The sequence below is a fragment of the Cyrtonyx montezumae genome, unplaced genomic scaffold, assembly GCF_038088225.1.
Source record: "Cyrtonyx montezumae isolate F1298 unplaced genomic scaffold, pur_monq_1.0 scaffold_11, whole genome shotgun sequence".
In the NCBI taxonomy this organism is placed as follows: domain Eukaryota; kingdom Metazoa; phylum Chordata; class Aves; order Galliformes; family Odontophoridae; genus Cyrtonyx; species Cyrtonyx montezumae.
The window spans coordinates 1,356,510-1,600,893 of NW_027071837.1; the positions used below are offsets into that span (position 1 = coordinate 1,356,510).

A 244,384-nucleotide genomic window follows, 5' to 3' on the forward strand; every position below is an offset into this window, starting at 1 on the left:
GTGCAGGACGAGCCCACCGACTGCTAGAGCAGGGCTGCCCGTGGTTTTGGGGTTTGGCCACTGAGTTCAGGGAGGATTTGAGCTTTAAAAAAAAAAAATGAAACACTTGAAAAACTCACTGCGCTTTGATATTTCGGCTGAAGATTTTCCCCTGTGTAAATATCTCCCGTGTAGCTCCCCGTTTCTGAGCTGGGCAGCCAGGAGCGGGACACAGAGCCATGCCTGTTGGCACCTGGCCACATCGCAGTCACATCAGCACCACGCGAGGGGCAACAGAGATTTGGGGGTTTCTCTACACAGATTTTGGTCCTAAAAGGGAGTGTCTGGCCCAGTGGTGTATTCCCCTGAAGGATAAGGCCACAGAGCAATGCTATTCATTCCCATAGGGTGCCCGGGGCTCACCTCGTGCCATGCTGACAACATCCAGGAGCCTAACGTTATTGCTGTGCCAACAGTTACCCAGGCACCCCTTCTGGGGGTGCACCAGATGACAATTCCCCAAATCACAACATCACCCAAGTGCCCAGAGACTATTTTTCTGCCCTGTTTTCTACCACCAGTCGTTTTTCACCCATCACTTTATCAGGGTAAGAAGTAGCAGAACACCACCAGCAAAGCCTGAAGCCCTCTTTGCTGCCTGTGATAAGCTTTAAGCACAGGATCCTGCTTCGAGGGTATTCATTCAGGCTCCAGCAAGCCTCCCAGGCCCCCTTTTTTTTCCCCCAGGAATGGGACAAGTGGCTCTGCACCACCCATCCATCACTGTGCTACCATCAGCACGGCACCGAGCTCACCCCAAGCCCAGCATCCAGAGACTGCAATATTTGAGCAACTTCCTGTAACCTCACAAAGGTCATTTCATGAAGTTCAGCCCCTTAACCCCAGCTTGGCGGAGCTGCTGTCAGAGGAACCAAAGCTGTCTGAAGGTTAAAGCAATAGGAACCCGCTCTTTGCTGAGCCCAAGGAGCCACATAACTGGCTCAGAGAGAAATATGCAAGGGTGGGGGGGATTTCTAATGGTAATTTCTTTCAAAAACTCAAGCAACAGCAGCTTTGTGCTCAACTGGCACTTCATTTGCACCTTCGTGTAAAATTGCTACGGGAACATTTGAAATGCTACGTTTTTGAAACATAAAAATACTGTGATATTAAGACTTTATTTAATGCTAATGCTGTTTTATAGATTTAACTTATGAAAACATAAATATTTCGTGGAAAAATGATGTGAATTCCATTTCTTTGTTGTTCTAAAACCCTTCCGTGTAATAAAAGAGGAGCCCACACCAGCCTGCGTACTTGCATTCACCACGAACTCACAGAGGCCAACAGCACACTGTAATTTGTTGGTGGCAATGAGAACAACTTCTTTTCCAGTATCTACCTGCATTCCCTGGGGCACATAGTAAGCATTTCCCTTTTTCCCAGCTTTCAGCACAGCCCTTGGCCTGCTCTCACCCCAGCACACACCACCAGCTGATGCCTCAACACACAGCTGCAGAAACCCAGCTGGGTACACAGAGCATCTCCCAGAGGATCCAGAGACATCAGACACACCTCACTGCAGCACTCACCCTTTGAGATAAGGCAGATTTTAAGCTCTTTCTCCATCTCATGAACACACATGCATTTTGGAGCAGCCCCATACGGGGCTCTTGCCCCAAGTCCGTTGGGCTGTGATGGGGCTGGTCCCATTTCAGAATGGGAATGAAATCCCCCAACCCACACTGGCTGACATCACCAGCCCCGGATGCGTGGGAAGCAGACGATGGGTGCCAGAAGTTCAGAAATAGATGAGAAAAACTCACTGTGCTTCAGTCTTCCCACCTAGGAAATACTGTAGGTGGGACAGTGCTGTGGGTTATTCATATTAGCACCAACGGTCTCCTCATACAGGAAGTGCTGTCACACTGTGTGTGACATAAGCCAGGTTCAGGGCTCTGCATTGCCCTGCAGCCCAGCAGTGCTCTCTGTCATAGAATCACAGAATCATTAAGATCAGAAAAGCAGCCTCAGATCCCCACCATGCCCATCACCGTGCCCCTCAGTGCCACGTCTCCACAGGTCTGGAACACCTCTGGGCATCCTGTGCCAGAGCATCACCGCTCTTTTGGACAATAGGTTTTTTCCTAATGTCCAACTTGAGCCACCACCTCTCATCCTACCATCTCACAGCCTTTATCTGATGCTCCGTGGACACCTGGAAAGGTCTGTCCCCTTCTTGTTGCAGCAGTCACATTTCAGGAGAGCTCTCCTTCATAGAGCAGTGGAAGAAGGCTCCTTCAGGGATTACTGAAGGTATTTTCCCTGCAGGGAGCACTTCCAGCTGCAATTGAGCTGAAGTTCCCACAAGGTCTGCACTGTTTCTGCTTCCTCACGCTTTATATTTTCAGATCGCTGCACTAAGTTTATTTTTGACTTTGAAGCTTTCACCATCACCCTAAAGTACTCCAAAAACCTCAGAGGAACGAGGATGGCTTCCTGAGAAGTTCTGATCTTATCAAAAAGACAATTTTCCATTGATTAAAAAAGTCCAAGCATTTTCCCTGACCTTGTCCCAACACTCTGCCTGCACTCGGACCCCCATGCTCCACCTGAGGCTGCATCCCACCCGACCCCACTTCTGGCAGTAGCACAGAACTGAGGAAAAATAGGTTGCACGGGGACTCTGAGGATGGATGCTGGGAAATGTGGAACCCAGAGGGCACGGTTGGGCTGTGGGTCACAGCAGGGCTCTCATCTCACAGCCCTGCTCCCACTCCCCGCAGCCCTGCATGCCTCTGACCCCAGCTGCAGGAGGTTCATCACCAGCACTGCCTCACTTGGCTTCCTCTGTGTCAGGCACCAGGCAGAGGCACAGCAGGGCATGCACACTGAGGCCTGAAGCTACAGCGGCTGCAGGAAATGAGGAGCGTGCACCTGGGCTATCAATACTGGGGCTGACATCCTCCCCCCACAGAGGGCAATCCTCAGCCAGCAGATGTCCAGCCCAGAAGTATCAATCTGGTTATTAAGGGCCAGATCTAAAGCAGGACTGTGGTTTTAGCAGCACGTGAATCTTGCTGACCTAAAACACAGGGAAAGGATAAAGTTGTCACTGGTCCTCCCTGAGAGTACAGGACAGGAAATGGTTAAGGTTACTCCTTCGTCCAAAAAGGGATCTGAAACCCTGCTTCCTCGTGCTGTGAAAATGCTTTTGTCTATTCTGTATGAGGACTATGCTCCTCTCATCAAAGCAGTGGAGAAAAAGAAAAGCTGAGTAGTGCTGGGACCAGGGAGCACACACAGACACAGCTTGGAGGGGTCAGTGCCCTCTGCTCAGAGGGGAAGGAGATGGTTCCTGCTGCAAGCTCTATTTCTGTACCTGACATCAAACCAACATTGGATATGACCCACGAACATCATTTTGGATATTGGGGCACGGGGGGGGGGGGGGGGTTGGTGGCAGGAGGCACACCCTGCTAAGGGATCCCCAACCCGCCCATGGGTGTGGGGTGTTTGAGCAATGCTAGCAGGGAAGTCAGCTTGGCACCATTCACAGATGTCCCCGGAGCCTGGGCAGGCTGCAGCGCATTTGGATGTCAAAACAGCCCTCAAACTTAAAAACAAACCCACAAAAAACCCTCAGTTGGGTCAAAGCTCGTGCTCACACACGTAGGTGTCAGCACAAAGCTAAGGAAAGGGGAGATGAAGCTCCTTGCAGGCTGTGTACCTCTACAGTTAGCAACTGGTTGAGCAGCGGTTGTCAGGATGACAGCTCTTGGTGCAGTTCTGATGAAGTCTTCTTCTTCCCCACTGTCCCAATCCCTTTTTTTCTCCCCTTAAGCCTACAATTCAGGGAAAGAAAAAAAAAAAAAAAGCAACAGCAAAACAGAACATTAAAAACCAAACCAAACTTTGGGTGAACGTGATAAACATAACTGATCACCACGCTGCATTAAGAAACTAAAAACTCCTTCGCTCATCTGCATACCTGACCGTGACACATAGACCTGGCAGAGCTCAGGTCAGTGAAGGCTGTGGCTTTTTACCAGCCATACCACAGCCATCCGTGGCCTGGTGCAAGCACCCAATGACCAGCCTCACCTCCTTGCCTGCCCTTCCAGATGCCCTAGCAAAAAAACCTCTACGTTGGACTTTCAAGGCCCTGAAGATCTGTCCCTGCCGACAAGGTTCTGTAATCTGCTGGAAGCTCATGTATCAGCCCTGTGATTCAGCGCCATTGTCTCACACAAACCCCACTATTACATGATGTAGTCAATATTTAAAGAAATGGTGAGTCCTTGTGGTCAGACCAAGGTCTGTGAGCTCAAGGGAAAGTTCCCAGGAGACCTGTGCAAAACAGAAGCTAACAGTGACATGGCTTTGGGCTTCGAGTTTAAGGAAAGGTTTCTTATTTAAGCAAATTAACATAAACCATCAAAGCCTCAAGTCCCAGCCAGTTCCTGTTGGTTAGCAGGCTATCAGACCCATCACAAGCCCACAGACACCTTCAGCACCTGCTCCACCCCACGTTTTCCCCTCTGGGTTTGCTTACCCGCAGGACTTTCCAATCAAACACTCAGTGGCATCTCTTGGGCTGCACCATGGTTCTGTGAAATCTCCTACAGCACTCACTGGCCTGGGACAGGACCAAGTTCTCTCTGTAGGACCAAGGAAGTATTTACCTTGCCATTATTTTATCTTCAAAGCAAGCCACATGCTACAAAAGGTTCCAGGGAACACACTGGTTGCAGGACAGGGGGTAACCTTAGAAGCACTGCTACAAATGCTAACCAATCCCTTAGAAGTAAAGGTCAGGCAGAGTTGTTTTTTATTGGTAGAAGGGATGTGGGGCAGCTGGTGCAGGGAGCAGAGGATCCCCTCTGTGCCTTCTCCTGAGAGCCAAGAGGTACAATGCTGAACTTGTGCCTGGAGAGGCAGGAGGAAAACCACCAGGGCTGCTCTGGATGGGGAAGCGTGATGGTGTAGGGCAAACAGCCCTGCTGCTCACTGGGCTATGGGGCAGCCCCACATCCCACAGGGACACAAGTAGGCAACTTTCAGCCCCAAACCAACATCGTTGGGCAGTGCCTGTTCTCCTGAAGCCACACACACCTCCCAGGGCACGCTGCTCTGTCCTCACACTGCTGCAGAGCCACCAGCTGGTTTGGGAGCCTGGTACCAGCTCTGCTCTCAGCCTCCCCCGTGGTTCAAGCTCCTTCCTTCAAAGCTGGACCATGATGGAGCCCAGCACTGGCTCTCTGCTCCCTGAGTAGGATGCTCTGGCTCTCAGCTCCCTTCCTCCTTCGTTTGGGGCACCAACAATTGTCTCTCTCCAGACAAAAGCAAACCAGGTGCTTCTTTTCCTCTTCCACGTCACTTGTTTCTCAAGGCTCCATGCTGCATACCTGGAGGAGTTTAAAACCTTTGGCAACAGACCATTTAATACTGACTGGAAACAACCTTCTCCTTTCTCTGAGCAGGGGACATGTGTGCTGTACTGGAGTGCACTCAGGCAGAACTCAGTCCCCAGATCAGTGCAGCCCAAGAGCAAAAATCTGATCTCTGCAAGGCAAACCCTTGGTAGAATTAACAAACAAGGACTACAACCACACTCATCAGAGGCAAAAGGATGAACGTAAAAGCAACACTGCAAAGTATCATGGCTGTGAAGAACACATCCACATGGCCACAGCCATCATGGCCTTTTTAATGTGTGAAATCACAGAAGAAAATCAAATGATGCTAGGAGGGAAACCAGAGTATTTTATACTGGGAAACCACTTGTTTCTTTAAGAACTACTAAATACTGCGAGTCTAGGACATGAAGATATTCAGTGCTTCTGCAAATAGGGTATTTATAGGAAAAATACAGAAGTGGTTGAGATCTGGAACTCCTCTCTCCCACACTCAAGGCACTCAGCCAGACACTTTGCTTTCCCCCTGTTAGCATGAGTCAGGTTGTGAGCTGCAGTGAGAGCAGGGCCCAGAAGGACAGCGGGGTCAGTGCTGGGAGGAGGCAGCACCCTTGGGTGGCCAGCCCTGCTCCTCAGCTATCTGTCCCATTCAGACGAGGTCTGCAGACTAACAGAGGCGATAACACCATTTTTGGAAGAGCAGAAAGAACTCACACATCAAGGAAAGCAGCTCGAACTGCAGCCCAGATGTACAAGATAAGGAGAGGTGCTTTCGTTTCTCTTCAGACTGTGAACTTACACAAAGAAAAAACAGCAGTTGCAGCTCAGATCACAGCCACGGAAGCACTGCTGTCTGCTTTGTGCGAAGGAGTCTGACTTCCTCTTCTACTGTAAGGTGAGGACAGAGCTCCAACGGCTGCCAGCACACTCTGGGTGAGGAGCCATGCTGCCAGGACAGCAGTCCTACAGATCTCCCACTTTCCTAAGCATTAACTTAGTGACAATGGCTTTCTAAGAAGCTGTAGTGACAAAGAAAGTAGTACAGTCAAGTGCAGAGAAGGCAAAGTACTGAGTTAGCAGTATTGAAGTGAAAGTGCTGAGTTCCAACCGATGCTACTGACCCAAAAGTGAGCAGCAACCCCCCCTGAGAAGGCAAACACACCCCACCTCCCCCAGATGAGGCATTTCTGATCGCCAGACCACCTGTAGGTTCCTGATGAACCCCACAGGCACTCTTAACTCCAGAGGAAGAGCACCTGGCTCTGCTCCAGCGAGGGATCAGGCTTACAGGAAGGACGTCCCTCTTCCAGAATAAGGTGTCCCCATATGGGCTTAACCTGGAACAACTTCAAGTGTCAACAGGCCTTAAAACGGAGCAGCCCGGTAGAAGCTGAGCCCTTCCGTAACAAACACAGCCTGCTGTCCACAGGCATTCTATCCACAGGCAGAATGATCCTTAAAAATCCACTCTCACGTTTGTTATTGAAACTCGGGAGTGGTGTCACTGTCCAAAGAGACAGAAAAGGAGCTCAAGGAAACAAAATAATTGGAACTGTAAGAAATCATTTCCTCTGGAGGCGGAGCGCTTGACAGCGAGACTAATTATTCCCAAGACAGGAAATACACCCATTTATACTGCCTAGGCAATACCATCAACATAAACACACAATAAAGAAATCATTTGAATGAAATAGTGTGACTAATTTGGCATACTTAGAATCATTTTGGTTAGAGTCTCAAAGCTGCAACGAGTGCAAGTGTTTGGGCACTGTGCTGCAGCTGGCAGGCGAGCCACCCCCCACACAGCTCAGGAGGAGGACAGGCAGAGCAGCTCCCATCCAGCCCAGCCTTACCTCGAGCAGTCCCCCCAGAGCTGTAATTCAGCCCCATGGCAGCAGACGTTTCACTGCAGAGGCTTCGTGAACTGTCCTGTGTTATCCGGCCCTGTAAGCATTAGGATTTTTAGTTTAGGGTATGCAAGGAGATGCGAGCTGAAACACAACAGATTAAGCATGTTTCTGCTCTCCTTTTACTTTCAGAGTGTTCTGTTTTCTTTCTGCTTACCTTTTCTGAGATTTTTCACAGCCATGCTAGCATGGTTTCGCTACAGCAGCCTGTGATACAGAGCTGAGCTTGAGATGCCAAACAGCTCACACAGGCAGAAGCTCTTACACCAGGTCGAGGCCTTTTAAGGTCTTAAGACTGTTTTAACAGTCCCCTTGCTGTTCCCATTTTAATTTCCCTGAATCTCCATCTCAAAGTATTTATATCTGCAAATAACAACTTCATTCCTATTAGTTTTTACAAAATCAAGCTGGACAAAAACCTTGAGTTCAAGCACAGACCAGCACCACAGTAATGGAAACACCACTATGCCACCACCAGCAGCCTGCACCTCACCAGTCACATTCAGAGAGCTGCCAGGCATCTGTGAAGGTCAGCAGCATCTCCTCGGAGTCACAAGCTCAGTTTTGCTCTTTCTTGCCATTGTCTCAGGTGTCTTTCTGATCAGAATACAAATAAACACAAGAAATCCTCACATGCTGGAACAGGAATCATCCAAAACACTAGGTTCCATTTTAACATTCCTAAAGGTATTTAAACATAACAGCTATTAAAATAAAAAGTGTAAGCTAGCATAAAGATAACTTGTCTATTAGCAAGTGCACAGATGCTTCTGGTTTTACTGTGTGTGTAGATTACTTCTCAGTAAACATACTTACCAAAGTGGCTTCTGTAAATGAGTCCATGTGTGCACCTTGGTAACGTCATCATACAGCCCAGATATCACATCCATGAGTGAAGCTAACTTTCACCCACATATTAAATAGCATTTCATACATTTACACAGGTCTGTTCCTTATTAAAGGCAGAACTCATGCCTACAAGCAGAGATGCTTCACACGAGATCAGGAAAGCTTGCACCAACCCGTTTTGAAGTTTAGTTATGGTAGTTCACTGGCAATATGCATTTCAGGCTAAAAAAGAAACAAGAGCAGCTTGAGTTCGCTCGGTGCACCCACCGCTGAGGCACCGAGGTTTTATCAGCTGCCCAAACCTCATGCCCCAGCCCCAAGCACAAGGGCTTGCTGACTGTGCCATCTGCTGGTGCAAAGGATCTTTCCAGCTCACACCCTTCTCATCTCCGCTTCCTGCAGAGCAGATGAAGGCAGGAGCTACTCAGACACAGAAACAAATCCTGGGGATCCTGGTTATTCTCCCAGAAACAGCCCTGAAACTGTGGCCCACAGAGTACAATGGTCAGGGCCACGAGCAGGGCTGGAGCTGCAGCTACCTTCCCAATGACAGCACACTAAGTAGGTAAGGAGAACAATATGTTCCTCTGAATAGGTTGGCTTATTGCCTAGAACATCTAATAAGTCTTTAAGGAACTGACTTCATTCTTTTCAAATCTTTACCAGGCAAAGGTAAGAGAAACTGTTTCAGCCTATCTGGAAGCATTTTTAGTATTTCTGTTCTGTGTCTCCAGACAGCTGGGGGCCAAAGCCTGCTGCAGTGAGAGCTGTCCTCTGTACAGTCACCCGAAGCTGGAGGGAAAAATCACCTTTTCTGTAAAGTCAGAACTTAACGCTGCGATCAGATGCTCCTCATTGTCTGCAAAGCTCTTCTTTCCAGACCTCTCCACTCGAGGCTACCAAAACAAACCAGACAAGCACCCCACCCTCGATATCCTCTCAGACAATCAGGAAATCGTTGCAACAGTAACTTGTCCAAACCCACAGCAAGTCTGTAGCAGAAACTTGCCCGGACAGCTCCCTGCCCACGAGAACATAGGCTTCACTACGAATTAAGAGTTTCCCGTATCTCAGTAAGAAAGTTAAGGACGTGAATTTTCTCCTATGCTTATATTTCACAGAGAGCCAAACTCCAGTTTGGAGAGACATTCTCTGCATTGCCGTGCACCTAAGGAGAAGAGCTGCATTAGTTTCCAAGGCAAGAACACAACTCCCTGCTGCTGTTGTCTCACTCACCAGATATTCAAAAATACACGCTCCAGTTCAGCAGTTTTCTTCACTACGTTCTCACGCCAGGAAGTCTGCTCAATGAATTCAGTTTACAGCATCAAACTCCTTTGGGGGATCAAGTCTGAAGTGACGCATCTTTTCCTCCCCCGTTGCTCGAGCTGGCCCTGCAGCACAACGTATTTCCACTGTTAACAATATGAGGAAAGCGAGCATGGCAGGAGGAAGGAGCCAGGGGAAGGAGGGAGAACAGCAGATGCTGCCCTGGGCCCATCGTGTCCCACGTCACTGCACTGCTCTCTGCCTCCGAGCACCAGGAAGTCACACAAACACCAAGTTTTTAGAGAAACATTTATTATAGGGTCGCAGAATTTATGCCAATATAAAGTCCCTTAATAAAACTCTCGTCAGCTGCAGGGTGCTAACTCCACTATCTTCGTGTGACAGCTTTCAGGAAAGAACAGCGCGCTGACTGCGGGAGTAATGCTACTTGCTCATAAAAAGTGGATCTAAAAAGTCTGTATAAGCCAGAGTCGTTTAAGTTTACAACTACAGTCACAGTCACAAGTGAGCAATTACCAGAACAGATTCCTGAAATAGGAAGGTACAGGATAAACCAATTCATAACCAAAATACTGACAAGCTTTAAGAGCAAATCCATCTGAATCTAACAACTAAATACCAAAACAAAAAACGAAAGGTAGAAGAATTAAATGTAAGCTCAGGGAAGGTTCCAAATATACATACGAATTCAATACAGTAATTGCACAAAAAGAAAGAGGGTAGTGTTAGAGGTTTATGATCACTGAGGTTGGATTTTACATGCTTCACAAATGGAGGTGAAAATAAACCTTCTAATGATACACATCAGGTTTTTAGCCAGAAAACTGAGTGCAGAACTACTCTACAGAACTACACAAGATGTGCAAACCACAGATTATTAATACATCGATCATTCTGTGAAAGTTAAGGTGAACAGAACTGGTTCCTGGTTAACATTTTTGTATATATATGTTTCTTCTGCCATTCCCAGGTTACTCTAGATCACACACGTTCTGTGGATAAACTGGTATTACCCTTCTAAAAACAAAACTTACTCAAACTTAAGTTCTACGTGAGACAACTAAAAATAGATATACCAAGGATCAAAGAAAGCTGAAATGGTGACTGTCTTTTTGAAATACAAGCAATACACAGAAAATGCATAAGGCTTTTGATTATCACTGCACATTATAATTTAAGAAGTCGACACCTAAAGCTCAGACTTCTCAATGAAGGTGTGAACTAGTCACCTCCCATCCAACATCTTTCACTGCTGGCAGATCTTCGTTTCAACAACGAAAGAGTTTTCAAAGTGTCTGATTGAATGACAGTTCTCCACTGAGCGTTTCTGCAGACCTGGGGAGGAGAGAAGATGAGAGCCTAAGTAAAGCAAGAGATCAGGAACTCTGCAGCAAGCATTCACAAACCTTTCCTTTCTAATAATGACAGTGACAAGTTACAGCCCTTCTGTGCCTACTGATTCCACATCTATGAATTCATGAATTGCCAGTTGAGCTGCATACTCCCTCACAAAACCCTTCCCATTTTCAGAGCAGTGGCTTAGGAGAGGACCAGACACAAACAGTGAATAAAGCAAGCAAAGATATTGCCATTTTTTCCTCGTATCCAGCAAGCATTTCAGTGACAGAACACTAAATTGACTCTCATACCTCTTAGTCCTTTCTAATCACAAAGGAAAGAAAGGCAAAGCAGGTTGGAACTACAGGGAGAGAACTGAAAAACTCTGAAAAAGTACAGGAAAAAGTTTAAAAGTAATAATAACAACGGTTGGTTATCAGCATCTCTCCACTCCTAGTGCACATTAACATGAAGTGTAACTCCACAGCACAGCTTTCACATGAGAATGCGAGATGAGGATTTGTCACACAGGTGATCACAGTTAAGGTGATTTTCTCTATTCTGGGACATGCCAGCACCAGAACTGATAATAGTTTACTTCTATCAGCTGTGGATCTTTAATAGGAGATAAGAACATAGCTGCCTTGCAACTAAAGCCAAGCTGATCAATTAAAGCATTCCAGTATACAAGAAGTAAAGAAAAAAGCTTTACAGCTTGTTTAATAAGCACAGAATTGTTCAGAGCTGCCTATAAAGTCTATGAGGATTCTCCCTGAAACTAAACACAGCACGAGCCCCCAGTGGCTGGACTGTTAGCTCACCCTTCAGCTCATCTCCATCCCAGCTTACACAGGCACCGGGGAGCTTCCAATGGCTACCTATGCAGACACATGAAACAGCAGAACGATGTGCCCAGTCTCTCATGCCTTCACTCACAGCTCTAAGAACTTCCTCACAACCTATGGACAGTCCAACCTAGCAAACCAATCCAACTCTGCAGTAATCTGAGGGCAAACAGCATCAGCTGAATGAACAGACTTCTTCACAGAGGTTACAGGAGTTTATCCTCTGTAGTCTGATTAAGCAGGATGGTTTTGTACATGCCAGAAGGTGTGCAAAAATCTTGTCTGGAAGGCAAGAAATGTTTTCTCCTCACCAGCAGTCTTCATTTTTCTAGATTTTTCTCCTCCCACCAAGGGCAAACAAGGTCAATTACAAGAAAGAAACCGTCCCAAGAAGCATTATTCATTTATCAGAATATTTTACTGGAAGTACTCTACAGCAGTGAAGCTGTCAGCAACAAGAACTGAAACATGCTACAGCAAGGTGATTTTAACAAAATACCATAAATACTCTTCATAGCACCGTCAGCAGACTGCAGCCACAGCAGCAGCCAGTTCAGACTTACTCACAGAAGCATGCTCGTAACAGCTAAGAAAGGCAGGCCTCTCCCTCCCTTAAAGGCAACATTTATTGTTTCTTCATCTGCTTTTGCTACACACTACCACTGTTTTATGTTTCCACATGCAGAGCCCTCCATCTTGTTGTTAAAAAGGACTTTAAGTCTCTAGCAAACAGCAGATGCAGCTCCTGACACTGCAAGCTGTAACCGGGGAGAGGAAAATCTTGCCCAACAGTTTGGCAGGAAAACTAGAGCAGAGAGTTCTGACAAACCCATCATTTGCATTCTGAAAGGCAGTTACAAAGGATTAGTTTGCTACACGTTTGGTGAGAGCAGCACACTACAAAATGCCTCAAGAGAACACAGAATCATGTGCCTGCACTTCAGTCCTCCTCCCAATGTCAAACCACTGCCATGAAAAACTCCGTCCTTTCCACAGAAGGGCAAGGGGTGGAACAAGGTAGGAACTCAGGAGCTCTATTTCTAAGAAGTCTTCTTCCTCTTTCAGAGAGGAAGCCTGGGATGCCCAGAGCCAGATGTTCCACTCTTTCAGAGCAAATTAACAAAGACAATGCTGTCATTTTTGTGCTCCTGTGACTCAGATTTAGAAAGGACAGTGAAAGAGCAAGTTACAGCTACAGCAAATCACATAATCTGATGGACCATATGAATCCTGAGGCCAAAATAATCTTCAGCTTCAATGAGAAGCACCGAACGGATTACATTTAAACCTGTTTTGGCCGTAAGTTTCAACCCTGTAACTGAAATTTTCTTTTACTTTGATTGAGTGAAACTTACATTTATGCTTTAAAGTAGTGAAAGAGCAACACACATCAGTTCTGCCAGTAGTCCCAGCTCAGAAGTCATAACACCAACAGATTTATGGGTATAGAAATACTGAATTCATAGGTACTTACTCCTACCCTTCCCTGATGACTTTTATTTTTTACTGAAGGAAACTTACCCATTATCTGGTCTCTGCGCTGAAGTTTGAAGGTCTCTTTTCCAACACAGAGTTGGTAAATGAAGATCCCCAGATCAGACACATTATCTATCTCCTCTGTAACCACCATTTCTTCACGCACGAGGTAGGTCTGAGGCAAGTAGGAGCCAGTCTAAAAAAGAGAAAGTACTTTGAGATATAGTGCAACACCTGAAGAGGGCAAATATCACTACATTCTATTCTCTGCTTTGGAAGAGCTTGAAGTCCTAGATTCCAGCTTCCCTTCTTTTTAATACTAAAGATATGAAGGTTCTCTTATTTGAGGCAATATATACCCAATACAAAAAGAAGCAGCATGACCTATAAAAGCTAAGTCTTCACCAAAAGGTTATAGCTCTACTGAAATAACTTTCTGCTGCTCACAATCAATTTCTGAACGCAGGGGCAAGGGAACACACTTAAATGTTGTCTTTATTAAGGTGAAAAAGAAGAAAAATGAATTGAACTAAACTAGATCATTGGACACAAGATAGTTCAGTACTGCATTTAATCAGAAAATAACTGCAGGCTCCATCAGCTTGACCTGTAAGTTAAATCCTCCTGGAAGAATACCACTTTCAGTCACTGAGAAGTCAAAACACTCACAGTGAGCTCGTAACCACAGTGATAGTGAAACAGAAGAACAATTGTCCTTTTCATGAAAACTCTTGCAGAGCAAGTGAGCCTTCCAGCAAGGAACTTTCAGGTTTAGGCTTTTACGGACACTTGGAGCCTCATAAAATGCCTTTATGATAGCTAAAGCTGACCTTACTTACTAGTTGCTTTCAGTTTTCACAGAGCTATGTATTAGTAAGAGCATTATGCATGAATCTGCTCAACATAATATGCACTGACAGCTGGCCTCCACTCCAGTACTGTGACTGAGCCAGGAGGATTATGTACTTCAATGGCAAGAGGGCTGTTCTAGCAGGAGATTTGAGCTCAAGAGCTAACATCCAGCATTCTTATCAGGAGTGATCTTGTCAGAATAGCTGAAAGTCCCCACATACCGCCAGTTTTGCAAAGAGATCCATCAGGTTTCTTGGTGGCATAACTATGGATGTGTTCAGTGGAATCACGTAGCATTTACCCAGTTGCAGGTCAAGATAAGCTGTCAAAAGCTATTTTAGGGGAAAAAGAAGTTTTCAGTTCATTAAGGGTGGCTTTTGATTATTAGAACACAATTCTATAAGGTCTAAAGAAGGAATCTCAAAATGCTGAAGACCGTGCACAGCAAGCTGAATGCTTTGACACGAACATCTAGTATAAGAACTTGGCAACCACTGCTCCTCCAAACAAAGCTGTTACCGTTACACTTTGCTCACATAGGATTCTGGACCAAACTGTGAGTGCCACTTCTAGACACGCCATGGACAACACTACTCAAAACTGCACATCACTGAGATACATTACTTGAGAAATAGTGCAGCAGATTCAGTCCGGGTCTGAACTTCTCTCATATAATTATATCATCACTTCCAGAAGTCAGTCCACTACTGTAGAGTTAAAAGGCAACCTACCCACTGGATTCCAAAGGTCAGATTTCCCACACTGAAGCCCAAACTGAAGGCAATGTTTGCACTGACAGTGAGCTTCAGCATCTCAGCAACTAAAACCCTGGAGCTACTATAACTACCACTTGCTCCAGCCTCCCAGTGAGCAGTGGATTAGCCATCTCTTGCTGCCTCACACGTACTCACCCTATCGAAGTCGTGAACAATCGCGGCCGGATCGCTGTCAGAGAATTTTGGAACGGGCACATCAATGATGGCTATGTTATCATCCTCTCGGATGTCAGCTTCTTCAGCAATAGGGAGGAAATAAGGTTCCACAGCACGATCCCGATTCTCATTCTCAAAGTAACACATCTCCCCACGGTACACCTTATGCTGAAAGGAAGAGCGAGAGCAGGTTTTGCTGTTAGTTTCTTTTACAGTGGATGTTGTTTTAAAATTGCATTTCCAGCACTCACGTGAAGTGCAAATCTGCAAGACCTGGAGCTTTCCAAGGACACAGCAGGCTTGAGGCAAAGGATTTATTTTGCAGAGGTAACCCACTCATAGCTACGCTTTTTTGTTTACTGATGCTTAAAGAGAACAAACTTTCACACTACCTTCGGCATGAAGTACTTGTAGATGCAGGCTCCACCAACAACAACTCCTGCCAAGATGAATGCTAAACCCAGCAGAGTCAACAGGCATCTTCCAGATGAGTTCTCACCACCCTGCGTGGCAACTTCTGGATCCTTTAACAAAGAATGATGAGGACTGAGAAGGTGTAGCCACTCATAATATAAAATAAGGAGGTATCAAATACTTCACTTTGACCAAAACCCAGCAGCTATTCTCAGCATACACACAGAAGAAACAGAAGTCAAGTGTCACACAGTAAGAAACCACCTGCACGAAATACTGCTCTATCATATTCAGAACAGTTTTCAAACAGCACTGAAGAAAGGATATTTTCTTAGAGCAAGTTTCCTAGACTAACCTCTGGTCAGACACCAAAGTTATTTGAAAAAGGCTATTTGAGTTACAGGAAATTTAAATAGCTGTAACAGAAGATAAAGTGCAGCAGCCACTACATGGTACAGGGAAAGCAAGATTTATAGAGCAAGGTCATTTTCAGGTACACCACGTTTTCAGGCCTGTTCCCAAAGCCTACTCCTCTTTCCCTATCAGATGGAAGAAGATAGCCTTACTTTTTCCCACAGAGCCAGACTAACAGAAAAAGCTGAGATGTTATTTTTTTCCTATTGGGAAAGAGACATCGATATAAGGCTGACATTCAGGTTTCAGAACTTACAGTTTGCACAAGCCCAGTTCACTGCGAACGAGAACTACTCATCAGCTCCAGCACAACTTCAAATTATGGCAAATAAAAATAAACTCCTGCAGCACATCCTACCTCTCAGCTTCACAGTACTCCTCCTCGCACGGTGCCACGGAAGTTGTTTCTTTTTAACCCAGCAGCCTAAAACTCCCCAGCTCAGGGCCTTGTTTTTTCCTGGTGTGCTCTCACAGAGCAGGACTGCAGCCAAGGGAAACGCTGATCACCATTACATAACACAGTGATCTCGTGTGTGATACAATCACAGACTTGGTGCTGATACTGGAGTGTTCATTTTTGCACACTGTTCTTTAGGCCTTCCTAGACTTTCAAGCAAAAAGCCCACGCAGACCCCGTGAGAGAAGAAGAAAAGCACTCCCAAACACAAAACCATCAAAAAGAGGCACTCACCTGGAAAACACCCTGCCTTTAGGTCCTTAGAAAGGAAAGAAAACCCCCACAAACATTGTGATTCTTGGTCAGGAACTCCCCTGTAATGATTGATGACTGCAGGACTTAACTTTATCATTATCAAGACCTGCTCTTTCACTTCCACACGCAGAAAAACGATTTCACATGGGGTGTGCTATTCCTACCTTCAGTGCTTAGATTTAGCACAGCAGCCTCCATGGCTGCTCTTAATCCCACAGTCCCCTTATGTGCATTCCTGCACAGCACATTTAAGTGACCTGTGATCAGAACAAGCCACGGTGCTATTACAAAAGCTGCACACATTCCCGTGCTCAGTGAGATACGTCAGCATGGAAATCAAACACACCGACTGCACAGCCAATGAAACAGCAAACAAGCTGCTTAGTGAAAAATCAGTGCTCCTACATTCCGCTCTCCCATCCTCCAAGCAGAAAATCGTTAGTTCAGCAAGATCTAAGCTGCTCCCATCAGCTGGTGAAGCACTTGTCAAAAACAAAATACCCCAGCAACCTGGTTTCACATCAGAACGGTGCCATCTCTATACACCACCACACAGAAAACATCTTTCAGAGCTAGTTTGGTGTTAGGATCATCTGCTCGTTCTGCCATCTTCTCCTACACCTTTCAGCCCTTCGGTTACTTACTCATCAAGCCTGTCATTAGCTGAACACAGCAGTCTGCTGCAGGTTTCGGCACTACACACACCCCAGCACTTGCATAATGTCAGCATGGCAGTAGCTACACTTGCACTACAGCTGTCTCAAACAAAGCCAAGCTATTTATCATATCAAGACACAATGTAGGAAGCCTGACTCTCAGAAGACTGACAGAGCTGATAAGAGAACACAATACCAAGAGTTTGCTCCAGGAGGTTACGCAGCCTCTGCTCTAAAACAATAGGAGCATAAAGAGGTGATCCTAAGCCGTGCAGCAACAAGCAAAGAAAGCTAGGAGCAGCACAGGAAAAAAACCACTCGCATTCACATCTGCAGCAAGGTCAAAAGACAGTGTGGACACAGCCATCCCCAGAGGACCTGCAGGGAGAGGATTGTGCAAGCTCAAGGGTTTTGTACAGATATCCCAGTGGGTTTTTTCGGCGCTGTCTCAATCAGCATTAGACACCAAGCTTGTTTGCTCTGCGCCGATATCCCCCCGAAAAGCAAATGAGCGTTGGAGCAGGTCAGCCTTTGAGCAGCACTGCAAACTCACGGCCTGCACGCAGCTCTGGGCCCTGAAGCCAGAGGGAAGAGTGAAAGAGCAACACGGGCGCAACAAAACAGCGCAAATCACGGCCGAGTTGAGCAGAGCAGCTGCGGTGAGGACAGGAGAGGGCATAAACGCCATCAGGACCGCGCTGCGAAGCCGCACGGCAGAGGGCTGCAGCACCGAAACGTGGCCTCGAGCCCGTGGGTTATCCCCCAAACACAACGCCCGCTGCCCTTCATCCTCCTCCTCCTCCTCCTCCTCCTCCTCCCCATCGCACCGACAGCCCCAGAAAGGAACAGCGGAGCAGCTCCGCCCCGGGCCTCCAAACCGCACCCGCTCACCCCGCGTCCCCCCCCGGCCCGCAGCGCTCAGGGCCGCTCCGACACACAGCGCTGGGCAACGGACACCGAGCACAGCAACGAGGGGCACCCCCACCCCTCCCCCACCCGGGGCCGCTAAAGGGCTTTAAAGCCCGGCCCGAGCGGCGCAACCCTGAGCCGCGAGAAGATGGCGGCGGCCTCCTCCGCCTTCCTCCTCCTCCCTCACCGCCTTCCTTCCCCTCACCCCGCGGCCCCCGCACCGCCCGGAGCACCTTGTCGGCCACCAGAGCCTCGGCCGCCTCCTTCTTGGCTTCGCCCTTCTGGGCGAAGGGAGAGCTGAAGGCGATCTTCACCATGGCGCCGACGCCGCACTCCGCCGCTCAGCTCCGCAGCCTCCGGCCGAAGGGGCGGGGCCTGTCGCCTAGACACGCCCCTCCCCCCTCCGCCGCGGGGCTCCGCCCACTGCAGGGTGCGGGGGAGCGCCCCCTAGCGGGCGGGGCGCAATCGCAACGCCCGCGCGCTGCGGGGTGGGCGAGGTCGCGGGTGGGCGCCCGTCGCGGGTGGGGGGGTTGGGAAGCGGGCTGTGCGCTGGAGGGCGTTTTCAGCCGCGAAAACATCCTCCGTCCGCTCGGAAGGCGGTGTTGCAGTGCGCAGCACCGTGTTGCTGGTGCTGAAAGCCCGTGAAGGGGGCTGGATCCACCGTGCGTGTGGGTGCTGTGGCAGTGCGTGGCAGGAGCGGATCCTGCGGCACGCGAGCTGGTCGTTAAGGCAATGAGGAGCTGAGATCAGCTGCTCTTGTGAGCCCCTGTGCTGAGCCCGAGGCCTGCCCTGCCCTCCGTGCAGCAAACTTTGATTCTGGGGAGCTCCCAGCGCTGTCCCCGATGGGTTCATGCAGCGCTGAGGCTGCACGTAGAGGTTCGTGGGCGAGGATCCTGTGTCATGTAAAGGTCCTGTGTCATAAAAGTGGCCTCAAATCTGGAGGAGGCCAACAGCAGGAGGTGAGGGGACGTGGTGGCAGGCAGTGCTCGCTGCACACTGCTCCCTCCCTCCTTCAGCTGTCATCCTCCTTCCATCCCGTGGATCATCACACGTAGGCACTCGCACTGGGAGCACACCACTGGTGCAGTGGAGGTATCTCTGGGCCCTATCAGCATGGCAGCAGGATAGGATATCTCAAGTCGAGAGCATCAGCAGGCACCACCCAGCTCTTGTGAAATATGGCCTGAGGAGTCCGCAGCTGGCAAGCAGGCAGGCAGGACTTCACCATTCATCCAGTGTCTCCAAAGGAGGGGGAGAAGAAAAGGCTTCATAGGTTGGACTGTCTGAAACCAGCTCCTCATTGGTATGATGAGGGTCCATGTCAGCCCCACTGGAATTTGGCTTTATGGCTCTAGAAAGGAATCTGTTTTGAATCTGGTGCCTGCCCTATTGAACTCGTCCCCGCAGACAGCTGTAATTAGACAGAACTGAACGCTATGCAAATATTGCAATAAGTAATTCTTCTGAGCATAAACAAAATGCGGAGTGTGTTCCAGCATTCAGAGCACGTTCCTGCTATTCTACAGATGTGATATCACTGTTATTTCCTTTCAAGATCACGGGTTTGATATTGCTGGCTTTCGTGTTGACGGGAATTTTACCTTTGAGTTTGGTCAGAGAAGAACACGGCCTTTTATATCTATGTAACCTGATTTTGGCTGCTAACAGAAATCTTGTACTTTGTTTTCCAAAGCACCGGCTAAAAATTCATTTCCAAACTAAATGGATTTAGTGTGTTGGAAAGGAGTCAAGCCATCCCATTAACACAGTCCCCAAAACATTTTAAAAGAGGTTACATCCATTTCCTGCACGGCCAGTGCAACATCTCTGCTCCACAAGCTGATGAGCAGAATCATTTCCAGCATCTTAATGTAGCATAATTGCTTTGTGCTTAAACAAATCGACTTTATTTTCTGATTACCCAACACTTTTACTGAAAACAACACAGAAATCAGGCTGGAATAGAAGCTCAGTATTTACTAAGGCTGCTGTCTGGACATCCTGGCTGCTTCGCTGTCTGTGTCCTGTGATGTGGTGCAATGGATGAACTCATCTTGAAGTACTCAGATTAAAATGCAAAACTGTAAAGGCTTTTGCACCCTCACGGTGAAGAAGTTCCTACACACGCACTCCTTCCATCTACCTCTCCTTGTGAAAAAGTCCAGCTATGTTTTGTAGGGCAGTCACAATTTGAAGTAAAAGTTCTAGGAGGACAAATTCCGCCCTGAGATGCACAGATGTAGGGAAGGTTGATTTTTTTGCCATCCTCTAATCATCAGGCCTGTTTTACCAAATGAATATTAGAGATCTCTGGGGATGACTTCGCTGCTTTGTCCATGGGGCGTGGTGTATCAGCCTCGTAGCACTGCCCAACCTTTCCTTTCGGGCTCTTCCCACGTGTTGGCTCCAGTTTAGGCTTGGAAATTCCAAGGCTTCCAAACAAATAGTGTCACTATTTGAATTCAGTAATATTTCTGATTCTCTTCCTACTAAAATATCCCAGGTTTAAGGTTTTTTTCTTTTGCTGTTTATTCTGAGATCATCTTTATCACCTTGGAAGGCAGGAGATAATCTCCTTATTCTTAATTATCCCTTTAATCCTTCTGGTATTTGTGATGTTAAAGCAACACTGCTCTAAAATGCAACAAATACAGAGATTGGATTGTGTTAGAGACCAGAAGAGTTTGGCCGAAGGAAGGGGGAGTGGTGTGCTGCAGCAGCTGTGACTGTTCCTGAAGGTGATTATTCTTAAAAGTGATATTAAACATGGACACCTCTCATTTCAGTGATGATGTAGGTAGCCCAGGCAGCCTATGAACTGTAAGGTGAAGTGCATCTTGTGTTGAAGCACTCATTGATTCAGAGGGTGATGTCACTTGAACCACCTTTCTGAGCAACGCTGCCATAGCACTGGAACTTATCTGCAACGTCTAGGAATTTTTCAACTGCTCCTATGTGTTTTTTTTAAGCACAGAAACATCACAAATTACGTCCGTGTTTATTCTGTCTCCTCATGCATGCCAGGAGAATGGTTCCTTACCTTCTGGGAGCAATGTGCTATTCCATCTGTCGTAGTTTGTATTCTCAGACTTCGAAATAGGAGGTACTGTGTGTGTGTGCACAATCTCCAGCTGCATACATTGCTCTAGTTCTAACAAAACTATGAGCAAGAGGGCTGCAGCCTGGCAAGATGTGTAAGCACACGCTTTACATTTCAGTGGTCACTCCCAGCTAATGCTAAGCACGTGTCTAAGGGTTTGTTAGATCCAAATCCATGCACAGTGCTGAAGTGCAGAATCAGTCAACGTGGCTTGGGAGCTCTTCCTGCACTTTACACAGGTTCACATGAACAGTGACCATCCCCAGTGAAACACATGCATGGAGCGTTGTGCTGTCGAGCCCCAGCCTGGAACCCCATTAAGCACACATAGAGAAAGAGTAATTAATACAAGTAATTGATTATAATTTTAAATATACACAGCATCTTCCAATTGAAACTCATTATGAGGAGGATAATTACTGGAAGAAGGGCAACAGTAAGTAAACAACAAGTATTCATGTAAGACTGTTAAAAACAAAAGAGAAAGTGCAAGGATGACAGCACTGCAAAAGGAGTCCATTCCTAATTTTGACTGCTTAGAATTATCCAGATGCCCAAAGTTCTATCTTTGAGCTCCAATCCCTTTCATCCCTCTTCCTAAGTCTTCCTCATTCCCTCAGCTCATCTTCCTTTGCTCTCTAACTCTGATATTCTCCGTCTTCACTACTTCTCAAATCAGTGATCGCTGTTCTTTCCTCCTTCAGTCCCTCCATGTGTACCTCAGTCGTGTTTGTGAGGCTGCTGGTCGGGAATCTATCTGCAATTCAGACTGTGAAACTGTTGTGATGACAGCTGCCAGCACAAATGTTCGCTGGGGAAAGGTGTTCCCATTGAGGGTGGTGGTGAATTTGGGCCTTGGACTGAGCGTATGTTTCTGGACAGCAGTGACTGTGTTTGCCCCTCCGATTCCCATGCTGCCTGCAGTGCTTTTCTTTACAGTACAGTTGCAGCAATATTTAGATTAATATCTGTGGCAAAACCAGCGAGCATTACTCACTCCTACTGATTGCCTCATTGCCAAATACTGTAACAAGAATATTAGTTAAATGCAAAGTAGCCCATCTGCATTCAAGAGAAAACCAAGAGTCCATTTTCTCCTTAGTGACAGAACTACAAGGAGCACAAAGCCCTGAAGGAGACAGGGATGGAGAGGTGACACCGACAGGGAAGCAGTGTCACCGGCGTGTCCCCTAGCACTTGGGCTGAGCTGAGGACCCGGCTGCCTACACAGCAGTTGCCTCACCGAGCAGAATGCCGCCAGAAATTCCAGTCCTCCAGAAAATGTGCAATGCAAGCAGCATGCCCAGAGTGCCCAGCGAGCCCCAGCGATTGCAGGACCACGTTCACTCTGGTGTGGCTGCAGTGAAGCAAGCAGAATTCCACCAGAGAGATACGAGGGAGCCAGGTCTAAAAGAGTATTGCTTATCTCTGTTATTGGAGGAAAACCAATAAACACTCAAAGCTCAAGCTGTCTCAAGCAGAACTGACCAACATCCAGCAACGTCCGTCCTCGCTCATCAGAGGCAGCAAAACAACCACGTGTTGGATGGGTGTGATGAGCCCTACGTATGGAAATAGTACCTATAGAGTCAAGTCACCCCTAAACCATGCAGATGGCTGTTGTGGAGGCGTATGATCAGCTTAACATTCATTAAGGCTTTCAGTGACAGGCAGTTCTGAAGGAAGCCAAGGAAGCAGAAGCTCTCCTCTGCTCTGATTGTTTACATCCATGTGTGTTGCATGCATACTGTTTCCATACTGAACAGCTGTGTCTGTTAATAGGGCATTAATAAGGGTTGTATAGCTAGACAACATTCCAGCTGGAGGCTCTTCCTATTTGCAAGGTGATGCAATCAGATGCTCAGCCCAAGCACTGCACCAGGAGACCGTGGGAGACTACGGGAGATTGTGGGAGACTATGGGAGAAAATGGGAGGCTATAGGAGACTATGGGAGGTTTTGGAGCTGAGGTGAAAAATCCCAGGTGAATCTTCAGGGGCTTTGACAGAGTTTTGTTCATTATGCAGTGTTATATCAAATTCAGAACTGACTGTGCATATCAAAAAATCTGTGCTGAATTGATAGAGATACTTTTCCTACACTTTTTCACTTTTCTATCAAAGAGTGAGAATACATTTCAGACACAGCAGTGTATCTAATTTGTAAGGACATTAAAGAGCAAAAATACTGTTGTATCACCTTACTTTCTGACCTTCTGTGCATTAATGCTGACACAAACCACCCTTGTACTCTCCTTGGAGTAAAAATGCCTTGCTAATTTTCACAGCCAGTTGCTCTGTGCTTCTGCTTTCTTTTAACTCACAAAATAATGTGATTTTTCAGAAAAGAAGCACTTATGGCAAATGAACCTTCCCCCACCCTCATCAGCTCCTCTGGGCATTTTTTTTTTTAGAGTACAGGTGTCCTTTTTTATCTGCCTGAAGCTTAGACTGTCAAAAATAGCAGTACCACAGAACACCTGTCCTAACAGCAGCTCGGAGTACAAATATTATCAGTTAAAGAGATTTGTTGGCTTGTTGGTTTTTTTTTTATTTATTTTTCTTTTTTTTTTTCCTGCAGATTGGAGGAGAAGTTGTGTAATGGGCTGGAGATTTTTCTGTTAAGGAGCAGAACAGGTGACGGCGGTATCCTGTTACAGTCTTTATCTCTGAGCAAGGGGACTCACAGCCCTGAGAGGCAAAGCCTCATCAAGGTTGTGGTATCTGCTCTGGGTGAAGATGAAAGCAGCTCTGTAAGATGCAGGCTGCCAAGCTCAGCTTGAGTTTCCTCACTGCAGTGCAGAGAGGAAGAATCACAAAGGTAGAAAGAAGCACAATCACACGCACACACATACAAAAATACCTGCCTACACGTGCTAAGTTTGATGCTTATATGAAACATTATGTTGTCCAATAAAATTATTCTGGTTTTTATCATTATTCGTATGAAGAAGGTCGCTCTTTGTGGTCACGGAAAGGAAATCTACCACCTGCATCATTTTTGCAGGCTACCAGTTTTACTGCAGAAGATGTTTTCTGTACATCCGATACCACATCACAACACGGGAAGTCACTTGTGGCACTTTATTTTCCTCTTCCAAGAAATCTCTTCAAAGAATTTGTTTTCACGCTGAGGAGACACCTGGTGATGCTAGAAGGCTTTGATGAGACCCCGTGCAATGCTATTTTTGAACATGTTGGGTCTCCAGCAGACAGCAGTGTAAACAGCACTCAGATCTTGAAGGAGTGGAATTTAGAAATGCTTTAAAACTGTGTACTTTTTCCTATTGCACTTTTGTGTGAAGCTCCCCGGTTCTGAAAGCAATTCAAGATCTCCTGAAATCTTACACACTGAAGCGAAGGGCGTGTGTACTGGCCTGAATTCAAGATCACAGAAACATGGAAATGTTTGCTGGAGGGGAATCCTGTTGGATGTTTGTTCCAACCTCCCACCCAACAAAGGATTTCCAACAGAGTTTGTGGGGTTTTGTGCAGCTGAATCTTGCAAGTCCCTAAGGATGGAGACTCTCCAACGGCCTCAGTGACCTGTTCCAGCACTATGCCACCTTCCTACTGATCTTTCTTTTCCTAGTGTTCAATTGTGTCTCCCAAGCCACAGTTACTGCTCGTTGCTTGTCTCTGCCTCCAGGCCCCACACACGCTGTCTCAATGTCCTTGGCCTGAAGTTGAGCTGCAATAGAGCTGAAAGAAAGGCCTCGCTGAGTAGAAAGCAGTAATGGTTTCCCTCACACTACTGCAGGCCAACGTGTGGTTTTCTCTGACACAAGAGCACTCTGTTGGAGTGCTCTTACAGACTGGGGTCTGCTGTAATCCCCAGGTGATAAATATTCTGAGTTTCTGGTTCGTGTGCTCAGTAATGCAAAATAGAAACAACAACGACAGCACAGATTAACCCAAACCAACAAATGAACCCAAACCTACAAACCAACAGAGCCGCAGCTCACTATGGTCTGATCGGAATATTCACAGCCCAACCAGTGCTGGGATGTGAGCTCAGCCAGAGCCCTGGGGAGTGGTGGGAACAGCACTGGGACACAGAGCAATTGTGGCTGCTGTTACAGTGGGCTCTGCTCTGTGACACTGTGGCCTTTTCCTTCGCCACCTCCGCTCGCCCGACTGCAGTGATGTGGAGGAGGTCACGTTCCCTCTGCCCTAAGTCCCAGCTCTTCTTCCATCCTGCAGCTGAGGATGAAGAGTTTCCATGAGCGTGACGGTTCTGTCCAATCAAACACAGCTCTGTTCTTCTCGAATTGGACAGTTCCTTAGAATGTTGGTAGCCCTCTGCAGTGCGGATCATTTCAGGGCTTGGTGTTGCATTTCCTGGGGATGGCAATGCAGTTGCCCTACAGGAAGAACCGTGCAGAGCCAGCAGTGTGTTTACTTCCTCTCCTTCAAGGATTGCATCACAGAGAAATACAGCTCTTGACTGTTATGTTGCAATGTTTTATTCTTTGGTAATGCTCACATAAACTCAGATCCAAACTGTTTCCCAGCTTCACGCAACAGTAATGAAATTCATGTGCTGGGTGTACACAAGGGACCATTTGCCCAAAGGGTTAAGAGCTCCTGATGATCTCTTGGGGTTTTTAGTATTTTCCAAAGCGAGCACTGCTCTCACTTCCCCATAATGGGATGTCCACATCCCTGCCACACTCAGCAGGAAAATTACCTCAGTCTCAGCACTACTTGGGTTTCCCATGATGCTGTCTGGAGAGTAATGACCTTATTTCTAGGTTATTTTCTCTTACTTCTTCCCAGGTGAATATTCCCACCTGCGAAGGACGTGATCTCCCCTGCTGTGTCCTTCTTACTCCATCTCATCTACCAGAGGCCTGGAGACATTGCTGTCTTTAACCCAAATTTAACCCAGTGTCATGTGTGCACTGCCACTTTCCTGAAATTTAACCACTTTCAGTAGGTGGAGCTGGATGGTGATTCCCATGACAAAAAGTTGCCAATGAAATGAGTGAGAATTTTAGAAAGCACTTGCATCCTGTATAACCTACTGGGGATAATAATTACACACTATATAACAAATAGTAGTGCCTTTGGAAGTGCTTTCTGAGAACGTTGCTTCAGTTGTTTGGATGAGCTGCCTTTTCACCTTCACTAGCAGAACTGTGTCTGGTTCATTTCAAGATTTATTGGAAATTGTTATTAACCGAGGGCAGTTTCTGTTCAATTACTGCAGCAGGAGGGTGAGGAGCAGCTCCACTGCTGGTTTCCATCCTGCAGACAGTGCGAGTGGACATTCCACTGAAGCTATTGCACAGATCATTGCTTTCATAACAGTGTTGCTCACCGTGATTTAATCAGCAAGAAAGGAGGGGCTGGAAAGTGCTGTGCAGGGCAAAGAGCTGAGGAGGAAAGAACAAGGGGCAGGAGTGGGAAAGTGGTGCTGAGCAGTACTGGGGAAGGAGGAGCTGGGAAGGAAATGCTTGCTCAAATGCAAAATGCAGTGCTGTTTGAGAACATTCTACCATTCACATAGACATTCTGATCCTCTGCAAAGCATTGCAGCCATCAGGCAGCGCCGGGCTGAGAGTGGGATTGGAGCTCTGCTTTTGTGAGGAAGCACCGAGCCCATCACTGTCTCTTTGAGTCCACGACTTACACAAGAAGCACCATTTGCAGACAGAAAACAGATAAAGGGAAATAAATGATTTCCAGTGCCTGCAAATGAAAGTTTGGCACCAGCACCAGAGGACATTCAGCAAACTCAGCAGCAATACAGGAGTGTGTGTCTGCTCACGTGCTACAGACGCATTATGGACCCATGGGTGCTGCCCCAGTGCTCCTCTTTGCTGTGACCCCAGCACTGCCCCACCACACGCATTCCCAGAGTCGGATGCTGCCTGTGCTGCCTCCTGCCTGTGTTTTCTTAAGGCTAACCCACCCAGCAGAAAGACACAGGTTACAAAAGGTGCCGTTAATCATCACGCTGAGCTCCCCCACGCACTGTGCATTTACCTCTTCAACAGCTGAACGCTTCAGGGATCTCATACTATCAGCTCTGCATTTTTATAAAGGAAAATAGAGCGAGCAGAAAAGAGCTGGTACAGGAAGGCACTGGTTTTCTGTCTGGAAAGGAAAAGACAGAGGCAGAGGCAGCAGAGCAGTGACCAGAGGAGCTTGCTGCCTTCTCCTTGCTGAGCTGAACCTTTTTCTTGTCACTATGGCCCTAACGAGGTGCACTGAGAGCCTGGCAGACCTTATCAGCCCCCACCTTCTGGCAAATGCTGAACTGCATCCAGACATTGGGGTTCTCCTCCAAACTGCCCTGGCCCCAGTCCCAGCAGGGGTGGGGTGCAGGTGCTGACACCCAAACAGAGGAGCTGGTTCCTCCAGCAGCATCACACACTGCCATCAGCTTTCAGACACTGCTCCAGAGCCCGAGTGCTGTCAGAGGAGCACCAGGGCTGCATTGCTTTTCCCAGCTTCTTCACAACAGCTTCAAAATAGAAGACAAAAAAAAAGAAAGAAATGAACAAAAACACAGAAATGTGCAGTGCAAAACAAAACATTCGGTTCCTCAGGGCTGAGGGGCAGTGAAATCAAAAGGGAGATGGAATCTCGGGGTGTTTGGGGACGTGGCTGTGGGCAGAGGCCAGGGAGGAGCACGGCAGATGGGCACACAGCGGGCAGGGCAGGAGCAGCTCTGCCAGTGCCAAACAGCAGACATCTTTTCCATTGCCCTTCAGAAATAACAGTAGGATATCGAACGGGGGCCTTTTTCAGAAGTAGAATTGAACCTGAAGGTGAACAGGAGGGAAGGACGGCCTGCTTTCAGCCCCCGCTCCCACCCCAGCCTATGCACAACTGTGGCTGCTTTGTCCTTGCAGAGTGGCATCGAGCACGGTTGCCTTGTTCAGCATCCTCCTCTGCACAGCTGGGCTAAGCAGCAGCTATTTCGGCAGCTTTTGCAGTTTCCTCGAATCTGATAAACGAGAGATGATGAAAAATATGATTCATTAAAAAAATAAAATACAAACATCGCAGCATCACAGATAATAATCGGAGAAAATTAAAGACGTGCGGTCTCTGACGGCGGCTTCATTGCCTTCAGTAACAACCAGTCCTACTGCAATGAGCTCAATCTGAAGGCTCCATCTCGTGGCAAAGAGCAGCAAGTTCTCTTCCCCTGGAAGAAATTAATACCGGCGGAGGTGCGAGCTGCTCACTCTTGTGCAGAAGTTCGGTTCAACACCACGGAGAGCAGCAGAGGAGCCCCGACCGGTGACACCGACGTCGTGCCCCAATGGGCAGTGTGTGATGGGAAGGCAGAACTGCGGCACGGTCCCCTAAAGCCCTCCCCCAGTCCGCCAGCACCGCGCTGCCCTGTGTCATCTCTCTTTTTCTTTGTTTTCTTTGGTATTTTGTTTTGTTTCATTGCTAAGTATAAACTAATGTACAGTAAGGCTGGCATGCACCATGCCCGGTCATCCCCTCCTTCCTCCCACACCCAGCAGCATAGGGGGCACACAGCCATCAGCTGTCTTTGCAGGACACGTGGAGCCCCACTTGGGGCTAATCACACTGCTCCAGATGTATTCAGCAAAGCAAGGCATCGCTCTGCTCCATGCCTTTCTATATTTTTCCCTGCTCCTTCCAAGTGACAAATGTACGCCCTGCGATGTAGCATTAGGTTTAGAGCAGCGTTTTCCCATTGCTGTCCCTCACAAGTCTTCATAATGATCTAATGATCTTCATAGGAAATATTTACTTTGAGGACTTTGGTTCTGAGCGTGCCAAGTGATCAAAACCAGGCAGCGTGTGGCTTGCTCTCATATGACTTCAGTTTTTCCTGGAAAGAAAGAAAAAAAAAGGGGGGGGGGAGCAAAAAAAAAAGATCTTACTTTCAAAATTAACACAACTCAGCTTGAAAATCAGCTTGTCCCAATAAATGAACGTGATGTTCTTTCTCAGGCACTCTCTTTCTCTCAGGCCTTTCTTGTGGGAGCTACAGAGGAAACACTTCTTAGCTAAGCTCACAGCACCACAGCATTTCTCCTTCTCCATATTTCTTTCCTGCAGACATACTAAGCTGAACTCACACTGTTCTCCATGGAGCTGCCCTTCAGACGGATGACTTTGATGACTGTAGGATTCTGTCCTGCTGATTCCCTACCTTCCCTGCCTGCTACTTCCCACAGTGCACGGAGCCTTCTGAGGGATCCTCGTGCTGTCTGCGATGCAGTTTGCCATTTAATTTGTTGAGGTTTTGCCCATAAAGCAGCAGAGTGTAATTATACCCTCCAACCATCCCCACTTGAAAGCGCCGTGATCCTTCCCCTGTTCTCCATGAGCTGTAACTCAATGCAAAGCCCTCTGTCGGTTCCCATTTTCGAGCTCTTTCATTCATTCCCACTGAGTAATTAAAAATGGCTCATAAATAAACACCGGGGATGGTTTCCGAAATGTTCTGTATTTCCTTGCAGGGCTGGTACTTCTGTCATTGGCCCACTTAAGTGATTTTGAAGGGTTGTATACGGGTTCCTTTTACAGTGTATTTGAAGTTTGTAATCCTGCTTAAATACACAAAAATAGGAAGGATTAACAAACTGCCACACTGAGGCCAAAAGAAGACAGAGCTAAAAGCAATCAAGGAGCAGCCTATCAGATACATGAAATAAATTGGGGGAAAAGTGGAAAACTGTCAACAAAAATAATACGTTATGGATCCTCAAGCCTTTATGTTTATGCTAGAGGAAGCCTAAAATAATCTGTGGTTTCTGGTGCTTGATTTAGTTTTCCACAAGCCTAATTAACACCAGATTAAGCTTGCTGCCACTATAGTTTATTACCGAGATTGACAAATACTCACAGTTCATTTGTTTTCTACAAAAAATGACTGGAGGCAATAACAGTATGACACAGCTAATAAGCTTGAAAACAATGCTGTAATATTCGTTTCTATAAACTTCATCTTTAGGAAGAACCCAGTGGCTTTCCATATGGAAGTTCTGGTTCTGCGGTCCTTTTGAAGGAAAAAGTCCCATTGATTGGACATCCCGTTGTTTGGATTATCCCATTGATTGGAAGTCCCACAGATTTTTGTGAGTCCCTTTGACTGGAAGGCCCTCTGATCAGATGTCCCATTGATTTAAGATACATCCCTGGATGTGCCCGAGACCAGGCTGGGGGGGGGGTGGGGTCGGCTCTGGGCAGCCTGATCTGGTGGGGGACAACCTGCCCACATCTGGGCTTGGGGCTGAGAGGGCTTTGAGATTCCTTCTGACCCAACCATTCTATCATTCTGGGATTCTATGATGCTATGAAAGGAATACGTATACGAATAACACCAGGGCAGGGCTCTGGGGGTGAGCAGGTCAGATGAACTCTCACTTTGCAGCAGATCAGGGCCAGCCCCGCTGCTGGGATTTCCCTCTTTAGTCCTCACCTCTCCCTAAGGCATAGCAGAGTCCCAGCTATTTCTGGAAAGCATGAAGGGATAAGCTAATGCCAGTGCCTGATGAGAAGGGGCAAATGTCAGGATTTAGTGGCTATCTGCTGTTTTCCACTTTGCTTTTAAATCACTGCTGGAAGCAGCTCGCTCGGGTATGACACGGGCTGTGAGGACACAGCTCGCATCCTTCTCTCCAGCCACACAAACCAGAGGTGACAGCTCTGTGCACTCTGCACGGGGCTACAGCTCTATTCCAGGTGTACCTGGGAGCAGCTATTACCACGTGGCAGTCTGTCACATCCCACCACGTTGTTAATTTTGCTGAGAAGCAGAGTGGACAGGCCCAGGCTGTGGAGCCATTTGGATTTAATAATTCACTTCCATTCCTTCTTAGCCCAGATTTCTCAACCAACTGTGCAAGGATTTATCGTTTGAGAACTGTGAGTGAATTACTGCAGGGTAACCCAACCCTGAGGAGGGGGTGATATCCTGCATATGGCTGCAGAGGGAGGGGGGGCTGGGGCTACGGCGTGAGGGAGTGTCCTCTGTGGGATGTTATTTCCTTCAGGGCAAAGAAGGGGAAAAGTAAAGGATGGAGACATGGGTCAGCACCTGAGAGCAATGGGACAAAGGTCTGCTGAGTGGTATTGCCCCTTGTGGCTCTGGCTGAGCCCAGCAAATAGCATCCCAGCCAAAAGTGCCATTTTGTAATTGAAAAATTGTGCTTCCGTCATGGGGAGAAATCCTGGGCTCCAGCTCAGCCTTCATACCATGGGGAGACTTCCTTTTCCTCCTCCCTTTGCAGTCTGTGTTCAATGTCTAATGTTCCTCACACATATGCTAGTAGGCGGCCTTGAGAAATCTTGTGGCAGTGAGATCCAGCAGGTAATTAAGCTCTTCTCCTCATCACTGTAGGTGCTCCCTCGGTTTGGTTGGTTCTTCCTGTGTTCCAGTGGAAGAGCAGCCACGACTCACGTGCCACATCATGTAGGTGTAGCACGTGGGGACACGGGATCATGGGCATGGTGGGATGTGCGGACGGTTGGACTTGGTGTGCTCCTGCAGCTGCTGAGCCATTGCAGCCCCTGAGGACTGGTCCCGATTTTGCAGGCAGCAATGGGGCCCAGGAAGTGCAGAGCACAGAACAGTCACCCCTTCATCAGCCCGTGGGGCAGCACTGCACGTGGCTCCCACTGAGTGGCACTACCACTGAGCATCTGCTTGATGCAGAACTGGCCAGCACCGAAGTTCAGCCCTTTTGCTCTCCCCCTCATTGCACACTCAGTGTTTCACGTCAAGAGAAAGGCAAGAAATGCTGCAGCAGCTTGCAGCTCGTTGCAAGGCTTGGCTGGCCCTGCAGGCACACAGCCCAGCCGTGAAAATCCTCTTTCCTTCTTGTGGGCTCTGTCCACTTGTTCCCCATCAGCCATTGTAGGCAGCGACCCGCGTGCTTTCAGCTTTCTGCTTTAATTGCCATGGAAATTTGATAATTTCATTCTGAAGGAGAGCTGAGGAAAACTCAGGAAGAGCTCCGATTACTGAAAACTGGAAAAAATTAATCTTGATTAAAGCACTTCCCCCCTGAAAATAAGGACCTCCTGAACCCCGCAGAGCTGATTGCTCAGGAGCTGACTGTGCCCGTGCTGTACTGGTCCTGCAGCAGTGTGCGGGGTGCAACCACCACGAGGCAGAAAGGAAAAAAACCCCCAAGGTGTAATGGGGTGGGATGTTGGCAAGAACTTGCTTCAGTTCCCTTCCAAGGCAGAGCCAAAACGCAAGTGTTACCCTCCCAAGCCATGAAGGTCACACAAATGCCTATCAGCTGTCAGCACCCACAGAACTCCTGTAAAAATAACAGGGTTCGAGCATCAAAGCTGTTCTGCCTGCTCAAACATCCGCTTTTATATTATTTTCATTATTTTCCTTTGTTTTAACTTTCCTCCCCTCTGTGCAATGAGGAGCTCCCACGCTGCAGGGCCCCAGCAGCCCACCCCACGCAGCCCCATTCCTGGAGCAGGACTTTGCCCTCACCCCCACCCACACTCACTCAGCCCCACAGATGCTTGCAATTATCCGCAGATGCAGAATGTGAATGCAGATTTGGTGGTTACAATTTGTACCCCCCAAAATTGTCCTTTTGAAGAGTTGTCTCCGAATTTCTCCGGGCTTTCAACACTGTATTTATTTAGCAATTGACTCGCAGCAGAAGAGAGCGAACGTCACCCTTGCTCTGAATCCCCTTCAGCAAGGGAGTTCTATGGCACAATTATGCAGAAATGGGCCGGATTTGCTTGGAGGAAGGCACGTGCAGGGCAGGAGCAGCAAGGTCAGCCTGGCCTGGACCTTCTCAAGCCCAATTGCATGGAGCAGAACTTCTGGAGTGCTGCTGGTGCTGGGAGTGTGCATTTGGAGACAAGGACCAGAGGATGGAGCAAGGCGAGCACCATGCTCCTGAGCACAGAAGATGAGCTGACTGACGCTGCAGATCAGTCTGCCAGGATTCTAACAATTCAGCTGCGTATTGTTGTCATTCTTGTTCAAGGTCGGATTATTTTTGCGCTCTCCTAAAAGCTTCGGGATGGTTTGAGGTGCCACAAGAAAGATTTTGCTGTTTCAGACATGGGAATGCTTCTGGTTTGCCTTCAAACCTGCAATATTTGGGTTTTATTCCATTTTGCTTGATAGCAGCTTCCAGCATCTGTGTGACGTGGATAAAACCCCGCAGCCACCGACACAAAGCTCAGCAAAGCAGCCCTGCCAGCACTGCTCACATTCCATCAAATCCCCTCTACAGAAAAAGGAAATCACTGCAAAAGGGGAAGATTAGGGCAAGGAGGCATGTGTCCAGGGTGGGAAACACTGCACGCTCCTAGCAGCCGTCCATACCAGCTACACTCAAGGATCTTAGTGCTACTCTGTTTGGAATTTGGCTTGGTTGCTATTGAATAGATGTCAAAGAGACAAGATAAAGCCATTCTGACTGGGGCTTTGGGTACCTGAAGCTCACTGTTAAATGAAACGACGGAAATAGAAGGCAGCAGAACACCCAGGGCCACACGGTGGAGATATGCACACCATCAGATTTTGCAGTTTCTTTGCCCCAGGGGAAGCTCAGCACCACAATTCTGCATTTCCCTCGTGCAGCGTTTTGCTGTGTAACTCCCAAGAGGGTCCGTGGGTGCATATTCACACCCTTGCCTTCACTGACAAGGTCCATGTTAAATAAGGACACCAAAACGCAATAGCTGCAAAATCATCTCCTGCAGCATCAGGTCTTCTGCACGAAGCTGTGAGCACGAGGGTGGTTTTCAGCATCCTGAGGAGCGAGGAGCAGCTATGAGGGGAGGAGATCCGTCTGCATGGGAAGGCTGAGACCTTCAGCCCCCCTGGGCAGGATCCTGAGGCCCTCTCTAATCACCTCCTCCAACATTTTCCTCTTGATATTACAGAACCATGGACTCGTTAAAGTTGGAAAAGACCCCTAAGATTATCAAGTCCAACCACTGACCCCACCATGGAAGATCCCGCAAGGCACAAACCCACAGCCAAGTCCATCTCCTTTCCCATCCATCACACCGCTCAGGGTCCACACCGTTGTCCCCAGGGGCGACTTGAGGTGATCCTCATGCAGGCAGCCCCTCCTTTCCCCTCAAACCCCCAGTGCTGGGAGCTCCACCAGTCCCACAGCTCTACAGGACACCCCTGAGGGGCCACAGCCACTTCCCCTGGACCTCATTATTCCATTGACAGCAGTCGATATCTCCCTGCATAGGAATGTATTTACTTATAGGCACATAAGTAATTCATTTATGAAATTGAATTATCTGACTAGGGAGATTGTGTGTTTTGATTGTGTAGCTGTACTTCTGAAAGCGACTTAGAATTGATAAAAGCCAGATGGAAAGCGGAAACCGTCCATTTCATGACTCCTTAAACGTTTAAGTTGGTTAACCCTTGTACTGCACCAGTTTTGATGTTGGGCCAGAGTGTGGAAGCAATTTGTTGGTGAGTTCTCAGGATGCAAAGGGGCTGCGAGCGCTCGCCGGGTTGGGTGCCGAAGGGAAACGAGCAGTTGTCCTCCAGCTATGGAAACTCGGGGGAGAAAATGCTGCAGAGCAAAAGGTGTCACCACGGGGGCTGCTGCAGCCAAGGAATGTCTAAAGGAAGAGACAAAATCCTGACCAGCAGGAGGGCTCCAGAGCTGTGCTGAGCAGAGCCAGCTCCCCGCACTGCACTTCCCTTCCTATTTTTTTTCTGGAGCTTGCTCTTCCCCAGGGCCACGCGGTGCTAAATTTCCATTACTTCTCAAATTACCCCAACCTGTCCAAAATACACGCCGGTGGTATTACAAACCGGCATCACATTCCCTTAATAACTGAGGGAGAACGTGACCCGACGGCCCGAGCCCGCTGCCCGCGGCACATCTGGGAACAGCTGCACCGCATCCCATCCCGCAGGTGTCGGCTCCGTGCACTGCCTGAGCTCTTCCTTCCGTGAGAAGGCCCTGAGGTTAAATGGCCCTGCATTGGCTTACGGCCCTCCTTCTGCTGGTCAGAAAAGGGAAAGCAGGCCAGAGCAAAACGCTTTACGATCCATTCTGTTAATATTTTCCGAGGTGGTTTTCTTGCTTTCCCATTGCCAAAAAAAAAAAATGCGTGTCAGGAAAAAGTAACATAACTCACACAGCAATGTGAAATGAAACGATGGCTTCTGCTCACGGAGGAGCAGAACCCCGGTGCTGCCCTGCTTGCAGCCTGTGCTGCAGCCCTGTGTTCCCTATGCAGAGGGATGCATCACCACCTCAGAGGTTTTGGGGCCATCTGTCCAAAATGGGTGTTCGTTTTGCTTGGAGAGATGATGTTTTGTGGATCCTGGCAGAGGTGAGTGTTCTGTTCCTATCAGCCCAGTGCACTGCACTGCTGGGTAAAGAAAGCAGAGGGGATGCAGTGGGGGTGCCAGAGGATCCACGAGTGGAAAACTTCCCTCTGTCTGAAGTTACTCTTCTCAGGGCTAAAAGAAATGACAAATCATGGTACTGCGAAAGGAAAGTCCTTTTTAGTGGTGTGTGAAGCAAGGGAGTGGGACAACTTCATATCAAGTTCGTTCAGCAGGAAAATTAGGTAAATTGTGGCTTTCATTATTATTTAAATACAGAGGAAAAAAAATAAGTTAATTCTTTAGAGGTTCTTGGTGGGGACTGGGATTGACCAGGAGAGCAAGGAGGAGAGCAGCTCCTCACATCAGTTTTCCTCACAGCACTCCCACCGAAATTTGGGCAGATTTGGAAAATTCAATCAAAGCTTTGGGTCAGAAAAGCAAAGTTCTCAGTGACCCCCCACCATGGGAAGGAGGGCTGATTCTGGGCAAACACAGCCCCAAATGTGTGCTTGGGTCCCATCCCCTTCTGCGGGCTCTCGGTGCTCGCAGAGACACTGAAACCCTTTGGGAATTGGATGGAGAACATATTTTTCCCTGTGATTTTCTAACACAGAGTTTAAAGAACCCGATCTTATAAATAGCATCCTATGATTTTTATGTTTATCAGAAATGAATTCGTGTTTTGTAAAACATTCAATTTACAACCGGAGCAAAGCAGACTGAGCAGCCAGCAGTTCACTGGGGCAAATATTTTCCACCTCTGCTTCAGGAACAGCGATAATTATCCCTATTTTCCAATTAAAATCCAGGACAAAACCCTCATGGGGGTTCAGCAACTGCCTCAGCGCCAGCAACTGCACCCCAGCATCATGCAAACAGAGAATGGCACTACCGAGGATCACGTTGTTTCAGCTCAAAACCTGCAGAGCTGCTGCTTAGCAAGGCACTTCTCAGGAGCGTGGAATAGTTTCTTTACCAAGGGGAAACAAAAACGAGAGGGAGAAAGGGAGAGAAAGGAAAAGAAAATTAATTTCCTTCCCTCTGCTTGAGTTTCAGAGGAAATTCCGCGCTGTCCTCCCAAGGGAGAACTCACCAAAAAATAAATAAATGGGGAGAAAAACGTTTCGGTGTGATGATGGAGAATATTGGGAGTGCTGGGATGGGAGCGAAGTGCAGAGCGCGGACGGGACGGGACGGGACGGGACGGGACGGGATGGGACGGGACGGGATGTCCGGTGGAGGGGGATGGGAGGCTGCATGCAGAACCTGCCTGAACGCTGCATGCACAACGAGGGGGGGCTGCAGGAAACGCAGTTTCCAGGCTCCGGCCTCCAGGTGGCAGGCAGAGGCCGGGGTGCTTCGGGCTCTGCATCCTCCACCGAAAGGCAGAGGTGTTATCGGTGCGGGTGAATTACCGGGACGGGACGGACGGCTCTGGGTCCTTCGGAGCGTTGTGCTTTGCATCCGTTACCCCCGCAGGTTTTAGTCTGCAGGTGATGGTACCTGGTTTTTTTTCCATCTCCATGCCTGCGTTCTTTTCCTACTTCAGTGTTTCCATAGATTCATTCCTCGTCGCCAGCCCACGGTTGCTGGAAGTGCCTCCCATCCTTCTGAGGAGACCAGGCACTGATCTCCAGCATCACACCGCGGTGGAGAGAGGGCTCAGGGGTGGATGAACAGAGGGCAGGACACCCCATTGCTGCCCCTTAAAGCACCTTCTACTGGGAGCATGCACCAAAAGGAGGAGGTGGGGCTGCCTGGCAGGGGGTGCCCCTGCAAGGCACCATTGGGACAGAACAGCTCACCTTCCCAGGATTATTTCCCAGGGAAGCCAATTGCATGACATGTGTTTGATTACTGTTTATAACCAAAGGGGGGGGGGGAAATCACAGAATAGACATTTCCTCTCATGAAAGCCTCTTTTCAAGGGGCAGAAACTGGAAATTGAGCAGGATGATGGGCACTGGCATCCTGGTGCCTCACTGCTGAGCTCAGCTGGACAAGATACCATTCTCCTGGGTCACCTCTGTTCTCCTGGGGTTGGATGTGGGGACAGAGAGATTGCTAAATCCCTCAGGGAAATGCAGTACCATTTGTTATTAGTAACACCCATCTCATTCTCAGTGCTGTTTGGGTACTGTGTACCACAGAGCAGATGGGGCTCATTTGAAGCCCTCCAGATTGCAGGGGTCCATGTGCAACTGATAAAGGCCCATTTGCAGGGGGGGGTGCTCTCCAGGCAAGTCCAAGCAGGACGCCCTATATGTTTTCTAAGTGCTAAACTCAAGGGAAATTACTTCATCAAAACCCGATCCAGACCACAGTAATGAAGACTGTGATGTAGCCAGTGTTCAACCATGTTGACTTTGCAGCACTGGAATTAATCCATCTGCATTGCAGCTCGGTGAAATCACTTCCAGCCCGCAGCAGCTCTGGGGCTGACTTCATCCTTGCAGCCCCAGATGTGGAGCCCTAGGGGCCGAGGGAATCACAGCACAGTGACAGCTGCCCATCCTCAGGGGCACTGGGTTCCTGTTGGGGCCAGGAGGGTTTTGGTGGCTGGGAGCTGGTGTGGGCAGTCATGGTGCCACCGCTGTGCTTTGTGTACCTTGGCAGGTTGGCTGCTCTGTTCCACCAGGTGAAAAAACATCCCAGAAACCACAGAAATCCAAGCTTCAGTGGGGTTTCTGCAGCCAAACCTTAGGAACTGCTGGATCCTGATCCCAGGTGTGGGGATGATCAGCACAGATCACCACCAAAGGTGCACAGCCTTCCTGGCATTGCACTGCTCGTGCAAAGCACTCACTCACCAGCTCTCAGCTTTTGGAGGGGCTCTCTGTTTAATCTGCCAGCACACATAAGGAGAAGAAACAAAACAGGCAGCTCGTGCAGCGCTGCAGGGCAATGGGATGAGCCTTCAGAACCCACCCTAAAAGGGCTCAGGTTTTAAGGAGAGGCTAAGTACATCTAAAGGCATTTTTCAGCCCTGTGTTCTCACTGCACTTTTTGCAGCCTTACCTTAACCCCAAAGCGTAATTTAATTAAGTTTGTTTAATTTTTTTTTATTTTTATTTTTAATGCATGTGGGACTAGTAAACTTAATTAAAAAGAAACATTGTTAAGCAGCCTGATACACTCATAATTTGATTTAAAGCACTGGATGATACCAACATTAGAAATGTAAACTGATACATTACAGAAAAAAAAAAAAGGGCTTTAAGTGGAATTTTGCAGTTTCTCCTCATTTGTGGCAGCTTTAGGATAGGCTGAATTGCAAAGATCTCTTCCCCCATTCACTGCTGAAAAGTGAGGGACATTTCCTACCCAGCAGAGCACCACTGGCTCGCTGAACCACTTGCAGGGTGGTACCTTTGTTCCTGTAACCTGGGATCCCAATTTGGGAAGCAATCTGAGACAGAGCTCCCCAGGAACCCAGGGGCCCAAGGGGAGATCTGGGTTTGCTCAAGGAGCAAACAGTGGGGTTTCAGAGGGGAAAGCTTCTACCCAGCACGAAGGAAGCAACTTCCACCCATCCAGCTCTAACACTGCTATAGATGTGCAGTGCAGTACACCTCATTACACAGTGCACTCCAACTCACCACTGCTCACGATACTCCTCGCTGTTGCTTTGCTCAGGTTGTGCCTCACAGCTCATCCACAGCTCCACGCTCAAACCCTGCCCAGGGCTCACTGCTGAGCCAGGCCAGGCACCACACAGACACCGAGGCTGCAAGAGGAAAAAAATGGGGCAGCTCTCCTCCAGTACCCCAACCCCTTCCTCAGAGGGGGCTGTGGTCAGGCACAGAGGATGAGCAGCCCCAGCTCCACACCAGCAGTATACACAACTATTTTCTGGCTGACCACAAGAGCTAAAAGCCTCACGCCCCCATACCCCCAAAAAAGCTTATTTTAACACTTTTTCTCCAACTATTATTAGGATTATTTAACCCCTTATTCGACAAGCTTGCAGAAACACCCACCCTCCATCACCCCCACCCCAGGGGCTAGGGCAGCACCACTCTCTTTTAACTGCTGTGGCCCAGGTGGATCCCATCAGTCACTACAGAGGCAGTGCTCACCTGCAGCTCACAGCTGCTGCCTCCGTTACACCCTCCCTCCATAGGGGACAAAGGGACGGATGAGGCCCTGCACAGTGCCAGGTGGGCCCAGGAGCAGAGCAAACAGAAGACAAACAATTGAACAAAGGTTGAATAGCGGGACTGTCGATGCGTTCATCTCTGTCTCTCGATTCCCCGAGCTGTTACTTTACATCCCCCAACAGCTCCGGGGCTGCGGGCTCCCAGGAAGGCTTCGTTCGTGCACTCATTTCCATCTGAAATAAACCTAACTCGGATAAAAATTCTAATTGACCAAGTTCCGGTTGTTACACCCCCCACCCCAGCTTGACTTCTTTTCCCTTTCCCCCCATCCCTTTTACAGCTGAGCAGCCCCGGAGCCCCCGACGCGCGGCGGAGAGGAACCGTCAGCGGTCGGAGCTGCGATGTGCAGTGCTGCGGGAGGGGCAGAGGCACTGCGTGTCTTTAACTGTGCTTTCCTCCCTGAAAAAATAAGACCTGATCGAGAGCGGGTGGCCGAGAAGCGGTCCGGGCTCTCCCTGCTGCGTGCGGGACCCCCATGGGAGCTCCCAGCCCCGCGGTGTGTTTGCTGTCACCTGCTGGAGCGGGCGCTGGATAAGTGAAGGCTTTGCTTTTTGTCCTGCAAATTATGCTCGATGTGGCCTTGGTTTTGTGCACGTAAACAGAGCGCAGCCGTTTTCGGGCTCTGCTCTGCTCGCACAAACGGGAACGCAAAGCCCCTGTGCTCGGGTAGCAGTGGGGCAGCAGCAATCCCACAGCTCTGCGCGGGGCTCTGCCCGTTTCTCTGCCATCCAGCTGCATTTGTTGGCGATGGGGATTAAAAGATTCGACTCCGTAAGCTTTTATTTCCTATTAGTTTTCTGCTAATCTACTTGCATTTCATTGGTATAAACGACAGAAGAACAAATCACGGCACTGCTTTGGGGTGGGTATCCCTTTCTTACACTCCCACAGCTGCATCCTGCTCCCAGGCGCTCGGAGGGTATCACACCTCTCAGCCCCCTGACCTCCAAACTGCATCTTCCCGGGCACAAACCACGCTGAGCAGCGAGTGATGCTGGGGCACGGATGGCGGTGGCACACCAAGCGTGGTTCCCTGCCCTCCCGCAGCCCGGGCAGCTCTCCTCATCCGCAGCCATTCACTGCTCGTGCGGTTTCTCGGGGAGGTCTCAGAGATCCCGAATTAGCGTGGAGCAGAAACCAGAGCTGCACGCGTTGCTTTGAGTCAGTGTTGAGCTCCGGAGTGATTTGCATCGGTCCCATTGTATGTGGAAGTGCCTGAAATCTGCAGAGTAAAGGAGAAGGGATGAGGGTGAGGAAAGCACATCTGATGTGCGTGAGCCGTGGCAGGCAGCGGGTACAGGCAGAGGCTGTGCACCCAGAGCCGTTGGAGCTCCTGAAGCCATCATGCCCTGAATCACGATCTCAAGGAAGATTTCAGGGCTCTTCTGCGAGCAGGCAACCTTCCCGGGGATATTACTTCTTTGTTCCTATTTTATAAACTGCAACTTAGCTACAAAAAAATCCAACAGCACAGCGGAGGGAGCAAAGACCAAAGCATCGCGCAGAGCGCCGGCACCGACGTTCCCCTCTGTCCTCCCCATTCCACACTGGGGGTTCCCACCAAAGTTGTGTGCAGATCACTCTACCCCACGGCTCCCAGCCCCCACCCCACCCATCCCACCTTGTTTTCCCATTACCCAAAGTCTGAGAAGCTTTTTCGGAGCAAATCCCCCGCGAACGTTGCGGGGCTGTGGATTTATGGCCGCGGAAGGCACTGAGCCACCAAACCAGATGGTTATTTGCTAATTTTGAAGGCCTGGAGTGGTTTTTGGATCTCAGCAGAACTGTCCCCGTTTGCAAACAAAAGGAACCCGTAAGTCGAACTGCTTCGTCTCTTAAATCCCTGCGTGTTTTCCTTCTTTCTTTATTGGAAGAGACCGTTCGATATTTTGCCGTGTAATTTACAGTCTGCAGTCTGCAACCCGGTGCGGCCAGAAGGAAATTTGGGAAGTGGAGATAAGACAGATTTCCCTGCTCTCTGACCTGAAGCCCCCACAAAGCCCCCCTGCCCAGTTCCCTTCGCTCTGCTTTCCTTTCCCACAGCAGCAGTGGCACTGGGTGCACACCATCGGCACCGTTCCTTCACCGAGCTCACACGGCTCCGCAGCCGCCATGGGGTGGCAAGTCCACAGAGCTTATTTATTACTTCCAAATTAAAACCAGAGAATAACATCCCTCGTCCCTAAGGGGAAATGTGAAGAAGCAGAGTTTCACCCAGCTCTGCGTGGAGAGTTCACGTGGTTTCAATTTCAAATACAAAGAATATATATAGCTTTGTTCGGGGGTGACATCACTGTCCTTCGAAAACCTCTTGTGATTCACTTTCCTTTTATTTTATTCTCTTGCATATCTGCTGATAGATATTTGTATTGGCAGCTCCCATGGAATATTGAGATCGTATCTGTTCTGTCTAATTTCAATAGTCGCTTCCTGCCCAAGGTGTGAGCTCACGGATCACCAGCACTTCGGTGCCTAGAAAAGTGAAAGCTTCCTCACGCACTTTCTGACTCGTTGTCCTCCTCCCAGATGCATTCCCCTCCCTGAGCTGCTCCTCTTCCCTCTGATGTTCACTATCACACCAAAAATGGCTGCAATACCCAAATGGAGAACGCCAACAAAGTGCTCAGGGACAGCAGCGTTAGGAAGGGCACATCCTTCCCCACTGGGCTCAGCTCAAGGCCGGGAATCACACTCACCTTGCAGACGTACAGGGGCAGAAGTCTCCAACCGGTCCCCAAAGGACAGCCAGGTCAGACTGCAGGGTGTGCACGTCCCCATCTGCACCATGGGGCACCGCTGTCCCTTCCTGCACAGGGCTATAGGATAACTCTTCCCCAGCACTGTTTTTAATTTCCCTTCTCTGCTGCAGTTCCCCTGGCATTAAACCAAGAGCACTCACCTCCCCTACAAAGAAAGCCCCATGTGAAGGGGGGTCCCTGAGCCTGACCCGGCCCCAACCCCCCGGGGCATGGTGGGACAGGACGTGCTCTGGTGCCATTCCCAAAGTTTTCCACTCCATCCGTGTGGTTCAGTTTGCTCTCCCCAAATCCTCTATGATTACACATTCTTGCAGTGTTTTCTTTAAGTATTACGAGGAAAGTTCGCCGCAGCAGAGCTTCTCCCCTTTGCTCAGCAGTGGAAGGGGTCGTTTCTTGGATAGATTTTGTGCTAAGGAAAGCCAAGGAAGGCAGGACCCCGTTCCCACAAGGCACAGACACCTCTCCCAGCCCCATCAATGTGCCTGAACATCTGGCAGAGCTCGGAAAATGCCCTGCCCCGCTGTTTGTTAATGGAGCTAACAACCAAGCAGTGCACGTGCTCCACACAGTCCTCAGCTGCAGTCACTGACACCAACCAGAAGGCAGGAAATGGACTGGGAAAAGGGACCAAAGAAACCTCCTTTGCAGCATGGAGCCAGTAATTCTTGCTTTTCCCCCAAATACATCGGGGTTGCAGTGGGATATGGGCCCTCAATTGCTCTGCCCCAGCCACTGTGGTGGGCTCAGGTGGCAGCAGGTGGACACAGACCTGCTGGGACAACAAAATGATCCCCGGCACCAAATTCAGCTTAACTTTCCCCCAAATGCTGTACGGATTGTTTTTGCTTCACTGAATCATTTCCTCAGGGCTTAATCCTACTCCCTGTACAACTCTGTGCCGATGGATAAAATAACATAACAGAGATTCATTTTAATATATCCTCAGCTAACGCTGTGCATGTGGCAGGACAGGAGGAAGGCAAATCCAATCCCAAAGTGCTGCGTTCCCGTTCTCCAGAGGGAAGGGGACAGCTCCCTGTCCCACCAGCCGTGATGCTGGTGCCCACCCACTGGGCCATCCCGGGCTCAGCACTGCCCCTTCCTGTGCCCACAGGTCCTTCAGAGTTCACGATGGGCAAACTGGGACGGGGGGTGAAATCAAAGCCATGCTGTGGGACCTGACATCCGAGAACGCAAGGGGAAGCAATCTCACCAGCGCCGTGCTAAGCTGCTGGGAGTGTTCCTGCCAAGTTTTGCTCAGTCTTTAGGAGTGTCCTTTCAAGCCGTTGTTTGCTGGAAATATTCGTTGATGTGATGAGGAGCGATGGCTCGGTGATTCAGACGAAGTGGACACACTCGGAGAAATGGAAAGTTGGTGTGTGTTTGTCCACAGGGCACATGGATTCTGTCTCGGGGTTGCTATCCTGTAACTCCATTAGACCTGACATCATCTCATCCCCAGATTTATAGCCGTGGTCTCACATAAACTCACAACATTCAGGTGGAGACACAGGATGGCAGTGTCAGAGCAGAGCATCCAATCTCTGCATCTCAAACGTCAGCTTTGCGTTGTTTCCTTCGGTTTGGTTTCGCTTCGTTAAACACAAAATGAAGGTGGGTGAAGCCGAGTGCTGCTGCAGTGTGGGGAAATGCCCCCAAGGTGGCCCCAGCACGGCTGGGAACGCTGGGCTTTGGCCTCTCCCTGTGTGCCGCAGTGCACTGATGGGTGCTACCCACGATCGTTCTCAAGTTAAGCATAAGTTTCTGCCCTACTGCGCAGCACTTGCTTTGAGACTGAATTCGTTCATGTGAACTTCATGCCAAGTGATTATTCGCTCCGCTTTCTGATGATGGAAATGTATGACATACCACCCTGTAATTCGTTAAGGACAGTGAGATGACAAAGCCCAGGAAGGGGCTGAGTTGGTCTCCATGGATGAAACATCCCTGCAGCCCCTGGAAACGTGGCCCTGCCGCCTTCATCTGACCTAAACCCTCAAAATGTTCCTGATTATATCATCTCCATTGCGCTTGATTTTTGTTTTATTTTTCCTTGTAGGAAATTAAAAAGGGGCCGCTTGATCCTGCTCCAAGTTCTTGCGATGTGTTGCAATGCTGAGGAAATCAAAGATTACTTGAAATACTTCTTAATAATATGTCATGTCAGCAGAGATAAAGGTTCACGGCCCGTGCTCTCAGCTGGCTTCTATCAGTGCTGGGAAGGGAGGACCCCCCCTCCGCAGACCCCCTCCTAATTACCAACATGCTTAAGGAATGGTTCGTTTCTCTGGGTAGAGAAGTACAGATGGGTATAGACACCTACAAGTGAGAATCAGTGTGCCCACCCTGTGCCTCAACAACGAGCATCCTCAGCAATGAGTAACCTCAGTAACGAGCATCCTTTGTAACGAGCATCCTCAAGTGGGCATCCGAGGACAGCATCGGTTTGTGGCACTGACACGATCTGGACACATCAGCTGATGTTTGGTGCTGCCACTGCCCCATCCCAACCTGCACCTCAACCACCCCGACGTTCTCTGGTCAAGGCTCACGTGCCGTAGATGATGCTTTACCAACACTGTCCACAGATTCATCTTCCTTTTTTTCTTTTTTTACTGTCCTGAGGTTGAAGCCCCCGTCCACTTTGGGATGCAGGTGCCACTGGAGCACAGCAGCACCGTGGGGATGCTGCAGTGGGAGTGGGACTCAGAAACAGGACCAGGATGTACGTGTGGGATCAGGATGCCGGAGTGGGATTGGGATGCTGGAGAGGGAACAGGATTCTGGAGTGGGACTGGGATACAGAAGCAGGACTGGGATGCAAGAGTGTGTTCGGGATGCTGGAGCAGGATCAGGATAAAAGAGTGGGATCAGAATAAAGGACTGGGACTGAGATGCTGGATTGGGACAGGGATTCTGGTGTGGGACCGAGATATGGGTATGGGGATGCAGGAGTGGGGCAGCAGAGCAGGACCCTGGGCTTCCCAGCAGGGCAGCTGGAGATCATCGGGGAAGCCGATGTGTGGGGGTGTCCCCCCCGTTTTCCCTCTCCCACACCCCCACGCCCCACACCTTTATTTTTCTCTTTTTCCATCCTTTTTTTTTTTTTTTTTTGCTTTTGCTTTTAATTTTATTTTTCCCTTTTTTTGTGCTGGTTTTGGTTAAACGTTATTTGCACTTTTGTTGGGAAAGTGGCCCCTAGTGTGCAATTATGTCAAATTTCTTTGAGTTTTACAATTTAATGGAGAACAGTAACTCTTTTATTGATCCTAGACGGGGCCGGCTCCTCTTCCCCCGCTCTTCCCCTCGCCTCTCTCTTTCCCCTCCCACCCCTCCTCCCACCCGTCCCAGTCCCACCAAATGTCACTCAATGTTTCTTACGCTCCCATCAGTTTCCAAAACAAACAGTGGGAGCCGCAGCCTCCTCTCTGCTCACTCGGAGCACCTCGCCGTCCCCGCTGCCCCCCGACGGCGGTCGGCTGAGGACCCCCCCCGCGCCCGCATGGATCCACCGCCCGGAGCTCCGCCGCCCGCCTGAGCCCCGCGGCCGCCCGGGGGAGCCCGGCCCGGGCTGGGGGGGTCATGGCGCTCAGCTCCCGGGCTCACGCCTTCTCGGTGGAAGCTCTCGTGGGCCGCTCGGCCAAGAGGAAGGGACCCGACGGCCGCGACGAGGAGAGCGGGGCGGGCTGCAGGCAGAGCCGCAGAGCCCCCGAGCCCGGTTGGTAGCGGCGGGGCAGCCCGGGGGGGGTTGGGCTGGGGTTGGGGAGGGGGAGGGGGGGGTCCCGGCGGCCACCCCAGCGCTCCCTCTTCTCCCCCGCAGAGAAGCGGCCCAAGGCCGGAGCCGAGAGCCGGGAGGTGGGGGAGGAGGTGCAGGTGGAGCTGCAGGGCTCCGAGCTGTGGAAGAGGTTCCACGAGATCGGCACCGAGATGATCATCACCAAGGCCGGCAGGTAGCGGCCCCCCCGGCCCCCAGCCCTGCTCCTGCCTCCAGCTCTTCCCTCTCCGTTTTCCCCTTTACGTCTCACACCCATTCCTTTCTTTTTTTTCTTCAACTCTCCTTCACTGTGTTTCTATTTCTTTCCCCCCCCCCCCCTTTTTTATTTTTTATTTTTGGCCGTTATTTAATCACGATTTTATTCTCTGGTATCTTTTTTTTTTTTTTTTTTTTAATTTCCAACCCGTTTTCACCTCTTTAAACAACCTCCACGACGGGCACGCCCCCGCTGCCGCCCCCCGCTCCGTGCAGGCGCATGTTCCCCTCGGTCAGGGTGAAGGTGAAGGGGTTGGAGCCGCTGCAGCAGTACTACATCGCCATCGATGTTGTGCCGGTGGACTCCAAACGGTACAGGTACGGCGCGTTCCCATGGCAACCACGGGGTTGGTCCCTTCTGCACGGCCAGGAGACCAAGGGCTGCAATGGGGTGCGGTGGGAATGGAGGGATGGGTGGAGGATGGAGGGAGGAATGGGCCGAGGGGTGGACGTACGGGTGGGTGGATGGAGAGATTGGCTGGATGTGTGGATAGATGGATGGACACGTGGATGGATGGATGGATGGATGGATGGATGGATGGATGGATGGATGGATGGATGGATGGATGGATGGATGGATGGATGGAGGGAGGGGTGGGCACACTGGGTGTTCGGTGTGGTGATGGTGTCGGCGCAGGTACGTCTACCACAGCTCGCAGTGGATGGTGGCGGGGAACACGGACCACTCCTGCATCACACCACGGCTCTACATCCACCCCGACTCGCCCTGCTCGGGGGAAACGTGGATGAGGCAAATCATCAGCTTCGATCGGGTGAAGCTCACCAACAACGAGATGGACGACAAGGGGCACGTAGGTGTGGGGCAGCCCTGGGGGGGCTGCTCCGGGTAGCGGCTCAGCCTGGCCCTCTGTGCCCTCACAGATCATCCTGCAGTCCATGCACAAGTACAAGCCCCGCGTCCACGTTATCGCCCAGGACTCCCGCTTCGACCTCGCACAGATTCAGTCGCTGCCAGCTGAGGGGGTGTGCACCTTCTCCTTCCAGGAGACCGAGTTCACCACGGTGACAGCCTACCAGAACCAGCAGGTACCCACGGGGCTGCGGCCGCCTGGCCTCCCCCTCCCCAGCGGCCCCATTGAGACGTTGCTTCCCTCCACAGATCACCAAGCTGAAGATCGATAGGAACCCCTTCGCCAAAGGATTTCGGGACCCTGGAAGGAACAGGTAATGGCTCAGCCACCCCCCAGCATGGCCTCATGCCTGGCCCTGGCTCTCAGCCCTATATTGCCTGCAGGGGAGTGCTGGACGGGCTCCTGGAGCCCTTCCCATGGCGGCCACCGCTAGCCCTGGACTTGAAGGCCTTCAGCGCGGACAGCCAGGGTGAGTCTGGGGCTGTGGGGCTGGGTCAGAGCTGTAGGTAGCAGGATGAGGCTGTAGGGCTGGGTGGGGGTCACACAGGGGTGGGGCTGGGGCTGTGAGAATCTGGGTGTACAGGATCCTATGATTCCTGATCCTTTTTGCCAAAAGTCCCATTGAAATCAGTGCGAGCGCTTGGGGGGAAGCGGTGACAGACATGGCAAAGGCCACAGGAAAATTTAGACGAATAGAAAATATATACCTATACATGCAAGAGGTTATTTTGGAGTGGGGTCACTGTGGCCTTCAGCCCTAATTGTTTCCAAACCAATGGAGGATGCTGTTTAGAAACGTCTCAGTAAGAAATACGGAGCGGCGGTGCTCGGGTGCCCTCCTCCCCAACACAGCAACGCAGTTCCCAACAGGAGAGAGCAATCACCACCTGCTCAGATGTGAGAATGCAGAAAGAGGGAAAAGTTTCCCAGGGAAAACCACCCCCCAGAGCCACAGTGCACATGAGGGGCTCTGCTCCTCAGAGCAGCTCCGGGCAGTGCTGCCTGGGATTGGAAATTGGTGGCACCAAAGGAGAAGGAACGGAGCTGCAGAGCGTGGCTGAAGGCAGCAGTGTCACTCCCGTGGGCATCACGGACCCTTCAAAGGCATTTTTGTTGGTGTGGACGGAGTCGATCCCCACTCATTTTTGCAGCAAAACGCTGCAAAAGCCGCAGTAAAATCTGTGCTGTATGAGTGGAGAAATGTGGTGGTGTTAAAAGGAGGCAGGAGAAATGAAGAGGTTCAACAGATTGTAGAGACAGACACTTGTCCTTTTTTTTTTCCTTTTTCTTCCCCTCTTTTTTTCCTTTTTTTTCCTTTTTCTTCCCCTCTTTTTTTCCTTTTTTTTCCCTCCTCATTTTCCTCTTTTTTTTCTTTTCTCCCCTTTTTTCCTATTTTTCACTTTTTTCCTTTTTTTCCTTTTTTATTTTTTTCCTACTTTTTTTTTCTTCTTTTTCCTTTTTTTTCTTCTTTTTTTTTTTTTTATAGAAAAGACCATTTCTAACACACAAAGCTGCTCTTGAGCTGTGCAGGCCACAGTGTGGGAGCAGGGCTGTGGTGGGGGCTGAGAGCCCTGGCTTTGCAATTTGCAGTTATTGTCACACAGACACCAAAATGTTATGGTTTGGTTGGATATATTTACATTTCTTTTTAACTAATTGTAACATCACGAGTATTTTTTTGTAGGGGCCAATGTCCTAAATGATCTTAACTGTCCCTTCCAACCCAAACCGTTCTGTGATTCTGGAAAGGTGCAAATAGAACAAAATTCCTATCTCTGCTGATAAGAGAAGTGTATTTCTGGGGGGAAAAAAAAAAGGGAAAGGGAAAGGGAAAGGGAAAGGGAAAGGGAAAGGGAAAGGAAGAAAAAGAAGAAGAAGAAGAAGAAGAAGAAGAAGAAGAAGAAGAAGAAGAAGAAGAAGAAGAAGAAGAAGAAGAAGAAGAAAAGAAAGAAAGAAAAAGAAAAGGAAAAAGAAAAGGAAAAAGAAAAGGAAAAAGAAAAAGAAAAAGAAAAAGAAAAAGAAAAAGAAAAAGAAAAAGAAAAAGAAAAAGAAAAAGAAAAAGAAAAAGAAAAAGAAAAAGAAAAAGAAAAAGAAAAAGAAAAAGAAAAAGAAGAAAAAAAGCAATCTTGTGGCCCCCAAGCCAGAAGACAAATTAAAAATGATGAACTAAAGAAAAACTGATTATAGGTTGGGATTTTAAAGCCTGATAGGAACAGCAAACAGAATCTGCTCTTTGCGTTGCCCTGTCCTTCCCACTGCTATGCCCAGATTTGCTGGGAGGTTGAGTGATGCACTGCTTCGGGCACGGGCTGCACCCACTGATCTCATCTGCTCGGCTGGGAAAGAGCTCAATCATTTCTTTCCAAAAGGAGAATGTCAAAGCCCCGCACGCGTTTACAGCTTCAGGAGACACCTACGGTATTCAAGGGTACGTCTCAGATTGCATGGGGAGCCAAGGAAAATGAGTCAATTCCTGTGAGCAGGAAGGTACACGAAACTCTCCTTTGGGCTGAATGCATCTTTTTGTTCTCACGCACGAGGGGGGAAAGCTGCCTGGAATTTATTTGCACAGAAAACTGGGAACCTAAAATAGCTGCCGTGCTGCCATGGGGGGTGGGTGGCCCCGGCACAGCGGGCACTGGTGCGGGCTGAGCCTCACCGCTGTCCCGCTCACACTGGTGGGTATTTCTTAGGCAAGTGAGAGCAGCGTGCAGGTGATGGACGGATCTGTTTCCCAGCCGGTGATGCTGGGACCTGGAGCACCCCGCTGACCCAGCTGAGGATTATTCCTCTCCTTCCTTGCAGGCAGCAGCTCCAGCTCTTCCCCGGTGACCTCCAGCGGTGGGACGCCCTCTCCGCTCAACCCGCTGCTCTCCCCTCCGTGCTCCCCTCCCTCCTTCCACCTGGCTGTGAGCAGTGCTGGAGCAGCGTGCCCCGAGCCCCACCTGCCCGGCCTCGGCGTGCCCCTCTGCTACCGGCTGTGCCCCTCCAACCTCCTCCGCCAGCAGCCCCTCATCCTCCCCAGCCCCCAGAAGCCGAGCGGCCCCGGCTCCCACGTCCTGCCCCACTTCGTGGTCGATGTGCCCAAGCTCTCCTCCCTCGGCATCGCCAGCCTGAAGAGCACCAAAGCTGAAGACCTGAGCGGGCCGTGTCTGCAGGTCCCCAGCTCCGCGAGCCAAATGCTGTATGGATTACACGCATCTGGAAACATTTTCCCATCGAGTCCCATTGCTCGGGAAGCACTTAATTGTTCCTTACATCCTCCATATGGTTTGTACGGCTACAGCTTCATGCCATCGGCGCTGACGAGTCATTTCGGAGTGAGTGACAGCCTGCCCGCCGCCTTCAGGGACGGCCGATGCGGTCACCCCAGCTGGCACTCCGCAATTAACCACTGCCTTTAGCTGTTTCGGAGCCCGTTCCCCGCTCGGATCCAGGGCCATGCTAATTGCTGAGTACGAAACACGGCGCGGTGCAGGAGCGGTCTGCCAGGCCTTTAATTTGGGGGCGAGCAAGCTGACACCCATCGCTGACATTTGCGTAGGGGATGGGCGAGCGGTACGGACACCTTTTTACTATTTGCACTCTGAAGCGAGATCACAGACGTATGCGTTTCCACAAATTCGTTTTGCTGACGCTCTCTAGCTTCCCTGCAGCGAGCCCCGAGCCCCGCCAGCTCCTGCTCATCCCCGAAGAGGATTTCCCCTAACCCCAAAGGGACCCTCAGTGAACGTGGCTCGGCAGAGGGGCTGCAGCACGCTTTGCCTTTGTCAGCCCCGTGGAAGTGCCCTGCAGTGCTGGGGGTGATGGGAGCGGACGGACCCCCCCCCCAGGATGTGGAGGATGGGGATGGAGCAGAGTTACGGACACCCCTCCTGCAGCCCTACTTGTTTTGTGTCCACTTGTGGATCATCGTGTCGCTGCTGGAAATAAGCCCCGGCCCCGGGGGCACGGTGCAGCTCGCAGTTAAGCTGGGGGGGCAGGTTATATTCGCTCCCTGAAGCCGCTGCTGTTTCCTTACCCGTGACAGACCCGATACAAAGCGCCTGACGGGGACCCGCCGTATTTTAGGACTGACTAAAGAGAATTCTGTATCTACAAACATAACGCAGCAATATATAGAGGGATTAAACGTAGGTTGAAAAATCGAAACCGGTATCGCTGCTTTTATTGAACAGAATGAGGGTGGGGTTTTTTTTCCCCTCTGGGTGTCCCTGGGCCGCTGGGCCGGGCAGGCGGGCGCTTTGGGGGCTCTTTGGGTGCGGGCTGGGGGTGGTGCCCCCTCCCCCCCTCTTCCAGGTAGCGGTGCTGCGTGGAGTATCCCCGAGCTGTTGGCCGTGAGCTGGGGGTCGCGGAGCATCCCACCACTCTCAGCGTCCGGGAACATGGGACAGCCGCAGGAATTCTCACTTGGACAGACGTAGGGGCGAGCAGGGACGCAAACCCGGCTCCGTCGTGCTGCTGTTAACGGGAACCAGGAGGAAAAAACGCGGAAAGGATGAGCACTTCGGGCACTGAGCGCTCCCGGGAGGAGCCCGAAATGACTCCGAGCCGTCCGCCCGCGCCCGGCGCTCAGCGAACAATGCCAACAGTGCCAACGCCCGCAGGTCCCCGTGGGGTGGGGGTGTCCCAGCAGAGGGATGAGGGTTTAACAGCCACGGAGACAAAAAGCACTCGTGGTTTTACCTAAGGGGCGTCCCGCAGCACCCCGGGAAGGGACCGTCGGCCAAACGCACCGCGTTGCGCTGCCGGAGCCGCGCGGGGAGGAGCGCGCTCACATTTGATCTTCTGAGGTTTGGTCCGTAATTAGACGATAATTTGTCTCGCAATTACCCAAAACAAAGGAGGGCGGGTTAGCAGTGCGGAGCAGAACAAATAAGCGCACGGAACATTTGAAATGTATCCAGGGCTGAAACGATCCCCATCTGCGGCTCCGCCGCATCGGACATGCTGTTCCAATAAAGCTGCAGCGAGGGAACAGGCACCGGCTCCCTCCAAAGCTCCAAATGCTCATGTTTACAAATTTGTATTGCGCATTAATATGTAAACACGCGCGATAGGAAACAGATGAGCTCGCGGTACTGACGTCTCCTTTCTCCTTCCTTTCGTGTGCGCGGAGCGCGCAGAGACGCGGTGACTTTTGGAGAAGGGCGACGGACAAAAGCTGCTGCGAAAGCTCCACGCGTCCCGTGTCAGACCCCTGCGTCCCATTTTTAATCCCCGTTGCGCGGGGTCGGAGCACGCGAGCGATGATGCTGCCTTCCCTGCCTCGCGCGGAAGGAGCGGCTCTCAGCGCGTAAACACGAGTGATTCTGGATAAAGCCGCGCCGAGGCTAACGAGGAAGATGGAGAAGTCACCTCCCTTGCAGTTTACTGACCACACTGCGAAGCGCCGGCCGCCTCTCCCCGTCCCTATCGGTGTTTTAGGGCGCAAACCCCGCTCTGTTAGCGCAGTTTATGCATTTGATGGTTATTTATAACCCCTTTCTCCTCGGTGACGTTCCCCCGCGGGACCTGCCCGCTGCTGCCGTGCATGGCAGCGCTTCCCAAGCCCCCAAGCACGCTGCTCACCCCCACGCACTGAGCTTCGCGGCGGCGATTAAGCAGAGGATGTATTCCAGGTTTTGCCTTCGGGTTTTTAAACCGAGCGGCACAACGCAGCAAGCACAACTCGGGACCTTCAGCAGAGGAAAACGCCGACGAGAAGGGAGAGAAAGTGTGTTTGCTGAACAAAAGCAGAGGTGGGGGTGGGGGCTCGGGGTGGAGTGTGCCTCTCTGTTGTCTAAAGATGTATTAGATGCGCTCAAGGGCTCTTCGGACATTTTTTGTTGCTGTCAACTCTTCATTTTTCGCACTACGAGCGAAGAGCTTTTCGCAGGAATTCCCTCTGGGCGCGGGGTCCGGGGCAGCGGGGAGCTCTTAGCAGCTCATCAGCCCCACTCGGCTCTCCTGGGCTCACCTGGGCTCCCCGCAGCCCCACTGTGCCCGGCGTGGGGAGGGGGAGGGCACCGGGGCCGCGTGGTTCCCTGCGGTCTCTGGCTGCCCCGTCCCCCCTCCACAGCCCCGGGCCTTCCCTGCTTTAGGTACGGTTGGGCAGAGGTGCTTGCTGCTTTCACGCTCACCAGGAGGACGCTTTCCTCCCCTCTCTGCTTCCTGACGCTCAGCCCTTCCTCTGCCTTCACCACATTCTTACCGTGAAGCGGATGGGAGTTGATAAGCGATTCCCTGCCTGTATTTCTCCTAACGCTATCAGTATTGCTCACAGAGACTGGAACAGCACATGGTAACGCCCAGGACATCAGCCAGCTCTGCTGCAGCACACACAAACGCGCGTTTGGCCTTTGGCTTTTAGACACCGGGGCGATGTCTCCATCAGCAGCACTCACACCAGCACCGAACTGCTTTGGGAAACGGCTCCCTGCGTTTCCCAAAGGCCTTCCAGGATGAAGACAAATCAGAGCGAACCCAAATTTCCCCTCGAAGCAAAACTCAGCGTTTCCAACAGCGTTCACGACAACCCCGGCACCGGTTTGGTGAGGGCTCCTCCCCCCGCAGAGGTGCAGGGGGGTTATCACGGAGGGATGCTGTGGGACGAGGGTGGGAGCAGCGCTGGGAGGGACCACACGGGGCAGCCCCAGGGTGGGCTCAGAGCTCAGCATTTATTCCCTCGTGGAGTGCTCACAGCACAACGGCCCCTTTTGAGCATCAGTTTGACAACGAAACCATCACTGGGGAGGGGGGGAAAGCATCCGGAGCGCTCCGTGCGCTGCCCCAGGACCCGCCCAGCTTTCATCTCCTCCTTTCTGCTTTGACGGCCACGCTCGCCCCAAAGCAGCCCCAATTCCTCCGTCTTTCTTCCTAAAATAGGGCACACCTGCGAGGAAGGCGCGTTTCTCCGGGACATTCCTGATCTGGAGCGCATTACGCCGATATTTTTGTTTTGTATTTGCGATGATTTGCTCCAGTGATAACACAACGGCGTGATATTCTGCCTGGGACTGATTAAAACGGTCCTTTTGATCAGCGCAGCGGATTGAAACAGTTGTTTATTTCTGGACACGGCTTCAAGGGGAAAGGAAAAAAAAAAAAAGAAGGAAAAAGAGAAGAAAAAAAAGAGAGAAAGGAAAGAAGCCACGGGCCGCTGCGGGGGATGGGGTGGGTTTTGTTGCCAGGGGAATTTGCGTCGCTTTTGGAAGTAGTGGAAAATTCCTCTTCTCAGCCTCAGCGCTGCAATGGGGAGAATGGAGGGGGTTTGGTCATTGTCCTGAATATGAGGAAGGGGAAAAAAAAAAGGATGGGGGAGAAGGGGGGAAGAAAGAGGAGAAAGGGAAAAAATAAAGGAAGAGGAGAAGGGTGAAAAAAGGGAAAATGGGGGAAAGGAAGGGGAGAAGAAGCTCCTTCCCCAGTGTCAGAGCACGCCGTGCCCCCAGGCACAGGAGACACACACTGCTGTGACCAAACTCAGCTTTTCCTGCACAGATCTCTCGGGCTGCTCACTCAGATCACCACACCCGGCAGCCACCCTCACCTGCACCCGAACATCACACCGCAGCAAAAAAAGGCTTTTCCTTTCGGTTTTATCAACCGAAAGCCAGCGTCCCTCTGCTGCAGAGCCCGGCTGCGAATGCGTTCCTCGGGTTTATCTCCAGCTCCTGTGCACACCTTTGGGAACGTAGATTTTAATTGCACGGATATTTGTAATAAAACCCTCACGTAACTGCTGGCAGGGCTGCCAGCCCACCACACCCCCACGTGCTGCTTCCCATCGCTCACCTTGGCCCATTCCTTGGTTATTTTGGGGTGCTCATTCCACCCTTGCTCACCTTGGAGGCAAATCCCCACCCCTGGGACAGCGGGCAGAGCTGCTCCCTGCCCACCCCCACTCCTCCCGACCCCGGGAAGGAGCAGCAGCAGTGCTTACTGAGGCACTGCTCTGCTCTGAGCTCACTGCAGTACAGCCACAAACGGGTCCGTTTGTGTGAAGGGTTAAAGCAGAAGCAGCTGTGACAGAAATCCAGAATCGGGCCCGCACTGATTTTTAGCTTTCAGCACTGTTTTGTTTTTTTTTTTCTAAGAGGATTTGTGCCTCCCATCACACACAACCCCAGAGGTGAACGTTTCTCTGATTTCCACGTTTTACAGCTGCAACCTTCAAGGATTTTCATGAGAAAAGGAGCAGTGCCAGCCCCAGGTGGAGGGCAAGGGGCGGCCCCAGCCCCTTTTTGGCTCTGTCCCCTCTCACTGAGATCTGAGCAAAGGGAAAACCCAGATCCCGGTGTGGGAAACACCTCCTGCCCCGGGTTGGTGATGGGATGGACGGGGTATCAGCCTGGGCAGCGTGGGCTGGGAGTGAGCTGTCAGCAGCTCCCCAGGATCTGACAGCTCCCAATAAATGCTTCCCCCCACACCCCGACCCCACGTGTCAATCAGAGCCCAGCACTGCCTGCTCTGAGCCCACAGCACAAAGCACAGCTGTCCAGGCTGCTCAAGGAAAGGGTGAAATTCAGCCTCAGTTTCATCTTGAGGACTCAGAGTATAAATCAGCATCGAATGTTTCAATGCAAAGAGTTATTTCCCACTCCATCTCTGTGCCCTGGGCGATTTTCATCATGGGAGGGCTGATCTCACCTGGACACACACTCAGCAGGGCACTGAGCAGTGGGGTCACACTGAAGAAACTACAGGAGAACAGGATCTGGGTGCAGAAACAGCAGGGTTAGGATCTGCAGAGGAGTCAACCACACCTCTCCTCACACTGAGCTCTGTCTCCCCAACAATGCTGCTTACACACGTGGCTGCACATCAGCACAGTCCTGGTGGCATCTCAGGGGACTTCTCCCGGGGGGGGGGTGGGATTTTGGGGGTCCAAAACGCATCAGAACAAAGCAATACCAGGCAGCGTTCTCATCTTCTTCACATACATACAATGGTATAGTTGGTGTTGTTGTAAGCAACGTATGCAGAATTGTAAGCACTTTATTGGCACCATGCTTTGGAAAAGGCATTGAAGCAGTTCCAAGCATTCTTAGGCTCATTAAGGTTGGAAAAGGTCTCTAAGATCACCAGTTCTGCACCAGCCCACCCCCCCATGCCCATCACCACGTCCATCTGTGCTACACCCCCATAGTTCTGAATGCCTCCAGGGACAGTGACCCCACCACCTCCTGAGCAGCTGTGCCAGTGCATCACTGCTCTTCTGGAGAAGAAATCCACCCTGACATCCAACCTGAATCTTCCCTGGCACAATGTTGGGGCTGTTACCCCTCTGCACAAACACAGGTGATGCTTGCCCTTGCACGAGAAGCTGCCCATGAGCACCCCACCTTGCTGCTGGGATAGGGTGACCCACGTCCACCCCGTGAAGGCAGCAGAGCACAGTGCTGCTGCAGTACAGAGGCAGAGGGCCGGGTGTGAGCAGGGCTGAGTGCACATCTGCCACTGGTTTGGCCACACTATGCCATCAGACCACAGTGCTGGGTTGCCTGTAGAAATAAATAGCAGCTGGGGCCGTATCCTGTTACCATTCCTGGGGCGAGCTGCTCCTCTTTGACGTGATGATAAAGTTCACCTGTGACCGACGAGGACGTTGTGTTCAATTAATTAAGATGCCATGCTCTGCAAACGATGCCTTTTTTTCATTCACTCACTCCTGACAGCACTTGGGATGTCTCTATCAGACGGTGTGGGGAAGGGGAAATGGCAGAGAAGGGTTGCAGCCTTTATTTTGGAAAAGCTTCCAGTCCACATCATTGTGCTCACAGTAAGTTACATGAGGAACAAGAGGAGATGCCCCTGAGGTCCCTTCCAACACAAAGCTGCTCTAAATCAGTGCCCGAAGAACATCTTCCCGTTCAGAGGATCAATCTTAACCCCATCTCTTTCTGATGATGAAGGAAATCACCTTTAGTGTCAAAAAACAACACCGTCATTACAGCTCTGCATTTCCCACCGATGCAACCTGGGATTGCCTCTGTGTGACACCAAGAACTGAAAAGCATCTGAAAGATCAGAGAGAAGCTGAGATCTGCTTTCTCCAGCCCGGAGGAGTGACCCACTCTGCAGGAACTACGTCGGCTCCTCTGCAGGAACTGTTTCTTTGTCACAGAACCATCTGTAATTATCTCCTGGAGAACGCTCCGTTGGCGCTTGGGTTTTCAAACACAACATTCACTGCTATTGGCCGTGTTTATTTAATTCCAGCTGATTAGCACAGGGCCCAACAAGTGGCTTAGACTAACAGTGTGTCACTGCCGAAGCATTCTGGAGGTAAGGAGAAGACACGGGACGGCACACATGTTGCTTTGTCTGCATTAATCTATTTACATTGTAATTCTTCAACTGGTTTTAATGGCTGCTTCAGCTGGAAGCGATTAGTCACCCAAATGAAAGCCACATTTCTCACTCTGTGCGCTGTGAGGTTTGCAGCCCGTTGTCTTTTTGTTGCTGTTTGTTTTCCAAGTTGAGGTGGATACCCCTTGGAGTCACCTCCAGCCCTACGAGGGGCTGATCCTGCTGCTCAGCCCCATGCTCCCCTTTATTTCTCTTTTTTATTTCTCAGCGCCGTGTGCTGCGTCTCCCCGAGGTTCTCCCACCCCGCACTCCTCCCACCCCATGCTCACATCTCAGGACGAGAGGCGACAGCCCCACGCTGTGCTCAGATTGGATGTGAGGCCAAATTTACTCTCCAAAGAGCACTGATGCACCGACACTGTGGGGTCACCATCCCAGAGCCGTTCCGTAACCTCAGGGATGCGGCACTGAGGGCAGCGGGGGTGGGTTGGGGCTGACGGCTGCAGCTCTCTGCCCTCCCCAGTTTGCCATAACCCAGAGGCCTTCCTGGTGCGTGCATCCCTCCTCCCATCCACAGCACCTGCAGCTTGTTACACACCGGGCTGCAGGGCCAGGGCAGCCCCCACCCAGCACTTCCCAGGGCTGCGGGCAGATCCCTCTTGGAGCAGCTGAAAGCGAAAGAGCCTCCAGCTGTTCTCCTTCTCTGCACGGCTGCGTCTCAGCAGCTCCTCCACATCCTGCTCCAGCACCCTGCCCAGCATTAATCGAGCGGGCTGGAAGCATCCCATATCAGCTCTGCTGCAGAACAGAGCTTCAGTGATTTACTGTTGGATTCCTCCGGCTCCTGTTTTGCTTTCATGCCGGAGCAGGGGTCAGCGGAGGCAGACGCATGCTTTCACTTTGTCTCGCATTTGCTGCTGTCAGTCGGCCCCGCTGGGTCCCCGCGGAGCAGCGGGATGTGCTCGCGCTCGCAGCCCCGCGCGCTAATTGATTTTCGGGAGCCCATTCATCAGTTTAATTTAGTGGATCACCCACCAGGTTTGCTGCTCACTGTCAAAGGTAATTCAATTAAAACTCCCGAAGTGTGACTGAGTGCTCTGGGTTAAATGTGCTGAGCAGCTGTGCTGCTGCACCTCCGTCCCCCCCGTGCCTGCAGCAGCCATACCTTGGCTGATCAACACACGCGGCGGGGCCAAAAATTAAGTCCAAATGCCTCCTTCAGAATGCAAATGTCTATAAACACAACAACTCCAGCGAAGGCAAAAGCCTCGAAAGTGGCAAAAGTCAAACAGGGGATCCAAGGGCTGAATTTAATCTGTGCATCTGTAGCATTTCATTATCGCGATTAATTTTATACAACGACCTTCCAAAGAATTAAAACCCTCTTTTCAAAGCCGTGGATATTTCGGGATCGCTTTTACCATTAAATGAGGGCAGTAAACACATGGGTTGAGATCCAAAGGATCTACTGAAGCAGAACCAGCCTGGGCTGATAGGGACTCATCATTCTAAGGCCACAGATATCTCTGCTGCAGAAATGGATGTGGGTGCAAACTCTGTACAGAGATATCAAGTTCTTAAGCACTCGCAGTGGGGCAAGGGGGGGTCAGGGAGCAGTGTGAGGTACAGCTGCAGCCAGGAGCCCTCCTCTCACTGCTGCTGAATCCCTCTGTAAATAAATGGAGGCACCTGCTACACCCATCAGCAGAAATCTGGAAAACCGATATGGTTTCGATCCGGAAACGACGTCCATCACGAGGGAACAAATGAGGAATGTCAGCAACACGGAGCTTGGAGAAAAAAAAAAGAAAGAAAAGAAAGATCCCGTTTGTCAAATTACTGCAGGAAAAGTCGACCTCGCTGCGACGGACTTAATCCACTTCCAGGTCACAGCAATTGGTCACGGGCGGCTCCGGGAGACTGGAACTAATTTACAGAGCTCTGAAGGGAGCAGAGCTCTCCTGCAGCCCCTGCTGGGCTCCATCGGGGCCACAGCCGATGCATCAGCAGCGATAGGAGCAGTGCTGCAGCCCCCGGGGACCCACCTGGAGCACTGCCACCTGCAGCAGGACTAACACCCGGCACCACGGCTGCTAGGGCCTCCTAAAGCCAGCTCTGGAGCAGGAGAGATCTTAAAAGGAAACAACAAATATACACATATCGTTATATATCCTCATGGAACGTTCAGAAAGGTTTTCCTATCCCTGCCAGCTCCTTCGGATGGGACACTGATGACCAAGTGTTACAAAGCAGAGAGTGGGGAAATGAAATGGAGCTGATGGTTATCTGGGGGGGATACGCTCACGTGTCTGATTTATTACTTCAGACTTCAGGGAAACAATTATTGCATTCAGAGCTTCGGGCTCTCCTTACTGAGGCACGCGGTCTGCGCAGAACACGGGGCTTGGGGTTAAAGATGCGTGGCACTCAGTGCTCTGACATCACCCACCCCGCTGTGATTTCATGGAGACAACGTGGTTGGGCAGACGTGCCGGCTCTGACAGCAGAAAACATGCTGTGTGCCACACAGAGCACTGAGCCGAGGCCGCTGCGTGCTCCGTGGGAATCCCAACGCACAAAACGCGTTGGAAACAAAAGCAGTTTGCCCGTGGCTGCCGAAGCCCCTCCAAGGATGAGCAGCGCGTTTCTGCAGGGCCCGCACAAAGCAGAGCTCGAGGCTCCCTCTGCTGGTCCCCAAACAACGGTGGAAGGAGGAAAGAGCTTTCCAGCTCCGCGGAGGACCAACCCGACCACCAGCTGCTCTCCCATTGAGGACCAACGCCCCACGGAGCTGAGCCAGGGCCCCCTCGGCCTGGGAGCACACCCGGACTCATTTGGCTGTACAGTTTTATTTACCAGTTACAGTTACAAATTGTCCCATACGAGTGAAGCAGTTTCCACCACGAACGCTGCCAAGCTACAAAAATTATTCTCTTTTCTATACAACGTCACCAACTCCAGCATTTACTTCTGTACATCATTGCTGACCGTAACAAAACGTCACTGTTTTTTGGCTCTGAGGGTCTCCACAAAGGCAAAGTGATGATCACATCCCAGTGAGGTGAGGTTCCCCTCCTTTCCTCTCCTGTCAGCTGATCTTCTCATGGCTTTGTTTTGGAATCCAAATGAATGAAGACTGGCTCGACACGAGCAGTTGGAAGCAAAATGCAAAGGTACTGCTGTCCATAATAAATCAGGGAGAAAACAGCAAGCAAAGCCAGCACACAGCATTTCACCTTAGGTGTGTCTGCTCCTAAGTACAAAGACTGAAGTACTGTTTGGGAAGGAGGCTGCATAAGTGCTCATACAATTTATTCAACACGAAGAGGACTTCTACAGATGTATACCATCACCTTACAAGAAACACAAGGGATGTAAAAGCAAAGAGCCACAGTGCCTCGGAAAGGAGCAAATGTTTCCAGGAGAACTCCAATGGAAGAACCATACCAGAGTCAAATATTGCTTTAAGAGTAACTTCCAGTTTTAAGCACTTCCAGAACACGGGAGAAACGTAAATACATCACAAAATGCAGCGTGGTGAAGGGCAGCTCTCACACACCAGGGCTCCTTCCCCAGGAGAAGGCAGATCTACACACAGAAGCAACTGGTAGCACTCACACACAGCAATGCTCAGAGTGAAAGCAGCAGGGCGAAGACTCCTTCTGGTCCCAACCTTCTTTTCCTTGTCAGCAAAGTCTGCCCAGCTCTGTGCATCACAGCCCTGCAGAGGTAACACGGATGGCAACAACCAAGGCCCTCTGCTACTTCTCAGCTCCTTACAAGAAGGGCCTGAATGCTACTCTGGTGCTAGAGCTGGCAAGCCTGGGACCTCCGGGAGGTCAGAACAGGAGCATTCCAGCCCTGTCACGAGAGATGAAGTAACTGAGTGTCAAAAACTAAGTTCACCACCACAAAGGCACACACACCAGCAGTTTCCACAGCTGTGGGTAACTTGGTTGCATAGATACACCATTATGTTTTTGTTACATCATTCAAGAGCAGCTAGGAAAAAAATAAAAGGGGGAGCACATTCTCTTAATAGTTTTAAAAGATTGTACCTATAGTTAAGAGTATCTCGTTTCCCAAATAGCTTCCAGTTTCTCCTGCTTGCAGGAGGAATGCTGAAGGCCATTTCAAAGAAAGCTCCAATTCAGGCTGCCAGCCTGAGAGATGCAACTCCACACTTCAGGCTGCTTTGTTCACAGTACCCCTCAACCCCTCAGCACATAACATCCTGCCACACCTCCAAAGTGACTGAGCAGCACATCAAAAACAGCTCCAAACAGCTCCAAAGCTTCACTACTACTGCACATTTTCACTGAATCAGTCGTGCTGACTACAAGAAGTTAAGCAGTTTATCACTGGAGCACTTCCCCAACACTGGAAAACCTACATGGCCCTCAATACCACTGAATTAAGAACAAATCCTAAGTCTACAGTGCTGCACATCTTCCTCTACCCCTACAAAAGCAAAAAAAAAAAAAGAGTCCAAAAACAGTCAGGAAGAGATTCTGAACATCACTGCTCACCACAATGCACCATGAGCAGTTTCTGCTTTGAATTTCTACCAGCATTTCCTTACTTCACAACCACAGGAGTTCAAAGCTGCTGAAAGCAGTCAGGTCCTCTCGCTGTGCAGAAGTGTAAGGAGGTGAACTAAAACAGATCACCTTCTCCACATATGACTTCAGTATTACAAATCTCATCACCTCACCTGCAGAGAGCAATGTTACACCTCACAAAAGAAGCTGCTCTTAACCCACCAGAACCAATGTGCTCATCCAGCAGCCCCTGGAGGCACAGCTGCTGTGCCCTATTTGCTCACCCAGCTCTCACTCTGCTCTCTCCAACACCAGACCAGCTGCAATGGGCAGAGGAAAAAAGTTGACCTAGGAGCATGCCCTGGATGGAGAGGACAGGGTCAGGACCCTGGCTCATGAAGGATGACTGCAAGGAGGTAAACCTGAGAAGCACTTTGGTGTTTCTTATATGGCAGAAGCATGGAATACACTCACTCCTTGTCCTTGTGTATAAAAAAAGCGAGCAGATGAAAAGAAAGCACAACAAGGAATGGAAAAAAGCAGGCTTCAGTTATCACATTTCTCAGCTTGAATCTAAGGAGAACAGACAGCAGGAACTCCCTAGGAGCAGGAGCTCCACACCACATAGAGACAAATGGCAGTACTGGCTGCACCACAGGATACTGAGAAGAAAGCAAAACGGAGAAGCTACAGCACTCAACATGAAACAACAAGCAAGCTAAAATACTCAACAGAACCAACCAAGTTGAAAAATACATTTTATTCCTCCTGGACTAAAGTGATCAAACCGTACAAGTCCCCAATTACATGAAAATAACTCTGGGTAACTTGTTTTTAACGGACCCAGCACAATTTCTGTAGCTTTAAAATACTAAAACCACCACAGACTGAAGTCCACTCCTTTGTTTTGACAAGTGTACTCTCATGAAGTCCACCTCTACGATTCCAGGAGCTTGGCTATATAAGAAAGTTGGCTAATGCAATCATCAGAACTGAATACATCAGTTCTCCAACCACAAACAGTTTTCATAATTAAAAAAAAAATCACTTCATAATTTAAAATATATATATCAATAACACTCTGCTTTTCTTTCAGCTAGAATGTTCCAACATCACTGGCGGACTCAGAATATCAACTTGATTTAGTGAAAAAAGCTTGCAAAAAATATATCAACTTCAAAATGTACAGAAAAGGACATTAGAGAGCTGATACTTGAGGATTACTTAATGTATTAGAAAGAGGAGCAAGCTCAGAGTGAAGTACCCTACATCAAAACACTGGAACATCTACGCCAGACTGTGTACACCTTTGAGTGCAGTGGAGGGTTAGTCTCAGAGTACTTGGAAAGCACATACAAAGGACTGCAGCTCTGCTCAACTTAAACTTGATCACGAAGGCGTGCCAGTCTCTGTGACAGCTCATCCTGCAGAGTTGTAAAGCAAAGAAACCAACTGTCAGTGAAAGGAGAATTAATCCTGGGGAAGCGTGCAGTGGTTCTGCAGTCCTGTGCCCAGATGGTATTATCTCATGCACAAGATTGGCTGAAGAGCAGCTGTACCAGGTTAACAACACACTGCCACATTAGTGTTCACATTAACCACAGTCATCTGCTCTCCTGCAGTGGACATCTCATGAGTTTCAGAACACAGAACACTATATACATATTTTAATGACTGATCTTTGCAAGTGTAACTCACCGTTACAGAACTGCATCCTTACTGCATGCAGCTCTGACTGAGCAAGTTACAGGCTGAGCTCTTTTTTATGGTCTGATAAAAGGTGAAACAAACTACAAAGAATGTGGCACACTTAACGCTTCTAAAACAAAGACTGCTCAGCACAAGGCTTCATACAGCTTCCTCCACAAAGAGGAGCTGACAGAAATTAACTGTTCCCTTTGCATTCCCTCCAAAGTGTTCCCCTAGAATGGAAAAAGCAACTCACAAAGCAACTGAACAACCTTTGCACAAGAAATTCTAAGCCATCAAGAGCAAACACAGAACTTCTCACACTAATCTTATACGACTTTTCACAAGTTAAATAGGAGAAAAAAAAAGGAAGGCCTCTGTGTATGTTAAGGGAGATAGCTGGATTCATGTAATTTGGAGTAGGTAGGAGAGTCAGCTGTTTGGAACTGAAATAATCATGCAAAAAGATTCAGAAACATCTAAACTTACTGCATACACTGAAGAGAAATGTATTTTTAACACAGTCTTGAAAGCACAGTAATTAACTACACATTATTTCTTTTGAATTGCTAAAATCTAATTAGAATTCAGCACGTTTGCTCTGTCTGAGTGAAGCATTGTTCTCTTGCCACACTCTTTTAGAATTATTATTATTTATTATTATATTATTATTATATTATTATTTATTATATATTATTATTGAATCTTACTTACCTGTTCTGCTGAGGCAACACTTGTACCAACAGAACCCGTCTGCCCTTGAGGTAGCTCCATGTTCAGATCAAGACTATAGGTAACAAAAGTACAAAACCAAGAGTCAGGCATACATGGCTAAAGGAAGAAGTACATGAATGACAAAATGAGCAATGCTGGGATAGCATAAGGTCCCTCTGAACACCATACCCCTGCTCATTAGGCAATCCAGTCAAGAAGCCTTTTTCACCACCAAGAAGACAAGCCATACATTACAAAAAGCATCAGGAGAGAGCAAGATTTCAGTTCAAGAGTGGTGCACCAGACACCATAAATACAAGAAAGATGAACAGCTAAGTTACAAATAGTGACTTGATGCCCAGAAGTGAAAGGAAAAATACTGATTTTTGTCTGTTTCCAAGAGACAGATGCTTGAAGCACTGGTACCTGACCTCCATGTCTACCTGGAAGGGCTGGTGTCACCTACCCTGCTTCATCTGCCATTTCCTGTAGGAGCATATCCACCTGGTTCTAGAGAAAAGAAAACAAAATTGATTCAGTCTCACTGTTGAAGTTTGTCAGGATTTTCTGTTCAACCCCAAGAGATCAGATTCAATACAAAAACCAAAACCTGATTTAAAGTGAAACAACTGCACCAAAACGTTGCACTTAACCAGCAGAGGGCTCTGCACGAACTCAAAGACAAGCAGAGTTCAGCCTGTTAAAAGCCCATTCATTGAGCTTCAGCATCTGAAGAATGACATTTATCTGAAGCAAACACACAGCCCTGAATACAGCAAGAGCTATCAAACACTGACTACAAATTATTAAAACAGTGTTTTGCACAACGTGGAAGAAAGCCCATCTCCAGCAGCACTGGTTTAAGGTTTATTTACAAAACAGTATCTCCAAAAAACACCAGACAAAGCTTCTGATAAAGGAGAACATTCAGCATCTTGTAGACTACCGTGAGCTGGCAGGTGCCAGGAATGCCAGGCACTGCTTAAGAACATATTTTAGCTAAGAAGTTCACCAGCAGTTCAACAAAACACTGTTTATTCAACAGCAGGGTTAAGGATTTCAATATATAAAATAAAACCAGACCTGCTAAAAGTAAAAAAAGAGTAAAATGCAATTAAATGACCCTCCCACACTCGTGGCTGAAACTCAAACTGCTCTCTTCATCGTAAAGAAGCAGAAGGTGGAAATGTTCCAGCTCCAGGTGTCTCAAAAGCAGGAAGAACAGGAGCACATAACATTTCCATGCAGTTTTGACAAAGGTAATTCAGATTTTCTTTTCCATTTTGTGTTCTGACCTGTGGTGTTGTTAGTGTCGTAGTGTTGCTCATCGTGTCCTCCATCTGTTGTGTCTGTACATCTAGTGTTTCAAACTGATGCTCAAATTTATCCATTAATGCAGATATCTATAAAAATACAAACCAAATCACTGATCCGCGACTCCAACCAGGAAAACTTTTTATGTTTACCTCCACAAAAAGTTTCTGTTTACCTTTTCCAAGTTCATGCTCTTCAGAGTGGCGTCCATGGACTTAACCACGCCTGCCATCGACTTGGTTACCTGAAATGAGGTCAAGAATCTATCACAAGGAGGAAAAACAGTGAGTTTCCTGCTAGTTCTCTCATTTCTACCCAGTTTCTACAGTACCAAACAGCAGGGCATACATTACTGTCATCTAGAGCATCACTTTTTCACAGTCCTACCTTTTGAAATCTTATACATTAATTCACTCAGTGAAAACTGAGAGCTTATCTGGCATTAACTTTTGAGAGTCTCAAAACCTGCCACACAATAATGGATATGTTTAGATATACAGGTCACAGGGCAGAACAAACTGTGCCTGAAGAGCAGCACAGCTACACAACATAAAAGATTATCCAAGCTAAAAAGACAGCTGGAACCAGAAGTTCTGCAATGTGAGTGCATGTATTTGGGAAGGGATCTCCTTAGGAGCATGAATAACAGCAACTGAGTTACAAGCTGAGACCATAGTGAACAATGAACTATTACTGAGACTGTTCAGACGTGGTACTGAGGGACACAGCTCAGGGGAAGTACTGGTGATAGGTGGATGGTTGGACTGGATGACCTCAGGGGCCTTTTCCAACCTTGGTGATCCTACAATTCTATTCCACGATTCCGGTTTACTAACGGCCACATCTCCAACCTTCCAGCTCCTTGCAGATGGAATTAAGTCACTCCCACAAGGCTCAGAGGGCCAATCCTTCAAACGAGGTGTTAAAATAGGCTTACTTTGCCCATTGTCACTGCAGTCTGAACTCTTGCTGCCACAGCATCTACCCTGGCACTCATGCGCAGGAAATTGATGGCTTGGTTCTTCTGGCGGATCGCGTTCTCCGCATGTATCCGTGCCACTTCCATGTTTCCCTTCTGGATGGCCTGATTGATTTAAAAGAAAACAAAAACAAAAACATTTTAACTTTCCTGGATCTTTATAAACGTTTTCCTAATAGCCTATGTTATTTTTATAAAAGCATCAATTAATCACATATATATATATCACTATATGAACGTGTATGTGTATCAGTAAAGGACAAAATACCTTTGAGAATAACAGTCTCCAACAAAACAGATTTAAGACTATTTTCTGAGCAGCTAAATGTCACAAGTGCTTCATAAAGAACACATCCTTATGCTCATTAGGAAGTAGGGAAAAACATACAGCCACAGAATTTAAGTCTCAAGCATTTATCAGTATTATCAGCATGCAAGCCAGGACACAGTAACAGATTCTGCTACGACAGCTCCAAAGAGCACATTTCAGACCCAGTGCTCACCTTCTTAATTTTTGCTTTCTCAGCCTTCTCTTCTTTGTCACATCTTTTTGAGTTCCTGTTGAGCTCCTTTGCAGCAAACTTCAAATTGAACAGGTGTTCTGCAGTGTAAGTTAAGGGTCCAAGAACAGGATCAGTCCTTACTCGGTACTACCCTGGTCTCCTGTCCAAAGCATCACCAACCCTAACACTGTACTACTGATACTAAAATCCTGTTTTAAAATTATACAGATAGTTATAAGTCCTACTGGGCCATAAGAAAGGAGTTCAGATCCCAGCCAGCTCTATGGAACAGCAAATCTAGTTCAGATTGATACATAAAACAAAACAGACATCCTCCAATTGAAATCAAAGTCTCATTCTGCTAGCTACTTTCTCTCACACACCCAGAGTCTCTGGTTCTCAGTGAAATGGAACAGCAACTCACTGGCTTGCCTGGATCCTCCTCAGCCAAAAAGTGTTGCAGGACAACAGCCAAATTTCCTGGATAAAGCAAACTGGTTCTGCTGACCACACCCAGGATAAAAACAAAGGCAGGGCTGCCCTTTCCAGCCACAGCACCATCTCAGGTTTAAACAGCTCATGCAGCCTTCCCATCTTTGTGACATGTGAGCAATACTGGTGTCAACACTTCTGTCATCCGACTCCTTAGGAAAGAAGAATACTTAAGTCTGCAAGAGAACTGTTTTTCATTTTTTATTTACTTCAAGTTCTGCTTCACCTGAAAGCTCCAATAAGAGAGTAGAAGAAGCCTTCACCACCAGTTATTGTCACTTGCATAGAACTGCTGGCAACAACAACAGAGTATGTTTTGAAAATATTTAAACAACAAACAAAAACCAAAACACTTCTAAAGGACTGCTGATAAAAGCTCCCAAACAACATAAGTCTTTCTCAAACAAAAAAAAAGGAGTATAAAGCTTTATAGATATATAGGAAGATGCAGCAAGTACTAAGGTGAGTAACAGCCAACTGAAAGCAACTGAAAGCATGCAAAGCATTATGAAGTTCCTTTAATTCTTTAAGAAGTCGAGTCATTCCAGAGCTACCCTTCTTTTATTCCCTTTTAAGTCCAATCACCCATCTTAGGGCTCTGACATCAACCTGAAGACATGACAAAGTCTGCTGAGATATTTGTTAGCCTATCCTATAATTACATGCAGGTTATAAAAAGTTTACAGCTGAGCCAACACATCTAATATATTAACTATTAAGGGATCTAAAACAACAGTAAAACTGAAATTGCTACTTGTATTTGCTTTGATTTCTTTAAAATGTAAGTTGTTGTCTTTTTCTGCAGCAATGAGTGTACTGGACTGAGTCACAAACTAAGTAATTTACCAAACAGGAAAATACCTTGAAGTGCATTCAAGTATACAACAGATCAGAGACCAGAACAACCAGGTAAAATATGAGATCACATGCTTACACCAACTGCACTGAGAAGGAGCATTTCAGAGAGGCTTATTTTGGAGTAACTCCCTCAGTTACTCATGGGGCATTTATCTTTGGCACTTTGCTACCTCCACAGCTCTCCCACCCTCCTGTGACAGCACAGCCTCGCTCCTCCCTCCAGCTGCACATCCCCATTGAAACCAAACTTCCTCCACCAGCTGACTCACAGTCACCTGCTCCAATCTCCATCCACTCTCTCCCTACCACAACAATCAGCAGCACACTTCAGCTGCTACAGAGATCTTTGCCATCTCTTAAGGCTTTTCTGCTTCTCTGTATTATGACTATTACGTACAGCCAGAAAGCTCAACTTTGCCTGTAAGGATCGTCCTCGGTTGCAGTTTCTTTCTGACACCAGGAAGCAGAGAGCAGTTTGTGCAGCTGACAGCAGTCAGGAGCCAGGAAACAAACACCTGAGGAGCAACAGCTGCTGCCTGCCGCTTTGGGGGTCACCAGCACTCAGGACAACCTGCGGTGCTCCACGGCACAGAGAAAACTATTTTTCTTCCTGAGCCACGTCGGTTAGGCCCTGATGAAACCAGCTAGGCCTGAGTCCACCATCAAAATAAAACCAGCGTTTCCCATTTTCCTTCTACAACCGCAACCTCAGCTCCCAGCGTTACCCCCAAACCTCTTCCTCCCGACCAAGGCTTTAGGCAAAGACCTCCCGCCCGGCCGCACCCGACCACCACAACGCCGACTCCTTCCCTCCAATCCCCCCCGCTCCGAGGTCTCCCCCGGGCCAGGCCCAACGGCGCACCGGGGCCTCGCGACGGGATCGGCAGCCGCGGCGAGCAAAGCGCGGCCGCGCCCCGCCCGCACACCCCCGCCCCGCCCCGCCCCACAGAGCCGCCTGCCGGCCCGAGGATACTCTCCATGTTGGACATGGCGGCCCGGCGCGGGGCAGCACGGCTCCGGCCGCTCCCGTTCCCTCCGCCGGCGCTGTGGCGGCTCCCACTTCCGGCAGTTCTCTCTTCCGGTAATTCCTACTTCCGGCTGCTCCGAGGGGAGCGCCGGGGCGGAAGTGGACATGCAGACTTCCGGTCGGGCCGCGTGGGGACTTTGGGGCGTTCCCGCGGACACGGTTCGGGGCAGAATGAGGAACAGAGCTCACCCACAAGGGCACTGAACGTCCAGGCTCACCAAGGGCTTCCAACCCTCTGTCTTACAGGAATTACGATGCTCCTGCAGTCACGGGAGGAGGGAAAACAAAAAGAAAGCAGCAAGGCCACGATTGGAACATAAAAAACGTTTATTCCTTAAAAATACAATGTTCACTTGTAGTGACACAGTCAGATTTCTTGAAAAGGGTTTTCATGTTTCCAGTGTAGCAGTCTTTCAGTGTCAGGAGCAAGGTGAGCAGGTAACCACCCCCGGCCTGGGCAGCCTGGTCCCAATAGAAAGGTTTGTTCCACTCATTTCTGCAGCCTGCAGCAGAATAATCTGTGTGCAGGTCCCTCCCTTGCTTCTACAACTCCAGGAGGTATCCACTCCAAGCTCTGTCTGATGACAGTGTGGCTTTTGATTTTTTTAAGCATTTAACCACCTATCCTACTAACCTGCAGAGGATGAGCAGCCCTTGGGAAGGTGCAGTCCGTGCTGCTTCTCACACTTTGTGAAGATCAGTCTCAAAAGCAGGTGGAGAAATTTGAAGGTAACTGATTAGTAAAACACAGGCCTGATGAAGGCCTTTTGCTCCACCAAGATCAGTAGAAAATTAAGTACCCTCCCCCCAAAAGTTTGATTACAGACTGATTCTGCAATGCACAGATCCCCAGAGGTACTGCCATATAATCACACTCCTGGTGACACTGCCTTCACTTTAGCTTAACTGTTAAACTTTCAGTAGAGAAAAAGAGCATGAAAAAGAACTGATTGTTAGGCTCAGAGAGACACTGAGCTGATTAAATCTTCTGCTTAAACATATTTCATTTTTTAATCATATAAAGGTCTAAAAAATGCCTTCTTTTAGTTTTGGTGGCTCTGGAAACCAAAAGATTTTTTTTTTTATTTGTCTCAGTGGATAGTCTATGTGTTCCTATCAGTAAAAAGAAGGTACAATGATGATGAGAGGTTTGAGCACACGAAACACATACAACATTGGCAAAACACGCAGCCTACATGCTGTGCTTAGAAATATCAGACGTGAACTTTGTACACAAAATGCATCAAACAGCACTTTGCTTGTTAACAAAATAACTCAAAGAAGCTCCAGCACCCGAAGTTTCTTCTAGTGCTACTCTGGACTTAAAATTTCACTTACATTATTATCCCATACGTGCAAGATAATCTTCATAAACAGAGGTAAGAGGCATCCCAAGTTTTCTTGACACACACACCCTGCTGTCACTTTCAGTGTCAAGTCAGTTCAGCTGAAGTTCAAGTCATTTTCAAGCCATCAAAGCCACAAAACTTCCATTTTTTCTCTAAACTGGCCCCAACCCCACTCAGCTCCTGTTTGAATGTAGTTTGTAGTCTGGTCATGAGAACTTCCACTTCTGTGGTGCAAATCTGTGAAAAGAAAAGGGAAAAGTCACTAAAAATCAACACACTTTTGATTACAGAAGCCCTCTAATGACTGGATACATCTCAAACCTGTTTAACTGGTGTCTAATTGGGAACTGAAGGTATTAGCACACCTACCTTGCTGTCCAGGCGCTGCAGGTAGGAACAAATGTACTCTATGCTTGCTCCAAATGGGTGCACGTGAAGAAATGTTGAAATTATTCCTGGGGAAAGGCACACCACAAATGTCATTTTCATGAGAACTATCAGCTGAGAACACCAGCTCTCTGCCATTGCTAGCACTGCACACAGGGATCTTATTTGGCATTTTTGGATTTAAATACAGTGAGGTTTGGCCTGTGGGCTGCACAGTAAACAACAACTAACTGATGCACTTGAGAGATCTTGCCACTTTCACTCCCTGCCAAGTAATGGTAATGTGCTCCATAACAAACCTCACCTAGATTCAGCAGGGGATTATCATAAACGTGGGGATACAAGGCTAAAGTAAAGCAGAACTCCATTCCAACTGTACCAGCTCAAGGAGCAGGAAAAGACAGAGGTAAATGCAGAGAGCAGCATGCGTCCTTGGTTGCAGGACTCTCACCTCTACTGGCATAACTCAAGAAACAAAAGATAGTCACTAGCAGCTGCCAGGCCACTCTGAAGCAACTCCCACCAGTCTGGGTCTCTAACATCATCACCAAGCTAATTAAAAGGCTTTACCAACTAGGAGAGCTTCTCGTTCCGATTTCACAGGGCTATTGTTCATTGTCTTCTCAACTGGACACTCCTTCTCCTGGCTGCATGCACAAACTCTGGGCACACTGCTCTCCTGCAGAAAAAAAAAAAATACACAGGGTAAGTAAGACTTGACTTTGTATTCTTGTTTTCCTGATTCTGTGAGGAATCATATGGCTTTATTTATCTGTCCACATATTGCAAAAGGCATCCAACACACCAGAGTGATTGATGTTCGTGTTGCTGTCAGAACCTGTGTGTCTGAATTACCAAGCTAGATTAAAGCTAATGAAGTCAAATAAGGTACCACAACAGGCACTTTCAGCATCCCTTGGTCACTCATATGACATCTGCTCTGGAAGATCCTTTAAAAAACAAACAAAAACTAGACTAGATAGGAAGTCTTGAAGCAACTAATTCAGATGCAGATGTACATTTTTCAGATGCATAAACAGTGGCAGCGTGATTAAGCAAGCAATTACTGACCGCAGAGGGTTTGGGATCAGAACTCTTCTTGACTTGAATTTCTAGTACTGAAGTAAAACAAACTGCATAACTTATTATCCTCAAAATAAGCTGCTGTTGATAACTTGAAGTTTTTAATTTGCAAACATGCAGACAGTCCATTATGCACCAAGTCTGCACGCTCCACAGCAATCAATTGCTCATTTTACAAGGAGACATCCCTACTTCCTTCAGTAAGACACTGACTAAAGCAGCAGAAGTCTTTGACTTACATTCCCTTGGCCATCAGTAACATCTCTCTCTTTGTCCTCTTCATTTGCTACACTTTGCTATATATAGTTTAAGAAAAGGAAAAAAATACTGATGTTAGTGCATTATTTTTGTTCTTTGGCACCCATCAAAGCTCCTCCACTGGAGATTACTGGTATTCAAACTATTCCAACTCTATTTTAATTACTAAAATCTAAGTATTTATTACCTTCCCTACATCAAGGCACAAAATGGTGGGGCTGGTACAAAGTCAGGGAAGGACCTCGCACTTGGCTTTACAGTCCTCCTGACATGTAAGTGCTTTGTAATGTTTCTCACCTATCCTGTAGGTACACATACAATCGAGTCTGCCATGGAGCAGAGGACCAAGCAAGCTTAGCACCCCCACAAACAAAATACAGCCTTATATTTATCTAGTTGCTTCTGTTGATTATCTCACTGTTATATGAAGCAATCAGCAAGTTCACTGATGATATGCAGCCTCCTATTAATCAGGTAATTTCTTCTAGCTTTCTAAAAACTAAAAACTTTTCTATCTAAAGACTCTTTCTAGTTTTTTTCTAAGCAAGAGCTAGGCATCTTCTACACTACCTCCTTCTCTGCACATGCTATGTGGAACAAAATGCAAGAACTGTATTTACTATTGAAAAACAAGAAGGGATCAAGAAGTCACATACCTGCTCCTTAAGGGTTTCTAACAATGTTTCAATCTTTAGTTTGTCTTCTTTCACTTTTTCTAGCTCAGCTTCTCTCTTTTTGTATTCATCTTGAACTTTCAAAAGATGCTGGAAGAAAAAGTTAAATAGCTCATACCTCTGTCAGCACGGTTACATATCCTGGCAGTGGTATATAAAGAAACTAACTCCATGATGCCTGCAAGAAGGAAAATCTGTTGTCTGGCAACTGCTGCTATTCCCTCACACACAAATAGCTGATGAGCCTTACAGACGGCTTCTCCTGCTAGCTCCAATGTTACAAACAGCAATGCAATTAGGTCCTACCTCAGATTCCTTCAGTGAACACACCACAGTCTCCACAGCACGTCTGCAGAATCTAACAAAGGGCTTACTGCACTATCATGTAATCCATACACTTTGGTTATCAGTCTGGTTTAATGCACGAGGGAAAACTGTTAAGTATTTAGGTTCCTTGTAGATATTTGGCTCAAGTCAAAGAGCAATATATGATCCACGAACTTATGTGAGAATGAAAGCCCAGTTAACTTCAGAAAAGGCTGCAAAGCAAGCTTGGGACTTCCTACATTTTTGCTCATGCAGGCAATTAAGATTTCCACAGGGTTTTCAAGGGAAGATGACTCACTATTTCAGGATTCACAGCAAAGAATCTATAAAGTATGGCTCATCTCTTTGTGACTGTCATCAGCTCATAGTCCATCAGTGTTCTGAAGTGTTTTTGTGTTGGGTTTATTTGTTTTTGTTTGTTTTCCTTTTGAAAACATCAGAAATGACAAAAAGCTGTCCTCATCTGCTTATCCTCATCTCACTGAAATTAACAGAATGCCTTTGCTTGTGCCTGTGCTCTGCACCACAGCTCCCTTGTGCTCCCTCTGTAGCAAGGCCACAGCTAGATTGAAGCCCAGGCCCACCTGCTGCATTCCCTGCAGAGCCTGCTGGAGAAGTTTCAGCTGCTGCTCTTTGGTTGTGTCTTCATCCCTGCTCGCTTTGCCATGCTCCTGCTTTAGGAGTTCCACTTCATTCCGGTAGGCATCCAGCTGCCAGCGCAGACTGTCATTTTCTTCTTTCAGGGCCTCCACCTGTGACACCAGAGCTGGAAAACAAGGCAGGCAGTGAACAGAAGTCAGAGCTGGGGATGAGCTGGCTCTCACAGCACACAGAGAAGGCTCACTGACAGCTCTGTGGCTCCTAAATCCAGAGTACCAAAGAGAGTTTCTTACAGCCACTGTTCAGAAAAACATGCTGCCCTGGACTAAGAACACCTCCTTTAAGTTGGGGAGAAAAAAAAAAACAAGGAAAAATAACACATTGGGGTAAATCAACATGGGCAAGGAAGTAGGTTTCCTAACCAGAAAAGCTGAAAGGTAGAGCAGCTGACAGCAACAGAAATAGCTATAAAACCCACTGCTTAAATAACCTATATCCACAGATGCCATGCTTGCCTGTAAAAAGGTTTATTTATTTATTTATTTATTTTACAGCTTCCTCTGAAGTCCTGGTACTGGCTATGAACTTCTTACTTTCCCTTCAGAGTTTGTACGAATGCACAAACTTTTAGCAAGATTAATAAGTCAGAGCAAGTATTAGAGACTGCATGCTGCAGAAAACTGCTGTTGATTTTGTCCTGCACAGTCAGACCTGAGTGGGGGTCTAAAAATCACTGGAGAAACATTTTCATATGAACTGCAAAATATAATTTACCTGATTCTTCTGTTTCTTTCATTTCTGATGGATCTTCTATTTCTTCATCAGACATTTCCATTTCCTCCTCTCTTCGAATGCCCATTAATTCATCATTATGAATGTTACGAATTTCCTACGGTTCAGAAACCAGACTTTTTAAAATACAGATTATAAGGAACAGATTGTATAGATAAAGAGATGCAGAAATCTAAATCTGCAAAACACAACTCCACGATACAGGAAAAGGGAAATGGCAGAAATTTTTGGCACAGAATACTCAATCAAGGACAGTATCTAGCATGAGCCGATCTATCAGCATGACTGACATTTCTGACTCTTCCAACTTTCTTCTAAACCATGCTCTCCCATGCCCCAGGGGAAATAAACATGCTTCTCAGCCTGGATGAGGGATGGGGAAAGGGCAAGAACGAGGCAAACCTGAGCAGGAGGGACAGGGCTGGTTTCAGTTCCAAAACAACTGCTGCCTGCCCTTGAGACCACACTTAAAACAGCAACCAGGTTGAAGATTGCAGAAAAACATTCCTACTGTTTATAACTGATTGTGCCCCAAAAGCCAAAAATCTAAGAGCTGGCCTAGAAACTGGAAGAGCCTGCTGAGAGCACAGCACACAGTGAGGCCAAGGTTGCCCTGGCTGCAGAGCAGGATGTGCCAGGGCTGCTCTGTGGCTGAAGGGGAGCCAGGGATGGGGAAAGAAAAGCATCACAGAGGAGAAATACTTAATCAAGGCCCTTCCAAAGCAAGGAAAGAAGCAGCAGTATGGTGTTTCAACAAGTCTCAAGCTGCCATGGCTTCTTCGTGAGCTGCTCTCAGCTGCAAGACCTGCCTGCACTGTGGCAAAACCACCTTCAATCACCACTGACAGATCACAAAAGACCCTTTTCCAACCCAATGACTCCCAGCACACAGCCACTCCCCACGGTGCCTTCCAAGCTTTCCTTGGATTCCATTCCAACAAAAGCTGTAGCAAGAAGATGCACGCTGGGGGGTCATCTTCCTTTAAGAAACAATCCTGGGAATGAAATGCATGCTGAGCCCAGCAGTACCCCTGGAAGATGCCCCATCACAGGGCTCACTGCCTCTTCCCACTGGGAGTACTTACCTTGGAAAAACAGACCACTCCAAACGGAGAGCGCGTTCCCACCCCAACCATGGTAAGTAATCTCAGGCAAGCAGAAAAGAAATCAGCAGGGCTCAAAGCAGAGGCACAACCTGAATCAAGATCCTCCACTTGGCTTTTTGGGTATAAAAATCTAACAGTAGCTCCTCCATTACAGCTGCTAAGAAAGGACTAATTCGGTGGGATTTGGAAAGATATCCCAGAAGTGCAATCTCAAGGGGGGTTCTCAGCTGTGAACTCCCCAAAACAGTCATCCAGAGTTCAACCAAGTCAGAGAGGATCACTCCTCTGCTTTTTACCCAAAGACTGTTCACTGAACATTACCAAACTCTGCACATACTCTGATTTTTTCTCAGGTTGCAGCTATGCTGAAAGGTGGCCTGCATAACCTCACAGACAATTGGTTTTTGGATAAACAGTTATCACCAACTCGTTAACTTTGCCCAGATTTGCATATGACATGACAATAATTTTGAAGGTGAAAGGTGACTTATCTTCACTGGAAGAAATCTGTTTGTGGTAAAGAATATAACACATCAGAAAAACACAGAATCACAGGCAGGCTTAGGCTGGAAACAATACTTCATAAGATCTTTGAGATAACTCTGGCTCTCTTCAAGTAAGTGCTCCTTGCAAACCCAGATCGGGCTGCCCAGGGCCTTACTCAAAACTCAAAGATGGAGATTCCCTCACCACTTGGGGCTCTTCTGCAGGGCTGAACTGCTCTTCAGGAACAGAACTTGAAAAAACCCAAATGGAAATTCCCCTGTTGTGACATGCACCCATTGCTGCTCACCCTCATGCCATATGCCTATCACAAGAGATCATTTCTGCCTCTCTCTGCCCCCCATTGAAACAGCAAAGCTGCTGATGGGGGCCCTTTCAACCTCCCCTTTCCCACCCTACACAAGTCCAGTTCCCTTACAATCCTGGCAGACATCTGCATACGCTTCCTTTCAGCCCCCACCTTGCTCCTGCCCCACCTTTAAATCCTTATTTCCCCACTAGCAATATCAAATGCATGAGATAAATGTACAAATATGAGAATACTTCCCCTCAAATCTCTCAGACTGTCCAGCTACAGTTATTTCCATCTCTCAAGTCAATCAGTAGAAATGTGAAAAAACAGATTTCATTGGAAATGCTTGTCTTTTTTACCTTATTATCTCTCTAGAAATACCTCTTGCTTTAACATTAAAAACAGATCAATATTCCACCAACATACAGATCTTAATGTATTGCTACTAGTAACACAAATACTAACAGCAAATTTATTACCTGGAACACGAGAGACGACCGAGTAATTCCCATCTTACACTGTGAATTAACATGTTGTTACCCACGTGAGCACTGTGCAAACTTAAAATCAATATCCTGACAAGAAAAAGAGACTGGCTGGAGGATCTAGCACAATAAAAAATTACCAACCTCTGCTTGTTTGCACCACACGCTGATGTTCTTACGCTGAGCTTTCGTGAAATGGTCCCAAGCCTTTTGTTTGGAGGCAGAATGGTACACGGCCACTATTTGCTCGACTGTAGTATCAAATCAGCAGACAAATCAGGCCAGAATATCATCCAGAGAGGGCGAACAAGAGGAGTAAAGGAGTAAAAGAGTGGAATCAGGCAGGTGTTTGGCTAACCTTTAGTTATAACACTGTACTGTGCTGAAGCCATGCTCAGGACTCTGTGCCTGCAAAGGGAAGCAGGGACTACACCAGGCCAGTGTCACAGAGCAATGCTCAGCTGGGAAATCTGCATCTGCACTCAGCTGGAAGAAAGGAAGGCACGTGTTGCACTGGAAAAAAACATTCAATGTGCAACAACATTTATGAGTGCAGCAGGTATGCCTGGACAGCACTTGCTCTCTAAAATTGGCTCTCACTGCTTGTGAAAGCTGGCACTTAGGATGCTCTCAGGCCCAATGGGTTCAGTCCCAAAGAACAGTGCAACAGCCACAGCACTGCATCCTACACATCCAGTATTGACTTCTTTTTCTTCCTTGGATTTATTCTAAAATATCTTCCTAGAAAATTTGCAGAGGATTTTGGAAATACAAAGTGCCTCCCCTGGGACCAGAATTCAACCAACAGCAGAAAGCACACCCAGCTGCTTTTTTCCCCACACCTGTGGCACTGTAGTAAGTATAATTCTTATGAAATGAAATAAACTCTCTGCTACTTAGATTAACTAATAAATCTAGAAGTGTCTGAGATATCACTAGGTGTTTTATAGAGGTGACTTGCATGCTGTTGACCATTACTACTTACTCTGCAGTGCATACTGCCTTTTCTTCTGGCCCGTGTGCCCATATACATATATAAATATTTTCTTTTACAGAATAAAACATAAATCAAAATGTTAGACAATTAACAGTCAAATTAATTAATATAAAAGAATGTTGATAACCTAGCCAACAGGTTCAAGGAGACTCAGTAAAGCCATGGAAAAGCCATGGAAAAAGTACACTTAAAATATTTCAGACTTGATAAAAAAAGAGATGTGCAACAGACCATGAATGCTTTGAGGAACTGCTACAAATCACTCTGGAGCTAATAAAGCCAACGCCTCTTTATTGATTTAATAAAGTAGTGGGACTTGGGTTCAAAATTCTGTACTGCAATAGGTTTTACCATAACTTCAGTTGTGACTGACAACGGGGTACTGGGAGCTCTCTAATGCATCCTACCTTTGATGAATAAATCCTGCACATTTCGCTGAGCCATCAGATTACCAGGAACTTACCTTGTCTGTACACAGAATTGCAGTGAAGAAATGATTATAGAATTACTAATAGACTACAACTAAAAGAGGAAAAAAATTAGGAGTTCATCTCCGCTCCCTCTCAGATGTGGACTGACTTCAATAAAAATACCACACGAAACCTATACCAAGTTAATGTCATATGCTCATAAATTAACTATAGCTGCATAGAAGCCATTGTCATTTATGTTTCCCAGTGATTTTTCAGTATGATCTCACCAGGCTCTAGAAATTAAGCATCTTCCCTACAACAACAGATAGCAAACACTCAGTTCAGAAATGCTACTCACACTGAACCAGTATCCCTGAGAGAGCAAGCTTGAATTTCTCTTTAGCTTCTTCCATCTCCTTCTCGTGAGCTGCCTTCTCATTCACCAGTCTGCGAATGTGGCTGTTGGCCGACTGAATCATGGAGTAGAAGTTGTTTGCAGTCCTTCTGTTCACTTCTCCACGCTCTATCCAGGTGAGCAAGGTCTGCACAGCTTCTGAGAACTTAGTGTCATCTGCAGCAAGAAACGGTATCTTTAAACCACGGAAGTACAAGTTTGTCCGTGCAGCTTTCAGATCCATTTCCTGCCACCTGAACTGCCTCTTTCGAAGATTAGCTTGCTCAGGGTGGCTGACCTGGGCGTTTGAAATCATAGTATTACCCAAACACAAGACTACACAAGGGAGTTCAATTAATCAGAAGCTGATAGAAAGCTGTAGGGGCATCACAAGAAAGAGGAGAATCAACAGCTGGAAATTTACAAGTTAATTTTATATGCCTATTTAGATGTACTCTTTCGTGGCAGCGAATATTTTCTGACTGAAAGAATCAGGCCACAGTCAGGGTTCAGACTTGGGAAGAAGTCCCAGGACTAAAACACGAAGCTTGGAAGGAACCATCGAAGCCAAGACCGCTCACCTTTTAGCTTCTCTGCAACAATGCTGCACTCGTGGTCAGAGTAATGCACGACAGGAGGTGGGGAGGGTGGGTGGAAGCGTTCCTCTTCCAGCCTCCTGCGATGGCGCTCCTCCCTCGCCAGCATGCGCTGCTTGCACTCCCACTCGTAGAGGTCATCCCGAGCCTGAGCAAAATCCACGTGCAGGCGCCCAGTGTCTTTCTTGTCCGTGCTGGAGCCCAACCTGATGCGATAGCCTGGTGGTGATGACAGCAGTGTTCACACAGGACAGGTGACTTGCACAATCTCTGCCTGTCTGTGACTCCCAGAAAGCCAGCACGTTTATGGTTTGTAGAAGTCTACAGTACCCAAGGTAACTAAGTATTGCTATGTTTCCTATCAGGAGCAGCTTTTAGGTATTTAAGCAGAAAAGCATTAACAGTGGGAAAAGAGGCAAAGTGACATTTTCACAACGTGAAACAAATGGCTATCGAGCCTAACCCTGAAACCATACAGACACTGTTACACTCACAACCCGGAATTTTAAGCTTCCATCTGAGACAGAAATACACCTACCAGAAAGATAGAGAGCCTTGTCCACCATGAACTCCTCAGCAAAGCGGATGTGACAGAAATTCTTCTTACTCTTCCGAATAGCTATGACTTCCCCACACTGCTCGAACACTTCCATAATGATCTGCTCAGTTCCATTTTCTGGCAGCCCCCCAACAAACACGGTCTTACAGCCTGGGGGCCTCTCTCTTGTTGCTGGAGGGGGAAGATCTGAAAACAGCAAAACAAAAATAGGCCATATTTGTTCAGCCTGATCTCCATACACCTGCCCACCTGCCCCAACAGATGTCCTCATTTCCTTCAAACGTATGGTATGGTTAGCTACAGTATGTTTGACTTGATTTACAAATAGTTGTACCAACTGTTTCTGAGCTGCTCTACAAGCAAAAATGTTTACTAGCTTGTTCCCAAACAAAACATCTGGGGCTGAGTCAATTTCCTTCACAGTAGCTGATTTGGTGCAGTGTTTTGGATTTAGGATGAAAACAGTGTTGGTAACACTGAGATGTTTTAGTGGCTGTTGAATAGTGCTTACACAGAGTCAAAGACTTCAGCTTCCATAGTGCTCTGCCAGCAAGGAGGTTGGAGGTACATGAGGAAAAGACATAATGCGATGGGTGAACTACTGGCTGACAGGTCTGGCCAGTCACTACAGGGGCTCCACATGGCTCTTCTCTGGTGTACACATTTTTATCTATGTATTTTTCTATATAGGCACCCAGATTCATAGGTAGGAAGAAGATAAAACATAAGCAGACATTACGTGGGTTAGGTGGGAAAAGAGTGCAGCTCTTGCAGTGAATGATCTCCTTCACAGCAGGCATGTCTGGAGGAATGGGAGGAGGGACTATCCCCAAGCCTGGCATCATGGGGTTGATTGGAGGGATTCCAGTCATCATCCCAAGAGCAGGATCAAAATCTAAACAGGGGGGAGAGAAAAACAGAATCAGTTTTGGACTCATACACTAATTATTCGTTTGGACAGCAACTGAAGTACTCCATCTACAAACAACAGTGAAAACAATCTGAATAAATATGAGAGGGGACATTACCACTTACCTCAACAGAACTTCACATTTTACCCTTAAAATAACTGTAAGAAAACTATTTGTTGATTGCCTCAGAAAAATAGATTTCCTCTGCTCAGATATACTGCTTCCCTTTCTGCTCCACAGATACCATCTCCAGTCCAGCACTAGAGCCTTTCCCAGTAAATATTATACTACCCATATAAAGAAAGTCAGGAACTTCAGCAGTTCAGAATGTTCTAGAAGATTTCTGGGTAAAACATACATCAGCATTTAAGGAAATGCAACCTACAGTGGCAACATGCATCTTACCTTGCTCAACTCATTCTTAGGCTTTATTCAGGTATAGTCTGAGCACTAAATAAGAAGTATGTTATTCTGCTTTTTTGCTTTTATATTTTCCTCCAATGCCAACTAAAACCAAGGAGAGCTGTCAAATGTGAAGTATTTCATCTGTTCAGAAGCTGTGAACCTTGGGGAAATCAATACTTCCAGGCAACAAACATGGAAAATGTATATTGAAATAAATGCTTTACAAAGAAAGCTTGTGAGTTAATGTCAGCAGCTAAGGATACTCAGCACCATCAGGGCCTGCTGGTACTATGAGGCTGAGATCTCAGGTGCAAGTCACCTTCTCTACTGTATACCACCATTCCTCTCCCTGTAGCAGAAGGCACTCTGAGGACCTAGTATCCTTCAGTGTTTTGGGGAGCACCTATCACTGAATACACAGTTTTGAGCACAGCAGAACTGGCTGAAGCTGGCTGCCTTTTTCAGATGTAAGCAGATAAGATTAATTTTGCAGGGTACAGATGACTACAAACAGGCAGAACAGAATGGTGCAGAGATAGCATTTTCATTTGATCTTAAGCTGGCATCATTTCATAGGCTATTCAAATCCCTAACATAGGGAAATGATTTTGTATTCTTCACTTTGCAAACACTACTTTAAAACAGCTCCTGCTTGGCTCCACAGCTATCCAGGTCCAAGACAACCCTTAGTGCACAAATGGGACATCTGTTTGGTAGCTGAATCTTATTTTCCTTTGTAATTAGAAATATTTTGTCTAGGGCTGCATTTCTACACACCTTATGTACAATGCTTTGCTTGCAAGTGTTGCTGCTTACTTTATGCTACACATGAACAGTGCCAACAGACCCAAAGCAAAAGCTCCACCATGAAACAGACTTCAGAGAAAGGAAAACAAGTCTTCCTACCCCACTCTAGATCCCTGCTGAACTTCAAGATGAAGGTTACCCTGTGAATAGCTGTGACTTTCAATGGTAGTGCTCACTGAAGACATAAGGTAGCAGGAGAAAATCTAAAAGACCTATTTCTGAGCAAGGAAGTTCCCAATCCAAGCCAAAACAACAGCATCACCACTGAAAGCAAACTGAAAGAAACTTCCTTCAACAAGCTGAGAGGAAGAAGAATGACCAAAGCTCTCACTGTGGGGATATGGAGCAACAGCAACCTGCTGGACAAGCAGAGACTGCTGAAATACCCACATGTCAGAATCTAAAGATCCACACAGTTTGGCAAAGGTATATCTATGAGATCAAGATTATTTCAGCGCCCGCTGGAAGAAAACAGACACAGCAGAGAAAAACAGGAGCTGGAGAAATCAGAGGGAGAAGAAATCCAGGATGGGTATTTCTCTGATTCAGGCTTAAAAAAAAAAAAAAGCACAACTCGATACAATTAGCAGCAGCAAAGAACTAGCAGAGAAGAGAATTATGTTCTAAAAAAAGTAGGTGCATATATAGGACAAAACAGACCCCCGAGAACTTTGGATTTGTGGTGAACCTCACTTTTTTCTGCCCCAACAGCAATATGCTGGACAACTTGCCACCTTGCCTAGGGGTGTGCTCTTCCTGTTAAGAAGCTAATCTCGTGGCTACAGGCCAGCATCTGAGAGGCTTGCAAGGCAAATTCAGAAAAGCCTGCCTCCATTTGCAAGAAGGAAAAAAAAAGAAAGGAAAAGAAAGAAGCCCTCAAGGACTCTAAGAGGTTCAAAAACATCAGACCTGGTAGCTGCTGAAAGCCATGAGAACTTTATATAAAACTAGTATTACCTGGATGGCGTGAAAGATGATGTGTATTCATTTTAGACATTGTAGTCTTGTCAAAGCATCTCACAACTACATGCTTTACTTCATCTGTAGAAACAGAACGAGGCTAGTAAGTTCTCAAGCATTTTCAAACAATTTTTTAATGCGACCTGAAACTTCAGTCTCACCTGTCTTTGAGCAAAGATGGTCCAACACATTTCAAGCTTCCATTACCTCTCCTCTTTCACTGATACTACAAATATGTCTGGTCTCTAAACCATCATTATGCTTTGCAGCAGATCCAAATTCACCAGAGCATTATGCTCTCTTGCACTCAGGTCACAAAAAAACATCGTGCTCCTTCTAAACCGTTCTGAGTCATTTGCCTTAGGAGCAGAACTCCTGATCTCAAAGTCTGATCTCAGAAGGATCAGAACAAATGTGACTTGGAAGCCTAAAGTCTTCCCTATTCTTACAGCAGGGAATGGAAAAGCGACTTCAAACTTGTGTGCTCTCCCAGGACAGACCTCTACCGACTTTTACTTGACACATGTATGTGAATAGGAGAAAAAAACCATGAAAGCATCTCTTACAGCAAAGACAAACATGAAACGAGGTCTAGGGAACAGAAGAGTACAGACTGCATGCAAAATTGATATCAAGTGATGCTAATAGCTAAATATAGGATCAGCTGCACAGCAAACTACCTGCACTGTGCCATGGAGGAGTAATAGGATTGTAGAGTACTGCCAACGCAGATATTCTCTTCTTAGATATGAAGGCAGTTATTCAGGCATGAGACAGCATTCTTCTCAAGAGCTTAATTGTATCAAAGGACTGAAACAGTAATTTCAGCTCAGGATTTTTGCTGTGAAATCACCTATAGCAAAGCTCTGTTACCACGCAGGAACTCTTTAACACACCCTGGATAGGTTAACTCATCCCTAAGCAGTACTCCAGACTATCAAGTGGTCATTTCTTGAGCAAAATCCTCCCTTAATTTCTGCCATTTTACTGCCTTGCTGCTTTCTTCATCATTCCCCTCCCACCCTTCAGTCTATGCAGTTTCAGTTCAGCTTAGAATAATGTATTACTTGGTGTCATTGGCTTCCTGAGCCCTGTATACACATCTCAGTGTGGAACACATCCCCAACAGTTACCTATAGGTACAATCCACCTTGCCACTACCCCAGCAGCCACTGCTCGCATCCATAAATATGTATTTCTTCTGAACTCAGTTTCAAAATCAGTGACCTCTAGATATACCCCTTGTTGACATTAATGCGCTTCAAATCCAGCTTATAAACATGCACCGGATATAAAATCCCATTAACCCAACTCAACTGACACAGGTTCTTCCCAAAGACACGGAGGAAAGGACTTTTTTGAAGGAAAAGGTGGGCACAGTCTGGATAAAGTCACACACCTGGCAGGAGGGGCTGTCCTGTCATCCCCATGGGAGCCATCCCCAGGTTGTTCATCGCAGTGGCCCAGGCAGCTGGGTCTGACATTGGCAAGCCCATTGAAATAGAATCTAAGCTTAGATTTCTGCCACCATCTGCAGAGAAAAAAAAGGTGATTAAGAGCTCAGTGCGTACCTTCATTGCCCTGTAAGACAAACATTGCTCAGCAGGGCTCTGCTGTATCAGCATACAAAAGCATATTTGACCCTTCCACACAGGAAAGGGCTATCTGAAAAAAAAAAAGCAGTGTCCTATCAAGTAGATGACATTTCAGGGAAGCAAAGCGTATGAATGCACTGACTTCCAAGAGCACTTAGAATTATGATTTGTCCATTACAGTGCACAGATATAGGAGACCTGAAGGAACACTGATTAAAGATAAGAATTTATGAAGAAGGAACAAACATTCGGCAAATATAAACTGCCACAAATGCACTGAATTCAGAGACAGCCAGTCTGCTCACAAAGACAATATTTCTACTGCCACTTGAAGACGTTTCTTCTGTGCTGAACAGGGAAATGAAGTGAAGAACAATTACACATTTCTGAACACCCCCAGCTCCCTCAACCTCATTCACAGGAGAGGTGCTGCAGCTTCTGACTGTCCTCATACCCTCCTCTGCACCTGCTCCAACAGCTCCACATCCTTCTCGTGCTGGGGGCCCAGGCCTGGAGGCAGTACTGCAGGTGGGGCCTCACAAGGGCTCTATCTGCACTGACATCTCAGCACAGAACTTGGCTTTGGTCTGCACTTCCACAGATGCCTTCTCTTTTGCCAAATTCAAGCTACTCCACGGCTCACCTGGAGGAATGTTTGTCCTCTTCCTCTTCTTGCCTGGATCACTTCCATTCTCAGTTGGGCTTTCCGACAGGCATGCACCACTTGGGCTGCCAAACTGCAGAGATTTGCTGTTGCTGGCAGGATCAAAGGACAGATGGTTTAAACCTGAAATACAAAAATAGATGCAGATACTTTATAACAGTTTGTGATGCCTCATATCACCAGTATAAAAATATCACCCCGTCCCAGGTACTGCTGGTATCCTCCAGAGCCCTGAAACAATCACACCTCCTGTTTATCCTCTCCTGCCCCACTCAACGCTACACTCACATCACTTTACAAACATTATTCACAAACATTATTCCCAACATTCCTCCTTAGATCCACACAAATCAAGCTGTGCAATGCTACAAACCAGGGGTGCATCTCTCCAGCACTGGACAGTATTTCCCAGTTCAGAATCTTGGAAGCCACACATTTATTCTGCTTCTTCCAACCCATTTTTAACAGATATTTAGCTTTGCCTGGTTTGCCACCAGTAGTGAATTTACCTGGACTCGTTTACTAGCAAGAACACAAGGCATGCCTTAGATTATTATTAAAAAAATGCTTGCAACTACTATTGCTATTTTTAATCAAGGAGGCTGGCAAGCAGTCGAGCCCTTCTGTAGCCAAAAAAGAGTGCTCAGCAATTCATTCCCTCAGCAAGGAGAGCTGACAGACCTAGCTGGGGATCTGCAAGGGGTATGGGAGAAACAGAGCAAAAAGGAGACAGATCTTTAAACAGCCAGCCACTGTATACAGGAAGAAAAGCTAATTATGCACATCTGAACCAAAAGTGACTGAAGAAAAATTGCTTTGCAGCTTCCAGCGTGTTTCTGAGTTCAAGGCATTACATTCATTTCTGTGCTAAGTCACCTGTGAGATGGTCCACAGATCTGCCACAGGCAGGCTGCAGCGATGGCCAGCTATGCCTTGTGTACATGCCAGCAGGACACAGCCCCTGCTGCTCCTGCCTCTTCAACGTGGCCTTTTTTCTCAAGACAAGAGGTGGTAACAAGAAAAAAAAGGACTCTAAACAATTCCACGTTACCAGAGGCTTCAAAAATTCAGCCCTCTGAATGTAAGCTTCAAGCACAAAACTAACAACAACGTTTTGGAAAGGTATACTGCCCTTGCCCATCTTCTGTTGTATTCAGCACCTGTAGGGATCCAGGACTGCAGACATTAAAATATTTTGCTGCATTTATCTCCATCTCAGCAAACTCACTCTGAACAGAAAGCCAATGCAAAAAATAAAAAAAGCCCTGGACCAATGTGAAGTGATAAAAATAGCTGCAGTTCTGCTAAGGTACACATATGTTCTGAGGGAAGCAGCACAACTACAGAAGCATCCAAGATGACGACGATGCTGCCTCCCAGCACCGAGGGGCTGAAGCATGGCAGCTCCTTCATTTACACCAAACCTTCCCCAGACACGCTGCAGGCAGTGCCATGCTTTCTATTCCAGGGGATTCCACTTCCAAGAACTTGCTAACAAACACGACTGCTGTATGTGTATGGCTGTAAATAGACAAGGGAGTGGATGCAGAGAGTCTAAGGGGGCTCTCATCTCAGCAGCTGAAAGGTGAGAACACCAGCAGCAGCCAAAAAGTTGAGCACTGTTCAGCTGGCAACAACAATAGCTGCACCCAGCTATGCAAGATGCCCACAGCACTGCTTCTGAAATACTCCAAAGCCAAAATATCACTGAGGTCGAGAGGGTTGAGGGAAACAAATCACAAACGCAGCAGGTTAAAAATAGAGAGGCCCCACACGGTAAAGAAGCAGCAAGAAAGTAAAAGAGGGGAATTGTAATTGTTGTGAAAGCTATTTTATTATCAAGTATTAAACTTCAAAGCATGTCTTCCCACACTTGGGTGAAGCAGAGCACGCTGTCCCCAGGCAGACACTGCAGCTGTTGGGCCTTGCACAGGGATGGGCAGCCAGCACTGGCTGCAGGAGCATCACACCACACCAGCACCTGGGTGAGAATGCTCCCTGCCCAAACCACTGCTTTCTATCCCACTGAAGAACAAAGGCAGCTATTTAATGCAATTATTTCCATCACCACTTTTGGAAAAGATCAGATCTTTTAGCTACAGGCCCAACACTGGGCTGTATGGAAGGCAAAGTACAGGCCTGCAGCACAGCCAAGCAGCTCCTGTGTCAGTGTAAGGAGGTGCCCAACCACCTCGACAGAGCAGCCCTGCTCCCAGCTGCCCAGCACACCCTGACCCCCATGCCAGCCAGCCCAGGTGCTGCTGGAACACCCTGTGATCTGATTCAGCCTGCTCCCCAGCAGACACAAACACCACTGCAGGGAAGCAGATCATTTTCTGCTAGGATTCTTGTATCTAAGTTGCCCACAAAAGGCTCCAATGCTAATGTGACACGCAGGAAAGAGCAGAAACAGACCTACAAGTGCTCTTAAGTCTTCAGCATGACTGTCCACAGTCTCCCCATAAAAAAATAAAGCACTTCTTAACTGCAAACCAGCAGGAAACTTGTTGTGTAGCAGCTGTGAGCCTGCAATGCCCCTCCTGCTTCCAGCAGGCAGATTAACAGGAGGAAAGCTATAAAAGAAGAAGAGTCTGCTAGAATTGAGTCATTATCAAGTACTCATTTCTCTTCTTGCCCAGCATCACACAGGAGCAGAGGGAAAGAGGTGGCTGCTTCAGTACCAAGAGAAATGCTCTCAAATAAGTACAGACCACCACTGCTGATTCAGCAAACAGACTCGTGCTGCATCCAGGAGCTCCCAATCCCATCAAGATAATTAGCAGCAGCAGCCCAAGTCTGCAGCACAGTCTTCCAGAGATTACACACTACATAGAAGAGACAGAGAAAGGAAATTTCCCCTTATATCAGCCTCTCAATCTCTCTCTTCCCATCCACTTCCCACCTCAAGTTTCACTACAGCTCTAAGAAGACATCAAGGCTGCTCTGCAACAGAGGGGAGATGTGTCTAGTGGGCACCAGCTGCCAGCAGCACACAAAGCACACACCAGAGCTGCCATGTGTGCACAAGGACCTGTATCAGAGCTTGAAAAGTACCCTCCAAAATGAATACTGTAAGGTTTGAAATGGGACTGGTTACCTAAAAGGCTGAAGCAGAAGAATGAGGTGGGGATGAGCGAGCCCAACAAGGGACACGGAGACTCGAATTCACCTTGTGCTACTTGCCAGCACCCAGGAAATGCTGGGTGCCCACTCAAGAAGTTGACTTTTTCAAATGAAAGAGTGACAGCAGGAAAGGCTGCAGTGAAGAGCCAGTTCTTCATTTGGACCTCTCTATGCTCCAAGCAGTTGCACAAGTTTTCAGCTTGGAAAAAAAGGAGGCTCAAGGGGACCAATGTGTACAAATATCTGAAGTCAGGATGATAGTATGACAGAGCCATGTCTTTCAGTGGTGCACGGTGCCAGGACAGCGGTCCTTGTGGGTCTCTTCCAACTCGGGATATCCCACAGCTCCACAATACTGTGAGATGACTGCCAGCACAGGTCCTCCTCCCACAGCAGCCCTGAGAAAAGCAGGCTGCTCTAGGTGGCCTTCAGCCCTGGATTCTGCTGGGTTCTGCCTGCTCTGACTGTGGACACGTGGCAGCCTCCAGCTGCACCCAATGGCTCCACCAATGCAGACCTGCCCGTCGCTCCAGGTCTGTGCTGATGCTATATATGGGTTTAGGAAGGGCTTGAATACAGAAAGGAAAGATCTCAATGTTCCAGGCATAAATCAAGGCAAGTATCTATCTTCGCTGGGTCCCATGCCAGGCCCTTGACAAGACTCCATTTGCAGCCACTGGCTCTCACTAACAGAATTTGTCCGTTTCTTAATGACCAGCAAAATATACATCTCTATAGGTATATATACATATATGAGAGAACTTCGTGATAACTGAAAAGCATCGTTTTACAGATCATTGTTATTACCAACAGCAGAAAACGTTGGCAACGACTCTCCCTGAAACACAAACTGACACAGCTCACTGTGCAAGGCTCCGTGACCAGGTTGCTTAAGGCAGCCCCCCAATGGAGCTCCCACATCAGGACTTCTGCAAAAGCCTTCCCTGCTGCGTTCCCTAAAGTCCCATCAAACACCATGAGCTCTGCCATGAGCCCAGCACTGCCTGGGGGCACTCAGAGCTGCTCAGCCATGTGCACGCTCCAGCAGCAGCCTCATGCTATCATTAATCAGGCTCTCAAACACCTTTCCAGATATCCAGCTAGTTAACAAAAAGAAGGTACGCAAAGCCGTCCCCTGTAACTCAAATCAAGAAGTAGTAACAGGTACCCTGACACCTTCACACACCTAAAAGCATTTAAAGTACATGCTTGGGAAGCCCATGGAGTTTACACCCACTCAGCAGGCTTCTCACTTACTCAGCATCCAGAGGGGAGAACTTTAGAAATGGGCTGACGCAGGCTTTACTATAAATACAAAGCTATCTTTTGCCAACATCAGCCAACATATGAAATACTTATTTCTCAACCTGAACAGTGGTCCTTTTCCTCCAACAGAAGTAAACAGGATTGCAGAATATGAAACTCCCATCTGATCATGTACCACTTGTTCTGACGTCTCAGGGAATGCATTTTAGAAGAAAACAAAGTACTTAACACCTGCAGCAAACAATTAGAAAACACAGAAAAGATAACGACAAGGAGGGGAAAGGAGAGAATAAAAGCACAGAGGCTTCAAAGTCGTACTTCCAAACCAAGCATTTGCTACCTGGAACTGATTCCCAGGCTTCAAACCTATTGCTGGGACTGTACACTCTTTTCTACTGTACACCTGGCTTCACTGCCATGGTCAGAGCTCTATAATCATCAGCTGCCACTCACCGTTGGTACAGGAGCCACCTAAGCACGCTGCAGAGTCAGCAAACTTCAACAGTTACTTCTGTCAACTCCATCTAATCCTACATTCTAACAACCCTCATCCAGACAGTGTGAGAGAAGCACACAGAACACGCACCGTACCTGCATACTGCACCAGAACCGTGGCAAGGTGCTCATAGTACTTCAGTATTTCAGCCAGCTTTCCTGCCACGGCCAGCCTGTCTGTCTGTCTGCAACGTGGAGCTCACAGCTCAGCTCCCACGCAGGACTCTGGGCTCAGCAGAGCTGAACACAAATGAAGGTGGATCCTAATGGCAGCAGAACTACTGCTGTGCTTCCCCACTGCAGGCAGTGCCAACGGAGGCACGAAGAGCTCAGGTTGGGGCAACAGCTCACAAACTGCAGCTGCATGTGTCACCATCAGTCTGCAGTGAGTGACACCCATGGGCTCATTCCTGGATGTGGGGGAAGGAAATGAAGGAGCAGGTGGTAAACCGATTAGTAGTAAGTAAATCTGAATCTGTGAGGGATTTTGTACATCAATGTGCTAGCACTGGTGTGCAGTTCAATAAACCCTACTTGCATGCCTGAAATAGCTGCCTTTGCATAGGAAGATTAAGCTCTGGTAATCCTTGAAGATAAGGGGCACACAGCTCACTTCCTGATTCTGGAAGCTTGTAGTGAAAGGAAATATTAACTTCAGACAAGATAATTACTGCAACAGGGCACTGTAAAAGAATTAGAGCTGTGAAGAGTCTTTGGCTGCAAGACACAGCATCCATAACAATAAAGGGCTGTCTGCAGTGCTTTCATGTAAAGGTATTCACAAACCACTGCCAACACAGCAGCAACCACACAGGGTTGACCAAGCTGTATATGAGTTGGGCTCTAAACAAAAAAGGAAAATATTATGCAGTGGTGTATGCAAGCACACATGCATCCACACACACTGAGCTGTTCCAGCCTTTGCTTCCCTGAGGAAGGACCTCACAAGGCCAAAGCACCCCAACCATCACAATAAATGAGCACAGCTACCCATGGCAGCCAGGAGAGGACCAGAACTGCCAAGTGGTGGCTGAGAGCAGAGCAGCCAGGCCTTGTGCAGACACACTGCTTTGGGATGGATGGGCTAGCACTGGAAGAACATCAGAAGAAAACTTGGGGATTAGGAGAGAAATCTCACACCATCTTTGGAAGGTATTCAGAATGCCTCTGTAGCAACACCTTATCTTTGAAAGTGTTTGGAGATTGAACTTCATCTCTTCCACGAGCTGAAGTCACTGATACCAAGAACATGACCTTAACCTAAGAAACATGACCTTAGAGTGGCTCAGAGGGAGCTTTCAACAACTTAACACAGAGAGCTTCTCAACTAGACGTTACCACCTCCCAGACGTAAGATTAAAAAACAGAAAGAACAGCTTCTCATCTTCCAGAAGGGGAATGAGTAACGAGTGGACTAACACACAACAAAAGCATCTGCGTGCAGCCCGATCCAAACACACGCGCACGGCTCCGAGCTGCACAGTAAGCTGCACAGTGTCCTTACGGCCGCAGCAGAGGAGCGCAGCCCACCCGGGGGAGGGAGGGGGGGTCCCGGGGGAGCGGGCGCGGCCGCGCACAGCGCGCGTGGAAGCGCTGCCCTCCGCCGGCAGCGGCCCGGAGCCGGACGGGGACAGCCGCTCCTCGCGGTACTTTACGGCGATGTAAGCGCTGCTGACCCAGAAAGGCGGCCCGGGGAACCCAGACCGCCCCTCCCCCACCCCCCTCGGGGCCCCGGCTCCCGCGCGTTCCCCCCCCCCCCCCCCCCCCCCCCCCAACTGCTCTCCGCGCACAGCCGGCCCGCGCCTTAGGCCTCGCAGCGGCGGCTGAGCCGACGGCCGCCGACTCCCGGGTGGTTCGCAGCTGCCGGGCACGCCCCGCACCGCGGGCAGACGATGAAACAGCCACGGCCACCGCCGCGGTGCCGGTGCCGGTGCCGGTCCCACGCGCACTCACCGCCCCGCGCCGCTCCGCGCACGGCCCCGCCGCGCCCGCTCTCCACGAACATCCGCCCCCCGGCGGCCTCGCTTAGCGCCCCCCGGCGGCGCCGCTCATTGGCTGCCGTGACGCGGAGGGCGGGGCATGGCGCGCGCACTGCACGCCGGGATTGCGGCGGGCCCGTGAGGCGGGCGCTGTGGGGCAGAGTCGCGGGTGGGTCCGGCCCGGCCCCGCTGCAGATCCGCGGCCGCTCCCTGGGGACCCGCAGCGGCCCGGCCCCGTTTCGTGTCGGCGGGGACCGGTGTGGGGCAGCGCAGCCCTCGGGACGTTGAAGAGGGCACCCCCCCCCCCCACCGTGAGTCGGAGCAGCGAGCAGAGCGGCAGTGATGCGATTTATTCAGCCGGCGGGACAGCACACAGAGGAAGCGCTCTTTATCCCTACCCCTCCTGCGGCACTCAGAGCCGGGAGAGAAGGAAAGCAAGTCAGCGTCAGGTACCCAGCGAGGGATCCCCGGCTGTAGGTCCATGCTCTGCCTCATGCGTGGCATGCTGGGCAGGAGCGTGTCATCTCCCATCCATCCATCGCCCCGTCCCCATGGCAGCTGTGGCACGAGCGGATGCCATCCCCCCAGCAGCTGGGGGGATGCGGGGTGCTGCTGCCAGGTGCCCGCCTGTTCCCAGTCTGCAAACGTGGTTCCGTGCCCAGGCACAATGCCCGCCTGCAGCCCGGCCCGTGGGCAGCAGAACGGCGGCGGATGCAGCAGACACAAGGTCGGGAAGCAAGAGGTCCGCCTGAAAGGTGTCTCCATTCGCGGTGATGCTCACAGGAGGCACGTTAGAGGGAGGCAGAGGACGGATTCAGCGTTGTCAGGTAGTTGGTGAGGGTGGGTCCTTGCAAAGCAACAGCTGGTGGAGCCCACGCTGTGCTGAGCACAGGCAGCAAACACGTCATGCTGACAGATGATGTGCTGATCCCCAGAAGTGAATCAGAGTGGATCCACCTACTGAGTCCACCTGCGAGGCATCAGTTCACCCACAGAGCCCATCTGTTCTATATGAGCCTTATCTCAGCTCCTTCCTTAACACACGGTCAGGAACAGGATATGTAATGTGGTGTTTGGTCCCGGGCCCATCCCAGACATAGGGATGAGTGCCACAGGGCGCCTGCTGCTTTTGTTTGGTTTGGTTTTTATATAGCACTTTTATCTTCATCCGTTCCTCTGAGATGAGGATGGCCTCAGGATGGAGGCAGGTTCTGGATGCATACGGGATAAGGCCTTGAGCCTTCATCTCTACCCAGCAGGGCAGGAGACAGAAGAGGAACCAGCTACAGTTTGTGTATAGCATCCCCATCTTCAGATTGAAGTGAGTCCTTTGCTAAGTAACCTGTTTTAAGGGAAATTTTCCTGCTATGTGGACTAAATGCATGCAGTTTTACAGTTAGATATCACCATAGCCTCTCGCAGGACCAGCAGTCTGCCCATCACCACTGCGTGACAGACCGTGCACCAAGTGCTGTGTGCTCCCATCTGGTGAGTCAGCGTAGAGACAGCCTTACAGCCCTGTAACCAGACCTACCACGTTGGTGGGACAAAGCAGCCCTTCTGCACGAGGTTTTCCCTGTCTCCAATGCAGTCCTTCCTGCTCAGCACTCAGTCAGTCACTCATTAACTAGCTTTACAGCTCAAACCAAACAGTCACAGCACAAACCGGTGCTGCCCTGCACCTATTACAGGCACACTGCACCTTGGGCTGCTCAGCTTTTGCTCCAGTGCATATACAGCTGAAAAACAGCCAGGCCCCTCACCACATCCCCTGCACTACAGCAGTGACCCCAGAGACCCATACCCCTCACCTCTGCCTCCAGGATTGATCCCCATCAGAGGATGGTTTGGGGGATAGCCCCGATCGCATCTGTTGGATCCCGAGTTTGGTTTAGGTAAAGCAGTGATAGGGAGTGACAGAGCCAACAGTGAGAGCAGCCCTACCCCAGGTGCTGGTGGGAAACCTGGCCCAGGCAGAGGGGGAGAGCAGAAGGATCCCAGACTGGGGCTGAGGAAAGCCAGGCAGCAAAAAGTGAGCGAGTGTAGTCTGTGGAGGGAGCAGCTTGGTCCCACCAGACACAAGGCTGCTCTTGCTGACTCAAAGCAAAACTTAATGTGTGCCACGCACCTGCAATTTAAGGTGCCCTTGAGCTGGTGCAAAACCAGCTGTGCTGGTCATGCTGTGTCTAAGAATTAGCATCCGCAGCTGTCCTACTCCACCCAAGGTCACACACAGCTGGCAGCCCTCAAATCCACGGTTCTGGTGAAGGAGTCAAGCTGCAAAGCCTCTCCTTACCACGTCAGTCCTGGAGCTGCAAGCATGACACAGTGGGAATGGACTTGGTGCCTCTGCTGGGGAAACAGCGAGCCTTCCCCAGATGAAGGATTTTCCTCTTCACAGCAGCAGCCAGCTGGGAGAGCTGCCGCCGCACGTCCTTCTGCCAGTAGGAGTAGAGCAAGGGGTTCAGGAGGGAGTTGCACAGTCCCAACAGCCAGAGGTAACTGTCAACGACTTTGTAGGGGAAGCAGTCGGTACACACAGTTTGCACGATGCCAGCGATGAAAAACGGCAGCCAGGACAGCACAAAGCACCCGATCAGCATGGCCACGGTGCGCATGGCCTTCATGTCACTGGTGGTGCTCCTTGCCAGCCCCACACGTTCCACTTCCCGGATTTGTTGCACGTGAACAGAGGCAATTTTCAGCATGTCACAGTAGAGGTAAATGAAGAGAAACAGTACTGGAAAGAAGCCCATGCAGGACACGATGAGCATGTAGCTGAGGCGGAAGACTCCGAAGAAGGAGCATTTTTTCTGGAGGGAGATCTGAAAGTCTGGGGCGAGGACTGGGAGGAAGCCAACGATAGCAGCAAGCAGCCAGAGCCCCAGCAAGTGCAGCCCCACCCGCATGCCCGTGACCAGCTGGAAATAGCGGAGAGGTTTTCTGATGGCCAGGTGCCTGTAGCACGCGACCAGCGTCAGGGATAGGATAGAAGCAGCAGAAGAGCAGGTCACAAAAGCCATTCGCAGGACACAGAAGATCTGCGGGGGATGAAAGTGCTCGAAGAACTCATCCCTGACCAGACTTATAACCGATAAGCCAACCATGGCATCTGCAGCAGCAAGATTGAGGACGAAATAGTGTCCCTTGTAGCCGGTCTTCCAGATGAGGCGAAGGAGGGCAATGGCCACCAGCACGTTGGCGGTGATGATGAGCGGAGCCAGCACAGCAAGGATGATTCCCACGGCCACGCTGCCCATGTCTGGCAGGGCACAACCCAAAGATGGTGTGTCCTGATTGAAAAGATCAATCCTAGAGCATTCCTCACCTGGGGCCTCTCGGTGTGCACAGCTCAGGCAGCAGGCAGCCACGAGCACAGCCCCTCGCTCCCCAGGCAGTGCTGTGGAAGCCCTGGCTGTAGTGGTACCTCTGCAGAGCAGAGTTCTGCTGTGCCAGAAGGGACTGGTGCCCTCACAGCACCCGCTGTGCCCACAGAGGTCCCTCCCCTCGAGCCACGTTTCCAGACAACCCCAGAGCAGGAGGGTGAGCACAAAGCACTGAGCAGGAAGCCTGTGTGAGGATGGAGTCACGCCACTCTCCTCTGGAACAGCCCACTCGTGCTCCCCTGGCTCCCTGCTCCACCAGCAGGGCAGCAGCCCCACGGTGCACAGGGTGCTTTGGCTTCTTACATTCCAGGGCAGCCCGTGCTGCTGTTGGCCTCTCCAGCATCTCCCAGTGTGACCATGAGACCTGCTCGGGAGCTGTGGTCTGTTTCAGCGCCAGGATCACACCCTGATCACTCCTCCTCATCATTCAGGGATGCTGCTGTGGTGGCACACGGGGAGGTGGGCACCCCAGCCAAGCACTAAGGACCTCAGCAGAGCCTGTGTTCAGCTTTGACACAAGTGCAGATAAAGGAGAAAAGCCCACCAGGATGTATGTACAGGTGGTACAGCTCACGAGGCTTCTGCAGGGTCACTGCCAGAACTACAGCAGCCTCTTCCCATAGGGACCGAGGAAATAACAGCGATCCCTTTAAACAAAGCCATCTCCCCTGGACCAAGAAGTGGAAAAATCAGAGCTGCCAGGAAACGGGGAAGGCTTAAGCCTTCCTCTGTCAAATAGCAACCTGAGGCAAGCAGGCTGCTGGGGAGAGGCTGAGCAGAACCAAGGTCAGGACACAGCCAAGAACGCATTGCTGGCGCCGACCAAAGGCAAGAGCGTGGCACAGGGCAGGTTGCAGCTGCTGAGGGTGGGAAGAAGAGCCTCCCACCAGCACTAAACACAGGAAGAGAACAAAACCAAAATCCCAAAAGCAGCCACAGATACCCTGCTCATGCATTTCTGAGGAGCTGCTTGTGGAGCTTTGCTCCTGAACAACAAAGATGGGGTAGCAGTGGCTGTCAGCAAGGAAATGATGAACAACAGTATAGCACCGAGCTGCACAGAAGGATCTGCTCCACAACTAGTTACAGAAACGTGAAGAAAACCAAACAAATGAATTACTGTTGAAATTCTTTCAAATGGATTCACACTGATCCATCACACAGCTGTTTCTTTACTTCAGATCTTTAGAAATTCCCAAGAGCAAGGCAAGGTGAGGCACGCAAACGTTGTCTGCTTCTTTCAGTGCACTGCTCCCAGCCCCTGGTAACCTGCAGTTTTACTCTGAAACTGACCCTCCCAGCCTTATAGGAACACCTCCATTCGTGGCACAGTTTAAGTCCACAGGCATCACCTTCCTTATGCATTGAGCCAGGTGCCTGCAGAACCACAGCAAACAATCCTCTCTCCTCTGCTAGGCTGAACATCCCTCGTGCAATCTGCACGGAGAACGTCACTTTGCAGCACTCCCAAGCAGGAAGCAATGCTGCACATCACATGGGACCTCCATCCGGACTGAAGGAGCCCCACAGAGCAGGAAGGAAGCAGGAAAAAAACAACTGCTTTCATAGCTGTGCATGTTTCAAAAATACAGTTCACTTCCCTGATGTTCTACACTCAGCACTGGAAATGTTAGACCGCCGTTTTAAAGCAGTGGGGCATTTCAGTTCTGTTTTAAATGGCTCTTTATCTTGCTTTCAACGTAATCTTGAGCCATAAGGTTAAGAGAGACTGAGGTTTTCCAAAACCAAGCTAACGTTACAGCACCATCATTTCCTGATTAACCTTCAAGCTGCCTTTTAGAAATAAGTTTATCACAATGAAGTTTGAAGACTATGACAAAAGTATTGGGGGGAAAAAAGATATAGGTTTTTTTCAGTGCACTTTTTCTCTTGTCTCCAAGGCCAGACATAGCATCCACCCTGAAAAATATCCACCCTACCCATGCTAAGTCTGCACAAACACAAACTCATGCCATCCAGTCAATAAATAATTTAATGAGGTTACAGGTTGCAAGGAAACATGCCAGCACCCCTTTCCAGCCTCCAGCCTTGCCCCACAGGCATGGCAGAACAATGCACGAGCCAACAACGAACCACAGCTGCACCCAAAGGCCACTGGAATGCACAGATCTTCACAGAAGATATTGCTTCAGGCCCAGACACTTGTGCACAGTTAATACTTGCCTCCGTGTGAAACAAAGCATGCAGTACCTGCCATCAGCCTCCCAACTTCAGCCAGAACAACCTTCATGAACCATGAATGTGGGGGAGGAGGAGAGCCCAGACCCACATGTAACAGAACACCAAAACGTGGGGATGGTGAAATGAAGAGGAAGGCTGCAGCAAAGCACTGCTGTAAGCCTTGAAGATGACACTCATGGAATGAAGCTCGCTCTCAGAATGGGAGTCGCTTCAATTGCTCATACGTGATAAAAAACTGAAGGAAAAGTCAAGGAATTAGGCCAAACACATAGAGCAGCTGCACTGCACCTCCCTCACCACCAGGCCAAACCTCAGGAGGCAAGGCATGTAGATCATCAGCACAGGAGAGCTGAAAACCAACATGGGGAATCCCCTCTTCCAGGCAGCATAAAGTGATCTGTACAGACGGAAGAGAGCTGTGAAAGGAGGCTACAAGAAGAGGGAAGAGACTTTGGGAAGGCCCAAAAATTGAGCTGTCCAAGGCTTGCCTAAGACCACTAGGAAAGGGGATTTACTAAGCATGGACTTATTTTAAATAAACTATGTCAGAGGCAATGAAGAAACCAGTACAGCAACACAGCAGGAATGATTCTGCAGAGCAGGTCAGCACCTGTCCCAAGAGAATAGTCCCCAGGCTTTCCTCCTAAAACAGGGGCCCATCCTGAAAGTGCTGCAACTCCAGCAGCTCAAGCTAAATGGAAAGTTTAAAGCCATGCACTTGAAAGCACTTACTTTACAGGAAAATGCCTATGCTGCTGCACTGGAAGTCCCTGCATACGCCACCTACAGAGCTGTCAGAAGGAGCAGTCACAGCCAGTGGCATTTTTTGGCACTTGAACCATCTGCAGTCACATCACAGTCTACGTCTGTCCAAGCACAACAGAGAGTCTGCTCTGGGCTAAGACACAGCGTATCCCTTCAGGGTGTCTGCTCTGAACTTCCACTTACAGCTCTGTCTTCCCCTGCCTGTCCATACTCATGATCTCCCAGCAGCATACTGAAGGATACAATGATGTTCCAGGGACCGAGCCGAAGCCAGTTGGGCCAGAAACCCTTATAGAGTGCAAAGAACCCCTCACTCTTCCACGTCTGGGAGGAGAGAAAGGACAGATCAGTTATCAGACAACTCAGGACCAGTCACAGATTCTGCAGAGAGCCAAAGAGGACCTCTGCTGTGGGGATGCCACCACCCCCAGCCAGTTTTCAATACACCTCACTGTCTGCTCACCCAGCCCATGTTTCAACAGTGGCCAGCTTCCTAAAAACAGTGATTCGCCCACCTGAAACACCTCCTTACCTTCACAAGACCATCCAGAGTGCCCTTATAGAGCTCCACACTGCCCACTATTGCCCTCTGGTTCATCATCCGCGTCCGCACCACATCCACGGGGTTGGAGGCAATAGCCCCTGCCAGCCCACACGTAAAACTGGAACTAGATACACCAAAACATTAGAGAGAAACAGCTCTGAATATGGCCAGTCTAGCTCAGACAAGCCTGAACATAAGCACATTATCTTTCACTCAGTTTCATGAAAGGCATCTAGCAGTAAACATTAGTTGCCATTAGCTGTCTGCTCCCACCCAAAACCAATACCACACTGAGACCCAGAGAGCTAGGGAAGCAAAACTCTCAGCTCCATCTAATGAAGTTCCAGCCAGAGCCCACTGCCAGGTCTCCAGAGGTCTGTCTGCAGTCATGCACGTGTTTCTGGGTGCTGACAAGGTGACACAGACCTGAAGGCAGCCTCTTGGAAATGCACCTCCTTATCCACACAGCAAATATTTCTTTGTGGCAGGGAAGGAGGAAGGAAGACCAAAGGCAGCCACAGGGCAGCTCCTGCTCTATAAACAGATCTCCAAATCCAGCCTTGCTCCTCTGCCTCACACACCCTGCCAAGACCAGAGAGTGCAGCAGCTGCAGCAAATACTCACACGAAGTGGGTAAAAATTGTATCACCCATCAGCCCTGACAGAATTAAGTGCTTCTTGGTGATGTCGTAGACTGGCAGTTCCACCCCAACCACGATGGCAGCTCTTTGGGCTGTTGGAACAACACCCTGCAGAACACAAACATCAGACACAAGCATGAACTGCTGCCTTGAGGCCCACAGCTAGTATAACATCTCTTCCCAGCCCCCTCTTAAGGGTCTTTCTCCTGACAGTACACTTGGTATCATCATCATCCTACCCTGCAGCTGAACCTTGAGGTAGAGCCTGCTCACTGCCTCCCAGTATAACTCCAAAGCTAAGGAGAACTCCTCCGTCCTCCACCCTGGCAGTTTCACTACAGCCAGATTAACCAGTTGCTGCTTCTCTCCCTCTAGCCCACAAAGGAATAAGGCTATAATTCACCTTTCTTCCACAACAGCATCTTGAAATTTCAACACCAGAAAAGATCCCATACCACAAAAGACCCAATCTGGTGGCCCACACTCAAATACTGGTCCACACAGGAGGGACCAGCTCCAGTCCCAGGATCCAGGTTTGCCTGGCCCAGTGCTGGCATTGCCAAAGCACAGACCCAATCTCCACCACAGACAAGCTTCTGTTTGCCTGCTAACCAGAAGGACTTCACTACCACCCTTGGCTCACAGTTCTCCCCCAGAGCTGCACCTGTGCTCTGAAGAGGAGCAGCAAGCAAGCTGAGGAAGCTTTTAATTCTGATACTAGTGGACATATGAGGGGTTTCCAGCAGCTGGTACTCACCCTCCAGAGGCCTCGGGTACCCTCTTGCTGGTAGATATCGATGAAGCTGCCAATCATGCCACCCTGGAACAAACTGCCTTGAGCTTGCATTCGAATCTGAAAGGAATGTGCATGTCAGTGGTACAGCATCAGCACCCACCCTGAGGGCAAGAACAGCTCAATGGATTTCCTGGTAGAAAGGAACAACAGAGCAGCTCCGTTCCTAACAAGCCCAAATGAGCAGAACTGATGTCAGTAGTGGCTTAAAGAGAGCACCTCACTGCAGCTGGGAGAGATGCACCTTCACTGGAAAGCAGGAGCACGTGGCACACTGCAGTGGGCTCTCTGGACATGCACACTTCTTACCTTCAGCACATCGGTTGGATTGGCAAGTGCAGAGGAGATCACCCCCGAAACCACTCCACAGATGACATTGATCAGCAGCGTTTCATCTGCAATCAAGAAAAGGAAGTCAGATCCTAAAGATGTGAAGAGAAGGTCTACAGGCTGTACTGAACAAGCAAGAAGCTCTGCAAAGAACAGAAAAGCTAAGTTCACAAATCACATGGTGAAGCTGCACAAGCAGAAACTGGCCATGTGCCCCCAGCTGACTGCACACCTATCTGCAGCTGCCAGAGGCAAAAAGCTGAGGCTGAATGAGCAACACACAGTCAGAGAGAAGCAGGTCTGACTGCCAGTTCTAGCTGATCAGACAAGGCTGCTATGAAGAAAAATGATACACAATCATCTGAGATTTCAGTGCCCAGTGGTGCATTTCTCGTAATGGATTATGGCAAGACAGAGGGGCGACTAAATACTTCTCAAGGCAATCTGACATCAATTAGTTTTAATTGGGAGCCCCAGCTGGCCACCCTCAGAATATGCAGCCTCCCTGAAAAACAGAGAGTAGATGACCCAGCAGAGAAAGTTAGATGCAATTAGTTCCAGAGAAGAAAAAAAAAATAATCCAAGACTTCCAGGTCCAGTATTAGATTGATGGTTACGCTGGAAAAAGGCAGGGCCCTTTGCTGGTACTGACCACAGCACTTCCCGGAGGAGACCAGGCCACGTGCTGCCCCAGGCCTGTAGGGAGACAAATATTCAAACAACAGTACTCACAACTGGAAATGCTGCAACAGCAAGTGAGATGGGCAGTACATGAGCACAGAACCGTCCACAGGGAGAGGCATTACTCAAGAGAGCAGCCCCTGGAAAATGGGTCTAGTGCACTGCACGCCTGGTTCTATCACTGACGTGGATCTCTCACCTCACTTTCCCAGCCTGAGTATCATAAAATATTCAATGATGATGTCAGAAAAGGATGTAGAGCTGCATGTGCAGCTCCTCCAAAGACATCTTCAACTTCAGCTGCTCTGTTATCTTACAGTTCAGAGCAACAGAGGCTCCTGTCACCAGAGTCGAGAGCACTCACTGCTTCTTATCTCCTTAAACACAGCAAAACCCCATGAATCGGACAACTATCTTAACCACAGCTGCTGCATTCAAGGAGGACTTCAAGCTTCCAAGAGGAGAATGGGAAAGGCTTCCTGCAGAAGGTTTCAACCCAAGTAACACAGAGCAGTGCAGGCAGCACAGCTGGGATATGATGTCTTCCTGAAGCTAATGAGAAAGGATGGGGCTGTGTCAGTACGCTGGGGATTTTCTGGGCTCTGATACTGCAAAAGAAGGATAAAAGCTGGGGAAAGTGTGGATGTGTCCAGCTTAGGGACCGCTCCTGTGACTGTGGGAGGCGGACGCAGCAGCCTGTCCCTGCACGTAACACACGCAGCTGCACAGCACGAAGCGAGAACTCCATCTCTTGGAGAACCGTAGCTGGAAAGGGCAGAGGAAAGCAAACCCACACAGAACAGAGCCCGCAGCGCATCTCGGAGGAGCCGCACCCCGCTCCCTCGCACACACCTTCCAGGCGCTCCACGAACAGCCGCTTCAGGCTCTGGTAGATGCCGATCTTGATGGTGCCGTAGGACGCCTGTCTCAGCAGCGCAGGGGCGATCCTGGGCGGGGTGACAAACGAGGACGGCTGGAGCTCCCGGCAGCGCGGAACCGCGCCGCGCCGCCCCCATCCCCGCAACGGCTCCGCCGCCTCCGAGACGCCGCGCTTACCCCGAGTAAAGGGCGCGGCCGCCCTCCTCGCGGCAGATGCGGAACAGGGCGTGGAACATGCCGCGGTAGCGCACCTCGCGGAACCGCGCATCGGCGCTCTGGCCCTGCACCTGCAGGCGCGTCTTGGTCAGATCCACGGGGAACGTGCCTGCGGGGACAGCGGCCGTCAGCGCCCCGCCGGCCCCGCGCCGACGCCCGCCCCCCGCCCGCCCCCACCTCACCGAACTCGGCCACGATGGAGGCGAGCCCGCCGTACACGAAGGGTTTCCAGTTCAGCGCGGACATGGCATGGCGGAGCGCGCCGCCGCGCCGGGCCCCGCACTGCCTCGCTTCGCCCCGCCCCGGAAACGGAAGCGCCCTGCGGCAGCCAAAGGGCGCCCCCCGGCGGCAGCGCCGGGCACGGCGGAGAGAAACGTTGAACGGAGCAGGGGCTGCGGCAGCAACCGCGCACAGCTCCAAGTTGGCACCGCATTCCCCATTTCACAATCAGATGCCACCGACGTTCAGCCGGAACAGCACAAGGGAAAAGTCCACCCTCCCCCGTTACCCGACCCTCCCCCGCTACCCGACCACACAAACGGCAGTCACTGTCGTCTCTTCTGTTTAAACAATTTTATTAAGAAGAGTTGAAACCAAAAAACATCCAACTACACTGACTCATCAGCATGGCCTTTTGAGATCCCATAAGAGAGCTGGGACAGGCTGGGGGCACCCAGCAGCCCCACTGCAGTCAGGGCCGCCCCCACGGAGCAATGGGAGCAGTCTGGGGGGGCACGTTGTAGGGCAGGCCTGCCCCACCACGCCCTGAGCCCCTCTGCAGAGACCTGCAGGATCCTTGCACGCGAGGGCTGGGCACAAGGCAGCACCAGAGCTCACATCGAGAGCGCAGCAGGGACACATCCCTGTCTGAGTCAGAGCGGTGTGAGATGCAACACCAGCTGTGGTCCCTCAAGGAGGCATCAGGAAGCTGTGGACACGCTCTGGGCGCAGCTCACAGAGCGCAGCTGTGGCACTGAGGTGCTCACACCAGGGCTCAGTAACGGCTGGAATCTCTGGTGGAACCACGCTCCCTGTGCTTGGGATGGGACTCCCTGCTGCTGCTCTCCCACCGGTGCCTGGCTCTGCCCCCTTCAGGACATTCTTCTCGCCGGCTCCTGTGCCCTTCCCCCTTCCTGCTGACCTCATCTCTCTCTTCCCGAGAACCATTCTGCCCTCTGTGCTCCTGGGAGCTCTTTTCTCCTCTCCTCCCCGAAGACCTCTGGTGCCTCTGCTCCTCCTCATCTCGCTGTGTCCTGCTCGCACGTTTCCTCTCAGACTCACTGCAGGACTGCTGACTCCCCCCTGCATATCGGTCATAGCCAGGATCTTCCTTCTCCTTTTTAATCTTGATTCTCGGATGCGCTTCTTCAGCGGACGCCGCTCTCTTCGGAGCCTGAGAGCTCTGCTTTTGCCCTTCACGTTTGCTCTTCTCTTTATCTGAAACAAAAGGTTCACCTTCAGAGATGGACATTCCTGCAAACATCATCTACATGAGTTCTGCAACTGAGCACCAGAGCTTGCTTGATTTATTTAGAAAAAGGCTTTTTCAGAACCTTTCTTCTCCCTGTTCCCCACTGTCCCACCCCCTTACGCTAGCCCTGCAGCCTAGCAGACAGCTCCTCTTCTCCAGGAAGAGTGCTACTATAACCTGCAGAATAAGGATCTTCAGAGGTGGGGAGACAGTGATCACAGACAAGGCTAAATGCTGGCTATGTGACACATGCTCAGGAAATCACAAAGTACACCTGGACATTAGAGTGGTGCGTCTTTACGAGAGGAAACCTATCCCTGCTGCTCCCCTGAGACCCACACAGATCCTCCCACCCAGGGTAAAGACTGGCAGAGATGCATTTCACCTTTTTGTCTTTTTACTGGCGTGTCATCCTCCTCCAGCGAGGATTCTGAGGACGTATGAGGTGGCGTTGTCACCCCGCAGCCCTTCGCATGGAGAGCTTTTGTGACATCATCCAAGTCATCGGAATCTTTGGGCGGCCGATAGTTGGCCACGTGGTCCACTCTGATCGTCCTTCCTTTGATCTAGGACAGCAAAGTGTGTGCTGCGGGACGCCAGCAGCTGGCAGAGCTCCTCCCTGACGCGATGCAATGCTCCGGGAGCTGCTGCAGCCGCACAGCCTGCGGCCCCTTGGCTCACCTTGATCCCATTGAAGTTATCAACAGCAAGAACGGTGCTTCTCTGGTCCTCATAGCACAGAAAGCAAAACCCTTTAGACTTCCCGGTCTTCTTGTCCCGCACCAGATTAATGTTCACCACTTCCCCGTACCTGAAACACACCATCAGCACCCACACAGCAGGGCTGCAGGGGCACAGAAGGGGGGTGGGGGGGGTCACTTACTGCGAGAACACGCAGATCACGTCCCCCTCTGTCAGCTGGTAGGGCAGCCCGCCTGCGGGGAGCGGGGCAACGGGTCAGGGCGGCGATGCGGGGCCCGGGCGGTGCGGTACAGCCGCTGCCGCTGCCCCTCCCCCCCCCCCCCCCCGCGGCCTACACGTACCGATGAAGACCCAGGCGCTGTCCTTGTACTCGGCGTGCCACGACACCGCCTCACTCACGCCCAGCTCGGCCTCCCGCGCGTTCAGCTCGTTGATCAGCTTCACCTTCGTCAGAGGGCTGAGGGCGAGGGCACCGTTAGCACCGGGCAGGCCGCACTCCCCACTCCCCCCCCCCACCGGGCCAAACCTACTTCATGGCGGCGGCGCGCACTGCGCATGCGCCCGCTCCGCGCTCCGCCCCGCCCCGCCCCGCCCTCCGCCCCGCGCATGCGCGCTGAGCAAAGCACGAGTCCGAGCGCACGGCTCCGCACACACTTTATTGGGAAGGCGCTCAGCACGGACACGCGCTTTTACCGTGGGCATCGCGCGACTGTTCCAGCTTCTGCGCCCGGCCCGGCCGCCTCTCCACATCGCGATAGAGCAGCGATTTCTGCGCCTTCAGCCGGCAGGCCAGGCACATGAAGATGGACTCCACGTTCTGGCTCTCCTTAGGGTCCTTGGCTGAGGTTTCGAACAACAGCATGTTGTGGGCGTCGGCGAATTTGAGGGCCATGCTGGACGGCACCTGGATCAGGTCCTTCAAGTCACACTTGTTCCCCACCAGCACCTTGGGGACGAGGGGGGACACGGCGTGCCCGTTGCACTCCTCAATCCACATCTTGAGGTTGGTGAAGGACGTCATCTTGGTGACGTCGTACACGAAGACGACGGCGTGCACGTTGCGGTAGTAGTGCTCCACCATGCTCTTCCGGAACCGCTCCTGCCCGGCCGTGTCCCACACTTGTACCTAAGAAGCAAAACAGGGTGTTCTTGAGGCTATGGGAGCGCCAGGTGCCCCCCTGGGCAGGCTGTGCTGCAGGGAGGTGTGCTGCAGCTGCTACGGCATACACCTAAGAATGAGCAGCACGCTTTCATCCCTGTGCTCCAAGGGAGAAAAGTCCCTGCCCGATGACTTACCATCCCTGGGAACGCACTGCTAGGCCGCCCTCTGCATCCTTGTGCACCTGGCCATCATCCCCACCATCATCCTCACTGCCAACTGCACAAAGCACTGCTCGGTTCAGAAACGTGCCTGCACTGGATTAACACCTGGGTCCACCTAATCCTACAGCATATAAGAGGACCCTGAAAATGATGTCCTGTGTATGCACGAAGGAGGGAGGGCAAAGAGAGCAGCAGCATTCCTGCTCTGCCCGGGGGAGGAAGCAGGTGAGAAATAAAGGTTAGGGTTGAAGAGCACAGAGCCCTGGTGATAGGGTAGTGGGTACATAGGTTCATAGGTTCATTAGGTTGGAAAGGATCTACAAGATCATTAGTCCAACCGTCCTCCTATCACCATCCCTACCCACTGAACTACTAAATCAAATCCCTAATCCAGTACTTCCAGCCTGAGCAGGAAGAATAACTGCATGAGTCCCTCTGCAGACAGGAGGAGTCTCATCTTCACAGGCTCAGCTCCTCCTGGGGGCCTTCAACCAGTCCAGTGTCTGCTGGAGGGACAACACAATAGAGCATAAACCGGAGATCCCCAGAGAGCATTGGTGGCAACTTCATGACCCAAGCGATAGGAGAGCCAATGAGGGAAGGTGCTCTGCTGGGCCAGATTCACTGGGGAAGATGTTGAGGTCAAAGCCATCTCGTTAACTGTGAGATGGTGGAGTTCAGGATCCTGAGCAGAAGACAAGACCACAATGAATTTCAGGAGAGCAGATTTTGGCCTTTTCCAAAGATCTGCTTGAAAGAGTCCTGGGGGTTAAGGCCCTATAGGAAAAGGGGACCAAAGAAAGCTAGCTAATACCGACATACCTCCAGCCCGAGCTCAAGAGCTGTCCATCCAAAGAATAGGAAATCAGGCAAAAATGCCAAAAAGGTACAAAGAGCCAGCATCTTCACTGACAATCTGGACGATGGAGCAAGAGTGCATCCTCAGCCAGTCTGGAGATGGCACTGAAATGGGAGGAGTGGCAGGTACACCAGAGGGCTGTGCTGCCATCTAGAGGGACCTGGACAGGCTGGAGTGCCGACACCCCGCTGGGAATAAGAGGACCTGCGGGTCCCAGTGAGCACCGAGCTGAACATGAGCAAGCAATGTCCCCGTACTGCAAGGTTGGCTAATGATGTCCTGGGCTGCATTAGGCAAATTATAGCCAGAAGGCCGAGGGAGGAGATCCTTCCCCTGTAGCTGGCACTGGTGAGGCTACACCTGGACCCAGATCTCCAGGTCTAGTCCGCCCAGTACAAGAGAGAATAGGAGATGAAAAGACTGGAGCAGCCCTTGCATGACAGGCTGAGAGCTGGGACTGTTCAGCATGGAGAAGGCAGAGGACTTATCTCATCAATGGGTACAAATACCTGAGCAGAGGGTGCAAAGAAGCCAGGCTCCCCAGCAGAAGAAACATGGGCACAAACCACAACGCTGGAGTTCTTTCTGAGCATCAGGAAGCACTTATTCTCTGTGTGGGTGACAGGGCCCTGGTGCAGGATGTCCCGAAGAGTTGCAGAATCCTCCTCTTTTGGAGATTTCAGGAGCTGCCTGGATGTGGTGCTTGGCAGCCTGCTGTGGGTGGCCTGGCTTAAACAGGAGGATCAGACCAGATGGCCCCCAGAGGCCCCTTCCAACTCACATCTTGCTGTGAGTCTGATTCTATAAGAAGTCCTGCTTGCTCTTGCAGGCAATGCCTTGAAGCCTGGAACTGACAATTTCTAAGTAAATGCTTTTTTTTACAAGCTGTTCTGGACTGTGACAGTGCTCAGCTCAGAATCATTCAGCGTGGAAAATTGCTGGACCAAAGAGGCACTGCCCGTTCATTCCCACACCTGATTATCCCACGCTGTTTGACTCTGGGTGCAGCAGGAGGGTACACCTCCCACCTCTCACCTCCCCACTGGGATGCATGGACCCAGAAGAAGGCGCAGTTTGCTGCACTGCCTCCCAATCCTGCCTGCTGCAGCACAAATCACATCCAAGAAGCAGAAAGCCTGACAACCATTACAAGCTGGTAGCAGTAAGGCAGGCTTCGTGCCAGCCTGCAGTACGGCCTGCAACAACACAGATACATGGAGGTGAGCAGAACTGGAGAAGGCGGGGGGGGAAATGAACAGCTCTCCTCCTAGAGAGGGGCAGAGAGAGAGATTCACTGACAAGTTTAAAAGCACAAGTTCTTAGCAACAAACACTAGCTCTGCATTCACTGTGGTCAGTCCTTCAACTTCTGATCCCCCATTTGTCAGCAGAACAGCAGTATTTGCCCCCTCCCTGGCAGCTGTACTGTTTGTTCTGATCCATGTCACTGGGAGGCCAAGATCTGCTGCAAACTCTGCTTCCCAGGCTGTTTTGTACCAACTGCAGTTGATCTGTGGATCTGCTCTGATCCATCAGTCAAAGCTCCTCTGGTCTGAGCTAACAGACTTCTTACAGTTGTGACACAGGTCTGCACATAGCAAATGGGTCCTGCTCTAGCTCTGTTGAAATTGCATCCTCCTATTGCTCGCTAGCACCAGTTGTGAGTGCTAAAACCACAGCTGCCAAGCCCCCTGCAACCAGGCAGCGTGAGCCCCGACCTTCCAGCGAGCCCCTGCAGCCACCAGCTCCACGACACACCGGTGTGTGTGCCCATGTCCAGCCCGGGCGCTCCGCTGGCGGGGCTGGCAGCCGCCCCGAGGCTCCGAGCACTCAGCTACCGGCTCCATGCCATCGCTTCAAACCCCCTGCAGACTCAAGCCAGCATCAGAAAGGCAGCAGTGTCACGGAAGATGCCTCCGCAGTAAGAAGCCTTCCCCGGTTCCCCTCCCTCGGGCTGGAATCCGAACGGCCCCCGGGAGGCAGCCGGCCTGCGGGCAGCCCGCGGGCGGTGCGGGGCCGGGACCGGGACCGGCCGCCTCCGGGCCCCGACGCGGTCCGCCCGCCGCGGCCCACCTTGATGCGCTCCCCCTCGATCTCCACCGTCTTCTCCCTGAAGTCCACGCCGATGGTGGCCTCGGTCTTGTCGGGGAAGGTGCCCCCGCAGAAGCGGAAGGTCAGGCACGTCTTGCCCACGTTGGAGTCGCCGATCACGATGATTTTGAAGATGCGGGTCTGCACGTAGGGCTCCAGCGAGGAGTCGGGGCCCGGCGGCCGCCCGCCTCCCGCCGCCATCCCGCACCGCCGCACCGCACACACAAAGGCTGCGGCTGCGGCGGGCGGAGCGGATCAGGTGGTCGGGCGCACGGAGGCTGCGGGACCGCCCCGCGCAGCGGCACCGCCCCGCACAGCCCCGCACGTCTCCGCCTCGGCATCGTCCCCCCCGGCAGCATCAGAGAGGGCAGGGACTGGGACTCCTCGGCCCCACCCGTCGCGGGGACGCTTCTGCCCGTGCTGGGAAGGGAGAGGCAGAGCGGGAGCAAGAGGCATCGGGTCGGCTGCACAGGGCTCGGGAGTACTGCTGCAAACGGGGTCTGCGGGAGGGAGGACCTGGCTTTTTTCTCTTGGGTAGTGTGACACAGATGAGCGGTGCACTACAGCGTGGGGAGAAAGGTGTAACAGGACTGCAAGGGAGAAGCAACCTCCTCGGCCCCTTCCTCTGCAGAGCCCCAGTGCTTCTGCTGGCCCTGATAATGAAAGCGGACAGCTCAAGAAGACATCACAGCCCCCCAAAACTGACCCTGCACACAGCGGGGCTTGGTAAGAAGTGAAGGAGCCAAAGGCTGGGAAGAATTTCCCCAGGCAGTCACAGCTGTCCTAGGACAACAGCACGTAGCTGCCTGCTTCTGGCAGCACTGACACAGAAAGATGCACAGCCAAAAACCTCCAAAGTCAAAGGGACACAAAGACATTGGCTACAAGTTGCTGCTCAGCCTTCTCCCTGTGTGAGCCCTAAGGAAAAAACCCTTCCTTGGGGACATGTGGATCCCCTCTGAGACTCAGCCTGAACATGAGCCAGCCCCGAGCAACACGCAGCTGCTGGAAATGCTCACAGCAGCTCCTTCAGTAACGCCACTGCTCCCTGAACGGGAGCACAACCAAATAAACCATCTTATTTGCCCACAGCCATAGGGTTGTTTGTTTTGAAGTGAAAGGTTTTCTACCTGTGGGCTGCAATGTCCTCTCCTGCACGAGGTCTGACACTTGTTGCCATGTGCACCCCAGCCTGTCTGCCTCCACGCAGTCCGACTGAGGACAGCCCCAGCCCTGGGAACACAGCAGTGGCCAAAACACCCAGCAGCCACGGGCAGAGGTGAGCTCCTACACTTCTGATTCTGTGACTTCCCAGCAATTCCTCTTCCTTTGTCACGGTATTACATCAGTTTCAAGCCTGCTGTTCTGCCTTTCCTACTCTGAGTTCACTCAAACCACTGCTGCTTGTCCCAGACGTTTTGTTTTCTCTCGTAATGATGGGAAGGATTCCTGGAGCAAGCAAGTTGGTGAGCTGCTATCTCTGGAAAAGACTGCTGAGCAGGCTGGCTGCCACATTCCCACTCAAAACGTCCAGAGGACCTGACCCACTCCTCACATCAGAAAATGCAAAGTGAAGAGCCAGGATGGAAGACGCAGGTAGGTAAGACGAGGGCCCGCTAATGGAGCTTTGAGGCTGTGTAGAAGAGTGCCCTGTTTTACATGGGTAGATATTTTGCTTCAGCCCATTTATGTTATGAAAATGTATCAGAAAACAAAGCAGCAGTATCCAAACCCTAGACTGTGGCTTGAGTTCATTCCCTGCTACCAGCTAAGCTGCATAGTTGCTCCTTCAGGGATGTTACCCGAGATTCTTTCCTAGCTCTCTGGCTGCGTGCACACAACCAATCTGTGTGCTCACTCTCCAATTAAGGCAGACATCTATGCCAATCTCCTAGGCAGGAGTGGACAGCACAGACCTGCTCAATCCATTTTATCCACTTCATATCACCACCAAGGGATGGGAGGAACATGCTCTGATAAAAATGATGTTTTCTGGGAGTTCCTGGAGGCTTTTATTTACAGAAGCTATTAGTCAGACACTAAAGCCTCTTGTTCTCTATCTGATGCTGACTTGACTTCTCTAGTCTGTGAAACAAGATGCCAGTGTCAGGTCCAAGCTGCCTCCCTTCGAAGGGACATGGCTTCCCATTGTAGCGTGGCAGAAACGTCAAACTTGAGATCTCTCTCTCTTCTGGCTCAACAGCCAACCTGGAAAGCAACTTGTCTGCAGTGTGTGGGATCACTGGCTGCAGGAGAGTCCCAAAGACCCGCAGACATTCCAGAGTAACATGGATGATGGTGTCAAGCCAGAGCTTCTCTGCAGGATCTTTTCTGTCAAGTTTCCAAGGCCTGTGTCTCTGGAAGAAACCATTGGTCTGCCTTACACACAGGGAGATGCATTCTAAAGCCTTGTAGATCTGGAAATCTTCAAAATAACTAGCTACCTGCAGAGGCAGAGAAGCCACAGACACCACAAACTCGTAGTCTTCAGCAGCTGCCCTACCCGAGGCTTCAGTCTCCCTGTAATCCACAACTTTAGGAAAACAAGTCTCTGAGAAACACGGGTAAGTGTTGCTGGGGTTAATGCCAGGGGCTGTTGATCGATTCAGAAGTCCCCCAAGTGCATCTGCCAGTTCTGAGTTCACAACCTTAACAACCTTCTCATCGTAATAGTCACAATCCCTGTCAGGTACACCTTGCCTCAGCAGGAAGTACCGAAATCCATCTACTGTGTATCGTTCATGACAAGCAAAGGGATCAATCACATTGCCCAGGCTTTTGGACATCTTCTGCCCACGGACAGTCCAGTGGGAGTGCACAAATATTCGCTCAGGAGGGGACAGCCCTGCTGCCATCAGCAGTGCTGGCCAGTAGACAGCATGAAATTTGAGGATGTCCTTGCCCACCACGTGGTGTGCAGCAGGCCACCACTCACCGTGCATCTCAGGGTAGCCCAGAACACTCAGATAATTCACTAAGGCATCTACCCATACATAAATAGTTTGCGTTGAGTCACCAGGGACAGGAATACCCCACTGCAACCGGCTTCTCTCACGAGAGACTGACAAGTCTGGCAAGTCCTCTCCCAGCCAACAAAGCACACGCTGGTAGAAAGGGTCAGGGGAAATGGTACGTGGGTTGTCACGGAGCCACTTCAGCAATGGGTTCTGGAATGCAGACAGCTTGAACATGTAATTCTCCTCTTTGGTCCAGTGCACCTGAGAACAAAGGAGAGAAAAAAAATTAGAGATCAGATGCTCTGCAAATGCACTGATGCACTTGACATGGCATCAGAGGTCAGCAATCATTCTCAGGGTTCTGAAGCCCGCTGTCTCTATTTCAGATCTAAGACTGACTTCTTTGCTGTAAAACCTTTTCCTCAAACACTTTGTGTGCTTTATCAAGATATGCTGTTTTACAGCCTCTCTCTTTCTGCCCGAGCAAACGCTCATACACCGCAGTCTTGAACAAATACCAAAGGAGTACAATCTCTGCTTAGCTCTGAAGAATGATTATCTGCCACAGCTGAATTAAATCATGCAACATTTGACACTGTATTAAAAAAAGATACAGTTGTAGAGGCACTCTGGGTACCTACATTCCTGGTTCCAATGCTATTCAATTGAAAGACCAGCAACAAACAGCTCAGTCATTACTGGCTTTATTCTGCCTTTTGTCCAGCATTTTTCATCACCACTTCACAACACTGTTTCCAAGCCAATGGCCCATGAAACCAGCAGCAGCAGAATCCTTTCTGTGCCACATGGCTGAAATCTGCTTGTGATGCTTGGGGTTTGGGATTCCATCAGTAGCTCACCCTCATATAACCAAGCACAGCTATGAGACACAGAGAACGTTCTTTGAGATAATGCTAAGTCTCAGCTGACAAGAATCACAAAGCACTACATACACAACATTTTTTCTAGGACCGAGTAACAGACAGCCGTGCAGCGCTCACTCAGAAGTGCCTGAACTTGCTCAGCAAAGCACAGGCACTGTTACCTCATGGCCAGACTCTGCAGACACCTTGCATGGGCGGCCCTGGGCATCCACCCGCTCCACAAGCTGGCTTTCGGGCAGGAATCCCTCCTCTGCTGTGCAGTACCAGCCCTCGTAAGTCCCTTTGTAGAGAGCCCCGTGCTCCTGCAGGGCAGCCCAGAAGTGACACACAGCTCGGCAGTGACGGGGCTCGCTGGTGCGAATGAAGTCAGTGAAGGAGATGGCTGCCTGGGTGAAGGCCTGGTGGAACAGCGCTGAGATCCGTGCACAGAGCTCTGGGGGCGACGTTCCCGCTGCGATTGCGGCCTGTTGGATCTTCAGCCCGTGCTCATCGGTCCCTGAAAAGCCAGAGGTGGTCATGGGGAGGGGCCGCGGCACCATGCTGCCCCTGCTGGGGGACAGGACCTGCGGAAACAGGGACAGCCCCAAGGAGACCAGGGCTGGGGGTCAGCCCCAGGAATCACGAAGGTTGGAAAAGCCCTCTAAGGTCTCCAAGTCCAATCCCAACCCGTGCTCTCCCCCCTGGCCACGTCTGTCAATGCCACATCGCTACGGCTCCAGAACGCCTCCGGGGACGGTGACCTCCTCGGGCAGCCCGTGCCGCCGCACCACCTAGAATCACTTTTTCCCCCAACATCCAACTTGAACACGGGGACCGGGACAGCCACCACCCGGCACCAGGCCCAGGAGAAGCCGAGGAGGGAAGGCCCAGGCGCCGCGTTCCCACACTCACCTGTGGAGAGGCGGCCCGGCCCGGCGCCCCGGAGGCCGCGGTGGCGGTGCAGCGCGTCGGCCAGCAGAGCAGAGTAGAGGTGCCCGATGTGGGGCGGCCCGTTAGCGTAGAAGATGGGCGTGGACAGCAGCAGGCGGCGGCCGGACCCGGCGGTGGAGGCAGCGCGGCGGAGGACCCGCGGGAGGCGGACGGGAGGCCGCAGCATGGCGGGACCGCCACCATAGAGACTGCGGCGCAGAGCGGCCGCGCGCGGGGCCGGACGGAAGGAAGGCGGGAGAGGCGCCAGCCAATAGGAAGCCGGCCTGCGGGCGGCCGCGCATGCGCGCTGCGGGCGGCCGGGGCGGCGCGGGGTCGGGCCGGGAGCGGCGCCATGTCGTGCTGCCGCCTCGCCGCGCTGCGCGCTCTGAGCTCCGTGCGGCGCGGCCGCACCGCCGCAGGTCAGTGGGGACGGGGCGGGCCCGGCTCCGTGAGGCGGCCCACGCACCCCGCGGCGTCCGGGGGGAGGTCGGGCGCGGTGAGACAACGGAGCATCCTCTGCCGGCGGAAAGCCGTCCCCGTGGCCGCGCTTTGCCCCGCGTCGCTGCTCGCGTGGGAGGGCCCTGGGGCAGGGAGCGCTGCGGGCTGCTCCAGCTTGAGCTGCTCTGCGCATCTTCCCCGGGGATATTCTCGCTGTTAATTTGTTTAATTAGGTGCGCGTTTGGTAGCCACAGCTGCCTGCAGCAGTCCTGGAGCCATTTGTTTTGGCAGAGGGTAAAACGCACTGCAGTCGCTCAGATGTGGTACTGGCTTTGCACACAAGCAGCTGATTTACTTAGCTCCGGAAATGGCTCGATCTCTGAATCTCGACACATAACTTTGCATGGCCAGTCTGCGTGTCTTTATCCAATGAGCTGCATCCCTCAGCCGCCCTGCTGCAGTGCTGGAGCGTTCCCATGCAGATGAGCAGAGAAGCGGCTCTCAGTGCTGTGTCTGAGGGCAAGGGCAGTGGGCCTGGTTTTACCCTTGTGGGTTTAACAGCATTAGGAGCAGACGTAGTACGTGTGAGCAGAAAAGCAGCTCACAGACACAAGCTGTGCTCTCCCATCAGATGTTTGATTTGAAAAGCTTCTTTACAAAACAGAACTGCAGTGTCACGGTGTGGGCATCCTTTGGAGTTGGCAGTCAGTGTCAAGCTGGCAAGAAAGTTGTGGTAAAACTGCTAGAGAAGGGCCAGAAACCATGGGCACACGAGACTTGCTGCTAAGATTTTTGTTAGCTTGCTACTAGTTTAAACTTCACTCATTGCTAAAAAAAGCTTGGTAGAAGGAAAAACGTTTGATACCATTAATAAGGAAAGCACTATACATTAAATAGTCCCTCAAGAGAATTGTGTGTTCCCACTGCCTCCTCTCCCTGCCCCCATCCACACTGGAAATTAAAAGGTCTAGCTCACAGGAAGCATTAATTCTGAATGTAGATGATGTATAATTAAGAGGTGTTAATGTCCTGAGTTGCAAAATGTCAGTGTACATACCTCTACCTAGTGTGGGTTTCCTTTCCTTTTTTGATGGTTTTTGACAGACAAATTAATATACTTTCATCTATCCTCTTCCCAGGCCCTGTGTAACCAGGAGTCTTTCTTAACACTCAGCACTTCTCCCTCTGTTCTCTCATTGCTTGTCTTCACCTACAGTTTTGCAGTGCCATCATCTGAGATATCCTTCCAGAGCACTAACGTCTTCGGGTGTTCCTGGCAAGGCTGGCAGCAACCTGCTCTTGTACTTAATTGTGGGAGGAACAGTCACTGGGGCAGGAGCTTATGTAAGATGCTTAAATAAGTGTGCTTTTATTGGGGAAGGGGTGGAGGGAGGGTACCATGGCATCATCCAGAGTTATTAATTAATGTGTCCTCATGCTCCCTGGCCTCGGGTAATTTCAAGGGACACTTGTCAAATACTTGTACAAATGTAATAATCTCTAACAGTGATGAACTTCCCTATGTTTAATAAATGCAAAACCCAAACTGCCTGTTTGGATTCGTGACCATTAGAAAGGCACAAAGGAATGAAGACTTTTGCTCTGTTACCTGGCAAAGCATGTAGACAGGTTTCTGATTAGACAGAGTTTGGCATTGTCCCTCTGGAAGGAAATATCCTGAAGATCTGATTTGATATTTTGTATGCGAATGATCTTTTCTTCTCCCTAAGGAATTGGACCTAATTTGCTATATCCTGCCCTTCAGACTTGCTTAAAGACATCATGCTTCTGCTGTTTGCAAAACCAGAGTTCTTTTAACCTTGACTTCCATATATCTAAGCAGAAAGGCTTTAAAAATATCTTAATTGTTTTTGGTAATGAGTTCTCACTTTCCAGTGTTTTTGACATTGCTTCTGTTCCCTGGATGTGCTTCTGTCTCTGTTCTTTCTCATGCCCTGCATTAAATTCCTCAGTTCCTCTGTGCATCTCTTTGTAATGCTATAAACACAGAGTCACAGAATCGTAGGGGTTGGAAGGGACCTCCAGAGAGAACATCCAGGGAATAAAAGAGATGTCAGTTCCTCGAAATAATTCACTTCTGTTCAGTTGGTTCTGCAGCCCAAAGAGCAAACATATGCAGAAAGCTTTGTTGTTTGCTTATGGAGAGCAGTCAGCCTGCTGAGGCCCACCCTGTCATAAGTGGAGCAGATAGTTTCCTGAGTGCACCCCTCTTACAGCTATGTGTGTGTCCATGGGGGCTTTTTAAAGTCAGGTTTATTTGGGTCTCTCTGCTTTAATTGACAGCACATACCTTTTCTGAGCAAGTAGGATAGACAAAAGCTTGTGGGGAGTAGGAGCAGAATGATGCCTTGACGCCGTAACACGTACAAGGTAAATGTCTTCTTGTCTGTCTCCAGGTCTACAAAACATTGAGAGAAAACAAGGAGAGATACACCAGCCGTGTCACAACAGTAACAACACGATCCCAAGGAAAGGAATCCTCTCCTTCTGGTGGGTACTGTGCTGCACTTCTAGGTTGGAGCTGCTTTTCCCAAGCTGCTAACTTGAGTCCGTGTTTCATTCAGGGGGTGTCCTACTTAGGCCAGCATAGGGGGAGAAATGAGGACAAATTAGCAAAGCTCTTGCTAATGTCTTGCAGCCTGTGTATGGAGCATAGGTCACTCGCTGAAGGTCACGTGACTGCAGATCTGGCTTACAGAAACCATTGGCTGAGGTGTGGCACCGTGTGCTTTGTAGGAAGCTGGCTTCCAGAGAGATAGGTTCTTGGGAAATACAGTGGGGTAGAAGGGAACAGAGAATGTTATTTGGCGTTCTGCATGTGAAAAACATCTGGTGACACGCTCTGTTCTTTGCACGTGGACGGCTTTCCATGCTCTTCTTGCAGTCAGCTGTGTGATCTGTTTCCTGCAGCTCCAGGAGCTCGCCCTGAGGTCCCATCTCACGTTCCCTTCCTGCTCATTGGTGGAGGAACTGCTGCTTTTGCTGCTGCCAGATCCATTCGGGCTCGTGACCCCGGTGCCCGGGTAAGGGATGCCCCATCCTAGAGAAGACCTGTGTGGATGGCTGAATGCACCCTTACTTCGGAGCCTCGTGTGTTCTGATGTTTGCTTGCAGAGCTGATATGTTTGTTAACTGCTTGTTTAAAGGTACTGATTGTGTCTGAAGATCCTGAGCTGCCTTACATGCGTCCACCTCTTTCCAAAGAGCTGTGGTTTTCAGATGACCCTCACGTGACAGAGACTCTGCGGTTCAAACAGTGGAATGGCAAGGAGAGGAGGTACGTGTCACTTAGGTAGTAGAGGCAAGGAGCGTGCCTCTGAAAAAGCTTATGATGATCAAAGCATTCTTCTGAGAGATACAGACTTGCCAGTCAAGCAACAAGGAGCAAGCTGAAAGGTGTGACAGTTAGCAAGAAGGGTGCAGCTTAGCACATGAGTTAGCTCAGTGTTAAATGTCATTTGAAACTTAAGATCCTCTTAACGTGTAACTCTATAGTGTGATGGAAGGTATAGTAATGATAGGAGGGTGGTAAAGCCTTTGGCCAAAACAAATGAGGACAAGCTCAAATGCAGCAGTCATAAGCACAGAAACAAAGGAAGGAAATTGCTTACCTTTGGAAGGCTTCAGGTACACAGGGATCTGCAGCAAGATCCCCCACCTCCACTGCCAGCCCTTAAATGAGGTCTGTCATTTGGGTGCATTGCACACACCTGAGCTGCCCTGGGCTGGCCCTGCCTTCCCACCAGCTGCTCCATCACTGCTTCGAGCTGTGACTGAGCATTTCTGCTACAGTATGCTGCTACTGGGAGAAAGCCTGTGAAATAAGTTGATAGGAGAGGTGAGAATACAGCCTTGCAGTTCAGAACAGGATCTTGGATCCCATTGAATCCGTGTGCTGTTTGTGATCTAAACCCTTACTGATCCGAACACTTGAATTTAACAACATGCAGCAGCTTGTTCTTTGCTGTTTCTGAAGTTTGTTGTGCTTACAGAGTTGCTTTCATGTCACTGGTTAATTTCTGTATAGCTGGTACCAAAGGGAAACTGGAGCTCATCTGCTAATTGATCTTTTCCCAGTATTTATTTCCAGCCACCATCTTTCTACGTGCACGCTCATGATTTGCCTTTTGTGGAAAATGGTGGAGTAGCAGTTCTCAGTGGCAAGAAGGTGAGTATTACATCACTGGCTGTCTGTCTAATGTCACACCGTTCTTCCCAGGCAGGGCCTGTGTCTGAGCTGAAAATAAACTGCTGTAGGTGACATTGTGGAGGTTGGCTGAGGAGAGAAACATGGAAAACGTTCAGAAACATTTATACAGTGAATCAGGGACTATCCTAATATTAAGGACAGCATGTGTGAAGCTTGAAAGCAGGAGAAGCTATGGGAACAGTAGCTAAAGGTAAGATTAGAGTCTGTGCATGGGATGGGAATAGAGCTCAGAGGCTGTGGCAGAGTGAGAAGTAAGCTACGTATCAATTGGAAGGTAAGGTGAGAAGAATGCCATCTAAGTAGAGGATTACAACATAAGTAAGAGCAGAGTACAGAGGCAGCAGAAAGCAGAAAATTGTTTCTCTGTATTTTACTAAAACAAAGGTTTTAGTGGGTCTTCTTACTGATGAATCATTTCTTGGATTCATATCCTGGGAAGATCAATCTAATCTGTCATTGCTGCCAAAAGAAGTTCTCTTTCTAGTTCCCCCTTCCCTGAAAAGTTACAGAGCAATTCAGAGGTGCAGAAATGTTGCTTCCCAGTGTTCTTCTCTGGTAGTCTCTGCAATTTAACTCAAGTAGATGACCTGCAGTGGATGAAAGCCTGAGCTCCACTGCTTGTTTTTGCAGGTTGTGCATATGGACGTTAGAGGCAACACTGTGAAACTCAGTGATGGTACCCAGATATCCTATGATAAATGTCTGATTGCAACTGGTAAGAATTGTTTGTTTTTATCTCCTCCTGTTCTGTCAGGCTTTTGATTTCAGTGGTGTTAGCTGACAAGCTTCTGCCATGAGGCAGAGTGGTCACGGGAAGGGCAGTGGTACAGACTGAGGTGGCATTGGGTTTTTCACTTGCTTGATGTAAGCCAGCTTCTCTTGGATGTTCTGAGTTTTACCCTGTGAAAATCAGCAGGGTAGGAGGATAAGGTGACTGCTGGAGAAAAGCACTCTACAGCTGAATGTTTTCAAATCCTGCCTTGTTTTCAAATCCTGCCTCAAAATCCAGCAAGGAGAACACCCAGCTCCTGCCTTGGCAGAGCACTGCTTCAGCATCTAGCAGTTCTGAATCCCTCTTTAGTTAACATGGAACTGGCTGGCTGCAGTCAGTGGAGCCAGGCTTATGGCTTTAGGTTGCTTGTGGGGGGTGTTTTTATTGGCTTGTTTTAACTTTGACTCTGAAGTCATAACACTGCTTGCACAAACAGTCTTCCATGGGGAAAACCAGAGGGCAACAGAGAATAGAGCGTATTGTAGGAGCTTGAGAAGTGCAGTCCAGATGGGTGGCAGCTCTGCATTGCTGCCACGGCCAGCAGTCATTAGTCTCTGTCTGTCTTCCCTCCCTTCTGCCCTGTCCTCAGGTGGTTCCCCAAGGAACCTGCCCGCCATCGAAAGGGCAGGAAAAGATGTGCAGCAACGGCTGACGCTGTTCCGAAAGGTAATGTACAGGCACTGCTAGTCCTGGGGTGAGCCTGAAGTCATCACAGACACTGCCAGCATTTTCAGCTTGTTAACCCTTCTGCTGCGGGTCCAGGACAGCCTTGCCTTGGCTGCCAGCTTCCCTCAGCTGCTAACCAGCAGTCCGTTTGCTATTTATTCTTTTCCCTGGGCAAGTGAGCAGGATAAAGTCTGACATCACTCTCCTCCTTAGCCTGGGTCATTCCTGTCATAACACTGAAGTTTTAGCTGAGATTTTGTGCCAGCTCTTGGATTAGCTTAGGTAGTTTGCTGATACTTCAGTGCCCCTGTCTTCTTCCCGGCATTTCTTCACCTTCATCCTGTGCCTTAGGGGAAATTAAAGTTATGACAAGCTCCACATGTCTTGAAAATGTGGGATTTACAACAGACAGGCAGTTTCCTCCTTGGTTTTGTTCAGGGAATGAATCAGGAATAAGGAGCCCTGTGGAAACATTCTGCTCTGCCCTGGTCTTGCCCTGGTCTGGTCACTGTCAGGTCTGGGGTGGTCCGCCCAGCTGTGTAAGGGATGTGTAAAAGGCATGTGATGGGAGACGTGGTGGTCTTGTAGGACTGTGTGTGCTGTAGATCATTTGCATCTGGAAATTTAATTGCAATTTCCTTTTGATATGCAGGAGAAAATGCTAAGGTGGTGCAAGTTTTTCTGTGTGCAGACACACACTGGGAAGATGGAGGGTTTGGGTTTTTTCTTTTTTCCTTTTTTTCTTTCCTTTCTGTGCAATAGAGGAAGAGGAGGAAGGAGAAACACGTCCCCCACTCTGAGTCAAGGAAAGAGTTACTCTCATTTCGAAGGGAGAAATTGCAGAATTTCTCCTGCTGCTGTTCCTGCTTGAAGTATGATTTGAAATGGGAATAAATCTTCTTTCAGATTGAGGACTTCAAAAGTCTGGAGAAGATTTCAAGACAAGTCAAGTCCATCACAATTATTGGTGGTGGTTTTCTTGGCAGTGAGCTGGCCTGTGCTCTGGGAAGAAGAGGTGAGTGTGCTCAGCAGGCAGCTTGCTTCAGCTGGCACCTTTACAGAAGCAACAGGCACTGAATGCAATCAGCTTAACGTTATAAACCACCACCTTTAGTCCACATCTGCTCAATTTTTGCACACATTTGCTCTTTGCTTTCCTTTCAGCACAAACCAGAAACCTGGAGGTGATTCAGCTGTTCCCAGAGAATGGCAATATGGGCAAAGTCTTGCCTGAGTATCTGAGCAACTGGACCACAGAGAAAGTCAGAAGAGGTGAAGCTGCACTGCAGTGCTCCCCGTCCTGCTTCTGCCTGTCCCAGTGCAAGCAGTCACATCTCCTTTTTGTTCCCAGAGGGCGTTAATGTTATGCCCAATGCTGTGGTCAAGTCTGTCTCCGTGTCTGGAAATCGGCTGGTGATTAAACTGAAAGATGGCCGGAAGGTAAAGCTGGGTGCAGGAGGTAGGTGTGTGTGCAGGGCCACTGAGAGGCAGAGCCAGTGTTACGAATCCTCCAACAGGTGGAGACCGACCACATTGTGGCTGCAGTGGGGCTGGAGCCTAACGTGGAATTGGCAAAGTCTGCTGGTCTGGAGGTGGATTCTGACTTCGGAGGGTTCAGGGTGAACGCTGAGCTGCAGGCACGCTCCAATATCTGGGTGGTGAGTGCATGTGGGGGAGTTTTCTTTCAGCTGTTTTTAGACCATGGCAGACTGAAGTGCGTTGAATTCTGGCATACCTGAGTGAGGTGAACAGAGCAAAAAATGGCCATGAGACCCGGTGTAGTGCCCCGGGGCTTCTTTGTGCTCCACAGCACATTTCTGTACTGTGGTGAGGACTGCACTCCTTTGGATGTTTGTGCTCCTTAAGAGAATTTGGGGTAACTTAGAGGTAGCACGAGTTACTCTGCTGTGTAGGGGTCTTTTTGGTGGGAAGCTGAGACTGATTCCTCTGGAAAAGCTCATACTTGATGCTGTCTTTATTTTCTGAAGCTCAGTGAAAAATGTTGAGAAAATAGAAGGGGTGTAGGCTGGGGGGTGGAAGAAGGTGTGAGCGAGTGGGAGCTGTCAGAACAACTCAGTCCCTTTGATGGGTCATCTTTGTCCCAATGCCTCTTCTCTTTTGTGTGTTAATTTGTCTGTCTTCAGTCACCAGTGAATGAGTTTCTCTTTTAAGGCTGGGGATGCTGCCTGCTTCTATGATATCAAACTGGGCAGGAGGCGTGTGGAGCACCACGACCATGCTGTTGTGAGTGGAAGACTGGCTGGAGAGAACATGACTGGAGCTGCAAAGCCCTACTGGCATCAGTCTATGTTCTGGTAATGCTGAGTACTTCTTGTAAAACGTCTTCTTTGGCCGTGTTGTTAGGAGCTCTGACAAGATGCACCTTGTAAAGGTCTCTGTTTTCAGCTGCAGCAGGTACCTGTGCAGCTTCTTTGCAGAGTCTCAGGGATGTGGAGCACATGTGGGCATTCACTGCCCTGCCCTGACTTCTCTAAGATCCTTTTTTCCTTGCAGAATCCATTTTCACCCTGATTGTGTATAACTGAACAAAGCAAGAAGCAATAAGAGCAGCCCCTTTCTTAAAGCAGGCCAATCTGCACGCTGCACTTCACGACTTCTGTTGCAGTTATTGGGAGCTCCCAATATTTTCCAGCTCCCAGTTGGAATCTCTGGCACAGTCTGCTGGTTTCAGTTCTGTTGAGCTCAGGCAGTGCCTTGGGAGCAGCACAGCAGTGTACCCAGGCCTCTTGGTGAAAGCATTTGCATGGTACAGAGAAAACAAGGCATTTTCTTCTGAATTCTTGGAAAAGAAGGCAAAAAATTGCCTGCTAGCTCAAAATCAGAGGTGGAGTTGGCCTAAGTTTAAATATGGGCAAGGAGTTTTTGCTCTCCTGGGAAAAATCCCCTCCAAACAAATACCCAAGGACTTGGCATCATTTGTCTCAACACTGTGTGTGTGCTGCATGGACTCTGGATGGGGAAGCATTCCTTACTCAGCTGTTAAGTGAGGATAAGAAGCAGCTCTTAATGGTGTGTTTACGTGGCTCATGGAAGCAGCCCGGCTTCCTTCAGGGGAGCAAATCTCACATGCTGTAAGTTTCTGTTCATCGAGCTGGTTTCTCCTGAAAGGGATGCCCTGTCTTGATCCCCCCTTGCACACTGCTGTCATTCTGGTTTGGGGTTGCATTTGCTGTGTGTCTGTTCCCACAGATGAGCTTTGTTGTTAACTCCTAGGAGCGACCTGGGTCCTGATGTGGGCTATGAAGCCATCGGCCTTGTTGACAGTACCCTGCCAACAGTTGGGGTCTTTGCTAAAGCAACAGCAAAAGACACTCCAAAATCTGCAACAGAGCAGTCAGGTGAGTGCGTGGCCGTCCGTGGGAGCTGGCTGCCTCCGTGCAGGCTCTTGTGCCTGGTTCTGTGTGGCTGCAGAGTGGGTCTGGTCTCCCCACGAAGTGGTCTGTGTGCTCGATTCCAGACCAAGCTTTAAATGCTGGTTTTGATGGTAAAATGTTCCACAAAGACAAAATGCAGCTTATTTATCACTTTGAACGTTAGGAGGGGGGTGCAGGTGAGATGCAAGGAAGAAACTCCTCCCTTGGGGGGGGATTAGATGCTGGCACAGGTCGTCCTCTCTGGATTTTGTGGGTGCCCCGTCCCTGGAGGTGCTGAAGGCCAGCTTGCACAGGGCCCTGGGCAGCCTGATCTGCTGCAGCATGTTCCCATGGCGTGGGGTTGGAAGCAGATGATCTGTGGTGTATTTGGCAACAGAAGCTGGGAGCTGCATGTTGGGATGGCTTCTTTCTTGTGTTACAGAAGCTTTTGCTGGACACAGCTCCAACGAAAGCACACCCGTGTCTGTCCTGCTTTCCCCAGCACAGGCAGAGAGCTGCTGCCTTTCTTCTGCAGTGGCCATTTGCTATCTGCTGTCTTTGCATTAGGGACAGGTATTCGATCGGAAAGTGAAACGGAGGCAGAAGCCACAGAAGTTCCCATCTCTCCAAGCTCTTCCCCAACGCCTCAAGTTCCAAAGCAAGGAGAGGATTATGGCAAAGGTGTCATTTTCTACCTCAGGGATAAAGTTGTGGTAGGAATCGTGTTGTGGAACATCTTCAACAGGATGCCCATTGCTCGCAAGGTCAGTAGAGGACGAGAGTGCTGAACAAGGGGGGGCTGTGGCATTCAGCTTGCTTAGATCAGGGGTTTTCTTGTGGGAAAATCAATATAAAACGAGGAGAAATAAGGCAGATACTACTCTAGCATGAAATGACCAACATGATACTGCCTTTCTGGACTTCATTAAGGACTCCGGACCCCTCCTCACAAACAAACTGATGCAGCCCGGGCACTGCAGACTGGCTGAGGGGCCGAGGGCAGTGTTGAGTGGTGCAGTGTCTGCCTGGGGGGCAGTCACAGGCAGGGCACCCCGGGGGCAGTTCATAGTGCTGGTTGTTCATAGGGCATAGAGGATGTAACGCACGCTTCCTTCTTTCAGATCATCAAAGATGGGGAGGAGCACGCTGATCTCAATGAGGTAGCAAAGCTTTTCAACATCCACGAAGACTGAACTCCAGGATCACTGCAGTAGGAGTGAGTAGTAGGGCTGTGTTGGCCCCTTCGGTGGAGAACTTGCTCTGAGCACTTGTGAATATTCCCCATCACCTAGAGTTCTAACATTTCACCAATAAAATCAGACTCTTCTGAGTTAAACGCCTCCTTCCTGCACTCGTGCCTTGCAGGTTTTGGAAGGGCTCTACGTGCTGTGCTGCTGGCAGTTTTTCCCTCTTTGCAGCAATGGAGAAGCACACAGAGGTGTTTGCTTTCTCACAGCACTTCCAGGCTGCTGAGCTTTCTGTGCTGACTGAGGGGAGGGCTGAGTTCAGGGTAACCAACGGCCACCACTGTAGGAAAAGCACGCCCTGATGGGATGAAGTGGTGCACGGAGCCCCTCCAGCCCCTTCCTGGGAGCTGAGTCAGGGACCCTGTGCAGTGTGTGCTGGTGCCACCCTGGCAGTGTCTTGCAGAATGCTCAGGAGCAGCTCCCGTGTTTTGTCCAGGCCTCAGGGAGGGCACCGGGACCCACTGCCCCCCCCACAGCTTCAGCCTGGGCTCACCCAGAAGGGCAGCGTGCATCTCCTGGTCTCCAAAGGAGAAAAGCAATGTGAGAAGCAAGGAGTGCTGGCCTTGCCCAGGCCGGGCTCGTTCAGTGCGAGATAATACTCGCTCCCTCTCAGAGCTGTTTTGGCACAGAGGAACGGAGCTGGCGATGCACGCGGTCCAGACGCGGGCACAGGGGGAGGGCAGCCTGGCTCCTCCTCCTCCTCCTCCTCCTCCTGCCCCTGGCGAAGCCCCAGCGGAGGGGGCTGTGGGACACATTGCCGTCCTGAACGGGTTAGCGAGGGGCTGCTGCTGGCACAGCCGAGTGGAGACCGCCCCAGCCCTGCCCAAAGCTGCGGCCCTGGGGGGCAGCTCGAGTCCCTCCCTCCGTCGCAGCCCCGCAGCACGAGGGACAAAGAAGAAGAGGCGAGAGCCAGGGGGCCTGATGCAGGTTTTTTTTCTGTACAGAAGTGTTTTTGACACCACAGCCTGTTGCTTATAATAAAACAGAAATCAGAAAGAGCAGCCAGAATACACACCCAAAAGGCAAAAAATCCTCGGCTTAAAAAAAACAGGGGCCGGGCCCCGGAGAGGGGAGGCCAGCAGCTGGGAGTCCAAGGGGGAAGGTACACCTGCCCTGGCTGGGAAGAAATACAACGTCAAGAAAGAAGAAAACGAACCAGAAAAAAAAAAAAAACAAAACAAAACCACCCGCGATGCTCCCACTGCTGAGCAGAGGAGAGCCAGAAAGAAAAAAAAAAACCAACCCCGAACAAAATAAAGATTGTCCCGTCCTCAGAGTCCTGTTAGCACCTGTACAATAAAACTGTACCATCCACCGCGAGCGGAGCAGCCCCGCCCCGCGCCGGCAATGCCTACAACTGCTCCCAACCACACGGGGGGGGGGGGGGGGGATGCCGAGCAGACACCGCGCAGGGGACGCGGGGAGGGAGCCCGGCGAGGCCGAGCTGCGGGAAGCGTGGGGCCGAGATGCGGGGAGGAGCGGTGCGCCCGAGATGCGGGGAGGAGCCCGGGGGGGATGGAGCGGAGCGGGTGAGGGCCTTCGGCTGAAGCCGCTCCGACGCAGAGAGACGGGACCGCGCCCGGGGCCGTCAGCCGGGGCGATGCTCCCGGGGAGCGCGGGCCCTGCGGAGTGCTGGGGCCCTCAGCCCATAGCCCGGAGCTCACAGGATCACAGTGATACAGACTGCAAAAAAAAAAAAAAACACAGAAAAACGGAAACGAAGGGAACGTAACAAATTAAATACTAATTAAATAAATACTATGGAAGACATCGGGGGCGGGGCGGGGGGCAGACGGAGAGCTGCAGTCCCGCGGGGTCACGCGGGGACGGACGGCGGCCGCCGCTGCCCCACAGCGTCCCGCGGTGTGGGTCCGCCTCCCGCTGCCGCTGCTGGATGGGGCCGCCGCTGCTCAGCACGAAGGAGCCCCGGGAAGTCCACGGAGCCGGCGTCCCCTCCCCCCCACCCCCATCCCCACCCCAGCCAGCACCGCGCCGCCGGGGGGGGGGGGGCATCGGCTGGCCAAAGCCCCGGGTCCCCGCTGCTGGCTCCAAGAGGGCTGCTTCCCGTCGGGTCCTTATTATTGCCTCGTGATGCAGGGAGCGATGCGGCCCCGTCAGCTGCTCCACGCCTCGTACTCCACCGCGGAGCCCAGCAGCTGCAGCAGCTCGGGCTCGTAGTGCACCAGCTCCACTGTCTCTGCAGCGCCCTGCGCCGGCTCGGGGCTCTCCTGCTCGTCGTCCTGGGCCAGCACCTGGCTGAGGGCGACCTGGCGCTGGAACTCGGCCCTGGGCAGCGTGGCGATCTCGAAGTGGGGGAAGCGGGCCTGGAAGATGCGGGAGGACAGCTTCAGCCGCTTCAGCACGTCGGAGAACAGGAACCAATTGCAGGGCCTGCGAGGACGGCAGGGAGATCGCGCGTTAGAGCGGAGCCGACGGGTGAGGATCAGCCAAACCCACCCCTCCTTCCACTGCCTTCACCAACACTGGGCTCGGGAAGAGCAGTTTCTACCCTGTTTTTTCCTAAAAATAACGACGCTGTGCTACACTGTGAGGTGGCGTAAGGGACAGTGCCCCATCGGCAGTGATGCACTGCTACGAGGAAAGCTGCCCCACCACCACAGCTCCGCACCTCTCCCTGCAGCACAAGGATAAAGCTGCTTTTTCTCCCCCGAGGAAGTGGTTTGAAGCCTACAGGATTAAAATGTGACACAACGAAGCTCCACCCTGCCCATCTCCTCGGCATGCAGTCACTTTGGGCTCTTGAGAGTTCCTCAAGCACACGCACATTTTCAGTACAAGAGCATTGCATGTTAACCCCAATCTGGAGGCTCAGAAGCACCCCTCCCCCCCTCCAATGTAGCACTAATGTCACTCAAACACTCCCCGTTTCTGGAGAGGACACCCACCCCCGGGAGACGGACACTTGGAGGTTGTAGCTGGGCAGCAGGGGCTTGTCTGAGAACTCAAACATGAAGTTGTCAGGTTCCTGTTCCTCTTCCTCCTGGTCTGAACTCCCTGGAGGGTTGAGCAGAAGATCGCATCCGATGCTGTCTTTTCCCTCTGCAACAAAAAACCAAACAAACAGACACCGGTGTTACTCCATCACTGGTTGGTCTCACTCCATCATCCCACAGCCCAGGAGCTGCGTCTAAATATGGGCTGCCAGGCTGTGCTACAGCAGATCTGAGGACAAATACCACAGAACAACAAGCAGCAGCACTTCAGAGGGCGGCCCTGCAGATTTCTGGCTTGCAGAACCCTTGGACTTACAGAGTGTTTTTGTCCTGCTGAGTTAATGCATCCCCAAAACTTCCAGAATATAATAAAGATTCGATAGAGACCAAATGTGCTGAGAAGCAAATGAACCCTTAGTGCAAAATACGGTGAAATAAAAAGCTCAGCACCACGGTGCACGAAAGACCAGGCTGCAAAACAAATCCTGAGGTGTGCTGCCTGAGAAAGATCCACACACTGCACCACTCTGCACACAAACACAGCACCAAGCCAGAATGCTGACAGGGAAACAAGAGCAGGTGACAGGAGGCGTGCATTCACACACTGCTCCCATCTTCAGCAGTTACTGCACAGAGGGGCAAAAGCAAGTGATGGTCTGAGATCACTGCTGGGCAAAGCTCGAATGCCACAGCTGAAAAAAATGGCATTCCCTGAGCAACCAGGGGAAAAAATACAGGATTAAATGTGTTCAGCGTGGAAAAAACACGGCCCAGTATCTCAGCCCCATCTGTTTGGTGGAGCAGGGACTGCTCACGAACCACAACAGCCCATCCCACCACAAGGCAGAGGACATCGGGCACAACAGTGCTACGTCTGAGTGCAGAAGAAACTTACTGGAGTGGGACTTTGCTTCTGGAGCTACACGAGCACAGAGGGCATTGGGCTGATGAGCTTGCCATGCTCAGACCATGGAGATCCCACACCCTCGTTTCCCTCATTACCTTCTGGCCCCAAGAGATTTGCAGACCTAAGGGAAACTGTGGACAACTTTCCTGCCTTGAAGAACTGAAATGGATCGAGCTGTGGCCGGGGAGTTCTCCTCCACCCTCAGTGACATGAAATGTTCTGCACTTCAGCTCTGATGGGAAGGGACACTTGGAAGAACTGAATCTCTGAAGGTCCCTTTAGATACTGGAAGGCTGCAATAAGAGCTCCCTGCAGCCCTCTCTTCTCCAAGCTGAACAGCACCAGCTGTTGGAGCAGCCTTTCTTCATAGCAGAGCTGCCCCAGCCCTCTGACCACGCAGTCCTGAAGTAGTGTCCATCAAAGCTCATGGGACAACAGTCTAGAAGGATCCACAAGTGCATCTTCCCAAAGAAGAAGTCCCTTTCAGGAGCAGTGGGAACTCCCAGCATGTAACACTGTGGCAAGATATCTCAGAGGTGACTTAGGAGGGACAGAAGTGAGAGAATGCTGTGTCAGGTCTCACAGACATGCTCCTCCCTGCTCTGCTGCTGTGAATGAAATCACACTGGGAGAACTCACCGAGCACAGAGCTGCTGTAGAAGTCCCACGCTGTCCGAGGATCTCCATCAGTGCGCCCCTGGAGATCCAAAAGGTAATCTGAAGAGGAACAATTGAGAGGGTTAATGCTTACCCACTGACAGCACACAGTCCTGGCAGACGTATCCCTTGATCCTGGGTAAGCCATGCCACCTCTGCTGCTCTTCCTCTGCTGTAACACTACGCATTGTGGCAGAATCTGAACCATGACCCACCTCCAAGAAGGGTACCCTCGCTCAGGAGGGGGCAACGTGGCCCTGGCCTGAGGACATGGAATAGAAGCTAATGGGGAAAAGCAACTGGCAGTACTGTGTAGGTTGGAAAGCAAGGTCCTTAGGGTCATCTCAAGCTCAAAACTGCACCCACAGCAGGTGCATGTACAGTTAACCCTGGAGGAGCACTGACAGACAACTGGCAAACAAGACTTTTCAGAGAGTGGAGGTTTCCTGTCTTGAATATCTACCTGGGAATGCCCATCTCCTGCAGTTGTCTCTGCCTCACTGTTATGCAGAAGCCAGAACACCCATCTCATTTCTACTTAAACCATAAACAGAGCAGGCATGCTTCACTCTCAGCCACTGTCATCAAAAATGGTCCTCCCTGGTGACAGCAGGCAAGCAGCATCGGGGCAGAGCCACTCAGAGCAGATGTGGCAACAAAAGTATGTCCTCTTAGGGCCAGGAAGTGGCTCCAACCCTCATGCACTATGCTGACCTTAGGTTTGTGACCGAAGCATTGCCTGAACATCAGGCAACATGAAGTTACTTGCATCTTATTTGGAAAGCGGTACACTACTCCAGAAACGCTGGGTGCTAAAAACACACGTGTGACAGCACAGAGCTACAGACACTGTCATGGGCTGCTCAGGCACTTTTAAACCCTCTGACACCCAGATCTGGTCCTCTGTGCTGCCAGACGGGACGGATGGAAACGCAGCCCCCCCAGGCACCCACCACAGAGGAAGCGCTTCATCACGTCGCTGGTGGCAAGCTTCACAGCTGTCTGCCCAGAGTAAGTGGCCAGAGTGGGATCAGCACCATAGGAGAGAAGAAGCCACATGGTTTCCAGGTTGTCATTGGCTACAGCATCGTGGACAGGCCTGGAAGGACAGGAGCGTTAGCAGAAAGGGACTGGAAGACGGTGCACAGCATGGGATTTGTTCTGGGGTAAGATGGCTCTGGTGGTGACCAGCAGCTCTTCCCAACAGGCACACCCTGCCTGCCACCCCGTGCTCCTGGCTTGCCTGGTGCCATCCTGAGCGCTGCAGTTCACGTTGGCACCGTGCTCCAGCAGGATGTGCAGGATGTCAATCCATCCTCGTGCACAGGCCTCGTGCAGGGCCGTGTAGCCAGCGTTGTCACGATGGTTCACGTCACTGCTCTTCTTCTGCAGGCAATAGAGCACCACGTCCTACAGAAACGAGAGCGTTGCAGGCTGGGTCACACACAGAGCAAGGCAGGGCAGCTCAGGACACGAGGCAGGCGGTGGCAGTGGGGCTCACCTTGTAGCCCAGCCGAGCTGCTCGCTGCAGGAGGGTCTCCCCCGCGTTTTTGTTCACTATCAGCCGCCGCGCCTCGGGAGGAATGTGCTGGGCTGCAGGCAACTCAGGGGAGCCCCCTGGGCTGACACGATGGGATTTACAATGTGGCCACGAGTCCTGGGGCTTCTTCGGGGAGTGAGTTTTGGGCTGGCTCCAGCGTCCTTTCGCCTGGAAAAGAAAAGCAGTACGACCTTGGCACCCTCTGAGCTGGCTCACTGACGCGACGGGAGTCACCCTCATCTCTCCCCGCCCGCGTTCCCCTGGTCGGTCCAAGCCATACCTTCCCCTCATCACAGATCCCTGCCAGGTGTTTGGTTTTACATTTGCGTTTTCCTGATGGTTTCTCCAGCTCCTCCTGGACGGGGGAGCTGTCTGAGTGCTCCAGGAAGAAGCCGTTCCGAAAGTCCGGGCGCCCTTGAGATTTTCGGGGGGATGGGGAATGCCTGCTCCTCAGCCGCAGCTCTGTGCCTTTACCCTGAGCAGACTCCTTCTGCTTTCGGTACCTGAAATCTACAAGAGAAACGGGAATGAGAAATTCTGTAGGTACACAGGCCCAGCACCCTCCAGACCTTCGCCAACCAAACCTCAGCCCTCCGATGGAAACCCAGAGCCACAAGCAATGAATATGCAAACTTCCTCCACCACGGATGGACTCGGCGTGGGCACAAGAAATACATCAGCACAGCCTGAAAAGCCCGAGCCTGCCAAGCTCTGGGATTTCCACACGGCTCACTGGGGTTTCTCACGAGCACTAACATACACTGCATCCCCTCCTGTCTCAAATGGGGCTCTTGTGGGGTACCCTCTGGAGACACAGGGCGTCCAGGCATCCCCTTGAAGCCACCCATGAACAGCCACTGCGCTGCTGCCTACAAAAGCAGACCCTGCCTTGCCCTCTCCTGTCTACTCCTTAACTGAAGTAGCACTTTAAAGTTTCAGTTTGGCACGCAGGCAGGCGGGAAGCACCAGGATGCCTCGGGGGAAATCCAGGCTTTTCTTCCTCTGGTTACGCAGAGCTGCAGAACCCAGCACGCCACGCAAGGACACACACTCTGCTTCACTGAAACAGCAACACCACCCCATAGCAAGGGCACAACGGTGAGGAGAGGGCTGAAAGGATGTGACTGAAGTTTGCAAAAATAATAACAATGATGATCATCATCATCATCACGAAAGGGTGCACCAGCTGAATGGAGAAACCTTGTCCACCCCATCCTACCCAGCAAGACTTAGGGGCACTCGATGAAGTGAGTACAAGGGAGCAGTTAAAAAACACAGGCACAGAAGGAGGGAACTTCAGGGCTTTGCTGCCACCCAGAGGTGGTGGAGGCAGATGCCACCAGCAGGATCAGAAAAGACTGAATCAAACTCACGGCCACGAGGCCCGTAAATGAACCACAGAAGGCCTGGCTGATCTGTGAAGCAGCCCAGGCTGTAGACATCAAGATCACTGTCCCTATTGCAATGACAAAACCCCATCGTCATTCAGAGGGAATAAAACCGAATGCACTGGGTCCTGGCCTGGTACCAGAAATCCCTCCCCAGCCCATAGCTGTCCTACCTGCTTTGGATTTTCGCCTCCTGTGAGGGAAGCCCACTCGCTCCTCCTCCCGTTCGGTCAGATATTCCCCAGTCTGGTATCTCCGGCTTTTCTGTCGTCTCCTTTTCTTTCTTTTGACGTAGCTGTCATCCTCCTCCTCCTCCTCGTTGGGCTCCCACAGCTGCCTGGGTGCTTCCACCCTCCAGGGCAGCTCCCGGCTCCTCCTCGTGTGACAGCTGCTCCTGTCGGACACAGACCTGTCCCTGGCCCTGTGACTGTGGTAACGTGATGCCTGGTGGGATTTCCGCAGCTTGCGATGTTTCAGGGATATCTCTTCCTCCTCTTCTTCCTCATCCTCCTCCAGCAATGGTAAAATATCCTGACCGGTCACATCGCACTCTCCCATCACACTAGCAGAAGAGCCAGCAACGCTTCCTGCACGGAGGTGGAAACAAGTGTCAAAAAAGCCAAGGCCATCTACAACCCTGCCAGGGGGGACAGAGCCACACGAAGAGGGAAGAGCCTGCAGTCAGCCTGCCCAGGTGGTGAGGCACCCCGTCCTGCTGGCAGGACCCAGCACCCAGCCCCAGCTCACCCGACTGGCTGCGTGTCCTGCTGCTCAGCACCACCGGGATGAAGTCCCGGAAGTTGTTCTTGGGCTTCTTCTCAAGGCAACCTGTGGGGAAAACCACCCCTTGAGAAGGCACGTCACGGACCTCTGCTCAGCCGGGGAAGGGCAGCACACCATCCCATTTTAGCTCAGTTTGCTCCAGGACAACAACAGCTTGGCCCCACAGCATCAGCCCGACCCCATGGGAACGCATTGCCTTTGACAGCAGTACCTTCCTCGTGGCCGTCCCCACGGTGCTCGGGAGAAGGGAGCTCTGTCTTCGTCGGCCTCCTGCGCTTACGCTTCACCCTGAGGCTGTTGTGATCGTTCACTGACCCCAGGCCACCTCGGCCCTCTCTCTTGCTGAGCTCATGCAGGCTGTCGTGGTGTTTTCGCCACTGTGAATGGAGGACACAGACTGAAGCTTGAGCTTCCGACTAACGGTGCTGGAGGAGCAAAGGAGAAGGGACAAAACACCGTCCCCCACTCATCATGCTGCTGCCCTCCAGCATTTCTGACACCCCACATCCATTTCGCACTGTTACCTACAGATCCAGACGTTTCAGACCTCAATCCTCTGCCAGACAACATCAAAGTGTAGAAAGCCCTACGCACCCGGCCGTCCTAGCCCAGCAGGGCTCCCACCCCACCCCCACCCGTGACCCCACAGCCCCATCCGCAGCCAACCTCACCCACCTTGCGGCCATGCACACCCTGGCTCCCCGATTTGCTCGGGGGCTCCTCGCCGTCCTGCGCTTTGCACTTCAGTCTCTTTTGCACCTGCCTGGCATCGCCGTCGTGCTGCCGCTTGGACTTGCAGCGCGTGCCGCTCTCTGGCTTCACCTGGCCCGCTGCACTGAGCTTGGCCTCCACCAAGGCCTGGGGAGCAGCCCCAGCTCGCAGGCAGGTCACCGAAGGAAACGACGCATCGCTCTCCACGCGCTCCTTCTTGACCCTGCACAGATCCACCTGATGTGTGCACTGGAGGGGCTCTGCAGCTGGTGGCTGCTGGGAGCCCTCGCAGCACGGATCCTTGCGCTGATTCTCCACGGGCACCTCTGGAACCATCCTCAGGGCTGGCTGCCCGGCCACGGGTGGCTCGTGTGACAGGTATGCTGCTAACACTTGGTTTTTAGGCTTTGCATCCGACTGCTTGAGGCTGCAGCTCCCCTGGGGAGCCTCAGTCTGTACACCACCCTCCTTACTGGAGTTGGCCTCCGGTTCCTCACGCTCTCGGCCCTTGGGAGGGCTGTCCACCAGCTTCCCCTTTCCTCCTTTTGCATCCAAAGCGCTGCTCTGAGGAGACGGAGCTGCGTTCACGGGGACAGCACCATCCTGCTCCTCGCCGGGTTTGGGCAGGGCCCGGCAGCTCTTGCTGCTCTTGGATGCAGCTTCACACTCAGCAGGTGGGAGCCCGGGCAGTGCCTCGGGCAGGCCCTGGGCCGCTGCGCTGGGCTCTGCAGGCTGCACGCTCAGGAACGTGGGGAGCTCACCTGTGCCAGCGGGCTTGCAGGAGCTGTTGGGGTTTGGGGGCAGTTGCCCCGTGGTGGAGATGCCAATTGAAAGCAGAGGGGTCTGATGATAAGGAGACCAGCCGAGAGGCAAAAGCTGAGCATTGGAAGGCTTCCCGTTCACAGGACATCGGGGGTACACGCTGCCCTGGACGGGATTCCAGGTGGAGATGTCCTTGGATTGACACAAAGGAGCTCCCGGAGCAACTCTGCCATGAAGCAGTCTCTTGGCAGGGTCCTGCTGTTTCTCTGTGCCCACCTGGTTGGCCTTCTTCCCGCAGGGAGCCCCGGCGCTTCGGGGCTCTCCCTGATCGATGATGGAAATGGGCTCCTGCTTGGGGAGGTGGTGGGGGTCCCTGCTGAAGCTCACGCAGGGATCCTTGCTGAGCAACAGCGAGGCGGGCACGGGGTTGGCAACGCCGACGTAGGTGCCTGGAATGGTGCTGATGAGAGTGGTGTTCTTCACCCAGGAGCCCTGCTCTCTGTTCCTCAGGAACTCGGGGAAGATGACGAAGGGCGCGGAGGTGCTGAGACACGAGGTGACGCTGCTGCCCGCGCTCTGCGCCGCGCGCTGGGACTTGGACAGGACCGTGGTGAGAAGTGCTTTGCCGCTGGTGTGCACGGGCGTGAGGATGGGCATCGGAGGGGTTTTGCGTTGACTGGGTGGAGGCAGCTTCTGGCGATTGGATTTGGACGAGAGATCGAGAGGCATCTCGCTGCACTCCGGAGAGGAGACCATCTCACGCTCCAGCTGCGGAGGGGACTTCAGAGGTGAAAGCGAAGTCGCGGCCCCTGGTGCGTGCGGCTCGGGAGCTGCCGGCGCTCTGGTTTGTGTGCCAGTGCCAGAAGAGGGAGCAGCGCTTCCACACGGTGCTGCCGGCAGGGGCTGGCTGGACGAGAGGGCAGGGCCAGCTGTGGATGGGGGAGCGCCATCGGCAGCGGTCTGGGCACCGCTTCCACCTGAGGGCGAAGAGCAGCTAAGCTGATTCACCTCCACAGACACCACTTTGGCATCTGAAGCCAAGGGTCTGGTGACGGAGAAGGTGTAGGGGTAGGAACGCAGCTCTGGGGAAGCAATAATGCCTGGCACGCAACGCTCGGGTAGGTAGGAAGGCAGGACTGGAAGGGTGAGAGTGGAGGAGACCCCCAAGGTGCTTGGAAGCGTGGCCACGGTGAGCGGCTGCCCGCAGGTGGGCGGCGGGATGTACACGAGCGACTGGCTCGGGCTCAGGACTGTGCCAGGCTGAAAGGACAGGGGCACTTTGTGCATAGCAGGGGCCTGAGATGTGGGAAAGCACACTCGACTCAAAGTAAAAGTTGCGGCGGTGGAGGCTGAGGTGCTGCAGCTGGAGGCGACCACGGATAACGTCCCCTCTGCCAGCACTGCTGGCCCTTGTGCTCCAGTGCTTGGGGTGGTTTTCCCCTTCCCAGCAGGCTCGTTCTCCGGTGCCACGGAGCAGGCAGGAGGGACATCCGCCTGCTTGTCGCTGGGAGGATCTGCAGGCATCCCTGCAGCATCAGCACTGCTGCTCTCCTGCTCAGCAGCTCGGGGGACTGCAGGCTCCTGCCCTCTGCCATCCCCCTGGCTTGCCAGAGGGCCCTGGGCATCATCTTTCACAGTCTTTCCCACACACTCTGGGTCTGGGTTAGGATCAGGCGGCTGCTCTTCCAGTTTGGGTCCAATCTTTTCCTCCACCTTGCCACTTGCATCCTGGGCACTGCTGCCACCACCGTTGACTGCTGTGAGCTCCACCTGCAACAAGAAGGGAGAAAGCAATCCTGAAAAGCCGTGCAAGCAGCTCCTAGCAAAGCAGCCAGGACCTACTCTCTAGCCCTGCCCTGAGGAGGCAAAGGCCACACAGGCAGAAGCTCCTTCCAACCTGGAGAGTTGTTTGCCTTTGTGCATGTTGGTGCATCCCTCTAGAGAGGAGGTCTGCAGGACCCGTGAGAGCAGGTGCTCTTAGCCTGATCCACCAGAGAAAGGCCTTCTCAGAGGACCCAAATGGAGCTCACCTTGGAAAGGCTGCTGCTGACGCAAAACTCTTGAGATCCCAAATGCTGGGAGCTGCTGGTTTTAGACTCCTCATCAGAAAGTGGGGCTCTCCTAAGGGGGGGAATGAGAGACAGTGTTACAAAACCCCAGGATGCCCTCTCAGCTTCCTAACCTTCCTTCTCCTCACACGGGACAGCACAGCAGCTGACAAGCAGAAGCACACTTCACACACACAGCTGTGAGCTCACTGCCCCTCTCACCTCCCACAGCAGCAGTGGGTGCTGACCACCACCACAGGACTGCAGGAACGAGGAGCACTGCTGCCCGTCACCGTCCTTCCCCTCCCAAAACGCTCCGTACACCTGCTCCTGTCCCTTCCATTTCCCCCTCTGTTCCACCACACACTTCCAGTCCTGTCCTTCTCAGAGGACATGCATCCTCTCTCCCATTCCTCTGCATCCCAGCTGCAATCCTGATGTCTCAGCCCAGCGGTGGTCCCACGGCCACCCATCCTGCTGGCTGGAACATGTGAATCTTTACACAACGCTTCCTGAGTGCAAGGTGTGAACTCAGAACAAGGATCCACACTGCACCAAGGTCACAGCTGTCCTTATGACCTGACAGCAGACAGCACAGCGCTCGCACGCTCTCCATCCAGGCCCTGGTGGCATTTACAGCAACTTCCAGCCTTGCTTTGACCGAGCTGTCTTACGGACAAGTGCTGGTGTGGGGATCAAAGAGCTCGATTTCAGGTTCTGCTGATGCCAGAATTGAAAGGCACCTCGAGAGCTCTTTGAGTCCAAGCACTGCTTCTGCTTTTGCCCTCCTCGCACCACAGGCTTCCACAACAGCCAGACGATGGCTGCAAGCCCTCACATCTCACTGCCGTGCACCAGGAGCGGCTCTCGGCCGCCTCACACGCGTGGCACAGCCACCAGCAGCCGTGCGGGGCCGGGCTGGACGCCTCGGGGACCCGCGGGGCCTCCTACCCGCACAGCGCGGGCATTTGTGCCCCTTCCCAGCTCGGCAGGGCCACAAAACGCTCCGGAGGTTCGCTATTAATGAGCGGAGGTGGGGTGGGCGGAGGGGGCGCTCCGCAGATGACAGCTGAGCCACGCCGAGCCGAGGGCCGCCCACCGCCCACCGCCCACCGCAGCGCGGCTCCGCGGGCCGAGCCAGGCCGGGGCCGGGCCCAGCGCGGCGCCCAGGCCGAGCTCCACCCCGGCGGGCGGCGGCAGCGGCGCCAGGGGGCGCCCGAGGGCAGGCGGCGAGCGGAGCCGGGCAGCGGGCGGCCGCCCCGCCCGGCCCCGGGGCCCCGCAGGCCCAGGCCTCCAGGCGGCGGAGCGGGCCGCGGCCCCGAGCCGCGCACGGAGCCCCGCAGCACGAAGCGGGGAGCGCGGCCTGCAGCCGCCAGCGGGGTGACGGGCGGCTTGGGGCTGGCGGTGAACGCGGGGCGGTTCTGCCCGCGTTGCGCAAGGCCCCGGGGTTGGGACAAAGCGCTGCCGCCAGCCCGGGCCGCCCGCCGCGGGGTTTGTTAGGAGCAGGGGTAGCCACGAGTGGTTCAGGGAAGGCAGAGGGCAACGCCAGCCGCCAGCTCTTATCTGAGGGCTGCACGGCGGGGCTGAGGCACGGAGATGATCTCTCGCTGCGTTTCTGCCCCGCAAGAGTGCCTGAACTCTTCCCTATCCCGCTGCCGCGAGCGGCTGCTGGACGGTTTGCTGCCAAAAGCCTCTGCTCCGGCAGCAGGGAGGGCACACACACTGCAAACACCCAGAACCCGCCCGGCTCCGCAAACGTGCGTCGCCTCAAGGAAGCCACCAACACTTGGGTTCCGAGAACGAGACCCCAAGGCGGTGGGAATAAAAGGAACCGGCCTGGATCAATTCTGCCTCCCGGCCACTAATCCTCCCTAATCTCCTATTTGGTTGGTGGCATGTCACAACTCTCCCATCTAATCGTTTGGTCTGCCCTAACCCTCCTGGCTCACTGAAAGCTCTTTTTAGCAGCTTGGCTCACGGTGGGTCAAGCACTTTTCCTCCCCTGGCAGTTAACAGCACAAGCGACGATGCCACACCCCCATGTTGCCACCAACGCGATGCACCAACCCATCAGTTGGTGAGCACTGGGGAAAGCAGAGCCCTCGCTCCTCGGCCTGATTCCCCATCCAAATCAACCACACCAGCATCGTTCCCCATCCCTCGATCGCTTCCTGCCCCTCCTGGGCCCACCGAGCCTCCCACGCACCTCACCTCTCCTCGTTGAGGCCACACATGCGAATCCGCTCTGTGCTGGTCCAGTTGTGCACCCCGCTATAGAGAGGTGCTGTAGAGATCATGACAGCTGCTCGTCACCAGCCGGGACCTGCTGGGGCTCGAGGGGCCACTCTGCCTGCAGGAGAAAAAGAATAAAACAGAGAATTGGTGACTCCTGTAGGATCCTGGCGTCCAGCCACGCTCAGCCCCCAGCTCCATCACCCAAGATGCTCCATGTCTGCCTGGAAGAGGGCTGCAGGGGATAAGCAGCACCTCGGGACAGGATCTGCTCATCCTCATGCTAACCAACTCGGTTGCCAAAGCCTCAGGCTACATCAAGAGCTTCACACTGGTGCCCAGAGCTGGGGGTGCCCCATCCCTGAGGTGTCCAAGGCCACGGGTGGACCCTGGGCTGGTGGGGGGGGGGGGGCACCCAGCAGGTGGGACTGGGTGGGCATTAAGGTCCGTTCCAACGCAGCCATTCTGTGATTCCACAATCTTCACACACACGCACACACACACACACGTGTGTCACTCGTGCAAGAGCCCCCTGCTTTTCTCCCCACCCCACCCCAGCGCGGAGCAGTGAGCCCGGGCAGAGCTGCGCCCAAGCGGCCGGCTGTTGGAGCGCTGACCCCTCCCCGAGGCTTCGCGTTACGTTGATAAAGCAGGACGCGCCGGGGCTCAGCGGGGAAAACCTCCAACGGGGGAAGAAGAAGGTGGGGGACGCGGGCAGGAGGGGGCGGAGGGATTGCCGACTGTGCCACCAGACGTGTCATCGAGCCAACGTGCCCTCACTGCGCTGGGAGGGGGCTGCTGTTCGGCGGGGTTACGGGTAGAAAACAGGAGGAAATCCAGAGACTTGCGAGCATCCGAGACGCACCGTCGGCGGGGTGGAGCTTTCGGGGGAGGATGTTGCAGCCAATCGTGCGGCGCTGGGTGCTCGAGCATTAAGGCAGCTTTGCTGCTGGAGTCGTGTCAGGGAAAACGCGAGGAAGGAGGGAGGAGAGGATCCCCTGCGCTAACCGGCGGAGGAGGATGGAGCGAGGAGGGAGGACGGACCGCGAAGGGCAGAGATGCTGTCCCAGAGGTTCTCGATACAAAGAAACGCTGAACACGCGAAGGGAAAGCAGGCACGGCCACCGCCGTCCTCGGTGCGGCAGTGAGAGTGGGGAGAGGCTAAAAGCAGTACGTGACCCCCGGCCGCCCTCGGCTGCCTCTGCCCTCACAAACTGCTGGGGACACGAGCTCTGGATGGGACGAGAAGCAGCACGCACGCTGCTGTGACACCGAGAGGAGCGCAGGGAAGCACAGGCCAGGCTGAACGTGTCCTCTGAGCACAGCTGCTGCTGACTGCCCCCTCCACAGCCCCTGTGCCAGTGGGGAGCACCCAGAACCAGAACAGCAGGGCCATAGGAGGAACGGGGACAGGGCAGTTTGCTTGCAAAAAGAGAAAGAAAAGAAGCAACGGACATAACCACGTATCTGAGCACGGATCTGAGCAAAGGCGTGGAAATTGGGAGCTGGGGGAAGAGGGGAACGTCCAGTCAAGGGCACACAGTGCAGGGAGAGGAGGGCTGTGCCCTGCAAGGGGAGCTGGGCCGGCTCTTAAGGCAGAGAGCAGGGTCATACCCAAAGAGAATGAGAGGTGGCTTGGAGCAGGAAGGGGAGGAGTCTTGCGATGCTTGGAGTGAAATGCAACATAAAGGAAATAGGGGAACAAACAATCTGTGGGGATTTCACCATCTTGGGCTAAACTGAAAGAAGGGCAGGGGGACAGTTCTGCCCCCGAGCACGGCGGAGGGACTGATGTTTGGGGAGAGGTGGAAAGGGAGATGAGCGGGAAAGGGGCTGTGCGACACGGGACAGGAGTTTGGAGAAGAGCTGAAGCACCAAAACAAGCACAGAGCGTGGACCAGGAATGGGTCTGGTGGGGGAAAAGCAGGGACAAGGGGGAGCAGGGAGGGATGGCACGTCTGGAGCAAGAACCAGCCAACAGAGCAGGACGGCCACCAGAGGAGAGCCAGGAGAACAAGCACAGCCCCTGCTTCGTCAGTTCTTGGCCTCTACCCTCCATGGATGACATGGGACACGTGCCAAACACAGGCATTCCACAGGGAGCGAGAAGGAACAGAAGGGAGAGAAAGAAAATCACGTTTTCAACTCGAGGAAAAGGAATACACCGTGGGGAGAATGACAGATGTGTCCTCCAACACATAATGGGAGCGAGCAGCGAAAGAGGAGCATCCTTCAGAGCGCAGAGCAGGGAGGATGGCTGAGAAACGTGGCTAAGAGCAACGTGCAGTGCCAAAGCAGAGTGAGCAGAGCAGGGCCAAGCACCTAAGGAGACTCTGAGTGGAGTCAATACAAGGCAACCTCTCATCCGCACCGGTTTGGCTCGAAACGACTTTAAATGGATGTAATTAAACTAGCGGAGCCCCTTGGAGAACACAACTAGGGCACGCTTTCATGTACCCTCAGAGCAGAAGGAACTGCTGAAGCCCTTCCGTCCCCCGCTCCTTCCATTGGCACACGGCAGGGTGAGCCCGACCCCGGGGCCCATCTGTGTTTCCAAGCAGCACCGTGGGGTTCTTCCCCACCTGGAAGGGCTTGAGCCCACAGCAGCTCCCAGATCGGGTTCACCAGGAGGGAGAGAGGGCGCAGCCTGGCACAGAATCCGTTTAACCCAGCACCTCTGCCAAGAGAAGTGTATATGAAACCACAGCCTTATTTTGATGTAGCTAAATAGGTGCCCAGCCAATTCTAATTAACTCCAAAGAAAACGAGTTTAGAATGAAATAAGACCATCAACATCCCATTCTGCTTGGAGAGAAGCTTGTTGTGCGATACCAAAACTCCTTCACTCCTCAAAACAAAACAGGCTGTGCAACTGCCAGTGAGAAAGGGGGCTGAACACATTCACCTCCAACAGCGAGCCCTGCAGGAGATGCTCGATGAAACTAACACGGATGGATTACGTTCACCCAGAGCAAAGGGGTTCTTTATTCCCTGTGCCAAACCCCCTCACTGCCCTGCAGCTGCACAGGACACCGCCGTGCAAACCAGTCCCCAGGTCAGCACAGCAGACATCTCTGCTGCAGGAGGAGCACGCTTTGCTCAAGTGAACACCTAGCTCACTGCACCCAGCAGTCCCCTTGGACTGAGCCAAGACACAACTCTGTCCTCTGAAGTTATCTCTGGGAAGAGATCCTTTCTAATAATCAGCACTAGAGAAATCCCCCTGCAGTGCCAGGATGACTGCAGCCACAGCACAGGCCGAGCTGGGGACGGCGGATGGGCTGCTCCCAGCTTCACCCAGCAGCTCCCAGTTTCACCCAGCAGCTCCCAGCTTCACCCAGCAGCTCCCAGCTTCACCCAGCAGCTCCCAGCTTCACCCAGCAGCTCCCAGCTTCACCCAGCAGCTCCCAGCTTCACCCAGCAGCTCCCAGCTTCACCCAGCAGCTCCCAGCTTCACCCAGCAGCTCCCCGCAGCTGAGCCGAGCCTGCTGCCAGCAACCTTGTCTGCTCCTTATCCTCAGGGATCCTAACTCGAGCCGCCTGGGGTGAGGTTTCCCAACGCAGCTTTTGCCCTCTGCATGGCACTTCCCACCCCGGCATCAGCACGGCAGAGGTGTGTGACAGCTCCAGAGCACATTCAGCACCGCTGGCTCCCAGCACTCAGCAGTGCCCCGGGTGCACCCGTGCAGGAGGGATCGGAGCGGCTGCGTGTCCCCACTCCTGGCACCACTGTGAGCACACTCAGCTTCAGGCCCGCGACAGCTTCACCCCACTACAAGCTTTCTATGGATTTTGCTACTCCGTCCTAAAATGGCTCAGATTTTGAGGCTCTCACCTTCCCTCTCCCTAACCCTGCAGCACGAGCTATGCACCCACCGACCACCACCTCGGCCAGGCAGGAGCCGATGGGCACCACCACACTCCGGCAGCCCCAAAACCCCCCCGCAGGGCTGCCCCCAACCCGAGCTCTGCACAGCTTGTCAAGCAAAGCCCCACTGAGCCGTGATGTGCAGTGCTGACAGCAGCGGGGCCGTGAATTGCAGTGAGCCCCCCCCGGGTGAGCAGCAGCCCCCCCCCCCGAGCCACGCGCTGAGCTTTGGGTCGCGGCGGTGCGAACTTGGTGCGATGCAGACAAAGGGATGCAGCCAGATGGGGGCCGAGCACGGCGAAACGCTGCGTAACTGGGACAGCAGCACGGAGGGAGGGAAGGGAAGAGGGAAAAGGGAAAAGGGAAGGAGCTCTTCCCATCTGAGCGTGCTGCACGAGTGCGGCACATCCCTCTGCAGGAGGACGCGGCCGCTGGTACCGGGAGCACTGCGCGGCACGGCTGGCCAGGGGGCACTGTGGGCGGCCGGCGGGATGCACTTTGACCCTGGAAACACACCCAGGGAGACACCTTTGGAACACGATCCAGGAGAGGAGCAGAACCCAGAATGCCACTTTTTTTTTCCCAGCCCCAATGATTCAAAAACGTAAAACGGTCCCGGATGAGGGAAACCCGGGCAGGACTCGCTGCCTGCATCGCGTTCACCGCGAGCTGCTGCCGTCGGTGTGAGCCAGAGCTGACGAGCTGCCCCTCACCAGGGCACGGACGGGCCAGGAGGAAGCGATGTGCATCCACAGGGACGGCCTCACTCACTCCCGAGAGTTTGTTCACTTTGGCAGTCTTTGTTGCCATTAGTAACACGGGCAAGAAATTATATTTGCTTTTAAATGCGACTGTCGGGCGTCCATTTGAGGTACGCAGAGGTCTGGAGCAGGAGCTGCCCCTGACACCCCAGAGGGGATTCAGCCCTGAGCAGCAGTTCATGAAAACCCTTTCAGGAACACTGCGTGCAAAAAGAATTAAAAAAAAAAATCAATCGTGATGGTCCTCTCCCAGGACCTACATGGGGCATCAGTGGGAAAAAAACAGACGAGAAAAGCAAACAATTGTGGCAGGACCGAGCAGCAGCAGCAGCATGGCACCAGCAGGCAGCGGGGACCGGCCCCAGCGCAGCTCAGCGGGCACAGGGAACGGGCTGCAGCCCCATCCCTGCCAGGTTCGGGATCCCCCGGGCTGCTCGGAGCCCCGGAGCGCTGCGGTGCTGAGCCAGGCTTTGCCCAACGCATTTGCTTAAGCTGCTTTAAAGACACAGCAGCACCGCGAGTAATTATAGATCCTCGGCGTGATGAATTGGGAGGGAAAAGGAAAAAAAAAAAAAAAAAAGAAAAAGAAAGAAAGAGAGGAAAAAAAGAGAAAATCCATCCTCGCATGGGATAATAATAAAAAAAAAAAAGTTTGCTGCACGTCGGTTCCTGGAAGCCACAGCTGCCGGACAACCGCGAGCATCGCGGCGGCAGCAGCGGGTCTTTAAGGAACGGGGAGAAAAAAACGCCACGAACGGGGTGGGGGACATCTGCAGTGAAACCAGAGAGAAAGGCCCACGCGTCGCGCACAGCACCGCGAGCGGGGAGCAGCCCGGCCCTGCAGCCCGGAGCCGCGGCCTCGGGGAGAGGCGACGCAGTGACAGCGGTGCGGGACGCGGGGATGGCGGCGCTCGGGGGCCGCCGCGGGGCGACGTCCCATCGAGAACAGCGCTTCCCGGGAGCGGATGCTCGGGGAGAGCAGAAACGGTGCCCTTCCCCGAGGGCTGCGCTCGGGCGAGGAGGCGGGGAGAGCCCTCCGAGCAGCGGTCGGGATGCCGGCTGCCGACACGGCGCCGGAGCTCCGCTCTCCCCTCCCGGCAGGAAGCGCCGCTCCGGTCCCTCCGCCGCCGCCGCGCACCTCGGGCGCAGCCCCTCCCGCCCGGGGCCGCGGCGGGGGCAGCGCGGAGGAACGGCCCCCACCCGCCCCACCCCGCACCGCCCCGCGGTGGGGGCAAGAGGGGAAGGGGAGCCGGAGGTGGGGGGAGGGGGTCCGCCCGGACACCCCTCGGCCCAAGGCCCCGCCGCCGCCGCTCAACAGTTGTCCCCGGGGCCGCTCCCCGGGGCAGGGGCAGCCCCGGACGTGGGGCGCCGTCCCCGGGGAGGACTCTTCCGCCGCCGAGCGGGGCCGCGCCGCCACCGGGACTTTCCTCCGCGGCGGACGCGGGCCACGCCGCCAAACTCCGCGCGCGGAGCGGCCGCCGTCCCAACCGCCACCGCCGTCACCGCGCAGCACCGCGAGCGCCGCGCCCCCGCCCCGCTCGGCCCCGGGAACCCCACCTCCCCCCGACAACGGCAGGTGCCGCCGGTGCCGGTGTCGGCGGCGGAGCCTCCGCGCGGGGTCGGGTAGATGCACGCGGCGCCGTCGCGGGGCACACGGAACGGAGCGGCACCGCCGCTGTCACCGCGCGCCGCCCCCTCCCGCCGCCGTCCCGCAGCGGGACGCTGCCCCCCCCCACCCCATCCCGGCACCCCCCCACCCCCGCCCGCCGTCCCGGGACCCGGTTTCCATGGAGACCCCCGTCCGAGGGCCGCGCGGGGCCGTCCGCTCGCCGCCGTCCGCCCGCCCCCGGCGGTGGGTGCGGGGCGAACGCGCCCGGGGTTACCCGTGCGAGCGGGGCCGGGCGTCCGGTGCGGGGCGGAGGGGCTGAGGTTCAGGGGGGTGGCGGGGGGGGGGGGGGTTAGGGTGGGGGGGGGGGTTGGGGAGCCGGGCGCGCACCTGTTTCCCTCGACGAGGCGGGCGGCGGAGCGGGAGTGAGGGGGGGGGGGGCGGCGGGGCGAGGCGGGCCCCTGCCCGGAGGAGGCGGCGGGTCGGACCGCGGCGCGGCGAGCGGCGGTTCGGCGGCGGCGGAGACACTGGCAGCGGCAGCCGGAGTGTGAGGGCGAGAGCGAGCCGCCGCCGCCGCCGCGGGGGATGACGGGAGCCGTAGTCCGCCCGCCGCGCCCCGCCGCCCGCCGCGCCGCCCCGCGGACTGCAGCTCCCGGCGTGCCCCGCGCCCGCCCTGCCCGCGAGGGGGGGGGCGCTGTGCGGAGCCGGCCGAGTCCGGAGAGAGAGGGAACGGGCGGCGGGGAGGGAGCGAGGGAGGGAGGAGGGGGCTCCGCGCCCGGCACGGCCCGCGGCGGGAGGAGGGCGGGAGGAGGGAGGGACGCGGAGGGAGGGTGGGAGTGAGGGGGGGGGGGTGCTCCCCGCCTGGGAGGGGCCGCTCCGCACCCACGAGCGGGTGGAGGCGCGGTGCGGGGGGAGCGCACGCACAGCGCGCACCGCACACCCGCACCGCGCCGGGGCACCGGGAGCCCGCACCCGCAGGGGGAGGGAAAAGGGGGGGGGGGGGGGGGAGGAGGGAGGAGGAGGAGCGGGCGGAGGCCGGGAGCTGCACAGCGGGCAGTGCTGGACGGGCACAGAGCGAGCGCAGAACCCGCACCGCACCGCACCGCACCGCACCGCGCACCTCCGCTGCCCGCAGCCCCGCGGCGGAACGGGCGTGGAGTGTCCGAGCGGCCCCGCCCCGCCCCGCCCCGCCGGGCCGACGTGGGCTCGGGCAGCGCGGCCCCGGGGCGGCGGCGGACATGGCGCTCGGGTGTCGCCCCCCCGCCCCACTCCACCCCACGCCACTCGGGGGTTCGCCCCGCGGAGGTCCCCGCCGCGCCCGCCCCGCAGCGCCGTGCGGGGGAACGGCGGAAAGGACGGCAGCGCCGGGGCCGGGGCCGGTGCGGAGCGCCTCGCGGCGTGCGGGGACCGCGGAGGGCGGCCGAGGCCTCGGGACTGCGCTCTGCTGCTCGGGAGGGCACCGAGCCCGGGAAGGCCCGGAGGGAGGGAACTGCTCCCGCGGGAGGGGATTATGCGGGTTCTGCCCCGCACCGCACCTCCCCACCGCCTCCGGTTTGCGCGCGGCCCCGTGCATTGCGGCCGCACGGAGCCGGGACTCCGGGTTCGGAGGCCCCGAGCTCCCGAGGCGCTGCCCTGTGTGCGTGGCAGTGCCGTTAAACCCACGCGCTTTGCAGTGCCCCGTCCCGCAGGGCTCGGGGTGCGCGGTGCCGTCCCCAGCAGTGCCCTTCCTCCGCTGCTGTCACTGAAACTGGCCCACGCTTCGGCATCTCCGGGCCGGGAGGATCTACACCCGGGAGCTCTGAAAGGTGCCGCTGAAAAATTCTGCTGCTCTTCCGCAAGAAAAAAAAATATAACAAAAAAAGAAACCAAAACCAACCTCCTTCAAAAGCAGGCACTCCTTCAAAATGGGGAAATCTGAAAAGTACGGAGCGTCGTTCCCCCCCTCCCCCCCCCCCCCCCCGCGTGGGATGAGGCACCAAAAACTCTCCGGAGCATCCAACTCCATCGGGTGAAACACGAGGTCCTGACTGTTCCACGGGACAGCTCAGCCCGGCCCCACCATGAGCCCCGCAGCCCCCGCCCCCCGCTGCTGGTGTCACTGTGCTCCCGCTGCTGTGCACGGGACTCGTCCCCCCCCAGCTGTGTGTCCCCACGGCCCGAGGTGGGGCCGTGGCTGCTGGAGCAGCACTGGGGCTTTGTGCTCGGGGGGGCACTGCTGCGGGGGCTGCTGCGCTCTCTTTGGGGCTATTCCTACGGCTTCAAAGAGTGAGGCTGCGTCCACGCCGGGCAGACAGCTCAGCTCAGCTCAGCTCGGTTTTATTGGCGTGCGACGGCAATAAAAGGTGTCAGCTCCCACCACAGACCCCTCCGTGCCGTTTTCCATCCCAGTTACAAATACAGAATGATGACTTCTCCCATTGGAGCGGCTGCCACCGCCTCCTCCTCCCTGCACCGCCACCCCTTCGTGGCTCTGCTGTGGGAAGGGGGATCCCTCCTGGCTGTGGGCTGCGTTGCTTTGTGCCATCCACGAGTACGGCAGGGAGCTCAGAGCAGGGCTCGTCCCAGCAGTGCCCTCCAGGAGGTTCGTTGCGGGAGGCCGAGGTGACAGTCACCGCACTGTCACCGTGTCCGTCCCCATCCCTTGGCCTCGGAGGACAGCACGGTGCAGTGAGGGTTTGGGATGCTGGGCACACGGCGCAGTTCTGAGCTCCCCCTGCCGCAGCTCGGCTCGCTGCTGTCCCATCCCCAGCTCCGGCTTCAAGAGGCACCGAGAGCTCCTAATTGTGATCGCAGACAAAGAGAGCCGGCCTTTGAAGGCGGCACACGCGGCATCTGGCAGCACGTGCCTGCGGATCTGCCACGCTGCCGGCAGCCCCAGGGACACGGGGAGCTGGGGGTCAGGGCGCTGCTGGTGCCTGACTGTGGGATTTGCCCCAGGCTGTGAGAGCAGCTCCCGGCTCCGTGCCACGGACACAGGCACCCAGCGATGAGCTCCGTGTCGGCCACCATTCACAGTGCCGGCAGCATGCGGCTGCGTGCAGCTTTGTGTCCAGCCTTTGTCTTCAGGGGACATTTGGCCCCACGGGAGGTTTTGGGGCCAGTCCCGCGCTGGTGTCACACTGCTGCCTCAGGGCTGTCACCCCCGTCCCTCTTGGTGAGCATCTCTGTGGTCGCAGAGCCTTGGGAGGTACAGGTGGCAGCTGGGATGCACTGAGTGGGGGGGATGTGGGGGCTTTCCCCTAAATGCCCAGATGCCTGGGGACACGTGGGGACGCATGGGGACGCATGGGGACACAGGGACGCTCAGGGTGCGAGGACAGCTGGGTATCTGTCACCTCCAGGAGTGACACTATGATGCGACCCAACTGACCCGAGCAGCAGTGACAAGTCTGGTGGCCACCAGCCCGCATCCCACTGCCTGTTACCGAGCTCCACAGGGGCAACGCATTGCCACCCCAGGAGCCACACGGGTGGTGGCCACCTGTCCCCAGGGGGATCGGCCCCACTGCACGCACCAGGGTCCCAGCTCCGGCATCAGGGCAGCAATCTCTCGCGCAGGTTGTGCCGTGCTGGATACGGCATCTCCATGGAAACCCTCCCGCTCAGGCTGTGCGGGCTCGGGAGATGCCATCTCCACGGAAACGCGGGGCTGTGCAGGCCGGGATGCGCGGACGGCGCCCGGATGCTGCGGATAGAGGGTGTCCTGCGCTATGGGGTGACATGGGACGAGCGGTGCCACCGCTGCGGCCGGAGGGAGCCCGGGGAGGAGGGGACAGGGACGGCACCGCGGACTTCAGCACGGGGAGGTCCGGGAGAGCTCTGCCATGAGAGGGAGCAGTGCGGGACACCCTGATGGCCACGGGGGCCCCGTTGCAGTCGGTGGGACCCGGGGTTGATGCCGACAGTGCCATAGCATGGGAAGCCGGGGGGCCTCCGGTGGGGGCTGAAATTTCACCCTGAGGAATAGCCCGGATGAAGTACTTTGCAGGTTATTTATAGCCTACCCTAAAAAAAAAAAAAAAAAAGAAAGAAAGAAAGAGAGAAAACAACAACAAAACCCCCTTTATTTGTTGACTTTAAATCTGCCTTTTCCATTCATCCCGTTCTCAAGGGACACAACGGAGCCCCGGCACCGGATGGCCAACCCCCCCCCCCCCCCCCCCACACACACACACCATCCCTCCGGGGTGGGGGGGCCCCAATGGGGTCCCCACATCGGAGCAGCGCTGCACCCCCACGGGCTCAGGGCACGGCCGCCCCGGGCTCAGCGCACGCTCCCTCCGTCCCCGCTGGCAGCTCGGCCGCCCTCAGCCGGGCTCCGCACGCTGTAAACCTGGCTTTGACGTCGCCCGGAAAGTAGGCCAGTAAGAGCAAACTGCAGCCGCTCGCTCGCAGCCCTCTCCGGGGACGGCGTGCGCATTAGCAAAGCCGCTGCGCTCCGGGGGCTCCGCGCACGGAGGAGGATCGCGCTGCTCTCTCCTCTCGGTGCGTTTGGACTCGTCCGAGCTGGCGTGTGCTTGTGGGGCTGCGGTGTGCTGCGGGGAGGGGACGGGCAGCTGCCTGCAGGGATCCCCCCCTCCCCCCACCAGCCCCCTTCCTGCAGCGCGTTGCAGCTCCTGATTTATTTTTTAATTAAAAAGCGAGCACCGATGTCGCCGTGCTCTGTAGCCTTATTTCTGTGGGGATGGCGGAGGGATGTGAGCTGCCCTCGGCACGGGGGAGGGTGAGCCTGGGGGGGGCTGCGTAGGGCACAGTGTCCCCAGCAGTGTCCCCAGCTCCTGGGTCCTCGTGTGACCCACCCCAGCTGCTCAACACCAATGTTTTCTGCATTTGTTTTGGAAGTATTTTTGGATAGCAGAAGCCCCAGCCCACCCTGGCTGCCCGTTCCTGGCAGGATTAGGCACCTGCAGCCAAAATTCAGCACTGAAGCCGCCTTCAGACTGAGGATCCGTGCTCCAGCAGGTCCATGCTGCTGCTTCAAGTGGGCACAGCCTGTGACAGCCTTTAACCCCACTGTTCTGTGTAGACCTTTTGGGCTGGGTGGCCTCAGTCCTCTCCAGGATCAGCAGCCAGGAGGCCCTGACACTGCCACCCCACTGCCTCTGCCATGGGGTAGCTGAGAAGGGCCCAGTGTCCTTAACAAGCCACTCCAGCAGGGAGGCTGAGCTGTCTGCAAACACCTGAATCCAGGTACTGTCTTCCCCTGGCTCCAGGGCACTTCAGGTTTTACTAAAGTGAACAATAAATCCCAACAGTGACACCCGTGTTGTCCCCCATGGATGTCAGCAAAACATTCCACAGAAGCTGGGCGTTGATTTGGGACCAGCAGCCCTACAAGGGGCTCCTCAGCATCCTGATACAGGTCACTGCCCTCTTCTTTCATTTTTCTTTTTCAGCCCTGCATTTCCCAACAACACAACCATGTTCCTGTCTGCAGCCTCTATTAAGTTGCTGCATGGGGTCAGGGGTGCCCCAGTGAGGGCAGAGCAGGGACAGAGGGCAGCATCCACTCTGTATCCCAACCTCTCCAACTTTCCAACTTCCACATCAGCCCAAAGTAAAAGAGCCTCTCCTGAGCTGCGTGAGAGAGCCCAGCATACCCAGGGGCACAGCACACCACAAGCTGTGGGGTTGGGATGCCCCAGGCCCAAGGGACATACCTCCACCCCATGAAGTGGAGGCAGGAGGAGATGGCCCCAGCACCAGGGATGTGGCTTCTTAGGACAGCAGCAGCTCCAGCTCTGGCTGGTCCCTCCTTCTCTCAGGACAGGGAGTGTTCCTCCAGCTGGCATGAACGTAGCACACACGTGGGAAGAGGTAGGAGAGGCCTGGAGGGCACCCAGCCTGTTCCTGCTTCACCGTACCACTGCAGCACCATGCCTGGCCCTCAGCTGCAGGGAAGGATGGCTGTGCTGGGGCAAAGCTCAGTCCCAGCACATGCAGGCCAGAAGCAGAGCCACATATATATATATATATATAATGAGGCATTAAAGACAAAAACAAGAAGCAGATGAACAAGAAGCAGATGAGATCTAGCACGGGGGCAATGGCTCCAGCTCCTCTTCATGCTTCCTCCCACCCCCCACCCCTAAGCTGAACTCCAGCAGCCTGACCCACTGCAAGCTGTTCACACTACCATAGGACACAGAGGCCTGCCCTGCATCAGGCCCCAAGGACAGGCAGGAGGGCACCAGCTGTCCTGGCCCTGGGGCAGCCACACACACTGCACACACACGGTAACCCAGCACTTTTATTGCTCCTGGTTTTGTCTTAGGGCTTTCTAACCCGGCCTCTCCACAGGAGGGAAGCACCAGGGCATGCTCCCCAGCACCGTGGGGGCCAGGCCAGCACCCACAAGCTATCGTGCTCTCCTGTGGCGGCGCTGGGAGGACTGCTTGCGTTGTTCAGGAGCTGTTTCTAAAGCCAGCTTGGTTCCACTGTCAGTGGTGGCCACAGAGGGGACGTCCTCAGCAGAGAGGGGCTGGATGATGTGGCCTGCCCGTGTGACAACGCTGGGGGTGGTGAGCTTCTGGAAGGCACGCTGTGTGTTCCACGTGGAGCCCACGGGTGTCGAGATGCTCTGCTCAAATTGCTGGTGCCTCTCAAAGGGGAAGGGCAGCTCGCTGACCTGCAGGGAAACAGCAGATTGGGGGGCACTGCCAGAATCCTGGCCCTGCACACTCTGGGGCTGCTTTCATCCCACGTGGACATCAACTTCTGGCACTCCATGACCCGCTCTGCCCGATCCCCTCCTCCCTGCCCCTCTAAGTCTGACGTTTGGTAAGCCTCAGGACAGCTGATACAAGAGCACTTGAGTGATAAGCCTGTGAATTCCACCTCCCTCACTGCCCCCCAGCAGTCAGAGCTAGAAATAAAGCAGCCCTTTACAAGCAGGGAAGTTTTGGACAGGTTCTGCCCAAAGCCCAGGCCAGCTCCAGCACTCACCTGATGCGCCGCCGCGTGGATGTTGCGCTGCTCACTAATGATAACATGGGGCAAATGCTGGTCCTTCCTGGGAGGCGCTGGGGCCGGCTTGATCAGAAACCTGCCAGACAGGTGAGGACATCAGATGCTGCAGCAGAGCTGAGGCACGTTGCTGCTGCAGCCCATCCACACGTACCGTTTCCTTTTCTTGATGCTGGGCTTCAGGCCCGTGCCTCCCCACTCGCCCCAGCCCGGCAGAACCAAGTTGAGTGGCTGTGGCTTCGCGGCCTGCTCCGCTCTGCGCTTCTCCCGATTGAAGTCAGCAACCACATCGTCCCCAGCAAAGGCCTCTGTGATCACTCCTCGTTGGTCAAAGCCACCTTCCTGCAGAGATGGGAGTTACAGCCCCACGGCCAGCCTGGCCCCCAGCCCAGGACAGCCCCATGCTGCTCACCTCTTCCTCCATGACCACAGGTAGGCTGGGGCACTGAGCCTCCTGGAGCTTTCCAGACAACACAGACTGCAAGTTGATGATTTTCTTCTTGGTTGTTGGTTTCTTGGCAGGCTTGGGCCCAGCTCTGCCTTCCTTCTGACGGCGTGCTGGCTTCTCTGCATCCACAGCCTTTGGTTTCTCCTGCTCCACTGCAAGCTCCTCGGAGGCCAGAGCCTCAATGTCCTCCATTGTCTGCACACGGTGCAGTTGTTCTGACAGCAAGGGCTCCTCCTGAGCCTGGGGAGGCAGCTCAAGCCCCGGGCTTGCCTGCTCCTCAGCAATGACTGGGTGGACAGAGCCATCCCCCAGCACTTGCTCAGGAATTTCTGTCTCATCAGCACCTATGCATCGAGGGAACAGTGGAGGAACAGCCACCCCGTGAACAGCAAAGGAAAAAGAAGGACATTTGAGTGAAAACACAAGCCCTAATGACCCACCTTGCCCTGTGACACTGCAGACATCAGGCAGGTCTGTGAGCTCCTCGCTGCGCTGCTCAGGACACCCTGCCTGCTGCTGCCGTGCTCGCCGCTTCTGCTGAAAGTCTTGTAGCAGTGCCTCCTCCTCTGACAGCTCTTCCTCCTCCTCCGACACCTCCTCCTTGCTCTCTACAGCAACTGGCACTGCAGCATCTCCAAGACCTTCTGGCAGATCAGGCTCCTGGGCTGGGTCACTGGGTTTGCCCAGCATCCAGGGATTTGCTCTGTTCTCTCCCAGGGAGATAGAAGGGATGGCTGTGGAAGTGAGGTCCTCCTCAGGCACATCAGCTGGCTCCTCCTCAGGCAATTCCACCCGCACCTTCTGTGTCAGCTCCTTGTTTCTGGCCAGCTGCTCCTGCAAGGCTTTGCGGGCCTGGAATGGGATTGAAATGTTTCTAACACAAGCCAGAAGCAACAGCACACCCCTTTCCTTGCCCTGCTCTCAGCTGTCCTCCACTTTCCCTAGCTGCATCTCACCTCCAGGTCGTACTTGGCCATAATGGCTCGGGAGCGGGCCCATTTCCCCTTGTTCTGGTGTTTGAGACTCATTCGCTCCTGGGGGAGGCAAAGAGAAGCATCAGAAAGAGCACCCTCAGGAGCAGGGAATTCCCAAAGGATGAAGGAGAAGCAAGGAAGAAGCACCTGCATCCGGAGCTGATCAAGCTCCTCCAGCTTTGCCAAGGCAGCCTCGGGGTCTGACTTCTGCAGCATCTCAAACTCCTTCAAGGCCTTGCGCCTCTTGCTTTTCTTCAGCACACGATGGTACCTGCAGCACAAGGGCAGACAGCCGAGGAGTGAGACCTGACACAGGGCACCCAGCCTCTGCTTTGACAAGGGAGCACTGCTTTGTGCAGGAAGAAGCACAGCTTCCCAGGAACATTTCAACGCAACTCTCTGCTTTCCTTCACCTTTTAACCACCCCCAGGCACTGAGCCCAGCAATGCTATAGCCTTACTTCTTGCTCTTGATCTTCTTCTCTCGACGAGCCTTGGCTTCATAGTAGGACTGCAGGACTCGAGCCTTCTGCAGCTCTGCTCGCCGCCTCTTGGCCTGCCAGGAAACACAGTGCAATGGCAGGAATGAAGAGAGAGGCCTCAAGAGCCAGAGCACAGCAGAAAGAAGAACCACTCACCTCTTCCAAGCTCATTGCCTGCAACGAGGCTTTCTCCTGCGGTGTCAGGAGTGGGTCTGTGATGGGCTGCTGTGTTTTGTGGAGTAGACCAAAGATCTCCTGCTCCAGGGGAGTTCGGGGCTGTTGGTGGGACAGAACAGGCAGTGAGACAGCACGAAAGACTGCACGAAGAGATATCCACACACACCTTCCCATCCTTCCTGACACCAGAGCAGTCCCATAGGAGGGACAAGCCAAAGACCCAGGCCCTAAAGGAGACAAGGAGAGATCTCTGCACAGACAGGAGGATGCCTGCTGAGCTGGAACCTTGGTAGAGACAGCCCTAACCTGGGAAAGATCAACAGGGACGAGCACCGCTCCTGAGGAGCAACACAAACTACAAGGGAACTTGCATTCAACACCAGAAGAATAACCAAAATGTATAGGGGTTTTGTGAACCAAACCCTTTATCTCCAAGACAAGGAGCTGAGTGCTATGAGCAGGCACCTAGGTCAGCAGAGGGACTAGGAAATAGCAGGCTTAGCTGATGGGCTGAGTGCCAAATACAGGCAGGGGGAAGAACTGTGCCCAACAGGCAGCAGTGTTGGGCATGCGATAGCACCCACCTTCCACGCTGAAACCACTTTCTCCAGTGGGGCAACTGCCACAATCTCCTCCTTGAGAGGGAAAACCAACTGCTCTGCTCGGCGGTTCTGCAGAACCACTGGCTGCCACTTGCCAACATCTTTAGAAGTCTTGACATAGGCAGCCTCTCTCACAACCTGCAGATGGGAGCAAGAAGGAAAAAAGGTGAGCAGAGAAGCTGACCTGTCGAACAAGACAGCATTAGAGAGAAGCAGATGGCACAAAGGGGCTAAAGAGTACCCCTTAAGGGTGCCCACTCTGTCCCCCACTGTGCTGCCTTCCCACAGCCCCACATACCCGCTCTGCCTCCTCCTTGCTGAGTGGCAGCTCCACTGCCTTCTTCTGCTTCACTCTGCTGAGCTCCTTCTTCACACTGCTCAGGGCAGACCGGGCACGGATGGGCTGCAGGAGCTCAGACAAGACAAGCTTCTCCCCAGCACCTACACAAGACCCCGTGCATCAGCACCACCGTGGTACCACCAAGTGGGGCAGCACCAGGGAGAGGCACCTTCAGCCTCACAGTGCAGCACAGTGCATCCCAGGGGCTCCCTCCAGCAGATGGGGAGCAGCCTCCTCCATGGGGGAGCCGGGGGGAACCCCACCTTTACAACTAACGTTGAACTCGGACACCTGCGCGCTCGCCTCGGAGCGCTCGGCCAACTTCCTCCTGTCAGAACGATAAAAGAACAAAAAACGAAATAACCGCGTGGGTGCCGCCACGTGCTCCTCCCGCCCCGTGCCCGCGGGACCTCGAAGCCCCACACTCACCGCTTCCGCCCCGTGAGGGCGCTGACCGCCTCCAGGAGCTGCCGGTGCCGCCGCTCGCCATCCTCCGCCTCCTGCCGCGCCACGCACACGGTCACCGGGGCCGGGCCCGAGGGGGTGAGGCCCAACCCCGACCCCAGCCCCGCTCGGTGCGAGCAGGCGCGCTCCCACCAGACCCCGCGGGGCAGCGGAGCACCCGGTGCCGGGGAGCGGAGCCCCGCCCGGTGCCGAGCCCGCGGATCCCGCTCACCTCCTCCTCCTCGCTAGCGCTCCCCGCCGCCTCGGCGCCCAGCCACTCCTCCGCCATGGCGTCGCAAAGTGCCGTAAAGTGCGACGCTTCCGCCCTGCCCCGGCGCCGCGCTTCCGCCCGGCTCTTGACGTCACGGTTGCCATGGCAGCGGAGCCCGGGCACCGCCTCGCAGCGGGCGGAGCCGCGGCCGAACGGTGGCGGAAGGCCCACGGGGCCGCGCTGCGGGCAGGGCAGGGCGGGGCGGGGCAGGGCAGGGCGGGGCGGGGCAGGGCAGGGCGGGGCGGGGCAGGGCGGGGCAGGGTGGGCGGGGCGGGCCGTGGGGAGGCGCTCGCTATAGCGGCCCGAAGTGACCATGCGGGAGCGGTTCCCCCTTTCCCGTTCTTATCCCGTTCCCCTCCGTCTCCTTCCCCGCCCCTCCGGAGGTCCCCGGCAGCGCCCGACCCGGCCCCGCCCCCGCCACGTGCCGGGCCCCGCCCCCCTCCCCGCCTCCCCTTGTTCGCACGGCAGCGTTGGTAACAGCCAGAGACTGACACCGCGAACAACCAATGGGAGAGCGAGAAGAGGAGCGGCGGGGCGGGGCGCCAAGCGGCGGCGGACCAATGGCGTGCGCGGCCCCTCCCAGGTGACGGCGCGGGGCGTGGCGGCCCCTCCCGCGGCGCTGAGCGGCGATCGGCGCGGCCCGCTCCGGCGCTGCCGACACCGCCCGGGGGTGAGCGGCGGCCCCGCGCTCCCCTCCCTCCACCCCTCCCTCCTCTCGTCTCCTCTGTCCTCATCCCGTCCCCATTCCCGGGGAGGGGGGGGCGGGACCCGCGCAGGGTGGGCCCGGGGCTTTCCGCGGCCGCGCCCTGTCCCCCCCACAACACACACCCAACCGCGGGTTGCCATAGCGACACCGTGAAAAAAGACTGGTGGGGGGGGTGTTGTCGTGGCAAAACCCCCCTCCCCATCCTCCAGTGCTAAGCCGCCCTCTCCCCGCAGCGCACGGCCCAGCCCAGCCCGGCCCAGGCGGGCCCGAGGATGCCGGGGGCGGCGGAGCGGCAGCGCCCGGCCGAGCGGCGGCCCCAGTGACGGCCCCGCCATGTCGGTGATGGTGGCGAGGAAGAAGGTGGTACGGAAATGGGAGAAGCTGCCGGGGAGGAACACCTTCTGCTGCGATGGCCGCATCATGATGGCCCGGCAGAAGGGCATCTTCTACCTGACTCTCTTCCTCATCCTCGGCACCTGCGCCCTCTTCTTCGCCTTCGAGTGAGTGCTGGTGGGGGGGGGGGGAACTGGGGGGTGGGGGCCTCCTGACACTGCGCTGCTGCACTTGGGGGGGGCAAGAAGGGTACCACTGATGGGGCTTTGTGCCCTTCCTCCCATCGCCGTGATGGGCCCTTTGCCCAGTGGGAGGGGACGGGGACCAGCGTGGCATCAACGCACCCTGACAACGGGGAGAGGGCTCAGCACCCACCCCACCGTCCCAGAGCTGCTGGCGGCATGTGGTGTGGCCCTGCAGCCCTTCCAGGTGGGCTATGCCCAAGGGACAGGGACTCTCCCCTCCCACAGCCCTCCTGTGAGAGTGGCAGCCTAGATGTATGCTGATCCCCCTAGAAAATAGACTGTGGCATGTGTCTGGCCAAGTGCTGGTGTTGTGTGAGGGGCCAGGACAGCTCTTTGGCCTGATCAGGAGATGTCAGCTTCAACAACAACAAAACTTTCCTTCTTCAGCCTCTGCTGGCGTGTTTTTGTTGGTCTCAGAGAGGTGAAGTCCTGGTGTTAGGTAACACAAAAGCTCTTTAAGGCGGCAAAGTAAACAGAGGAACCTGTTTGTTCCTCTGGTCCTTCTCCCAGACCAGTAGCCCAGGTGTCGGCCTCCTGGGTGTCTGCCCCAGCCCAGGGAAATGGCCTCAGCCTCCTCTGAAGCTAACACAGCATTGCCCTCCGTGTTAGCAGACACGGCCTTGGGATGGCTTTCTGGAAGGCCCCATGGAGGCCCTCTTGCATCCAAGCTAGCAGGTAGTGTCCAGTGTCTGGCCCCAGCTGGGAACCAGATGGGTTTTTCTGCTCAGTCGCCGCGTGGTTTTGGAGTGAGCATCACACAGCTGTAAGACAAGGTGCTGGGCTCCTGAAAGGATTCCTGACTCAGTGGCAGAGGTAAGCAATGACACTGCTTCCTGATGATGTCCTATCCGAAAAATGGGGCTCAGACTTCCTGCCTTGCAGGAACAATTACTAAGTGTTACTACTCCAGAAACACTTACTGGGAGAGGTAATTGCTCCTGCTCCCTGCAGAGCCCGTTCCCAGTCTGTCCCCTGCTGCATGCAGCTCGTGGAGCAGCACAGATGTTCCCTGTGCCCTCAGCCCTGCACGTGCTGGCAGTGACAGTGGTTGGAAGCAGAATGGTTCTGCAGGGAGAGTCTGGAGAAACCCAAAACACCGATGCGATGATCTCAGACCACGATGCCTTAACGCTCTCTGTTTGTAGGAGGTGGTTTTGTTAGGAAATTGTCGGTGGCTTTTTGAATTTGGGAGAGGAATGAAATGTTGATTTCCAAACCAGAAACACTCCGCAAGCTTTCTGTTTTGCTTACAAAGGTTGTCAGTCTGGTGCTGGAGCCCTGGTTGCCCTTTGTGTTGTCTGTGTGCATTAGGGTGATGGAGCTGGAGGGCTTTGGCTTTCATCTTTCTGCTTGCTGGGTGTGTTACCTGTTCCTTTGAGCTCGTGGCAGTGAGATTTCATTTGCACTGAAATTCACCATTTCCCCCCCAAAGTTTGTCCTGCAATGGACCGACTGGGGCCGGTGGGGTTCGGCTGCTGAGGAGCAGCAGCCTGCTGAGTGGAGGAGTCCTTTCAGCCCTTGTGTGCTGACTGCAGGGTGCCTCTCCGGAGCGTTGGCTTCATTCAGCTGAATCACTTGCGCAGTCACACCTTGGCTGAGCGAGGCCGGGGCTCCATCCTCAGCACCGCGCCGGCTCCGGTTACAAACGCCGCGGTGTCGATCCGCTGGTGACTGGCATCGCACGTCACGAGATAAGCTGCTCGCAGAAGGAGTCCTTCCCAGCAGCCAAATGACAGCCTTTCTGCTTTGGCTGCTGCTGGTGGCTTTTTTCCCACCCCTCCCCCCCCCCCCCCCCCCAACGATCTGCCGCATCTCCGCTTCAGCAGAGCCAGTGAGCGGGCGTCAAGATGTTTTTCTTCTCTTGACCTCAAAGCTGCGGACTGAAATCCTATTAGAGGGGAGAGGAGGAGGCCCAGAGGACGGATCTGGCTGCTGTACCTGGAGGCCATCCCCTCCATCCCCACGGAGCAGAGGCACTGGACTCCGTGGGGGCACTGAACAGTGACCCCAAGTACAGAGCACAGCTCCTGCTCCCAGGCTGAGCCGGTCCCCGTGGGGTCGGTCCCTGCATTTCACTGGCTCTGCTCCACAGCCATAAAGTCTAATGTCCCCTTGGTGCTATCCGAGGTGTGTGTTGGATGTGCAGGCTGCTGGATGCGATGGGAAGCACAGGTGGAGCTCTGCTGAAATGGCTTTGGGAAGGACAGGAGTGGGTAGTGCATCCCCTCTGACTGCGTGCGTTTCTGTTTGTGGTTTGCTGGTGTCCTTGCAAGGGCTGTCCTGAGGTGACAGGCACCCACTTCTCTTTTCCTTTTGTCTTCAGCTTTTCAGCACAAGCACTCGATGTCTGTAAATGTTACAGCTCGATAGTGCCCGCCGTGCCAGGCTCCTGACTGTGGGAAGGGGCTGCTGTTTGCTTTTCTGATAACTGAGCTCGTTTATGGTTTTTTTTTCTACGTTCTCAGCTATGTAGAGATTAAAATGTCTTTGTTTTTTGATAAGTTGAGAAGCCTAGGCTGACCCTTCGTCTGACTTTGCCTTCCGCTCATTTCTCTTTCGTAAGCCCCAGCCATTCAGGATCGAGTGCTGTTTGGAGGTGCGGCCAGGGAGGCTTTCCTCTCTGCTCTTTCAGGTCCTTGTCAATCCCTGTCCAAAACTGCACAGGAGCTCAGAGCTCAGCTCACGCTGCTCACAAGCACGTGTGCCTGTGCAGAGCTGCCTCTGCATTCCTGCATCACCTGCCCTTTGCAGGTTACTCCTCTGCTCCTCTCCTCTCCTCTGCAGACCCTGGTGCTGCCTTCCTGCTGATGGGGGTTTGTGCAGCTGGGGAGCACCCAGCTCGCAGTGTGGCTGTGCTCCTTCGGGGTCTGTCACTGCTGGGTGATGGGCATGATTTCTGCCGACAGCTCTGGCTGTGCCTGAGCGTGGTGGATGACCCCCAGCCCGGAGCGTTGTGGTGCAGACAGAGCTCAGATTTTCCCCTTTCCTCTAAGCTGTGCTGGGTGTGGTGGCCACAGCACAGCTCCCCAACCGGCCTCAATGCCACCGGGACAGCGAGCCTTAAACTCGCAGCACCTCCATCTGTTGCTTCTGGCTGCTCCCCCCTCCCCTTTCTAATGGTCTCTTTGTTTCAGTCTTTCTCACCCCCCCCTCCCATGACGTATTGTAATAGTGCTGTTATTGTCTGATATTAGATGACAAAATGCTCCAGAACACAGATACTGCTCTGGGAGGGGAGGAGGAGCCATATCCTGACATCCCAACAGTACGTCTCTGTTGGTGCTCAGCTTTCCCAAACAAAAGGTCTTTAAAATGTCTGTTACTTAGCGGTGTAAATGAATTACCAAACATAAAACCAAAGGCTCCTGGCTCAGCGAGCACCTGGCTGCCTCCTCGTCCCTGCTGAGCCAGGACCCATCCTGCTCTGCCTGGTGCTGCAGCAAGGAGGATGGCTCACTGTCCATCTCCTAAAATCGCAGCCTTGGTCCCATTCCTGTGCCACGTGGTGTGGTAGCAGCACAGTGCAGGCTCACCTCTGCCTCCCCCCCACACTGCTTTCCTTGCAGGGCTGCCCAGCATGCAGCAGGTCACATCCGTGCTGGTGCTTGTGCACAGGGCCTCTGGTGTAAAGCTTCATCCTGTGCCTGAGGAGCGTACCCAGCGCACATCACGTGCTTGCAGGTAGTAAATCTCAGTGCTGACAGAGTGCTGAAGAAACTCGTGGAGGTGTCGGTGTGTGGCTGGGAGCTCTGGCACGGTTTCAGCTCAGCATTAATGCAGTTCATGAATCCTTTCTCTGAGCCCGTAACGTGTTCCTGTTGTTACAGAGGCCGTAAAAGCTGTCCTGTCAGCTGGACAAGGGTCACGCTGCAGCCCTGCAGCCCTTTGGGGCAGACCACGTGCAGCCCTTGCAGGAGTAAACCGTGCTCCTTCCCAAAAAGGGACCCAAGGTTGCTGTGCAATTGCAAGTTGACTTGCAGCTCTCTCTCTCTAGACTTTGTCCTGAACAAAGGGAAGGCGAAGTTGAGCTGCACTGAGGCAGTGAGCCCAGCCCTCCCACTGCTCGCTCTGGCTTTGCAGAGTAGGAGTGCTCCACTCCAAGGGCTGTGCTGTTTCGAGTAACTGCAGAGTTGGTAGTGTCTAAAATTAACGATGCTGGTTTAGGGGACGGGCCCTACGTGTCGCTGCGGCCAAGGCATGCCGTGGTGTGTGGTCTGTCTGTACTTGGCTGCACACTGGGGACAGTCACCAGAGTCAGACAGCAGCACGTGGAAATCTGTTGAGCCTTCCTTCAGTGGAGGGTGAGTTTGCAGAATTTATTGCTGCAGAGGAAGCAGAACTTCACCCCAACATAAGCAGGCTTTTCTGAAGGAGACAAGGTACAAGTGTATTTTTTATCAGCCTGATTCCGTGACTTCTGCACACACCTCCTGTGTGGCCTGTGCTGAATCACCCTTGGAGACATTTACAGGTGTCCAGAAGAGTCGTGAGGCATAACGGGATTATTTTCCTTTGTCCTTTTGCACTGCCTCAATCAACAGCATTATCAACACAAATTTCTGCTTGGGCCTTTCTGTATGTGTAAAGCAAACAAACCTCAGGCTGCGTTTCCTCTCTCAGGGGCGCGCATGGGAGAGCCCTCCTACTTCATTTGGAACTACTTTGGAGGCCCTTGCCTCAGAAAAGCCAAGGGAAGCCAGGCCACAGACCTTATTGTGACCCAGTTCGTTGCTTCCTGGCCTCTTTTGCAGGTGCAGGTACCTGGCAGTCCAGCTCTCCCCAGCCATCCCTGTGTTTGCAGCAGTTCTTTTCCTGTTTGCCATGGCCACGCTCCTGCGGACGAGCTTCAGTGATCCTGGGGTGATCCCAAGAGCCCTGCCTGATGAAGCAGCCTTCATTGAGATGGAGATTGGTGAGTGCTGCACCAGCTCAGCTGGTGATGGCTGGAAAAGCTTTGGTGTTTCTGGCCTAGTTTCAGTTCTCTGCAGAGCTTTATTCCCTGTTAAGCCTCCAAAAGTCCCAGACTGGGCATCTTACAACTTGTGGGCTAATTCTGCTTGGCTGAGCCTCAGAGAGATGGTGCAGTGTTCCTTTCTGGCAGCCTTTCCACACAGTTTTCTATGTCTGTAGCTGCGTACATAAGCTCAGTTTGCTCTTCGTAAGGGATCAGAAAGCTTGATGAGGGACCTGTAATTCTCCAAGTAAAAAGGAAATATGTAGGATCTGCTCAGTGATCTATGTATTTTATTTTCTTACCTTTCCCATATACTCATGAAAGCTCTGGCATCTCTTCCTCCAGCCCCAAGCTGCCAGGTTGGCTCTGGAGTGTATGAGCAGAGCTACATCCACTGGCTCTAGACCCAGCAGGTTCTGAGCCAGCAGGTAGGAAGAGCAGGGAGGACAGTTAGTTGCACTGCTCTCGTCTTGCCTTGTAGCAGCAGTCTGATCTCTGCTTGGTTCTCCCTCTCAGAGGCCACCAACGGGACTGTGCCACAGGGTCAGCGCCCGCCCCCACGGATTAAAAACTTCCAGATCAACAACCAGATAGTGAAACTCAAGTATTGCTACACGTGTAAGATCTTCCGTCCACCCCGTGCCTCGCACTGCAGCATCTGTGACAACTGTGTGGGTGAGTAGAAGAGGCTGTGGCTGCTCCTGTGTCCGGGTGCCAGGGAGAGCCAATGGAAGGGAGCAGGTGAGGATCTGCACTCAGTCTCTCTCTGCATCCTGTCTCACGCTGCACATGCTTCCAGCAGCGATGGAGGAAGTCCAGCGTGGTGTTGTCTGAACAGATGGGGACAGTCTGCCTCATCTTAAGCCCAAGGAGCTTGAGATTTGCTCAGGAACCTGAAGCCAGATGGTTTGTCTTTGCCAGCATCTCTTTGGCAGTAACTACTCTTATATAAGTCTGAGTTATCCGTGTAAACACAGAATCCGTTTTTGAGTTTCCTGAACTGTTGGGTGAGAGGATTCCAGTGCAGAGCTGCAGCTTGTGTGAAAACAGCTAGATGGACTGGCTGGGACACTGTGCTGTTTCAGCAAGTGCCCTTTTTTTTTTGTCTTGTCCCCTTCCTGCTGCCACAGCAGCTCTCTTAGTCCTCATACGTGCTATAATTAGCTCATATTCCCCTTCTTTTGAATCCATCTCCCGTGCAGCCCTTTGAGCATTTATTCAGTCTCTTGAGCCCTTTTGTAATGACCCCAGTCGGAGTAAAGCAGCACGTGGGTTAGATGAGAACTGCTGAACCCCCAAACCCTCAGCCAACCTGTGTGCTGCTTTAGTAAAAGCTATTTTACCTCAAGTCTCTGGGAGAGAAGCCACACGTGGGGCTGAGCTCTTAAGTTCTAGCTGAATGTGCAAACTGGCTCAGGAAAACAGTCCCACCCTCTTTTACACAGCCTCCACTGCTCCCTCTGGAAAGGGGCATGACACAGAGCCTTGAGTTAGCCCGGGAGCTGCCTCGTTAGCCCAAGGAGTCCTTGCCAACCGTGTACATTTTTGAGTTCAGGGCACAGAAATAAGCACCCGGAGTCAGAATAGTGTTAGGGCAGCTCTGATTTCCATCTTTGCTTTCACAGAGCGCTTCGACCATCACTGTCCCTGGGTGGGCAACTGCGTGGGGAAGAGGAACTACCGCTATTTCTACCTCTTCATCCTCTCGCTGTCACTCCTCACCATCTACATCTTCACTTTCGACATAGTCTACGTAGCACTGAGTGAGTCTGGCTGGGCTGGCTGAGGGTGAGGGAGGATGCTGGCAGCGTTGTGAACCCAGAACTGACAGACTGTGAAAGGGAGCTGCACTTGGTGTGATGTCCCACAGTCCAAATACCTTTTTCTTTATATTGCCAGAATCTCTGAAGATCGGGTTCCTGAACACATTGAAGGAAACCCCAGGGACATATCCTTCCCACAGTAGCAGAGGGGTTGGCTTCTCCTAAGCTGATGGGGGAAGTGTGAGCTGCATTATGGAGGGATTGAAGTTCTGATGCCTAGGCTCCTCTAAGGAGTTCTTCAGGGTTTCCCTCCTTTCCTCCTTGATTTACAAGGTAATAAGCCATTTTAGTGGCTTTTGGGAGGGGTATAAGACAGAAAAATTGTGCCTGAGTGAAGAAAAGAAACTGGACCAGTGTGCCTGGGTGTAGTGACTCAGCTGGGCTTGACGGTCTGCCTGATTCCCAGTCCTTAACTGTTCTCACTGTACTGGAGGTGCTTATCTGTTTCTTTACCCTGTGGTCGGTGGTGGGGTTAACTGGTTTCCACACCTTCCTGGTGGCACTGAATCAGACAACCAATGAAGACGTAAGTAAAGTCTTTCTGTTCCGCTGAGTCACCCCTGTTTTTCTTTGCTTCCTCTACGTGTCCACCATTGCACCCACCTTTCTGACTCGCCCTGCTCGTGCTGCAGGGACAGGTGTGGACAGAGCAGACCTGAGCTTGTGTGCTGTCCATTGCAGATCAAGGGATCCTGGACTGGGAAGAACCGTGTGCAGAATCCCTACAGCCATGGCAACATGGTGAAGAACTGCTGTGAAGTGCTCTGTGGGCCTCTGCCCCCCAGGTACGTTCTTGAGGGACAACCTTGCTGTTGTTGCTCCAGATCCTGGGGCCCTGAGGAGGAGTTCTCCTTGCTTGGGTGCAGACCTGGCTGCCTTTCTCCCAGCACCGTGTGCTGAGGATTTCCCTCTCTCTGGGCCAGCTTATGGAGAGGAGGCTGTTTCCAGGACACTTGTTTCAGTGGACTCCCACTCTGAACTGGGATGCTGTCCAGTGGGCTTGCATTCTCTAGCAGAAATGTTGGCACTGTAAACTGGGATGGGGCTGTGCGTGGCCTGTTGTGGAGTCACAGAGCCTCTTCCCTCGACTTTTGTCGTCCATCAGCAGTTTTCCTATTAGGAAGAGAAGCTGATGCAGGTAAGGTGCAGGTCTCTTAACAGTGTGATTCTGTTCTTGCAGTGTCTTGGACAGAAGGGGCATTTTGCAGCAAGAGGAGAATGCAGCTCAGGAGGAGACCTGCACACGGGGACCCAGTGCTCAAGAACCCACCACCACTAAGGGCCCTGGGGGGCAGGCAGAAGAGAGCAGCACTCAGCAGGATGGCAGCCTTCCTCACCAGAGTGCCGTGAGTGATCCCTTCTGTATGGGCTGGGCCTACTCCTGCTTGGGTGTGAGCTGCTTATATCTCTAGCAGAAAAGGTCCAGGCTGCTCTTGCTGGAGCAATCCAGTGCTCCAGATCTTTGTGAAGCTGATGTTCTGCCCCTGTGGTGGACCCTCTTTTCCACTTTTCCAAAGCACAGATGAGAGCTCTGCCCAGGCAGGGGCTGTAGGGCCACATTTCTGTGCACAGATGTGCTCTGTATGGAGGTGCATTCATGCAAGTCACCACTATCTTCTCTCTCCAGGTCCCTGTGCCATCCCTGAGCAACGCTGAGATGCCAGAGGAGAAGCAGCTAACAACTGGGGAGCTCCCAGTCCTATCCCAGGATGCTGGGCAAGCAGAGCACTAGCCTCTGCTTGAAAGGGAGAACTTTCTTGTTTTGTCAAATCAAAGCTGGAAGTGATTGAGGAGAGGAGGAGATGGGCTGGATGGCAGGCAATGATTCCTCACGGCCCTTTTGCTTTAGTCATTATTCATCTCGATGCGCAGGCGGGGCGGGCTGCTGCTGGCCTTGCATGGTGGCCAAGGATAACGAGCACGGGTGGCCCACCGTGACCTCTGAGGGGCACTCCCCACCACTGGGGCCGGTCTCCCTGCGGGCCGAGGCAGGAACTCTTGCTCTGCAGGTTGTCTTCAATGCTAAATACTGGCCTGGTGGTCTGAGCTGTCCCCGCATCCGGCCCTGACTGAGTGGATAACTTGTGGTCACACAGCTTGGACGCGACGTTAGGGCCGGCCTGCGCCCTGCTGCTGAGGAATCCTGATGGGAAGGGGCAAGCGATTTATGGCAGTTACGTCCTCTCTCCCCTCCTCCCTCCTTCCCCTAATCTGTGGCATTGTTTTATTGGTGAACGTGGCAGGGGTTGTCAGGAGACATTGTGGTGCCAAAAGGGCCCAAAATACTGGGAAGGTGTTCTGCTGGCAGTGGTTTCTCAAGTCGCTTCCTTCCTGTGCCCCCTGCTCACTCGACTTAGCAGGTGTGAGAGCAGTGGTGCTGGGCCCTCCTTGGTGTCCTTCCCTGCAGCACACGTGTGCCAGGGTGGTGGGGAGGAGCAGGGCAGCCCTCCTTCCTGCTGCCCATCCCTGTGTGCACAGTGCCCAGCTGCTTCCTGACCTCGTGCCGGGGCCGGAGGTGCTGCTGGGTGCCTGCCCCCATCCCCACCAAGCAACCTCGGCCCCAGTTCTGTGTGGTGTTGTCGTGTCCCTGTGCCCCCACCCTGCATTTCTCAGCCATCCTCGACCAGCTTTCAGAGCCTTCAGCTCCTCTGGGCTTTGCAGGCTGCCCGCGGTGTCCCCATTGCACGAGGAAGGAGGAGAGGAGGTGGAGAGCCTAATACTCATTTCCCATCGCAGCTCTCCCTCTCTGGGGCCCTGCAGAGGCTGCAGAGCTGGAGGGAAGGTGGCTTTGTGTCCCAGCAGCTCCCCATCTGTGTGTGCTCTGTGCTGCAGCACACCCCTCCTTCCTGCCCTCCTGCACCACACTGCTTCCAGTGGTGGTGTGGGAGGGAGAAGAGGGCAGCCTGGTCCCTGCAGCTCCCTGGAACCAGTCCTGGTTTTCCTCCCTGCACACGTGGGGCGGCTCCACTGCTCTCACACACCTCTCCTGCCTGCACCAGTGCTCTATTGGCCAAATCTCAAAGTCATTGCGGGGGGGAAAAAAAAAAAAAAAAAGTGTATTTTGGGGGGTGTACTAATCTATTTTCTAACGCAGTGTGTCAAGTGCTGCCTGCTGGGCTGTCACGGATGCTGCCTGCACCTGTGGTTCCTGTCTGCTCTGTTCAGGTTCTTGTGAAGGAAGTGGGGGGTAGGGTGAGGGTTGTTTTTTCTTCTTCTTTTTTTTTAAAACAACAAAGGAAACTTAATTGCTTTGGAAATTGGCTGAGCTATTGCCTCTGCCTCTGTTTGTCTGTGCTTCCCCGAGCGAGCTGCTTCCTTCCCCCGTGCACCTCACACAGCCATGCAGTGCTGCAGCCAGCCCTTCTCTTACCTGTGTCCCGCTGTCCCCCGGAACGTGGCCATCGAGTGCAGCAGGGTCCTGGGAAGACAAACTGCCCGCAGCCTCACTGAGCAGACACTGCTCGCTGCCTGGCTCTCTCCCCGAGCCTTTGGGGTAGGTAGGCAGCAGGCTGAAGGCCAGAGCACGCTTTTATTGGGATCAAGTGTAAAGGAACAAACTCGAGGCTCAGCGGTCCGACACTACGGTGTGGGAGTTGGAGGTGGTTGAGTGCACGGTGAGGGTCCCCCAAGCCCAGGGTTTGGTTAGAGGTGATGCACTCCTGACCAGCTCCCGGCCCCCACGGTGCTGCAGCTCCCCTGCACCTTCCCAGGGATGCTCGGGGCACCTGGTGCTGGGAGGGAGCAGCCTGCCTGGTCCTGCAGGGCTGTGGGGACAGCCTGGGACCTGCACGGGTTTGCCTTTGGGCAGCACAGTGCCCAACCCTTCTTCACACAGCCCCTGGTACCCAGCTGGGCTGTCCCCAGGGCTCAGCTGAATCTCCAGCACACCTTTCCCCCTCTGCTTTGGCTGTGTGAGGATGGTGGCTGGGGAAGGCAAAGTCCTCCTTGCTGGTGGAGATGCTGCCTCGAAGCCTCTGCTTGCTTGCATGGTGTGCTCAGTGCTGGGCCTGCTCAGTCCATGCTATCCCTATCCTTGCATGCTCCTGCGTGCTGCTGTTTGCTTGGCCCGGCAGACGAGGGCTCTCAGAGGAGCTCTTGAAGCTGTGGACGAAATGGGGCGGGCCCAGGAGGGGCAGCCCATCCCTGGCGAGCAGAGCTGCAGCATTAGTGGGGCTGTCCCGCGGTGCCTGGAGCACCAAGCTGCATGGGGTACGAGGCAGCACAGAACGTGGTGGAGCAGCACACCTGGGGGGGCTGAGCTGCCCCACAGCACAGGGCACTGCTGTATGGCCCCATCCCTGGGGCTCACCCACACCCCACTGAGTTCTCCCCTCTGTCCGCTACCACGCCAGAGCCCGTTAAGCACCGTGCGGGTTCAGGAGGACTCTGCCAGGGCCGGATCCTGCAGCTGCCCCTCGGGGCTCTGCAGCTCGGCCTCATCGCGGCTGCTGTCCAGGGTTTCGGATCCCTCGAAGCAGCCCGAGTCCCGGGGAATGTCCCCCTTGGGCTCCGAGGGCGAATGCTGCTCTGCAGAGCCGTCCCCTTCCTCCGCCTCGCTGCTCGCCGCTGGGGGGACAGAGGGCAAAACATCAGGGCCACCTCCTTGCCACCAAGGCTGGGCTGTCCCCTGCCCCCTGCCCCCTGCGTGGCCCTTACTGTCGTAATCCAGGAGGAGCTCGGCGGCCGTGAGCAGCTTGGCGCGGTGCTGGGGGTCGGTGATGTTCAGCTCGTTGAGGTGGGTCTCTCGCAGCTCCTTGAAGTCCTCCAGGGTCTGGTAGCCGTTCAGCAGCAGCGTGGAGGTGTGCTCCTGGGGCAGCGAGCAGCACGATGGAGAAGCCAGCCCTGCTCCAGCCCCACGCATCCCTTCTGCCCTCAGCCGTGCCCAGGCACAAAGCAGAGGGGCCTGGGGGATGGGATAGCGTGGGAGCAGAACAGAACCCCCTCCTTTCCTTCCTATGATGCTCTGATCCCCATCCTATCCCCTCTGCATCGCTCTGCTGTGCTACCCACGTGGTCCTCTGTTGTCCCCGTGGGCCAGGTGGGCTCTGCCCCCATTCCCCTGCTGTCCCTGCCCCCACCTGCAGGTTGATGCGCTCCAGCAGCTCGTGGAGGGTTTTGGGCTTCAGCCTCTTGCTCTTGCCCTGGCCACGGCTCTTGCGGGTGGGGGCTGTCTCCTCGGGGATGACGTCCACATAGATGAACTTGAAGGAGCCCACCTTGTTGTTGAGCAGCCCCGTCCAGGTGCCCACAGGCGGCTTCTCGATGATGCCGATGATATCCCCCTTCTGATCCGAGGAATCGCAGCATCAATGGGGTTGGAAAAGCCCTCCCAGATCCCCAGCCCAACCCCAGCCCACCCCTCCGTGCCCATCACCACGTCCCTCAGTGCCACAGTGCCACATCCCCATGGTGCAGAACACCTCAGGACGGTGATATCCAACCTGAGCCTCCCACCACCTCACCCACCTCCCTCGGGACACCCCCGGACACCCCCTGGCCCTCACCCGCAGCTTCAGAGAGTCCTTATCGTAGGGGCTGGGTGTGAAGTCGGTGTGCACGCGGGCTCTGCCACAGAAGGGCCCGGTGTAGGATGGGCTGCTGTCCTCCAACCGTGGGCCATCCTGGCCGGCGGGGCCGGGGCTGAGCCCCTCACTGCCTGCGGGGGGACACAGGAGGGCTCAGCACCAGCACCGGATTTGGGGCCGTGCTCGGGGTTGGGGCCGCGCTCACCGCTGGACATCTGACGGCTGACGGACGGGTGCGTGTCCTCCTCCAGCTCCGTGTTGGCCAGCAGCATCTTCTCATGGCCCGGCTCCTCAGCGCCGGCTGCGGGCAGGGGGGATGGACACCCCTCTTCCTCCATCTCCACCTGCTGTGGGGAGCTGGTTTGGTGCTGGGGAACAGGGACAGCTGCCCCACAGCCCCGGGCCCTGTGCTCACCCTCCCCTCGGCCAGCGCCCGCACGGCCACGCGGCCCATCTTGCGGTTCATGGTGCGGGAGATGACCGCCCTCCACTTCTTGCCCAGCTTCATCCCGCTGCCCCGCGCCGCCTCCTCGGGGCCCGCACTGCTGGGCTCATCCTCGGGGATCTGCTGGGGGAGACAGAGAGGGGAGGGCGGAGGGGGGCTCCCGAGGCTCCAAAGTGGGGCAATGCCCCTGGGTGGAGTGCCCCCGTGGTGCGTGGGCCGCTGGAGGGCTCGGGGACTGGGAGGAGGGCTGCGAGTGGGGACGGGTGCTCACGTTCTCCTCCAGGTTGAACTCCTTCTCGCTCGTCACCGGGGAGCTGACTTTGGATTTGGCAAAGTCCTTGAAGCTGCTGGAGCGCTGCAGGGAGAGCTGAGGGCGTGGGGAGGGGGTGAGGGCTCCTCGTGCTGCTGGGGGAGGCTCTCCCCTCACCCCCAGTGCAGCAGCACTGCCCCCGACCGTGGCTTTGCAACCTCGCAACCTCTCCAACCCGGTTCTCCTGGGCATCCTTTCTATTTTCTCCCTGCTCTCTGTGTCTCCTCTGCATCCCCGTGTGACAGCAGCTCCCACCGCGGCCACACTGCACGCCCGGCCCCGCGCTGGGGAGGAGCCGGTGTTGCAACAGCACTGGCACAGCGTTGGCAAACCGCGAGCTCAGGGGGGTGGGGGAGGGGGTGAGGGGTGGGGGGACTGCCCTGTGCTGCAGCACTGCAGGCAGGGAGCGAGAGGGAAGTGAGAGCGGTGGGGATGCCCGGCGGGGCTCTCTGCGCCAGCCCTGCACACCCATTCCCCCAGAAGCCGTGAGCTTCTCAGCGCCGTGCCCCCACTCCGCTGTGCCGGGGTCTCCCTCGCCATGGGAGCCAGCAAAGAGCAACGATTCTGCGGCCGAGGGGTCCTGCTCCTGTGCCGGTGCAGAGCTGCCGGAGGAAGCGGCGGATGCACGTGATGGGGCTGCAACCTCGCGCTGCCTCGACCGCAGACACCTTGCTGGGAGCTGTGCCCGGCAGCCCGCGCGGCACCGCCGTCCCCACGGCAGGAAACGGCAGCGGCCGCCCACACTGCACAGAGCGGTGGGGACGGTGAGCTGCCTCCCCCCCCCCCCCCCCCCATCCCCGACGCGGCCTCACGGCTCCCACGGGTGCCCACGGTCACTTGGGGGGGGTCTGAGCATCCCCAGCCCCGCATCGCTGCCGCTTCTCGAGGATACGGTCCTGCAGCGCTGGTAACGGGCGCTGGGCGGTGGTGGCCGCGCGTCCCACCGCTCCCAGCCACCGCCGTGCGCTCACTGAGCCGCGGTGTCATTGGCGGCCGCTGGCAGTGCCACCTCTGCCCCATTCCTCCCCCATCCTCCCGGAGGCGCAGACAGCATCCCCCGATGCTCTCAAACCAGCGGACTGCGGCCGTCCCCGGGCCAGCCCCGCCGCTCACCTTCCTGTGGCCGGGCTCCTTCTCTCCGGCATTGGACGGCTTGCGGCGCAGCATGGTGCCGGTGCCGGGCACGGCGCAGAGCCTGGCAGGGCACGGAGAGAAACGTCGGCACCGCCGCTGGGAAGCGCACAGGAAGCCGGCAGTCACATGAGAGCTCAGAGCCGCGCGGCTTTGGGGTGCGCAGCCTGGGCCAGGAGGAAGGAAGCCCTCCTCGAAGCGTCCGCCCTGTCCAGCACCCCGCAGCCGTGCCATCGCCGGCCCCTCGCACCCATCTCCTGCTGAGCTCTGCGTGGCCCTGAGCAGAGGGAGAGGTCCCCCCCCCCCATCCTGCGCCCCATTGCCACGGGCACGGCCGAGCCCTGCGTGGAGCACCGGGTCGGGGTTGGGGTCGGGGTTGGGGTCGGGGCTGGGGTCGGGCACAGCCCCATCGCGCAGCCGCACACACCCAGCGTTGGCGCCGTTTAATTGCAAAGCACAAATATTAAAAAGAAAAAGAAAGGCGTGATGAGGAAGTGAGAGGCAGGGAGAAACAACGGCCTCTCGGTGGCAGGATCAGGCCTGTAGCTCGGCCAGCAGCACGGACACCACGGAGGTGACGGCCAGCGTGGCCAGCACGGCGGCGGTGGCGGCACTGCTCGACGGGAAGGGCTCGGTGCTGCGCTGCAGCCAGCGGTACTCCTCCTCCAGCTGCTGCCGCCGCAGCTCCGGCCCCACGCGTGCTCGGATGGTCTCGTAGTAGGCGTTCAGGTATCGGATCTGCACGCAGACAGCCCCCCGCCTCAGTGCCCGCCCCACTCCGGCCCCCTGCGCCCGCCTCGGCTCTGCCCGTCCCGGTTCCCCGTACCTGCTCCTGCGACAGCAGGCTGACGTCGATGAGGTTGCGGTCGTAGGGCACCAGGGACACCACCTCGAAGGTCAGGAAGGGCTTCTCCCCCGTCGGGTGCTGCCAGGGGGAGGTCGCAAGGTGGGTGCAGCCCCACGTGGAGCCCTGGAAGGAGGGGGAGGGGCGGCTCCGCGCCGCTGGGTGAGCGGGGACAGCGGTACCTCGGTCTGTGCCTCCACCACCTGCACGACGTCCTCAATGCGGATGCCGAACTCGCCGTCCTGGTAGTAGCCGGGCTCTGGGGGAAAGCGTCCAGCACGTCCTGAGCCCCGGCAGCACCCCCACCCCATCCCAGCCCTGGAGAGCTCTGGGCAGAGGGCCGGGGGTCCGCTCCCTCGGCACTGCCCCATGGCCATCCCCACAACCCCGAGGCAGCAGGAGCCGGGCGCACGCACCGATGGATGTGAACATGCCCGCTGCCAGCGGCACGTTGTTGGACTGGAAGCCCACCGGCCCTGTGGGGGACACGGGGAAGGTCACGGCTCACGGGGACAGCGCGTGCCCCCTCCCCATCCCATCCCCTGTCCCACCCCCAGTGCCTACACTCATGCACCGAGAGGAAGTTGCCGACGCCGTGCCCGGTTCCGTGGCCGTAGTTGAGCCCCACATCCCAGAGCGCCCGGCGGGCGAAGGCCTCCACTGCTCTCCCTGGAGGATGAGGAGGTGGAACGGGGCCGGGAGCAGTGGGAGGAGCCCTGCCCTGCTCCCACCGCCCCGGGATCCGCACCCACCAGCCGTGTCGGGCGGGAAGACGAGGCGGGAGAGGTCGATGTTGCCCATCAGCACACGGGTATATGCTTCCTACGAGGGGATGGGGGGGCTGAGCGCGGTGGTGTGGCTCATCCCCCCCAGTCCCGTGGTGCTGGGACCACCCCACAGCGCCGGCACCTTCTGCAGCGGGGTCGGCGTGCCCCAGTGCACGGTGCGTGTGATGTCCGTGGTGCCGTCCCTACAAAGGGGACGTGAACGGGGCACTGTCACCCCACTGCACCGCGGGCACAGCGGGGACAGGGAGCTCTACGCACAGGTACTGCCCGCCGGTGTCCGCCAGGTACATCTCATCCACAGACAGCTGCCGGCTGCTGCCGTTGGCTGGGCTGGGGGGGGGGAAGGGGAGAAGGGGGGAGGAGGTGAGAGCCCGGCCGCAGTGCCCCCACACAACGCATCCCCCTCCTCCCCATCCCCACACCTGTAGTGTGCGAGTGCTGCGTTGAGCCCGCTGGCGGAGATGGACTCGAAGCTGGGCCCACGGCTGTGCTGCTGCGCCCTGGAAGGTGGTGGAGGGGAGGGGGACGCTGGGGGGTGGGGGGGGTCCCTGCCGCCCCGTGCCAGCTGCTCCCCCCGGGATGCACTGACCAACGGAGGGCATCGATGTGGCGGGCACCCGAAAACTCATCCACCTTCCCCTGCGGCACCATCTTCTCCAGCCACAGCAGGTACTGGATGACAGCCACCGCGTCCCGGACCTGCAGATGGCCTCGTGGTACTGGGGGCTGCCAGTGTCCCCCCCCCCCCCCCGAGCTGCTGGCCAAGGGGATGGGGCCTTACATGAGCTGCTCGCAGCAGCTTCTGCTCCTTGGCGTTCTTCACGGCCTTGGCGATCATCACCGGGGAGTAGCTGTCCTCCAGCAGCTTCTCCTGCTCAGGTGACAACAGTGGGACACAGCCATCCCATCCCATGCTCCCCGGTGGGATTCTGGGGGGTCCACCCCGGCCTCACCTGGGGGACGATGCTGTAGAGGCCGTAGGTGGTGTACTCGGTGCCCAGCCAGATGGTGACGTTGCCCTGAGCGTAGCGGCGGAGGTGGGCGCTCACCTGCCCATAATCCCACAGCTCCACGCAGAGCGGCCCCGGGCAATCGGAGCGCAGTGACTGCTGAGCCTCCGCTGTCAGGCGTGCCGTGTCCACGAACAGGCTGGGCAGGGGGCACAGAGGTGGGGGGAAGGGGCTGGGGCAGGGGGCACAGAGGTGGGGGGAAGGGGCTGCGGGCTTGGGGGAGGGGGTGGGGTTGGACCTCTGGGTTTTACTGGGAGGGATGAGGTTGGTTCTGGGAAAGATGTAGGGCTTGGAGGAGGGATGCGGTGGGGTGGGCACCTCAGGATGTGATGGGCGCACTGGGAACAGGTGGAGGGGGGGGGGGGTCTCATGGGGTAAGGGGGGAGGGCTGGGGCTGAGCCCCATGGCAGCCGCTGCCCACCTGATGTTGGTGGTGGTCAGGAGAGTGTAGGAGTAGAAGACGGGGTTGTAAGGGATGTCATCTCCACGGAGGTTGAAGAGCCCTGCCAGGGGTGAGACAGCAGAGCCGTGCCCACCTGCCCCCCACCGCCCCCGGGGCAGTGCCACAGCCCTGGTGTGATACTCACACGCTGTCTCCTCCAGCCCTGAGAGCAGCAGGGCTGTGGGGCTCTGCGTGTGCTCCTCCATCTGCTGCCGGATCCCCGCCACCTTCTCCTGCCAGCTGCTCCCTGGGGTGGGATGGGGGGCTCAGCACCCTGCCCTTCCCCAGCCGGGCAGAGCGGGAGGGGTCTGTACCTATGAACTCCTCTGGGAGGCTGTAGATCTCGCTGGTAGGTGCAGGGGGTCTCTGGTCAGCCCATACTTGGTCCACAAGGTTGTTCTCCATGGGCAGCAGGGTGATGCTGGAGCCATGCAGGGCCTGCTGGTAGCTCTGCCATGTGTCTGGAGGGAGAGAGACCCGCGGGGGTGCCTCACCCAGCGGCCGCCCTATGGGGGGGCACCCTCCCCGTGCCAGCCCGCCCTACCAATGGAGAAGAGGAAGGGGTCCAGGCTGACGTTCCCCCCCGCGGGGACCACCTCCGCGATCCACGTCCCGATGGACTCAATCCAGGCTGCAAGGCAGAGCTGTGCGGAGGGGTTCTGGTGTTGGGCACCCCCTCACCCCCACCCCGCCCGCACTGACTGGTCCGCTGCAGCTCCCAGTTGCAGTCCAGCTGCCGTTCCGCCTGCGTCCAGTAGCGGCTGTCTGTCCATAGGGCCGCCCTGTCCTGCGTCACCACGCCGGTGCCTGGGGGGGGCAGCAGGTCTCAGGCATCGCATCTCCCCCCGTCCCATTCCCAGCAGTTCCCATCCCCCCCCCCCCCCCCCGGGGCCGGGCACGGAGCCCGGCAGGGATGCTCCCACCTGCGGAGCCGGTGAAGCCGGTGAGCCAACCCAGGCGTGCATCCCGCTCCGCGATGTACTCGCTCTGGGGATGGGATGGAGCGGTGAGAGGGGGTGGGAGCACTGACACGGCGCGTGGGGGCGGCACCTCACCATGTGGGCATCCGTGGAGGGCACGATGTAGGCGTGGATGCTGTGGGTACGCATGGTGTCCCGCAGTGCGGCGAGCCGCGCCGACGTGTTGGTGACCGTGGGGGGCAGGTACTGGTGGCACAAGGGGAGGAGGGGGCCCACTGAAGCCCCCCAGGGTGGGTGTGTGGGCCGTGCACGGGGCGGGTGGGGGGGAAGCTCACCGGTGGGTCCACGGAGCAGTCCCGGATGTCGGACCTGGGGGAGGCGGCCCCCACGGAGCAACCTGGGGGGGTTCTGGGCCTCAGCGGGAGCTCGGGCTCCTGGGCAGCCCCAGCCCCGCCCGCAGCGACGCGTGCCCCGTACCGTGCAGCAGGAGCAGCCAGGCTGCGGTCCAAAGGGAGGGCGGCATGGCTGTCCCCACGCTGCAGGACGCGGAGGGGACGTTGTGCCGGGGAGCGACAGATCCGTCCTCCTGCGCCTTTGCCCCCGGGGAGGAGGGATGGAGACCTGGGGTCGTTGTCCTCTTCACCGTGCGCTTCTGCTTTCTAGATAACCAGATAACAGCCAACAGCAAAATCAGCACCGGGTCCAAAGGTCTCCTGGAAGCAGAGGTGCGGCTGTGCCAGCTCAGCCTGGCACGGCCCCGTTGGCCGCGTGCGAACGTGGGGTGCCGCGCTGGCCCCGCGATGGGGAAAGGGCAGAGCTCGGCTCCCGAGATGTCCTCCCCATGGGGACGTCCCTGCAGGACGGGCTCCGTGCGGTGTGGCTGCGGTGGGTGACAGGGACATTTGGGGGGGGGACGCAGCCCCACCCGGGGGTGTGACACGCGCTGCGGGACTTCGGGTAGGTCCTACGGGAGATAACCAACGAGGGTTCAGGAGCACAGCCCTCTGCCGACGCACCGCGCGGCTCAGGGATGCGCCGACACTGCTGTGCCCCCCGCGGGGACCGTCCGGCCGTGTCACTGCGGGGCTGTCGGCCACGAGGTGGCACCACGACCGCACCGTGGGACCCGGCCCCGGCCCCGCGCGGCCCGGAGGCGACAGCGAGACGTGGTGGCATCGCCACCATCCTGTTCCCGTGAACGGCACCGAGCCGAGGCCGGGCACATTCGTGTCACTGATGCTCCCGGCCAGGCCGCCGTCACCCCGAGTCCCCCGGTCGGGTCGTGCTGTGTGGGGGGACACAAAACCTCCGCGATCGTCTCAGAAACCAAAGTTTTCTCAAGGATGCGCCATGCGGTTGCCGTGGCGACCACCAGGCATCGCTTCGCTTCCGCCCCGCTAATTAACGAAACGTGCTAACGATGCTGCACATCCTCCTCCTCTTCCTCAGGCCGTCCCCTGGGACCCCGACCCGCTCACCGGGGGCTGCTCTGAGCAGAGCGGCCTCGACCGGACGAAGTACATCCACTGCACGTCCGGTGGGGCCCAGACCTTCAACCCCCCCCCCCTCCCGGGAGCTTTCCTCGACGACGGGCCTGGAGGAAGGCTTGGGGGAGACATCCTCCCTTTGTGGGCTATTGTTAGCCTTCCGCCACCTGCGGGGCAGCAGGGTGACTCAGGCTGGGGTGATGCACCCGAGCAAACAGGACGTGGGGTGGGAGGGAGGGAGGGAGCCCCTGGGACCCCAGGAATGCGGAAGGCGGTGTAGGAGCGTTGGGGAAATCCCCCCGTGATGAGGGAGTGGGGGTCTGTCAGCGATGGGAAGAGCTACAGGAGGGCATGGGGCACCCAGCCCCAGCCCGAAGGGTGTCCCACCTCCAGCTGTACCCACAGCAGCTCTATAGGGGTGTGGAGCTCTGCCTCCATCCATCGGCAACGTCCCACTCGTGTCCATACGTGCACCAGCAGTCACCACGTGAGTGAAGCTGTAGAGGCAGTTTTGGGGTGCCCTGTGCAGACATCCCACACCTCCACAGCCCTCTCCTGCACAGAGCACCTGGAGCTGGAAGGGACCCACTGCTCCAGCAGGGGCACCCCGAGCAGCGTGCCAGGAGTGCACCCCACGGGAATTCACCTCCAAGGAGGGACACCCACCACCCCTCTGGGTGCAGAGGAGTGATTGCTGGTGACAGGGGACCCTCCTGTGCTCCCGTCTCTGCCCACTGCCACATCCCAGGAGCTGCCTGCAGCCCCACCAACCCACAGCTGCCCCATTCAGCTCGGCCTCCCACCCACCAGCCCCCAGGGCTGCCCTATAGGAGCTCTCTTTCCCCTCTTTACCCACCTCCGGGTTTGACCTGACACCGGTGCATCCCCTTGGCCTCGTTAGACCTCATCAGGTTCACATGGGCCCACTTAAGGCCCACAGATCCCCTTGGATGGCATCCCTCCCCTCCAGCTCCTCCTCTGCATCACTCAGCTGTGTAACAGCAGCGGTGCTGCTTTGGGTACGCTCAGTTTCCCCGTCCTCGTCACTGACAGAGGTGTTAAATCACTCCATCCCCATCCCAGAGCTCTGAACAGCGCTGGCTCTGCCCCCCACCCGCACACGGAGCAGTGGAGCTCTTTGGGTGCGACTCAGACAGTTCCCTTTCCCCGGAGCTGTCCGCCTGCCACATCCACATCTGGGAGTGCTGGGGAGCAGCAGGACCTGCCCTTCCCCACCCCGTGTGCGCTGATCCCATTACCTCCCTGCTCTCTGAGCACCTCGCACAGCTTCCAGGAGGATCTGCTCCATGAGCAGCTCTCCGGGCACAGAGGTGATGCTGCCCGGCCCGCAGCTCCCCAGCTCTCCCCTTTTACCCCTTTCCCCCTCTTTTTCCCCCTTTTCCCCTTTTCCAGCCACGGGGTCACCGTGACTCCTCACGCAGTGCTTCAGCACCGCCACCCCCATCTCCCTCCGACCCCTCGGACGCACCCCGCCGGGTCCCACACCCGGACTGATGCGGGGAGTGGGGGGAGGGTGGGCTCGGAGACCTCAGAGGTCTTTTCCGACCCCAGTGACTCCGTGGTTCTGCACTCGGTGCGGTGCCCTCCCGCACCCCCCCCTCCCCCCGGCACTTCGCTCCCCGGTGGGCTGCGGTGCTGCCCCTCCCCAGGAGCATCCTCGGCGCTCCCGCTGCCCGGATGCCACCCCCTGGGCACCTCGGGGGGCTGCAGCGCGGAGAGGGCGGAGCGGGGCGGGGCGGGGCGAGCGGCGGACCCCCCCCTCGATGCCGGCGGCCACATGACCGGGAGGGCGCGGGGCCGGGCCGGGCTCTCACCGCCTACAAATGCGGCGATCCCGGAGCGGGGCGGCCGCCTTCTCATCCTTCTCTTTCTCCCGCGTGTCCGTGTCCCCGCGTGTCCGTGTCCCCGCGCCGGGCGGAGCATGGCGGCGCGCCGCTGGCTGCTGGCGCTGCTGCTGCTGCTCTTCTGCCTCGCGCTGAGCGCCGCGTCCGCGGGTGAGTGCGGGGCTGAGTGCGGTGCGGGGTCGGGGAGGGCGGGGGGAGGCAGAGCCGCAGGTCCCCGGGGGAGAGGGGGGTGGAGGGGGGAGGACAAAGCGCTTTTCATGGTGGCAACAAACCGCAGCCTGTCCCCGGGGCAGCGGGGCCGAGCAACCGCCGGCAGCCGCCTGTGGCACCGCGTGCCCGGGGTCGGCCGCGCCGTCGCTGGTGCCACCCACGTGCTGGAGGCTCCGGAGCGTCTCCGCCGTCACCCCGAGCGGTGTCCCGCGGGTGGGCACGGGCGGGATGGGACCGAAGCCCGAGTCGGGGCTTTGCCGTGCCCTTTAGTGACAGCCGTGCCCCTTGGTGGTGGTGGTGACACCGTGAGGGTGGCCCGGCCCTTTGGCTGCGGGTGCGCGGCTCCTGCCGGGGGTAACTGAGGAAATGGGAGATGCTGCCCGACTCCTGGAGCATCCCCACCCCGCGCGTGGGCAGGGCACCCGCTCACGTCGTTCTGCCATCCCCCAGGGCCGCTGGGAGCGGGGCCGGACGGGATGGATCTGGAGCACGGCCTCATCCGAACGTTGGTGCGGCCACGGGGTGCGCGGCGTGGGAACGTGCGGCGGCCGGGGGGGGGGCGGAGGTACCGCCGACCCCGACCACGGCTGTCCCATAAGGGCCCCATGCCCTTCTGACGGAGGTGAGTGGCGCGGAGGGGACACGCGTGGCGGTGCCGGGAGTGCGCTCATCCCACCGCGCTTTGCTCTTGTTGCAGGACCACCGCCAGCGCTCCGAGGATGCACCCCCCACCGCCTGCTCCGCTCGTCCCTGAGCCCGCCCATGGGCCGGCGGCACCTCCCTGCAGCCGTTCCCGGTGGCCCTGGCACCGTGTCCTCCCCGTGCCCCGATCCCGGTGTGCCAGGTCCGGGGGGGCTCTGCATAAAGCACTTTGTCCGGCGGAGGAGCTCCCCGCGGGGTCACTGCCCCCTCCCCTCCTGGGGGGATCTATTTATTCCCGCAGTGCTGACCCCGTGTGAGCTGCCCTGTGGGGTGGCCGCCCCCGGGGGCTCTGCGGGAAGCACTGATGTACCCCAAAGGGGCCGCAGTGGTGCCAGGCCCTGCTGGTCACTGCGTCTGTCACGTCTGTAAAGAATTGTTCTGTGTAAATAAATCTTTATTATAAAGAGCTATGATGACAGTAAGCACTCGGTGGGAGGCTGAACGAAGGGCTGGGGCACACTCTGCAGCCTGTGGGGCCGGGGAGGGGTGCTCTGTGGCCTGAGCAGGGGCACAGCCATCCCATCGCCGTCCTCACGGTGCTGATGGGGGCTGGGGGCTCACGCATCTCATCGTCAGAAGGGGTTTGTAACTGCGGGTGTGAGTGCTGTGATGCTGGCGTTGCCGTGGTTACCAGCTGCTGGGTCCTGGGCACCCCTGGCTGCTGCCATCCCCTGGTGGCTGCTGGACACCCAGCCCACCTCAGCTCTGCCCCACACACGCTGGGTCCCTGCGTCCCCCGTGTCTGCTGTCCCATTCGCAGGGTCCTCCAGGCTCCTGGTGTTCCCCTCCCTGCCATCTCTATTCTTGGTGTCCCTATTCCTGGCGTCTCTGCTATCCACGCCCCTGGTGATCCTATTGCTGATGTCCCTGTCCCTGACAGCCCTGCCCTTGCTGTCCCAGTTCCTGGTGTCCCCACTGCCGTGGGCTCTGGTGGGCAAGCAGCAGCAGGCACCTGTCCCCGGTGTCCCTCCAGGCCCATGCAGGAGGGCATCGGCTCAGGGCTCAGCAGCAAACCTCCCACTCGGATGGGGGCTGAGCTGTGTGAAGGGGTGGGACCACCCCAGAATCCCCCAAGCCAGACCCCGCAAGCCAGGCAGCTCCACACGGACCCCCTGAGCCCTCTGCGTCCTGCAGGAGCACTGCTGGGCTGCCCTGGCAGAGCGAGGGGGGGGGGGGGGTGCGGTGGTGGGGGTCCCACGAGCAGCACGGGAGGTGCTGGGGGGGAGGGGGTTAACGGGGCAGTGGAGGAGAGGAAAGTCTGCAGCTGTGGGGCTGCGAGCAGGGGCCCGGGGGAAGCGGGGCTGGGCCCAGCTGGCCTCCATGAGCTCATCCTCGGGGACCGGGAGGGATGCGCTCCCGGCCGGGTGCCAGCACGCTCCTGCCACGGCCGCACCGCTGCGGAGACCTCGCCGGGCTCAACCCCTCCACGGGGTTTGGTGGCTGCTGGGTACCGCAGTGCAGGGAGAAGGGGGGGGGGGGAGTGAGGATGTGGTGCCCCCACCCATCGTCCTCATCTCTGCCCTGGAAGGGGGAGGCCGGGGAGGTTCCCCCGGTTGGGCTGCAGCCAGCGGTGCTGGAGGAAAAGGCTCGTGGGCCTGGAGGCCGAAGGAATCTCTGGCTTTTCCTGGCCTGGCTGGCTGCCCGCGGGCAGGTGGGGGGCTGCATCACTGTCCGTGTGCCATCACAGCCCACTCGCACGCTGCAGGAGGGCTGAGAGGGTGAGCGCAGAGCTCCTGGCACCTGAGCGTGTGCGTATCCCAGCACGGTGACACACGTGTGCTCACGGGGACGGCACCCACCCCCCACGCAGGGCTCAGAGCTGCCTGCTGCCACCTCCCAAGGAGCCCCACGGCCTCGAGGACACGCGGGGCCCCGCTCGCTGGGTGTCCCCGGGGAGCCACGACTGCCGGAGCTCTCTCCGGCATTTCCTCCGGCAGCGGCAGGAATGCGGTGGTGTCCGTGCGAACAATGCCGGCACCTTACGGCGCTCCTCCCCGTGATGAGGTGGGAGCAGCTGCCCGGGCACAGCCCTGCACTCAAGGAGCAGGCAGGATGCAGATGCAGATGACACCGGTGGCCGTTTCCTGCAGCAGGATGCGCACAGCTTTCTCCAGTGCTGCTCCAGATGCTGAGCCAGGATTGATTGTGGGGGGGGGGGGGGGGGGGGGGGTTGGGGGAGCACGGGCTGCTGGCAGCACCAGCACTTGGGACAGCTCTGTGCCCTGGGATGCTGCAGGCCCCGAGCTGTGATGATGGCAGGCGTGGTCTGAGCCCCGGCCCAGCCCCCACTTGCACGACTGAGGTTTATTTGGAACGGACAGATATCCAATAAATTATGTAATTTAAAAATTAAAACAAAATAAAAATACAACAACAGGAAAAAAAAAAAAAAACAAACCAAAACAAAACCCAAACCGAAACCGAACAATAAGAGCCTCAAGGTGTGGGAGCCCGGACTGCAGGGGAATGCAGGCAGCAGGACGATGCTGGGAACGTGGGGCTGAGCACAGGCAGAGCTCAGCGTAGTGTTTGAGCAGGGCCAGGCTCCCACGCAGCCCCCTTCCAGCCCCCCAGCCCCTTTCCTGCCACACCTGAGGCCCGTTCTTACCCCTCTCCCTCAGGAGATGAAGGCACCCGGCATTGCCCGCTGCTCAGGCAGGGCTGGGGGCCAGGAGCTGGGCCCTGCTCTGCCCACGGCCAAGGACAGCTCCAAAGAAACTGTGTGCAGCACCCAAGGCTGCTTGGTGCGGGCTCCCCCACCCAGCCACGAGCACCTCTGGCCCAGAAGGAAAGCAGGGCACAGGGGTGGGACAGGGGGAGAGCAGTGCTCTGGTGCCAGAAGTGCAGGGGCCGGAGCAGGGGACCGGAATGACAAAGCCTTACGCCCGGGGAAGGGAAGCAGGGAAGAGGATACTGCACTAACGGAGGGAAGGGAGGAGGCCACGTGTCCAGATAACCCTCCTGGCACAATCCTTTAGTAGCACAGTGATGGTGTGTCAGGTTTACTCAGTCTGCTGCGTGGCCGAGGGTGGCACGTGGCCCACACCTGTAACAGCACAGAGCTCTCAGCAGCACGCACGCCTGGCACTGCAGGGACAGCACCAGTACTCTCCACCCTTCCCTGAAACGACCCCAGGGAGATGGAGGTGCCAAGGAGAGAGAAGCGTGGTGCAGGGAACCGGTGACACGGAGGGAGGGGTGGGCTCAGCTAGCAGCAGACCCACCCAGATCCGAGGGAGAAAGCAGGAAGCTCCTGGCATGGATGGCGGTGCAATGGGAGCGCAGCCCTCCACTGTGCAGGGCACAGCAGCACGAAGGAGAGCACGACGCTTCCCTCGCAACTGTGAACACAGCACTTGGAGTAGCTCAGAGCCTTCTGCCCCTCAGGAGCCACCGGCAGCACGGGGCCTGGTTTGGCAAGTGGCAGGAGTCACTCCTCATCCCCGGCAAGCAAGAAACCATAGAGGAAGTGGATGGCACGCTGGCGGTCCTGCTGGGTCTGCTTGGCCATCAGGTTGGGGGGAGGCCGCAGCAGGAGGCTGGTGAACAAGGTGGCTGCAGAGGCAGAGTTACAGAGGAGGAATGGAGACCTGTGAGGTGCCAGGAGGGGGACAGGACTCAGGGAGGAGGCAGAGAGGAGACGCAGCCTTACCGATCATGGTGGCAGAGACGTTGTTGTCTTCGGAGTACTTGAGCAGCTCTCGGAGGAATGAAATCAGGTACCGGAACACGCTGCGATGGCAGCGAGGCAGCTGAGAAATCACCTGCAAAGGAAACACACACAGCACGGCCAGGCTGAGCTGAGGAGCTCCAGACTGCAGGTGGGCAGCATTCCCCTCCTGCTGCACCTGGGTGAGACACCAGCTGCAGCCCGGGGCTGAGGGCACCGCGTCAGCTCCTGCTAACTCCCTCCAGGAGAAACACATCCCTGGGTAAAACCTGACAGTGCCCTGAGCTCGTCTTCTGGTCACATCCAGCAGCACGAGGAGCAGGATGAGGCTTCCCGAGGCCAGCTCTGAAAACATGCCCGACTTCTTCCTCTGCCTGAGGACATGCCTGGCTTTGCTCGTTGCCCCAGCTGCTGTTTCTAGGAGCTGCTCACAGTGCTTAGAGGAAGCACACCACTCTGCAGGTGTTTAAGCCCTTGAGACCAGGGGAGGTTGTCTCAATCCCTGGGGCTATTCCTCACACGCTCAGGGTGACACTGTGCACACTTGGGGCCACCGCACCCACCACCAACACTCCCAGAGCCCCACGCCAGCCCTCAGGGACACAGTGAATCCCAGCACCAAGAGCTCAGAGCAGCGGGGAAGGCCCTGCTGAGCCTGCAGCACACAGCTGGAGGCAGAGGCAGCACTGTACCTGTCTGCAGAGCCGGCTGTCATGCGAGCAGTCGAGGCACCGCTGGTACAGCTCGTAGCAGATCACCGGCTCGGGCAGAGCCTCCAGGAAGATGAGGAGTGCTTCAGCCACGGAGTGGTTGCTGCCCGCTGGGCAGAGGGAGTCAAGGGACACACGGAGCACACGGACCACCCCCCCCCCCACTGCGTCTCTGCCTTCCCGTTTGCTTAGCTGCTGCTGCTTCCTCCCTGCGGGTTGTGCCTGAGCTCTGCCTGCCTAATTGCTCCCTGACACCTCAGCCCTCCTTCTCTGCTCCCTGACACCTCAGCCCTCCTTCTCTGCCCCTCCCCCAGCCACGCAAAATGCTGTGACGTGCACCCTGCACTGCTTTTGCCCACCCCTGAGGCCCTCTGCTCCCCGGCACCCAGCTGTCACTGTGCACTCAGCACAGCCTTGCAGCAGTGTCCCTGCAGCCGTGTCAGCCAGCCTGAGCAGAGGGCATCTCTGAGGTGCACAGCATAGCCAGACCTCCCAGCAGGACCCTACCACAAAAGCTCTCCCCAGGGAGATTTCACAGCAGAGCTGAGGTGCAGTGGGCTCCCGGGAACGCCATGAGCAGCAAGGATACGGATTGTCTCAGGGATACTGGTGTCCAGGCAGTCGATGATCTGCTGCAGCTCCTCCTGCATGCCTGGGGTCTGGAACAGATCCTCCTGCCAAAGACAACGGGGTCAGCATGGGGATGAGAAAAGTCACCTTCCTCGTGGAAGCTGAGGCATACAGTGAGGATGAGAGCTGGCACCCAGGAAACGCCTCAAGCAGAGGGGAAAAGCCTTATAAACACCAAACTGGAGCTGACCTGCTGGTGTCACTGATAAACCAAGCTCACAAAAGCTTCCCGCTGCAGGCAGGTGCCCTCTCCCTCACCTGGTGGCAAGCATGCTTGAACAGGTGGTCCACCAAAAGCCAGATCTCCTTTGGCACTTGCAGTGGCATCTCGCTTTCGTCCTCACTGTTCAGGAAGCCAATCTGCAGCGCAGACTTCTCCTGGTGGCAAAGAGCACACAAAGGCTGCAGGGAAACCCCAGTCCCTCCAGAAGGATCTTGGTACAGGAAGCGTGGAGGAGGGGGGAAGCAGCAGCCAGGACTCACCTGGCCCTCCTCCTCCAGCACACAGACAGCAGGTCCGTGCCCTGCTCCCTCCCACAGAACAACCTGCTGACCCACCATGCACCAGCACATGACAGTCCCCAAAGCCATCAGCTCTCATGTCCAAGATGTCCGAGTCACCGCTCCCACCATCATCACAGGCTCACAGCATAACGAGTCCTCCAGATTCCACGTTTCAGTTTAAGCCCAGCTGACCTCTGGATGTACAGTCAAGGACAAGTCTTACTGCCTCCTGCATTCTCTGACGACACGTGACTCAATCAGCTCGGTGCTCTAAGGTTTCTTTCCTGATTCTCCTAAGGAGAGGTGCCTGCTGAACACTGGTGCCACCACCACCACTCTCCTGTTGTCCTGCTGTACTCACATGAGGCTGATGAGGAGCTCACCTGCTCAGAAACCTCCACGCTCCGATCTTTAACAACGTTTTCTTGCTTCCTTTTACTCTCACTTTCTGATTGCTCACGTTCCCGTGTGCTCCCCAGGAAACAGCACACGCTGCTCTCCCAAAGCACGACCAGCACAGCCACCCAGAGCAGACCAACACGAGCAGGGATGCATCCGAAGGACACCAGCAGAGGAGCACCACAAGCCCAACACAAAGCACTTCATTTTTTGCTGCTAGCTTCCATGACAACAGTGATCTCTGTCACACAATCACCCGCAGCCAGCTCAGGCTGGGTTTGGATTCCCCTGATTCGAGCCCCGACAGCCACACTTGCCACACAGCACAGCACTCAGCTTCACCCTGCTGGGTCACAGCTTCACACCTGCCTCACTCACCCAGGCACAGAGGGATGCTTCAGAAGCAGTGCGTTAAGCAAGCACATTACTCACGACACCCTTCTGAAGAAAGAAAAAGCAACAGCTGCGGACCCTCCTCGAGGGCTGAAGCACCAAACCAACCCACACTGTGGGGCATCACAGCATCCCCTCTGCCAGGCTGCCCTCGGCACGACGGGGAGCGCTGCCGAGCCCTCCCCAGCTGCTGCAGCAGAGGCAGAGGAGGCTCGGGCCGTCCTCGAGCATCGGCTGGGCACCGAGCGCCCTCTCCTGCCGTCTGCGAGGAACTGAAGGCATCTCTGCCTCCCCTCCGCAGGAAGAGATGCTGCGCAAAAGGACGCTCCCAGGAGGCACCCACATCCCCCCCTCCGCTGCTGCTAGGAAGGAGTGGCAGCCCAAGCGCTGCCCTGGAGGAGGCAGAGGAACATCTCCTCCTGCAGGAGGGCACGTAGAGACGGAAAGAGCAAAAGATTGCTGTTGACTCGTTCAGCCCTTTCCCCACATCTGGAAAAGCTGCTTGTGGTGAATCCATCCCGCGTGCACGGTTCAGATTCGTGACAGGTTGCCAGCCCCTGCTGGAAGCATTCACCACTGCTGCCTGGATCAGGAGGTGCTGTGTTTGCTTTCAGCCATAGCAAATTTGGTGAGGTTTAAACAGCCCAGTTGGGCTGGCCCCATCTTGTCTGTGGGGTCACCCTGTGCTCCTATGTGTCCTCTTCTATTCTGGGCCCACAGCTGTGCTAAGAGGCTTTGCTGGAAAAAGCACTCCCACTGGACCCACCTCCCCTGCCCTCTTCAGCAGAAAACCAACTCTCATTCTTTACAAACAAGTCACCAAGAAGCAGACTTCCCCAGCAATCGATTGCGTTACCTTTTCTAAGAAGCTGTCTTCTCCCTGAGAGCAGTGGGGAAGAGAGAAGAGGAGAAAGTGTCATTAAGAGAGAGAAGGGCGAGCTCAAATTAAGCAGACACGCAGCACGCATTACGAGAACCCAACGCACGCCAGTTCCTTCACACATTGTGCTGACATGGCCAAAGCTAAACCTACAGCAGGAGATTGGCCTGCCAGCTAGCAGAAATCCTGCTCACATGATGCACAGCCTCATCAGGGTTTCTGTGAACTCCCTGAAGCAGCCTTGCAGCAGCACTGCTCGCTGCTGAGCCGCAGACGGATGAGAGATATCTGCCAGGGAGAAGTTCCCCTTCTTGAATCTGCCCTGTTGGAAATAGATGTCTTACTTCAGCCATCCTCTCCTGTGACCAGGCCAGAGAGAAAACACTCACCAGGCTAAATCTGTATTTCTGAGAGCGTGGCAGCTGTGGAGCTAGCAGGCCCCCTAAGCAGCTTTGTGTACAGTCAGGGAAACGAGTGTTTGTGCTCAAAACCCCAGGCTGCTCGTCTGTCTCAACCTAATAGCATTAGCACACTGCACCGAGGAGCATGCCAAACTCCCCCAGGCTCCATGTCCAATCCCCCAGCCAGCACTGAGGCACAGAGTCTGCTCACCAGCACGGCTGGCTGCTCCTGAGAAACACTTTCCAAGAGGCCTCTTGAAGCCCCCAGGAGGACCCCAAGAGAAAAGACAAACAGGAGGATGAGAGGTTAAGACTAAACCCCAGAAGCAGGATGCTCAAGTGGCAGCAGCTTCTTCTGAGAAAAGCAGGAAAATAATTTCCAAACACTCCCACCTCCACTCTGCTGTCCTGCACCAGGCTGCCTCTCACACAGACCTGTGCTCTCCAAATCTCCCTCTGCTGAAGATAACAGCTTCACAAGGCCAACGCACTGAAGCCCTTACACCACATAAGGGCTTAATATACAAACACTGCCTACTCTGCACAGTTTGAACATTTGCAAAATACCAGTAACCAAACCAGAACTCCTCCGGGCTGTGCAGTGGTTAACACACACCGTTCTCCCTTGTAGAAAGTGCTCGTCTTCTCCTGCCTCCAACTCACAGGTATGATCAAAGAAAACAGACCTCAATAGCTCCAACGTGACACCAGCTTTATAATCTTAGTGACTAAGCTTGGCTTTGAGCTGTAACACATTTTATTCCTTGAGTCTGCTTAACAAGTTCCAGCTGAAGTAGTGCAGTCAAAGTGACCTCACTGACAGAAGAGACTGCTGCTTTCCTGCAGACATCGGGACAGAGTGCTTTCACATTTTGCTCTTCCCCGATTGTTTTGTTTCCTGCACTTCTCTATGTTTCACTGAATAACAGAAGAAGGAAATCTAGAGGGAATGGAAGCCGAACAGATGACAAACAGAAAAGCATCTGCATATCCAAGAGGGCAGAAGCTAAGAATCCAGGCCTGAGTTCCCACCCATAAGCAAGAAGTCAGTGCTGAGCACTGAGGAGCTGAGGAAAAGTCACCAAGATGACAAAATGCACCAGACCAAGTGTGACACACTTCTAAGACGAGAACAATTAACAGCTGAATCCTGAGAAGTGTGAGGAGTTTGAGGCCTGGATTAGCAGCTTGAATTGAGGAGGCAAAAACCATACCTTGCCACCTGGATGCTGCTCAGCCTAATCTCACGATTACAAAAACTGTAATTCTAGCATAACAAGTGGTTTTTCTGCATGTTGGGCCAGTGAGAAAAGTGGATGTTTACTAGAAAGGGAGGGAACTGGAAGAGTCAGCAAGGGTGGGGCAGCTACTAAAGGGAAGAGAAAGGAGCTTAAGCCAAGGGGAGTTGAAGCTGTCAAATCTACAGATGTGAGTAAGCAGCAGCTCAAAGAAATGAATGGAAGGACAAAACTGTAACGTGTAAGAAGAGAGGACAGGTATAACACATCAGAGAGACTGAAAGAACTGGCCTAACTGTTCACACGAGCAGAATACAAATGGCCTTCCTGGATGAATGGGTAAGTAGCCTAAACCTCAACAACTGCTAAACTGTGTTGAAGCAAGGCCAGGAAACGCCACGAGAAAAGAGGAATGAAAGCAGGCTAAAACCAAGAATTAATGCCCCCCAAAATGGGATGGAAGCCCACAAACAGCTGCAAGGTACCAAAAAGGTAAAAGACCATGAGGGTACAAAACACAATGTCTCGTAGACATGTAGGTGGCTTCAGATGTATATTAATGCAAGGGGACTGATGAAATCTGGGGAGATTAAGAGCTATCCCTGCACTGCAGAAGAGCTTGCTCACGGTGGTTAGCATGACAGGAAGTGACTCAAGAGGTTGCAGGACTGGCCATGTGCTGAGCTTAGCCATCAGCACACTTAACAGCACCCAGTTCCTTTCTTTGGCCCTGCTCCTGTCTATTGCCTTCCTCAAGCAAAGCAAAACCCACAGCTGTCCAGAAGGAAAAGGATCCTGTAGCCCTCCCCGTGGCATCTCAGAAGAGAGTGTTTCAGTCATACTGCTTATGGCACAGTGGTGGCACTCAGCTGAGCATGCCAGCACCAATAGGCAGTAATGCACACACAGGCAGATGGGATCACTGTTGTGTCTCACCATCATGTAATATTTAGGATTTAGTTAAACAAATGGCAGACAAAGTAAGGGCTACCGAAAACCATTGGTGGTGAAAGGAAATCACAAAAAAAACAAATGTCATGCTCTGGAAGAAGTAAATCAGCTTGGAGACAGTGTAACTGAGCCAAGCAGAAGGCAACACTCCTGCTTTTAGGAGGAAGCAGAAGGGAGTATGCCCTCTCCCTGCTAAGAGAACTGCAGGGTAAATAGGACGTGCCCACTGAAGCAGCCTGTGCTCCAGGAATGCTGCTGCTTACCAGGTCAATGAGTTTGGTGACTGGAACCTCCCGGATGGGTTGTCTCATTCGGCACAGGGCCTCTAGGGATGTGCCAAAGCAGCTGGGCAGGTAGCTCCCACTGATGGTGAGGAAATAGTCCTTCCCTCTGGCCAAGTGAAGGACGAGAATATCCTCTATTTTATCCTCGCCCGAGTTCAGAAGGGTTACAGAGTCCTTGCTGACGTACACATCCAGGGAGATGTCCACACTCTCATCTGCAACAAGCAGCAGCTCTCATCAACAGAGACACACTCCTCACGATGACAAAGACGTACACAACAGGGACAGTGGCCACAAAACCGAACAGACAGACAGACAAGGATGATGGTGGAAAGGGTGAGAGGCAGGAAAGAAGGGAAGGACTGGTCAGAGGTGGGATGGCAGTATGCACCAACACGCTGCAACAGCAGCAAAACTCACTTGGCTCCAGGTAACCTACACAAGGCTCAGCCCGAAGCCAGGGCTTACAGTACTGCCTGTCACTGAGCTTTGGGATGAAGGAGAAGTGACAGGCGACCTGTCCGTTGTTGGTTATCTGGAACTTCTGTTTCTGCAGCTGTCGGAACTTCACATTCTCAAAGTGGAACTGCAAAGAGAGCAGAAAACACAGATGACATTACTGGGAATGAGAGAACACACAGCCACCCAGGCCTTCATGGCAGCCTATGGTCTACGAGCCTACACAATGCAAAACTTGTAACAGAAGATCTGTCAAGAAGCCAAGGTAAGATGCTCCTTCTAATCAAACACCTGATCACAAGATAACAGGTAAACTTCCTACAATTCAGTTTGGTGAATCAAAATCTCTAGAAGTTCTGGCACTTCTAAAGCTGATGTGTTTGGGAAGTGGGCAACGATTTGGATTGCATCCTCACTTCTCTCCTGCTCAGCTCCAGCGAAGGAAGAAAGTCATTCTCCACTCTGTCCATCATGCGGACGATGTCTTCAAACACCTTCCGATACCTCTGCTCATCCACAACCTTCACCTGTGGAAAACCAGCAAGTGCTCAGCAAAGCTTCCCATCAGCCTCACAGGAACTCTTTTGGGGGTGTTTCTGTGCAATGGATCATGCCACTGGGAGACTCTGTAGAAAAGTATTAACAGCTTGCAGCATTACTCATCCTTCAGGCTGTACCTCAGAAGATAAGCATCATTAAAGCAGCCAATAAGATTACCTTCCTCTCTACTACAAAACCACATCTGCTTGGGGTAAAGGACAGCAGACACCTGCAGCACTTCGTTATAACACTGCCCCAACACTACAGCCCTGGGTTACACTGCACATGAGGACCACAGCTGCAGTTTGCTCTGCAGAGGTCAGCAGGGCTGCCAAGCAGCAGCACACCTGCCACGTGGACACCCTTTGTGTTTTATTTACTGCCCTCCTGTCACAGTGCTCACAGCTGAACACTGGCTACACGACCAGCTCCCCAAGGAACGCACGCAACGCTGAGGTCCTGCCCTTCCACAGCAGACAAAAGCTGTTACCCCGATGTGGAAAAGAGCGCTGACTGGTTTGTGGTCACTCGTCTTCAGGTCCATGTGGCTGCGATAGTGGAGCTGATTAATGTTCCCACCCCTCCAGAGGATTCGGTCACACCACGCTGGCACACGACACTTTCCACTGCAAGGAAACGCAGGTTAACAAGGGAATCCAACAGTTCACAAACATCCAGACTGCTCCTCCTCCTAACCAGGCAGCTTCCCTCACCCCTGCCCCCAGTGAGCACATCAGCAGTGATGGAATTAACTCCCACACTTCCCTCAACTGGAATATGATGGTATTTCTTCTGTTTTCTTCCCCTTCCCTCTACAGTAGCTAAAATCTCTTCCAGCTTCAGGAAACTGTGACCACAAACAGCAGTTTCCACAGTCTGAGCCCAAGTGCAGCAGGACCCAAGCTGCACTGGTTTCTTCTGCTGCCCTTCTGCACATTACAGCTCGATCCATCACCCACTGTTTCCATTAGGAAAAGTCTACTCAGCGATTACCATTATGTTACAAAGTCTGAATCCTGGGTTTTCCTTCCCCAGATTAACTGCAGCACTGATTCATAAACACAGGCAGAGTAAAATCTGATTGCTGTACGGTTTGAAACACCCTCTTGAGAGTTTCTCAACCTACAGCAAGTTTCTGCAGCAGATATGTAAGTGTTCATGGGAGGCACCGAGCAGACAGCAACGAGGAGGAACCCCTGCTGCTATCCCAAGGTAGCCACCCCTGCAGGTGTGCAAGGCAGGGGACAGGATGACTCACAGAGCCCATTTCTTCCTCTCTCCAACTCCTTTCATGCTGTTTGTCTTTGGTAGCAATAAAAACCCCTCCAAGTGCAGAGACATTTGTGGTTGTTGTAAAGACTGAGGTTTAAGGCACACATCTCTCAGCGTACAAAGGATGTGCTTATTTCAGAAAGCAGGGAAAACAAAGGAGTACAAACCTGCCCGTGCCCTCCAACCACCACCACTGAGGGGCATTTCTACCCTGAGGAAGCAGGAAACCACATTTTGCAAGAAGATGTCAATTAGCAGCACGCTTACCTGGAATCCCAGCGATCAGTTTTCGAGTCATATTTATACGTGGGGATGAATTTAATCTCTCCCTCAGTGAAATCTGCAAATGCCTTCTTATGAGTGCGCTGAATATTCAGCTAGAAGCAGAAAAAGATCACTTTCCAAAACCAATCCAAAACGAGAGGCAGACAAACAACAACAAAAACGAACCCAACACCAAACCACGCCAAACAACCCACCCTCCCCAGCAGAGAGCAGATCTACAGATGGAGCAACTGCAACCTGTGACCACGGGATTTCTCTCTCACATATTACCCCTTCAGCAAAGGTAAGAATTCAACACACCAGCGGGGAGTTTTCCAGACTGAATGCAAACAGGCACGGTGCTCCTCAGCAAAATCATGCAGGCAGCACGTATCAAATTAAGGGAAATATCAATTGTTCCACTTGTGCTAAATGCCTTCATCAGTTTTCAGGCTTAAGCAGCACCATCATTAATATTTCACTGTCAATTGTTCAGCAAAAGCAACTGGGATTGTGCTCAAATGACAACCTGATGCTGCCTCCCTTTCCCCTTCTACTCCGCTGCAAAGCTTCCTAGATTCTGTTCTCACACAAAAATCTATGCTGCAGGTGTTCCCCACATGAAGCTCTGTAGTACAGCACAAATGAGAAACAGGAACCATCAGATTTACTGTTTGATCATGTGTCAGAGATGCCACTACGTTATATTGGCTCATATTTCACAGGTAGACTGCTGCATCTTAAAGACACATCTGGTGCTGTCTTGCATGCTGCAAAGAAGCACTGAGTGGGGAAGACTACAGCACAGAATTTAGGTCAAACTGTCTGAGCAGCCAACTAATGGTCTCTAAGCCACCTTTTCCAGGACTCTGACTACAGCAGCTGTTGTTGCTGTTACAAATTCCTGCATTCCAGACTGTAGCCTGTCCTCACAAGAGAAATCTTCCAGCGAGAGTCAAGGACACCTCCACAGCAATTGTCTGAGTCACAGCTAACCCCAACACCGTGTACAAACTAGTTTGGTTTAGGGGGTGGATGCCACGAACACACTCAGAGCTCTGCCTAGGTTCTAGCATCACTGCCTATAGACACTTATTGCAGAGAGCCAGCTCCTCCCGAGCACAGGCACAACGTGAGCCAAGATGACCTCACAAGTATGGAGCAAACAAAGGTGGAGTTCACTGACCTGGTCGTATGTCAACAACTTTTGAAGCTCGTTCCTACTGATAAGATTTTTCACTTCGTTGGCATCAGGGATACAAAGCCTGTAGTTCAAGTCTCCTAGCCAGATGACAACACTGAAAACAAACACGGAAGAGAAGAGCCAGCAGTCAGCATTGTAAACCACACAGGGAAGGAGGGGTGGGTAGGATAATCACCAGGCTTGCTGGTGATTAACACTGAAACACACAGAAGGCAATAGGAGATGTGAAAGACTGAGTTTGACAACAGAAATTTCTAGTGGCATCTGCCCCATCCCCCCCGTTGCTCCTTTACAGCATCTCCTCTGTAATCCCACATGGGATTGAAGGCTTGGTTTAATGGGAAATACTTGAGTTTGCCTCAGGCTGAAAAACAGCCTCGAGATCATCACCAAATCTTCAGTGAAGCAAAACCCATGTGTATCACCAAGGCTTCAAAACCTCCCGAGCTACAGAGTCCTCCTGCTGCTCTGACTCTTCCTACATACAGGAGGTGGCAACCACAGAACTCACTCCTGCCTGCTAACCAGTTACACAGGCTCACACACATGTATCTGCATGCTTGTAGCTTATGTAACACCACAGTCATACCAGTTTGTTTCCCACTGCCTTTCTACCTTATCACCAACCCAGCACAGACTGGCTGACACAGAACTTGAAAAAGCACGAGTATGATGCCTTTAAAATTATGATCTCTAGAATGCTTCTGTCTTATCTACCAGCCCCATCTCATCAGCACCCGTTCTTACTCTGCTTCTCTGTTTCCAAGCAGACCCACACTCTGGTGATATTCTCTCTTTAACCCATAAAGGTTTCATTCAAGGATAAAAATCTAACCCTCCCTCTAGTGTCGAAGTTCTTCCTGTCCATAACCAACCCTCAACCTTTCCATTAGAGAATTATCCAGGGTGATCTAACACATGACATTTTTAATGGCTTAATTATTAACTACAGAACTATTATTAGTTTGCAGTAGGCTTATGAAAAGTGAATTCATACACTTTGCTGCACACGTGATGGGCTTTGGTTTGGGTTATACAGCACCACTGTCACTCCATAAAAAAAGAATCAAGTATTGCCTTCATGCCACCAGATTCACTTCAACTACAACAGCAATTGTAAGCACTCACTACACACAAAAGGCCTACGAAGCACAAACTCTGCCCACCCTGCTAGCCCTTTTCTTCCCATATTCATACTCCGTTTACTACCACAAGAAAACCCACCGTGTTTTCAAGCCCTGTAATACTCAGCCACTGACCCAGAAATGCTGTCTGCTTGAAATGAGAACATTATTACGTGAGGAAAACGCCGTTACAGAGTGCCCAAGTGACTGCAGGATCAGGTGAGCTGGTAGCTCAGCTGCAGGTGCTCTAGTGCACCAGAAACCTTGGTGTTTTCAGTCACACTGTTAATTAAGCCAAAAAAACCCGAGCAAAATCTCCCACTGCTGCGCCCTTGACTCGACCTCTATTCTTTAACACCGCTTCAAGAAAGCAAGACAGCAAAAGAAACTCACTCGTGTTTCATGATGTTGAGCTGAGGTAGGGTACCATCAGGGCTTACAAAACTCATCCGGGCACAGATGTCCTTGTAATCCTGATTTCGCCGCTCGAAGTCCTCCACGTGAGCGGCCAGGTGGGAATTGACAACACAGAAGGTGGTGTTGTGGAACACGAACCGCACCGCCACGCCGCCCTTGTTGCCCTGCACAGAACAGGCAGCACTGGCTGTTCGAGGAGGATGTGCACTCAGGGACAGCGTGGAGATGAGAACAGAATCAGCCTGGGCCGTTTCTTGCCCTGGCACACAGGAGCAATACACTGGCCTCGGTGACTCACCATCTTTCCGACGATTCCGGTGCCCACAGACTCTGTCATGACCTCTCTGATGTTGCTCAGCTGATCTTTCCTTGCAAACACGAGCAGCATCATCCCAACCAGACGGACCATTTGCACCTGCAAAAACAAAAGGAATCCCGAGTTTCCAGAAGGGCAGTGCTAACACACATCCACGTCGCCCACCCTGCCTGACTTCTCTGCCCCTCTCAGTCTCTCATGACATTCTGTACTCAATCCGTGCTTGCACCAGCACCCAAAGGACACTCCTGTCCCAAGGTCAGCCTCTCAAAGACAATCCACCCAGCAGCCATCAGCAGAGCTGTGCTCACCACATTTCCCACCGTGGTGTTTCCCTGCAAACACTGCTGCCTTGCAAGGTAACAGAAACGTCACAAATACATGGCAGCTCTTTCTCTAATGCAGAGAGTCTCCATCTGGAGCCAAGAAGTTCTTCTCATCTGCAGGGCTAAACTCACAAGTGTTAACACAGTGCTGACGTGAGCTCCCCAGCAGAGACCAGAGGTCTGCTGATGATTCTTTGCCACATTAAGACAGGGCACTTTGTGGCCCATAGTCTCCCTGCACCCTCCAAGCAAGCTTTGGGTCATCACCTTGAAAGCCAGTGCTGAGGCCTTCAGTCTGAGCGTGGCCTGCATGCTCACGTGAGAGGCATTAAGATGTGCCTACATAGTGAAGGAAGAAGCTGAAACCACAGAAATCATTAGGAAGAGTCAGAGAATGCAGCACACCCTGCAGGAGTGACATTTACACACAACCTCAAGGGCTTATCTATGGTTTCAGTCAGTTCTCTCTGCCTGCAGACATATCCTGTTCTCCCCCTTCTGCAAGGGTAGAAGTTTGCCTCAAAACTCATGTACCACAAAGGCACAGGAACTTCAGCCCCTTTGCCATTCCTGTCATGACTCCTGGCCTCTTCACCACGACCTTCAGCTCAGTGAGGGTTCCATTTTCCTGCTTTCTGTTACCTATAAGCCATGGAGCTGAGCACAATGCAGAACAAGCAGCACAGGGGTGTGACAGCAAACACAAGGGCCAACAAGGAAGGGGAAAGCGGCTCAACAGAGATGAAAAAACAATGGCTTGTTCCAAAGCAATCAGAGCAAAGAGCAAGTGCCACAGCTGAAGCAATTCTGCCCCAAGGTAGCAGTCTCCAGAACATTTCTCCTCACAAATTCTTCCATTCCTTCAGGGAGAAACTATTCATTTCATTTTCCAGCTCAAGACACACCTTGTTTCTGTACAGTGGTGAGAGAGTAACACTAAGAAAGAACTTGAACCTGCTGCTATGGTTTTACTGAGGATACCAACTCCCTGAAATCTGCCTCTTATTTTATAGCTGTTTTCATCTCCACCTCTACTGATTCATACTTCAAAATACAACATCCCCCTGCAACAGTGACACAAGTAGACTTTCCAGACTCAGTTCAGCATAACTGATACACAGAGTGGCAGACATGTGCTGAGTACACATCCTACATTGATCCAGTCTCTGCTTTTTGGCTCAGTCAGGAATAGGGGGAACCCCTTTCTATGCTCCCTCCAGTAATTCCAGTCCTCTGACAAACCCCCATAGCACCAAACAGAACTCACTTTCTTATACTTAGCCTGAGGGTGCAGGGACCTCTCCACAGCAGCCAGCCATTCCTGCTCCTTTGCAGAATCAAAGTAGAAGAAAGCCTCCGTGCTGAGGTCCAGCTCCTGGAATCTAAAACCAAGCCAACTTAGCAGAAGTGGAACGTGCTACAGATCACTCTCTTCCTACAGGAAGGTCCAATGTGAAACCTCCGTGAGTATCTCTTCTTGGCAGAAAAACTCACTTTCTCACTTTTCTCTAAAGCAGCAGCAGAATTTCATCACAGTGCCTTCGAGACCCTACTGCAATACAACCCAGGGAAGTCCTCTCTGGGAGAAGTATGACTTCAGATTGAGGACAACCAGAGAGCTGTGTGGATACCTCAGGTAAAATCTCTTGCTGCATCACAGAAACTTCATGTTTAACTTCATACCCCACCTCAACCAAACAGCTCTTCTCCCTTAGACACAGCTCAGCTTTGTGGAACTACTGAGAACACGACAGGAGCTTCAGGTAAACACAGTACACCTGTACTGAGGAGGAAATCTGGCACCACAAGTAAATGCAAGCTCATGGCTCCTCACCCGATGCAATAGAAGTCGGGAGGCTCGGTGTCACACGCCAGCCAGGGTTCCAGGCCACTGTCTGGAGACTGCCCATTCACATTCCACGTTCCCACAAAAAACCTACAGTATAAAAGCAGCCCAAACTGTAAGAAAGAACAGTAACCACTGCACCCAGCCCTTCCAGGCACACAAAACAGCATCCAGGCTGGGAGAAGACAACACATGAACAACCCGTGCACGGGGCAATGCCAGCTGTGGGGTAACTGCAAATATTCTTAGGCTTGGCTCATCTTCAGTGACACCAGTTTTACAGAATGCTACAAAAACAAAGACATTTCACTGGGGCTAGCAAACATCTGGCTCTGTTAAAATCAAGTTGTGTGGGACGACGCCGAGGCTGTGTGGCGGGACAGCTCCCTTTTTTCTCCTTCTGCCCAAATGTTTCAGTCTTACTTGAAGGTCCAGAGATCCGACACACATAAAGGAAATGATGCAAAGAGGAGAAGCTGTGTTGCAGACATTTCTTTTCAGTCTGCACAAATCCCTGTTTAGCCACCCAAGCTGGCAATGCATGATGCACGTGTCAGATTTCAAACCTGGGCTGGATTGGAGCTCACAGAAGAAATGCTGCCATTCTCTCTGCACACTGCTGCCTCATCACAGCTCTAACCTGAAGTTCTCAAGGTTGACATATTCCTCCTCTCTCTTCGTAAGAATGTGTTTGATGAGGCCTTCTCTTTGCCCTGATTGGGTGTTGGGTGAGAACATTTTACGCATAGTGTTGGTTACTTTTGGCTGCTCTCTTGATGTACTTTCTCTCTCTCGGTGAAACCTCAGAAGGAAGCAAGAGCAGAATTAAAACTGGTTCTGCTGTCTAGGAAGAGAAGGAAAAAAGGGAAGAGATTCACCATGCTACTTACTGCCTACTCGGAGGCACAGGAGGAGGTGGGGGCTCCCGGCGAGAGCCTGACTGGTGGTTCTGGATGTTTCTTTTCTTCTCTAGGCTTAGAGCACTGAAGTCATCCTCAAACCCCAGAGCACCTATAAAGAAAAAGCCAAGCACAATACCATGAAAAACAATTTAACACAGCTCAGAACAACAACAACAAAGAATAAGAGAAGGAATGTAGCTTCACGGGAAGGGAAAGAGCAAAAGATAACAGCAATATACCAGCCCTGATAACACTCAGCATGAGTGACAGGGTCAAGGCAAAAAGCAACGTAACACATGCAAACCAAGGCACTGACTGCAGTCTAGAGCAACAGAATCAGAGGGCAAAGATGTTTTGTTTTGCATGGGACATGGTGAGGGAAGGAAATGGGGCAGCAGGCAGAGTGCTGAACACAGCATCAGTCACAGCTCCCTGTCACCAGGGGCCCCGTCCTGCACAGATCACAGAGCATGCAAAGGTGACAGTCACTTCAATACCTGGAGAAGAGGCCTGCAATAGTCCTGGGAGGTTTTTCTCCATCTGATGCCAGCTGGTTGAGTCCTTATGTTCAGGCAAAGAGTCTTTTAACTGGGCTAGAAATAGAATCAGCCCTGTCAGATACTGCTGGTGGCCTGAGGATTTCAGGAATACAGTGACAGCTCTGCTTACCTTCCTGTATGCTCTGCACTTCTGAAAGGAACCCCAAGCAATGCTCCTCATCAGGGATTTCAAAGAGCCTCTCAGCAGTCTTGTCACCTTGTATCCGGATCTTGCAGCCTGCTTCAGGCAAACACACACAGTCAGTCTGCAGAGCCAATAGAGTTACTACGTATCCTCTGAGCTCTTCAATGGAAGGTGACATCCAGCCACTGTTTCTGCTAACCAAGTTTCACAGCCCATCAGAGCTTATTCCACTTGGGGTACCAGTGGTCATGTTTTCCTGTTTATAGGAAACCTTTTCCCCACTGCTAGCTCAAAGGGAAGAGCTCTAAAAGTAGTAAGAAAGCACTGAAAGGAAAGGCAGAAGGAGAGACTAGAGAGAGCATTGCCATACGAACGCTGTTAAAGGCAGATAGTAACTGGGGCTCAAGATCAGGTCAAAGAAATGGAAGTGAGAATGTTCTGAAGCCAATTCAGGGCCCTGAGAAGAGATTTAGGAAGTTAAAGTTTAACCAATTACCAGTAGTTTTATTCGGGCAGTTAAGACCATCTCATGACAGTCGGATGCCAACAAAAGCCAGAAAACACTTGAGAAAAGACCACCCCTGCTTGGTCCAAGGACACAACGTATGGAGGCAGGTAAAAGAAGCACTCATCAGTGCCCAAAACAGGCAGGCTGTTCCCTGAAAGGAGCTTTACACACGTGACTGTCTATAGTTATAAAACTTACTGTTTGTAGCTATATCAATCAGCAGAGTTTCTTCTGCCTCTGGAAGGGAAGAGAAAAAGCACTGAGACTTCACCTTGAATAGTATGCCAAGCGTGTAATCAAAAAGCACATTGCCTGCTTCTAGCAACAGGAGTCCTAAGAAAGGAAGAAATGTCTCTGCTCCTAATAAGAGCTCCAGCAGAAAGAACAGCACATCTGGTGGACAGCTGGACAGTCAGACTGTTACAGGGAAGACTGCAAATCTTCAGATCCGAACAGACATAGCACCTTTGTGAAACACGTCTGGCAATGAACTTGAGAGCTTGTCTTACACAGCAAAAACGATGGCCAGAACTACACTGAATTACCCAGAAGGTTATAAACTAAAACAGGAGAAGATGCTAAACATGCATTTCCCCCAAGGGCATCCACTGCTATTTAAGTCTTTCCCGGGCAACACCTTGAGTTATTTCCCATTCCACGTGCAGCTGTTTGGGCCTGGAAGCTCACTGAGCTTCACTGAGTGAAACATCCAGCAGTCAGATCACAGCTCCTGACTGCTGCCAGCACCAAAGGGCAGAGCCAGGCAGCCACCGAGGTGCACACACAGCTGAGGGGTGCCAATCAGAGGCTCTGGAGGACCTGAACCCACCAGGTCCTTGCAGGTGTGCTGAGACGAGGCAGCCCCGCTCAGGTGCAAAAGGCCCACAAACCACAGGTTTTACTTTCAGGGGGAAGCATACAATCCGTGCAGGGGCTGAGCTCAAGAAAAACCACGACATTCCTTTTTTGCCAACGAACAGCAGTGGATTTCGGCTGCCCTCAGAGAACCCACCGCAGGAGTCCGTACCTTGCACGCACTTAAAGCGGCTGTTGATGGGAACGTAATCCGGCTCCGAGTTTTCTCTCTCCTGCGAGCGGATAACTACCCTGCGCGGACAGAGCGAAGCCGTGTAAAGATCAACCCCCTCCCCGCGTGCACACGGGCGGCAGCACAGCAACAAAGCCGCCCCACCCCCGGCAAGCTCAGGCATCCCAGGCCCGGCGGCCGCTTCCGTTGCTCCGCACTCACCCGTAGCGGCCGCCCCGCTGGGCCAAGCTCAGCGCGCACGGCTCCCGCCGCCCCGCCCGCACCTCAACGCCGAGCAGACTCTGCGCCGCCGCCCGCGCCCCCCGCCGGCCCTGCATGCCCCCGCCCGGCCGGCCCCTCCCCGCCGGCCCCGGGCGGCTCCCGGTGCGTTCGGCGAGGCCCCAGGCCGCGGCGGGCGGCTCCATGGCGGCGGCGGCGGCGGCGCCTCCGTCTCCCGGCGACCCCGCGCCGCCCCGCGAGACAGCGCCCCCTCGCGGCGGGAGGACCGCTCAGCGCCCACTCGAGGGCCGCTCTCCGTCCGCCCCGCCCCCAGGCGCTGATTGGCTGAGCGCCGCGGTGCTTTGCACGGCGGGAAAGGGTCGCGTTTGAAACGCTGGGCGGCGTCATGGCGGAACCGGGCCCCGAGGAGGAGCGGTACCGGCGGTGAGAGGCCGGGACGGGCTGGGGAAGGAAGGGTTAAGGGGATTTAGGGGGCTGCTGGGGCAGGGGGGGGGGTAAGGGTTACGGGGATCTGGGGCCTGAGGGGGGTGGTGGGGGCCGGGGCTCGGTCCCGGTGCTGATGGAGGCCCCGCAGGTTGGTGATCGACGCCAAGGAGGCGGCGGGCAGCGGGGACCTGGAGCTGGCCCTGCAGCTGTTCCGGCAGGCGGCCGCCATCCGCCCCAGCGAGAAGCTGCGGGGCCGCATGCAGCGGCTGGAGGCGGTGCTGGCAGAGCTGGCCGCCACGGCGGAGGACGAGGAGGAGGAGGAGGAGGAAGGCAACTTCGTGGATGTGTGCGGCAGCGGCCTGCTGCTCTATGGGGAGATGCACGGGAAGCTGTTCCAGCACCAGCGGGAGGGAGTTGCGTTCCTGTACCGCCTGCACCGAGACAGGCGACCTGGAGGGATCCTGGCTGATGACATGGGCCTGGGCAAGACCATCCAGGTCATCGCCTTCCTCTCAGGCATGTTCGACAGCGAGCTGATCCGTCACGTCCTGCTCATCATGCCCACCACCCTGGTCAGCAGCTGGCTGGCTGAGTTTGCTCGCTGGACCCCTGGGCTGCGTGTCAAGGAGTTCCACGGCACGAGCAAGACAGAGCGCACCAGGAACCTGGAGAAGATCCAGAGGAAGAGTGGCATTGTCATCACAAGCTACCAGATGCTCATTAACAACTGGAAGCAGCTCACCAGCTGCCAGGGGCAGGACTTTGTTTGGGACTACATCGTCCTTGACGAAGCACATAAAATCAAGTGCCCGTCTAACAAAACAACAAAGTGTGTATATGCAATCCCTGCGAAGCATCGCATCCTCCTCACAGGCACACCACTGCAGAACAACCTGCAGGAGATGTGGTCCTTGTTTGACTTTGCGTGCCAGGGTTCTCTCTTAGGAACAGCCAAAACGTTTAGAATGGAGTACGAGAATCCTATTACTAGGGCCAGGGAGAAGGATGCAACTGTAGGTGAGAAGGCACTGGGACTGAAGATCTCCGAGAACTTAATGACAATTATAAAACCGTATTTCCTCAGAAGGACTAAAGATGATATTAAAAAAAGTCACGCTGAGAAATCAGACGTTCCTCTTCCCGAGGATCCAAGTGAGCCCAGTGCTCCTGTCATGCCATCTCTTACTAGGAAAAATGACTTTGTTGTATGGGTGTACTTGTCACCAGTGCAGGAGAAAATCTACAGGAACTTTCTCTGTCTAGATCACGTGAAAGAAGTGCTGTTAACAACCCGATCGCCTTTGGCTGAGCTGACTGTCTTGAAGAAGCTGTGTGACCACCCCAGGCTTCTGTCTGCAAGGGCATGTACCCAGCTGTACTTAGATGGACAGGACTACTTGGAGCAGGATCAGGGGCGTGAAGCAGCTTTGCTTTCAGGTGCCAACAAAATAGACCATCTGCCCGACGAGACCCTGATCCAGGAGTCTGGAAAAATGCTCTTTCTTTTAGGACTCTTGGAGAGACTGCGAGAGGAGGGGCACCGAACCCTGGTGTTCTCACAGTCAAGAAAGATGCTGGATATCATCGAGCGGGTTTTGTCCAGCAGGAGCTTTAGGATCATGCGCATTGACGGAACGGTGACACACCTGACGGAACGGGAGAAGCGCATCAGCGCCTTCCAGAGCAACAGAGACTACTCTGTCTTTCTGCTGACCACGCAGGTTGGTGGCGTTGGCATCACCCTAACGGCAGCCAACAGAGTGGTGATCTTTGACCCCAGCTGGAATCCAGCTACAGATGCTCAGGCTGTAGACAGAGCTTATAGGATCGGGCAGAAAGAGAACGTGGTGATTTATAGGCTGATTACCTGCGGGACAGTGGAAGAGAAGATATACAGGAGGCAAGTGTTTAAGGATTCGTTAATAAGACAGAGTACAGGTGACAAAAAGAACCCATTTAGGTATTTCTCCAAACAGGAACTGAGGGAGCTTTTCACGTTAGAAGATACACGAACATCCACGACTCAGATCCAGCTGCAGTCTTTGCATGCCACCCAAAGACAGACTGATGTGCAGCTGGATGAGCACATTGCTTATTTGCACTCTCTGGAAATGTTTGGCATATCTGATCACGACTTGATATTTACAAGGGAAGTGACCCACGAGGAGCAGGCTGAGAGTGAGGAAGCCCACCAGTACATTCAGCAGAGGGTACAGAAGGCCCACGAGCTGGTTCAGTTGGAGTCTCAGCTCAGAGATGTGAGGATCGAAGGGATCAGAAATGCTGCTGAGGAGACATGGCCAAGACCACCAGAACTGTCTTCCCAGCCAAAGAAGAGGTCGCCGGGGTTGAACAATGTAAGTAAGTTTGTGTCACCACCTGCAGCTGATAAAGGTGAAAGTGACAAGGTTATTGACCTTACAGAGGACACGGAGGCCCAGGCTCTCAACATCAGCTCTAAGATGGCAAATCTGACTATTGAGTTAGATGAAGAGAAACTGGAGACATCTGGTATGGATATAGAGCCACTTCCTAGCAGCAAGGCAGTGGCGCAGCCCAGTATTCAAGGATCTGAACAAAACCTGGACTTGAACATTATACCACTATCACCTGGACTTTGTCCACTTGATAAAGAGAGTCAAATTCTTAAACAGAAACAGAGTTCTTTTGATCACATAAATTCAGATAGCTTGACTGAGGCTGGGTATGGCCAGCACGGGCCTTCTCAGCATTCGTCTAATGAACCTGTTATGGTTGATGATCCCAAGAGGTTAAAAGATGCAGAAGTGTCACATGAAGTACCTGACTCATTTGCTGCCTCAGAGACAGAGAAGAATGATGTTTCTGAGCTTGCTTTGTCTGCCACACCACCAAATTTATCAGACATTTTACCAGAAGTCCACGCTGAAATCCAGAAGCCTCATATGCTGGAAACCAGCTTGCAGGATATGTCTGTGCCTTCTCTCCAGGATCAAGTTGACTTCAATCTGGTCCTGGAAGAGTCCGAAGGTGAACTGCAAGATGCCTCAGATGGGGGAAGATCACTGGAGCACCCAGAAGATGAGGACTTCCAACTAAAAGCAGAAAGACTGTGTAAATCGCCAGCAAAATCTTGCTTAAGTGAGAATGGTAAATCTGGAACCCCCCCCCACAAAGCTGAAGAAAATCCAAACCACTCCTTGCAAGGGAGTGAAGCATCAGAGGAAGGCAGTGCTGTCTTCATCTCAGGTAGAAAGAAGCACATGAGAAGAATTGCTTCGGATAGTGAGGACGAGGACCATTTGGTTATAAACCTGGAGGAAGAGCAGTTTGATAAAAGGTCCTCTCCCCTGAACAGCCCTCTGCATCAATTTCTGGAGGGAATTAGTGCATCTACTCCTAAGAATGACAGAAGCATAGCAAAAGCCATCTTTTCTCCCAAATTAACTAACAGCAGTAACAGGTCTACAGCTTCCAGGAGGTCTCTCATCAACAAGGTGGTGGACGAGGTTGAGGATATTGGTGAAATCATGGGAACCACAGGTGAAGAAGAAGACAGCGATGAGGAGCAAGAAAACTTTGCAGAAGAAGAAGCAGAAGAGTGCAGTGGGGAGTCTGCTGAGCCTGAAGAAGAACCTGCTGGAGAAACACTTAATTCAACTGGAGAAGAGTCCTTCCATACAGAGAGTATGCAGTCTGAAGGAGATGAAACTGAGTCATCTCCGGAGGAATCCACGGGTGATGCAGAGCTTCAGTCGGATGAACAGCTGGAGTTCTGCACCCAGGAAAGCGTCTCTGCTGGTCGGAGTTCCTCTCCTCCCTCAGGTAATTACAGTACCTTGGTGGACAGAGGGAAGAATCTGAAGGACAGTGGAAAACTACAAGAGGCACTGAACTGTTTCCTGCAAGCTCTTGACATAAAAAGCGGAGATCCTGAAATCATGCTAATGACTCTTAACTTGTACAGACAGCTAGCCCAGAAATGAAACACGAACCTCCCAGCAGTTCAATGAAACATGCATTCCTTTGTTAAGTAGAGTAACTTTTTTTCACAAAAGGTCTAAATGACACTGATTTATTTTTTTTTACCTTATGACTGATGGCTGCAGTATGTATTTCTTCCATGTTATGAAACTTCCAGTCATGCTTAGTGAGCAAATCCAGGGTCTTGTCCTGTGGTATATGCAGTCAAGAAGCTGTCACGTTTTAGGGGCTGGGAAAGGGATTTCACTTGTGGACTCAGTTCATTAAGATGAAAGAAGTTCATGTTCCTGTTCACTTAATTAAATATATATCTTTACACCCAATGCAGCTCTGGATTGGTGTTTCCAGCCTTCAGTTTCTCTTCTGGCAGGAGAGAAGCTCACAGGGCTGAAGGTGTGGTTCCACAGCAGCTTATTGCGGGCTAAACTCCAACTGCTGCAGTCCCTCCCCTTCTCTGTGTAAATAAAGCCCATTTGCCTACCTGAACCATGCCTGCTTGGTGCACAGCAGAGAACAGAACTGCCACAGCCTGGGTTTAGGTTGGTCTGTGAGCACGCATCCTGGGGTGGGGGGAGATGGCGCGCTGACCTTCATTGCCTGGAGGATTTATAGCAAACATCTGCCTGGTGTCTGAAATGCAGTGCTGCAGAAAAGCTTGTGCTCAAACTCCTGCCATCCTGCGGCTGCTGTGGAAGGGATGTGGAGCTGGGGGTTGCAGGAGGACTGGAAATAGCTATTAGACCTTGTCTGCTGCAAGGTACTGAACATTCTGAACCCGTGGGTATTTCTGGAGGAGTCAAGGGCTTCGCAGGTGGCTCTGGTCTGACCTTGCAGCCTCTCCTCTTCCCCTCTGAGCCATACCACCAAAGCCTGCTCTTGCACAAAGGCAGCAGGAAGGCTTTGAAGTTCTGGGCTGCTTTTTCTCTGCTGAGGTGGTCCTCAAAGTTTCTTCCCACATTTGACTTAGCTGCAGAAGTTTTTTTTATGAGGTACTATAAGCACAATGAAACTGAAATGAGTTCCTAATGCAGGTCAACTTTAAAATCACAAGAACCTCACCCTGGCTTTCAGCAATGCCTTGCTCATCTGACTTCCCCCTCTGCCACTGCACTGAGTTAAATTTGGCCTGGCTATGAGAGAATTTGAGTTCTTGGTACTAGATGACGTGCCAAATACGAACAGGGGTCCTGTTGGTACAGGAGATCTACTAATGTGCTTTTGCTAACAGGTGAACAAAGCCCTGGTAGCCTGGAAACAAGTAGCTTATTAATAAAGCATCACTTAAATGGAGCCATATCTGCTCTCGTGCTGTAAAAAGTCCTGCCTCATATAAAAAACCATCAATGAGCTAAAGCCTTTCAGACACTGGTTGGCTTGTGCAAACTGTTCTCTCAACAAAACAAACACCCCCAAAAGTGGGGCAGGAGAAAGACCTGACCTGATTTCAGTCTCACCCTCTTCACTGTGTCTGATGGTGGGAAGACTTTTTGTTCTGTCTGATGCTTTGTCCTCATCCCTAAGCCCTCAGACACTCTGGAATGCCCCCCCCTGCAGACAGCACCAGCTTGAGTTGTTTTCAGCAGACAGAAAACGAGTGCAGAGAGATATTTATTACTGATGCCAGAGGTAGGGACATACTGGGCCATCTCATTCATGTCACACTGTCACTTACCCAGTTTTACCAGAAGGACAAGGTGCACCTTGCTAGGCCTTAGGCACATACTTCATGCCTGGCAGTAGATGAACTGACAGAAAAGCAGGCACTCAGTGGCCTTCTAGCTTTTTCTTCTCTCATTCAAGCCTAACTCGCACAGTTTCTTCCCTGAGCTTTGAGTGGATAAAGTACAGATGACTTGTATTCGTGGGGACGACGACTCCTTTTTCACCTTCCTCCTTTCTGCTACAGCTCAGTTCCCCCAGCCTTGGTAAAGGCTGCTGACCAAAAGAACAAGGAGCCTCAGAGCAGCAACCCTGAGCCCCAGCTGCAGCATTAGCTGGCCTCTAACAACGGGAGGCTCTGCCCACGTTAACTCTGAGCTCTGGAGCAGAACCTGTAGCATCTGAGCTGCCTGCATCCTTGCTGGTGAAGATAAAAGTAAATGCTCCAGGGAACCCCCTGCGCTTTCGAGGTTGGCTGTATTTGCAGCCTGGGCTTTCACAGCTGTACATCATCATCTCCGAAGCAAGAAAAGCAAGGGGGCTGGCCTGCAAGCTGATGCAGATTTCAACGACTACACACACCTTTTACTTTACCTTTTTCAGGGAATGCTTCACCTCCCCGTGCAGGGCCCTGTGACCTGCATGTCCTGCAGGGAGGGCTGGCTGTCTCCAAACACCCTGCTGGTTACGACCAACACGCTCCTACGTCCACGTGGCCTGGGGAACGCTCAGAATTCAAGCACTCACGACTTCAACGGTCATTCCCATTTTATTTTCTGCCTTCCACCATAATAATGTGATACCCAAACTTGGTTTTGACGGGGGGGTCCGTATACACCGGCTTGTCCATGCTGCTCACCGGCAGGGCGAACGCTGCCTCCTGGAAAGGTCCCACCATGGATCCTCTGCTCATCCAGCCCAAGTCTCCCTGCAGGAAGGAGCCAGCAGGGCTGAGCCGCGGCCCGCAGCCCGCAGCCGGGCAGCGCCCAGCCCGCAGCAGCCTCGCTCACCCCCTGCCTGGCCTTGTCCTCGCTGTACTGCGAGGCCACCTCGCTGAAGCGAACCCCGGCCTTCAGCTTCTCCATGGCTTCCATGGCCCTGCCGTGCTTCTCGCACAAGATGTGCCGGACCTAGGGGGCAAGGCGGGGGCCGTGGCGGGCTGCGGGGGCTGCCCAACCCGGGCAGGGCCGGGGTTGGGGCTCGGTACCCACCTTCACGGCGCTGCCTCCGCCCTTCGGTCCCTGGGCCTTGCCCTCGCCGCTCTCACCGCCTACGAACAGCGCCATGAAACCGGGCCGGGCCTCTGAGCGCCGGTACCGGCAGCCGGGCCGCTCTGCAGGCCTCCCCGCCCCGGCCCCGCTCACCCTTGCCCGCCTTGCCGCCGCCTTTCCCCTTCGGAGCCATCGCCGCTGCTCCGCCGCGCTCAGCCCCGACCGGCACGCCTTGCGCCAAAGCCCGACCCTACGGGCACGGCTCCTCGGCCTGCCCCCAAACCTAGCCCTGCCCCCAAACCTAGCCCTGCCCCCAAACCTAGCCCCGCCCCCAGCCCTAGCCCCGCCCCCAGCCCTAGCCCCGCCCCCAAACCTAACCCTGCCCCCAAACCTAGTCCTGTCCCCAAACCTAGCCCCGCCCCCAGCCCTAGCCCCGCCCCCAGCCCTAGCCCCGCCCCCAAACATAACCCTGCCCCCAAACCTAGCCCTGTCCCCAAACCTAGCCCTGCCCCCAGCCCTAGCCCTGCCCTCCATCCCCAGGCCGGCTCGCTGCCCTCTCGTCGCTCCCATCTCCCTGGTGCCGCATGGTCCGGAAGAACCACGGAGATAGGTTAGAGTTGTTATTATTATTATTATTTTCCCCACTCTCCTTGTTTTGTTTGTTTTTTTAATTCTTCTTATTATTTATTTTTATTTTTTTATTCCTTCTTTTCCTGAGTTTCTCAGCCTAGATCCCGATGTCACGCTGAAATCTGCCATCCCATGAGAGGGAAGGCAGCAAGTGCCACCAGACCACCCCTGATCCCCCGGGGCTGTGCCCCCACTGCTGCTCAGCCCTGGCCCCGTTGCTCGGCCCTGCTGCAGGGAGGCTGGGGTACACGGGAGCTTGCAGAAACACGGGGAGAAATAAAGCACGGACTTTCCTAACACAATGCCTCCGCTAGTTGCTGTCTGGCCACTCATTGCCCTGAGGAAGAGGAGAGATGGTGTTTCTGCTCAGCCCCCACCCCCAGGCTGGCCCTGCCCCACCGCTCCTCGCCGTGGCCCTCTGCTCCAGCCCTGGCACTCTGTGTGATCATGCTTGTGCCAGGGGGATGGTGACAGTGGCAGCAGCTGTGGGGTGAAGCCCTAAGCTGAGAAAGATGGAAACTAGAGGGCTGAAGAGCAGACAGAACAGCAGACAGCAGGCGCCTGCTCCCCGTGCAGCAGGGAGGATGCTTTGGACGATGAGCACGAATGGTCTGTGGCTCTTCCAAAGCAACCTCCTGTCCAAACAGCCCCCAAAGTAAATCTCCACGTCTCCAGCTGAACTCAGAACCTGGGACCTTGGCCTGGGAAACCGCCGGCACAACGTCAAACGAAAGAGAATAAAACATCATCACCACTGAGCATTAGAAAAAGCCATTTAAAGTACCACATGCCGAGTGACCAAACAGTTTCAAGCTAGCTTGGCTGCGGGTGCTGGGGGCTGCCCAGTCCTGCCGTGTTCCCGAGGAGTGGCAGGAACTGCTGTCCCAGCAGCACAAGAGGGGCCAGGTCCAGATCCCCACTGCAGTGCCTCTGCCCTCCTGCCAGCAGCACGCCAGGGACACGGGGGCCCCAACGCTGCTTCTCCACCGGCAGCTCTCCCACTGGAGAGGAATCAAAGAGGATTCACCAAGGGAGAAATGAAAGCACGAAAGAAGCCCCAGCAGCAGGGCAGCCGGGACATCCCTTCTGCAGTGACCTGAGTGCTAAAGCTAGTGCCTGCAGCACGGCTCCCTCCGCACCAGCCCGAGCCCTTTGTGGCCAGGAGGTTCTGTGCAAGGTTAGGGCTGGCTGTTGGCACCATCCAGCTCAGGGGCGAACTCCATCATGACCCTCCGTGCCAGTGGGTTTGTGGTCTTGAGCAGTTCAGCCGCAGACGGCCGGGTACCGCTGCTGGTTTTACTGCTCTTCTTCTGGAGCAGAGCCTTAAAATCTTCATTCCTGCTGGAGGACTTCCCGGTGCTCACTGCTGCTGCAGGGGACTCGCCGGTCGGTGAGCCTGACGTCTTCACAGGAGAGTGGGAATTGGGCCGGCTGCTAAAGCTGTCTCCAGGCTCCTTCCTCCCCAGAACCTTCCTCTTGGACCTAAACACCAAAGAGACGTGTGGTGGGAGCAGCCCCAGGTGGGAGCTGCCACTGCTTTGGATGGGGTGATTTCCTACAGCAACGGGAAGGGCAAAGGGAGCAGCACCCACCCCGCTCCGCTGGGGCAGGAGGGAGGTGCTCAAAGCCAGGCTGGATGGGGCTGGGAGCAACCTGAGTGGGAGGTGTCCCTGCCCATAGTGGGGTGTTGGACTGGAGGACCTTTACAAGCCCTTCCAACCAAACCATGCTGTGATTCTGAGTTGAGCGTAAGTGTGGGCCACCCGCAACTTCTCTGGGCGATCTGTTCCAGTGCCTCTCCACCCTCATTGTGAAATATTCCTTCCTTACATCCTCAGGAGTGCATAGGGCAGCAATAAACCCTCCAGGGGTGGGGGCTGAGCCCACCATGTGCTCTACCTGTGGATGACAGTGAAGAGATCCTCTGTGGTGCGGGATGCCATGAAGACATCGTCGTCTTCCTCAGCGATGGAGTCGGCCGTCTTGTCGCTGGCAAAGCTCTTCTCCTCTGTGCCAGCCTCCGACGAGCTGCCTGCTTGCAGGGAGAAGAAGACAGCCATGAAATGCATGGGATGATGGAGAGGGACCCCCCCCCCCAGCCCCCTTCTCTGCACGGGGCAGGAGGCACACCCTCACCTTGCTCTGAGGGGGTCTCGCCAGCTTGTGCTGAGCCCGGGACCTCAGTGGGTGTCGAGCCATCAGCGTTGGGTTGGCAGCAGCTGGGCTCTGCATCCAGTGTGATGATGGGGCTGGGGGTGGGCGCCAAGTCCCCCACGCCCCCCACCTGCTGCACTGGGGCCGGGGTGAGGGGCAGGTAGAGCACGCTGGGCTTCTTGGGCACTGGTGGTGGCACCTTGGCCTTCCTCCGCTCTGCCTCTGGCCGCGGCTTGTCCTCCAGGCTGCCCTGCGAGAGCCGCCGGGGCTGCCCCGGGCCCCTCCACGGGTCCCCTTTCCGCAGCACCAAGCTGTCCTTGGTGGCCACACTCGGCGGGGACGTGGGGGAGAGGGGTCCCTCCTCCCGCAGGGCCATGGGCTTGGGCAGGATGCATGGGGGCCGCTTGGCCAACGGCGGCTTCTCCGCTACGGGTGGCTTCACCTTCCTCTCTGGTGCCGGGAAGGGGATGCGTGGTGATTCCTCAGCATGCTCTGGGCTGTCAGTGTTGTCCTCTGGCTCAGAGCGGCTGATGGAGCGCAGGCGGACAGAGCGCAGGTCGGACTGGGTGACCACGGGCATGATGGGCTGGATGGGGCTGGTCTTCTGGGCCATCTTGGTGCCGAAGGTGGAGTCAGAGTGGTGCCGGCTGACCTTCGTCTTCCCCTTCAGGGAGATCTTCAGCCCCGAGAGGTCGAGGTGGGCGGGTGGTGTGAGTGGCAGCTCGAAGGACAGCCTGGACTTGGGGGTCCGCTCCATGGGGGACGTGGGGGGCAGTGAGGATTTCCTCTCGGGAACCAGTGGCCTCACCCGCACCTGGTGTGGTGAGTGCCCGAGGATGACTGAGGTGGGGACGGTGGGTGTGGGGGTCTCTGACTGGCTGGAATACCCACTGGATGGGGACATCAGCCCCGTGGGCCTGCCCGGGGAGGAGGTTTTGAGGTCAGCCTCTGCTGAGAGCTGTGAGGGCGTCGTGGCCCTGGAGACAGAGGGGGACATGAGGGACTCCGAGCTGCCCTGTGCCTTCACGCACTCAACAGCTGTGGTCCCTGTGGCTGTGCTGGAGCCGGAGAGGGACCGGTAGGGCTCACCACTCTTCCAGTCTGCCAGGTACCACTGGTGGGGGGCAGCTGGGCTGTCGGGTTCCCTGCCCTGGGGGTCCGCGTGCACCACCCGGTGCCCAGCGGGGTCCAGTGGGATGCAAAGGCTCTTGGGTCTCTGATCGTGGGGCAGCCCCAGGGCACCCAGGCTGTCCTGCCCATCCTTGATCAGTGAGACGCTGCGGGTGGGCGGCGAGGGTTTCTTCTTGGCCTTCTTGAGAGAGATGCTCTTGGAGCGCCGCCGCCGCTGCCCATCCGGCTCCGGTCCCAGCGAGATGTTATCGGTGCTGGTGCTGCCCTCAGAGCCGGCACTGGGGTAGCCCAGGGCGCAGTTGGTGCTGCCCCGCCGAGCTTCAGAGTAGGCAACGTCTACAGAGCAGAGGGACCCCGAGTCGGTGGGCACTGATAGTGAGCGCTCACGGAAGCGGCATCCTCCCCGCTCCACGCCCAGGAGCGATGGCTCTGCTGCCGGCTCCGGCTCTTTGCTTGTGGGCAAGAAGTTCACCCTGGCTTCTTGGCCATCACACCTCCGGATGCCCCCGGAGCCAGGAGGAGAATCGGGCGTTGTGGCTGAGAAGGAACCGGGCCCAGTGCTCCCTGCACGCTCCTCCTGGGCGATGAAGAAGGAGGCGGCCCGCTCGGCGCCGGTGGGAGAGCCCATGGCAGAGCTGCCTGGTGAGACCTCCTGGCTGGCAGCGGGGCTGGGGGGGGTGGTGTATCCAAAGGAGTTGGCACCCCAGGGTGGGGGAAAAGAGGAGCCCTGTGGCCCGTTGCAGGTGCCGGGGGTGGCCACGTTGTCCATGGGAGACGGGGGTGGGCAGCAGCGTGCCTGCAGCGTGCCCCCAAGGTCACTGAAAGTCTTCCTCAGTGGGGCAGAGAGCGGCTGGCGGGGGCTGGTCTGCTGGGAGGGCTTCCTCCCACCCGTGGCCTCAAAGCTGCAGGACAGGGACTCGGCGATGGGCGGGTGTGTGGCGTGCGCGGGGCCGTTGGTGCTGCCTGTGGGGACAGATGTGGGGTGAGTGTGGGCTGGCACTGCCCTGGGCATCACAGCCACCATCCTTCCCTCTTGGCTGTAGGATTGCTCCCACCCCGTGGCCCAGCTGTGGGCTGCATGCTTGCCTGCATGTGCAACGTGGCCCCGTTGACTGCAAGAGAAGGATTGACCCCAAATGTTCTCTACCAGGTGGGTGACAGCAGCTGGGAACAGTCCCAGCCTTGTTAGCTCTCATGCTGGGATTTGAGATGCGCCCTGAAGTGTGTGCTCAGTTTAATCAGGGTGGGAGTCTCTGTGCAAGAGGCAGTACCCCCATAGGGACCAAAGTGCTGCCCCAGTGCTGTTCCGTGAAGGGCATCGCCCCCAGGGCCAGGAGGGATGAGATGGCTCACAGCCCCTCCTCACCTCTGAGCAGCCAGTGGGAAGGGTCCCAGGGGTCCCACACACAACCAGACAGGGACTCGAGGCTGTGACCAGCTGAACAGGAGCATCTCACTGCGGTCCTGTCCCCAGTGGTGGACCACTGCCACAGGGAAAAGCCTTCCTCTTACCCAGTGAGAACTTCCCTGGGTGCTGTGGTTCCTCCACCTCCTGTCCCTACATACTTAAGAACCACCTTTCCTGGAGTCAGCGCTGCAATACCTCAGAGCTGGGATGGATGCTGCACTGCTTCACGGCCGTGCTCTAAGCGCCCTCATCACAGGGGCATGGGGGCCTGCACATGTCCCACGAGGGAGGGCATAGGGCCAGGTTAGATCTCAGCATCATTCGCTCCTTGAAAGCATCCCGGACTCAGGATGCAGGGGTGTCCCCCAACACATGCCAGCCCAGCGTCACCAGGATGCCCGCGACCCCAGGAGGGCACGGGGTCTGCCTGGTGGCCCTCACATCCCCACAGCCGGGGTGTCCCAGCCCCCCGGGGTGGCAGTGCGGGTGCGAAGGGCTGCGTGGTTCTTGCTGTCACCTTGGTCTCGCAGGGACATGTTAGGGAATCCGATAACGGTCCGTCTACGCCGCAGGGTGGACTTGGGGTTCATCGCGGTCTCTGTGTTAAACAGGGAGTGACGAGCACTCGCGAGCCTAGCAAAGTGCTGCCCTGTAGCCAAAACAAAGACGCCGTACCGTATTGCTGCGGCCACTGGGACACGGCCACCTCTGCACCACGGCTGTCCCCTGGCTTGCTGCCGGGAGGGTGGGTGGTGGGGGATGGAGGACGTGGTGAGCCACGTGCTGTGAGATGTGGTGGGCGGCGCTGGCTGCGGGAACGCGGAGCTGCTGCGATGGAGGTGGGATGCGCCAAGTGATGAGAGGCAGTGGCCTTAAGCTGTGCCAGGGGAGGGTCAGGTTGGGGATTAGTACAGATTTCTTCTCTGAAAGAGTGATGATGCACTGGCAGAGGCTGCACAGGGTGGTGGGGGTTGGGGAGGGGGGGTTGGCACTGCTCTTGAAGGCGTTTGGGAACTGTAGGGATGTGGCCCTGAGGGACATGGTCAGTGGATGTGTGTGTCCACGGGGAGCCCGAGGGGAGCGGGCTGGGAGCTGCGGCCCCATGAGAACAGACGGATGGAGGGATGGACAGACGGAGCATGGTGAGAGCCAAGGTGACAACAGAACCGGCTGGCAGGGCAGCACGGCACAAACGGGAGACCGGATGGTGGTACGGATCGGACACACGGAGCTGCAGATGGCAGGAGAGATGGCAGGGAATGACGCACGTGAGCATGCCGCTGCTGTCCCCTGCTGTCCCCACGTGGCTGGTGGGGACACAGGCTCTCAGCCTGCCCTCCCACCACCCAGCATCCCGTTGGGAGCATCCTTCCCAGGTAGCAGCTCAGCCCCATCGCCTCTCCCCCAGCCACCACGTGTGGGTGCTGCCTTACCCGAGACATTGATGGGGACCACGTTGGTCTGCACAGAGCAGGACTGGTGCCGCTGCTTCTCCTCCACAGTGGGCAGGGGGAAGGCCCTGGGCCAGGCTGTCTGCTTGTCGGGGGTGGTGGGGAGGCTCAGGGAGGTGTCGGGGGCCCTCACACCCAGCGTACTGGCACTGCTGCCCTCCTCCTCGTCGGCTCGCCGGCCTGGGGGCTGCGGGGAAAAGCATGAATCACCCTGGTGGGAGAGAAAGGGCCACCCTCCATCTTGCTGTGCAATGCGTGCCAAATGTTATCATCCCCAGCTGATGTCCTGCTGCCCCACAGAGCGCTCAGGCACAAAGGTTCACCCCCCCCCCCCCCCCGTGGCCCTGGGACTCACCATAAGCACGAACTCGAGGCGCTTGGAGGGCGGGGGCCGGGGTGAGGGCTCCAGAGGGGTGCTGGGGGATGAGTGGCTGGTGGCACGGAAGGTCTGCCCGGTCACCCTGCTTTCAGCATACTGCTCCTCATACTCCTCTGCAAAGGAAACAGGCAGTAGGACCCCGCTGCAGCCACCAGTGTCTGTCCCTGGGCTGTGTGTGTCTGGCTGTCCTGCTCGGGATGCGGGAAGGGGAGTGCAGAGCCCTGCAGCGGGGCCACGGCTGGGAAAGCTGCAGCTCCCAGGGGGCTGTGAGCCTGGCTGGGGATGGCCAGAGCTCCGCAGTCTCCTGTCCTGTGATTGTTGAGCTAATTAGCGCCGGTCGTTACAGCCTAGTGCGGAAACCAGCTCTACTCGGGCTGCCGTAATGAGATTACGAGCTGGGGGAAGGCCAGGCTGCTGATCTAATCGATGCCTGTAAAGCATCTGATCTGAGGCCGCGTGACGTCGCGATGGAGAAATTGGGAGGAAACAAGATCAGCAGCTGCTCTGATTCCATTACCCGGCCCCACGCTCCTCGCGTGGGCAGCCCCAGGCGCAGCTCTGGGCCACGGTGGCTCTGTTGGGGGCAGAGCAGAGCAGAGGATGGGCTGCTGCAGCCTGGGACCTCACAGCTCTGCAAGGGGCGGCTCGGAGATGTCCTCAGCGCAGCAGACCCGGAGCCGTACCAGCAATGCCCCAGTACCTTGCAGCAGGCTCTGCAGGTTGAGCTGAGCCTCCTGGTGCAGCTGCTCCATGCCGGGCGGGCGGCCGGCGGCCAGGAAGACGTTCACTGGCTGCTGCCATGACAGCTTGGTGGGGGTGGCCTTCTTGCTCTCCAGGTCCAGGTTAGAGGTGGCTGAAAGCAGGAGGGAGCAGAACGAGAGGGAAGTGAGGGTTTGTGCTTCACGTGAGCACAGCACGGTGTACCCAACCCATCCATCCATCCCTCTGGCAACATGGGGATGGGGATGTGGCTGTGTCATGCAAGAGCAGAGCCCATCGCTGCTGCAGGCGCTGGACACGCTTCCCTGGGCAGCCAGAGCCAGGCAGGGAGCAGAGAGAAATTGAGGAAGGAAGAAATCAGCCCACCGCCCTGGGTGATTGCACAGCTGCTGTCGGGCACAGGAAGGGCAGCGGTGAAGCAACCTCCTTGCTGCAGGAGAGCAGAAACCACAGCCTAAAGGGAGGGTGCAAGGGGACACGGCACCGTTTGTCACACTTCATCCACCAGCATCACCTGAGAGCTACATGCATTTGGCAGGAAAAGCCAGGAAGGGGCTGCGGGCTGCTGGGTGGCCCCGGGGCGCAGGCAGCGCACACCCAGCCCTGCTTCCTGCGTGGCAAACACTTCCCCTCATCCCTGAGCTGCGGGTGCCGTCCCCTGTGAGAGCCTCAGCACCCTCAACCCCACCCCAGCAGGCAGAGCAAGCAGCTCTGCGGCTTTGCTGAAGGATGACTGCACCACAGCAGCCCTGGCACCCAGCACCTCCCTGCTGGGTTCCCCCTTCTGCTCCATTTGAGCCCTCTGCAGCCACCAGGGCCACCACCATCCCAGCCCGTGTGCCCCCAGCATCACCCCTACTCCTTCTCTACCCCAGCCCCCTGCAAAACACCCAGCACCCGAAAGCAGCGTGCCTGCTCCCTAGCCTAGTTACTTTTATAATTTGTGTTACCATAACGACATGCCTTAACACAAGCCTTTCTTTTCTTTTTTTTTTCCTTTCCTTTAAATAATTTGACTTGTTTCCATATCAACCAAGAGGTGTTGGGGTGTGCGCATGGAAAACACACTGAGCTTTGCCCAGCTGCAGGACCCCATCCCAAAGGGGGCATGTAGGGCAGCACTGTGCCCCGAGCAGCCATCGTCCAGCGATGGCATTTCTCTGCCCCAGGTGAGCTGTCCCCAGAAGGAACGTGCTTGTTCCTCCCATTGCCTCCCAGATGATGCCCAGAGAGGACAGCAGTGCTGCAGAGCTGATGGCACAAGGAGTGCACGCTGTGCGTGGAGCAAGCTCTGGGTATCATCACCCCCCCGGCACACCGCACGGCACCTACACAGGGACCTCAGGATCCCCCCCACAGCACAGCCCTCCTCCCCACGCCCTCCTCCACCACATCCTGCCCTGAGCAGGGCACCTTACCTCCACCCCAGCCCCCTCGGCAGCCCTTGGGGGCCCAATGCGCCCGGCAGGCAAACGGCAGCACTGAAACCTGGAGCTGCCCTTGAGCAAAGCGGAAGCGCAGCCGGGCAGTTTGTGGTGGGGCCCACAGCCCTCCCCCGGGCACTGACACGGTGACACCCCCCCCCTGCACGAGGAGCACCCCTTGGGCCACCCAGGCACTGTGCATGCGTAGCTCAGCTTGCACGCAGGAACAAACACAACGCTGTGTTGTTTTGGGTGTGCTCAGTGTTGGGCATCACGCCGTGGCTGTGCCGCGTGGCACAGGGAGCCAGCAGCACCGTCCCTCTGGACACCCCAGGGCACTCAGCTCCATCACACCTCCCTGCTGCATGCCTCACTGCTGGGGGAAACCAAGGCACAGCTGCTGGGGACGCACAAAGGAGGCATGATGTCTCCCAGGGTTCTGTCCCACCTGGGGACAGCTCTGCCCCACACCTCGGGCCAGGGCAGCATCTGTGAGCATGGCCACACAGCAGTACCGTGACATCAGGGATGGTTTGCAGAGAGCACGAGCAAGTGTTCAAGCTCGGGATGATGAGATGGTGGTGTGAGGTCTGTAGCCACAGAGAGCTTGCTCCCACCTTAGCATTGAGCACGACCCAGGCTTTGCTCTCCCCCAGGACCACCCGACATGGGGACACAATGCACGCGCCCACCCTGAGCATCTCTGAGCCACCCCGCTCCACGCCAGCTGCCGCGTTTACCTACTGCCCAGGCACCCCGAATCCACAGGGAGATGTTCGACAGAGCCATCGAGAGCCGGTTCGATTCGGATGATGCTGCCAAACTTCCCCTTCTCAAGCACTCCCAGAGCAAGCAGGGAGCACCAGCGCTGCAGAGCTACCCCAGGAGCGAAGGAACAGCAGCAGCAGAGGCACCGTTAGCTGAGCGGCCATGGCAACGGGCGCTGGCACAGCAGCATCCAGCCCTGGTGCACCAGGCTGCAAACCTCGAAGCTCAGAGCGATCCCAACAGTGACCCGAACTCTGCTGTGTTGTGGTGCTGGCAATGCTCTGCAATGCTCCGAGCCGGCGGCACGGCACGACGCGTGGCACAGTGACATTCCCTATGGGCCGGAGCCAGAGTGCACGCTGCTCCTCAACGAGCAGAGAGGAAGAGAAAATAGCGAGCGGTGGGAGCTGGCAGCCACCAGCAAAGTGCCTCCTGTCCCAGCTCACCCCATGCTGGACTCGGAGCTGCCGGGCCAGCGGCCCCGCAGAGACACGGCAGCACTGTGCACAGACACCATACAGTGTTCCCACACTGAACACCCGTGTGCCCCACAGCAGGACAGAGTGCACGGGATGGAGTGTGCCCCAGGGAAGAAACATCCCCACAAACGTCATGGGGGCTGTGGGGTGGTAGGTGGGTGCCCACGCTGAGACCCCACACCTGCACCTCCTGTGGGGCTGTGATGCACAAGAGCAGCAGCAGCTCGCTCCGGCAGATCTGGGCTCTCCTTACCCTCCCCATTTCACACACTGTCAGCTGATTTTGCACTGACAGCAGCGCTGCGGGAGCTGTTGGGGTGGGTGGGGTGGCAGCTGAGGGGGTCACCCAGCGTGCAGGGGAAGGCTGCATTGCTTGAGAGAGCAGCCGAGCAGGAAACACCACCGTCCGTCAGTAGGGCTCAGAGTGAACGCTGTGCCAAAGCCCTGAGCAAAACAGACACAAACCCATTTCTCCAGCTGGATCCTTCCTTCACCCCATGCTCTGTGTAGGGCCGGAGCGGAGGGGTCCCCAGTGGGGATGGGGGGGGGGTTCCTCCTCCCCAGCTCCAGGTGAGGGGGCACGGAGGGGTTCTGTGCTGCTTCGGGAACAGTCACCCTGCAAACAGCTGTCACCCGCGCAGAGACAGGTGGATGTGGGGACACAGAGAGTGGGGACATCGGGTGGGGGCTGGCGGGGTCCGCCTGCATGGAGCCTGCAGCCCTGCTCTGGGAGCGGGCGCTCGCAGGAAAGCGCAGTTTCCCCCTATGCCCTGCTGGATTTGCACTCCTCAGGGCCGGGACAATGCGAGGAAGTGGCTGAGAGGGGAACGTGGCCAGGCCCCTGGACAAAGGGGCCCGAGAGCTGAAAACAGCCACTGCAGAGCGGCGTGGAGCTCAGCACAGCCCCGTCTTCAATGCAGCGAGGACAGCCCGGTGTGCAGCGAGCAGAAAGCAGAGCACACACTGCAACCACGATGGGGAACGAGGGGCAGGACCTGCACCGACCCCGTGCCCAAGAGCTGCGTGTCCTCGTGCCCGAGCGGCCGCCCCGATCCCCGCAGCCCTGCGCCTTACCTGCACGCTGCCACGGCAAGAGGAGCCACTCTGCTTTGGCCATGGCTGCAAAGCGTACGGTGAGGAGTGAGCTGCCTCCACCTGCCCCGTCCGTGGCTCAGAGCAAAAGGAAACAGCCAGGAACTGACTGCTTGAGTCAGCTCCCGCCGCCCACTGTACGGCCCCGTCCCCTCTTCCTTCCCATGGCACCGCTTTCCGAACGCACTCGGATTTTTGTGCCGGGCGCTGCAGGAGCTCCCTGAGCCACGAGGGATCACTTTCCACGTGCCCCAGGGATCTGTGTGGCTGAGCAAGTTGTGCACGGTGGAGTGAGGCCCACGGGAGCTGGGATGGGAGCAGTGATGGGAGCGCTGAGCACTGGGGACAGGCAGCCCCACACCCAACGCCGCTGCAGACCTCAGGGATGGGACACCCCGAAGGCAGCAGACACGAGCAGAGTGCATTTCCCCCTGGGTACTGGCAGCCCAGGCAGTGTTTGCATGTGGCCCTGATGGAGGAGGCCAAGCAGAGCTGCTCCAGCACACAGCCCGGGGGAGCTGGCAGCAGATTCCCCCAGCCCTTATCTGGCACGTGACAGAACACCTCCTGAGCATCCACTGCTGACTGCTTTCTGAAACACAGTGACCTGAGAGCCCCCAGTCCACAGGTGAGGGGGCAATGCCAGCTCAGTGGCCAAGTGGGAGCTCCGCTATGGCTTTGCCAACCGTGCCCTCCCAGGAGGGCCCCGACACCGCACCCCACAGCTCAGCATCCTCCACCCCTCGCGTCCCAGGGGCAGGGATGCCCCAAAGCTCTCTTTGCCCCATTTCATTCCTCTGCGACACCCACTGCAACGGCAGCTGTGAAATGATACAGAGCCAGGCTGTACTCCCACCCCCTCTGCCCGCTCGTTATTAAGCTGTGACAGTCGTTGGGGCTGTGACAATCACTCCACATTTTCATGTGGCTCCCAAGTGATTGGATGGGTTCCCCACTGCACTCTGCACTGCTCCTGACTCTGCAGGCAATGGATCCCAGACGAACCCAGAGCACTGCCAGCCCCACGCCCCATGGTTTTGGTATTCCCAGGTGCTGGGATGGGGGGCTGGGAAGGAATGAGTTTCTTGGTGTCTAGAAGGGTTGTGGAACTGCCCGGGCCAGCCAGGTGGGGACAGAGGGGTGACCAGGCAGGTCCTGCCTGTTGGACCCACCTAATTCAGAGGGCAGCTACGCTCGGCTGCCCCCACGCTCCCCCCAAATGCCCCATGCAGATTTGCTGGGTGTTCTGCCTGCCTTGCAGTGTGAGACCCAACCAGACACCCGCCACCCTCGTGAGCAGTGGGAGGAGGGGGCTGCAGGTACCAGGGCAGCGCAGGGACAGGGTCCCCCCCTGGGCAGGACCCAGCTCTGGGGACAGCAAGTGCAGGCCTCCACCACACAGATGGCTCCTGCAATGTGGGGCTGGCTCCTTGCAATTCAGGGCTGGCTCCTTGCAATTCGGGGATGACTTCATGCAATTCAAGCTTCACCCCTTGCAACCCGGAGCTTGCTCCCCGCTCCCAAGCCACACACCGGCACCTGCTCCGCGCCCCGCAGCCCGGTGCCGGCAGCCACAGGGCCCCATCTTTCCCCGTCCCCTGCAGCCTCAGCTGGAGGTGACCTCACCCGCGTCCTCCAAGCGACCCACAGGGACCAACCTCCCGCGGCAAAGCACGAGCCTCCCCCTCCCCGCCTCCGTCCCACCCCGAGCCGGGGTGGGCATCGCTCCCGGGGTCCCCGTCCCATCCCCCGGTACCTGTTGCTGCGCGCATCCTGCCCCGCCGCTGGCTGCGCGGCGCCTTCCGCTGCGCGTTGCCCATCCTCCGGAGCGGCTCGGCCGGCCCCGATGCTCAGAGCCCCTCCGCCCCCGGGCCGCTCCCCGCCGGCTCCATGCCTCCCCCGCCGCGCCGCGCCGCCGGGAGCGGGCAGCAGGAGGAGGAGGAGGAGGAGTCGAGCCGGGCCGAGCCGGGCCGGGCCGCGCCGCACCGCACCACGCCGAGCGCCCGCCGCATCCGCACGGCCCGCCCGCCCCCTCGGGGCCCGCCCGCCGCGGGGCTGAATGGGTGGGGGCACGGGGGTGGGGTCACCCCGGTGGCAAAGGGTTGGGCGGGGGGAGGGCCGGGGGTCCCCCTGCACCGCAGCAGGAGGCGCGGCGGGTCGGGTGGTGGGGGGTGGCAGGGCCCCCCCCGAGGGAAGCCGGAGCCCCCCAGGGCGCGGTGGGAGCTGGGGGGCTGCGGGGGTGCTCTTGGAGTAGGGAAAAGTCGGTGTGAGCCGCGGGGATGGGGGCTGCGGTACGTGGCTGGTGGTGCGGTGGGAGAAACAGAGAGCACTCCGTGTGCAGGGCTGGGTGTCACTGTCCCCACATGGGTGCTGCTGTCCCAAATGCTGCAGCGGGGACCTGGCTGGCTCGTGTCCCTTCGGGCCCAGCAGACGGCGGTACCCGGAGGCCCAGGGGTCACACCGCTCCGTCCCGGCCCATCGGGGCTGAGCATCCCTCACCCACCGAAACTCAGCAACCGCGGAGCGACAGAAAGGACCAGAAAGCGACGGGAGGTTGTTATGGCAACAGCCACAAATTGGATCAGTACTCTCGGTGAGGAGCGGCAGCGCGAGTGCTGCGGGAGCAGGTGGGTGTGACAGCTGCAGCGGTGCGGGGGCACAGCTGTGCCACCCCCACATCGGGGCAGCGAGCCCCCGCCTCACCCAGGGCAGCCAAGGCTCTGCAATGGCTGCAGAAACACCATCCCCACGCGTGTTTTCTCCTGCCGTCCCACTGCCACGCAGCCCGGCCAGCACAGCACCGTGTTCTTGTAGTCCCCATCCCGTGTAGGGATCCCTGGGCGCTGCATCTCCACTTCCAAAGCAGCCCCCCCTCCCCCCCCTCACCTCAACACACACACACACGGCTGATGGGGAAAGCTGCTCCTCTGAAGGGCCCTGGACACCAAGTGGCCGAGCTGATTATTTTCCGGCCAAGAAACAGCGTTAAAAAAAATAATAATAATAATAACAAGAGTCTGGGATGAGCTCATTGGAGAACAATGGCTCAGGGCCCGAGCCAAGGACGGGGGGAGCGGGATCGGGGCCCCGCGCTGCCCCATGCGGCCCAAAGCGGTGTGGGTGGCTGCGGGGAGCTGGGAGTGCTGGGGGGTGGGGGGGGGAGGGGCAGGAGCCCCTCGCCCCTCTGCTCGACCCACTGAAGGTGACCCCGAAGCGGCCCCTGGCACGGCTCTGCTCCCGGATCCCAAAACGCGAGCTGAGGCTGTCGTGCCACCTCGTGTCCCCTCTGGGTTCTGCATTCCTGGGATTCCTCCCGCTCAGCAGCGCCAGTTTCCCCGCTCCACAACCCGGGTGCCCCCCCCCCCACCCCTCCTCCTTCCCCCCCTCCCCGTGCCATGAGCACAGGACCAGCTGTAAGCAATCCGCTGCCCACGCAGGGATGTACCACCCACCCGGGGACACCCCAACGACAGGCACCCCAAAAGCTGCACCCACCTCCTCTGCCACCAGAGCTGCTTCCAGTGTGATAAGTGAGCGCGACCGAGAACCACCCGCCCCAGGGCCACGTGCTGCCGTGTCCTCCCCGCGACGCAGAGCCCACGGAGGGGGACGTGGTGGCAGTGACCCCGCTGGGTGCAGGGCATGGCACCAGCACACTGCCCTCTGTGTCACGGCATTGCTGCTTGATCCCCCCGGAGCCCCCACAAGGAGCCAGGAATGGGGCAGCGAGTTGGGGGTATGGGGACACCTCCCCTCCCTGCGAGGAGGAGGAGGAGGAGGAGGAGGAGGAGGAGGAGGAGGAGGAGGAGGAAGCACCCAGTGCTGGGGACACACTGCGCTCCCTGTCCTCACCCCGCAGAGCTGCCAGACCCTCCCCAGAGTGGGATTGCAAGTCGAGGATAGAACTACATACCCAGCTTGGCCTCCTCCTCTTCCTCTCCCCACGGGGCTGGGGGTTGGGGGGGCTGAGGGCTGCCCCGTGCCCCGTGTCCTCATGGCACCGTGGCTCCCAGTGGGGCGAGCTGGCTGGCAGCGGCGGGCAGAACTCGGCTGCTAACTCGCTCCAGGTTCGCCGGCAGAAAGGCTGCGTGGAAATGCTTCTCCCACCCCAGCCCAGGCCCTTCTTAAAGACGTAGCTGCACTTCCCCGCTGCAGACGCATGCCACGGCGGAGCCATGGAGACGGCGCGGGAATGGAGTGTCCCATCGGTGCCCCACGGCCCTTCATCGGGACCCCCCCGAGTGGGGATGTGTGCACGGGAAGAGGAGACGCCCCGGCTCAGACTGCGGTGTGCTGCGGGCAGAGCTTCCCCTCCTCGTTAGTTAATGAGGATCAGGCAGTTGGGGAAAGGGTTTTGCTCCAGGATGCAGCCTGTGGCTCCCACGGGGTCTCACAGTGACACCCCTTGCCCTACTCTTGGACTCCACTCTTTGGGGTGCATCTGTGGGGTGACGGTGCTCTCCTCCCCACGGGGCTACAGCATGGGTCCATACGTGGGCAGGAGGTGATCCTGCCGCCCTGCCCTCACCTCCTGCTGCCACTGCTTTGCCCTCCTGCAGGTGAGCAGACACCGAGCAGTGCCCACCAGCACCAATCCCCCGTAACCTTCCAGCCGCTCCCAGCCACGCAGACCTGGGCTGTGCCCACATCCTGCCCCAGGGCTTTGCAATTAGCCTCGCCTCCCGCTCGCTGTTCTGCAGCCACCCATCCCCGCGTGCAGGACAGCTGAGCCCGGCACGCCTGAAATGCACTGCACGAGGGGATGAACCGTTGGGGTGCAGGGGAACCCTGTGTGCCCGTGGTGCTGCACGGAGCCACGTGGACATCCAAACTGCCGTGGCACAGAGCTGGTCTGCGGGATCGTATGGAGGAACCCCGGCTCCTTCACACCGCCACGAGGGCTGTCCTACAGCCAAACCTCAGCTCCCCCCGCCCCACAGCCCCCCCGTGGCCCCACAGCCCACGCGCAGTGGATGGCCAGGACCACCCAGGGCACTGCTGACTGCCAGCACGGGGCTGAGCACTACGGGGTGGGCACAGGGAAGGGCCCGGTGGCACTGGGTATCATAGGGAACACTGGCTCTGCTTGTGGGGTGCTGCAGAGTTTGGGGACGGGTGCTGTGGCTCGCTGCCTGGCAGCAGCCTCGGGCAAGCACTGCAGAGGTCCCTGCAGCTGGAAAACAGTTTGCCAAAGTGAGCTCCAGCCCTTGTTTGCACATGAAAGTGAACGCATCCTTCAGACCGCTTCAGATGATGCGAACCTCTTTGGAGACGCGGTTGAAACGGAGCCATGTTCCTGAGCAACGTCACCGCGGCCGCGCTCACAGCCACCACGGGGCTGGAGGAGCGGCACGGCACGGCACGGCACGGCACGGCACGGCACGGCACGCCTGCGGGGAGCAGCACTGCTGCAGAAGCAATGGTGGAGCCTCGGGGAGCACCTGGGGACGGAGGAGGAGTGGGCACTGGGATGGCACCGCCTGTGCCTTTCTGCCCTGGGCGCTGCACAGCGCAGCGCTCCTCCCCGAGCTCCATCCCCGCAGCTCTGTGGCCACGATGCCTCCATGCCTCCCGGCGCCAGGGCCCTGTCCTCTTCAGCACTGAGGTTTATTTTGGGAACGGCTGCGTCCCGAGGGGCTGAGCAGGGAGCAGTGCCCGTGTCCCCGCTGCCGGCACCCAGGGGATGCGTCCCCGCCATGGGGCAGCTGGGCTGTGCGTCCCTCTGCCCTCATGCAAGGCCTGATGGATGAATAAGGGCTGAGGAATCCGACAGCCCCCGGCTTCCAGCAGTGGAAACAACTCCGCTGACTCCTGGGATGAAGTGATGTGAGGAAAACCCGGGATGCTCCAGCACGGGAAGCATGCCGGGGAAGGGCGGTGCTGGCACCTGGCCCTCTCTGCCCGCCCTGTGCTGGGGTGCAGGAGGGCTGCAGGAAGGCTGCTCTGGGGCACATGGTGCTGGCTGATTCCCCGCTGCGTCCCCTGTGGATGAGACGTGTTGGATTTGTTCCACTCTGAGAGGAGAAACGTGATTTGGATCGTCTTCAAGAAACGGAATAAGGGAAAAAAAAAAAAAAAACAACCCACCCATCCCGACAGCTCCCCACCCAAGGACTCTGCGCAAAGCAGCCCTGGGCTGGACCTGTGGGGATGGGGCTGGCAGGGGTAGCACCCTCCAGGCACGTGTGCTGACCCCCCCAGGGGCAGCAGATAGTGGAGTGCTCGGAAAAACAAACGGCATTTGAAGCAGCGCTCAGAAGTGCACTCAATCCCCCTCCCCGCCCCGAGCTGCGGAGCAGCGGCGGCGGAGGGATGGGAGCGGGCAGCGCTGCCCTATGGGGTGGAGGGGGGGAACACAACGACTGTGGGGTCTCTGCCGCCCACCGGCCGATCTCAGGGAGGAAAGGTGAGATTTAGGCGTGAGTGCACCTCCAGATGCGCTGTCGATGCACATCTGCGTGCGTGCATGTTCCCACCCCCAGTGAGATGACGGAGGGGGGCTGTGCCGACCCTGCCTGCACCCACGGTGCCAGCATCCATCCCAGTGGCACAAAGCACCGAGCGTTCCCAACCTGCCGCCAGGTGGGGACCATCTGGTCACCGTCAGCTCCTCCTCCTCGTGACGGTGACATCGCTGGGGTCAGCCTGGGTGACACGGTGCCTCTTTCTCCCCTTACTCCTTTCCACTCTCCTCCCTCCCTGATCCCTTCTCATCGCAGCCGGGGCTCAGCGTGGCTCCGGCTCTCATTTCCCACGGCTCCGCGCAGACGGAGCAGCGCTTGCAGACAGCACGAGAGGCACAGATTTCGCCGAGGGCCTGAGAAATGCGCTGCTCTTCTGGGGAAAACGTGCTGCGACAACATCCCCCCTCCCCCTCCTCCCCCCCCCCCCCCCTTCCGAAGCGTTTTAAAATAAACTTTTATAAACAAATCCAAAACGAGCTTATTTTAAGCTCCTCCGAAGCAGGCTGCCCGCTTCTGACCCGGTGCGGAGAGCGGTGCCAAAGCGAAAGGCTTCAAAAGGGAAACGAAAGCGATTCGGGCAAAAACAAACCCCTCCCGCTGCCAGGAGCGGGCAGCACGCCGCGGCCACGGGCTGTCACCTCGGCTGTGCCAAACCTGCGTGGAAGGAAGCTGCTGTAAGGGATGCGAGGATGGAGGCGAGGATGGAGGCGGGGATCTGCTCAGCCCCACATCGCCTCTTTCCCGAGGGGGCTGACAGTGGGATCAGCCCCGGGAAAGAGAGCACGGAGCGCGAACTTCAGCCGTCACTGCTCGGGGGAAGATCACGGCCGGGCGGAGCGCGGCGCCGCCGCTGAGCCGCCCCGACGTCACCCCGACACAGCACCCTGTCCCCAAGCAGGTGCCGCCCCGGCTGCGGGGGTGACACGGAGCCCACCCCAACGGGCACTGGAGCCCCGTGGGGCGTCCCCTTACCTGGCCGTCCCCGCAGCAGCTCCTGCAGGCGGGAGGTCCTGCGGTGCAGCCGCCCGGTGCGGCGTCCCAGAGCCTCGACGTCCCCCTCGATGTCCCCCAGCAAGGCGAGCGAGTGGCCGCAGAGCTCGGCGAGCTGCCGGAGCAAGGTGAGAGCCGCCAGGCTGCAGACGTCCCGCAGCTCGACCAGCGGCACGGCACGGCTCTGCCGGGCCACCACGCTCCGCTTGTAGAAAGGCATGGCACGGCTCGGATCGGCTCGGCTCGGCTCGGCACGGCTCGGCCGGCCCCTCTCCCCCGGCCCCGAGGCTTCTCGGGCTCTGGGCCGGCCGATGGGAGGAGGAGGAGGAGGAGGAGGAGGAGGAGGAGGAGGAAGAGGAGGGAGGGGCGGCGGCTCTCGGGGATGCTCGGGGAGCCCCCGGTACCGGCTGCTCCCTGCAAAGCTTCCCGCGGGTCCTCTCACCAAAGCAAATATTCGTGCTGGCCCCGGAGCTGAAATTCCCCTCTTTGAAGCCCCCCCTTCCCCCCTTCACCCCCCACCCCCGGGGTGCTGCACTCCGAGAGCTGCGGGCTCTGCGCGTCGGGATCCGCGGGGCAGTGCCGCTGGGACGTGCGGTGGTGGGAGGGGGGGAGGGCAGAGCCCCCGGGCAGAGGTGGGCATCGGGAGTGGGATTTCTCTGCGGCCCCCAAAGCTTCTTCTTCACGTGGCTCTCTGGACTTTAATGCTTCTTTTACAGCCGTGTGGGTCCTGCGCATCCCTTCCCCCATCCTCCTCCCCCCCACCCCCCACTTCGTGTGCAACCCCAGTGATAACCCCGGCTTCGCTTCCCACGGCTTTGTTTGCTCTCTCTTCACGCCGGAATTTTTATCTTCTCCTGCAGGAAAAAGAAAAGTGCTCCGGCAGCATGTCCGTACGGATGTGTCCTTGTGGGGTCACGGCTCTGAAAGCACAGCTCGAGGGCAGCAGGGACGGGCTCAGGATTTCTATGCATCCCAAAAGCCGAGGAGGGTCCAGCACCGTTGCTGGGGGTGGGAGGAGGGCTGCGGTGAGCACGGACTGCCGCTTCCCCCGTGCACTCTCGCAGCATCCAAGTATTTCCAGCACTGGGAATACCCTGGGCTGGGTGCCGCCCTGCCTGCATGCTGTGCTGCTCTGTGCTGGGCTCTGCTTGGCCTCGCCCTCATCCAAACCCAGCCCCTTCCCTCACTCCAGGTTGGGTTCCCCTTGAGCTCCCCTCTAAGCTGCAGAGGGTGAATTCAGCACTCCTTTTGATGGCTTTAACGTATTTACCCCAGTACGTCAGTTGTGGAGCCTCTCTCCCGGCCTCTGTGTATTGCAGGGAAACTGAGGCACGGGCTCACGTCCTGCCGTGGGGGTGGGGTCAGTCCCCAACCGTGAATCATCTGCGGGGTGCAGAGAGCATCTGGAGCCCATCACATCCCTCGTGCAGGTGTGGTGGGGGGGAGCGGGCTGTGCTGAGCGCCAGGAGCCCACTGTGTGCTGCCACGCTCCTCCAGCCCACCCTGCCCCTGTGCAGCCAGAAAAGGGAGAATGCACACCGACAACATTCTCTTTGTGTGGGGTTTCCAGCTGAGAGCTGCTCGTCTCCAGGTTTCCTTCCAGGGGCCGGGTGAAGCCGTGCTCCCTGCCAGCTGCCATGCACTCCAGAGGGCCGTGCTGGGGCTGGGAGTGCTGGTGGGGCTGAGCTGTCGCTGTGCTGGCCCTGGGGGCTCACCAGCCCACCCCCCGAGGAGCGGGGCTGGCCAGGGAAGGAGCAGCCGCCGTCATGCAGTGCAGCTGCAGGGCAAACCCCACAGGAGACATCCCACGGGGAAGCAGAGCAGGGGTAGCTCTGAGCCCGGTTTGGTCCACACTCACGGTGCCCATCACGCTCTCAGGCAATTTGTTCCATTTTTTAAGGCTTGCATGTTGCAAACCCTGCTGCGTGCCGTGGGGCGGAGCTGGGGGGATCTATGGGGCGCAGACAGAACCGAGCGGGACCCGATGGGGCCACGCCTGCAGCCGGCTGCCGCGGACGTGCAGGATGCTGGCGCACGGAGCCTCGGGCTGGGGATCCTGTGGGAAACATCCCGCTTGGCCACCGGCTGGGCAGGAGCGTGGCCAGCTCTGCGAGCCCTGATTGCATCCAGATGCTGCTGCAGCACCGCCGCAGCCCGGACACGGCCCACGCACGGACACGGCGCTGCAACGCTGCCGGTGCTGGGGATGCTCCGACACGGAGTGCGTGGCAACGGCTGCTGGGTCGTCCCACGCGATGCTCAGCCAACAAACGGACCCACAGCTCCTCCGGCACCCACCGGGCTCCCGGTGCCCACTGGAGGGTGCTCTCTGCCAAGCTTTGCTGCAGCTCTTCCCCTTCTCGGGCCGAGCAGCGGCTCTGGCTGCTGCGAGATTTGATGCCATTTCCTCCAAAAACATCCTCTGTCGCACCGCGGTGTTTGCTTGCTGGAGCGGATTCCCAGCCCTCGCCCCGCTCTCCGGCTCGGCGAGGTTTCTCTGTGATGCTTACGAGTCTGTCTGGATTCAATCAGCTCCCCTCTGTGTCATCGACAAGCCGGGCTCCGCTTCCCGGCTCCTTCCCCTTTCCAGATGGCTGCTGAAAGCATTAAGCACCGCGATGGGACCGCGGTTGCTGCCTGCATGACAAACCGCGATCCCCTCGGTCCCATCTCAGCCTTTGCTTTCCGGAACAGAGCTCTCCTCCCCCTCCTCCTCTTGTGCTGCTCCTGGCAAAGAGGTGGGAACGGGCCGTGCCCCATCCGTACCGGGGACCTTTCATGCAGGCTGACAAACTTCCCTTCTCAGAGCCCATCTGAGCTCTGTTCAGCTATTTTTAAGCACAACTGAAAACCATTTTCCAGGAAAAAAGCGGGCTGGTGGGGCGTGCCGGGGCCAGGCCCTCGACCTGCTGCCAGGGCTGTGCGTTCCTGAAGGCAGATCCATGGGGAAAGCAATGCTGCTGGAGCCAGCGGGGTGCACGGTGAGGTTCATGAGCCACCACGTGAGCACTTTGGGTCTGCAAGAGGGGCTGTGGGGCTCTGTGCCACGGAGGAGATGGCTTTGCTGTTCTCAGATTCAGCATCCCAGTGCCGGAGCCAACAGGAGTGGGATGGCTGCGTGGCTCCAGCAGAGCACGGGGAGCTGTCCCGTGTGCCTTCACACAGAGGCACAGGGCTGCCCCGCTGAGCCAGAGCCAACACGCAGCTGTGCTTGTGCAAATCCCCCTCCAAAACTTCGATTAAAAACGTCGCAGATCTTGACAGCATTTTCCTCCCTGCTTTTTGCAGAATGCTGTTCAGCCTTTGGGGACGCCGAGCTCGCTGTCTGATGCGCCGGCAATGAGGAAGGGCTCAAATAAGCTAGCACAAAATAACAGTTATCTGATGAAAGCCACGGGCAAAACTCCATCAGGAGGGAGAGGGAACGCAGCTCTTCCGATAGAGGCAGCGCACAAATCCTTGTGGTCTTTAAATGGGTCCCGACACATGGGGCACTGGGGCAGAGCCGACACTGCCAGCCCCACGTGCCCTCACCTGGAGCACCAGCACGGCCACAAACACACCGACACCTGGAGGCAGTGCCCAGCAGAGCCGCGGGGCCATCACACCCCACAGCAGCTCCTCCTCTCCCGTCAGCGAGGAGTGTCACACCGGGTGATCCATCACTGTCACTTCCCATTAGGATAACAAACGTCTCCTGCTGCGTGATCTGCTCCCCTGGTCCTTCCAGCTCTGGCTGCGTTCCCCGCACGTATTGAACACGCACAGGACATTGTCATTGCTGACTGTGTCGTTCATGAAGTGGCCCCCAGCAAGTTAAATAAACGTCAGTTAACACTTCTCCTCATCACCGTGCACTGCTTGGAGGTGTGCCCTGCTCGTCTCCTCCGCAGAGAGGTCGGGATGGAGGGGGGTGAGGGGCAGAGCCCCGGGCAGCAACGTTTTGCAGCTAACATCAGTGCTGATAAGGCCGTGTATGGCTGTGCGTGCTTTGGCTGTTTTTCTCATGAGCAGAAAACTCCAGGAGCTGGGCCATGAGCTGGAGCCAAAGCAATGAGAGCTGACTCTGGCTTGGCGTTTTCTGAAGTGAGATCACATGGAAAACAAGGGTAGTGAAGAGCTCTCATAGCCCAGCACTCAGCCTTCGCTCTGAGCCAGCCAGGCTGCTGCGGGAAGGCTTCCAAGGAGCCCTGTAGCCTCGCAGCACAGAGCTGGATCCGTCCTGCTGGGATGCTCCTATTGGTTTTCTATTGATCAGCATTTCAGGGGCAGCTGGGGGTTCCTAGATTGGTGAGGGATGGGGCCACAGTGAGCTGTGGGGTGGGGAAGGTGGTGGAGGAACATGTGACAGCGTGTGGGGTCAGCACAGAGCAGGAGTACGGCCCAGGTGGGAAGGTATCTCACCAGCTTCTGAGATCCACAGTGAAAAAAACCCACTCCTTCGGCCTCATCCGGAGCTTTGGTTGTCCCTGAAGTCCTCCTCTGGAGCCTCTCCCCTCCATCTGTGTCATTTTTTAATTACGAGGACAAACACAGCACTCTGGCTGTGACCTGAGAAGCACTGACACAACGCAGCGAAGCACTGAGATCCACGCCCAGCAGGACTGGCGATGGCACTTCAATTAGCACCCCACCCACGCGGGACCTTCAGAATCAAACCCATTCACTGAGGTCGGTAGTTACTCCACCGTGCTGAAAAGGAGTTTCAGTGCACATCACTCGATTCCCGACACCTACAGCAGCGATGCTCTCCGGACACTTCCCATGCAGGAGGAGCACCACCAGATGTCACTGAAGCTGAAGGCTTCTCGGGGCCGAGGACACCCCGCAGCAGGAACAGCCCCTCACACCTCACCCTGGGTCAGCGTGGAGCTGGGACTCCCCCAAACCGAGCAAGAGAGGTCTCCATCAGCTCTTTGCCGTACTTTACCAAGAGGAGAAGACATCGCCCCGGGGAGCAGGTGGGGGATGCTGAGCATCTGTTGAGCCCTCTGCCCAAGCTTTGCCTTGCTTTTAAATTCCTTTTAAATTCAGCAGCTCGAGCCCTCTTCTAACGCAAACTTTCAGCGCGTGGATGTGACTGCAATCGGCCGAGCTGCAGCCGGGCGCAACGCGGCGATACGTTTAATTAGATACGGGCTCGTTTATATGCAACATTTATTTTAAAAACGGATTACATTACCAGCATATTTCCTGCTCGCCGTTACATGAATATTCATAGGGCCCAAGGGGAGGTGGCGGGGGGGGGGGGGGGGGGAGAGGACTGACTCTCCCAGAAATAAATAGCGTTACTTTTCGGGATCGAAATACGCGTTCCTGGAGTGGAAATGAATTATTTATTTACCCCTGTGCCGTGAGATGTGGGCAGCACCGGGGCGGGCTGTGCTGGGGAAGCGTCGGCCGTGGCTCTCACAGTGCTGGGTCCCATCACTGAGTGCCACCCTCTGCCCCCCGAGGGCCTCCAGGAGTGTCCCCAGGGGTCCGTGGAGAACTACCCCTGCTACTGGGAGCCATAGAGCACAACGCACCGTGCTCAGCACCACATCCACACAGCTTCAGATGACCCCCAGGACACTGACCCCCCTCCCTGAGCAGCTGTGCTGGTGCTCTTTGGAGAAGAGTCTAATTTCTGAACTCTCATCAATAGGAGATGGGATAAAACGTCACACAGCTCCTGACTCTGCCCCACGGTGTCATGCTGGCATCAAAGCACCTCCTCCTGGGGGCAGGATACCGTGGGGGTCTCTGCCAGGGGATGGGAGACCCACGGGACTGGAGCTACAAGGGCCAAACCTCGTGCCTCACAGCCACGAACACTGCTGGCAGTCCCCGGTGCCCTTGTCGCAGCCTGGGAGCCCTGTGCCCTGCAAGGGGTGGGCTTTGGCTTTGAAGAGTCGGAGGTGGAAGCGGAGTGAGGGGGCCGTGGGGCGGGGGCAGCTATTTCTGATGCCTTTCATTTCTGTTCTGACGCACTCGGCCCCCATGCGTTCAAAAGGAACGTGTTCCAGTTTCTCTTCGGATCCAACTTCCCTTTCGACTTCCAGAGCTCTACTTTTCAAGGAGCTCATTGCATAGAAAGCATCCGGGCAAAGCTGCCCCCAACCCCTCACCGCCGCAGGCACAGAAACCCCGATCCCAACAGCCCCATTGCTGGCACTGCACAGCACCCCAGCTCCTTCCCACTCCACTCCCATCCACCTGAAACCAGCAGCTCCTTGGGCAACTGGCTGTTCCTTCAGCCTGAAAACTCCTGCACGGGTGGGCCCAACATTGATGGGAGCGGGTGGGCAGCCGGGCAGGAGCAGGGGCTGCAGCCCAGCATCTTTCAGCCGCTTCAAACTGAGCACTCCCACTGAAACCAACAGGAGAACGCACGTGGTGCTTGAACTCCTGGCAGCTCGGTGCTCGTGCCCCAGCTCACTTCAGCTGGTTTTGCTTCTAACATTAGTGATTGTAACTGATACCTGAACGTGGGATAACTGCTCCTGGACTGAGCTGCTGTCAGCCTTCGTGACAGCTCATTCCATCACAGGGTGATTTACGTACACTCAGAGCCTCGCAGGTGGGTTTTCTGTTTCCCTGTCCAAGAACTGCTTTTGTTTCCCCCTCATCACCTCTTCTTGCAGCTAACAAAGCAACGCTCACGTTGTGTCGTTCGTTTGTGTTGGACTGACTGCACAACACACCTGAAAGAAGAGCACCAACAGGAGGAATGCATGCACACAGAGCTAAAGATGCAGTGACAGACAGCGAGAGCCACACACGAGCAGGTTCACCATCCTTTCATCGATCCTCCCCTCCACCTAACAGCTCCGTGAGGGGCTCCAGTGGGAGCACCGTGCTCAGAGGCAGCAGGGTTGGCACCACAGATCTCCTCTTGCAGAGGGCACAGAAATAAAGGAAAGATGTTGCTTACCCTCAGCAGGCCTCAGGTAGGCAGGGATCTCCAGTGAGATACCCTCACCTCCCTTGCCAGCCCTTACACAGGGGGCTGGGATGGGGTGGATCCTTCCTTAGATGCAGCTGAGCTGCCCTGGGCTGGCCCTGCCTTCCCATGGGGTGCTCCATCACTGCTTTGGGCCATGACTGAGCATTTCCCCTACACTGGGTTTAGCCCTCAACAAGCACCTCTGGTAATTACTGATCTGTCCAGTGTTCATAGAATCGCAGGGGTTGGAAGGGACCTCTAGAGATCATTAATACTATTGATGTCCCCTCCTGAAGGTCGGCCTGGTAATAAAGTCATACGATAGTATTTATGCTAATACGAACATTAATGACCTGCCAGATTTATGTGTATTAATGGTTTGCTTGTGATGCTCTTTATAGCTGTAATGGAAGGCCGGTGACTGATATACCTCTGCTCTTTATGGAGGTAATTAAGGAGAGAGCACTTTCAGGCATCTATTCACAAATAACACCCACCAGGATACGAACCCCAGGCAGCACACACTGCTTATTAAGCATCTCACCTCTGCGATGGGTTCCTGTGGGATTTGCATCGGGTCACCAGAGAGGAATGTGCCCCGCAGGCAGCAGCAAGTGGGGGAGCACAGCATGGGGTGCAGCACTCACCCCATGGTTTGGCCCCTGGATGGCCTCAGAGTTTCCAACACAGTCAGAATGGCTCTGCTCCAAGGGGACAAGGAGCTCAGCCCCAGCTTTTGTGGTGTTGGATGAGATGAACTTGAAGAGCCCCTTCCAACCCAAGTGGTTCAGTTTCCCGAGCTCACAGATACTCCTTCCCAACAGCTACAGGACCCCGCTTCGATTCAGACACAGAAACTCCAGAGCAGGGTGGTGCCACGTGGGCTCCTCCTGACACTCCCTGCCCCAGTGCACTTCAGTCTCCATATCCAAACCAGATGGGAGGAGGGGTCCATCTGGGACCCCCCCGGCCCAGAGCAGGAGGCTCACAGCCAGCTGAGCACAGAGTTCTCCGTGGGGATGTGTCTCTCGGGGATGTCACTGCCCCCGAGCACAGCAGAGGGCTCTGGCAGTGCACCAGGATCCTGCTTCTCCTCTGGTGTGCCCCCTTTCCTCGTGGGCAGCTGATATGTCACTGCAGATTTCAGTACTCACTGTGTAGGCGTTGTTTGTCTCCCAGCAGGGCTGCTGGCATTCTCACAGGGGTCAGGAGAGCTCTGCTCAGTGCTCGCCCTGCTGGGGCTGTCCCTCCCATTCTGCAGTGGGATCCCAGCTCACTCCCATCAGCTTGGGACGCCCGTGGGATGGGTGAGCAGTGTTCCTGAGTGCGCTCCCCAGAAGCACCGCTTCCACACATCCCACAGGGCAACAAAACCCATAGGGTCACACACCCACAGTGCTGCTGCTGTGCCCCACATAGGCATCCCATGCAGGGAGAGCCCTGGCAGAGAGGCAGGAGAAAAACCTGCACTCGTGGCTCTCCGTTTTGAGGCCACGGAGCGCACCGTGCCGACACAGAGGGAATTATATCCTCTCTGCCTGCTCACTATTGAATATTTCACAGCTCGCGGACTCCCAGCACACATTAGCATATGGCAGAGTTGCCTCATTTTTGGCTACTGCGAGAGAATGATTAATTAGTCAGACGTTTTTTTTCTGTAGGAAAAGGGAAACGTCGCGATCGCGGCGGTTGGCAGCGCGCTGATGTTCGGCGTTGCTGTAAGGAAGAGGAGGATACGCTCGCTGGCACACGGCCCTGAAATGTTTACCAGCAAACATTCCTCCTCGTTGGCTTAAAGGAAGAGATGGCACTGTGTGTTGGAGCCCTTTGGAAGGAGAAATCTGGCGTGGCTGGCTCCTGCTGCAGCAATGCTCCTCTGTAACTGTACATGGAAACGTAGAGTTTGGAGGAAAGCGAAGCATGGGAGGGGGAAAGGAGGACAGGAGAGGCTCGTAATGGGGCATCACAGAGTGCAAATGGAAGAGCAGGGGTCTGAAAGCACTGCTGGGGCGGGGATGGGAGGGACAGTGACAAATGAGGACAGGACAAAGCTGAGCCAACATGCTGCAGTGCACACTGAGGCCATGGCACAGGGAATGGGAAGGGGCAGGCAGGTGGCACCGGGACAGCATGTCACACACGTCCCTTCCCATGGAAGGAGTGAGAGGACAGATGGTGTGTGCCAGGATGGCAATGCCACCTCAGTGCTGGGACTCAGCAGGTCCCGAGGCAGAAGGTCATCCCCTGCAGTAAGGGCTGGGCTCCTCAGAGGTGCAAAAATCTGTCAGTTTGGGGAGTGGGAGCAGGCAGCAAGCACAGCATGGAAATATTATCGTTAAAGGCTTGGGGGTAAGAGGAGCACTGGTGCACAGGCTGCCCAGGGAGTGGGGGATCACCTGGAGGTGCCCCAGAACTGTGGAGATGGGCTCAGTGGGGTGGGGATCTGAGAGGCCTTTTCCAGCCTCAGTGGTGCTGTGATAGTGTCAAAAAGAGGCAGCTCTCTGTCCGATGAGGTCAGCAGGGATGTGCAGAGCGATGCAGCTGGTGGCTCTGTGAGATGCCCCTGGAAAGCAATGAGAAGGGTCAGCTCAGGACAGGATGTACGATACTATGGTCCTGACAAAGCACCTGGGCCCTATAGCCACCAGACATAGGATCCCAGAACACCCCAAGCTGCTCACTTCCACCCTGCTGGATAAGCGGTGGCAAATGAGGTCATGTGGAACTAAATGGAGTGTTAACCTTTCCCCCTTTACAGTTCGTGCTCCATCCTCTCTGGGGAAATAAAGGCTGTTTCAAAACGGGGCTGGGGTTGGATGTTGTGCACCTCCAGGCTTTGCAGAGCTGTGGGGATGGAGGAAGCTGCATGCAGAGGGCAGGGCATGGGGAGGTATGAGGATGGGCAGAGGGGACAGTCCCCACAAGGACTACCCCTCATCACCAGGTCCTAAACCACACATCACTACTTCTCCCACCCTCTCTAAGCCAAGAAATTCAGGTGAAGGAGCCAACACTGCTTTGGCAGCACCACGAAGCAGGGGCCAGCCCCAGGGGTGGCAGAGCAGGAGCTGCCCTCAGAGCAGCTCTCCTCCTGGTCCAAGCAGCTTTTTGTCTCTTGGCTGAAGGGAGAAGCAGCATCTGCCACATCAGACCCCTGCAAAGCACGATGCAGCCCAAGGATGGGTGCAGGGCTCCCCAGACTGCAGGATGCAGTGGGACAGAGAGGTCCCAGCAGCACGTGGTGCTGAGGGAAACCTTTCCAGTGGGAACAGCGTGGAGAAGCTGGGCTGAGGTGCATAAGGGGTGAGGTCAGAAGGTGGGACTCAGCCTTTGTGCACACATAACAACCTGTGAGCTCTTCCCTTCACTTCCCACTCTTTTCCCATGGTGTCCTCCCCACGGAGCTGCTGGCACGCACACAGTGGGTCCACTCCAGCTCGCTGCTGCAGCCCCACACGCTGTGGCATTGACCGTGACGGCCCAGGCATCTGAGAACAGGGCAGTGGGTGCCAGTGGGAATCTCTGCCCCACTGATCCTGCTGTGCAGGGTGGGCTGCATCCTGCCGATGCAGCCCCGTGTGCTGAGGGTTAGTGAGGTGCAAATTACCTCTGGGGGAGTTAGGAAGGTCAGTCACAAAGTCCTGAGTCATAAAAACAAACCTGTATGAAATAGAAGAGCATCGGGTGATTCATTGGTGGAAATGCCTCCCCTGCTCCCAAGGAAAGAGCTCGCAGCCATCTCCACAGCACTGCTCCCTTCAGCTCCATGCCTTTAACTCACAAACCACCATTAGGGCCCTGGGACCCACTGCAGATAGGGGTGCTGCCACTGAGTTGGCTCCTGTGGGGCAGGGGCACAGCCCCAGCACCCATAGGTGCTGTATGCAGTAAGGCCACAGCAATGCATCACTTTTTTCCCCCCTCTGGTCCTCTGCACTCCCTTCTTTCCCATGCAGAGGTGGGCGTTCCGCATCCAAAAACACTTGGGGTTTCTCTCACTGATGGTTCACTTCAAACATCCCTTTACTCACCTTCTAGGAATCTTCTCAGTGGGAAGCAGAGGCTGCTCAGTCCTTCCTGGTGTCACAGCAGGCTGAATCACTGTCCTATGTGTGCAGGGCAGAGAAGACACCTTCCAGCAGCACACATCCCCTCCAGACATTCTGCAACAACCCCAAACCATAGTACTTGACTTCTAAGGAGCTCTGTTCACATTCACAGCAAGAAAACCTTCCAGTTAGTTAAACCAGAGGGAGAAAACCCTCCAAAACAGGTGAGAGTCACTAGGCAGACTGCCTTCCTCCCTGATTCTCTTCACCTGGTGGGTGTGACTGCCCACCTGCACTCCATCCCACCTGCACAGGGGTGGAAGAAGCAGGGGCTGAGCTGGGGAGTTGGTCTTTGGGGAACGTATAGTTAACAGATGTGTAGTTAACAGAATAAGCAGTTCAAATAGTATGGTAGAATGCATAACTACAAAGATCATCATCACAGTGAAAGGGAATCATCAAAAATAGATGGAATACTCACCCACGTCCCAGGCTCACAGTGGAAAAACTCCAAAGGGAGCAAACTCCAGAGAGAGATCCTCCTCCAGTGGTGCTCAGCCCTTAAATGAGGTCTGGGAGAGATGGAGCCAGGCTCCACCCCTCCTGGTCACGCAGGGGCATTGCCTTCACCTGTGCTCCCATGGCTGACCCAGTGCTCACCTCAGCTGATCCATCAGTGGTTCAGGCCGTGATCCAACAGTTCCCACACAGGGAAGTTGTCCATGGGTGAGCAGAGAGGTCCCCAGTCCTTGTTTAGGGTATAGGCAGCACTCCATGCTGCTCTGTCTCCTTGGACGAGCCCCGGGTTTGGATGGAGCTGGTTCACACAGATCCTTGCTTTCACTTCGTTATGCAGCGCGAAGAGGGAACGGCTTCCAAGCTTCTGCCAGAACCAAATGTGTGTTTGCACAGATTGGAAAGGTTACCTGGTTCTGCTCCATCTGAGATGGGTTATTTACTATAAATATGTTTGCACTGGAGTCGTGAAAATTAAGGCGTGTTGATTGAAAACCTCACAGCAGATGTTGTCGTAGCGTCCCCCAGGAAACTGTCACAGACGTCTTTCTGTATCGTGGAAGTGACACTTGCTGCAGAAACAGTTTTGGAAAGGAGTGTGGTGCTGGGGGGGCCGTGCTGCTGGCTCCATGTCGGGTCCCTGTTTGATGCATTAGGCAACGTGTAAAAATTTAATCAGAAGCACATCTATTATACATGCTAGTCAAAAAGAAACGCCAAAACCAAAACAAAACCAGCAACCAGCAAGGGCTGCTGCTTCTCATCAGCTCCTTTAGAAATGGCTGGAGGGAATGGGGAGTGCCTGTGTCCGGTGAAAGGGCTCCAGATGCTGCTGCTGTTAGTGCTGCTGAGGGGAAAAAGGACTTGGCTTTCTTCTCCAGAAGAGTGGTGATGCACAGCTGCCCAGGGGGGTGGTGGGGTCACCGTCCATGGAGGTGTTCCAGAACCGTGGGACGTGGCACTGAGTGGGGATGGGTACAGTGGGGTGGGTGGGGGTCAGACTGGTGATGCTGGAGGAAGAAGGATGAGGTGTCCCTCTGGGGGGTGTCCCATGGCTCTGGGGGGGATTGAAGGGGAGCAGAGGCCGTGGGCTCACTGCTGGGAATCATGCTCCTTGTGTGCTGCGTGGCTGTGTGGGTTGATGGGGGGCTGCAAATAAAGCAGGCGGTGTTTTATGGAGAGGGGGAAGGCTGCTCGTAAATCAGGTGATGTTTGGGAGGAGGGGAGGCGGTTACACAGAGATTTCTATTTTCCGGTGAGAAGCCAGGGAAGGAAAATAAAGAAGAAAGAAATGAAAGGGGAAGAGCTGGTGGGAGGAAAGCAGGCCTGGGATCAGGTATCTTGCTGTCAGTGGGAATGGTTTTCAGCGAGAAAATGATTGCAAACTGCTGCATGAGTGGGATTTCACCCTGTCAGATGAGAAGTAAAGCTGCTGGAAGGGCCGGGCAGGCTGCAGCCATCACTGGGCAGATGCTGTGCTCAGCAGCACGCTGCTCTCTGCATCCCCTGCACGGATGCCATCATTAAAGATAAACAAAGTATGCAGCCTACACCGTGCTGGAGCTGGAGAACATGCGGATCTTGATGGAAACTGCTGTGCTCGCAGATATTTCTCTGCATCTGTGCCTTCCCCTTGCAGTGACACCCCGAAATGGATGCTCAGGGGGAGGATGCTCAGAGAGGTGGTGCTGCAGGAACCAGAGCTCTGCCAGGGTGACCACGAGCCACGTGGATCCGGAGGGAACTCCTCTGTGCATCGCTTTGATGATGGGCTCTGTTGAACCGTGTGACCTTAAGGCACGCAGCCCCAGCTCTCTGTGCACAGCTTCTCCCTAGATCTGACCCAGACCCAGGAGGCAAGCACCATGTGGAAGGAAGCAGCCTCTTGAGTTCTGCTGGGGACCGGCAGAAATTGCAGGCTGGGTTATAAACACATGTAAATACAATAATATAAGCACGGCGTGTTTATTTTCCAGACTGCTGTAATATAAGCATGCTGTGGGTTATGGCCTGCCAGCATCCAGCAAGCCCCCAGACAATATTTTTCCCCCTTATGCATCTCTTTTTCTCCCTGGACCACGGGGAGGTGCCCAAATCAGCCACTTGGAGTCCTTCACGGTTGCATTTTAATGTCAGCACTGTTGTTTCCTTGCTCCCAGGATTGAATTGAGGTGAACTTGAATAGCCCAGTGAGCCCAGCTCCCTGAAAACTTTCTTTCTCCAAAGCACTCCTGTACACCACATTATTTAAAGCATTTCCTCTGTCCCCGTGCCAAGCATGCTGCGGCTTTCTCTAGCATTAATGAGTCGAGGTCAGAGCTAGCTAATAGAGGTCTTGAAATGCAGCCTTCCAAATTGGCTCTGCTCTGTGCCCATGTGAAGGCAAAAGGGTGAAGGGATGAATGGGGGGATTGTGCCCAGCCCCTAACCCCAGCACGGCCCCGGTGTGCTCTGCTCAGCGCTCAGCTCTGCCCCAGCCCTGCCCTGCCCTCAGGGACACGCTGGTTTCTGAATGTCTTTGAGCCCAATAGCTCCCTTCAGGCTGTGCCATTGGAACTCTGTATTAATTAGTAAGGGACAGACGAGCTGCCCGGGCTGGGGTGCTCTGATGTGAGCTGTCTGCAGGGAGCGTGGCTGTTCCTGCTGCCGGCGTTGCATAACGTGGGTATTTTTAGCATCGCTGTGCTCATCCCCACCGGATGCAGCAGAAGAGAACCAACCGCACTGAGTGACAAACAATGCCCGGACCTCACGGGAGGAGGGATGGAAGAGCAGGAGGAGCCTGAACTGGGTTCCCCAGTGTCTGTTTCCCCGCTGCTGCCACGCTGCAAGGGCACTGTGCTGCTGGTGGCACCAGCTTCCCATGCCACGTCTCCCCTTGGCCATCCCAACACAAGCACTGGCTCAGTGATGCCATTTGTTAAGGCTCTGCCACTGACCTGAAAGACGCTGGGACCGTGTTACCCTGCTGCACTCTGAAACATCTCAGATTGGATGTTAGGACAGATTTCTTCTCCAGAAGAGCAGCGGTGCACCAGCACAGCTGCCCAGGGAGTGGGGGGGTCACTGTCCCCAATGTTTTCCAGAACCGTGGGGATGTGGCACCAAGGGACATGATAATGAGCACGGTGGGGTGGGGTGGGGTTGGACGAGGTGATCTGAGAGGTCTTTTCCAGCATTAATGGTTCTGTGGTTCTACCATTGGATGTCAATGCCTTGATGAAGAGCAGGCTGCGTGCTCACAGCGGGATTTTGCAGATTGCACCATCGTGGTGATGATGTCTGCATCTTTGCAAGGGTGTGCACGTGGCTCTAATTGCATCAAATAGCTGAGCTGATGTGCTGCATGGAGTTACCCCCCTCCAAATTAAAATTGGCATAATTCTGACTTGTAGAAGGACATAATCTATTTCCAGACCTGCGTGTGTGTGTCAGAAAAACCTTCCCAGCAGTGTGAGTTTTCAGGCAAATGAGGCTTTCCCAGTTGGCAATCGTGGTGTTGCTCATGCCTGACAAACTGGCAACGTGTGAGTAATTATCTAATTAACCTCCACTCAGCGGAGGCAGAAGTGACACGTCCCTCCTTCTTTACTAAAACTGCCCACTTCCCAGGGGATTTTGGTAAATTAGGAAGGAAAAAAAAAAGAGGAAGAACACCATCCCATGCAGGGAACCAGACATCGTGAGAGCAGTGACATACCCTGATCAAACTGAAAGGAGCTGAAGCAAAGGCTGATGAGACCTTATGACCTGAGGGGATGGCCATGTCAAGGTGGTAGCAATGTGTCAGTGGATGAGAGGAGACTGTCAGGCCCTGGCCATGCAAGCAGATCTAATGGAGGAAACAAGGGATGTGAGCTGGAGAGCAGTGCTGAGGAAAGTGACCCATTACAAATAGGAGCAACCAATGTTGGGTTGGCCAAAGTCAACCTCAGGTTGGCCAAAGCCATTGTAAGGAGGTAAGTGTCAGCCCTCTGGAGAACCAGGAGAGCCCAGATCTGTGGCACATTAGGGAAGGAAGATCTACTGGAACTTGGAGAGCTGCCGGGTGAGAGGGACTGCATGGTTGTCAAAGGAGAAGATTGCATTTGTGTAAGAGATGGGTAATGGAGGACATTCATGGACTGGAGAGGACCGTGGACAGAGGGAGATGCATTCAGAAGTTTAGGGAAAGATTCTCTCCTCCTCTTTTTCTTCCCTATAGAAAAATGCTAGATGTGGAAAGCAGAAGGAACAAAACAGATCCAGAATCTCCTTCGGCATGAAGATGAAACCACAGCGTAGTGTTAACAGAATCATGGAACAGATCAGCTTGGAGCAGACCGTGTTTGGTCGTGTGATGTGTGGGGAGCTCTGGGTGGGAGGAAGGGGTCTCTGGAGGTCTCTGGTCCCATTCCCTGCTCAGAGGGAGGCTCTCTGCTGTGCAGAGGATGCGTGAGTGTGCAGTGAGAGACCTTAATGAGATTGCAAACACCAGCGCTTTCCGGCTCCGGTGATGCTCATTATCGCTCGGTGCAGAGCCTTGCTATAATTAAAGTGTGCCTTCCACGTTGTGATTAATTTCTTTTCTAATTAAGTGAGCTACGTGGTTACAGCTTGTTATTTGTGGGTAATTAGCGACTTCTCCTTCCTTTGTGTATTTAACGCGTTATATTTATGTTTGCGCTGTGTTCCAGTGGCCCCGCATCACTCCTTGAACCTCATGAAGGATCTTGGTGGGTCCCGTTCCAAAGAAGAGCTCCTGAAGGTTGAAAGCAGATGATCTTTGAGGTCCCTCCCAACCCAAGCGATTCTATGGTTCTGTGGTTTGTGGAGACAGGGGATTCTGCTTCTGGGTTTCTCCTGAACCGCCACCATTTTTAGAGTGAAAAACCCCCACAAAGCACTCAGCTTTGAAGCTGTACTGTTATGGATGGAGGAGTGCGGCAGCCTCAGCAGGGAACGCTCAAGAGAGGGTTCTCAGGCTGTCCAGGAACGCAGTGGGTACCACAGAATGATCACAGAGGAAGGGACACATCTCCAGTTAACCCCCCTCGCTTGGAGCAAGACCCAATTTGAAGTGAAATCCCATTGCCAATTTGATGCCCAGTCCCATCAAGGCCAACTTCTTCAGAGACTGAACCAAGTCTGCAGGCTGGAGGAGATCACACAGGCCAAGCTGATGCCAGCTGGTGCTGTACTGGTTTAACTGGGAGAAGTGCCTATGGGACAGCTGGTCCAGGAAGGCTACAGAACCCTCAGTAGTGAAAGCTCTCTCTCCCCTCTCTCCGTTTCTCACCTAAAGCAAACTGCAGCCCCATCCTCAGCAGAGCCTCAGTGCCCCACCAGCCCCACGGAGCAGTTTCCATCCTCATGGTAGCAACCCTCCAGCCCCAGTCTCTCTGCCTTGAGCTCACAGGCTCTCCCCCGGAGATCACAAAGCATCCTTTCATTCCCTGCTCACAGCAACGTGTCCGGGCATTTATCTGCATCGCTGCTTTCTGCCCCAGGGCCACCCACACCACAGAGCTTTCCACAGCTGATGCTCAGCACAGAAAACAGCTCTCGCTTTCTTCAGGGTTCTGCTGTGAAGCACCTCCCATAGGCTCTCCCTGCTCACCTGCTGGGGCTTCTGGAGTATTTATACCAGATAATCTCGAGCTGCTGCACACCCTTCTGTGTCACGGTGCTGCTTTTCCCACAGTGTATTAT

The 244,384-nt window shown here is 54.3% G+C and overlaps 21 protein-coding genes and 2 long non-coding RNA genes across 33 annotated transcripts in view; 7 read left to right on the forward strand and 16 right to left on the reverse strand.

Annotated features, from left to right (window-relative positions):
* Positions 1–45, forward strand: part of GPR174 (G protein-coupled receptor 174) — a 4,327-nt gene extending 4,282 nt beyond the window's left edge. Inside the window, exon 2 of the mRNA XM_065729228.1 lies at positions 1–45. This exon is cut by the window's left edge and continues 1,455 nt beyond it. Within this exon, the coding sequence (XP_065585300.1) occupies positions 1–27 (27 nt within the window). The 3' untranslated portion in view covers positions 28–45.
* Positions 46–9,716: 9,671 nt separating this feature from the next.
* Positions 9,717–18,361, reverse strand: ITM2A (integral membrane protein 2A). Its single transcript, XM_065729262.1, has 6 exons — positions 18,224–18,361; positions 15,278–15,409; positions 14,865–15,053; positions 14,175–14,285; positions 13,147–13,297; positions 9,717–10,777 (listed from the first exon to the last, which is right to left on the reverse strand). The coding sequence occupies exons 1-6, from the start codon at positions 18,305–18,307 to the stop codon at positions 10,689–10,691; spliced, it is 756 nt and encodes a 251-aa protein (XP_065585334.1). The 5' UTR covers positions 18,308–18,361; the 3' UTR covers positions 9,717–10,688.
* Positions 18,362–45,894: 27,533 nt separating this feature from the next.
* TBX22 (T-box transcription factor 22) lies at positions 45,895–50,618 on the forward strand. The gene is made up of 8 exons (XM_065729247.1): positions 45,895–46,030; positions 46,133–46,262; positions 46,559–46,660; positions 46,980–47,154; positions 47,225–47,389; positions 47,463–47,527; positions 47,598–47,683; positions 50,020–50,618. Exons 1-8 carry the CDS (start codon positions 45,895–45,897, stop codon positions 50,616–50,618), a joined length of 1,458 nt encoding a protein of 485 aa, XP_065585319.1.
* Positions 50,619–62,790: 12,172 nt separating this feature from the next.
* CHMP1B (charged multivesicular body protein 1B) lies at positions 62,791–69,583 on the reverse strand. Its single transcript, XM_065729267.1, has 8 exons — positions 69,568–69,583; positions 67,245–67,342; positions 66,700–66,846; positions 65,938–66,006; positions 65,744–65,851; positions 64,915–64,958; positions 64,449–64,521; positions 62,791–63,469 (listed from the first exon to the last, which is right to left on the reverse strand). The coding sequence occupies exons 1-8, from the start codon at positions 69,581–69,583 to the stop codon at positions 63,425–63,427; spliced, it is 600 nt and encodes a 199-aa protein (XP_065585339.1). The 3' UTR covers positions 62,791–63,424.
* Positions 69,584–70,565: 982 nt separating this feature from the next.
* Positions 70,566–92,682, reverse strand: ENOX2 (ecto-NOX disulfide-thiol exchanger 2). Of its 2 annotated transcripts, XM_065729239.1 has the most exons (16): positions 92,617–92,682; positions 85,759–85,902; positions 84,920–85,051; positions 83,518–83,601; positions 81,177–81,332; positions 80,417–80,623; positions 79,864–80,097; positions 79,247–79,459; positions 77,623–77,729; positions 75,074–75,188; positions 74,284–74,465; positions 73,355–73,462; positions 72,680–72,736; positions 71,928–72,036; positions 71,340–71,425; positions 70,566–71,207 (listed from the first exon to the last, which is right to left on the reverse strand). In XM_065729239.1, exons 1-16 carry the CDS (start codon positions 92,666–92,668, stop codon positions 71,076–71,078), a joined length of 2,118 nt encoding a protein of 705 aa, XP_065585311.1. In that variant the 5' UTR covers positions 92,669–92,682; the 3' UTR covers positions 70,566–71,075. The 2 variants fall into 2 exon arrangements, with proteins under 2 accessions (XP_065585311.1, XP_065585312.1); XM_065729240.1 differs by lacking the exon at positions 83,518–83,601.
* Positions 92,683–94,942: 2,260 nt separating this feature from the next.
* GPR119 (G protein-coupled receptor 119) lies at positions 94,943–95,902 on the reverse strand. The gene has a single exon (XM_065729257.1). The coding sequence runs from the start codon at positions 95,900–95,902 to the stop codon at positions 94,943–94,945; it is 960 nt and encodes a 319-aa protein (XP_065585329.1).
* A 2,101-nt stretch (positions 95,903–98,003) lies between these two features.
* Positions 98,004–103,346, reverse strand: SLC25A14 (solute carrier family 25 member 14). Of its 2 annotated transcripts, none has more exons than XM_065729261.1 (9): positions 103,262–103,346; positions 103,041–103,188; positions 102,837–102,910; positions 101,283–101,368; positions 100,938–101,033; positions 100,164–100,288; positions 99,528–99,663; positions 99,239–99,319; positions 98,004–98,465 (listed from the first exon to the last, which is right to left on the reverse strand). In XM_065729261.1, exons 1-9 carry the CDS (start codon positions 103,323–103,325, stop codon positions 98,424–98,426), a joined length of 852 nt encoding a protein of 283 aa, XP_065585333.1. In that variant the 5' UTR covers positions 103,326–103,346; the 3' UTR covers positions 98,004–98,423. The 2 variants fall into 2 exon arrangements, with proteins under 2 accessions (XP_065585333.1, XP_065585332.1); XM_065729260.1 differs by having other exon boundaries at positions 102,837–102,931.
* Positions 103,347–104,037: 691 nt separating this feature from the next.
* Positions 104,038–105,816, reverse strand: RBMX2 (RNA binding motif protein X-linked 2). The gene is made up of 6 exons (XM_065729258.1): positions 105,783–105,816; positions 105,594–105,709; positions 105,434–105,485; positions 105,232–105,361; positions 104,936–105,116; positions 104,038–104,516 (listed from the first exon to the last, which is right to left on the reverse strand). The coding sequence occupies exons 1-6, from the start codon at positions 105,785–105,787 to the stop codon at positions 104,074–104,076; spliced, it is 927 nt and encodes a 308-aa protein (XP_065585330.1). The 5' UTR covers positions 105,788–105,816; the 3' UTR covers positions 104,038–104,073.
* Positions 105,817–105,922: 106 nt separating this feature from the next.
* On the reverse strand, positions 105,923–109,748 carry RAB33A (RAB33A, member RAS oncogene family). Its single transcript, XM_065729264.1, has 2 exons — positions 109,507–109,748; positions 105,923–106,378 (listed from the first exon to the last, which is right to left on the reverse strand). Exons 1-2 carry the CDS (start codon positions 109,723–109,725, stop codon positions 105,923–105,925), a joined length of 675 nt encoding a protein of 224 aa, XP_065585336.1. The 5' UTR covers positions 109,726–109,748.
* A 1,427-nt stretch (positions 109,749–111,175) lies between these two features.
* Positions 111,176–114,591, reverse strand: MARS2 (methionyl-tRNA synthetase 2, mitochondrial). The gene is given in 4 exon segments (XM_065729253.1): positions 111,176–112,742; positions 113,527–113,861; positions 114,257–114,462; positions 114,464–114,591. Coding segments are annotated over 4 exon segments (1,833 nt in total). The 5' UTR covers positions 114,577–114,591; the 3' UTR covers positions 111,176–111,563.
* A 17-nt stretch (positions 114,592–114,608) lies between these two features.
* Positions 114,609–156,319, forward strand: AIFM1 (apoptosis inducing factor mitochondria associated 1). Its single transcript, XM_065729244.1, has 17 exons — positions 114,609–114,693; positions 115,929–116,056; positions 117,130–117,223; positions 117,644–117,756; positions 117,880–118,010; positions 118,811–118,901; positions 119,574–119,658; positions 120,305–120,381; positions 121,288–121,396; positions 121,546–121,653; positions 121,733–121,821; positions 121,899–122,039; positions 122,554–122,696; positions 123,616–123,740; positions 124,323–124,519; positions 124,877–124,988; positions 156,306–156,319. Exons 1-16 carry the CDS (start codon positions 114,627–114,629, stop codon positions 124,946–124,948), a joined length of 1,770 nt encoding a protein of 589 aa, XP_065585316.1. The 5' UTR covers positions 114,609–114,626; the 3' UTR covers positions 124,949–124,988; positions 156,306–156,319.
* BCORL1 (BCL6 corepressor like 1) lies at positions 127,031–145,628 on the reverse strand. Of its 2 annotated transcripts, XM_065729231.1 has the most exons (14): positions 145,610–145,628; positions 138,964–139,102; positions 136,735–136,825; positions 133,907–136,474; positions 133,443–133,608; positions 133,196–133,276; positions 132,622–133,035; positions 131,341–131,570; positions 131,022–131,228; positions 130,764–130,930; positions 130,474–130,619; positions 129,503–129,580; positions 127,909–128,062; positions 127,031–127,393 (listed from the first exon to the last, which is right to left on the reverse strand). In XM_065729231.1, exons 2-14 carry the CDS (start codon positions 139,047–139,049, stop codon positions 127,117–127,119), a joined length of 4,665 nt encoding a protein of 1,554 aa, XP_065585303.1. In that variant the 5' UTR covers positions 139,050–139,102; positions 145,610–145,628; the 3' UTR covers positions 127,031–127,116. The 2 variants fall into 2 exon arrangements, with proteins under 2 accessions (XP_065585303.1, XP_065585302.1); XM_065729230.1 differs by lacking the exon at positions 145,610–145,628 and having other exon boundaries at positions 138,964–139,162.
* On the reverse strand, positions 151,514–156,237 carry UTP14A (UTP14A small subunit processome component). Its single transcript, XM_065729806.1, has 14 exons — positions 155,884–156,237; positions 155,637–155,797; positions 155,471–155,535; positions 155,166–155,308; positions 154,850–155,005; positions 154,245–154,364; positions 154,068–154,162; positions 153,755–153,878; positions 153,590–153,667; positions 153,074–153,485; positions 152,598–152,977; positions 152,340–152,527; positions 152,165–152,264; positions 151,514–151,847 (listed from the first exon to the last, which is right to left on the reverse strand). The coding sequence occupies exons 1-14, from the start codon at positions 156,235–156,237 to the stop codon at positions 151,578–151,580; spliced, it is 2,646 nt and encodes an 881-aa protein (XP_065585878.1). The 3' UTR covers positions 151,514–151,577.
* Positions 156,320–156,508: 189 nt separating the features above from the next.
* ZDHHC9 (zinc finger DHHC-type palmitoyltransferase 9) lies at positions 156,509–165,820 on the forward strand. The gene is made up of 10 exons (XM_065729254.1): positions 156,509–156,592; positions 156,862–157,128; positions 161,958–162,118; positions 162,677–162,835; positions 163,786–163,923; positions 164,060–164,113; positions 164,412–164,509; positions 164,665–164,768; positions 165,164–165,329; positions 165,611–165,820. The coding sequence occupies exons 2-10, from the start codon at positions 156,962–156,964 to the stop codon at positions 165,713–165,715; spliced, it is 1,152 nt and encodes a 383-aa protein (XP_065585326.1). The 5' UTR covers positions 156,509–156,592; positions 156,862–156,961; the 3' UTR covers positions 165,716–165,820.
* A 2,377-nt stretch (positions 165,821–168,197) lies between these two features.
* Positions 168,198–171,509, reverse strand: SASH3 (SAM and SH3 domain containing 3). Of its 4 annotated transcripts, none has more exons than XM_065729252.1 (8): positions 171,377–171,509; positions 170,225–170,320; positions 169,924–170,073; positions 169,714–169,852; positions 169,488–169,639; positions 169,062–169,268; positions 168,640–168,790; positions 168,198–168,549 (listed from the first exon to the last, which is right to left on the reverse strand). In XM_065729252.1, the coding sequence occupies exons 1-8, from the start codon at positions 171,428–171,430 to the stop codon at positions 168,359–168,361; spliced, it is 1,140 nt and encodes a 379-aa protein (XP_065585324.1). In that variant the 5' UTR covers positions 171,431–171,509; the 3' UTR covers positions 168,198–168,358. The 4 variants fall into 4 exon arrangements, with proteins under 4 accessions (XP_065585324.1, XP_065585322.1, XP_065585321.1 ...); XM_065729250.1 differs by having other exon boundaries at positions 169,924–170,076; XM_065729249.1 differs by having other exon boundaries at positions 169,714–169,855; positions 169,924–170,076.
* A 366-nt stretch (positions 171,510–171,875) lies between these two features.
* XPNPEP2 (X-prolyl aminopeptidase 2) lies at positions 171,876–175,966 on the reverse strand. Its single transcript, XM_065729246.1, has 21 exons — positions 175,876–175,966; positions 175,734–175,795; positions 175,534–175,644; positions 175,402–175,465; positions 175,181–175,285; positions 175,023–175,109; positions 174,793–174,939; positions 174,624–174,725; positions 174,458–174,539; positions 173,980–174,175; positions 173,808–173,897; positions 173,616–173,725; positions 173,449–173,526; positions 173,285–173,356; positions 173,148–173,208; positions 172,991–173,060; positions 172,803–172,907; positions 172,655–172,714; positions 172,421–172,497; positions 172,221–172,319; positions 171,876–172,132 (listed from the first exon to the last, which is right to left on the reverse strand). The coding sequence occupies exons 1-21, from the start codon at positions 175,919–175,921 to the stop codon at positions 171,929–171,931; spliced, it is 2,028 nt and encodes a 675-aa protein (XP_065585318.1). The 5' UTR covers positions 175,922–175,966; the 3' UTR covers positions 171,876–171,928.
* On the forward strand, positions 173,867–176,119 carry LOC136044154 (uncharacterized). Its single transcript, XR_010621790.1, has 3 exons — positions 173,867–173,905; positions 175,254–175,421; positions 176,062–176,119. It is a non-coding gene; the product is annotated as an uncharacterized LOC136044154 (long non-coding RNA).
* Positions 176,120–178,614: 2,495 nt separating this feature from the next.
* Positions 178,615–180,066, forward strand: APLN (apelin). Its single transcript, XM_065729270.1, has 3 exons — positions 178,615–178,900; positions 179,411–179,582; positions 179,658–180,066. The coding sequence occupies exons 1-2, from the start codon at positions 178,684–178,686 to the stop codon at positions 179,575–179,577; spliced, it is 384 nt and encodes a 127-aa protein (XP_065585342.1). The 5' UTR covers positions 178,615–178,683; the 3' UTR covers positions 179,578–179,582; positions 179,658–180,066.
* A 2,713-nt stretch (positions 180,067–182,779) lies between these two features.
* OCRL (OCRL inositol polyphosphate-5-phosphatase) lies at positions 182,780–201,036 on the reverse strand. 3 transcript variants are annotated; one of them, XM_065729236.1, is made up of 23 exons: positions 200,834–201,036; positions 200,612–200,691; positions 199,783–199,821; positions 199,062–199,172; positions 198,890–198,985; positions 198,381–198,501; positions 198,131–198,292; positions 197,479–197,580; positions 196,912–197,026; positions 195,301–195,417; positions 194,979–195,166; positions 193,444–193,555; positions 192,261–192,370; positions 191,212–191,347; positions 190,598–190,708; positions 190,143–190,308; positions 189,702–189,937; positions 186,825–186,848; positions 184,931–185,050; positions 184,632–184,716; positions 184,025–184,152; positions 183,315–183,426; positions 182,780–183,217 (listed from the first exon to the last, which is right to left on the reverse strand). In XM_065729236.1, exons 1-23 carry the CDS (start codon positions 201,034–201,036, stop codon positions 183,093–183,095), a joined length of 2,799 nt encoding a protein of 932 aa, XP_065585308.1. In that variant the 3' UTR covers positions 182,780–183,092. The 3 variants fall into 3 exon arrangements, with proteins under 3 accessions (XP_065585308.1, XP_065585310.1, XP_065585309.1); XM_065729238.1 differs by having other exon boundaries at positions 199,062–199,169; positions 200,834–200,929; XM_065729237.1 differs by lacking the exons at positions 186,825–186,848; positions 200,834–201,036 and having other exon boundaries at positions 199,062–199,169; positions 200,612–200,653.
* Positions 201,037–201,217: 181 nt separating this feature from the next.
* On the forward strand, positions 201,218–205,242 carry ERCC6L (ERCC excision repair 6 like, spindle assembly checkpoint helicase). The gene is made up of 2 exons (XM_065729232.1): positions 201,218–201,274; positions 201,426–205,242. Exons 1-2 carry the CDS (start codon positions 201,237–201,239, stop codon positions 205,240–205,242), a joined length of 3,855 nt encoding a protein of 1,284 aa, XP_065585304.1. The 5' UTR covers positions 201,218–201,236.
* LOC136044153 (uncharacterized) lies at positions 204,272–205,807 on the reverse strand. Its single transcript, XR_010621789.1, has 3 exons — positions 205,346–205,807; positions 204,571–205,094; positions 204,272–204,351 (listed from the first exon to the last, which is right to left on the reverse strand). It is a non-coding gene; the product is annotated as an uncharacterized LOC136044153 (long non-coding RNA).
* A 1,842-nt stretch (positions 205,808–207,649) lies between these two features.
* On the reverse strand, positions 207,650–208,371 carry PIN4 (peptidylprolyl cis/trans isomerase, NIMA-interacting 4). Its single transcript, XM_065729269.1, has 4 exons — positions 208,264–208,371; positions 208,111–208,169; positions 207,910–208,029; positions 207,650–207,827 (listed from the first exon to the last, which is right to left on the reverse strand). The coding sequence occupies exons 1-4, from the start codon at positions 208,301–208,303 to the stop codon at positions 207,669–207,671; spliced, it is 378 nt and encodes a 125-aa protein (XP_065585341.1). The 5' UTR covers positions 208,304–208,371; the 3' UTR covers positions 207,650–207,668.
* Positions 208,372–209,711: 1,340 nt separating this feature from the next.
* Positions 209,712–227,442, reverse strand: NHSL2 (NHS like 2). 3 transcript variants are annotated; one of them, XM_065729233.1, is made up of 8 exons: positions 227,183–227,442; positions 215,964–216,116; positions 215,240–215,376; positions 214,867–215,071; positions 213,951–214,082; positions 210,877–212,988; positions 210,640–210,772; positions 209,712–210,222 (listed from the first exon to the last, which is right to left on the reverse strand). In XM_065729233.1, exons 1-8 carry the CDS (start codon positions 227,418–227,420, stop codon positions 209,919–209,921), a joined length of 3,414 nt encoding a protein of 1,137 aa, XP_065585305.1. In that variant the 5' UTR covers positions 227,421–227,442; the 3' UTR covers positions 209,712–209,918. The 3 variants fall into 3 exon arrangements, with proteins under 3 accessions (XP_065585305.1, XP_065585306.1, XP_065585307.1); XM_065729234.1 differs by lacking the exon at positions 227,183–227,442 and adding an exon at positions 221,503–221,648; XM_065729235.1 differs by lacking the exon at positions 227,183–227,442 and adding an exon at positions 219,729–219,804.
* Between the last annotated feature and the right edge of the window lie 16,942 nt (positions 227,443–244,384).

Coding starts and splice junctions, on each gene's coding strand:
- ITM2A (XM_065729262.1), bottom strand. CDS start 18,307: ATGGTGAAGATCGCCTTCAGCTCTCCCTTCGCCCAGAAGGGCGAAGCC. Junction 15,410..18,223: donor AGGCTCTGGTGGCCGACAAG/GTGCTCCGGGCG, acceptor TCTTTGTTAAAG/GATCCAGAAGTTGCCACGCA. Junction 14,286..14,864: donor TTGTTCACGACTTCGATAGG/GTGAGTACGTGT, acceptor CCCCTAAAATAG/CTTTTGACAGCTTATCTTGA.
- TBX22 (XM_065729247.1), top strand. CDS start 45,895: ATGGCGCTCAGCTCCCGGGCTCACGCCTTCTCGGTGGAAGCTCTCGTG. Junction 47,390..47,462: donor CAGCCTACCAGAACCAGCAG/GTACCCACGGGG, acceptor TTCCCTCCACAG/ATCACCAAGCTGAAGATCGA. Junction 47,684..50,019: donor CTTCAGCGCGGACAGCCAGG/GTGAGTCTGGGG, acceptor CCTTCCTTGCAG/GCAGCAGCTCCAGCTCTTCC.
- CHMP1B (XM_065729267.1), bottom strand. Junction 66,847..67,244: donor AGAAAGCAAAAATTAAGAAG/GTGAGCACTGGG, acceptor TAAATCAATCAG/GCCATCCAGAAGGGAAACAT. Junction 64,522..64,914: donor GAAATGGCAGATGAAGCAGG/GTAGGTGACACC, acceptor TGTTACCTATAG/TCTTGATCTGAACATGGAGC.
- ENOX2 (XM_065729239.1), bottom strand. CDS start 92,668: ATGTTCGTGGAGAGCGGGCGCGGCGGGGCCGTGCGCGGAGCGGCGCGG. Junction 83,602..84,919: donor AGGACAGCCCCTCCTGCCAG/GTGTGTGACTTT, acceptor CTGTTTCTACAG/ATGAAGTAAAGCATGTAGTT. Junction 73,463..74,283: donor CTCTGCAGGGAATGCAGCAG/GTGGGCCTGGGC, acceptor TTTTTCTTCCAG/CATCTTTTGAAAGTTCAAGA.
- GPR119 (XM_065729257.1), bottom strand. CDS start 95,902: ATGGGCAGCGTGGCCGTGGGAATCATCCTTGCTGTGCTGGCTCCGCTC.
- SLC25A14 (XM_065729260.1), bottom strand. CDS start 103,325: ATGTCCGCGCTGAACTGGAAACCCTTCGTGTACGGCGGGCTCGCCTCC. Junction 99,320..99,527: donor CTCTGGATGGTCTTGTGAAG/GTAAGGAGGTGT, acceptor CTCTCCTCCCAG/ACGTGGAAGAGTGAGGGGTT. Junction 98,466..99,238: donor TCGGTCCCTGGAACATCATT/GTATCCTTCAGT, acceptor CTTTTCCTTCAG/TTTTTTATCACGTATGAGCA.
- RBMX2 (XM_065729258.1), bottom strand. Junction 105,486..105,593: donor CAGCGCCTGGGTCTTCATCG/GTACGTGTAGGC, acceptor CGCTCCCCGCAG/GCGGGCTGCCCTACCAGCTG. Junction 105,362..105,433: donor GTGATCTGCGTGTTCTCGCA/GTAAGTGACCCC, acceptor GGTGTGTTTCAG/GTACGGGGAAGTGGTGAACA.
- RAB33A (XM_065729264.1), bottom strand. CDS start 109,725: ATGGCGGCGGGAGGCGGGCGGCCGCCGGGCCCCGACTCCTCGCTGGAG. Junction 106,379..109,506: donor TCGAGGGGGAGCGCATCAAG/GTGGGCCGCGGC, acceptor TTTGCTTCTTAG/GTACAAGTGTGGGACACGGC.
- AIFM1 (XM_065729244.1), top strand. CDS start 114,627: ATGTCGTGCTGCCGCCTCGCCGCGCTGCGCGCTCTGAGCTCCGTGCGG. Junction 114,694..115,928: donor GCGCGGCCGCACCGCCGCAG/GTCAGTGGGGAC, acceptor CTTCACCTACAG/TTTTGCAGTGCCATCATCTG. Junction 120,382..121,287: donor GGCTGACGCTGTTCCGAAAG/GTAATGTACAGG, acceptor ATCTTCTTTCAG/ATTGAGGACTTCAAAAGTCT.
- BCORL1 (XM_065729231.1), bottom strand. CDS start 139,049: ATGATCTCTACAGCACCTCTCTATAGCGGGGTGCACAACTGGACCAGC. Junction 136,826..138,963: donor TGTGGCCTCAACGAGGAGAG/GTGAGGTGCGTG, acceptor TCCCCCCCTTAG/GAGAGCCCCACTTTCTGATG. Junction 131,229..131,340: donor GGATCTGTGATGAGGGGAAG/GTATGGCTTGGA, acceptor TTTCTTTTCCAG/GCGAAAGGACGCTGGAGCCA.
- UTP14A (XM_065729806.1), bottom strand. CDS start 156,237: ATGGTCACTTCGGGCCGCTATAGCGAGCGCCTCCCCACGGCCCGCCCC. Junction 155,798..155,883: donor GCGCTAGCGAGGAGGAGGAG/GTGAGCGGGATC, acceptor GTCTGGTGGGAG/CGCGCCTGCTCGCACCGAGC. Junction 155,536..155,636: donor GCCCTCACGGGGCGGAAGCG/GTGAGTGTGGGG, acceptor TCGTTCTGACAG/GAGGAAGTTGGCCGAGCGCT.
- ZDHHC9 (XM_065729254.1), top strand. CDS start 156,962: ATGTCGGTGATGGTGGCGAGGAAGAAGGTGGTACGGAAATGGGAGAAG. Junction 163,924..164,059: donor CATAGTCTACGTAGCACTGA/GTGAGTCTGGCT, acceptor TTATATTGCCAG/AATCTCTGAAGATCGGGTTC. Junction 164,769..165,163: donor TGTGGGCCTCTGCCCCCCAG/GTACGTTCTTGA, acceptor CTGTTCTTGCAG/TGTCTTGGACAGAAGGGGCA.
- SASH3 (XM_065729249.1), bottom strand. CDS start 171,430: ATGCTGCGCCGCAAGCCGTCCAATGCCGGAGAGAAGGAGCCCGGCCAC. Junction 169,856..169,923: donor GGGCGCTGGCCGAGGGGAGG/GTGAGCACAGGG, acceptor AGCTCCCCACAG/CAGGTGGAGATGGAGGAAGA. Junction 169,269..169,487: donor AGGACTCTCTGAAGCTGCGG/GTGAGGGCCAGG, acceptor TCCTCGGATCAG/AAGGGGGATATCATCGGCAT.
- XPNPEP2 (XM_065729246.1), bottom strand. CDS start 175,921: ATGCCGCCCTCCCTTTGGACCGCAGCCTGGCTGCTCCTGCTGCACG. Junction 174,940..175,022: donor CCCCTTCCTCTTCTCCATTG/GTAGGGCGGGCT, acceptor CTCTCCCTCCAG/ACACATGGCAGAGCTACCAG. Junction 173,357..173,448: donor GCAGCACTCGCACACTACAG/GTGTGGGGATGG, acceptor CCCCCCCCCCAG/CCCAGCCAACGGCAGCAGCC.
- APLN (XM_065729270.1), top strand. CDS start 178,684: ATGACCGGGAGGGCGCGGGGCCGGGCCGGGCTCTCACCGCCTACAAAT. Junction 178,901..179,410: donor GCTGAGCGCCGCGTCCGCGG/GTGAGTGCGGGG, acceptor GCCATCCCCCAG/GGCCGCTGGGAGCGGGGCCG.
- OCRL (XM_065729236.1), bottom strand. CDS start 201,036: ATGGAGCCGCCCGCCGCGGCCTGGGGCCTCGCCGAACGCACCGGGAGC. Junction 195,167..195,300: donor CCGGAATCGTCGGAAAGATG/GTGAGTCACCGA, acceptor TGTTCTGTGCAG/GGCAACAAGGGCGGCGTGGC. Junction 185,051..186,824: donor AAGACAGCTTCTTAGAAAAG/GTAACGCAATCG, acceptor CTTTGCCACCAG/GAGAAGTCTGCGCTGCAGAT.
- ERCC6L (XM_065729232.1), top strand. CDS start 201,237: ATGGCGGAACCGGGCCCCGAGGAGGAGCGGTACCGGCG. Junction 201,275..201,425: donor GAGGAGGAGCGGTACCGGCG/GTGAGAGGCCGG, acceptor GAGGCCCCGCAG/GTTGGTGATCGACGCCAAGG.
- PIN4 (XM_065729269.1), bottom strand. CDS start 208,303: ATGGCTCCGAAGGGGAAAGGCGGCGGCAAGGCGGGCAAGG. Junction 208,170..208,263: donor CGGCGGCAAGGCGGGCAAGG/GTGAGCGGGGCC, acceptor CGCTGTTCGTAG/GCGGTGAGAGCGGCGAGGGC. Junction 208,030..208,110: donor GCGGAGGCAGCGCCGTGAAG/GTGGGTACCGAG, acceptor CTTGCCCCCTAG/GTCCGGCACATCTTGTGCGA.
- NHSL2 (XM_065729233.1), bottom strand. CDS start 227,420: ATGCCTTTCTACAAGCGGAGCGTGGTGGCCCGGCAGAGCCGTGCCGTG. Junction 214,083..214,866: donor GGTCCCCATCAATGTCTCGG/GTAAGGCAGCAC, acceptor TTTTGGCTACAG/GGCAGCACTTTGCTAGGCTC. Junction 210,223..210,639: donor CTCTTCACTGTCATCCACAG/GTAGAGCACATG, acceptor TTTGGTGTTTAG/GTCCAAGAGGAAGGTTCTGG.